Source organism: Oncorhynchus keta, chromosome 4 (assembly GCF_023373465.1).
Source record: "Oncorhynchus keta strain PuntledgeMale-10-30-2019 chromosome 4, Oket_V2, whole genome shotgun sequence".
NCBI classification, from domain to species: Eukaryota; Metazoa; Chordata; class Actinopteri; order Salmoniformes; family Salmonidae; genus Oncorhynchus; species Oncorhynchus keta.
In genome coordinates this window covers 69,705,967-69,956,098 of record NC_068424.1, presented here as the reverse complement: position 1 = coordinate 69,956,098, position 250,132 = coordinate 69,705,967, and the positions used below count along the sequence as shown (strand labels likewise).

The following is a 250,132-nucleotide window of genomic DNA, read 5'->3' as shown; positions in this document are numbered from 1 at the left end:
CTCTGTCCTCCTCTCTGTCCTCATCTCTGTCCTCCTCTCTGTCCTCCTCTCTGTCCTCATCTCTGTCCTCCTCTCTGTCCTCCTCTCTGTCCTCATCTCTGTCCTCATCGCTGTCCTCATCTCTGTCCTCATCTCTGTCCTCCTCTCTGTCCTCATCTCTGTCCTCATCTCTGTCCTCCTCTCTGTCCTCATCTCTGTCCTCATCTCTGTCCTCATCTCTGTCCTCATCTCTGTCCTCCTCTCTGTCCTCCTCTCTGTCCTCATCTCTGTCCTCATCTCTGTCCTCATCTCTGTCCTCCTCTCTGTCCTCATCTCTGTCCTCATCTCTGTCCTCATCTCTGTCCTCCTCTCTGTCCTCATCTCTGTCCTCCTCTCTGTCCTCCTCTCTGTCCTCATCTCTGTCCTCCTCTCTGTCCTCATCTCTGTCCTCATCTCTGTCCTCATCTCTGTCCTCCTCTCTGTCCTCCTCTCTGTCCTCCTCTCTGTCCTCATCTCTGTCCTCCTATAGTTTTTTTTAAATTGTGACTATCCTAAATCAACAGGCAAACACAGGCACACCGCGCAGTCGGTTTTGGAACGGTGTAAAGCTTCTAAGCAATAATCTCTCTACTGTCAGTTCATCTGTGTTCTCCCTGTGTATAGCACTGCTTCCATCGTGTGACCATTCATAGGTATACCACCTTAAACCACTGCTGCCATCGTGTGGCCATTCACAGGTATACCACCTAAAACCACTGCTGCCATCGTGTGGCCATTCATAGGTATACCACCTAAAACCACTGCTTCCATCGTGTGGCCATTCATAGGTATTACCACCTTAAACCACTGCTGCCATCGTGAGGCCATTCATAGGTATTACCACCTTAAACCACTGCTGCCATCGTGAGGCCATTCACAGGTATACCACCTTAAACCACTGCTGCCATCGTGTGGCCATTCACAGGTATACCACATTAAACCACTGCTGCCATCGTGTGACCATTCATAGGTATTACCACCTTAAACCACTGCTGCAGCCGTGTGGCAATTCATAGGTATTCCACCTTCAAAACCCACAACCGCCCAAGTAGGCCTAACGTTTATAAAGCACATAACTCAGCCATGCACCTTCTACATGCTACAAACCATGTCGTTTCACCACTGCTATGAAACATCATGAATCAGACACTGGGTTCTTTGAGATAAATAACAGACTACTTTAATTAAAACAAGTTTAGATGTTTGTTAGGATCTTCAATGACTTGCTGCAGATTTTTATAACAGGTAATTTCTATTGGTCAGACTGACCTTTATGTAGTGAAGCTTTCAGCAATGTTAACATTTACAACACAAAGGTTAATGGGAGAGACTGAACACAGAGTGAAGATCACAGCCAGTTACCTCTTCCGTCCACACACACACACACACACACACACACACACACACACACACACACACACACACACACACACACACACACACACACACACACACACACACACACACACACACACACACACACACATACTGTATACAGACACACACACACACACACACTCATAAAATCTTTCACAGACTTCAAAACAATCTCTACACAAAAACTACATAGAGCTGTCCCAACAGCAGAGCTTTCTTTTCCTGGCTATCAGTGGAGCCTTGTCTGGCAGCAAAACAGTTAATTTAGCCTCATTTACTGTCTTTAAAAAAACATAGCTGATATGGCTAAGGGGACGACAATATTGCATAAGGGGACGATGAGCAGATAAGAGGCCATCTGTAATTTAAATTAAGACATGAACGAGCGAGCTAGGATGGACGTAGTCAAAATAACTTTTTGTACAGCACTTTTGAAATGTACAGCGACAGAATTCAGAACATGGGCGTTCTTACAATATTCTCCCTGTAAACCAAGTCAGAACCTTAGGACAAATAAAGGGGGCATATAAGCAGATAATGAAAGCTCTTACAATATTCAATCATTACATTTCTCTAAAACAGGCAATATCTACATGTGCACCACCAAGTCAGAACAGTAGGCTAAGTTATGAGGGGGAAAGGGACCAAATTATTAGGATGAGGCACATGGGCTACTAACAGCTTACTACACAACATACACTTAGCATCACTTTCTTAGCTACAGTTTACATGTCTCCCTGGCATATTACATAATTTATGCAGCAGCATACAATACATTTTTGGACTCACCATGTTGTGCTATGCTCACTTGAACAGTAATGTAGCGCAGCAGTCCTTATTATGGGCAAATGTTGTACAACTTTTGGCATTTTCTTGGTTTATGATGCTTTCAAGACAACTGGGATCTCTGAAAGGTTGAATCATGTTGTCAGTGATCTTCAGGTTGGAGCTCTAGAAAGAGGCCTGAGTTCCCGACTTTGAATTCCGAGTCGGAGATAGTTTTTTCCCAGTCGGAGCTAGTTTTTTTCTCCGAGTTAGTTCCCTGTTGTCTTGAACTCACAGAAGTCTGAGATTTTCCAGTTGTTTTGAATGCGGCAGAAGTCTGAGATTTTCCAGTTGTTTTGAATGCAGCAGAAGTCTGAGAGTTCCCAGTTGTTTTGAATGCGGCAGAAGTCTGAGATTTTCCAGTTGTTTTGAATGCGGCAGAAGTCTGAGAGTTCCCAGTTGTTTTGAATGCGGCAGAAGTCTGAGCTTTTCCAGTTGTTTTGAATGCAGCAGAAGTCTGAGAGTTCCCAGTTGTTTTGAATGCAGCAGAAGTCTGAGAGTTCCCAGTTCGGAGTCTCACAAAGACACAGCAGTTGGAACCAAAAATCTCAAATTTGGACTCATCAGACCAAAGGACAGATTTCCACCGGTCTAATGTCCATTGATCGTGTTTCTTGGTTCAAGCAAGTCTCTTCTTATTATTGGTGTCCTTTAGTAGTGGTCTCTTTGCAGTAATTCAACCATGAAGGCCTGATTCACATAGTCTCCTCTGAACAGTTGATATTGAGATGTGTCTGATACTTTAGCATTTATTTGGGCTGCACTTTGAGGTCCAGTGAACTCTAATGAACTTATTACATTTTTACATTTAAGTCATTTAGCAGACGCTCTTATCCAGAGCGACTTACAAATTGGAGAGCGACTTACAATCCTCTGCAGAAGAGGTAACTCTGGGTCTTCCTTTCCTGTGGCAGTCCTCATGAGAGCACCCTCAGGAGGGTGAAAAGATTTGGCATGGGGCCCTCGGAACCTCAAAAAGTAATACAGCTGCAGCATCGAGAGTATCTTGACAGGCTGCGTCACCGCTTGGTATGGCAAATGCACTGCCCTTGACTGCAAAGCTCTAGAGGGTGTTGTGGACAGTCCAGTACGTCAGCGGCGCCGAGCTCCCTGCCAACCAGGAACTCTGTATCAGGCAGGCAGGCTCTGAGACAGCTACTCCCCCCAAGCCATAAGACTGCTAAATAGTCAATTAATGGTACTCAAACTATCTGCACTGACTCTACCCTACGTACACTCACTATACAGTTTATACACACACACACACTCACACACACTACATTGACGCTCCCACGCAAAACCCACACACATTCACATACACGACATACATACACACAAACACACACACATACCGACACAAAACAAACACACACACATCACAAACACACATTCACATTAACACTCATATGCTGCTGCAAAACTGTTCTTTATTTTACTATTATTATCTCTCCTGATGCCTAGTCCCTTTACCCTGCCTTCATGTACATATCTACCTCAAATACCTTATTATTATCTATCCTGATGCCTAGTCCCTTTACCCTGCCTTCATGTACATATCTACCTCAAATACCTTATTATTATCTGTCCTGATGCCTAGTCACTTTACCCTGCCTTCATGTACATATCTACCTCAAATACCTTATTATTATCTATCCTGATGCCTAGTCACTTTACCCTGCCTTCATGTACATATCTACCTCAAATACCTTATTATTATCTATCCTGATGCCTAGTCCCTTTACCCTGCCTTCATGTACTATTTTGGTTGGGTCGGGGTGTGAGTTGGGGTGGGCATTCTATGTTGTTTTTCTATGTTTTCTTTTCTATGTGTTTGGCCTGGTATGGTTCCCAATCAGAGACAGCTGTCTATCATTGTCTCTGATTGAGAACCATACTTAGGTAGCCTTTTCCCACCTGCTGTTTGTGGGTAGTTGTTTCCTGTTTTCACCTTTCAGGACTGTTTCGATTTTCATTTCTTACATTCACTTTGTTATTTTGTATTTTTGTGTTCTGTTATAATAAATAATCATAGACACTTACCAAGCTACGTTTTGGTCCGATCCTTCCTACTCCTCATCCGATGAAGACGAAGATTGTTACATCTAGTCACTTTATCCTGCCTTCATGTACATATCTACCTCAAATACCGTATTATTATCTATCCTGATGTCTAGTCACTTTATCCTGCCTTCATGTACATATCTACCTCAAATACCGTATTATTATCTATCCTGATGTCTCGTCACTTTACCCTTCCTTCATGTACATATCTACCTCTAATACCTTATTATCTATCCTGATGCCTAGTCACTTTACCCTGCCTTCATGTACATATCTACCTCTAATACCTTATTATTATCTATCCTGATGCCTAGTCACTTTACCCTGCTTTCATGTACATATCTATCTACATATCTACATATCTATATCTACATGCTTCTGGCACTCCCTGTATATAGCTCCACATTGATCTGGTACTGGTACTCCCTGTATATAGCTCCACATTGATCTGGTACTGGTACTCCCTGTATATAGCTCCACATTGATCTGGTACTGGTACTTCCTGTATATAGCTCCGCATTGATCTGGTACTGGTACACCCTGTATATAGCTCCACATTGATCTGGTACTGGTACTCCCTGTATATAGCTCCACATTGATCTAGTACTCCCTGTATATAGCTCCACATTGATCTGGTACTGGTACTCCCTGTATATAGCTCCGCATTGATCTGGTACTGGTACTCCCTGTATATAGCTTCGCATTGATCTGGTACTGGTACTCCCTGTATATAGCTCTGCATTGATCTGGTACTGGTACTCCCTGTATATAGCTCTGCATTGATCTGGTACTGGTACTCCCTGTATATAGCTTCGCATTGATCTGGTACTGGTACTCCCTGTATATAGCTCCACATTGATCTGGTACTGGTACTCCCTGTATATAGCTCCACATTGATCTGGTACTGGTACTCCCTGTATATAGCTCCACATTGATCTGGTACTGGTACTCCCTGTATATAGCTCCACATTGATCTGGTACTGGTACTCCCTGTATATAGCTCCACATTGATCTGGTACTGGTACTCCCTGTATATAGCTCCGCATTGATCTGGTACTCCCTGTATATAGCTCCGCATTGATCTGGTACTGGTACTCCCTGTATATAGCTCCACATTGATCTGGTACTGGTACACCCTGTATATAGCGCCACATTGATCTGGTACTGGTACTCCCTGTATATAGCTCCACATCGATCTGGTACTGGTACACCCTGTATATAGCTCCACATTAATCTGGTACTGGTACTCCCTGTATATAGCTCCACATCGATCTGGTACTGGTACGCCCTGTATATAGCTCCACATTGATCTGGTACTGGTACTCCCTGTATATAGCTCCACATTGATCTGGTACTGGTACTTCCTGTATATAGCTCCACATTGATCTGGTACTGGTACTCCCTATATATAGCTCCGCATTGATCTGGTACTGGTACTCCCTGTATATAGCTCCACATTGATCTGGTACTGGTACTCCCTGTATATAGCTCCACATTGACCTGGTACTGGTACGCCCTGTATATAGCTCCACATTGATCTGGTACTGGTACTCCCTGTATATAGCTCCACATTGATCTGGTACTGGTACGCCCTGTATATAGCTCCACATTGATCTGGTACTGGTACTCCCTGTATATAGCTCCACATTGATCTGGTACTGGTACACCCTGTATATAGCTCCACATTGATCTGGTACTGGTACTCCCTGTATATAGCGCAATGCCTGTGTATTTTATACTTCTTGTGTTACTATTACTAAACTCTGTATTGTTGCTTAAGGGCTTGTAAGTAAGTAAACATGTCATGGTAAAGTCTACACCAAATGTATTCAGAGCATGTGACAAATAAAATTAGATTTGAAAGTGAGTTAGGAGCTGTACATTTCTACAATGACCACTAGAGGGCACTGCAGACTGCTAGTGTGCACCTCTGTGGATGGACAATAATGACAGTGTCCCAAATGGCACCCTATTCCCTACATAGTGCACTACTTTTGAACAGGGTTCATTATTCCCCATATGACATAGGGTGCCATTTGGGACTCAGAACCATGGCTCATTGATGATTTCACAATTATGGTAAACCACCAATCACCTTGCCTACTCAGGACATCAAGCATAATCGCCACACATATCACAACGTACTGTATGACCCTGGAGGATACTACCAAACAGACCTGTTCCCATCCTGGAGCAGGCGGGGGGGGTGTGTGTGTGTGTGTGTGTGTGTGTGTGTGTGTGTGTGTGTGTGTGTGTGTGTGTGTGTGTGTGTGTGTGTGTGTGTGTGTGTGTGTGTGTGTGTGTGTGTGTGTGTGTGTGTGTGTGTGTGTGTGTGTGTGTGTCACCAAATGTCAAAAACCAAGGTCCTGCTATAAATGAGTCATGTCTTATTTTGATCCACTGTTTCAATGGTTGGAGAGATATGAGTGAGCAGCCTGTTCTAAAATAGACATGAGCAGGGGCCCTGTCCAGCCATGCCGTATAAAACAGCCTGTAATACAATCCTCTGGGAGATGTAAGGGTTTTAATCAAAGAAGGTATGATGTCAGCTAATGGATGTAGTGTATGTGCTGTGTACAGAGGGTTCATTCCTACTGGCTGACTCCTTCTAATGGGTTTGTTCAGACACGGTACACTATTCCCTATATAGTTCCCTAATTTTGACCAGAACACCATTGGCCCTGGTATAAAGGGAATAGGGTGCCATTTAGAAGGAAAACGTTCATCCATGAAGGAAAAATATTAGAAAATGGTATACTGTATAGACAAAAGACCGTATTTAGAAAAGGGCCACCTTTCCACCATATGTATTATCAAAACCATTTGAATTATTTTACTTGTGAAAAATAAATAAATAATTATATTTTAAGACATTCCAGTGTTACGTCATCTGTCCCTGACCTCAGAATGCCAATACCCCAAAATCACCTCAGTGCATTGATTAAATAGTGCATCATATGCTATCTTCATGAGCAGTTCAGCACAGCACGACAGCCTGCTGCTGGTTGGCCCGTCCACCAGTGTCTTCCCTGGAGAACATGAATATTAACTAGATTGGGAAAGAGAAGGGAGACGACAGACTTATCGTTCTCTCTCTCTCTATATATATATATATATCTCTCTCTCTGCCTATATTTTAGTGCTTCCTCTCTCCCCCTCCCTCTCAGTTTCTCCCTCCTCCCCTCCTCCCTCCTCCCTTTTTCTCTCTTAAACCCACACCCTGGTGCAGACCTAGACGTGCAGAAACCGGAAGACACTCACAGCCTTGTCTACCTCCATCTCTTTCCAACCTTGCCCTGGAGGATTAAAGCACACTGCTGTGTGGAACAAAGGTAAGCCTCAGTCTCTCTCCTCTCTCTCCTCTCTCTCTCATCCCATTTTTATTCATTTCGCTTTGTCTCTGTGTACTGAAACAAAGGATCTGGGTTGTGGCTGAACACTAAAGTGTACTGATCTGATGGAGGGATGGAAGGATAGAGAGAATTAATTAATAAAAAGATAGATGGAGAGAGTAAGAGGTGCTGTGGTAGGATTTGAGTAGAGCAGGGTTATGAAGTGAGCAAGACAGGACTGAGTTGAGTTGGTCTGGGGCTGAACTAGAGCTGGGATGAAGCTGAGCTAGGGCTGGGATGGGGCTGAAATAGGGCTGGGATGGGCCTGAGGTAGGGCTGGGATGGGGCTGAAATAGGGCTGGGATGGGGCTGAGGTAGGGCTGGGATGGGGCTGAGGTAGGGCTGGGGTGGGGCTGAAATAGGGCTGGGATGGGCCTGAGGTAGGGCTGGGATGGGGCTGAAATAGGGCTGGGATGGGGCTGAACTAGGGCTGGGATGGGGCTGAGGTAGGGCTGGGGTGGGGCTGAACTAGGGCTGGGATGGGGCTGAACTAGGGCTGGGATGGGGCTGAAATAGGGCTGGGATGAGCCTGAACTAGGGCTGGGATGGAGCTGAACTAGGGCTGGGATGGGGCTGAACTAGGGCTGGGATGGGGCTGAACTAGGGCTGGGATGGGGCTGAAATAGGGCTGGGATGAGCCTGAACTAGGGCTGGGATGGAGCTGAACTAGGGCTGGGATGGGGCTGAACTAGGGCTGGGATGGAGCTGAGCTAGGGCTAGGATGGAGCTGAACTAGGGCTGGGATGGGGCTGAACTAGGGCTGGGATGGGGCTGAACTAGGGCTGTGATGGGGCTGAGGTAGGGCTGGGATGGGGCTGAACTAGGGCTGGGATGGGGCTGAGGTAGGGCTGGGATGGGGCTGAACTAGGGCTGGGATGGGCCTGAACTAGGGCTGGGATGGGGCTGAGGTAGGGCTGGGATGGGGCTGAACGAGGGCTGGGATGGGCCTGAACTAGGGCTGGGATGGAGCTGAGCTAGGGCTGGGATGGAGCTGAGCTAGGGCTGGGATGGGGCTGAAATGGGGCTGGGATGGGGCTGAAATAGGGCTGGGATGGGCCTGAGATAGGGCTGGGATAGAGCTGAAATAGGGCTGGGATGGGGCTGAACGAGGGCTGGAATGGGGCTGAGGTAGGGATGGGAGGGGGCTGAGATAGGGATGGGAGGGGGCTGAGGTAGGGCTGGGATGGGGCTGAGGTAGGGCTGGGATGGGGCTGAACTAAGGCTGGGATGGGGCTGAACTAGGGCTGGGATGGGGCTGAACTAGGGCTGGGATGGGGCTGAGGTAGGGCTGGGATGGGGCTGAGGTAGGGCTAGGATGGGGCTGAACTAGGGCTGGGATGGGGCTGAACTAGGGCTGGGATGGGGCTGAACTAGGGCTGGGATGGGGCTGAACTAGGGCTGGGATGGGGCTGAGGTAGGGCTGGGATGGGGCTGAGGTAGACCTGGGATGGGGCTGAGGTAGGGCTGGGATGGGGCTGAAGTAGGGCTGGGATGGGGCTGAAGTAGGGCTGGGATGGGGCTGAGGTAGGGCTGGGATGGGGCTGAGGTAGGGCTGGGATGGGGCTGAACTAGGGCTGGGATGGGGCTGAACTAGGGCTGGGATGGGCCTGAACTAGGGCTGGGATGGGGCTGAGGTAGGGCTGGGATGGGGCTGAGGTAGGGCTGGGATGGGGCTGAGGTAGGGCTGGGATATGGCTGAGGTAGGGCTGGGATGGAGCTGAGGTAGGGCTGGGATGGGGCTGAGGTAGGGATGGGATGGGGCTGAGGTAGGGATGGGATTGGGCTGAGGTAGGGCTGGGATGGGATGGGGCTGAGGTAGGGATGGGATGGGCTGAGGTAGGGATGGGATGGGGCTGAGCTAGGGCTGGGATGGGGCTGAACCAGACTGGGATGGGGCTGAACTAGGGGTGGGATGGGGCTGAACTAGGGCTGGGATGGGGCTGAACTAGGGCTGGGATGGGGCTGAGGTAGGGCTGGGATGGGGCTGAGGTAGGGCTGGGATGGGGCTGAGGTAGGGCTGGGATGGGGCTGAGGTAGGGCTGGGATATGGCTGAGGTAGGGCTGGGATGGGGCTGAGGTAGGGATGGGATGGGGCTGAGGTAGGGATGGGATTGGGCTGAGGTAGGGCTGGGATGGGATGGGGCTGAGGTAGGGATGGGATGGGGCTGAGCTAGGGATGGGATGGGGCTGAGCTAGGGCTGGGATGGGGCTGAACCAGACTGGGATGGGGCTGAACTAGGGCTGGGATGGGGCTGAACTAGGGCTGGGATGGGGCTGAACTAGGGCTGGGATGGGGCTGAACGAGGGCTGGGATGGGGCTGAACTGGGGATGGGATGGGGCTGAGGTAGGGCTGGGATGGGGCTGAACTAGGGCTGGGATGGGGCTGAGGTAGGGCTGGGATGGGGCTGAACGAGGGCTGGGATGGGCCTGAACTAGGGCTGGGATGGAGCTGAGCTAGGGCTGGGATGGAGCTGAGCTAGGGCTGGGATGGGGCTGAAATGGGGCTGGGATGGGGCTGAAATAGGGCTGGGATGGGCCTGAGATAGGGCTGGGATAGAGCTGAAATAGGGCTGGGATGGGGCTGAACGAGGGCTGGGATGGGGCTGAACTAGGGCTGGAATGGGGCTGAGGTAGGGATGGGAGGGGGCTGAGGTAGGGCTGGGATGGGGCTGAGGTAGGGCTGGGATGGGGCTGAACTAGGGCTGGGATGGGGCTGAACTAGGGCTGGGATGGGGCTGAACTAGGGCTGGGATGGGGCTGAGGTAGGGCTGGGATGGGGCTGAGGTAGGGCTGGGATGGGGCTGAACTAGGGCTGGGATGGGGCTGAACTAGGGCTGGGATGGGGCTGAACTAGGGCTGGGATGGGGCTGAACTAGGGCTGGGATGGGGCTGAGGTAGGGCTGGGATGGGGCTGAGGTAGACCTGGGATGGGGCTGAGGTAGGGCTGGGATGGGGCTGAACTAGGGCTGGGATGGGGCTGAAATAGGGCTGGGATGGGGCTGAGGTAGGGCTGGGATGGGGCTGAGGTAGGGCTGGGATGGGGCTGAACTAGGGCTGGGATGGGGCTGAACTAGGGCTGGGATGGGCCTGAACTAGGGCTGGGATGGGGCTGAGGTAGGGCTGGGATGGGGCTGAGGTAGGGCTGGGATGGGGCTGAGGTAGGGCTGGGATGGGGCTGAGGTAGGGCTGGGATATGGCTGAGGTAGGGCTGGGATGGAGCTGAGGTAGGGCTGGGATGGGGCTGAGGTAGGGATGGGATGGGGCTAAGGTAGGGCTGGGATTGGGCTGAGGTAGGGCTGGGATGGGATGGGGCTGAGGTAGGGATGGGATGGGGCTGAGGTAGGGATGGGATGGGGCTGAGCTAGGGCTGGGATGGGGCTGAACCAGACTGGGATGGGGCTGAACTAGGGGTGGGATGGGGCTGAACTAGGGCTGGGATGGGGCTGAACTAGGGCTGGGATGGGGCTGAGGTAGGGCTGGGATGGGGCTGAGGTAGGGCTGGGATGGGGCTGAGGTAGGGCTGGGATGGGGCTGAGGTAGGGCTGGGATGGGGCTGAGGTAGGGCTGGGATATGGCTGAGGTAGGGCTGGGATGGGGCTGAGGTAGGGATGGGATGGGGCTGAGGTAGGGATGGGATTGGGCTGAGGTAGGGCTGGGATGGGATGGGGCTGAGGTAGGGATGGGATGGGGCTGAGCTAGGGATGGGATGGGGCTGAGCTAGGGCTGGGATGGGGCTGAACCAGACTGGGATGGGGCTGAACTAGGGCTGGGATGGGGCTGAACTAGGGCTGGGATGGGGCTGAACTAGGGCTGGGATGGGGCTGAACGAGGGCTGGGATGGGGCTGAACTGGGGATGGGATGGGGCTGAGGTAGGGCTGGGATGGGGCTGAACTAGGGCTGGGATGGGGCTGAGGTAGGGCTGGGCTATGAAAGGGGCAATGCTAGCCAGGAGTGCATTTTAATATCGTGGAACAGTGCTGAGACTCAGGAAGAGACAAGATGGCAAGGATGCAGAGATTAGAAGGTGAATAGGAAGAGAGAGAGAGAGAGAGAGAGAGAGAGAGAGAGAGAGAGAGAGAGAGAGAGAGAGAGAGAGAGAGAGAGAGAGAGAGAAAGAAAGAAAGAAAGAAAGAAAGAAAGAAAGAAAGAAAGAAAGAAAGAAAGAAAGAAAGAAAGAAAGAAAGAAAGAGCAGGGTAGGCAGAATGGCTGGTGTCATGTTGGAGGCAGAATGGCTGGTGTCATGTTGGAGGCAGAATGGCTGGTGTCACGTTGGAGCCAGAATGGCTGGTGTCACGTTGGAGGCAGAATGGCTGGTGTCATGTTGGAGGCAGAATGGCTGGTGTCATGTTGGAGGCAGAATGGCTGGTGTCATGTTGGAGCCAGAATGGCTGGTGTCACGTTGGAGGCAGAATGGCTGGTGTCACGTTGGAGGCAGAATGGCTGGTGTCACGTTGGAGGCAGAATGGCTGGTGTCACGTTGGAGGCAGAATGGCTGGTGTCATGTTGGAGGCAGAATGGCTGGTGTCACGTTGGAGGCAGAATGGCTGGTGTCACGTTGGAGGCAGAATGGCTGGTGTCACGTTGGAGGCAGAATGGCTGGTGTCATGTTGGAGGCAGAATGGATGGTGTCATGTTGGAGGCAGAATGGCTGGTGTCACGTTGGAGGCAGAATGGCTGGTGTCATGTTGGAGGCAGAATGGCTGGTGTCACGTTGGAGGCAGAATGGCTGGTGTCACGTTGGAGGCAGAATGGCTGGTGTCATGTTGGAGGCAGAATGGATGGTGTCATGTTGGAGGCAGAATGGCTGGTGTCATGTTGGAGGCAGAATGGATGGTGTCACGTTGGAGGCAGAATGGCTGGTGTCACGTTGGAGGCAGAATGGCTGGTGTCATGTTGGAGGCAGAATGGCTGGTGTCATGTTGGAGGCAGAATGGATGGTGTCACGTTGGAGGCAGAATGGCTGGTGTCATGTTGGAGGCAGAATGGCTGGTGTCATGTTGGAGGCAGAATGGCTGGTGTCACGTTGGAGGCAGAATGGATGGTGTCACGTTGGAGGCAGAATGGATGGTGTCATCCAAGATGAGAGGAAAGGGGACCAGCCAAGGTCAAATAACTGACACATGATGATTTCTCTCTGCCTCTCTCCCTCCCTGCTCCATCTCTCTCTCCATCCCTGCTTCATCTCTCTCTCTCCCTGCTCCATCTCTCTCTCTCTTCCTGCTCCATCTCTCTCCCTCCCTGCTCCATCTCTCTCCCTCCCTGCTCCATCTCTCTCTCTCTCTCCCTGCTCCATCTCTCTCTATCCCTCCCTGCTCCATCTCCCTCCCTGCTCCATCTCTCTCTCCCTCCCTGCTCCATCTCTCTCTCCCTCCCTGCCTCATCTCTCTCTCCCTCCCTGCTCCATCTCTCTCTCCCTCCCTGCTCCATCTCTCTCTCTCCCTGCTCCATCTCTCTCTATCCCTCCCTGCTCCATCTCTCTCCCTCTCCCTACTCCATCTCTCTATCCCTCCCTGCTCCATCTCTCTCTCTCTCCCTACTCCATCTCTCTATCCCACCCTGCTCCATCTCTCTCTCTCTCTCTCCCTACTCCATCTCTCTATCCCACCCTGCTCCATCTCTCTCTCTCTGCTCCATCTCTCTCTATCCCTCCCTACTCCATCTCTCTATCCCACCCTGCTCCATCTCTCTATCCCACCCTGCTCCATCTCTCTCTATCCCTCCCTGCTCCATCTCTCTCTCTCCCTACTCCATCTCTCTCTCCCTCCCTGCTCCATCTCTCTCTCCCTCCCTGCTCCATCTCCCTCTCTCCCTCCCTGCTCCATCTCTCTCTATCTCTCCCTGCTCCATCTCTCTCTCCCTGCTCCATCTCTCTCTATCCCTCCCTGCTCCATCTCTCTATCCCTCCCTGCTCCATCTCTCTCTCTCTCCCTGCTCCATCTCTCTCTCTCTCCCTGCTCCATCTCTCTATCCCTCCCTGCTCCATCTCTCTATCCCTCCCTGCTCCATCTCTCTCTCTCCCTGCTCCATCTCTCTCTCCCTCCCTGCTCCATCTCTCTCTCCCTCCCTGCTCCATCTCTCTCTCCCTCCCTGCTCCATCTCTCTCTCTCCCTCCCTGCTCCATCTCTCTATCCCTCCCTGCTCCATCTCCCTCTCTCTCTCCCTGCTCCATCTCTCTCTCCCACCCTGCTCCATCTCTCTCTCCCTCCCTGCTCCATCTCTCTCTCCCTCCCTGCTCCATCTCTCTCCCTCCCTGCTCCATCTCTCTCTCCCTCCCTGCTCCATCTCTCTCTCCCTCCCTGCTCCATCTCTCTATCCCTCCCTGCTCCATCTCTCTATCCCTCCCTGCTCCATCTCTCTATCCCTCCCTGCTCCATATCTCTATCCCTCCCTGCTCCATCTCTCTCTCTCTCTCCCTGCTCCATCTCTCTCTCTCTCCCTGCTCCATCTCTCTCTCTCCCTGCTCCATCTCTGTCTCTCTCCCTGCTCCATCTCTCCCTGCTCCATCTCCCTCTCTCTCCCTGCTCCATCTCCCTCTCTCTCCTTCACAGCAACTATGTCTGACAAACCTGACCTGACAGAGATCACCTGCTTCGACAAGACCAAACTGAAGAAGACTGAGACGATAGAAAAGAACCCCCTGCCAACCAAAGAGAGTGAGTGATCATGTGTTTTAAAGGGTGTCGTAGGGGAAGGTTTGTCTCTGCAGTTCTCTCTCTCTCTCTCTCTCAATTCAATTCAAGGGGTTTTATTGGCATGGGAAACATAGGTTAACATTGCCAAAGTAGGTGAACTAGATAATGTACAAAAGTGAAATAAACAATAAAAATGAACAGTAAACTTTATACTCATAGAAGTTCCAAAAGAATAACGACATTTCAAATGTCATATTATGTCTGTATACAGTGTTGTAACGATGTGCAAATAGTTAAAGTACAGAAGGGAAAATAAATAAACATACATATGGGTTGTATTTACAATGGTGTTTGTTCTTCACTGGTTGCCCTTTCCTTATGGCAACAGGTCACACATATTGCTGCTGTGATGGCACACTGTGGTATTTCACCCAGTAGATATGGCAGCTTATCAAAATCGGGTTTGTTTTCTAATTCTTTGTGGATCTCTCCCTCTCTCATAGGTGGTCAGTTCGACCGCTGTCAACCTTCCTTTAGGCCTGCAGTATACAAACACTTGTCTACTACAAATCACTGAATCAGCAACATCACTCTCTCCCTTTAGGCCCAGGTCAAAGTAGTGCACTATATAGGGAACAGGGTACCATTTGGGACAGACACTGTATCGCCTCTGCAATGCAACCACACACCACCGGAGCCCAACTCACATTCAAATCACCATACAGGTGTGTGCACTGACATGCATGTCTTCCTGTCTTCTGTTTCAGCCATTGAACAGGAAAGGAAAGGGGACGCAACGCCTTGATGTGACTTGGTGAAGAGGCCGTGAGGAGGAAAACAGGAGAGGAGGCAGAGATGCCACCAACAAAAGCACTTTGTTTGTCTCAGTATTCTACTTGAAGTGACTTTGTATTGTATAACAGGGTGCTGTAGGGCCCTGGGAGATGCAGTAGTGGAGGAGGGTACATGGGATGCATCCCTAATGTAACCCTATTCCTTATATAGTGCAATAATATTGACCTGGTCCACTATATAGAGAATATGGTGTCATTTGGGACACAGATTGATATCTTCACAGGGGTCTATCTATCATCAGGGGAATATAGTTATAGCCTGGCTGCCAGTATTGGGCCAGAAACAACACCTAGCCCTTACCCCCTGGCCTCTACCCCTTTACTCCCTAGCCTCTACACCTTTACTCCCTAGCCTCTACCCCTTTACTCCCTAGCCTCTACCCCTTTACTCCCTAGCCTCTACCCCTTTACTCCCTAGCCTCTACCCCTTTACTCCCTAGCCTCTACCTAGCCTCTAACCCTTTACTCCCAAGCCTCTACCCCTTTACTCCCTAGCCTCTACCCCTTTACTCCCTAGCCTCTACCCCTTTACTCCCTAGCCTCTAACCCTTTACTCCCTAGCCTCTAACCCTTTACTCCCTAGCCTCTAACCCTTTACTCCCTAGCCTCTAACCCTTTATTCCCTAGCCTCTACCCCTTTACCCCCTAGCCTCTGCCCCTTTACTCCCTAGCCTCTACCCCTTTACCCCCTAGCCTCTACCACTTTACCCCCTAGCCTCTGCCCCTTTACTCCCTATCCTCTACCCCTTTACCCCCTAGCCTCTGCCCCTTTACTCCCTAGCCTCTACCCCTTTACCCCCTAGCCTCGACCCCTTTACTCCCTAGACTCTACCCCCAAGCCTCTACCCCCTAGCCTTTACCCACTTACTCCCTAGCCTCTACCCCCTAGCCCATACTCCCTAGCCCTTACCCCCTAGTCTTTACCCCCTAGGCTCTACCCCCTAGCCCTTACCCCCTAGCCTTCACCAAATCAAGTCAGGCATCCAGGCTAAGAGAGGTCGGGGAGAGGAAGGTGTGGGGATTATGGAGGTGTTTTCATAATTCACTTTTTACTTTTCTTTATGAAATAAAGACAAAAGGGTGTAATACAAAACAACAGATTTGAGTCTGACTTTCTCTGATGATTACTGATGTTTGAGAATATTTAGTAGTCTCAAAGGGGGTATGGACAGTCCCTAATGAGAATATATAGCAGTCTCAAAGGGGGTATGGACAGTCCCTAATGAGAATATATAGCAGTCTCAAAGGGGGTATGGACAGTCCCTAATGAGAATACATAGCAGTCTCAAAGGGGGTATGGACAGTCCCTAATGAGAATATATAGCAGTCTCAAAGGGGGTATGGACAGTCCCTAATGAGAATATATAGCAGTATCAAAGGGGGTATGGACAGTCCCTACTGAGAATATATAGCAGTCTCAAAGGGGGTATGGACAGTCCCTAATGAGAATATATAGCAGTCTCAAAGGGGGTATGGACAGTCCCTAATGAGAATATATAGCAGTCTCAAAGGGGGTATGGACAGTCCCTACTGAGAATATATAGCAGTCTCAAAGGGGGTATGGACAGTCCAGTCCCTAATGAGAATATATAGCAGTCTCAAAGGGGGTATGGACAGTCCCTACTGAGAATATATAGCAGTCTCAAAGGGGGTATGGACAGTCCCTAATGAGAATATATAGCAGTCTCAAAGGGGGTATGGACAGTCCCTACTGAGAATATATAGCAGTATCAAAGGGGGTATGGACAGTCCCTACTGAGAATATATAGCAGTCTCAAAGGGGGTATGGACAGTCCCTAATGAGAATATATAGCAGTCTCAAAGGGGGTATGGACAGTCCCTAATGAGAATATATAGCAGTCTCAAAGGGGGTATGGACAGTCCCTAATGAGAATATATAGCAGTCTCAAAGGGGGTATGGACAGTCCCTAATGAGAATATATAGCAGTCTCAAAGGGGGTATGGACAGTCCCTACTGAGAATATATAGCAGTCTCAAAGGGGGTATGGACAGTCCCTAATGAGAATATATAGCAGTCTCAAAGGGGGTATGGACAGTCCCTACTGAGAATATATAGCAGTCTCAAAGGGGGTATGGACAGTCCCTAATGAGAATATATAGCAGTCTCAAAGGGGGTATGGACAGTCCCTACTGAGAATATATAGCAGTCTCAAAGGGGGTATGGACAGTCCCTAATGAGAATATATAGCAGTCTCAAAGGGGGTATGGACAGTCCCTAATGAGAATATATAGCAGTCTCAAAGGGGGTATGGACAGTCCCTAATGAGAATATATAGCAGTCTCAAAGGGGTATGGACAGTCCCTAATGAGAATATATAGCAGTCTCAAAGGGGGTATGGACAGTCCCTACTGAGAATATATAGCAGTCTCAAAGGGGTATGGACAGTCCCTACTGAGAATATATAGCAGTCTCAAAGGGGGTATGGACAGTCCCTAATGAGAATATATAGCAGTCTCAAAGGGGGTATGGACAGTCCCTAATGAGAATATATAGCAGTCTCAAAGGGGGTATGGACAGTCCCTACTGAGAATATATAGCAGTCTCAAAGGGGGTATGGACAGTCCCTAATGAGAATATATAGCAGTCTCAAAGGGGGTATGGACAGTCCCTAATGAGAATATATAGCAGTCTCATGGACAGTCTCAAAGGGGGTATGGACAGTCCCTAATGAGAATATATAGCAGTCTCAAAGGGGGTATGGACAGTCCCTAATGAGAATATATAGCAGTCTCAAAGGGGGTATGGACAGTCCCTACTGAGAATATATAGTGCATTAGACAAATACACAAGACATATACAAAATAGGCTACACAATACATTAAATAATACATGATTCTTGAATGGATGGAATTATCATGGCTATAGTGGGTTTTTGCAGACAGCTTTGCCTGGGAGAGAAGTTAAATCAGCACATTCACATCTACAGTTTAGACATTTCATGAATCATAATTAATACATTTACAAGCCTGATATCACTGTAGTATTGAAAACCAGGTCAAAAACTCAGTCCAACAATCAGAGATACATGTATTGCCTGTATACTTCTTGGTACACACACCTGTAAGGGAGACTGGTATCATTGATAACGAGTTCCCATGACTCTCATTCAGATCTTATTGTATTGTTTTAATGCAGGGCTGGTTCCAGGCATATATGATATAAGTGGTCGCTTAGGGCCCCCAGCTGCTAGGGGTCCACTGATCAAGTGTTGTTTTAAAAAATGTAGGAACTCAGTCAGGGTCTCAATTTAGTATTGAGCATTAGAATAGTAGTATACACCAGGTGCTTTTCAAAATGTGGTTGTGCATAGGGCTGTGCGTTATACCGTATTTGACGATATACCGGTATCGATGCACAGACCGGTTTGGCTTTTTATTTTACCTTCTATAACGGTATTTGAATGTTTGGGTTGTTAAAGTGATACGTGTAATGTCCATTTTTATAGTTTACTTCACTACTTAATTCATCTCTCTCGGCTCTCTCTCCTTGACACATTCCACACAGACCAAAGCCCCACCCCCATCACTCAAGGAGCGTATTTGTTGTTGCTTGACCATAAGACACTTGTATTCAGTCTGCATGGTCAATGCAGCACATGCAACAACGTTGATGACAACGATGCCATTTTCACTTTGCTTCTTAATATAAATCCCACTAGTGTTCTGTAATATTAGTTTGTGTTTCTTACATCTGCAAACAGCTAGTTTGTCTTTTCCTAGCAAGTTGGGCCTAAATCTTGTTAGTCGTTAATGCTAATCACTAGTTAGCTTACCAGCTAGCTAATAAGCATACTGAGTCAGAGAAAACATAATTAACTTTACAACCTGATAATACCAGTGATGGTGTACACCTAAATCAGCATGTTGTTTGTGCAGCAGTATTTTCTAAATCAAAGAGGAATACGCAAAGCATGAATATGTTAGCTACATGAAGTAGCTAAGAGAAAACATTCAATGTTGTCAAAGATTATAGGGTCCCCTTGGAAACACCTTGGTTCCTACCCTGTCACAATCATTTTAAAATACAAATGATCTGAAATGAGTGTAGGAAATGTAGAAATGGATGGAAATGCAGGAAATGATTTTAGATTTAAGTTTAATTGAACAGTATAAACCAATCAGAATGGAGAAAGACCCATTGAAATCACTTAGAATGTATGTGTTGCCACCCTAGGGTCACACTACTCATAAAGCAAATGTAGAACTTTTATTAATCAAAAACATAAATATAGTGTTATACCGTCCATTTTTTTTAAATGCCGTGATATATTTTGGCCATGTCGCCCAGCCGTAGATGTGCATCATTAGTTGTTATCTTGTTAGGTCTGTCACTGATAGTCATTCAATTAGCCATGTCAGTTAACAATTGTGGCTAGACTAACTACCAATCTATCTAAACTTGTAGCAATCACAATCGAAAACTGACTGTGCCCAGGGGCCCTGACCTCAAGGGGGCCCCCCATTGATTTTGTTAGTCATTCTCACTCAGATCATGGCAGGAAATGAGGAAATTAGCTTAAACGGTCTTTCCCATGGAAAAATGTGTAGAATTGCAAGGAATGGACTTTTAAAGTTGATCTCCACTGTCAAGAGGGAGGCCACTAAAATGTTTTAAGTGCACTACTTTTAACCAATGCCCTATGGGTGGCAGGTAGCCTAGCGGAATGTTGTGCCAGTAATCAAAAGGTTGCTGTTTGAGTCCCTGAGCTGATGAGGTGAATAATATTTTGATGTAACCTTGAGCAGTGCACTTAACCCCAATTGCTCCTATATGTCTGTTAATAAGATGTAGGTGTGCCCCCCAACCAACCAAGCCGTGCTTAGGGCACCCAAAAGGCTTGGGCCACCCCAGGCTCATATGTAATAGTTTGTGAGGTATGCTTTCTTTTGAACTATCTGCAGTGCTATCGCTGTTTTGGTGGAGGCACATGGGTTGCTGGCGTCGCCAGTCCTGGCACGTCTAGCCTCTCACCTCCAGCTCCCTTTATCAGTTTTATGAGTCCGTTTATCACACCCTGCACCGTAAATATAGCCTAGCCTAGTTAATTTGAGGTGAATAACCGCTGCGTAAATCACCAATCAGCACACCATGGACGCGCCTAATGAGTCTGAAACGTCAGTTAGAACTATTTAATTAAAACGCGTTTTACATGTTTATCTTCATCTGTGATGCGGGTCGATGTCCAGTGCTTTGGACCAGTCCGTTGGATAATACACATCACTCAATCAACGTGTACTGGCTGTAGTGTATTGTATATTAATTAGCCCCAGAAATCCCCCATGTCCACTACTATTATTTTCTATTCCTGTTTGTATGCAATTAATGTAAAGCATGTATGTCTGTCTCTGAGAGCCATCCACACTGACCATCAGCAACACCTGAGTTAGTCCTGAGAGGAAGAGAACATGGAATACCTGTGCCGAAAGGTGAGCACATTACTAGGCTATATTAGCGTACTTATTTGATATCATTTTAAATGATCAATACGTGATGTTTCTTTTGAGTTGTAGGGATGATTTTCACGATCAATATTGATTGGTTTATTTCGCAATGAGCTTCTGTTTTTGATGAAGTTTCGATGTTTATATAGCATCTATGTAAAATAACGGCCAGATTGATGGACTATTGTTATACAGGTTGTTGTGAACCCATAAAGCCAGTAGCGGCAAAGCCTATTTGTAAGACAGAAATGGGTTGAGATCAGCCATCAAAGATCATCGTTTAATCTCCTTTTATTTTCCTCGGCTAGGTGTGGGAAATGTAGCTTTCAGCTGCAGTGGAACAGTCAAGTGGCCGATATCTAATTAGTGCGGATTATCGTCACCTGCTCGCGCCTCTATTGTCCCACAAGGACTTGGTTATTGTCTGACCGTGGAGTGAGAAGTTGTTTTAGGGGATTTTGAGTGGCTTATAGAGGATTTAACATGCCCCAGCGATCTGATTGAAATGGAAACTATAAACTAGGCCAATGGTAATCAATAGGGATCACAAATTAGGCTAATCTTTCTCTTATCAAATCAGATATGAATGTGAATTAGGCCTGACAGAAAATGACAGATACTAACGGGTGATTTGAAATAAGAATAATGTCAGTGAATATCAAGTTTACCTATCATTCAGAAGACACTTGTGCCACATTTGTTGACATATTAATTTAAATCCTATAGATTAAACATGTTTTTGTTTCAACATTAGGCCTAGGCTATTTAAAATACAGGGTATTGTCAACAATATTGCATTTCTTACAGATCGCCTACATTGTTTATCGTTTATTTATTTTCACATACCATCCTCTCCTTAGAATCCAGACCATTTTCACACCGACTTCGTTCCCATGGAATCGGCTATTATCTTATTATCGCTACGTTGCCAATGTCGCGGATGTGTGAGGCTTTATTTACATGACTCTTAGCGAACGGGGCTGAATGAATTTATGACCTTGTAGTCACCCAGCCCCCCAGATCGCAGTGTTAGTTCCCCAAGAACAGAGCTCCTACCAGGTCAGACAGACGGACAGGGCGGGAGACTCACTGGAGCATGAAGTAAGTATAAGGGACACGCACACATTCAGTCTGATTATAAATACTATCTATTTTTTCTAAAGTAATATATTATGACATTTAATAAATTGGTATAGAGAATAAGCCTACCCTGAAGAGCCAAGTGTATACCTATAGGAACAATATACTCTATATAGGCCTATTCTAGTGTACTTTGAATGGAAATATAGGCTATGTTCTTACACACTACATCCATGTATATCCAGGTAAAAGACAGCGACGTAAATGCACATGTTTAAATGTTGAGCCAACAACCATATAGTATTGTTTGGAATGTGTATCCATGCGAGGGCCCATTTCACATCCAGAAATGGCTGAACGTTTAGACCACACGTCCTAATTGAATGTGTATTGTAAGCCTATAGATCCGAACCCAATTGAATACTAATCATGCTACCACCACTAATACTAATATTAATAATAAACTCTTCAATTTAGCACTTGATACACTTATTCGTGGGAAAAGTATATAAAGAGTGACCTCTGGGAAATGGAAGGGATGGATGGGGGCTGATAAAACTGTGTCTGTGCGGAAGCTTTGAAGTGCAGTTATGCACCGACGTGTTTCCTATGTGTCTATAGAACACGGCATTCAATGACATGGTTGCCGCATTTTCACAGTGAAATGTTACCAACAGAACAAATCTGTCAATCAAACACAACGACACTATAAATGCCTTTACGATCCAGTCACAGAGCTCAGTTGCATCTAGCATACTCTTTCTCTCTCTTTCTCTGACCACCCGCCTCAGTATTTACGCTTGGGATACTCCACGGAAGCCGTTGTTTTGGACGCAGAAGACTCATTAGCTGCCATGGGACCGTGCAAGCTGCTGACATCACTGGTCCTGTCCATGTGTTGTCATGTTCTGTACGCTACAGCATGGTAGGTTTTTTTCAACCTGTTGTCTCTGGGGGGGTCAGTTTACACGATGGCACAATTACCATGTCTTGACTGGGTTTGCTTTCTGTTTTCCATAGGTCGGTGAATAACTTCCTGATGACTGGACCAAAGGTAGCGGATCTTTATTTACTTTTTGGGCTCGTGCACTTAGACTGATTGGTTAAAATATCCCTTATGGTTTACATTGCAAATGTTTTCGCTGTAATTTAACGGGACATGTGTTTTCTAATAACAACAAATGAATAGCTCAAACACGGAGGCCAAGTTGGAAAACACAACATGGTTTATCAGGTTCAATCCTGATAAAGTACGAGAACCTGTGATTTACTCTGTCTCTGTATCCGTGTGCCCCTCAGGCCTATCTGACGTATGCCAGTAGCGTGCAGGTGGGCGCACAGAGCGGGATTCAGGAATGCAAACACCAGTTCTCTTGGGACAGGTGGAACTGCCCCGAGAGCGCGCTCCAACTATCAACTCATGGACTGCGCAGTGGTGAGAATATTTTTACGATGCAGCATGCTATAGGCTACCTAATCCCTCGAAATAAATGTTTTCCAATGGCAAATAGACTAGGCTTGTAGTGAGTATGTCAGAGGAAATTACGCATAGCAATTTACAAGCGTCTAATATTTACCAATGTCATCACACTTACCGTATGTGTTAACCATAACATTGACAACCATGATCTCTTTAAATTCCAGCCACAAGAGAGACGTCTTTCGTCCACGCCATCAGTGCTGCGGGGGTGATGTACACTCTCACCAATAACTGTAGTATGGGGGATTTTGATAACTGTGGATGTGATGACTCCCATATTGGGCAGATAGGTGAGTTTATATACCATTACCATCTGACTTCATAACATTGAGTGCAGAAATCTATTTGAATTATGTGACCATGTATTATATGCTCAAATAATAGAATTGCGCACATTTACACCATTACGCACAGAACCGAAAATGGGCGCACAGAAGACAAAACTGAAATTTGACAGAAATGAGAGCAGTAATATTTGGACATGGACATAATTACATAGACTAACCCTGCCTTGTCTCTCTCCAGGTGGTAGGGGTTGGATTTGGGGGGGCTGCAGTGATAACGTGAAATTTGGGGAGAAGATGTCCAAACAGTTTGTGGACGCGCTGGAGAACGGGCACGACTCGCGCGCAGCTGTAAACCTGCACAACAATGAAGCTGGTAGACTTGTGAGTGACAGATCTCATACAGGCTATACCGCCGGTCTCATTCTGGCTATAGGTCTCATACAGGCTATACTTCCAGTCTCATACTGGCTATATTGCCGGTCTCATACAGGCTATACTGCCTTTGGTAGGCCTATATGTGTATACTGTTCGTGTAAGTTGTTATGTACAGTTGCAGGCCAATGTCATCTGTTTGGACTGGATAACTATTTTGGTTATCATTTAGATTCGTTGTGGAGTTTTTCGTTATTTTTAGCCTGTCAGATCGAACATAAACTTACAAATGAACTGTTGAGATATTATTGAATCCATAGCTGACTGAAGCTCTCTCTAGGCGATCAAGGCGACCATGAAGCGAGCCTGTAAGTGCCACGGCGTCTCCGGGAGCTGTTCCGTTCAGACCTGCTGGATGCAGCTGTCTGACTTCAGAGACATCGGCAACTACCTCAAAGTCAAACACGACCAGGCGCAGAAACTGGAGATGGACAAGAGGCGGATGAGGTCGGGGAACAGCGCGGACAACAGGGGCGCCATCGCGGACGTGTTCAGCAGCATCGCCCGGACGGAGCTCATTTACCTGGAGGAATCTCCAGACTACTGTACCAAGAACAAGAGCCTGGGGCTCCAGGGAACCGAGGGGAGGGAGTGTCTGCAGGGGGAAAATAACCTCTCCCAGTGGGAGAAGAAGAGCTGCCGCCGGCTGTGCCATGAGTGCGGCCTGAGGGTCGAGGAGAGGCGGATTGAGATAGTCAGTAGCTGTAATTGCAAGTTTCACTGGTGCTGCACGGTCAAGTGCGAGCGGTGCACGCAGGTCGTGACCAAATACTACTGCGCGCGCAGGGAGAGAGTGCGCAGGCCTCAGAACAGCACAAGGAAAAGTGGGAGAAGGTCCCGCGTGCAGCGCAGTTGATTTGCGCCTGCACAGTCTGTGGTTATCTATACCTGATGATAACTATGAAGGGGACAGTTTATTTTAATATTCGCTATTTAAAACATGTTTTATTACAGTTAATTTTATCCATGTTCATCTGTCTGGGATTGTATGTCTTGTATGTTGTTACCCAAACATTTTACACGTGATTTCTCCTGTAACTTGTTTATGATCAACATATTCTCATCCATCCCACATCGGATGACAAACTATTTCCACTTTTGTCCCTCATTAAAAATGCACTTTATAGGCTAACATTTTGACAATCGAATAGATATGTGATATGTTCTAAAAAATATATATATTCCTTTGGTAAATGTCTATCATCACAATGTTATTTTGTTAATGCACGTTTAAGTTTACTTGTCACTTTGGGGGTGTACAAGGAGAAATATGGTTGTCTAAATGGGTTAGAGGCCTATGCGTACATTCGGTGTGTCCTCTTTTATATTAATTATGACATTGTTTTAAGTGTCATTATCACGTTTTTATTTTTGTACGGGGAATTGCATATTAAATATTTGAATCTTATTTCGAGTCCTGTTCTGAATTAACTTCCCTTTCCGACGAAGTTTGTCGCTTTCAATATTCTGATTCGGCAGTCTGTTTTTGTTTATTGATGGTGTTGAGGGCGAGGTCTCCACGGGAGGCTGGGATCATCTCATTAATCTGGCTGCTGGTGTCATCGCCTGAGGGAAGAAAATAAACTGTTTTGTCCTGACACCGTTTGAAGTTCCCAATAGGCGTTTCCTCCAGTCTTATTTATGTGGCCATTGTCCAATCAGCGTCCTCGGAACCCCGAGACAAAGGACAAGGTTCCCATTTGTTTCTGATTCCTTCTCTTAAATTAAAAGGTGAAAGCTGCGTGTCCTCATCACATTCCCAGATCTCTCCCTTAGTTTCGGAGGTAAAAACACTAACAATGCTCTTTTGTTCGTTCCTTTGGCTCCTGGTGCTTTTCCTTCTCCACAAAACTCTTCTTGGACATACCTGGTAAGACCCCACTTCTAACACCTTTTATTTATAACGTTTTTAGCTTTCATTTAGCTAGTGTCTCGGTTTTAAAAGGTTGTTTCAGGCTATATTTTCTTATTTCTTTCAGGGCCTTGAACAATTTTCTGATGACTGGACCCAAGGTAAGATTTTGTATTCGAATTGTTTGCTTTATAAGTAACCTTAGGGAAGTGCTCCAAACTATTATGCAAAGATTCCCAAAAGGTACTCCTAGCATCATGAGTGCACGAAACATTGATGGTCTTTCAATAGGATCGTTTCAGTAGTGCGTAATGATAGACGAATGCATAGCCTACTTTAATAGCATATTCATCACAATTTAACGGGTATTCAAAAGTATCAGGAAATTATTAACCTCATCCAAATGTCACTTGGATGATTATTTTTTTAGGATATTCAATAGTGGATTTAACATGCTCTCTCCCTCTCTGTTTCCGTGTGCCCCTCAGGCCTATCTGACGTATGCTAGTAGCGTGCAAGTGGGCGCGCAGAGCGGGATCCAGGAATGTAAACACCAGTTTGCTTGGGACAGGTGGAACTGCCCGGAGAGTGCGCTCCAACTGTCAACTCATAAAGGCCTTCGAAGCGGTACAGAGCTTTGATACCCAATAAATCTAATCTAATGCATAAAATGTCATGTATGCGAGTTGAGAAGCCCTAACGCCTTGATCACACCTACAGTGTTCATTCGTTTTGGTTCACCAGAAGTCCATTAATTTCCAATGGAAGGCTGCGTTTGCCTTGCAGCATTGCGTTGCAGAGACAGTTGCAGTGCGTTGTGTGTCGTGCATATGTTGGATAAATCGAATGTATGAGTAGATGGCTTGACAGAAATGGTAGCAGAAGGTCAATGTTGAGCTTTTGTTGCACATGTAACAGGGTTATATCGGTGATTCCCCTTTTGCCACTTTATTGTTAAGCCAATTGGTTTTTGGTTTGAGTTTGTCTGGCCTTCACCTACTCAACATGGCATCTTATTGGCTGGTTTGCCTAGCTTGCTTACGAGGGGGGATGTTCCAGTTAGAATCGTCCCAGTGAACAACCACCAAACCAGCGGTAAGTTGTTGGTTGCCAAGCACTGTACATCAAAAGTGATTTTTATACTCTCAAGTGATGATTTAAATGTACAATTTATATCAAATTGTTTGTAAATGTTATTCGAACATCACACAAGATGCAGCGGTTTTTGGAGAAAATTTGTTGAGCATTTTGTTTTAAAGAATTCCCGCCAGTACTAGCTAGCAATTTACTGTGTCTGGTGGGGGGGGGGTTCATATATTTTGTACAGTGCGTGAGTGCAGAGTTGGATGGTGAGACGTGCATTGCACGTTGGAGGACCATGTCGATGACTGATTGTACACAACGCAAGAAGAGTACTGTTACACACACATATCCAAATTATGCAGAGTACCATTTTATACATAACGTTGTAGGTGTGTTCGAGGCTTTGGCTACATAATGCATAAAAATGAATTGATAATTACCTGACATTGTGAAATATTTGAATACATATTTATACGTTTGATGTCTGTTTCTGTAGCTACGAGCGAGACCTCTTTCGTGCACGCGATCAGTGCAGCAGGTGTCATGTACACACTGACCCGCAACTGTAGTCTCGGGGACCTGGACAACTGCGGCTGTGACGGCTCGAGAAATGGTCAAATTGGTAACACACACACACAACACCGAGAGAGTAGACCTGAAGGTGATAATATTCTTGCATCCTGCTATGAGTGCCCATACATGTTTTTGCTTGTCTCCTGTCCACAGGCGGGCGTGGGTGGTTGTGGGGCGGCTGCAGTGATAACTTGGACTTTGGGGAAAGGATGTCAAAACAGTACGTGGACGCGCTTGAGACTGGCCAGGACTCACGGGCGGCTGTCAACCTTCATAACAACGAGGCCGGTAGACTGGTGAGTTATTTCGCTCCATGGACAGCTATGGCGTTAGACATGGGTTGACCATGGTATTACGCATTGGTTAATCTTGTTATTACACATTATTTGGCCATGTTGTGACACGTTGGTTGTGTGCTTCAATGCAATCACATTTGAGTTAATACCCACTATAACCCCATTTTCTCTGTGTCTGTTGATCAGGCGGTGAAAGCCAACATGAAGCGCATCTGCAGATGCCACGGTATGTCTGAGAGTTGCTCCGTTCAGACCTGCTGGATGCAGCTGTCTGACTTCAGAGACATCGGCAACTACCTCAAAATCAAACACGACCAGGCGCAGAAACTGGAAATGGACAAGAGGCGGATGAGGTCGGGGAACAGCGCCGACAACAGGGGCGCCATTGCGGACGCGTTCAGCAGCATCGCCCGGACGGAGCTCATTTACCTGGAGGAATCTCCGGACTACTGCAGTCAGAACGCCAGCCTGGGCCTTCACGGTACTGAGGGCCGGGAGTGCCTGCAGCAAGGCGAGGGCTTGAACCAGTGGGAGAAGAGGAGCTGCCGCCGACTGTGCCATGAGTGTGGCCTGAGGGTGGAGGAGAGGCGGACAGAGATAGTTAGCAGCTGTAACTGTAAGTTCCAATGGTGCTGCACGGTCAAGTGTGAGAACTGCTCTCAAGTGATGGTCAAACACGTGTGTGCCAGAAGAGAGGGAGGCCACGGACACAACTACAGGAGGAGATACCGAGGACCTAAATGAATGAAAAGAGGGAGGCCTGTGGTTTTATTCTATGCAAACTATTATGATGGCAAATGTTAAATCATGAGTTTTTGTCTTATTTCAAATCTATGTTTATTCACAAAGACTGTCCTCCACGTGATTATGTGAAATGTTCTGCACTTCCCCCGTCACCCACCCACGTTTGTCTTATTGTAGGCCTATATGGATGTAAATTATATATTTATGTATGTGACTCATTGGAAATATTTAATAAACAAATGTAAAATATACTTCGTTTTTTTTTTGCTTCTCAATTATTATTTATGGGACTACATACACATCTTTTGATGAATAAACAGTTAAGAAAATGTATTTATTTTTGCTCAATGACTGCATTTTATCCTTCTGTAAAACAAATTAGAACAACACTAAATTGACTCAGTAAAATAATAGGTGAATAGGCAGGCAGTGGTGAATACACTAGAAGGGCATAGTTACCATGTAGCCGTTCACACCTCCACCAGGCCTCAGGTTCAGCGTTGATTTAACAGCGCTTTGATGTGGACGTTGTATCGACGTCATGTTTAAGGATCGGAATGAGGATCAAGCCTTTTGAAGGAAGCCTCCTTACCGGTGTGTTTACAGGTGTTTGCCATGGTAATCCGGGACACTGCTGTGACCGTGTACGTTGTCACACTTGAAAAGTTAATAAACAATAAATCAAAGTGGAACGCTACATTGTGAAGACCAGACTATAGTCAGGAATGCATCTCAATGTAATTAATTGTAGCCTATTATGAAAGATGGCGTGGCAGCATTTTGCGTAACCTAGCCACATGTGTGATGAAGTAATCGTCACTTAAAAGCTGCACTCCATCTTTTGGATAGATGCTACAAACTGGGTGGTAGTTATCGGCAACATGCGTTTCAAGATCATTTCAATTTTACCTAACTTATTAGGACATTGTTTTGATTGGCTATGAACATGCACCGACGACTATGGTGCGCTCTATTGGTTGCAATGATTTTATGTGACACTAAAATACATTTAACGGTTTTCAGAGAGATCGAAAGAGAGCATGACCAGGAGAAACATAGCAGAATACTATTCCATTGTCTCTCTCCTCTCCCCTGTAGATCACTCATTCATTCTCTCAACCCTCCCCTATTTCTCCCTCTCTGCTGGACATGCCATAAACCTGCCACTGGGTCCCTGATCAGTGACTGATGGCAAGGATATTACCCCACCCAGGGGTCTGCCTCGGGGAGGAGAGGACAGAGAGGGGGGGGGGTCTGGCTGGTGGGAGGCAGAGAGTGAATAAGACATCAAATACAGGAAACAGGATGAATAAGACTTCAAATACAGGGAACAGGCTGAATAAGACATCAAATACAGGAAACAGGCTGAATAAGACATCAAATACAGGAAACAGGCTGAATAAGACATCAAATACAGGAAACAGGCTGAATAAGACATCAAATACAGGAAACAGGCTGAATAAGACATCAAATACAGGGAACAGGCTGAATAAGACATCAAATACAGGAAACAGGATGAATAAGACATCAAATACAGGAAACTGGCTGAATAAGACATCAAATACAGGAAACAGGCTGAATAAGACATCAAATACAGGGAACAGGCTGAATAAGACATCAAATACAGGGAACAGGCTGAATAAGACATCAAATACAGGAAACAGGCTGAATAAGACATCAAATACAGGGAACAGGCTGAATAAGACTTCAAATACAGGAAACAGGATGAATAAGACATCAAATACAGGAAACAGGATGAATAAGACATCAAATACAGGAAACTGGATGAATAAGACATCAAATACAGGAAACAGGATGAATAAGACATCAAATACAGGAAACAGGATGAATAAGACATCAAATACAGGAAACAGGATGAATAAGACATCAAATACAGGAAACTGGCTGAATAAGACATCAAATACAGGAAACAGGATGAATAAGACATCAAATACAGGAAACAGGATGAATAAGACATCAAATACAGGAAACTGGCTGAATAAGACATCAAATACAGGAAACAGGATGAATAAGACATCAAATACAGGAAACTGGATGAATAAGACATCAAATACAGGAAACAGGATGAATAAGACATCAAATACAGGAAACAGGATGAATAAGACATCAAATACAGGAAACAGGATGAATAAGACATCAAATACAGGAAACTGGCTGAATAAGACATCAAATACAGGAAACAGGATGAATAAGACATCAAATACAGGAAACAGGATGAATAAGACATCAAATACAGGGAACAGGCTGAATAAGACATCAAATACAGGAAACAGGCTGAATAAGACATCAAATACAGGGAACAGGCTGAATAAGACATCAAATACAGGAAACAGGATGAATAAGACATCAAATACAGGAAACAGGATGAATAAGACATCAAATACAGGAAACAGGCTGAATAAGACATCAAATACAGGAAACTGGATGAATAAGACATCAAATACAGGACATCATTACAACACTGTATATAGTCATAATATGACATTTGAAACGTCTTTATTCTTTTGAAACTTTTGTGAGTGTAATGTTTACTGTACATTTTTTATTGTTTATTTCACTTTTGTTTATTACCTATTTCACTTGCTTTGGAAATGTAAATATATGTTTCCCATGCCAATAAAGACCATTAAATTGAATTCAATTTGAATTGAGTGGGAAAGAGAAGGGGAGTGTGGTTGTGGAGAGGGAGGTATGGCTGTGGGAGGAGAAGAGAAGGAGGGGAGATATAGATCATGATATGGGAGGAGGCATGCTTTCAATAGTATATTTTACTGACTACCCCACTCAAATAATGTGTTCCATTAAGACTCAATCAACCTATTAGGGTCATATAACATGTCAATTAAGTAATTGTTGTAGGCCATGCCCTGTGTTTTGCACATCATCTGCAAGATTGTATCCTGTATTTTAAGCCTTATTCAGAAATAGGAATTACACCAAAAATGTATTCAATTGCCTGAGGTGGTGCTGGACCATCTGACATCTCTGTGTGACATTTGTGACACAGTGGAGACCTGCTGAGGCCCTGGGGGTCAATCAACCAACACACTAACACTGTTCTCTAGAGGCTCAACCAACCAACACACTGTAATACTGTTCTCTAGAGGCCCTGGGAGTCAACCAGCCAACACACTGTAACCTAGAGTCCCTGGGGGGTCAACCAACCAACACACTGTAATACTGTTCTCTAGAGGCCCTGGGAGTCAACCAGCCAACACACTGTAACCTAGAGTCCCTGGGGGGTCAACCAACCAACACACTGTAATACTGATCTCTAGAGTCCCTGGGGGTCAACCATCCAACACACTGTAACCTAGAGCTCCTGGGGGGTGTCAACCAACCAACACACTGTAACACTGTTCTCTATAGGCTAACTTAGGTTTCACATACCTTATTACCTATTCAGTTCACTTTTAGCCAGAGCTGGGCCCTGATTAAATGCAGTTCACAGTATAGGTAATACGGTGCCATTCAGCTGCAACCGTATGAAGGAATGTCTCAATATGGTGGAGCCTGGAGGCTGGGGGGCAGCCTTTGTTAAGACCCCCCAGGGGTATGTATTCATACCTAGACAGCCCTGCATGCCTGGGGGTTCACTGATCAGCCATCCCTCCTCTATCCCCTCCTCTCTCACCTTAGTGTGAGATACCAGACACAGCAGTGGGCTGCACGGTGGGCTGGCTATCTGTGCCATCACAACAGTCTGCAGGCCTGGTCCATGTAGCTAGAAATGCAGTACAATAGATATTCAAATTTAAATGCTATGATCCAAGTGGGACGTTCGGCCACCATATTGGAGTGTGAAGATTATAATATGGAGTTTAGAGCTACATTCATGTCATTTTATTTCTATGCGTTTGGTTTTCAAATTCAGGCAAATCAAATCAAACATGCTGATTAAGACTTCAAATACAGGAAACAGGATGAATAAGACATCAAATACAGGGAACAGGATGAATAAGACATCAAATACAGGAAACAGGCTGAATAAGACATCAAATACAGGAAACAGGATGAATAAGACATCAAATACAGGAAACAGGATGAATAAGACATCAAATACAGGAAACAGGATGAATAAGACATCAAATACAGGAAACAGGCTGAATAAGACATCAAATACAGGAAACAGGATGAATAAGACATCAAATACAGGAAACAGGATGAATAAGACATCAAATACAGGAAACAGGCTGAATAAAACATCATTTGAGCCATAGGCTGCGTTTAGACATTTAGCCCAATTCTTAACTTCTTCCCACTGATTGGTCCCACTAACCAATCACATCAGATCTTTTGACATCTTGTCTTTTTCAGAGCTCGTCCGATTGGTTAAAATATCAGAATTGGACTGTCTATTTAAACGCGTAGAGACTCAGGACACAATCACATGTCATCTAATAATCACTGTTGCTGGGCAGATATTAAACTGTGTTTGACGACACCTATTAGTCTGAAATGTAATGTTATATCTAAGCAGGCTGAGTTACTACACATAGCAGCCAGTCTGATGCAGAGGGAGAAGACCAATTATAATGGCCTTAGATCTGGTTTGCGACATTGATATCACAGATGATCTTCTATAACACTTAAAGTCACATGGGTAGTGATACATTTTTCCACTCATCATCACCTTCTAAGTATAGAGAAGTCTATAGGCGTACACAGTGAAGCAGACTAGCTCTAGGTTTGCATCCAAATCGCACCCTATTCGCTATATAGTGCGCTACTTTAGACCAGGGCCGATAGTTGGCCACTCCCTCTTCTCTTCTTTACATCCTCTGTGGCCTATAAGACTTACTCTTTTGACCGCCTGTGACAGGAAAGTTAGGGGTGACAAACTGAAGTCCACACTGCCTCCTCCGCTGAACTGACAGTTAAAGAGACACCAGGGAGCCCTGTAGAAACAGTACCATCGTCAGTAAACTAATGCTAAGTATTTATCTGTCCACCATAGTCCCACTAAGCCCAAGCCAGATAGGATGGCGTATCGCTGCAGAATGCTGTGGTAGCTATCCTGGTTAAGTGTGCCTTGAATTCTAAATAAATCACAGACAGTGTCACTAGCAACAACAAAAAAACACACCATAACACCTCCTCCTCTATTCTTTACAGTGGGAAATACACACGCAGAGATCATCCGTTCAAACACACTGCGTCTCACAAAGACACAGCAGTTGGAAACAAAAATCTCACATTTGAACTCCAGAACAAAGGACAAATTTCCACCGGTCTAATGTCCATTGCTTGTGTTTCTTGGGCCAATCAAGTCTGTTCTTCTTATTGTTGTCCTTTAGTAGTGGTTTCTTTGCAGCAATTCAACAATGAAGGCCTGATTCACACAGTCTCCTCTGAACAGTTGATGTGTCTGATACTTTAACTCTGAAGCATTTATTTGGGCTGCAATTTCTGAGGCTGGTAACTCTAATAAATGTATCCTCTGCAGCAGAGGTAACTCTGGGTCTTCCATTCCTGTGGTAGTCCTCATGAGAGCCAGTTTCATCATAGCGCTTGATGGTTTTTGCGACTGCGACTGTCGTTTCTCTTTGGTATTTTAGCTGTTCTTGCCATAATATGGATTTGGTCTTTTACCAAATAGGGCCATCTTCTGTATAACCCCCCTACCTTGTCACCACACAACTGATTGGATCAAATGCATTAAGAAGGAAAGAAATTCCACAAATTAACTTTGAAGATGGCACAACTGTTAATTGAAATGCATTCCAGGTGACTACCTCATGAAGCTGGTTGAGAAATGACAAGTGTGCAAAGCTGTCATCAAGCATAAAGGTTGGCTATTTGAATAATCTCAAATACACTTTTTTGGTTACTACATGATTCCATGTGTATTATTTCATAGTTTTGATGTCTTCATCATTATTCTACAATGTAGAAAATAGTAATAATAAAGAACAACCCTTGAATGAGTAGGTGTTCTAAAACTTTTGACTGGTAGTGTAGCTAGCTAGCAAACTAGCCAACTTTATCCAGTTAGCTTGGGTGCTTGGTTGGGACAAACATGCATTGTCAGGCAAGCTGCAGAAGGACGAAAAGGCTATGGTTCCCCATCTTTCATCAGTGCAATTTTGACAGCCAACTAGCTGAAAACGTTTGATAGGCTTTATCTAATGTTCCTTCATTAGATTTGAGCTCATCTTACTCTGGCTAGCATTAGTTGTTGATCTTGTTGTTGTTGATGTGCATAACTGAGAGAGAGAGCCTACCTTTTCTTGGTTGTTTGATCAATAGGACTTTAAAGTTCCCAAATGTAAGAGGATTCCTGTGGTGTTTACATATAGTACAGTGGGGCAAAAAAGTATTTAGTCAGCCACCAATTGTGCATGTTCTCCCACTTAAAAAGATGAGAGAGGCCTGTAATTTTCATCATAGGTACACTTCAACTATGACAGACAAAATTAGAAAAAAAATCCAGAAAATCACATTGTAGGATTTTTTATGAATTTATTTGCAAAATATGGTGGAAAATAAGTATTTGGTCAATAACAAAAGTTTATCTCAATACTTTGTTATATACCCTTTGTTGGCAATGACAGGGGTCAAACGTTTTCTGTAAGTCTTCACAAGTTTTTCACACACTGTTGCTGGTACTTTGGCCCATTCCTCCATGCAGATCTCCTCTAGAGCAGTGATGTTTTGGGGCTGTTGCTGGGCAACACAGATTTTCAACTCCCTCCAAATATTCTCTATGGGGTTGAGTTCTGGAGACTGGCTAGGCCATTCCAGGACCTTGAAATGCTTCTTACGAAGCCACTCCTTCGTTGCCCGGGCGGTGTGTTTGGGATCATTGTCATGCTGAAAGACCCAGCCACGTATCATCTTAAATGCCCTTGCTGATGGAAGGAGGTTTTCACTCAAAATCTCACGATACATGGCCCCATTCATTCTTTCCTTTACACGGATCAGTCGTCGTGGTCCCTTTGCAGAAAAACAGCCCCAAAGCATGATGTTTCCACCCCCATGCTTCACAGTAGGTATGGTGTTCTTTGGATGCAACTCAGCATTCTTTGTCCTCCAAACACGACGAGTTGAGTTTTTACCAAAAAGTTCTATTTTGGTTTCATCTGACCATATGACATTCTCCTAATCTTCTTCTGGATCATCCAAATGCTCTCTAGCAAACTTCAGACGGGCCTGGACATGTACTGGCTTAAGCAGGGGGATACGTCTGGCACTGCAGGATTTGAGTCCCTGGCGGCGTAGTGTTACTGATGGTAGGCTTTGTTACTTTGGTCCCAGCTCTCTGCAGGTCATTCACTAGGTCCCCCCGTGTGGTTCTGGGATTTTTGCTCACCGTTCTTGTGATCATTTTGACCCCACGGGGTGAGATCTTGCGTGGAGCCCCAGATCGAGGGAGATTATCAGTGGTCTTGTATGTCTTCCATTTCCTAATAATTGCTCCCACAGTTGATTTCTTCAAACCAAGCTGCTTACCTATTGCAGATTCAGTCTTCCCAGCCTGGTGCAGGTCTACAACTTTGTTTCTGGTGTCCTTTGACAGCTCTTTGGTCTTGGCCATAGTGGAGTTGGAGTGTGACTGTTTGAGGCTGTGGACAAGTGTTTTTATACTGATAACAAGTTCAAACAGGTGCCATTAATACAGGTAACGAGTGGAGGATAGAGGAGCCTCTTAAAGAAGAAGTTACAGGTCTGTGAGAGCCAGAAATCTTGCTTGTTTGTAGGTGACTAAATACTTATTTTCCACCATAATTTGCAAATAAATTAATAAAAAATCCTACAATGTGATTTTCTAGATTTTTTTTCTTCTCATTCTGTCTGTCATAGTTGAAGTGTACCTATGATGAAAATTACAGGCCTCTCTCTTCTTTTTAAGTGCGGCAACTTGCACAATTGGTGGCTATTGCGCAGTGACCTGTTGGCCTTCAATAAGGCAGAAGTTTCTATACGTTTTTGTAAAAACAACGGTCCCACCCATGAAGTCAAAATGTGATTGGTTGACAAATCTGAAGGTGTAGAAGGCCCATTGTTCCTCTCTGTGTTAGTAATGATTTGTAGAGTGGCTCTATTTTTCCTCAACATGCATTTTGTCACTATTCTGAATGTCTAAAGAATCCATATGTTGTTATGAAATATGAACACAGAAATACTGGACGTTTTCAACTCTTACTATGTGTTGATTTGACAAAATTCCAATCATAGACTTGAATTGGACTCACATTTGTATGGTCTTCACTCGATCTCAGACCCCTTGTCCCCCCTCCCAGTCTCGATCTTGACTCGGTCCCCCCCGTCTTGATCTTGACTCGGTCCACCCCGGTCTTGGTCTTGACTCAGACTCGATGGTCTCCAGTCTCGTCTTAACTCAGTCCCCCCCGTCTTGGTCTTGACTAGGTCCCCCCCGGTCTTGGTCTTGACTCAGACTCGATGTTCTCCAGTCTCGGTCTTAACTCATCCACCCCGCCTTGGTCTTGACTCGGTCCCCCCCGGTCTTGGTCTTGACTCGGTCCCCCCCGGTCTTGGTCTTGACTCAGACTCAATGTTCTCCAGTCTTGGTCTTGAATCGGTCTCAAACATAACACTGGTGTGTGAGTGTGCATTGGTGTGAGGGGTTGTGCTGGTGTTGAGAATGTGTGTGTGTGTATTTGTGGGTGTGTGAGGGTTCGTTGGTTTTGTATGTAGGTGTGTGTATGTGCAGTTGCTCTTGCTTTCATGAATATATTTTTTCTGTGATAAAACTAAGATGGTCAATTACATTTATTTAATGATCTATGCTGTAACTCTAACATTACAGAAGAGAGCGATCTTCATAATTTCACACGATTCAAGTCCAAAGTCAAAACTATTTAAATTTATATTCAGATAAAGTAACAATTGTGAAGCAACTCTGGTTCCTTAAATAAGTCTACCACACAAAAACCTCCTTGAAAGTATTTTACTGAGACCATTTAATCGGTCCGTTACAGAGGGTGGAAATTATAGTCACCCACATATAAATACCGTTGGTTTGGACATGGTCACGTGTGCGTGTAAAGGACGTCGCGCTGCTTGCTTAGCGAGTACCACTTCAACCCATACCTGGTGCGAACTCGGGACCTCTGCCTAGCAGACACACGTGACCGTCCTCCTTCAAGAGTCTTAGCCGATCGCAACACCTCAAACGCTAGCTAAGGAGGTGACGCAAGCGGGACACTTCAGGCTGAGGAGTACGTGTCACACATGCCCATGGGATGTGCTTCGCTGCGTGCGTGTACTGTATCAGTCAGTGGTTTATAATAACCGTGATGTGGTGTGTCTGATGCTGGAGTAAGTGTAGCCATGGAAAAGCTGTTCAATCTTCTTATGAAAAGGCAAAGAAAGAGCATGATTTAAATGTTCTTTAATTAGGCAAGTTGGTTAAGAACAAATTCTTATTTACAATGATGGCCTAGGAACAGTGGGTTAACTGCCTTGTTCAGGAGCAGTATCACGAACTTTTACCTTGTCAGCTCAGGGATTCGATCTAGCAACCTTTCAGTTACTGGCCCAAGGCTCTAACCACTAGGCTACATGCTACCCCAAAATGATGGATCTCTATATATAGCACATCTCTCGATAGCTAGATATATATTTAGCTATTGAGAGAGAGATGTGCTATATAGAGAGACAAGGTAATATATATATATATATATAGAGCGAGAGAGAGAGAGCAGAGAGAGATCCATATATACATATATATATTGTGTGTACTGAAGTGTTTCTCTAAATTTGACATGACATTGGTACCAAGCCACACATCACTATGAGGGTATAGGACTGCTCAGAAGAGCCTTGGAACTGTCCCTCACCAGAAACACTCCATCCTGAAACACACACAGCTACATTGATACACACTGTGTGTGTGTGTGTGTGTGTGTGTGTTAGTGAGGCCCACCAGGGGTGGGGGATTCCTGACCTTGTTAACCCATCTGAGAGATGCTTCAGCCTGGCCTCTGGTCACTAGTCCTCTATACCACCCAGGGTCCATGAGTGGGGAACAGCAACCGACCAAAATTGTTAGAATGCAAAAAATAAAGAAAAAACACCCATTGTATCTAGAATCTAGATCCACCAACACACTAGACCGCACACACCGGTCATTACACCTGTTTTTGAATGCTGTTCAATTCATAGGCACTGTATCTATGGGGGTTTTATGCCTGGTTGTGCTTGGTCGGTTTTGTTGTGTTTTGTTTGTGGACCCTAAAAGAATGCAGCCATGGCCCAAATGTTTGCATACTGCAACAGAGCCATCTAGTGGCCAGTGATACTAATTACATGCAGTTTATCATTCTCATTAAAACTTTGTGTGTTTTTTTTTTCCATAAAAGGCTCTGCTGATGTAACTACTGATATACTGTAAAAAGAGTGTTTGATTGATTTGTCCGCTCACCTTCCAAGTGCCTGGTTTTGTGTTGGGGACATTTGAAGGAGGGTGAGGAGGAGTAGGAGGTTTACTGGAGCTGGATCTGTTGGTAGAGAAAATATTCTAGTACAATATGTTAGGAATATTGGCTTGATCTTCATCTCAATTATTCTCCTCTAATTCTCACTCAGAATTTACTGAGTGAACTTGAACCGGTAAAAACACAATTCCTTTCATTGTTGTCATCAAGACTGTCTTTCAATAGTAAAACTGAGAAGGGGAAGGAGCACCTTTAGACTGTTGAGGTACAGCCAAGGGGTTAATGGGAATGGAGAGGTCAAGGTTAGGTTACCCGTTAGAATAGTCTGGTGGCTTTGGGGCCTTTAGTTGAGGTGGCTTCACTATGGCGGGCTGGGGAGAGCTGAATGGACTGTCCTCTTCTGGACACCGTGGGTAGTCACCAAACAGACACAAGAAAGATAGAAGTTAGGCAACACATTGCATTCTCAACCTACTAGTCAATAGTAGCCATAATGGTGGCTATCTGTTTCTACCGAAGCTAACTTTTCTTTGTCTTTGCCAGGCAACTACAGTATGTAGCATAATGGGTCTCCACACACTGACAATGCCTTTCTAATTGCCCCTTGGGTATTAATATTGAATTGAAAAGACCTGACCTGAATAAACAGACTAGGAGACTAAATCAACAGGGCAACAGACAGTTGACAGATAGTAACTTGTAGGAGATGTTAAGGTGATGGTGAGGAGGTTGTTTCTTGGAGGGAGCAGACTGTCCAGGCTTCTTGCTTCGGTCAATCAGGAGGACAGAAAGGGCTGGGGGATAAGCATTTAAGATGTTGCAGAGGTATGATCTGATAGGTTGTTTTAACTAAGGTACCATTGAATTATATTAGGCCCATGTCCGTCCGTTCTAGTCATTTTAATTATATGGTTTTACCTACCTTAGTTGAATGCTACCTCATAGAATGCACTGATTGTCCCAGTATGTAGGAGTGTCTGCTAAATGACTCAAATGTAATCTGTTCTGATTTTCTGTTCTAATTTTACATCGGTGAGCTTGATCTACCGCTAAACCAGGGTTTCCCAAACTCGGGCCTGGGCCCCCCTGGGTGCACATTTAGGTTTTTGCCCTAACACTACACAGCTGATTCACATAACCAACTCATCATCAAGCTTTGATTATTTAATCAGCTGTGTAGTGCTAGGGTAAAACCAAAATGTGCACCCAGGGGGTCCCAGGACAGAGTTTGAGAAACCCTGCTCTAAACCACTATCCTCCTATTCCTTATTGTCATGGTGCTGATCAAATCGGAATAGTCCTGCTTTTACAATAGAAACACAAGCAGCTAAAAGACAGACAGTATGATCTCAGAGTACATGGTCAGAATTACAAAAAAGCCTGCAGCTTTGAATGGCCTCTGAGGGGAGGGGTCTAGCGTGGTTGTGGGAGGTTTGGCCAGCAAGAGAGAGTGACAGAGAGAGGGAGAGAGTTGGAAGCTAAATTAACAACGATTGATTTCAGAAAGAAAGGAGGGTAAGAGATGGACGGATTGTAAAATGAAAGAAACGGTAGGGGTCTGATGCCACTAGATGGCACTGTTGCAGTATGCAAACATTTGGGCCATGGTTGCATTCTTCTTTTAGGGTCCACACACAAAACACTACAAAACCGACCAAGCACAACCAGACACAACTGGTCTAGAGTGTTGGTGGATCTAGATTCTAGATACAATGTTTTTTTTCTATTTTGCATTCTAACAATTTTGGTCGGTTGCTGTTCCCCATGGACATTGGGTGGTAGACTAGTGACCAGAGGCCAGGCTGAAGCATCTCTCAGATGGGTTAACAAGGTCAGGAATCCCCCTCCCCTGGTGGGCCTCACTAACACACACACATTGTGTGTATCAATGTAGCTGTGTGTGTTTCAGGGTGGAGTATTTTTTGGTGTGGGTCAGTTCCAAGGCTCTTCTGAGCAATCCTACACCCTCATAGTGCTGAACCAAGGCAAGGTCTACAACATTCAGATACGTCACCAAGGCAACACATAACACCTGGGCACTGGCCTCATGGGTAGCGAGGTAAACAAACAGCCTCCTCTCTGCTCCGTCAATGGAACCCCTCACAATTATTATTGAACAGATAGTGAGAGAGAATGACAGTGGGAAAAGATGGAGGTCATGTCAAAAGTGACTAGGCTGGATTAAATGCTTTGCCAACACTGTGTCTCGGTGTCATCACCACTAGACCAGCCAGGGGAATTCAAGGGTTTTCAGCTTAGCGTGCAAAGGCAATTAAACATTGGTCATCTAGTTAGCAGGTGCTTTTGTCTACAGCAGGTTACAGTTTACAAACAGATCAGGGACTCAGGCTGTAGGGTTTATTGGCTGTGCACAGATACACACCCATTTGTTGACTTGATGCCTTAATGGCCCAGTGTAGTCAAAAACAAGATGTTGCTGTGTTTTATATACATTTCCACAATATGATATTGGAATAATATGTTGAAATTGTGAAAATGATGACGCCCTTTTAGTGTACGAGCTGTTTGAAAAGGCCACCTGAAATTTCAGCCTGTTTTTGTGGGATGGCGTTTTGGCTTGCCTGGAATAGACCATTGCAAATTTAAGGTATAGTTCCAAATCTCTCTGCCAATAACAGCTATTTTTCAGTTCTCCCTTCCCCACTCAGACCACTCCCAGACAGTCCTAGCTAAATTCTTGCTTGAGGAATTGCTCTTCCAGCTGCAATGTCACAATAATCTATATTTTAAAAATTCCTAAAAACAAAAATGTGCATTTTGGTCTTAATTTAAGGTTAGGGTTAGGCATTAGGGTTAGCAGTGTGGTTAGGGTTGAGGCTAGGGTTAGGTTTAACATCCAATTTTATGACTTTGTGGTTGTGCCAGCTAGTGCTGTGTTGCTGATGCAGAGTTCCCCAGGAGTGAAGGATATGATAGACCACTACACACACCACTCTGACCAGAACCAGCAGTGCAGGAGACACAGTGTGTGCATGTGTGTGTGTGTGTGTGTGTGTGTGTGTGTGTTCTCAATGACTTACCTTGTTAAATAACGGAAAAACAAATAAAAAAGGTGTACAAGGGAAGAGATAACTGAAATAATGAAGCTGGTAGGGAGAAGAGAAGGAACCAGATTTTTATTAGGTGGCCAAATAATCTAATCAAATGTTATTGGTCACATACACATGGTTAGCAGATGTTATTGGTCACATACACATGGTTAGCAGATGTTATTGGTCACATACACATGGTTAGCAGATGTTATTGTGAGTGTAGCGAAATGCTTGTGCTTCTAGTTCTGACAGTGCAGCAATATCTAACAATTCTACAACAACTACCTAATACACACAAATCTAAGTAAAGAAATGGAATAAGAATACACGTATGGATGAGCAATGACTGAGTGGCATAGGCAAGATGCAATAGATGGTGTAAAATACAGTATATACATATGAGATGAGTAACGCAAGATATGTTAACATTATTAAAGTGGGCGGAGCAGTTGCTACAGGTGATACAGCCCGACAAGATGCTCTCAATTGTGCATCTGTAAAAGTTTGTGAGAGTTTTAGGTGACAAGACAAATTTCTTCAGCCTCCTGAGGTTGAAGAGGCGCTGTTGCGTCTTCTTGACCACACTGTCTATGTGAGTGGACCATTTCAGTTTTGTCTGAAAACTTAATGATTGAGTTGGAGGCGTGCATGGCCACGCAGTCACGGGTGAACAGGGAGTACAGGAGGGGACTGAGCACGCACCTTGTGTGGCCCCAGTGTTGCGGATCAGCGAAGTGGAGATGTTGTTTCCCACATTCACCACCTGGGGGCGGCCCGTCAGGAAGTCCAGGACCCAATTTCACAGGGTGGCGTTGAGACCCAGGGCCTCAAGCTTAATGATGAGCTTGGAGGGTACTATGGTGTTGAATGTTGAGCTGTAGTCAATGAACAGCATTCTTCCATAGGTATTCCTCTTGTCCAGATGGGATAGGGCAGTGTGCAGTGTGATGGTGATTGCATCGTCTGTGGACCTATTGGGACGGTATGCAAATTGAAGTGGGTCTAGGGTGTCAGGTAAGGTGGAGGCACACTGCCCTTGTGAGATAATGCAGTCGCATTTGATTGTGAGGAATTCTAGGTCAGGTGGACAAAAGGACTTGAGTTCCTGTATGTTGTTACAATTACACCATGAGTTGTTAATCATGAAACGCACACCCCTGCCCTTCTTCTTCCTGGAGAGATGTTTATTTCTGTTGGCGCGAAACGAATCCCGGTGGCTGTACCGACTCCGACAGTATATCCCGAGAGAGACATGTTTCCGTGAAACAGAGTATGTTACAATCCCTGATGTCTCTCTGGAAAGCAGCCCTTGCCCTAATTTCATCTACCTTGTTGTCTAGAGACTGGACATTGGCAAGTAATATACTCGGAAGCGGTGGGTGGTGTGCGCGCCTCCGATGTCTGACCAGAAGGCCGCTCCATCTTCCTCTTCTGAGGTGACATTGTTTTGGGTGAACCTCTGGAATCAGTTCAAATGCCCTGAGTGGTTCGGACAAAGGATCCACTTCGGGAAAGTCATATTCCTGGTCGTACTGCTGGTAAATTGATGTCGCTCTGATATCCAAAGTTCTTCCCGGCTGTATGTAATAACACTTAAGATTTTCTGGGCTAATAATGTAAGAAATAATACATTAAAAAAACAAAATACTGCAAAGTTTCCTGAGAACTAGAAGCGAGGCGGCCCCTTTGTTGGCGCCATCTTAAGCTAATTCACCATGGAGGGTTTATTTTCATGTTATAAGGTTAACGTTATGAAGCTGCATGTTGTAAGTTAAATGTAGTGTTGTACATATTATACTGGTCGTTTAAAATATTATACCTGTAATTTTTTAATTATGATCATTAAACTGAGAGAAAAATGTGTTTGATTACAAGTGTGAATGTCAATTGCTCTTTGCTAAGAAGCAATATTTGTTTATTTTGACCATTTTAATGGAAAATAATCACAGCAAGGTACTTAATTGTTACCCAGAAATAATTTGATATTGCAATAAAAACGGTTGCTTTGAATCATTAACATATTGCAATTTGACATTATTGTCATGAATCTTTCCCTGGAGGCAGAACTGAGCGATATCCGCTAGAGCTAGATGGTCGAGCTGCAAAGTCAAAATCGGCTATATCATAAAAATTCCTAAGAATTTGTTTTTACTTTTTGGTCTTAATGTAAGGTTAGGCATTTGGGTTAGTGATGTGGTTAATGTTAGGTTTAAAATCAGATTTTATGGCTGTGCCAATGTAGCAGTGTGATGTTGTTCCCCTAGATTATATACCAAGTTGCACACAATGACCAATTCAAATAGGCCAGGTCAAGAGGGGATGTTAATAATTTGATAATAATAATAATAATTCAGTGTATTTTTTTATTTAATTACAGCTGCATAGCTAATGTTTTTCTTTGGTGTACAAACACTTTTTCATATCAATATTGTACATACATGTGAGTGTAAAAGTTTTGTATGTTTTGGTTTGGTCCATCGCGGGTTACCTGTATTTCCATACCCCCTTATTGTTCTCTTTTGCCTGACCTTCGGCTAGCAAGGTATGTTGTCCTTGGCTCCGAAATTGTTTAATATAAAACTGTCATAATGTTACACAATGTACTGTTATGCTACCATAAGTTTGTTACAATGTGGATAATATAAAGATTTATGTTAACAAGTTTCACTGAGCTCGCTAACTAGGGTATCTATTGTAACTTGTGAGTACTTGGGACAGTGTTTGAGTGAGTGTCCATGTGCTTGCGCAGGTGCCTGAGAGCGAGGACCGCACCAAGGGTTAACATAATGTGTGTTGTCTCTTCGTGTGCAGGGCAAATAAAAATAATTCAACTAGCAGACCTCCAGTTGTGGCAGCATCCTAATTAAAAGTACACAACGCAGAACGAACCACGCTACACCAGCTAGTGACCACTCTGCAGATCTGCGTCCAGGGAAAGATTCATGACAATGAATGCCAACACGTCATAAACAAACTAGTGGCTCTTTCCATTCTATGATGCTGCTCCTTCCCAGGAGTTAAGGAGATGATAGACCACCACACACACACCCTCTGCTGCTCATAGACATGGAGAGAGGACCTGGAGCACAGAGCCAGTGCTGCCTGCCTCATTGAGAACACACACACACCCTCTGCTGCTCATAGACATGGAGAGAGGACCTGGAGCACAGAGCCAGTGCTGCCTGCCTCATTGAGAACACACACACACCCTCTGCTGCTCATAGACATGGAGAGAGGACCTGGAGCACAGAGCCAGTGCTGCCTGCCTCATTGAGAACACACACACACCCTCTGCTGCTCATAGACATGGAGAGAGGACCTGGAGCACAGAGCCAGTGCTGCCTGCCTCATTGAGAACACACACACACCCTCTGCTGCTCATAGACATGGAGAGGACCTGGAGCACAGAGCCAGTGCTGCCTGCCTCATTGAGAACACACACACACCCTCTGCTGCTCATAGACATGGAGAGAGGACCTGGAGCACATAGCCAGTGCTGCCTGCCTCATTGAGAACACACACACACCCTCTGCTGCTCATAGACAAGGAGAGAGGACCTGGAGCACAGAGCCAGTGCTGCCTGCCGCATTGAGAACACACACACACTGTGTCTACTGCACTACTCTGACCATAACCGGCAGCACAGGAGACACAGTGTGTGTGTGTGTGTTCTCAATGATTCACCTAGTTAAATAAAAGAGAAGAAAAAAAAGTGGACAAAGTAGCTGGTAGGGAGAAGAGAAAAGAGGGAACCAGATTTGTATTAGGTACAGTAGCCAATTCACAATGGAGGGTTTATTTTCATGTTATAATGTTAAATGTTATGAAGTTGCGTGTCGTAAGCTAAATGTAGTGAAGTTGTATATGGATTTTTTAGGTTGTAATCATTATTAACCTGAGAGAAAAATTGGTTTGAATATGTGGACAATTGATGGTCCCTGTCCAGTTCTTTTGGCTCCATGCTTTCAACACACACACACACACACACACACACACACACACACACACACACACACACACACACACACACACACACACACACACACACACACACACACACACACACACACACACACACACACACACACACCTTCCTCATCTTCTCCCTCACTCCTCAGCATGAGGTCACACGATCAGCTGTGCCCACACTGAACAGAAGAAAATATTTTCAAAATTTAATCACACTGTAAAATAAACATGTCTATTTGACAACGCTGGCCTAGCTCTGTGCACTTTTTTAAAATAGGTTTAAATCAAAAGGACTGAGTCTACCAAAATGTAGGGATTTTATTTAAGAACAGTTGATTTGTTGATTAGATGAACTGCATGTGGCATTTCAGGGCTAGAACAGCATGGATTGTCTGACAATTCCCCAGGTAGGGGAGGGTGTGGATTGTCTGACAGATCCCTAGGTAGGAGAGGGTGTGGATTGTCTGACAGTTCCCTAGGTAGGAGAGGGTTGAGAACATGTAGTAGATAAAGGAGAGGGTTGGGGAAGACTGTAGTAGATAAAGGAGAGGGTTGAGAAACACTGTAGTAGGTAAAGGAGAGGGTTGGGAAACACTGTAGTAGATAAAGGAGAGGGTTGAGAAACACTGTAGTAGATAAAGGAGAGGGTTGAGAAACACTAGTAGATAAAGGAGAGGGTTGAGAAACACTGTAGTAGATAAAGGAGAGGGTTGAGAAACACTGTAGTAGATAAAGGAGAGGGTTGGGGAAGACTAGTAGTAGATAAAGGAGAGGGTTGGGGAAGACTAGTAGTAGATAAAGGAGAGGGTTGGGGAAGACTAGTAGATAAAGGAGAGGGTTGAGAAACACTAGTAGATAAAGGAGAGGGTTGGGGAAGACTAGTAGATAAAGGAGAGGGTTGAGAAACACTAGTAGATAAAGGAGAGGGTTGAGAAACACTGTAGTAGATAAAGGAGAGGGTTGGGGAAGACTAGTAGTAGATAAAGGAGAGGGTTGGGGAAGACTAGTAGTAGATAAAGGAGAGGGTTGAGAAACACTGTAGTAGATAAAGGAGAGGGTTGAGAAACACTGTAGTAGATAAAGGAGAGGGTTGAGAAACACTGTAGTAGATAAAGGAGAGGGTTGGGGAAGACTAGTAGTAGATAAAGGAGAGGGTTGGGGAAGACTAGTAGTAGATAAAGGAGAGGGTTGAGAAACACTGTAGTAGATAAAGGAGAGGGTTGAGAAACACTGTAGTAGATAAAGGAGAGGGTTGAGAAACACTGTAGTAGATAAAGGAGAGGGTTGAGAAACACTGTAGTAGATAAAGGAGAGGGTTGAGAAACACTGTAGTAGATAAAGGAGAGGGTTGGGGAAGACTAGTAGTAGATAAAGGAGAGGGTTGGGGAAGACTAGTAGTAGATAAAGGAGAGGGTTGGGGAAGACTAGTAGATAAAGGAGAGGGTTGGGGAAGACTAGTAGATAAAGGAGAGGGTTGAGAAACACTAGTAGATAAAGGAGAGGGTTGATAAACACTGTAGTAGATAAAGGAGAGGGTTGAGAAACACTGTAGTAGATAAAGGAGAGGGTTGAGAAACACTGTAGTAGATAAAGGAGAGGGTTGAGAAACACTGTAGTAGATAAAGGAGAGGGTTGAGAAACACTGTAGTAGATAAAGGAGAGGGTTGAGAAACACTGTAGTAGATAAAGGAGAGGGTTGAGAAACACTGTAGTAGATAAAGGAGAGGGTTGAGAAACACTAGTAGATAAAGGAGAGGGTTGAGAAACACTGTAGTAGATAAAGGAGAGGGTTGAGAAACACTGTAGTAGATAAAGGAGAGGGTTGGGGAAGACTAGTAGTAGATAAAGGAGAGGGTTGAGAAACACTGTAGTAGATAAAGGAGAGGGTTTAGAAACACTGTAGTAGATAAAGGAGAGGGTTGAGAAACACTAGTAGATAAAGGAGAGGGTTGGGGAAGACTAGTAGATAAAGGAGAGGGTTGGGGAAGACTAGTAGATAAAGGAGAGGGTTGAGAAACACTAGTAGATAAAGGAGAGGGTTGAGAAACACTGTAGTAGATAAAGGAGAGGGTTGAGAAACACTGTAGTAGATAAAGGAGAGGGTTGAGAAACACTGTAGTAGATAAAGGAGAGGGTTTAGAAACACTGTAGTAGATAAAGGAGAGGGTTGAGAAACACTGTAGTAGATAAAGGAGAGGGTTGAGAAACACTGTAGTAGATAAAGGAGAGGGTTGAGAAACACTGTAGTAGATAAAGGAGAGGGTTGAGAAACACTAGTAGATAAAGGAGAGGGTTGGGGAAGACTAGTAGATAAAGGAGAGGGTTGGGGAAGACTAGTAGATAAAGGAGAGGGTTGAGAAACACTATAGTAGATAAAGGAGAGGGTTGAGAAACACTGTAGTAGATAAAGGAGAGGGTTGAGAAACACTGTAGTAGATAAAGGAGAGGGTTGAGAAACACTGTAGTAGATAAAGGAGAGGGTTGAGAAACACTGTAGTAGATAAAGGAGAGGGTTGGGGAAGACTAGTAGTAGATAAAGGAGAGGGTTGGGGAAGACTAGTAGTAGATAAAGGAGAGGGTGTGGGGAAGACTAGTAGATAAAGGAGAGGGTTGGGGAAGACTAGTAGATAAAGGAGAGGGTTGAGAAACACTAGTAGATAAAGGAGAGGGTTGAGAAACACTGTAGTAGATAAAGGAGAGGGTTGAGAAACACTGTAGTAGATAAAGGAGAGGGTTGAGAAACACTGTAGTAGATAAAGGAGAGGGTTGAGAAACACTAGTAGATAAAGCAGAGGGTTGAGAAACACTGTAGTAGATAAAGGAGAGGGTTGAGAAACACTGTAGTAGATAAAGGAGAGGGTTGAGAAACACTAGTAGATAAAGGAGAGGGTTGGGGAAGACTGTAGTAGATAAAGGAGAGGGTTGAGAAACACTGTAGTAGATAAAGGAGAGGGTTGAGAAACACTGTAGTAGATAAAGGAGAGGGTTGAGAAACACTGTAGTAGATAAAGGAGAGGGTTGAGAAACACTGTAGTAGATAAAGGAGAGGGTTGGGGAAGACTAGTAGTAGATAAAGGAGAGGGTTGAGAAACACTGTAGTAGATAAAGGAGAGGGTTGAGAAACACTGTAGTAGATAAAGGAGAGGGTTGAGAAACACTGTAGTAGATAAAGGAGAGGGTTGGGGAAGACTAGTAGTAGATAAAGGAGAGGGTTGGGGAAGACTAGTAGTAGATAAAGGAGAGGGTTGGGGAAGACTAGTAGATAAAGGAGAGGGTTGGGGAAGACTAGTAGATAAAGGAGAGGGTTGGGGAAGACTAGTAGATAAAGGAGAGGGTTGGGGAAGACTAGTAGATAAAGGAGAGGGTTGAGAAACACTGTAGTAGATAAAGGAGAGGGTTGAGAAACACTGTAGTAGATAAAGGAGAGGGTTGAGAAACACTGTAGTAGATAAAGGAGAGGGTTGAGAAACACTGTAGTAGATAAAGGAGAGGGTTGAGAAACACTGTAGTAGATAAAGGAGAGGGTTGAGAAACACTGTAGTAGATAAAGGAGAGGGTTGGGGAAGACTAGTAGTAGATAAAGGAGAGGGTTGGGGAAGACTAGTAGTAGATAAAGGAGAGGGTTGGGGAAGACTAGTAGATAAAGGAGAGGGTTGGGGAAGACTAGTAGATAAAGGAGAGGGTTGAGAAACACTAGTAGATAAAGGAGAGGGTTGAGAAACACTGTAGTAGATAAAGGAGAGGGTTGAGAAACACTGTAGTAGAAAAAGGAGAGGGTTGAGAAACACTGTAGTAGATAAAGGAGAGGGTTGAGAAACACTGTAGTAGATAAAGGAGAGGGTTGAGAAACACTGTAGTAGATAAAGGGGAGGGTTGAGAAACACTGTAGTAGATAAAGGAGAGGGTTGAGAAACACTAGTAGATAAAGGAGAGGGTTGAGAAACACTGTAGTAGATAAAGGAGAGGGTTGAGAAACACTGTAGTAGATAAAGGAGAGGGTTGGGGAAGACTAGTAGTAGATAAAGGAGAGGGTTGAGAAACACTTTAGTAGATAAAGGAGAGGGTTTAGAAACACTGTAGTAGATAAAGGAGAGGGTTGAGAAACACTAGTAGATAAAGGAGAGGGTTGGGGAAGACTAGTAGATAAAGGAGAGGGTTGGGGAAGACTAGTAGATAAAGGAGAGGGTTGAGAAACACTAGTAGATAAAGGAGAGGGTTGAGAAACACTGTAGTAGATAAAGGAGAGGGTTGAGAAACACTAGTAGATAAAGGAGAGGGTTGGGGAAGACTAGTAGATAAAGGAGAGGGTTGGGGAAGACTAGTAGATAAAGGAGAGGGTTGAGAAACACTATAGTAGATAAAGGAGAGGGTTGAGAAACACTGTAGTAGATAAAGGAGAGGGTTGAGAAACACTGTAGTAGATAAAGGAGAGGGTTGAGAAACACTGTAGTAGATAAAGGAGAGGGTTGAGAAACACTAGTAGATAAAGCAGAGGGTTGAGAAACACTGTAGTAGATAAAGGAGAGGGTTGAGAAACACTGTAGTAGATAAAGGAGAGGGTTGAGAAACACTGTAGTAGATAAAGGAGAGGGTTGGGGAAGACTAGTAGTAGATAAAGGAGAGGGTTGGGGAAGACTAGTAGTAGATAAAGGAGAGGGTGTGGGGAAGACTAGTAGATAAAGGAGAGGGTTGGGGAAGACTAGTAGATAAAGGAGAGGGTTGAGAAACACTAGTAGATAAAGGAGAGGGTTGAGAAACACTGTAGTAGATAAAGGAGAGGGTTGAGAAACACTGTAGTAGATAAAGGAGAGGGTTGAGAAACACTGTAGTAGATAAAGGAGAGGGTTGAGAAACACTGTAGTAGATAAAGGAGAGGGTTGAGAAACACTAGTAGATAAAGCAGAGGGTTGAGAAACACTGTAGTAGATAAAGGAGAGGGTTGAGAAACACTGTAGTAGATAAAGGAGAGGGTTGAGAAACACTAGTAGATAAAGGAGAGGGTTGAGAAACACTGTAGTAGATAAAGGAGAGGGTTGGGGAAGACTGTAGTAGATAAAGGAGAGGGTTGAGAAACACTGTAGTAGATAAAGGGAGGGTTGACAAACACTGTAGTAGATAAAGGAGAGGGTTGAGAAACACTGTAGTAGATAAAGGAGAGGGTTGGGGAAGACTAGTAGATAAAGGAGAGGGTTGAGAAACACTGTAGTAGATAAAGGAGAGGGTTGGGGAAGACTGTAGTAGATAAAGGAGAGGGTTGAGAAACACTGTAGTAGGTAAAGGAGAGGGTTGAGAAACACTAGTAGATAAAGGAGAGGGTTGGGGAAGACTAGTAGATAAAGGAGAGGGTTGGGGAAGACTAGTAGATAAAGGAGAGGGTTGAGAAACACTAGTAGATAAAGGAGAGGGTTGAGAAACACTGTAGTAGATAAAGGAGAGGGTTGAGAAACACTAGTAGATAAAGGAGAGGGTTGGGGAAGACTAGTAGATAAAGGAGAGGGTTGGGGAAGACTAGTAGATAAAGGAGAGGGTTGAGAAACACTATAGTAGATAAAGGAGAGGGTTGAGAAACACTGTAGTAGATAAAGGAGAGGGTTGAGAAACACTGTAGTAGATAAAGGAGAGGGTTGAGAAACACTGTAGTAGATAAAGGAGAGGGTTGACAAACACTGTAGTAGATAAAGGAGAGGGTTGAGAAACACTGTAGTAGATAAAGGAGAGGGTTGGGGAAGACTAGTAGTAGATAAAGGAGAGGGTTGGGGAAGACTAGTAGTAGATAAAGGAGAGGGTGTGGGGAAGACTAGTAGATAAAGGAGAGGGTTGGGGAAGACTAGTAGATAAAGGAGAGGGTTGAGAAACACTAGTAGATAAAGGAGAGGGTTGAGAAACACTGTAGTAGATAAAGGAGAGGGTTGAGAAACACTGTAGTAGATAAAGGAGAGGGTTGAGAAACACTGTAGTAGATAAAGGAGAGGGTTGAGAAACACTAGTAGATAAAGCAGAGGGTTGAGAAACACTGTAGTAGATAAAGGAGAGGGTTGAGAAACACTGTAGTAGATAAAGGAGAGGGTTGAGAAACACTGTAGTAGATAAAGGGGAGGGTTGACAAACACTGTAGTAGATAAAGGAGAGGGTTGAGAAACACTGTAGTAGATAAAGGAGAGGGTTGGGGAAGACTAGTAGATAAAGGAGAGGGTTGAGAAACACTGTAGTAGATAAAGGAGAGGGTTGGGGAAGACTGTAGTAGATAAAGGAGAGGGTTGAGAAACACTGTAGTAGATAAAGGGGAGGGTTGACAAACACTGTAGTAGATAAAGGAGAGGGTTGAGAAACACTGTAGTAGATAAAGGAGAGGGTTGGGGAAGACTAGTAGATAAAGGAGAGGGTTGAGAAACACTGTAGTAGATAAAGGAGAGGGTTGGGGGAAGACTGTAGTAGATAAAGGAGAGGGTTGAGAAACACTGTAGTAGGTAAAGGAGAGGGTTGAGAAACACTAGTAGATAAAGGAGAGGGTTGGGGAAGACTGTAGTAGATAAAGGAGAGGGTTGAGAAACACTAGTAGATAAAGGAGAGGTTTGGGGAAGACTAGTAGATAAAGGAGAGGGTTGAGAAACACTATAGTAGATAAAGGAGAGGGTTGAGAAACACTGTAGTAGATAAAGGAGAGGGTTGAGAAACACTGTAGTAGATAAAGGAGAGGGTTGAGAAACACTGTAGTAGATAAAGGAGAGGGTTGAGAAACACTGTAGTAGATAAAGGAGAGGGTTGGGGAAGACTAGTAGTAGATAAAGGAGAGGGTTGGGGAAGACTAGTAGTAGATAAAGGAGAGGGTGTGGGGAAGACTAGTAGATAAAGGAGAGGGTTGGGGAAGACTAGTAGATAAAGGAGAGGGTTGAGAAACACTAGTAGATAAAGGAGAGGGTTGAGAAACACTGTAGTAGATAAAGGAGAGGGTTGAGAAACACTGTAGTAGATAAAGGAGAGGGTTGAGAAACACTGTAGTAGATAAAGGAGAGGGTTGAGAAACACTAGTAGATAAAGCAGAGGGTTGAGAAACACTGTAGTAGATAAAGGAGAGGGTTGAGAAACACTGTAGTAGATAAAGGAGAGGGTTGAGAAACACTAGTAGATAAAGGAGAGGGTTGAGAAACACTGTAGTAGATAAAGGAGAGGGTTGGGGAAGACTGTAGTAGATAAAGGAGAGGGTTGAGAAACACTGTAGTAGATAAAGGGGAGGGTTGACAAACACTGTAGTAGATAAAGGAGAGGGTTGAGAAACACTGTAGTAGATAAAGGAGAGGGTTGGGGAAGACTAGTAGATAAAGGAGAGGGTTGAGAAACACTGTAGTAGATAAAGGAGAGGGTTGGGGAAGACTGTAGTATATAAAGGAGAGGGTTGAGAAACACTGTAGTAGGTAAAGGAGAGGGTTGAGAAACACTAGTAGATAAAGGAGAGGGTTGGGGAAGACTAGTAGATAAAGGAGAGGGTTGGGGAAGACTAGTAGATAAAGGAGAGGGTTGAGAAACACTAGTAGATAAAGGAGAGGGTTGAGAAACACTGTAGTAGATAAAGGAGAGGGTTGAGAAACACTAGTAGATAAAGGAGAGGGTTGGGGAAGACTAGTAGATAAAGGAGAGGGTTGGGGAAGACTAGTAGATAAAGGAGAGGGTTGAGAAACACTATAGTAGATAAAGGAGAGGGTTGAGAAACACTGTAGTAGATAAAGGAGAGGGTTGAGAAACACTGTAGTAGATAAAGGAGAGGGTTGAGAAACACTGTAGTAGATAAAGGAGAGGGTTGACAAACACTGTAGTAGATAAAGGAGAGGGTTGAGAAACACTGTAGTAGATAAAGGAGAGGGTTGGGGAAGACTAGTAGAAGATAAAGGAGAGGGTTGGGGAAGACTAGTAGAAGATAAAGGAGAGGGTGTGCGGAAGACTAGTAGATAAAGGAGAGGGTTAGGGAAGACTAGTAGATAAAGGAGAGGGTTGAGAAACACTAGTAGATAAAGGAGAGGGTTGAGAAACACTGTAGTAGATAAAGGAGAGGGTTGAGAAACACTGTAGTAGATAAAGGAGAGGGTTGAGAAACACTGTAGTAGATAAAGGAGAGGGTTGAGAAACACTAGTAGATAAAGCAGAGGGTTGAGAAACACTGTAGTAGATAAAGGAGAGGGTTGAGAAACACTGTAGTAGATAAAGGAGAGGGTTGAGAAACACTGTAGTAGATAAAGGGGAGGGTTGACAAACACTGTAGTAGATAAAGGAGAGGGTTGAGAAACACTGTAGTAGATAAAGGAGAGGGTTGGGGAAGACTAGTAGATAAAGGAGAGGGTTGAGAAACACTGTAGTAGATAAAGGAGAGGGTTGGGGAAGACTGTAGTAGATAAAGGAGAGGGTTGAGAAACACTGTAGTAGATAAAGGGGAGGGTTGACAAACACTGTAGTAGATAAAGGAGAGGGTTGAGAAACACTGTAGTAGATAAAGGAGAGGGTTGGGGAAGACTAGTAGATAAAGGAGAGGGTTGAGAAACACTGTAGTAGATAAAGGAGAGGGTTGGGGAAGACTGTAGTAGATAAAGGAGAGGGTTGAGAAACACTGTAGTAGGTAAAGGAGAGGGTTGAGAAACACTAGTAGATAAAGGAGAGGGTTGGGGAAGACTGTAGTAGATAAAGGAGAGGGTTGAGAAACACTAGTAGATAAAGGAGAGGTTTGGGGAAGACTAGTAGATAAAGGAGAGGGTTGAGAAACACTATAGTAGATAAAGGAGAGGGTTGAGAAACACTGTAGTAGATAAAGGAGAGGGTTGAGAAACACTGTAGTAGATAAAGGAGAGGGTTGAGAAACACTGTAGTAGATAAAGGAGAGGGTTGAGAAACACTGTAGTAGATAAAGGAGAGGGTTGGGAAGACTAGTAGTAGATAAAGGAGAGGGTTGGGGAAGACTAGTAGTAGATAAAGGAGAGGGTGTGGGGAAGACTAGTAGATAAAGGAGAGGGTTGGGGAAGACTAGTAGATAAAGGAGAGGGTTGAGAAACACTAGTAGATAAAGGAGAGGGTTGAGAAACACTGTAGTAGATAAAGGAGAGGGTTGAGAAACACTGTAGTAGATAAAGGAGAGGGTTGAGAAACACTGTAGTAGATAAAGGAGAGGGTTGAGAAACACTAGTAGATAAAGCAGAGGGTTGAGAAACACTGTAGTAGATAAAGGAGAGGGTTGAGAAACACTGTAGTAGATAAAGGAGAGGGTTGAGAAACACTAGTAGATAAAGGAGAGGGTTGAGAAACACTGTAGTAGATAAAGGAGAGGGTTGGGGAAGACTGTAGTAGATAAAGGAGAGGGTTGAGAAACACTGTAGTAGATAAAGGGAGGGTTGACAAACACTGTAGTAGATAAAGGAGAGGGTTGAGAAACACTGTAGTAGATAAAGGAGAGGGTTGGGGAAGACTAGTAGATAAAGGAGAGGGTTGAGAAACACTGTAGTAGATAAAGGAGAGGGTTGGGGAAGACTGTAGTATATAAAGGAGAGGGTTGAGAAACACTGTAGTAGGTAAAGGAGAGGGTTGAGAAACACTAGTAGATAAAGGAGAGGGTTGGGGAAGACTAGTAGATAAAGGAGAGGGTTGGGGAAGACTAGTAGATAAAGGAGAGGGTTGAGAAACACTAGTAGATAAAGGAGAGGGTTGAGAAACACTGTAGTAGATAAAGGAGAGGGTTGAGAAACACTAGTAGATAAAGGAGAGGGTTGGGGAAGACTAGTAGATAAAGGAGAGGGTTGGGGAAGACTAGTAGATAAAGGAGAGGGTTGAGAAACACTATAGTAGATAAAGGAGAGGGTTGAGAAACACTGTAGTAGATAAAGGAGAGGGTTGAGAAACACTGTAGTAGATAAAGGAGAGGGTTGAGAAACACTGTAGTAGATAAAGGAGAGGGTTGACAAACACTGTAGTAGATAAAGGAGAGGGTTGAGAAACACTGTAGTAGATAAAGGAGAGGGTTGGGGAAGACTAGTAGTAGATAAAGGAGAGGGTTGGGGAAGACTAGTAGTAGATAAAGGAGAGGGTGTGCGGAAGACTAGTAGATAAAGGAGAGGGTTGGGGAAGACTAGTAGATAAAGGAGAGGGTTGAGAAACACTAGTAGATAAAGGAGAGGGTTGAGAAACACTGTAGTAGATAAAGGAGAGGGTTGAGAAACACTGTAGTAGATAAAGGAGAGGGTTGAGAAACACTGTAGTAGATAAAGGAGAGGGTTGAGAAACACTAGTAGATAAAGCAGAGGGTTGAGAAACACTGTAGTAGATAAAGGAGAGGGTTGAGAAACACTGTAGTAGATAAAGGAGAGGGTTGAGAAACACTGTAGTAGATAAAGGGGAGGGTTGACAAACACTGTAGTAGATAAAGGAGAGGGTTGAGAAACACTGTAGTAGATAAAGGAGAGGGTTGGGGAAGACTAGTAGATAAAGGAGAGGGTTGAGAAACACTGTAGTAGATAAAGGAGAGGGTTGGGGAAGACTGTAGTAGATAAAGGAGAGGGTTGAGAAACACTGTAGTAGATAAAGTGGAGGGTTGACAAACACTGTAGTAGATAAAGGAGAGGGTTGAGAAACACTGTAGTAGATAAAGGAGAGGGTTGGGGAAGACTAGTAGATAAAGGAGAGGGTTGAGAAACACTGTAGTAGATAAAGGAGAGGGTTGGGGAAGACTGTAGTAGATAAAGGAGAGGGTTGAGAAACACTGTAGTAGGTAAAGGAGAGGGTTGAGAAACACTAGTAGATAAAGGAGAGGGTTGGGGAAGACTAGTAGATAAAGGAGAGGGTTGAGAAACACTGTAGTAGATAAAGGAGAGGGTTGGGGAAGACTGTAGTAGATAAAGGAGAGGGTTGAGAAACACTAGTAGATAAAGGAGAGGTTTGGGGAAGACTGTAGTAGATAAAGGAGAGGGTTGAGAAACACTGTAGTAGGTAAAGGAGAGGGTTGAGAAACACTAGTAGATAAAGGAGAGGGTTGGGGAAGACTAGTAGATAAAGGAGAGGGTTGGGGAAGACTAGTAGATAAAGGAGAGGGTTGGGGAAGACTAGTAGATAAAGGAGAGGGTTGGGGAAGACCAGTAGTAGATAAAGGAGAGGGTTGGGGAAGACTAGTAGATAAAGGAGAGGGTTGAGAAACACTAGTAGATAAAGGAGAGGGTTGAGAAACACTAGTAGATAAAGGAGAGGGTTGGGGAAGACTAGTAGATAAAGGAGAGGGTTGGGGAAGACTAGTAGATAAAGGAGAGGGTTGGGGAAGACTAGTAGATAAAGGAGAGGGTTGGGGAAGACTAGTAGATAAAGGAGAGGGTTGAGAAACACTAGTAGATAAAGGAGAGGGTTGAGAAACACTAGTAGATAAAGGAGAGGGTTGAGAAACACTGTAGTAGATAAAGGAGAGGGTTGAGAAACACTGTAGTAGATAAAGGAGAGGGTTGAGAAACACTGTAGTAGATAAAGGAGAGGGTTGGGGAAGACTAGTAGTAGATAAAGGAGAGGGTTGAGAAACACTGTAGTAGATAAAGGAGAGGGTTTAGAAACACTGTAGTAGATAAAGGAGAGGGTTGAGAAACACTAGTAGATAAAGGAGAGGGTTGGGGAAGACTAGTAGATAAAGGAGAGGGTTGGGGAAGACTAGTAGATAAAGGAGAGGGTTGAGAAACACTAGTAGATAAAGGAGAGGGTTGAGAAACACTGTAGTAGATAAAGGAGAGGGTTGAGAAACACTAGTAGATAAAGGAGAGGGTTGGGGAAGACTAGTAGATAAAGGAGAGGGTTGGGGAAGACTAGTAGATAAAGGAGAGGGTTGAGAAACACTGTAGTAGATAAAGGAGAGGGTTGAGAAACACTGTAGTAGATAAAGGAGAGGTTTGAGAAACACTGTAGTAGATAAAGGAGAGGGTTGAGAAACACTGTAGTAGATAAAGGAGAGGGTTGAGAAACACTGTAGTAGATAAAGGAGAGGGTTGAGAAACTCTGTAGCAGATAAAGGAGAGGGTTGGGGAAGACTAGTAGTAGATAAAGGAGAGGGTTGGGGAAGACTAGTAGTAGATAAAGGAGAGGGTGTGGGGAAGACTAGTAGATAAAGGAGAGGGTTGGGGAAGATTAGTAGATAAAGGAGAGGGTTGAGAAACACTAGTAGATAAAGGAGAGGGTTGAGAAACACTGTAGTAGATAAAGGAGAGGGTTGAGAAACACTGTAGTAGATAAAGGAGAGGGTTGAGAAACACTGTAGTAGATAAAGGAGAGGGTTGAGAAACACTAGTAGATAAAGCAGAGGGTTGAGAAACACTGTAGAAGATAAAGGAGAGGGTTGAGAAACACTGTAGTAGATAAAGGAGAGGGTTGAGAAACACTAGTAGATAAAGGAGAGGGTTGAGAAACACTGTAGTAGATAAAGGAGAGGGTTGGGGAAGACTGTAGTAGATAAAGGAGAGGGTTGGGGAAGACTAGTAGATAAAGGAGAGGGTTGAGAAACACTGTAGTAGATAAAGGAGAGGGTTGGGGAAGACTGTAGTAGATAAAGGAGAGGGTTGAGAAACACTGTAGTAGGTAAAGGAGAGGGTTGAGAAACACTAGTAGATAAAGGAGAGGGTTGGGGAAGACTAGTAGATAAAGGAGAGGGTTGAGAAACACTGTAGTAGATAAAGGAGAGGGTTGGGGAAGACTGTAGTAGATAAAGGAGAGGGTTGAGAAACACTAGTAGATAAAGGAGAGGTTTGGGGAAGACTGTAGTAGATAAAGGAGAGGGTTGAGAAACACTGTAGTAGGTAAAGGAGAGGGTTGAGAAACACTAGTAGATAAAGGAGAGGGTTGGGGAAGACTAGTAGATAAAGGAGAGGGTTGGGGAAGACTAGTAGATAAAGGAGAGGGTTGGGGAAGACTAGTAGATAAAGGAGAGGGTTGGGGAAGACTAGTAGTAGATAAAGGAGAGGGTTGGGGAAGACTAGTAGATAAAGGAGAGGGTTGAGAAACACTAGTAGATAAAGGAGAGGATTGAGAAACACTAGTAGATAAAGGAGAGGGTTGGGGAAGACTAGTAGATAAAGGAGAGGGTTGGGGAAGACTAGTAGATAAAGGAGAGGGTTGGGGAAGACTAGTAGATAAAGGAGAGGGTTGGGGAAGACTAGTAGATAAAGGAGAGGGTTGAGAAACACTAGTAGATAAAGGAGAGAATTGAGAAACACTAGTAGATAAAGGAGAGGGTTGAGAAACACTGTAGTAGATAAAGGAGAGGGTTGAGAAACACTGTAGTAGATAAAGGAGAGAGGGTTGAGAAACACTGTAGTAGATAAAGGAGAGGGTTGAGAAACACTAGTAGATAAAGAAGAGGGTTGAGAAACACTGTAGTAGATAAAGGAGAGGGTTGAGAAACACTGTAGTAGATAAAGGAGAGGGTTGAGAAACACTAGTAGATAAAGGAGAGGGTTGAGAAACACTGTAGTAGATAAAGGAGAGGGTTGGGGAAGACTGTAGTAGATAAAGGAGAGGGTTGAGAAACACTGTAGTAGATAAAGGAGAGGGTTGAGAAACACTGTAGTAGATAAAGGAGAGGGTTGAGAAACACTAGTAGATAAAGGAGAGGGTTGAGAAACACTGTAGTAGATAATGGAGAGGGTTGAGAAACACTAGTAGATAAAGGAGAGGGTTGAGAAACACTGTAGTAGATAAAGGAGAGGGTTGGGGAAGACTGTAGTAGATAAAGGAGAGGGTTGAGAAACACTGTAGTAGATAAAGGGGAGGGTTGACAAACACTGTAGTAGATAAAGGAGAGGGTTGAGAAACACTGTAGTAGATAAAGGAGAGGGTTGGGGAAGACTAGTAGATAAAGGAGAGGGTTGAGAAACACTGTAGTAGATAAAGGAGAGGGTTGGGGAAGACTGTAGTAGATAAAGGAGAGGGTTGAGAAACACTAGTAGATAAAGGAGAAGTTTGGGGAAGACTGTAGTAGATAAAGGAGAGGGTTGAGAAACACTGTAGTAGGTAAAGGAGAGGGTTGAGAAACACTAGTAGATAAAGGAGAGGGTTGGGGAAGACTAGTAGATAAAGGAGAGGGTTGGGGAAGACTAGTAGATAAAGGAGAGGGTTGGGGAAGACTAGTAGATAAAGGAGAGGGTTGGGGAAGACTAGTAGTAGATAAAGGAGAGGGTTGGGGAAGACTAGTAGATAAAGGAGAGGGTTGAGAAACACTAGTAGATAAAGGAGAGGCTTGAGAAACACTAGTAGATAAAGGAGAGGGTTGGGGAAGACTAGTAGATAAAGGAGAGGGTTGGGGAAGACTAGTAGATAAAGGAGAGGGTTGAGAAACACTAGTAGATAAAGGAGAGGGTTGAGAAACACTAGTAGATAAAGGAGAAGGTTGAGAAACACTGTAGTAGATAAAGGAGAGGGTTGAGAAACACTGTAGTAGATAAAGGAGAGGGTTGAGAAACACTGTAGTAGATAAAGGAGAGGGTTGAGAAACACTAGTAGATAAAGAAGAGGATTGAGAAGCACTGTAGTAGATAAAGGAGAGGGTTGAGAAACACTGTAGTAGATAAAGGAGAGGGTTGAGAAACACTAGTAGATAAAGGAGAGGGTTGAGAAACACTGTAGTAGATAAAGGAGAGGGTTGGGGAAGACTGTAGTAGATAAAGGAGAGGGTTGAGAAACACTGTAGTAGATAAAGGAGAGGGTTGAGAAACACTAGTAGATAAAGGAGAGGGTTGAGAAACACTGTAGTAGATAAAGGAGAGGGTTGAGAAACACTGTAGTAGATAAAGGAGAGGGTTGAGAAACACTAGTAGATAAAGGAGAGGGTTGGGGAAGACTGTAGTAGATAAAGGAGAGGGTTGAGAAACACTGTAGTAGATAAAGGAGAGGGTTGAGAAACACTGTAGTAGATAAAGGGGAGGGTTGAGAAACACTGTAGTAGATAAAGGAGAGGGTTGAGAAACACTGTAGTAGATAAAGGAGAGGGTTGAGAAACACTGTAGTAGATAAAGGAGAGGGTTGGGGAAGACTAGTAGTAGATAAAGGAGAGGGTTGGGGAAGACTGTAGTAGATAAAGGAGAGGGTTGAGAAACACTGTAGTAGGTAAAGGAGAGGGTTGAGAAACACTAGTAGATAAAGGAGAGGGTTGGGGAAGACTAGTAGATAAAGGAGAGGGTTGGGGAAGACTGTAGTAGATAAAGGAGAGGGTTGAGAAACACTAGTAGATAAAGGAGAGGGTTGGGGAAGACTAGTAGATAAAGGAGAGGGTTGGGGAAGACTGTAGTAGATAAAGGAGAGGGTTGAGAAACACTAGTAGATAAAGGAGAGGGTTGGGGAAGACTAGTAGTAGATAAAGGAGAGGGTTGGGGAAGACTAGTAGATAAAGGAGAGGGTTGGGGAAGACTAGTAGATAAAGGAGAGGGTTGGGGAAGACTAGTAGATAAAGGAGAGGGTTGTGGAAGACTAGTAGTAGATAAAGGAGAGGGTTGGGGAAGACTAGTAGATAAAGGAGAGGGTTGAGAAACACTAGTAGATAAAGGAGAGGGTTGAGAAACACTAGTAGATAAAGGAGAGGGTTGAGAAACACTGTAGTAGATAAAGGAGAGGGTTGAGAAACACTGTAGTAGATAAAGGAGAGGGTTGAGAAACACTGTAGTAGATAAAGGAGAGGGTTGAGAAACACTGTAGTAGATAAAAGAGAGGGCTCAGGGGGGTAAATAAGAGATACAGACATACCTACATGCCAGTCTGTCCAGACACTCAGACATGGAGTCCAGCCCCTTCAGAATGTGGTCCAGATCAGTAGTCACCCTGTTCTGTTCTCCTGTCTCTTCTCTCCATCTGAAACACCACAGACAGTCAACTAGATTACACTCAGTCAGTGTAAAGTCAACCTGCATGGCCACTGGTTCACATAGAAAGAAATAGCCTACATTCAAACATTCATCATCATACACTGAACAAAAATACACAACATGTAAGTGTTGGTCTCATCTTTCATGAGCTGAAATAAAAGATCCCAGAAATTTCCACACGCACAAAAGCTTATTTCTCTCAAATTTTGTGCACAAATTTGGTTAGATCCCTGTTAGTGAGCATTTCTCCTTTGCCGAGATAATCCATCCACCTGACAGATGTGGCATATCAAGAAGCTGATTGAACAACAAGATCATTACACAGGTGCACCTTGTGCTGAGGACAATAAATTCCACTCTAAATGTGCACAATGCCACTGATGTCTCAAGTTGAGGGAGCGTGCAATTGGCATGTTGACTGCAGGAATGGCCACCAGAGCTGTTGCCAGATAATTAAATGTTTGTCTACCATAAGCCAACTTTGTTTTAGAGATTTTGGCAGTCAGTCCATCCGGCGTCACAACCGCAGACCACGTGTAACCACTCCAGCCCAGGACCTCCACATTCGGCTTCTTCACCTGCGTGATTGTCTGAGACCAGCCACCGGACAGCTGATTAAACTGTGGGTTTGCACAACCTTAGAATTTCTGCACAAACTGTCCGAAACCACCACCCATCTGCGCACTTGACATCCTCACCAGGGTCTTGACCTGACTGCAGTTCAGCGTCGTAACCGACTTCAGTGGGCAAATGCTCAACTGTGATGGCCACTGGCATGCTGCAGAAGTGTGATCTTCAAGGATGAATCTGTTTCAAGTGTACTGGGCAGATGACCGACAGAGTGTATGGCGTTGTGTGGGCGAGCGGTTTGCTCATGTCAATGTAGTGAACAGAGTGCCCCATAGTGACAGTGGGGTTATGGTATGTGCAGGCATAAGCTACGGACAACAAACACAATTGCATTTTATCAATGGCAACTTGAATGCAGATACCAGGACGAGATCCATTGTCGTGCCATTCATCCACCTCCATCACCTCATGTTTCAGCATGATAATGCACGGCCCCATGTAGCAAGGATCTGTACACAATGCCTGGAAGCTGAAAATGTCCCAGTTCTTCCATGTCCTGTATACTCATCAGACATGTCACCCAAAGAGCATGTTTGGGGTGCTTTGGATCAATGTGTACAACAGCGTTTTCCAGTTCCCACCAATATCCAACAACTTCGCACAGCCTTTGAGTACAGTTACATGCACACAATAATGTGATTGTGGATAATCAGATTACTATAATAGTTTGATTAAAATGTTTACATGCATTGCAAGAAGAACAATTCCCCTAATAATCCTGTTTGCATGGACACATCTGAAATCAGGCTACCTACCTGATGGCACTCTGATAAATGCAGAAAATCGGCAATCAAAAAAACGTTCTACCACAGCAAACATGTTATTTTTGGTAAGCATATTCTGATTTCGGACATATAACGTTTGTATGTGAAAACTACTTCGACTGAGCTCCATTCAGTTGTTCCGAAATCACTTCACTCGCAATAAAGAGGGAGGCTCTCAGCTGGTGCTAGCACATGCGCAGATCAAATACACCACTGGAACGCTGATAAAGGTGTGTACATGTCCTATGTCCTAATTCAAAAGATTGCTCAGAAAACCATTGGCATATGCTTACCTCAATTTTGACCTTACACTGATTAAGATAAGCAGAGTAAGGTGTTTACATGACTATTGCATAATCTGCCTACGTTATATGGGCATTGAATTTGTGAAGGCCAGGTAGGGGAGGAGATGGGGATAAATTACTTCTCTAAAGAGAGGCATATTGGATAAACCGCTTGTGCACTCTTGCCCTTAATGAGGAATGTTATTTTTCTTGTTGTTTGTAGTGTTGTCAATAAGCCAAACACTTTGGGAATGACGCCATATTGTAATTGTATTGATTGTCTATGTATCTTTATTAGATTGTCATGTTTCCCCCACAGCCCTCTCTGTGTGAGGTCTTGTTGCTGAGACATTGATTGCCATTGCCTGGCACGCTGAAAAAGGGCTCATACTGTATGTCAATGTCAGTTTAATTAGAGGACTGCTGTCCCATTTCTGGTCTTTGGATTATGGACCAACCCGTTTCAATTTATTTAAGGTGGAGTCCAGCCATTGTTAATCTTTTCATAATCTGCCTACTGCCATAATCTGTTTTAATATCAAATTATTAGTGTACATGTAAACATACTCATTGAAGAGGAGTGGGACAACATGCCACAGGCAACAATCAACAGCCTGATCAACTCTATGTGAAGGAGATGTGTTGTGCTGCATGTGGAAAATGGTGGTCACACCAGATACAAACTGGTTTTCTAATCTACGCTCTACTTTATTTTTACATTTTTTATTCCCAGTCATGTGAAATCCATAGATTAGGGCCTAATGAATTTATTTAAATTGACTGATCTCCTTATATGAACTGTAACTTGTGGCGGCAGGGTAGCCTAGTGGTTAGAGCGTTGGACTAGTAACCGGAAGGTTGCAAGTTCAAATCCCTGAGCTTTTGTTCTGCCCCTGAACAGGCAGTTAACCCACTGTTCCTAGGCCATCATTGAAACTGACTTGCCTAGTTAAATAAAGGTAAATAAATTGTTGTGTTTATATAATTTTGTTCAGCGTACATGAAGAATGAGATAAAGGCTTTAGAAACGGTAAGACTTATGTACAACTCTACAGTACCATGACTGCTGGGTGTACGACTAGGATGTGACAATCAATATGTAGAATGTCAACACGTGTATGCACATTTTACCAACTCCTTTTGGCATCCCAATAAACAAGCTGACAGTCAATATTCGCTATTCAAGTTTATCTTATTACTTGACCAAACCACAAATTCAGAACACAACACTAAAGCTAATTGAACACCCTGTCCAAAGGTACATAACACACAACAATAACCTACATACAACAGCACCATACAACAGCCTGCTGTTCATCTTAGACAGCATGCAGTGTGGGGCAGTGGTTGCTGCTAGAGATGAGACTAGTCTACATATAACTGTAACAACATTGTAGACAAGCATACAGGACAGGACGCAGGATACTATCTTTGGATTCAGGTCCATTTCAGAACATCAGATATTCCTGGTGAATCACGGCCAATCACATCTGTCAGTGGGATGGGGGTGGTATGTACAGGTCTAGGACACTTCATCCACATAACTTGGTTCAGCCCCTTTCCCTGCCCCTGGTTCAGCCCCTGTCCCAGTTCCTATCCCATCCCCTGGTCCATTCCCTGACACTGTCCCATCCCCTGGTCCTTTCCCTGCCCCTGGTTCAGCCCATCCCAGTTCCTATCCCATCCCCTGGTTCATCCCCTGTCCCAGTTCCTAACCCATCTCTTGGTCCTTTCCCTGCCCCTGGTTCAGCCCATCCCAGTTACTATCCCATCCCCTGGTTCATCCCCTGTCCCAGTTCCTAACCCATCTCCTGGTCCTTTCCCTGCCCCTGGTTCAGCCTCTGTCCCAGTTCCTATCCCATCCCCTGGTCCTTTTCCTGCCCGGTTCAGCCCCTGTCCCAGTTCCTATCCCATCCTCTGGTCCTTTCCCTGCCCCTGTCCCAGTTCCTATCCCATCGTCTGGTCCTTTCCCTGCCCCTGTCCCAGTTCCTATCCCATCCTCTGGTCATTTCCCTGCCCCTGGTTCAGCCCCTGTCCCGGTTCCTATCCCATCCCCTGGTCCTTTCCCTGCCCCTGGTTCGGCTCCTGTTCCCCAGGGGAGCCACAGATGACAGCCCTGCAGCGGAGAAACTCTTCCTCCAGCCGACGAATGGAGTCCCCCAGATCAGGACTTGTTCGCTGCACCACCATGTCATAGGCCATCCACGTCAGCTGTACTGGGAAACCACAAGGCGGAATTTAGATAATGGATGTGTGTAATTCCCTTTTCTAAATGTAATAAAAAAAGGGTAGTAAATTGAATGGTGGTGGAGAGTTATCTCAGAATAGCAATAGGTACATCATACAGATGCTTAATAAAGCTAGTTACCATACCTGATATATTTTCCACGTCTTCAATCATTCTCTCTAAATCCTTGTTCAACTCCATCATCTCTTCGCCCCAGTCCTCTTGATGGTCGCAGGATGAAGGAGAAGCGGCCATCTACAAACCCCATATATTCTCATTAAAATTCGAAACACTAACTAATAACATTACTGTAATTGTTGCAACCAAAAGTAACCACACTGTAAATGATTCATGAACGTACCAAAATTATTGGTATAAATACGTTTTATTTTTTAAATAATTGTTATTTTCATTTCACATTCAAATACAATTACAAATTCAGTGCATTACGTTGTACATAACATGGATTCATAAAAACACGTATATGGTAAATAAGTATAAGGTATGACCGTGGATAAACTAGTTAATACGTTTTCAAATCCGTTTTATTTTGGCGACATTTGATTGACAGGTCCATGTCGTTAGCTAGCTAAGTTCACTAGCTAACGTTAGCTAGCTGACTGCAAACCGTTGCTAAAATGTATCCAAACAAATGAAGCAGTCTGTGAGATTGTATCAAGTTTGGTTTAAATAACACAATTTCGAGTACCTTAATAAAATAAAAATCTTCTTAGTTATGAATATTTAAAAATCTAGAAAAAAATACTTACAATGCTCTAGCTAGGAGTCTCTTCCTTTGGTCTTGGTTGTTTGTTAGCAAAGATTGCGCGCGCACTGAGGAACACATTTGCAGATCGTCATGCCAATAAATACATTATTACTTCGAACAATTTACTTAGTAAAAACATATTTTACTGGGAAAACTGCAGATATGAAAACTTTGGTAACAGATCTGCTATAAAATCTCCCTCGAATTTTATTCTGTGGAAATTGTTAAAAGTAGTCATTGTGCATAGTTATGTGGTTTGTTAATCTTTCAAATCAATGGTTTTTGTTTGGTATACAATTCAAAGTGATAAATGAGTCTCAGCATAATTCTGTTACCATGGAATTTCCCAGGGACAAATCGAACCCAGCCTGTCATGTGCTGGAGCCAATGGCCCATTAATTGATAAGCATTTGAAAGTGGATCGCCCAACAAAAATTCCTTATATTCAATAATATACGGGTTGTTCCACCTCAAAAAACACAAAAAAGAGGACTTCGACCCCCGCAATCTCAGATTGTTCGGAAATTATTTCTGTAGTTAGGATTAGCATTCCCGAAGCATGATTTTGTTTAAATATAATTTGATCACTGAGAAATTATGCTAATTGATTGCACTCAAATTGACCATTTTAATTTATAGGATTCAGATGATATTCAATGAATATAGTACCCAAGTCTGGTTTGGACCAAACATCTTCCTACCAATGAGTAAGACACGAAGGAATCCCCCCAAAATATAAAAAACCAGCCATGGACCCTCACACCAATCCCACCCCAACAACCAGTATTCAGTATCGGTTGGCTCTCTATGTTTGACAAGTAGTATGAAGCTGTGGCTTATAGTATTGCTTCTCCATACTATGTAATGTATGCCCATGTGAATCTGGAGATTTATTTTTTTCCCCTGTTCAGAGAAATTAGTAATTGAAGTTGAATGCTGCTCCAGTTTCAACTGTTCTGCCTCTGATTATTATTATTTGACCATGCTGGTCATTTCTGAACATTTGAACATCTTGGCCATGTTCTGTTATAATCTTCACCTGGCACAGCCAGAAGAGGACTGGCCACCCCACATAGCCTGGTTCCTCTCGAGGTTTCTTCCTAGGTTTTGGCCTTTCTAGGGAGTTTTTCCTAGCCACCGTGCTTCTACACCTGCATTGCTTGCTGTTTGGGGCTTTAGGCTGGGTTTCTGTACAGCACGTTGAGATATCAGCTGATGTACGAAGGGCTATATAAATACATTTGATTTGATTTGATATTTACCATAAAGTAGGGTGAAAATACAAGGTTCTGACTACTAGATGACACTGATCCTTTGCAACTTTGGGAAGAAAACCGATAGATTTGTCTCATTATGAAAATACACTACATGACCAAAAGTATGTGGAAGCCTACTTGTCAAACACCTCATTTCAAAATCATGGGCATGAATATAGAGTTGGTACCCCCTTTGCTGCTATAACACCTTCCGCTCTTCTGGGAAGGCTTTCCACTAGATCAGGGTTCCTCAACTGGTGGCCCACGGGTTAAATTGTTTAATTTAATTTAAAAACTCCAGGAAATGAGCCCCAAATTATTTTAATTTAAGAAATCTGTTCCCACGTATTCCCACACATAAAAGAGAGACAAGCGATTGTATACAAACGTAAGTACATTTTGAAATGATTATGTTTTAGTCAAACATATCTGTTTGGGCTTCTTGCAGTCAATATGCAGTCTACAAACTATTTGTAATTTTAAACTGGGTGGTTCGAGCCCTGAATGCTGATTGGCTGACAGCCGTGGTATGTCAGTCCGTATACCACGGGTATGCCAAAACATTTATTTTTACTGCTCTAATTAGGTTGGCAACCAGTATATAATAGCAACAAGGTACCTTGGAGGTTTGTGGTATATGGCCAGTATACCACAGATAAGGGCTTTGACGGTGCCACGTTGAAAGTCACTGAACTCTTAAGTAAGGCCGGCCATTCTTCTGCCAATGTTAACAATGGAGATTGCATGGCTGTGTGCAAGATTTTATACACCTGTCAGCAACGGGGGAGGCTGAAATAGCTGAATCCACTAATTTGAAGGGATGTCCACATTCTTTTTTATATACAGTGCATTCGGAATGTATTCAGACCCCTTCCATTTTACCACATTTTGTTACTTTACAGCTTTATTCTAATAATAACAACGCGAAAACAGGTTTCTAGAAATTAGCGCAAAATGTATTACAAAAAATACAGAAATACCTTATTTACGTAAGTATTCAGACCCTTTGCTGTGAGACTTGAAATTGTGCTCAGGTGCATCCTGTTTCCATTGATCATCCTTAAAATGTTTCAACAACGTGATTGGAGTCGTCCTGTGGTATATTCAATTGATTGGACATGATTTGGAAAGGCACACACCTGTCTATATAAGGTCCCACAGTTGACAGTGCATGTCAGAGCAATCGGGGGAGAAGGGCCTTGGTCAGGGAGGTGACGAAGAACCTGATGGTCACAATGACAGAGCTCCAGAGTTCCTATGTGGAGATGGGAGAACCTTCCAGAAGGAAAACCATCTCTGCAGCAGACGGAAGCCACTCCTCAGGAAAAGGCACATGACAGCCCGCTTGGAGTTTGCCAAAAGGCACCTAAAAGACTCTCAGACCATGAGAAGCAAGATTCTCTGATCTAATAAAACCAAGATTGAACTATTTGGCCTGAATGCCAAGCGTCACGTCTGGAGGAAACCTGGCACCATCCCTACGGTGAAGCATGGTGGTGGAAGCATCATGCTGTGGGAATGTTTATCAGCGGCACGGACGGGGAGACTAGTCAAGATTGAGGGAAAGATGAACGGAGCAAGGTACAAAGAGATCCGTGATGAAAACACTCAGGACCTCAGACTGGGGTGAAGGGTCACCTTCCAACAGACAACGACCCTAAGCACACAGCCATGAAAACGCAGCAGTGGCTCTGAATGTCCTTGAGTAGTCCAGCCAGAGCCCGGACTTGAACCCAATCAAACATCTCTGAAGAGATGTGAAAAAAGCTGTGCAGCGACGCTCCCCATCCAACCGGACAGAGCTTGAGAGGATCTGCAGAGAAGAATAGGAGAAACTCCCCAAATACAGATGTACCAAGCTTGTAATGTTATACCCAAGAAGACTCGAGGCTGTAATCGCTGCCAAAGGTGCTTCAACACAGTGCTGAGTAAAGGATCTGAATACTTTTTTTACCCCTTTAAAACCCAATTTTGTAATATGCAATTGATTGTTACATCGCTGCAACTCCCGTATGGACTCGGAAGAGGAAGAGGCGAAGGTCGAGAGCCATGCGTCCTCCGACACATGATCCCACTAAGCCGCACTGCTTCTTGACAAAAGCCTCGCTAAACCCGGAAGCCAGCCACACCAATGTGTCGACGGAAGTCCACAAGTAGTCGCTAAAGTACAATAGGACAAGGACATGCCAGCCAAATCCTCCCCTAGCCCGGACGATGCTGGGACAATTGTGCACTGCCTCATGGGTCTCCCGGTCATGGCCTGGCGAGACACAGCCTGGGATGGAACCCGGGTCTGTTGTAGTGCCTTATACCGCTGCACCACTTTTACTTTGAATAAATTACTAACATTTCTAAAAAACAGTTTTTGCTTTGTCATTATGGGGTATCGTGTGTAAATTGATGAAGAAAAAAACGGATTTAATCCATTGTAGAATAAGGCTGTAATGTAACAACATTTGGAAAAAGTCAAGGGGACTGAATACTTTCAGAATGCACTGTAAATGTTAGTTACATGCCATATGCTTTGTGGACTTCACCAGACAGAGGTTGCTCTCCAGTTTTGTGATGAAACAAAGGTGTGGTTGTATTTATTCTGCTACGGTGTCTTCTTATTGTCTTGACCTATATATCACAGTCGCAAGGCATATGAACTAACCGGTTATAGAGCAAACAATGTAATTATCACAACAAATAGGTTTTAAAATGGCCTTTTCTGTCTTCCCTAGTGATTGTACCCGCTACTGATTGTGTGGTCATCCTCACGGTTCATGCCAGTCCCCCATGAAAGCAATTCAGTTTGTCCATCTCTTAGCAACCTAATTCTTTAAACCAACTCTACTTGAATAGTCCAACAAGTGGCTGCTCTCTAATGCAATCCCTATGGTGCAATTCTCATATAAATACTTTTCCTACAAGCCCAAAACTTTGATGGAAAAATGGGCTAGGGACTAAAATATTGTGACAACTTTAATAGAACCCAGCACCCTTACCATGCACAAAATACTATACTGTGTGTGTTTGGGAATTTTACCATTGAAGACCCTTAGACACCATAACATTGAAACCATTACAACTACTGTAGCTTAAAGCTGCCAGCATACTAGGTTCTGTTTGCTCCTAGCAGAACTCGGTAGGCAAAGAAAATGTCTGTGCCTCGCATACTCCCTGAAAAGACCTTCGTTTGAAAAATTAGAAAAAAACAGCAACATTACTGTTTGTTCCTATTGAGATGCCGTAACAACAACATAGCCAGTATACAGTACACTGCCTCATAATCAAGAAATCTTTAATTAATGCAGAGGTCTTAATCATGTAATTTTTACATCTAACTAAGATGTTTGGTGCAGTATTTCTCATGTGAAAAACTGTGCATGAAAACTAGTCGTCTCTCATTGAATAACAGCAAACACTTGAGGTAGTGCACTTCAGCTACCGAACTTCGACTTTCCCCAGTAAAAAAAATGTATGTACACGAACAGCGGAAGAAGCCCTGTGGAACACCAAAATTAACAAAAGCGTCATAATATATGCTCAAACTGTTTTGACTGGGAAGAATGTGTGGTTAATTTCTTCACCAAGAATAATCTAACAGTACCTAATCCAGACTTTTTTGAAGGGACTAACCACACACAAAGGGGGGACAAACTGAATTGCTTTCATGGAGGACAAGCTTGAATTGTGAGGACGATTTGATGTTCTACCCAAAGTTGCAAAGGAAATGTTGTGATGTATTTAATAAACACATGAGACTAGGGCCGGTTTCCCAAAAGCATCATTTTAAGGCTAAATGCATTGTTGAACAATAGGATCCCATTGTTCTAAGATTAATTTAGCCTTAACCTTAAGATGCTTTAAGGAAACCAGGCCCAGCAAAATGGATAAAAGTGTGGTGATATTGAATTTTTTTATTTAATATTTTATTTCACCTTTATTTAACCAGGTAGGCCAGTTGAGAACAAGTTCTCATTTACAACTGCGACCTGGCCAACATAAAGCAAAGCAGTGCGACACAAACAACACAGAGTTACACATGGAATAAACAAACGCACAGTCAATAACACAATATATAGCAGGAACAGCAGCATCTACTGGTCAACACCTGGTCCTATCACACTACTTTATGGTAAATAAAGCAAGTGACTTCAATTAGTTATTGAAAAACACATTACCAGATTCACAGGGAATACATGACATAGTATGGAGAAGAAATACTCCAAGCCGCAGCTACATACTATTTGTCAAACATAAAGAAATTATACTGTATACTGTTTGTTGGGGTTGGATTGGCATGGGGTGTCAGGGTCCGTGGGTGCCTTTAGACTGTTTTTGGGGGATTCGTCGATGTTGGTACAATATTATTTAATATTATCTGAATCCCATACATTTTAAATAGCCAATTTCGATGCAATCAAATTTCTTGGAGACTTAATAACATTTCAACAAAATAATGTTTCAGGAATGCCAATCTTGCCTTTCTAACTACAGAAACAATTTCAGAACAATCTGATGGTGGGTGTCATGGCTTGCTGAAATGACATGGAACACCTCATACAGAGCATTCAGAAAGTATTCACGCCGTTTGACTTATTCCACATATTGTTACGTTGCAGCCTTATTCTAAAATGGAATAAATTTTATTTTTTCCACATCAATCCACACACAATACCCCATAATGACAAAGCAAAAACAGGTTTTTAGACATTTTTTAAGAAAAAAAAAAATATATATATATATATATATATATATATATATTACATAAGTGTTTACTCAGTACTTTGTTGAAGCACCTTTGGCAGTGATTACAGCCTTGAGTATTCTTGAGTGTAAAGTTACAAGCTTGGCACAGCTGTATTTGGAGGATTGGACTGGGATTTTCGCTGCACAGCTATTTTCAGGTCTCTCCAGAGATGTTCGATCTGGTTCAAGTCCGGGCTCTGGCTGGGCCACTCAAGTACATTCAGAGACTTGTCCAGAAGCAACTCCTGCGTTGTCTTGGCTGTGTGCTTCGAGCCATTGTCCTGTTGAAGGTGAACCTTCACCTCAGTCTGAGGTCCTGAGCACTCTGGAGCAGGTTTTCATCAAGGATCTCTCTGTACTTTGCTTGGTTCATCTTTCCCTCAATCCAGATTAGTCTCCCTGCCGCTGAAAAACATCCCCAAAGCATGATGCTGCCACCACCACCATGCTTCACTGTAGGGATGGTGCCAGGTTTCCTCCAGACGTGACGCTTGGCACTTAGGCCAAAGAGTTCAATCTTGGTTTCATCAGACCAGAGAATCTTGTTTCTCATGGTCTGAGAGTCTTTCGGTGCCATTCTACCATAAAGGCCTGATTGGTGGTGCTGCAGAGATAGTTGTCCTTCTGAAAGGTTCTCCCATCTCCAAGGACGAACTCTGGAGTTCTGTCAGTGACCATTGGGTTCTTGGTCACCTCCCTGACCTCGGCCCTTCTCCCCTGATTGCTCAGTTTGGCCAGGCGGCCAGCTCTTGGAAGAGTCTTGGTGGTTCCAAACTTCTTCCATTTAAGAATGATGGAGGCCACTGTGTTTTTGGGGACCTTCAATGCCGCACACATTTTTTTGGTACCCTTCCCCAGATCTGTGCCTCGACCCGATCAAATCTCAACTCTCTACATACAATTCCTTCAACCTCATGGCTTGTTTTTTTGCTGTGACATACACGGTCAACTGTGGTACCTTATATAGACAGGTGTGTGCCTTTCCAAATCATGTCCAATCAATTTAATTTACCACAGGTGGAAGTTGTAGAAACATCTCAAGGATGATCAATGGAAACAGGATGCACCTGAGCTCAATTTAGATTCTCATAGCAAAGGGAATACTTATGTAAATAAGGTATTTCTGTTTTTATTTTTTATACATTTGAAAAAAAATCTAAAAACCTGTTCTCGCTTTGTCATTATGGGATATTGTGTGTGGATTGATGAGGAAAATGTTTTATTTTAGAATAAGTGGTCTGAATACTTTCTGAATGCACTGTATATGAAATTGGACAATGTTTTAATGTCTGTAAAACAGTTATTCCTTTCAAATGTGAGATATTTTGGCATTGCGGCTATTATTTTCAATGTGATCATTTTATCCAGAGACCCTGCTTTAAGGGATCTCCTGAATGAGGAGGCCCCTGGGGGTCCTATACGCCCACTTGTTGTGTGAATCGCTGGACTAGAGGAAGTTGTTTGTATGGCTGAATGGTGCAACATTCTGTGGTCTGTTTCAATACACAGGAGATAAAACTGTAAGGTCAAGGTTCAATGTCCACTAGACTAGAACACACAGCCCTGGTTTTGTTTGTACAAACCAAACTCACCTTTATTTTAAAAAGGCAGATTTAAAAAACGACTTCTGTGCGCACTAGGGGCGTATTGTGGGGTTTCCGTTACTACACTATTAGTTTTAGACCACACCAACACTTACTACTTTGGCACTCTCATTGTCGATAGAAGTTGTTATTCTATTCTGCGAAGGCTTTTCTGAACTTTGAAACCATACGTCTAAAACACCGGGGGTGAAAAGCAGGTGCACCACCTTGCAACTCCCCAGGGGAGTAGCAGTGTGGTTACTGTTAGGGTTATTTAAAACATTTTTAAAACAAATTGTCGAAATGGGCGTGGTTTATGACTATGTTGTAGAAGCTAGTGACGACCTCCCCCGGTGGGCTGAACAGATACCGTGTGTATGTACTAGTCGGAACTATGAAACTCTAACATTTCCGACGTGCTATCTGGTTGAACAGGACCCTGGTATGACTAGGATAGCAAGTCGTACATTTCAGAGTTTCCTAGTTCCGGCGAGAATGTGAACGCGGCAAGACAGACCTGCGCGTGTGGCCTGTCGCTACTCACTACGTAGGCACAGAGTTTAAACTCTACTGTCTTTGACGTATGTGTCGTTTGCCTGCAACTGGCTTTCACTGTAAAAACATGGCGAGGCTTAGCGAGCATGGGATTCGTCTCAGTTCCGTATGTATTTTTTAAATCAGTTATTTATTGTACAAAAACGGGTTATGAGCTATTGCATTTGTATTCGTTATTATAGTCTATATTGGTTGTTGACGTTTTGTTTTTATGATAAAGAAAATGACTAAATATCGAAGTTGTTGTTTTTTTGCAGATGAGCCCGTCCTTCCTGAATAGTAATTCAACAAGTCATACGTGGCCTTTCAGCGCAGTTGCAGAACTAATAGGTAACAGACGAATTTAATTTTGATACTTTCTGTGTTTTCATTTCCCCTTCTGCTGGAGGTAGGAACGTAGCAAATGTGTGTGCGTAAAAACTTACTGGTGACATGGCTTCCGCGTAAAACAAAATAGACGCCATGTCTGTGGTGCGCGCTCTTCATCGACAGTCTGTCATCCACCTGTTCTTTTCCCATCGCAATGTGTCTTACATACTTAACTTTAGTTATAAAATACATGTAAGTATAATAAATGAAGTGCCATAACTTGGAGGAAAACGTTCTGCCTACAGTAACTTTTATGACATGACGTCGCTTGCCAGGCATGCAGAACATATTTTTCTCGACGCAGTATCAACACCGTAACACCACTTGTAATGCGCGTAGAATGTTTTATATTCCTGTTAGTTTTTTATCTGTAGATGTGTTTCAACCAGTCAGCGCTGAGAAACATCCACTCTGTGCATGATCATTGGTTGGAATTGGCAAGTTGGTTGGTGCCGTGTGCATCGTCTGTGGTTTGTAAAAGCCTACGATTTGCATGCTTGGAATAACCCCAAGTGGGGTGTATACTGGAGACTTGCATTTGGTTAAAATACGCTGTGCTTGACTTGGGCAGGAGCTCATGTAGCTGAGTACCAGCACCTCACATTTGCTACTGCTTGAGCTCCTGTTCCTCTTTGAATATTAGTTCCAAAGTATTGTGGAGCTCCTGCACCTGAATATAAACAGTACCGGAACCAACTTTAGTCAAGCACTGAAGATACGTACTGGGCTTGTTTGGAGCAGATCACTTTTGTCAAGTCGTTGGTCACCACCTTCCAAAAGTGTGTTGTGTTATGGGGATAAAAATGGTCTGCCTACATGATGATTGCTTATACTTTACAAAAACCACGTCATCAATGAAGTTTTGTCTGCAGTCGCCTGCAAATTTCCACAGTTGCTCTTCAACTTCATCCTGCAGCCATCACCTGAATTGTGGAAGGCAATTGTCAACTAATCATTAGGATGTTTTTGTTTGACCCACACAAACGTGACCAAAGAAGTAACTAAACAGGAACTAACTTTGCTGCGATTCATGTATAGTTGAACATGATTTGAGTTTCTCTTTCACCAATTGTTGGTACAATGTACAGTTTACAGTTTTTGAGTGTGTGATATGGGGATTGGTGACGTATTTATTTTGACATTACATATAACCTTTTAGAAACCATGGCAACACTGACATGGTGCACCGAGCCTTCCTGTTGCAAAACCACATCCGTGTCCGACTTTCGGCTCCCAACTTCACTGCTCAACTCAAACAAGCCCATTGTGTTGCGACTTTGATTAAAGGCCCAATGCAGCTGTTTTTATATTAATATGAAATCATTTCTGGGTAACAATTAAGTACCTTACTGTAATAGATTTCCATTAAAATAGGCAAAAATAGTTTAAACTATTTCTCAAGAAAGATTTTTGTTCGGACTGCCGGAGTGGTCTGAGTGGAGAGGGAACACTGAAAACTAGTTATTGGCAGAAGGGTTTGGAATGCTCTTGGTAAATTTGTCTATTAACCAATTTACTGCCTGGAGATGTTTCAAGTTTTGTCACATACACAAATACAGTGAAATGCATTTCTTACAAACTCAAAACCCAGCAATTCAATAACATTGTAATAATAGGAAAATAAATATAAGAAATATGAAGATCACAAGTAAGTATATATAGGGCCAGTTCCAATACCATATTTACAATGTGCATGGATACTGCAGTGATGGAGGTAGATATGTCTAGGGGTAAGGTGACTGACTATGTGACAAGTATCCTAGTGGTTAAGAGCATTGGGCCAGTAACAGAAAGGTTGCTGGTTTGAATCCCCGAGCCGATTTATATGAAAAATCTGTCTGTGCCCTTGGGCAATAAATACACTTAACCCTAATCGCTCCTGTAAGTCGCTCTGGACAAGAGCGTCTGCTAAATGACAAATGTAAACGTGACTAGGCAACAGGATATAAGATACAGTTGAAGTCAGAAGTTTACATACACCTTAGCCAAATACATTTAAACAAATACATTTAAATTCAGTTTTTCATCATTCTTGACATTGAATCCTAGTAAAAATTCCCTGTCTTCGCTCAGTTAGGATCACCATTTATTTTGAGAATGTGAAATGTCAGAATAATAGAATAATGATTTATTTCAGCTTTTATTTCTTTCATCACATTCCCAGTGGGTCAGAAGTTTACATACACTCAATTAGTATTTTGTAGCATTGTTTAAATTGTTTAACTTGGGTCAAACGTTTCAGGTAGCCTTCCACAAGCTTCCCACAATAATTTGGGTGCATTTTGGCCCATTCCTCCTGACAGAGCTGGTGTAACTGAGTCAGGTTTGTGGGCCTCCTTGCTCGCTCACATTTTTTCAGTTCTGCCCACAAGGTCAGGGCTTTGTTATTGCCACTAATACCTTGACTTTGTTGTCCTTAAGCCATTTTGCCACATCTTTGGAGTATGCTTTGGGTCATTGTCCAGTTGGAAGACCCATTTGCGACCAAGCTTTAACTTTCTGACTGATGTCATGTCTTGTCTTGTTGCTTCAATATATCCACATAATTTTCCATCCTCATGATGCCATCTATTTTGTGAAGTGCACCAGTCCCTCCTGCAGCAAAGCACCCCCACAACATGATGCTGCCACCCCTGTGCTTCACAGTTGGGATGGTGTTATTTGGCTTGCAAGCCTCCCCCTTTTCCTCCAAACATAACAATGGTCATTATGGCCAAACAGTTATATTTTTGTTTAATCAGACCAGAGGATATTTCTCCAAAAAGTATGATCTTTGTCCTCATGTGCAGTTGCAAACCGTAGTCTGGCTTTTTATGGCGGTTTTGGAGCAGTGGCTTCTTCCTTGCTGAGCGGCCTTACAGGTTATGTCGATGTAGAACTTGTTTTACTGTGGTAATAGATACTTTTGTACCTGTTTCCTCCAGCATCTTCACAAGGTCCTTTGCTGTTGTTCTGACGTCTCCTTCCTGAGCAGTATGACAGCTTCGTGGTCCCATGGTGTTTATACTTGTGTACTATTGTTTGCACAGATGAACGTGGTACCTTCAGGCGTTTGGAATTGCTCCCAAGGATGAAATAGACTTGTGGAGGTCGACAATTGTTTTTCTGAGGTTTTGGTTGATTTCTTTTGATTTTCCCATGATGTCAAGCAAAGGGGCACTGCGTTTGAAGGTAGGCCCTGAAATACATCCACAGGTACACCTCCAATTGACTCAAATTATGTCAATTAGCCTATCAGAAGCTTCTAAAGCCATGACATAATTTTCTAGAATTTTCCAAGCTTTAAAGGCACAGTCAAATTAGTGTATGTAAACTTCTGACCCACTGGAATTGTGATACAATGAATTATAAGTGAAATAACATGTCTGTAAACAGTTGTTGGAAAAATTACCTGTCATGCACAAAGTAGATGTCCTAACCGACTTGCCAAAACTATAGTTTTATGAACAAAACATTTGTGAGAGATTGAAAAACTAGTTTTAATGACTCCAACCTAAGTGTATGTAAACCTCTGTCTTCAACTGTAAACAGAGTAGCAGCAGCTTGTATGTGTCTGCGTTTTGTGTAGAGTCAGTATTAGAGGTCGACCGATTATGATTTTAACGCCGATCCCGATTATTGGAGGACCAATAAAGCCGATCCTGATTAATCGGCCGATTTTAATAAATAAATAAAAATATATATTATTATTTTATATATATATTTTTTATAATGACAATACTGAATTAACACTTATTTTAACTTAATATAGTACATCAATAAAATAAATTTAGCCTCAAATAAATTGTGAAACATGTTCAATTTGGTTTAAATAATGCAAAAACAAAGTGTTGGAGAAGAACGTAAAAGTGCAATATGTGCTATGTAAGAAAGCTAACATTTCAGTTCCTTGCTCAGAACATCAGAACATATGAAAGCTGGTGGTTCCTTTTAACATGAGTCTTCAGTATTCCCAGGTAAGCAGTTTTAGGTTGTAATTATTATAGGACTATTTCCCTCTTTACCATTTGTATTTCATTGACCTTTGACTATTGGATGTTCTTATAGGCACTTTAGTATTGCCAGTGTAACAGTATAGCTTCCGTCCCTCTCCTCGCTACTCCCTGGGCTCGAACCAGCAACACAACGACAACAGCCACCACATCGAAGCGTTACCCATGCAAAGCAAGGTAAACCACCACCCCAAGGCTCAGAGCGAGTGAAGTTTGAAACGCTATTAGCGCGCGCTAACGAGCCAGCCATTTCACTTCGGTCACACCAGCCTCCTCTAGAGAGTTGATAGGTTTGAAGTCATAAACAGCGCAATGCTTGACGCACAAGGAAGAGCTGCTGACAAAACGCAGGAAAGTGCTGTTTGAATGAATGTTTACGCACCTGCTTCTGCCTACCACCGCTCAGTCAGATACTTGCATGCTCAGTAATATATGCAACACAGGACACGCTAGATAATATCTAGTAATATCATCAACCATGTGTAGTTAACTAGTGATTATGATTGAATGTTTTTTACAAGATAAGTTTAATGCTAGCTAGCAACTTACCTTGGCTTACTGCATTTGCGTAACAGGCAGTCTCCTTGTGGAGTGCAACGAGAGAGAGGCAGGTCGTTATTGCGTTGGACTAGTTAACTGTAAGGTTGCAAGATTGGATCCCCAGAGCTGACAAAGTGAAAATCTGTCTTTCTGCCCCTGAACGAGGCAGTTAACCCACCGTTCCTAGGCCGTCATTGAAAATAAGAATGTGTTCTTAACTGGCTTGCCTAGTTAAAGGTGTAAAAAAATATATATATAAAATCGGCAAATCGGCACCCAAAAATACCGATTTAAATCGGCCCTAATTAATCGGTCGACCTCTAGTCAGTATAAATGTATGTGAAAATTGAATGTGTGTGTGTGATTGTGTAAGGCCCTGTGACTGCGAAAAAACAAAAGATCAATAAAGAGTCAAGGTTAACTCGGTCTGTGTAGCTATTTATCAATCTTATTGCTTGGGGATAGAAGCTGTTGAAGAGTCTGTTGGTGCCAGACTTGATGCACCGGTACCTCTTGCCATGCAGAAGCAGAGAGAATAGTGTGTGGCTCGGATGGTTGGTGTCTTTAACGATTTTCCAACCACACCGCTTGATATAGATGTCTTGGATGGCAGGGAGCTCAGCCCCAGTGATGTACTGGGCTGTCCACACCACCCTCTAGCGCCATGCGATCAAAGACAGTGCAATTGCCATACCAGGCAGTGATGCAGCCAGTCAAGATGCCCCCAATGGTACAGCTGTAGAACATTTTGAGGATTTGAGGGCCCATGCCAAACTTTTTCAACCTTCTGAGGGGGAAGAGGCGCTGTTGCACCTTCTTCACGACTGCACGTGTGTTTGCATAATTTTAAGTCTTTAATGATTTGGACACCGAGGACTTTGAAGCTTTTGACATGCCCGTTTCCTGTAGTCCACGATCAGCTCCTTGGTCTTACTGACGTTGAGGGAGAGGTTGTTCTGGCACCACACTGCCAGGTCACTGTCCTCCCTGTAGGCTGACTCATGTCGTCAGCAAACTTGATGGAGTTGTGCGTGGCCACGCAGTCTTGGGTAAGCGCAAATACAGGAAGGAACTAAGCACACACCCCTGTGGGGACAGGAATGATGGTGGTCATCTTAAAAAATGTGGTGATTACAGACTGGGACAAGGAGAGGTAGGAAATGACCGTGAATATGCCTGCCAGCTTTACATTACATTACATTTAAGTCATTTAGCAGACGCTCTTATCCAGAGCGACTTACAAATTGGTGCATTCACCTTATGACATCCAGTGGAACAGCCACTTTACAATAGTGCATCTAAATCTTTAGGGGGGGGGGGGTGAGAAGGATTACTTATCCTATCCTAGGTATTCCTTAAAGAGGTGGGGTTTCAGGTGTCTCCGGAAGGTGGTGATTGACTCCGCTGTCCTGGTGTCGTGAGGGAGTTTGTTCCACCAGTGGGGGGCCAGAGCAGCGAACAGTTTTGACTGGGCTGAGCGGGGACTGGGCTGAGCGGGAACTGTACTTCCTCAGTGGTAGGGAGGCGAGCAGGCCAGAGGTGGATGAACGCAGTGCCCTTGTTTGGGTGTAGGGCCTGATCAGAGCCTGGAGGTACTGAGGTGCCGTTCCCCTCACAGCTCCGTAGGCAAGCACCATGGTCTTGTAGCGGATGCGAGCTTCAACTGGAAGCCAGTGGAGAGAGCGGAGGAGCGGGGTGACGTGAGAGAACTTGGGAAGGTTGAACACCAGACGGGCTGCGGCGTTCTGGATGAGTTGTAGGGGTTTAATGGCACAGGCAGGGAGCCCAGCCAACAGCGAGTTGCAGTAATCCAGACGGGAGATGACAAGTGCCTGGATTAGGACCTACGCCGCTTCCTGTGTGAGGCAGGGTCGTACTCTGCGGATGTTGTAGAGCATGAACCTACAGGAACGGGCCACCGCCTTGATGTTAGTTGAGAACGACAGGGTGTTGTCCAGGATCACGCCAAGGTTCTTAGCGCTCTGGGAGGAGGACACAGTGGAGTTGTCAACCGTGATGGCGAGATCATGGAACGGGCAGTCCTTCCCCGGGAGGAAGAGCAGCTCCGTCTTGCCGAGGTTCAGCTTGAGGTGGTGATCCGTCATCCACACTGATATGTCTGCCAGACATGCGGAGATGCGATTTGCCACTTGGTCATCAGAAGGGGGAAAGGAGAAGATTAATTGTGTGTCGTCTGCATAGCAATGATAGGAGAGACCATGGGAGGTTATGACAGAGCCAAGTGACTTGGTGTATAGCGAGAATAGGAGAGGGCCTAGAACAGAGCCCTGGGGGACACCAGTGGTGAGAGCGCGTGGTGAGGAGACAGATTCTCACCACGCCACCTGGTAGGAGCGACCTGTCAGGTAGGACGCAATCCAAGCGTGGGCTGCGCCGGAGATGCCCAACTCGGAGAGGGTGGAGAGGAGGATCTGATGGTTCACAGTATCGAAGGCAGCCGATAGGTCTAGAAGGATGAGAGCAGAGGAGAGAGAGTTAGCTTTAGCAGTGCGGAGCGCCTCCGTGATGCAGAGAAGAGCAGTCTCAGTTGAATGACTAGTCTTGAAACCTGACTGATTTGGATCAAGAAGGTCATTCTGATAGAGATAGCGGTAGAGCTGGCCAAGGACGGCACGTTCAAGAGTTTTGGAGAGAAAAGAAAGAAGGGATACTGGTCTGTAGTTTTTGACATCGGAGGGATCGAGTGTAGGTTTTTTCAGAAGGGGTGCAACTCTCGCTCTCTTGAGGACGGAAGGGACGTAGCCAGCGGTCAGGGATGAGTTGATGAGCGAGGTGAGGTAAGGGAGAAGGTCTCCGGAAATGGTCTGGAGAAGAGAGGAGGGGATAGGGTCAAGCGGGCAGGTTGTTGGGCGGCCGGCCGTCACAAGACGCGAGATTTCATCTGGAGAGAGAGGGGAGAAAGAGGTCAGAGCGCAGGGTAGGGCAGTGTGAGCAGAACCAGCGGTGTCGTTTGACTTAGCAAACGAGGATCGGATGTCGTCGACCTTCTTTTCAAAATGGTTGACGAAGTCATCTGCAGAGAGGGAGGAGGGGGGGAGGGGGAGGAGGATTCAGGAGGGAGGAGAAGGTGGCAAAGAGCTTCCTAGGGTTAGAGGCAGATGCTTGGAATTTAGAGTGGTAGAAAGTGGCTTTAGCAGCAGAGACAGAGGAGGAAAATGTAGAGAGGAGGGAGTGAAAGGATGCCAGGTCCGCAGGGAGGCGAGTTTTCCTCCATTTCCGCTCGGCTGCCCGGAGCCCTGTTCTGTGAGCTCGCAATGAGTCGTCGAGCCACGGAGCAGCTGTTCTGTGCATGCTCTGACAACGCGCCCTGGAATATTGTCGGGCCTTGTGGGTGTTGACCTGATTTAAAAACCTTTCTCACGTCGGCCTCAGAGAACGAGATCACCCAATAAAATGCATTGAGTTGGTCTGGTATAGAGGCAGCGTCAGGCAGATCACGGTTGGGTCTTCCTTTGTAATCCGTAATGGACTATAGCCCTTGCCGCGGGTGGCGGAGCCTGTGTAATATGATTCCAGCTTATTCCTCCTATATGTCACCATGGAAAGCCAAAACTCCTGCCCTTGCTGACAAGAAGTTCCTGTGTAGATTGTATTTTCAACCAGCAACTATCAGGAAATAACACTGATCACATTTGTTAACACTTTTACAGTGTTTGTTTCATCAGCTGTTGCACAATATGATATAAAACACAGGAAAATATCATTTGGACTGCTACTTCACACCTTCTGGTTAAGCTATAGCAGGGTTTCCCAAACTGGGAAATAATTACAGTACACCCCTGCTTCAGGATAACTTGGTCAACTGATTTTAATAATTACAGTACACCCCTGCTTCAGGATAACTTGGTCAACTGATTTTAATAATTACAGTACACCCCTGTGAAGCACTGTGTGATGTTTACAACTTGTTCTACAACAGTTTTTCATGTAGAAATGGCTTTATAGATGCATTTAATGATTGATTGACTGATTTTGTGCTGTGTAGATAATGCATCAGACCCGGGAGTGACAGCTAGGCAGATCTGGATAGATGTGGTGGAGGAGCATCAGCAGCTCTGTCTGTCCTTCACTGACAATGGCAGCGGCATGACCCCCAACAAACTGCACAAGATGCTCAGGTGAGAAACACACATGCGTACGGTTGTCTATACACACACACACACACACACACACACACACACTGCTGTTTGATCGTCCATGTTGCAGCCTCTATACACACACTGCTATGTGAACTGTTATACTGTAATTAACCATACATAAACAACATGAGTTACTAACACATAACAGTCCCTTTTCTTTCATTCACACCAATCTTTTCTCACGCTCACTCTCCCTCTCTCTCACATAAACACGTGAAAACACACACAATTGTTCTCTTTCTCCCCCTCATTCTATATTACACACACGTCCTACACACACACACTTTCTCTCTTCACACCAATACAGACACACCTCTCCAACTAACGATGCAATCTCACCCCACCCCTTCTCTTTGTCTGTTCAGTTTTGGTTTCACAGAGAAAGGTTCTGGTAAGGGAAGCCACCAGGCCATCGGTGTCTATGGAAACGGCTTTAAGTCTGGCTCCATGCGTCTGGGTCGTGACGCTCTGATCTTCACTAAGAACGGAGGCTGTTTGACCGTCGGCATGCTGTCCCAGAGCTACTTACAGGCTATAAAGGCACAGGCTGTCATCGTCCCCATAGTGCCCTTCAACCAACAGACCAATATCCTTACACAGAGAGAGGGGGAGAGAGGACCCAATGCAGTACCATTGATGCTTTGGAAATGTTTCCAAAATGTTTGTCATGCCAATAAAGCAATTGAAGAGAGAGACAGAGAGGAAGAGAGAGTATATGCATGTGTGTGTATTATAAAGAGTGAAATAAAAAGTGTTTGTGTGTGTGTGTGTATATCCTGGTTGCTCTCCTTAACTATGTTTTACAGATGCTGGTAGTGACTGAGGACTCTGAGGCCAGTCTGAATGCCATCCTGTCCCACTCTCTGATCCACACCCAGCAGGAGCTGCTGCAGCACTTTGACTCCATCCTGTCCAAGAAGGGCACCAAGATCCTCATCTGGAACATACGCAGGTCAAGATGCACACCCATATGTAACCAGTGTGAAATGGCTAGCAGTTAACGGTGCGCCCTAGTAGCTTTTCCGTCTGTGACGTCACTTGCTGAGAGACCTTGCAGTAGTCGTTTCGCTTGCCTCTTTTGTGGTGCGATGGGTAATGATTCTTCGAGGGTGACTGCTGTCGTTGTATTCAGAGAGTCCCTGCTTCAAGCCCAGGTTGGGTCGAGGAGAGGGATGGAACCGAAACTTACACACATTTGTTAGTAATGAAACCGTATTGGGTATCATCTCAGAAAGCAGAAGGGATCAGTGGCCCATTAAAGATTAATTACAGATAAGTATTTTATAATTGGGGTGGCAGGGTAGCCTAGTGGTTAGAGCGTTGTATTAGTAACTGGAAGGTTGCATGTTCAAATCCCGAGCTGACAAGGTACAAATCTGTCATTCTGCCCCTGAACAGGCAGTTAACCCACTGTTCCGAGGCCATCATTGAAAATAAGAATTTGTTCTTAACTGACTTGCCTAGTTAAATAAAGGTAAAATAATAATAATTCTATGAAGAAGGAAGCTGACACGAGTAATGAGTTCTACAATATCACGTGCAGGAACAAAGATGGTAAGCCGGAGCTGGATTTCGAGATTGATGAGTTTGACATCCGGATTCCAGAGATCCACTCAGAGGAGACCAAGACTAGAGGCAGGAAGAAGAGCTTTCCTGGACCACAGAGGAATGAACACACCATCCCAGAGATGGACTACTCCCTGAGGGTGAGTGTTAACGAAGAAAAGATGAATTGATGTGTTACAATGTGAATAAGTGATGAGAGATCAGTTAGGATGGTTAAGAGAAAGTTCACTGTCAACTTTTCAGTCACTTTGCAACTCTATTCACCAGAGGATTGTGACCTTGAATGCAGCATAGCCATACAGAGTGATGTGAGAAGGTTTGATGATTTGAATAGGATTCTGAACAGGAAGTCCCCTCCTCAAATGTCTATACATTTTTTTTGGTGCTTTTTATATAACTTGGCAAGTCAGTTAAGAACAAATTCTTATTTACAATGACGGCCTAATCCAGCCAAACCCTAACCCGTACGAGTCTGGGCCAATTGTGCGTCGCCCTATGGGACTCTCAATCATGGCCGGTTGTGATACAGCCTGGAATCAAACCAGGGTCTGTAGTGATGCCTCTAGCACTGAGATGCAGTGCCTCTATCACTCTCACAGGCCTACCTCAGCATCTTGTACCTGAAGCCTCGGACTCAGATCATCCTGCGACAGAAGAAGGTTCAGACCAAGCTGGTTGCCAAGAGCCTGTCACAGATCGAGAATGACGTTTATAAACCCCAATTCAATGTATCCTTCTGTAGAACTAGAATCTGTTTGTCTGTTCATTTCTATCCAAAAACAATTATTGTGTTTATCAGTCTTCTGTAAGTAATAGAACTAGAATCTGTTTGTCTGTTCATTTCTATCCAAAAACAATTATTGTGTTTATCAGTCTTCTGTAAGTAATAGAACTTAATTTAACCTAACTTAATTAGCTTAAATATTAAAGATGCAAAGTACTGTGGTCACTTGTACAGGCTTCAGTCTTGGCGTACGCCCATTAAACTTAACCTTAACCGTTTCTATCAGAAAGATAGGGTTAAGGTCACCTTTGGGTTCAACCGCAAAAACAAAGACCACTATGGCATCATGATGTACCACAAGAACCGCCTCATCAAGTCCTATGAGAAGGTTGGCTACCAGATCAAGGTACGGATGAATTAAAGACTGTAATGTTGAGTTTATCTGTCAGTAACAAACAAGATATATGAGTTATTGCATGAGGGTTTGATTTAATAGTTATAGACAATAGTGTGCTCCTATCTTCCCTCTCTCCCTCTAAATCTCCCTCTTTCTACATCTCACTCCGTCTATATTTACCGCACTTTCTCCCCACCTCTCCCTCTACTTTTCCTTGACCTATATTTTGCTCGTCTTTTTTCCTTCCCTCTCTGCTTCAGTCATCAGGTCAGAGGGCAGGGGTCGGGGTTATTGGTGTCATTGAGTGCAACTTCCTGAAGCCGGCTCACAACAAACAAGACTTTGAATACACCAAAGAGTACAGGTAAAATGCACACACTCATACACATAAATGAGTCAGTATTATCATGAATCAGACGAGCTGATTGTCAGATTGACATGCTATTTTAAGTTCTGGATGGGAACCTCCTCACTGTATTTGTGTGGTTTGAAACAGGCTGACCCTGTCGTCCCTGGGGCTGAAGCTCAACGACTACTGGAATGAGATGATGGAGAAAAAGGCGAGAGAACGAGAGTTCCTGGCAGCAGAGAAGAGGAATGAAGAGGAAGATTCAGATGAGGAGGAGGAGGAGGAAGGGGAGGAGTGAGTTTTTAGGTCGACATGTGTTGGACATCACAGTGCAAGTACAGGGCTAACATGGATGGCTTGTGGTTAAGAAAGAGGAAATTAAGTGTGTGTTTTAACTTGTGTGCCTATAACAAAATGTGCCGTGTTTGTACATGTGTGTAGGAGTCCAGTGTGGCTGCAGTGTGAGGAATGTCTGAAGTGGAGGCGTGTCCCAGAAGGCCACTACAGCTCTACCCCTGAACACTGGAACTGCAGCCAGAACCCCAACACCATGCTCAGGTACGACGGACGGACAGACAGAACCCACTGCATTCTCCAATTACATTGAATGAACTACAGGACAAAATACAAACCCTCCAACCCAAAAAGGCTGATGGTTGATGGTATCCTAAATGAAATTATAAAATAAACAGACCACAAATTCAAATTGGCTATACTTAAACTCTTTAACGTCATCCTCATCTCTAGCACCATCCCCAGTATTTGGAACCAAGGACTGATCACCCCAATCCACAAAAGTGGAGACAAATTTGACCCCAATGACTACCGTGGGATATGCTTCAACAGCAACCTTGGGAAAATACTCTGCATTATCATTAACAGCAGACTTGAACATTTCCTCAGTGAAAACAATGTACTGAGCAAATGTCAAATAGTTTTTGAAACAAATTACCATAGGACAGACCATGTTTACACCCTCTATACCCTAATTGGCAAACAAAACAAAGGCAAAGTCTTCTCCGCCTTTGTTGATTTCAAAAAAGCTTTTGACTAAATTTGCCATAGGGGTCTGCTATACAAATTGATGGAAAACGGTGTTGGGGGGGGCATACGACAATATTATACATGTGTACTCAAACAACAAGTAAGTGGTTAAAATTAGCAAAAAAACCCACATTTCTTTCCACAGAGCCAGGGGAGACAGGGATGCAGCTTGAGCCCCACCCTCTTGAACATAGTGTCTTCGGAAAGTATTCAGACTCCTTGACTTTTTCCACATTTTGTTACATTATTCTAAAATGGATTTAAAAAATGTAATCCCTCAGCAATCTACAGACAATACCTCATAATGACTTGTTGTATTCTGCGCATGTGACAAATACATATTATTATTATTATTATTATTTTATTTTTTTAAACAGGTTTTTAGATTTTTTTTTATTGAATTCCTTATTTCCATAAGTATTCAGACCCTTTGCCAGACGGACGCCACTCCTCAGTAAAAGGCACACAGCCCGCTTGTTCTTTTTCCAAAAAGACTCTGACCATGAGAAACAAGATTCTCTGGTCTGATGAAATCAAGATTGAACTCTTCGGCCTGAATGCCAAGTGGTGAAGTATGGTGGTGGCAGTATCATGCTGTGGGGATGTTTTTCAGCAGCAGGGACTGGGAGACTAGTCAGGATCGAGGCAAAGATGAACAGAGCAAGGTTCAGAGGGATCCTTGATGAAAACCTGCTACAGAGCGCTCAGGACCACAGACTGGGGTGAAGGTTCACCTTCCAACAGGACAATGACCCTAAGCACACAGCCAAGACAACACAGGAATCAAGTATCTGAATGTCCTTGAGTGGCCCAGCCAGAGCCCGGACATGAACCCGATTGAACATCTCTGGCGTGACCTGAAAATAGCTGTGCAGCAATGCTCCCAATCCAACCTGACAGAGCTTGAGAGGATTTGCAGAGCAGAATGGGAGAAACTCCCCAAATACAGGTGTGCAAGCTTGAAGTATCATACCCAAGGAGACTCAATACTGTAATCGCTGCCAAAGGTGCTTCAACACAGTACTGAGTAAAGGGTCTGAATACTTTAAAAAATATATATCACATTTAATATTATTGTTAATAAATTAGCAAACCTTTTTGAAAACCTTTTTCTCTTTGTCATTTTGGGTATTGTGTGTAGATTGATGAGGAGTTTTATTTATTTTACCCATTAGAATAAGGCTGTAATGTAACAATGTGGAAAAAATCAAGGGGTCTGAATACTTTCTAAATGCACTGTATTAGAGGTCGACCGATTATGATTTTTCAACGCCGATACCGATTATTGGAGGACCAAAAAAGCCGATATCGATTAATCGGCCTATTTAAAAAATAATAATAATAATAATTTATTTTGTAATAATGGCAATTACAATAATACTGATTGAACACTTATTAATATAATACATCAATAAAATCAATTTAGCCTCAAGTAGATAATGAAACATGTTCAATTTGGTTTAAATAATGCAAAAACAAGGTGTTGGAGAAGAAAGTAAAAGTGCAATATGTGCCATGTAAGAAAGCTAACTTTTCAGTTCCTTGCTCAGAACATGAGAACATATGAAAGCTGGTGGTTCCTTTTAACATGAGTCTTCAATATTCCCAGGTAAGAAGTTTTAGGTTGTAGTTATTATAGGAATTATAGGACTATTTCCCTCTATACCGTTTGTATTTCATTAACATTTGACTATTGGATGTTCTTATTTGCACTTTAGTATTGCCAGTGTAACAGTATAGGTTCCGTCCCTCTAGTTAGCGCGCGCTAACTAGCTAGCCATTTCACTTCGGTTACACCAGCCTCCTCTCGGAAGTTGATAGGCTTGAAGTCATAAACCGCGCAATGCTTGACGCGCAAGGAAGAGCTGCTGACAAAACACAGGAAAGTGCTGTTTGAATGAATGTTTACGCGCCTGCTTCTGCCTACCACTGCTCAGTCAGATACTTGAATGCTCAGTCAGATTATATGCAACGCAGGACACGATAGATAATATCTAGTAATATCATCAACCATGTGTAGTTAACTAGTGATTATGATTGATTTGTTTTTTATAAGATAAGTTTAATGCTACTTAGCAACTTACCTTGGCTTACTGCATTTGCATAACAGGCAGTCTCCTTGTGGAGTGCAACGAGAGAGAGACAGGTCGTTATTGCGTTGGTCTAGTTAACTGTCAGGTTGCAAGATTGGATCCCCCGAGCTGACATGGTGAAAATCTGTCGTTCTGCCCCTGAACAAGGCAGTTAACCCACCTTTCCTAGGCCGTCATTAAAAATAAGAATGTGTTCTTAACTGACTTGCCTAGTTAAATAAAGGTATATAAAAAAAATAAATCAACCATAAAAAAAATCAGCAAATCGGCATCGGCGCCCAAAAATACAGATTTCCGATTGTTATGAAAACTTGAAATCGGCCCTAATTAATCGGCCATTCCGATTAATCGGTTGACCTCTACACTGTATGTTTCCCATGCCAAAAAAAAAACAGTTAATTGAATTGACACAAACTGAGACAGGGGTGAGAGGGAGATGGGGTGAGAGACAGAGAAATGGAGTCAATGAGTGTGCATGCGTTCAAGTTTTCATGAGTGTGTTTGCATGTGAGGTGGTCTTTGTGCTCATCAACTGTACTTCGTTACCTGACCTGTGTTGTGTATTTCAGAACTTCCTCACCTGACCTGTGGTGTGAATTTCAGGAGCTGCTCTTTGCCAGAGGAAGCCGAGCAGAGTGAAGCAGAGTTAACGCCAAGCTACCCGAAGAAGACCTACAAGAAGTAAATATTTTACCACCCGCCCCTACTCTCTCCTTCACCCTACTCTTTCCTTCACCCTACTCTCATGTCCACCCTTCCCTACTCTCTCCTTCACCCTACTCTCATGTCCACCCTTCCCTACTCTCTCCTTCACCCTACTCTCATGTCCACCCTTCCCTACTCTCTTCTTCACCCTACTCTCATGTCCACCCTTCCCTACTCTCTCCTTCACCCTACTCTCATGTCCACCCTTCCCTACTCTCTTCTTCACCCTACTCTCATGTCCACCCTACCCTGCTCTCTCCTTCACCCTACTCTTTCCTTCACCCTACTCTCATGTCCACCCTACCCTACGCTCTCCTTCACCCTACTCTCATGTCCACCCTACCCTACGCTCTCCTTCACCCTACCCTGCGCTCTCCTTCACCCTACTCTCATGTCCACCCGCCCCTACTCTCTTCTTCACCTTACTCTCATGTCCACCCGCCCCTACTCTTTCCTTCACCCTACTCTCATGTCTAACCTACTCTCTCCTTCACCCTGCTCTCATGTCTAACCTACTCTCTCCTTCACCCTACTCTCAAGTCCACCCGCCCCTACTCTCATGTCCACCCTACCCTACTCCCTCATTCACCCTACTCTCATGTCTAACCTACTCTCTCCTTCACCCTACCTTACTCTCACCTCTACTCTTTCCTCTACTCTCATTTTAATGTTTGGTTTGTTAAATGTGATACGCGGTGTGTAACGTCCATTTTTATAGTTTACTCCGCTACTTGAGTCATCCCTCTCCCTCCCTCTCTCCATGCCGCTTTCCACACAGACCTAGTCCCTCCCCCTGTCACTCAAGGAGCGCATTTGTTGTTGCTTGACCACGAGAAATTTTTGTTCAGTCTGCATGGTCAATACAGCACATGCAACAATGTTGATGACAACGATGTTTCCACTTTGATCTTAATAGAAATCCACAAGTGTTCTATAATACAATATTAGTTTGTGTTTCTTACATCTGCAAACAGGGAGTTTGTATTTTCTTAACAAGTTAAGCTGAATTGTGTTAGCCACTAATGCTAATCTTCTAGTTAGTTGGCTAGCTAACTAGCGAATAAAAGTACTGAGTCAAAGCAAACGTAGCTAGCTAATACAGCCTGATACCAGTACTAGTAGAGGCTTAAATCAGCATGTTGTTTGTGCAAAAGTATCTTCTAAATCAAAGAGGAATAGGTGAAGCATGAATATGTTGGCTATATGAATAAAGATTTAATGTAGCCAAAGATTATAGGGTCCCCTAGGAAACACTGAACATCACCTTGGTTCCTACCCTGTCACAATAACTCGTCCATGCCATTTTCATTCGTAGTCATGTCAAACTACACTGGATTCAAAGTGCCCACTATTATTTATATTCGAACTATAGAATTATAAAAATCATGCTATTTCCATGATTCCAAAAGTTCAACCAAGTGTTTTGATCTAAATTGCAATTTAAAAATATAAAAATAAGGCCTAGTATTTTTGCCTATATCGTGGCAGTGTGGAAATGATCTCAAATGAGTGCAGGAAATGCTGAAATTGATGGAAATGCAGGAAATAATAACAATTAGGTTGAAGTTGAATTGAACAGTATAAACCAATCAGAAATGAGAAAGACCCATTGAAATCATTTAGAATGTATGTGTTGCCACCCTAGGGTCATGCACTACTCAAAGCAAATGTAGAACTTTTATTAATCAAAACATAAAATACCGTCATACTTTGTTTGGCCTTATTTTGGCCATTATCTCCCAGCCCCACCCTACTCTCTCCTCCACCCTACTCTCTCCTCCACCTTACTCTCTCCTCCACCTTACTCTCTCCTCCACCTTACTCTCTCCTCCACCCTACTCTCTCCTCCACCTTACTCTCTTTTCCACCCCCTCTCTCTTGCCACCCCCCTCTCTCTTTCCACCCTCCTCTCTCTCTTTCCACCCTCCTCTCTCTCTTTCCACCCTCCTCTCTCTCTTTCCACCCTCCTCTCTCTCTTTCCACCCTCAACTCCAGATGCACAGCCAGTTAACGTCTGCACTGGCACTTTGTTTGATGTCTGTGTGCATGCGTGTGCTTGTGTGTGTGGCTACGCATGTGTGCATTCTATGTCATGTATTTGCACTCTGTGTGCATGTCAGTTTGTGGTTTGCCGTCTGAGTTTTACATTGTTATTCTCAGCATAAGTGTGAGAGATCCGGTGTGGTCAAAACCACAGTGTCAGCGCAGACCTGACTTCCTCCTTCAGTTGAATTCTTTCCTTATATTTATAACATACTTTAGGCCTACTCTACTATGCTTATCTATACTGTACTCAACCCTGTAGTTTGGTTGTTCCATTCACTTCTGTTTCCACTCTGTGTCTAAAAAGGGACCAAGGCCTGGTCAGAAAACGAGGCCGTCCGCGGAAGCACCATGTTCTCCCCCAAGGCCTGTCTGAACCGGTCCTCCTCCGCCCCCTACCCCCTGATACACCCCTCCCTCTATTTGAGCCGGTCCTCCTCCGCCCCCTACCCCCTGATGCCCCCCTTTCTCTGCTCACAGAGGAGACTGAGGACAGTGAGCTGAATAAGACAGTGGATACACTGGTGGCCACTTTGGAGGATGAGGAGGACAACATGGCACAGTCCATGTCTGGGTCAGACACATGCGCACCCACACGCGCATGCAAACGCACATACAGGTAACTGCCAAAATAATGGAAATACCTAAATAAAGTGTCTTAATAGGGTGTTGGACCACCACAAGCCAGAACAGCTTCAATGCACCGTGGCATAGATTCTACGAGTATCTGGAACTCTATTGGAGGGATGTGATGTCATTCTTCCACAAGAAGTTCCATTATTTGGTGTTTGGTTGATGGTGGTGAAAAACGTCTCAGTCGCTACTCCAGAATCTTCCATATGTGTTCATTTGTGTTGAGATCTGGTGACTGAAAAACACACAGACACACCCTTTAAACGGTCTATGCTCTGTTGAGACTCCTCTTTCAAAGTCACTGAGATCTCTTCTAGCCGTGGTAGTCAACATAATGGGCAACTGAGAATTTTCATACATGACCCTAAGCATGATGGGATGTTAATTGCTTAATTAACACAGGAAACATACATTTGTGGAAGCACCTGCTTTCAATATAATTTGTATCACTAATTTATTCAAGTGTCTCCTTTATTTTGGCAGTTACCTGTACAAATACATACACACACACACACACACACACACACACACACACACACACACACACACACACACACACACACACACAACAAATATAGATAGATACAAACACATACTCAGTCTCTCTTTCTCTCAGCAGAAACAAGCGTAAGTCAATATGGCCGCCCAGGGACATGGACAAGAGACCACAACCATGGGCGGAGCCACACCCGTTCGCTGACGAGGTCCAAGAGGTGCAACAACCTGGGAAAGACGTCAATGAACCACAGACACTGACTGGGCAGACAGAGAAGACCAAGGGGGAGAAGGCACTACTGGGGGCCACCAGAGTAGGCCCTTCCCAGCCCAGCTCCAGCCTTGTCTGGCCTCCCTCCCTCCCCTCAGCCCAGACGGTGGTGGTGTCCCCCCTGAGTCGTCCGGAGGGCCCCTGGCCCCGGGCTCTGACCCTTGAGGGGGCTGGATCAGACAGGGGAGCCCTGGTCCAGAGACTGGCTGGACTGGAGAAGGAGGCTCAGAGGCTGAGGAGGATACTGGGGTCCACTGCACTCCCAGCGACGCCAGACAACATGGTGATGACAGAGGCTCCCTCTGGGGATAAGGCAGCTGCTGGGGTGGGGGTGGAGACACCGGTGGCCATGGTAACCAAACTGGACCAAATGGAGGTAAGTAGGTTTTACTGTGAATTTCCTAAAGGTCTGATTGTTTTACAAGATTGTATTCTAGCTGTACATTTTTCTGAATTTAAACTTTTATCGAGAACTCTATCCCATTCCCTCTCGTTTCTCTACAGTGTGACAGCTCCGCATCCCCCAGTGGCCCTGGGTTTCCAGGGCTGGTTGTGGATGGCATCCAGCCCCAGAGAGAACAGCCTGAGCTGGGCAGACTGAGGAGGGAGAAGGCTGACCCCCAGAGCAGGCTGAGACAGACTGACAGCCCAGTGACCAGGGACCAGAGCTCCCGGTGTGTTTACCCACACAGAGACAGAAACACACACAGAAAGACAGAAATACACACACAATCCATCGGCTCTCTAGCTTTGCATTCTCTTTAACTTTCTACTCTCTGTATTCCCCAGCATTGTGCTGGAGAATCTCCACAAAATCCGAGGGAACGTGGTGGCTCTGCTGTCAGCTATCCTGCCCCACCTGGACCTGCAGGGCATCAGCCTGAACACGCCAGACGTAGACAGCATCCTGCAGCAGATCATAGACGCCAACTCACTGTCTCCACTCTAGAACCCACCCTCGGTGCTCTAGAACCCACCCTCGGTGCTCTAGAACCCACTCTCGGTGCTCTAGAACCCACTCTCGGTGCTCTAGAACCCACTCTCGGTGCTCTAGAACCCACTCTCGGTGCTCTAGAACCCACTCTCGGTGCTCTAGAACCCACTCTCGGTGCTCTAGAACCCACTCTCGGTGCTCTAGAACCCACTCTCGGTGCTCTAGAACCCACTCTCGGTGCTCTAGAACCCACTCTCGGTGCTCTAGAACTCACTCTCTGACCACTAGGAACTCACTCTCTGACCACTAGGGACTCACTCTCTAACCACTAGGGACTCACTCTCTGACCACTAGGGACTCACTCTCTGACCGCTAGGAACTCACTCTCTGACCGCTAGGAACTCACTCTGTGCTCTAGAACCCACTCTCTGACCGCTAGGAACTCATTCTCTGACCGCTAGGAACTCTGTGCTCTAGAAACTCACTCTCTGACCGCTAGAAACTCACTCTGTGCTCTAGAACCCACTCTCAGACCGCTAGAAACACACTCTGCATTAGTATTTATTCTCACCAGTCGACAGTCGTGGCCAAAAGTTGAGAATGACACACATATTTATTTTCACAAAGTCTGCTGCATCAGTTTGTATGATGGCAATTTGCATATACTCCAGAATGTTATGAAGAGTGATCAGATGAATTGCAATGAATTGCAAAGTCCTTCTTGGACATGCAAATGAACTGAATCCCCCAAAAACATTTCCACTGCATTTCAGCCCTGCCAGAAAAGGACCAGCTGACATCATGTCAGTGACTCTCTTGTTAACACAGGTGTGAGTTGTTCTTCCTCTGTCATTGTTCTTCCTCTGTCAACCATGGTAACCTGCAAGGAAACACGTGCCGTCATAATTTCTTTGCGCAAAAAGGGCTTCACAGGCAAGGATATTGCTGCCAGTAAGATTGCACCTAAATCAACCATTTATCTGATCATCAAGAACTTCAAGGAGAGCGGTTCAATTGTTGTGAAGGGCGCCCAAGAAAGTCCAACAAACGCCAGGTCCGTCTCCTAAAGTTAATTCAGTTGCGGGATCGGGGCACCACCAGTACAGAGCTTGTTCAGGAATGGCAGCAGGCAGGTGTGAGTGCATCTGTACGCACAGTGATGCAAAGACTTTTGGAGGATGGCATGGTGTCAAGAAGGGCAGCAAAGAAGTCACTTCTCTTCAGGAAAAACATCAGGGACAGACTGATATTCTGCAAAAGTTACAGAGATTGGACTGCTGAAGACTGGGGTAAAGTCATTTTCTCTGAATCCCCTTTCCGATTGTTTGGGGCATCCAGAAAAAAAGCTTTTCCCGGAGAAGACAAGGTGAGCGCTACCATCAGTCCTGTGTCATGCCAACAGTAAAGCATCCTGAGACCATTCATGTGTGGGGTTGCATCTCAGCCAAGGGTTATCACAATTTTGCCTAAGAACACAGCCATGAATAAAGAATGGTACCAACACACCCTCCGAGAGCAACTTCTCCGAACCATCCAATAACAGTTTGGTGATGAACAGTGCCTTTTCCAGCATGATGGAGCACCTTGCCATAAGGCAGAAGTGATAACTAAGTGGCTCGGGGAGCAAAACATAGATATTTTTGGTCCGTGGCCAGGAAACTCCCCAGAACTTAATCCCATTGAGAACTTGTGGTCAATCCGCAAGAGGCGGGTGATTATGCATTGATTATGCAAGAATGGGCTGCCATCAGTCAGGATGTGGCCCAGAAGTTAGTTGACAGCATGCCAGGGCAGATTGCAGAGGTCTTGAAAAAGAAGGGTCAACACTGCAAATATTGACTCTTTGCATCAAATTAATGTAATTGTCAATAAAAGCCTTTGACACTTATGAAACTTATGAGACTTATGCTTGTAATTATACTTCAGTATTCCATAGTAACATCTGACAAAAATATCTAAAGACACTGAGGCAGCAGACTTTGAATTAATATTTGTAATTCTCAAAATTTTTGGCCACGGACAGTACTGTAGGTGACATGTTGGTTCTTTGCTCATACCAACCTGGAACCCCTGTCTATGGTGCAATGTCCACAGCACATTATCCACACACTGACTTACATTGTTGACCCTCCAATAGCCCTACTGACTGTCACATTGTAAATACTTTATCTCCAGTTGACCCTGCCACAGTTCAGATGTGTTCTACTGTACTCACTGAGTGTGAGATGTTGTTGAAAAGTTTTAATACTGTCCTCCGATCAGCTTGCTATGCTGTAAGTTTTACCTTCTTCACCATATGGGAAGGATCCATATTGGTAACCAGCGGTCTCTGCTTCAATTATCCTTGTGTCATTCAGAGACCATGGCTTGTGTGAGAGAAGCATATTACTGTGTGTGTTTCATCATTGATGTTGTTTTTAATATGTTTAATTGTTTTGTCATTTTAATATCTGAATGTGCCATGAAAAATTCAAAATACTGTAAGCCTGAACTTAACCAGCCCTGTCGTTACAATGTTTTACTGTTTCTTTGCTTGGATATCTTTTTTTAAAGAAAATCAATCAGATATCAGAATTGTGTGATCTTTTGTCTGACTTGAGTGGAACATGCAACATTTTTGTTCTAAACACCTTACCCCTCTTGTCTGAAGCAAGTTGTCAAGTGTGTTTGAATTCAATCAATGAAAAGTAGCTCACAAAAGTTCATCAAATTCTGCAGTAGACAATATTGACCACAGGGAGGCAGAGTGGCCATTTTTACTCTCTTTTACTGTGAGGAGCTCTGAAACAGACATGTTTAACTTCACCATTCCCAACTCACCAGTGATGATTTTAGAATGTAAATCTTGTTGGGTCAAAATAAACCAAGTGGGATGCATGCCAGGAAAGCCACTAAACAATACATTAATTGCACTATAACGGTGACAGATGAGGCCCACAATCTGTTTTACAAACAGCTTTAGGTCCTAACAGCAGAATCCCAACACCTGGCAAATGAAGCAGCCTCATTTACTGCCTTTAAAAAAAACAGCCAATTTATTTAACCAGGCAAGTCAGTTAAGTACATATTCTTATTTTCAATGACGGCCTGGGAACAGTGGGTTAACTGCCTGTTCAGGGGCAGAACGACAGATTTGTACCTTGTCAGCTCGGGGGTTTGAACTCGCAACCTTCCAGTTACTAGTCCCACACTCTAACCACTAGGCTACGCTGCCACCCCAGTGTAGCCTATATGACTGACTCGCTTAAACAAATATGGTTTCTACTGGCAATTGAGATCTACGAACTATGGCATAAGGGGACAACAAGCGGATAAGAGGCAATCCATTTCGATTAAAACATTAATGAGCGAGCTAGGACTGACGTAGTCAATATAACTATTTGTTCAGCACTTTTGATATGTACAGTGGCAGAATTCAGAACATGGGCCGTTCTTAGTGTTCTCCCTGTACACCAAGTCAGAACAGTATGATAAATAAAGGGGGCATATAAGCAGACAATGAAACTTACAATATTCAATGATTACATTTCTCAAAAACAGGTTAAATGCTACATGTGCACCACCAAGTCAGAACAGTAAGTGAAATTAAGAGGTGAAACTAGTCCAAATTATTAGGGTGAGGCACATGGGCTCCTAACAGTTTACTGCACAACATACACTTAGTATTACTTTCTTAGCTACAGTATACATATCTCCCTGGCATCCTTTATGGAGCAGCATACAATACCTTTTTGGACTCGCCTTGTTGTGCTGTGCTCACTTGAATTTTAAACTTGGAAAAGAGACCCTTCATCTTAGACTTGGGACCACACAGCCACTCCACTGAATAGCATGCTAATGATTGCTTTGCAATGCTTGCAGTTAGCCACTGATTCCTTCCAACCCACGGAATTTGCCATTTCCAACTTGTGTAATGTTTATGTCCATTGGCCGATGAGCATTGATACGTTTTATCTATAATATATCTTCGTACGATAAGGATTAAAAACAATTTGCCAATCGATTGTCGACTTGATTCATGATGATGTCTGCAAGCTAATATTTTGAAAGTATGATGTCCAAGATATAACATGATTTTACATCATTTTATCTGTGGCCAATGACTTTGGATGGGCACTATAATGTAAATAACTATAAATAACTATATGGCAGCACCCAACAGGCTTTAATTTTCTAGATCTACCCTTAGACTTGGGGTTGACGTAGTGTCCCCATGAGTGACAGAACACTGAGCCAATCACGGCGCAATGCTCCATATTTTCTGCTGGCTTGCCCCACCACCACAGAAAGCACTGAGCTCGGCTGAAACACCTGCATTTTGAAACTGCCTTACTCAAGAAAACAAAAAACAGACTATGTTTTGTATGCAGCTTTATTAACTCAATGATATATATATATATATATATATATATATATATATATATATATATAAAACCATTGTTTGCAAATTGATATGTGACACGTATTAATGCCAAAATAACATGCAAAAACAGGCAACACCCACAAAGAAAATGTTTCATAATTTTTTTTTGCAAAGAATGTGGGGCTCTGCCCCACCTGCTCTGAATGACTGGTCGCCGCTGTACAGATCCCACACATACACACACTCTCTCTCCCTTTATCTCTCTCACTCCCTCCTCACATTTATACACAATCTGTCTTTCTCTACCTGTGACTATCTCTCTGGTTTGGAACTTTCCCTTTAAATATCCCCCCGAACGGAAAATAACGGTAGTAAGTTCCCTGCTACGGTCCGGGTATCTGACTTCTCGACCACCAGTGAATTGACGTTCAGTCAGACAGGTGCGTGTGCCTTGCGATGAGAACGCTGTTGATATCCCTCCTCTGCGTCCTCAGCGGGGTGGAGGAGACCTTGGCCGTACCTTCCACGAGAGAGTTCTATATCGCCGCGGTTGAGATCGGTTGGGACTATCTCTATTGGGGCAGCGCTGACCCCGTATCAGAACAAAGGTGAAGTTCTCTCCAGTCATTACCTAATATCTATCCCTTTTTTTGCGTCAATTTTGTTGTAGGCTTTTCTATTCAACTAACAGTTTCAAATGTATATCACCACGTAGCCTATTTTATTTGTTTTCATGTTTTAATCATTGATTTTTAAGCCTTTTTTAAAATATCCATGTTGATTATGAATTTGTAGGAGGAGGACCAAGGAACCCCCTCGGAAATACATAAAAGCTGTTTATAGAGAATACACTGATTCCACATATTCAGTCCCCAAGCCTACACCAACATGGGCAGGTATGTGAACTAACTTCATTCATTCATTATTAATTACTTTAAGTATATCTTTAGAATTATATGCTACCACACACACGCTCACACACTCACACAGAGCGAGAGCTGAACAGAGTGCTTTGTGTTGCAGGTATCCAGGGTCCGGTGATCCATGCCCAGGCCAGTGACAGGGTGGTGGTGCACTTTAAGAACCTGGCGTCCCAGCCCTACAGTATCAGCCCTGTGGGGGTCAGCTACTGGAAACAGTCTGAGGGTAATGTCTTTATGTCTACCTACTAGCTTACTCCTGGAAACAGTCTGAGGGTAATGTCTTTATGCCTACCTACTAGCTTACTACTGGAAACAGTCTGAGGGTAATGTCTTTATGCCTACCTACTAACTTACTACTGGAAACAGTCTGAGGGTAATGTCTTTATGCCTACCTACTAACTTACTACTGGAAACAGTCTGAGGGTAATGTCTTTATGCCTACCTACTAACTTACTACTGGAAACAGTCTGAGGGTAATGTCTTTATGCCTACCTACTAACTTACTACTGGAAACAGTCTGAGGGTAATGTCTTTATGCCTACCTACTAACTTACTACTGGAAACAGTCTGAGGGTAATGACTTTATGCCTACCTACTAACTTACTACTGGAAACAGTCTGAGGGTAATGTCTTTATGCCTACCTACTAACTTACTACTGGAAACAGTCTGAGGGTAATGTCTTTATGCCTACCTACTAACTTACTACTGGAAACGGTCTGAGGGTAATGTCTTTATGCCTACCTACTAACTTACTACTGGAAACAGTCTGAGGGTAATGTCTTTATGTCTACCTACTAACTTACTACTGGAAACAGTGAGGGTAATGTCTTTATGCCTACCTACTAACTTACTACTGGAAACAGTCTGAGGGTAATGTCTTTATACATACCTACTAACTTACTACTGGAAACAGTCTGAGGGTAATGTCTTTATGCCTACCTACTAACTTACCAACGTACCGTAAACACTAAATCTGCATGTCTACCTACTAACTTACCAACTTACCGTAAACACTAAATCTGCATATCTACCTACTAACTTACCAACTTACCGTAAACACTAAATCTGCATGTCTACCTACTAACTTACCGTAAACTGTAAGCCACTGTCACATCCTAGCACTGGTGTTATAAAGTAGACTGAATCCAATAAAGGGCTTGCCCACTATTTACTGTCTTGAATTACGTGAACGTGTGTGTGTGTGTGTGTGTGTGTGTGTGTGTGTGTGTGTGTGTGTGTGTGTGTGTGTGTGTGTGTGTGTGTGTGTGTGTGTGTGTGTGTGTGTGTGTGTGTGTGTGTGTGTGTGTGTTTGCGTGCGTGCGTGCGTGCGTGCGTGCGTGCATGCGTGTGCATCTGCTATGTCAGTCTCTGTGTGTACATGCGTATATTCCTAGCAATATATCTCTTTCCCTTTAGGGGCCGGATACGATGACGCCACGTCAAGCCAGGAGAAGGAGGATGATGCTGTTGCTCCAGGAGGATACTACAAGTACATCTGGGACATCAATCCTAATGACGGTCCGACCTTGGGAGACCCAGAATGCCTCACCTACTCCTACTCCTCCCAGGTGGACACTGTACAGGACTTCAACTCTGGGCTCATCGGGGCTCTGCTCATCTGCAAATCAAGTTAGAGACTCCACAACTTTATTCCTCCTATGTTACTCCCACACTCCTTACAGTCAGATACTCCACAACTTTATTCCTGCTATGTTACTCCCACACACCTTACAGTCAGATACTCCACAACTTTATTCCTGCTATGTTACTCCCACACTCCTTACAGTCAGATACTCCACAACTTTATTCCTGCTATGTTACTCCAACACACCTTACAGTCAGATACTCCACAGCTTTATTCCTGCTATGTTACTCCCACACTCCTTACAGTCAGATACTCCACAACTTTATTCCTGCTATGTTACTCCCACACACCTTACAGTCAGATACTCCACAACTTTATTCCTGCTATGTTACTCCCACACACCTTACAGTCAGATACTCCACAACTTTATTCCTGCTATGTTACTCCCACACACCTAACAGTCAGATACTCCACAACTTTATTCCTGCTATGTTACTCCCACACTCCTTACAGTCAGATACTCCACAACTTTATTCCTGCTATGTTACTCCCACACACCTTACAGTCAGATACTCCACAACTTTATTCCTGCTATGTTACTCCCACACACCTTACAGTCAGATACTCCACAGCTTTATTCCTGCTATGTTACTCCCACACACCTTAGAGTCAGATACTCCACAACTTTATTCCTGCTATGTTACTCCCACACACCTTACAGTCAGATACTCCACAACTTTATTCCTGCTATGTTACTCCCACACACCTTACAGTCAGATACTCCACAACTTTATTCCTGCTATGTTACTCCCACACACCTTACAGTCAGACACTCCACAGCTTTATTCCTGCTATGTTACTCCCACACACCTTACAGTCAGATACTCCACAACTTTATTCCTGCTATGTTACTCCCACACACCTTACAGTCAGATACTCCACAGCTTTATTCCTGCTATGTTACTCCCACACATCCTCCACAATTTTCTCTCTACGTATCACACTTCCCTTACAGTACAGTCAGACCCACTGTGACATATATTTGCCTAGTAAAGGAGGAAATTAATGTGGCTGCTGGACTTATAGCTGACTGGGACTTATAATGTGCTCTGCTCTCAGTCATCCAGTGATCATGTCCTACCTAATGGAAGGTTTTGTGAATAGAAGGAGGTCTGAATCACATAATCACCTTACTAAGTAGGGATTGTCAATAGTTTACTGCACATGATGAAGCTTAACACCCAGACTGCCACATCGCCTGATTATTTAAAAAATGAGCAATTGGACCAAACAAGTCATTTCACCACATGAGTAATTTCACCAAATGCCTCAATTCACCCTGTGATATTCAGAGTTATCAACTAATGTGTTATCTGTATTCTCTGCTTCCCTTGGGTTCTCACAGCTGCATTTACAGATAATGGAGTTCGGAAAAGCAGAGAGTTTATTCTGCTCTTTGCTGTTTTCGATGAGAGTAAGAGCTGGTACGGAGAGGTGGGGAGTTTCCGGGAAAGATTTAAGAAGGCCAGTGCAAGAAAACTGTACCACACTATCAATGGATACGTCAACTCAACTTTACCAGGTCAGGAGCTAGTTTAGCATGTTACTGTATAGAGTCAACAGAACAGAGTCCTGTTGTCAACTATGCTGTAGTAGAAAAAAATATGTTTTTGTGTGGGTTGGTTGTTTGGTATGTTTGTAGGTCTGACGATGTGCCAGGGACGAGACCATGTGTTCTGGCATCTCATTGGAATGGAAACGTCTCCAGAGATCCACTCTATACAGTTTCAGGATCACACTCTGCAGGTACATCAGATAATTCAAGATTAAATCTGGGTTCACTTAAAGTTGTCAACCAATCATAATTAATGGTCATATGTGACAATCAACCAAGATTTTCCTTTGATAATTTTGCCAGTTCAGTTGTTATAAGTCAGCAGGTAGGGGTGGCAGGTAGCCTAGTGCTTAGAGTGTTGGGCCAGTAACTGAAAGGTTGCTAGTTCGAATCCCCGAACTGACAAGGTAAAAATCGTTCTGCACCTGAACAAGGCATTTAACCCACTGACAATCAACCAAGATTAGGCTGTCATTGTAAAATAAGAATTTGTTCTTAACTGACTTGCCTGGCTAAATAAAAAATAAGTTGTTTGTGAGAATGTGTAATCAGTTCAGCAGCATTTCAGTCTGAGCCTAACTCTACCCTTGTCATTCCAGGTGATGGCCCACCGTAAGGTTACTGTGGAGATGACCCCTATGACCTTTACCACGGCGGAGATGAAGCCCAGCACTCAGGGGAAGTTCCTCATCAGCTGTCAGATCCAAGAACACCGCCACGGTAAGAGTATGTTCTCTCAAAGTTGTGAAATAAAGTTTTGATCAATTTCAAAGTTCCCAATTTGATTTGACACTCCTGTGTAAGGTAACAGAGTACATTTGTACATTTGAGCCAGAGTAGCATGAATTATGTGGTTGAGAATGTGCTATAAGGTGTTCATATTGCATCTATAAGGTGTCTTGTGAGTTGCTATAAGGTCTCTGTATGTTTTTGTTCCAGCGGGTATGAGTGCATTCTTTAAGGTAGAGGACTGCCCAGAGCCTGTGACGGTGCCCGGTCCTGACGTGCGTCAGGTCCAGCAGTCTGAGGATAAGGAGGACTATGAATATGGAGATGACATGTTTGAGACCTTTGTGTTTAAGCCTGGGAAATATCAGGCTGTGGGGCGCTCCCGAGGGGGGAAGATCAAAATCTGGGTCCATTACATCGCTGCTGAGGAGATCATCTGGGATTATGCACCCCACCTCAGCCAGGGAGACAGGTAGGAAACCCCACCTCAGTGAGGGAGACAGGTACGGAGACAGGTACGAAACCCCACCTCAGCCAGGGAGACAGGTAGGAAACCCCACCTCAGCCAGGGAGAAAGGTACGAAACCCCACCTCAGTGAGGGAGACAGGTACGAAACCCCACCTCAGTCAGGGAGACAGGTAGGAAACCCCACCTCATCCAGGGAGACAGGGAGAGTGTCAGAGAGTCTGTGTATAGTAAGAGTTCAGATGGGACGGAGGACCGAGAAAGGGAGAGGGTCAGAGAGACTGTGTATAGTAAGAGTTCAGATGGGACGGAGGACCGAGAAAGGGAGAGTGTCAGAGAGACTGTGTATAGTAAGAGTTCAGATGGGACGGAGGACCGAGAAAGGGAGAGGGTCAGAGAGACTGTGTATAGTAAGAGTTCAGATGGGACGGAGGACCGAGAAAGGGAGAGGGTCAGAGAGACTGTGTATAGTAAGAGTTCAGATGGGACGGAGGACCGAGAAAGGGAGATAACCAGAAAAAGACTAGGACAGGAAAGGGACAGATAGCATTGCTCAGAGTTCATGATACTAACGATGCTGATACTACCCTCCCTCCATTGTCTCTGTGTTCCAGTCAACTGTTATCGGAATACTTTCCCAGGGGGCCTCATCAGCTGGGTCATGAATATAAGAAGGTGGTGTATGTAGAATACACTGACCAGACCTTCACCACGAGGAAATCACCTGTTAAAAGACTGCTGGGACCACTGCTCAGAGGACAGGTGGACGAACACTTCCAAGTGTGTACCACAATCAACAAAACAAACAAACAAAAAGCATGTAAACAAAAAAAATGTATCTGAATAGATAGTAAAGAAAGTAAAGGTCATTCTCATTGCTTCTTCAGATAGTGTTCAAGAACCTAGCAAGTCGTCCTTTCAACATTTATCCAAACGGCCTCACCGCGATTTCTCCACTGCGTAAAACAGGGAATGGTAAGATAAACAAAAATGTGGCATTATGATAAGATAATATTACTGGCTATGTGTTTAGGTTTAAAATCATAACTAAGTCCTTCGTGGAATATGGTCATCGTATGTGGTGTGTTTATATGTTGGGGTCTGGAGAATCTCATAAAAAGTGATTTTATAGTAATTGTATTAGTCTAATAGTCATTCTATTACACTAATGTAATCTCTTAGTCTCTTAGTCATTCTTGTTCCCCCCATGGTGTCTATGTGTGATTGTGTAGAGGGTGAAAAGGACCTTCGCTCACTGGCTGTACCCCCAAATGGGACATATGGGTACATGTGGAAACTAACAGCAGAGGACGGGCCCCTGGAGAGAGACCCACAGTGTCTGACTCGTCTGTACCAGAGTACCATCAACCCCGAGAGAGACGTAGCCACTGGCCTCGTAGGACCCCTCCTCATCTGCAAGAAGGACTCCATGGACACCAGGGGGCGGCTGGTGAGAATCGTCACTTCATATGTCCATAATGACACATGGGTTGTTTTTTCGGACACAGATTAAGTCTTGTAACAAGAATAACGTCCAATGGAGAATAGAGATGTGTCCGGGAATCTGGCCCAATATGACATATCAATGCATTATCTCTCCTGCAGCTTGCCCAAGTCATACACTGATAACTTGGATCTTGCTGTTTGTAGCAGTGTGAGAGTATGTGAGATGTTGCGGTTATCCCAATCTAAGATGTCCAACTTGCAGGTGGGCCCAGATAAAGTGAAGCAGGTGATGTTCGCTGTGTTTGATGAAAACAAGAGTTGGAACATCAATGACAACATTCAGAAGTACAGCAGAGAACCCTCCATGGTCAACCCTACAGACCCTGACTTCTACAACTCCAATGTCATCTACAGTAAGTGGGGTTTTCCTGCCTGGTAGGCTGGCTTCCCTTATTTCTTGATGAAGGTGGTGATACCTCCTTCATGTCTCCTTCATGTCTGCTCTGTCACCCCTCCTATGTTTTAGATTTTGATCTGGATCTTATTTTTGTTTACAGATGTGAACGGGATAATGTTCAACGGGCAGATGATCCAGCTGTGTAAGGATGACGTGACCTTCTGGCACCTGGCCAACGTGGGGACACAGAGCGACTTCCTGTCCATCTACTTCACAGGAAACCCCTTCATGAGGGACAACGTCTATGAGTCTGTTCTCACACTCTTCCCAATGTCTGGGGAGACTGTTACCATGGAGACCGAGCTAATTGGTAAGGTCAAATGACAATGTTTGTTTGTCAGCCATTGCTGTTTTTGATGCTGCTACATTTGTGTTCAGTAGGCATAAATTATAAGAACATTTTTGAAACAGAGAGGTGCTACAGGTCCATTAAGAACACAGGTTTCCCTATGGTGCGCCCTACTAAAACCTGACCCTGACCTGAGTGATTTTTTTCTGAAGTGTTGTGAGCTGATGTTTATTTCATCCTCAGGTGAGTGGGAGATCAGTGCTTTCGACAGTAGCCTGAAGAGCCGTGGCATGAGCGCCCGCTACTCCGTCCTGTCTTGTAACATTGACCTGCTTGTGGACAACGAGGACCTAGAGTACGGCCTGGAGGACATCCTGCCTGATTACGTAGACCAGTTTTTCAAACCGAGATCCCTCCGCCCCCGGCTACAGAACAGGACCGTAGCCGTCAGAGTCTGCAAGAAGCAACCCAGTTTAAACCAGAACACAACAACACCGAAAACAATAAATTACACAGATAACGAAGTCTCCATCGGAGAATCTGGGGACCACGGGTCTGATAACAATGTCACATTTAAGGCAGGGGACCAGAGGTCAATCTGTGAGGTCAGGTATGTGACCGTGTTGTCTGCTGACGAGGAGGGCAACCTGCTCTCCCAGGGAGGGATCCCCACAGACGTTCTGAAGCAACTGGAGAAGGACGGAGAGTGGAAGGCTTCAGAGACCCAGGAGGGAGGGGGTCTGGGTGGGGAGCAGGGGGGGAAGAGACAAAGACGCCAGTCCAGGGTAGAAGGAAGAGAGGATGGGGATGGGGAGGAGGTAGAGGAGGGAGGTCTGGGCAGGGAGCAGGGGGAGAATGGAAGAGAGAGACGCCAGGCCAGTTTGGAGGGTGGAGAGAGCAACAAGCTAGCAGAGAACTGTGAGGAGGAGGTGCTGAAGGAGTGGAAGGGTCGGGTATATGGGGAGGCACTGGAGCAGGAGCAGAGAGAAGAGCAGAAGGTGGAGGTGTTGGATCAGCAGGAGGAGCAGGGACAAAAGGGGGAGTTGGATCGAGATTCACATCCTCTAAGCACATATCACACAGATAAGGACCCTCTACTCTTGGAGTTAGATGGATGGAGGGATCTAGACCCCCTGAAAAACACTTTGAAAGCGCTCCCGGATCAGCTGAAGGTGCAGCAACAGAGGGAGGAGCAGAAAGCTGGGGAGGTGCATCCCCTAAACAACAACCCTCACACAGATCCAGACACCCCTCTACTGGATTTGTTGGATCTAGACTTCTCCAATGTCTCCAATGACAATGAGACGGCTCCCAGGAACGCAGTGTCTCTGGAGTATGATGACTATAGTGAGAAGGACACTGGGACAACCTACATGGGGACAGAGGACAACCTGGACCTGAGGACCACAGATGGACATTACCGCAGCTACTACATCGCTGCACAGGAGATCACATGGGACTATGGGATCAGGAAACCACATCAGCTCATAAAAACAAGGTAGTGTTTGGTTTTTATAAGTATCTGGTTTCTTGGACACTTATGTGTAGTCTTTGAGCAGCACTTTCAATTGAGCATGTCAATTGAATGTGCTTTTTAGTCTAGAACTAGACTTAATCTGTGTCTGGCCCCATCTGTTTGACTATACATTTTTGTAGGTTTCTATGGGGAATCTAAATGGAATATGCCTCTTAGTCTAGAACTAGGCATAGTCTGTATCTGGCCCTATCTGTTAATGAAAGAAATCCTGTTTCTGATTGATCAGCTCAATCTAAAAGACAAGGAAAAGCTGCTCCAATGCAATTAATTATTTACCAACGTTCCAATGACAAGCTGTCTAGTCAGTCAGCAAGTCAGTTAAGAACAAATTCTTATTTTCAATGACGTCCTAGGAACAGTGGGTTAACTGCCTGTTCAGGGTCAGAACGACAGATTTGTACCTTGTCAGCGCAGGGGTTTGAACTTGCAACCTTCCGGTTACTAGTCCAACGCTCTAACCACTAGGCTACCCTGCCACCCCTTTTATCAGGCTATTGCTCAACGGCAAGCTGTCTTTTATCAGGCTATTGATCAGCTCATCAACTCCCAACTGTTCCCTCCCCAGAGAGAGGCGTAGGGGAATGAGGAAGTTCCTGACGGAATATAAGAAGGTGGTGTTCAGGGCCTACAGTGACAGAGACTTCCAGATCCCTGTCACCAGAGGAGAGCTGCAGGAACATCTTGGACTCATGGGTCCTATCATTAAAGCTGAGATCAATGACCTCCTTACCGTGAGTGGAGATCAATGATCATCTTATTAATTCACTGATGTTCAAATCAATTCATATTTTGGTGGCCTTAGCTCAACTACTAGTAACCTCGTCAAGGTGTTTCAGAGTTCTTGGTGTTATGGCTAAGGTGTTGGACAGTTTCAGGAACCATGGTTTGAATCCAGATTGCATTACCCCCTGAATTCACTGCAATATTATTTTCATGGCATATTCTCAGATATCAGATTGTGTATATAATGCTGTTAAACATTCACTTGATCTTAACCTTGACCCGTTTTTATTGTCTCGATACTGATCTTGATCTTGACCTCGACAGGTGACCTTCAAGAACATGGCGTCCAGGCCGTACTCCCTGCACCTCCATGGAGTGTATGATAAGACCCAGGGTGATGGATGGACCCAGACCCAGTGGGGGTCCTCCAGGGCTGGGGTGGCGGGGGTCCCTGGGGAGGCGGTCCAGCCTGGGGAGGTCAGGGTCTACACCTGGAGGATCACCAGGAAGCAGGGGCCCACCGCTGCAGAGTTTGACTGTAAGGCCGGGGCCTACTACTCTACACAGAATAAGGCAGGTGGCACTGTCAACATTTCCTCTACCTGTATATTAAACATAGTTAGGCCTTATAAGTGCCTTTTATTTTCATTAGACAGCTTATCAATGTTTTGACATGATTTTCCCTGCATGCACTTTGTTGTTCTGGCGTGTTTATTTGACTGTGTGGCTTTGTGTTCTGTTCTCACCCCTCAACAGGTGAAGGACCTCCACTCTGGTCTGATTGGCCCCTTAGTAATCTGTAAACCAGGCACCCTCCACCCCCAACTGAACCTACAGCCCAACCTACAGGAGTACGCCCTCCTCTTCCACACCTTCGACGAGACCAAGAGCTGGTACCTGGACGAGAACATCCGTCAGTACTGCATCCCGCCCTGCCAGGCCCGGAGAGATGACCCCTGGTTTCAGCTCAGCAACAAGTTTGCAGGTAGAGTTACTCAGACTCCCTCCTAATATCAATACTAGTTTCATAATAAATACATTTAAATAGATTTCTAATGAATTTCTCTGTTTGTTTATGTTCATACTTATATCTGATCGATTGTTTGGGTTTGAGATGAATTTCTCTGGAAAATCTTTCCTTGTTACCGTAGCGATAAACGGCTACGTGGCAGAGACACTTCCTGGTCTGATGGTTGGCCAGCACCAGCAAGTCAGGTGGCACCTGCTGAACGTCGGGGGAGACGGGGAGTATCACACCGCCCACTTCCACGGTCTGCCCTTCAGCATTCACAAGGAGCAGGAGCATCGCATGGGGGTGTACAACCTCTATCCTGGTAAGTACACACACTAAAAAACACACACATATGCAAACACAACCACAGTTACAACACACACACACACAACCACGCAAATGCACACACACACACACATACTGTACACACACACACATAAAATAATAGTCAATCATAATGAATCAATCAAGACTATCATCTATCCCACCTTGGTCTCTGTCCCCCTCTCAGGTGTGTTTGGCACAGTGGAGATGAGGCCGGCCACAGTGGGGACCTGGATGGTGGAGTGTACAGTAGGAGAGCACCAGCTAGCCGGCATGAGGGCTAAACTACTGGTCTACAACCCACGTAAGTAGCCTACCACATCTCCCAACACATGTAGGTACCACACCTCACAACCCATGTAGGTACCACACCTCACCACCCATGTAGGTACCACACCTCCCAACACATGTAAGTACCACACCTCCCAACACATGTAAGTACCACACCTCACAACCCATGTAGGTACCACACCTCCCAACACATGTAAGTACCACACCTCACAACACATGTAAGTACCACACCTCACAACCCATGTAGGTACCACACCTCACAACCCATGTAGGTACCACACCTCCCAACACATGTAGGTACCACATCTCCCAACACATGTAAGTACCACACCTCACAACCCATGTAGGTACCACACCTCACAACCCATGTAGGTACCACACCTCCCAACACATGTAGGTACCACACCTCCCAACACATGTAAGTACCACACCTCCCAACCCATGTAGGTACCACACCTCCCAACACATGTAAGTACCACACCTACCAACACATGTAAGTACCACACCTCACAACCCATGTAGGTACCACACCTCCCAACACATGTAAGTACCACACCTCACAACCCATGTAGGTACCACACCTCACAACCCATGTAGGTACCACACCTCCCAACACATGTAGGTACCACACCTCCCAACACATGTAAGTACCACACCTCACAACCCATGTAGGTACCACACCTCACAACCCATGTAGGTACCACACCTCCCAACACATGTAGGTACCACACCTCCCAACACATGTAAGTACCACACCTCCCAACCCATGTAGGTACCACACCTCCCAACACATGTAAGTACCACACCTACCAACACATGTAAGTACCACACCTCACAACCCATGTAGGTACCACACCTCCCAACACATGTAAGTACCACACCTCACAACCCATGTAGGTACCACACCTCACAACCCATGTAGGTACCACACCTCCCAACACATGTAGGTACCACACCTCCCAACACATGTAAGTACCACACCTCACAACCCATGTAGGTACCACACCTCACAACCCATGTAGGTACCACACCTCCCAACACATGTAGGTACCACACCTCCCAACACATGTAAGTACCACACCTCCCAACCCATGTAGGTACCACACCTCCCAACACATGTAAGTACCACACCTACCAACACATGTAGGTACCACACCTCCCAACCCATGTAGGTACCACACCTCACAACCCATGTAGGTACCACACCTCACAACCCATGTAGGTACCACACCTCACAACCCATGTAGGTACCACACCTCACAACCCATGTAGGTACCACACCTCCCGACACATGTAGGTACCACACCTCCCGACACATGTTGGTACCACACCTCCCAACCCATGTAGGTACCACACCTCCCAACACATGTAAGTACCACACCTACCAAAACATGTAGGTACCACACCTCCCAACCCATGTAGGTACCACACCTCACAACCCATGTAGGTACCACACCTCACAACCCATGTAGGTACCACACCTCACAACCCATGTACGTACCACACCTCACAACCCATGTAGGTACCACACCTCCCAACCCATGTAGGTACCACACCCTACAAACCATGTAGGTACCACACCTCCCAACACATGTAGGTACCACACCTCCCAACCCATGTAGGTACCACACCTCACAACCCATGTAGGTAACACACCTCCCAACCCATGTAGGTACCACACCTCCCAACCCATGTAAGAACCACACCTCCCAACCCATGTAGGTACCACACCTCCCAACCCATGTAGGTACCACACCTCACAACCCATGTAGGTACCACACCTCACAACGCATGTAGGTACCACACCTCACAACCCATGTAGGTACTACACCTCCCAACACATGTAGGTACTACACCTCACAACGCATGTAGGTACCACACCTCACAACCCATGTAGGTACCACACCTCACAACCCATGTAGGTACCACACCTCACAACCCATGTAGGTACCACACCTCCCAACACATGTAGGTACCACACCTCACAACCCATGTAGGTACCACACCTCCCAACACATGTAGGTACCACACCTCACAACCCATGTAGGTACCACACATAGTTACCTCACAACAGCTTAGACTGAGACAGAAGTGTGAAATATGTTATTTGGAATGTCTTAGAATGACATTGTTGGTTATTTTTTGTGAAATGTGGACAATACAAATAGAATGTAATTTTCTGTGATTACCTGGCAGGATGCATCCAGCCTCTGGGGTTGAGGTCAGGAAGAATAGACGATTCCCAGATCACGGCATCAGACCACATAGGTAAGCAAGTTTCAGCAATGCAAGAATGTAACCACAAGAATGTAACTACACACCTCTCCATCATGATAGCTGATGTGTGGCAAGCGTTTTGACAGAAAAAAGGCTGCTTCACATTGGTGGTGGAAGAGGTGAGTTGCTCCTTGCTATGTAAAAGCACTTTGAACACATGAAAAGTGTTATAAAAATCCAATAAATGATTATTATTAATTTATTTGATGTCAGAAAGTAGGCTCATACACAGTATATGCATAAGTTAGCCTCAATAATGGAGAAATGTTACCATGATGAATCAGTGACATACTGTTTATAAAAACACAGTATACTCTACTCTATGTTAGGCCTGCATACAGTTAGCCAGTGGGATTGAATGCATATATGTGTTGCCAGGTAACTGGGAGGCCAGGCTGGCGAGGCTGGAGCTATCTGGTTCTGTCAACGCCTGGATGGGCACGAATCAGAAATCATGGATCCAGGTTCAACACTAAACTTCCTGTTCTTCTATGAAAGATCCTTGTAGATTGAAAGGCCATCTGGTTTAGCTGCCCCTGTCTTTTGCATGGTTGTGGTCCATTCCATTTAAATTCAGTAGATCGATGTTTTCCTCAGTTCACTTCCTGAATTGACTGAATTGAAATGGACCTGGCCCCAACTCTGGTCTCCTGTTGTGTCTCCTATGTAGGTGGACCTCCAGAGACCCACTCTGCTCCATGGGATTCAGACCCAGGGTGCCAGAGCCTCTCTGGGCCTGAAGGACTACTTCATTGTGCACTTCACCCTCTCCTACAGCCTAGACCAGGAGACCTGGACTAACTACAGGGGGAACAGCACCACACCATCTTATGTCAGTACCTTACATGTACCTTAACCATCTGTACCAGTACCTACTGGCTAGTACTGTACCCACAAAGCATGAGCTTAATTGTGTACCATACAAACCAGAAGTCAGTGAGAGCAGGTAGTGAGAGCAGGTAGTGAGAGCAGGTAGTGAGAGCAGGTAGTGACAGCAGGTAGTGAGAGCAGATAGTGAGAGCAGGTAGTGAGAGCAGGTAGTGAGAGCAGGTAGTGAGAGCAGGTAGTGAGAGCAGGTAGTGAGAGCAGGTAGTGAGAGCAGGTAGTGTGGAGCGGATAGCGGGTGAGAGCGGGTAGTGAGAGCGGGTAGTGAGAGCGGGTAGTGAGAGCAGGTAGTGAGGCAGATAGTGAGGCAGGTAGTGAGAGCAGGTAGTGAGAGCAGGTAGTGAGGCAGGTAGTGAGGCAGGTAGTGAGAGCAGATAGTGAGAGCAGGTAGTGAGAGCAGGTAGTGAGAGCAGGTAGTGAGAGCAGGTAGTGACAGCAGGTAGTGAGAGCAGGTAGTGAGAGCAGATAGTGAGAGCGGGTAGTGAGAGCGGGTAGTGAGAGCGGGTAGTGAGAGCAGGTAGTGAGAGCAGATAGTGAGAGCAGGTAGTGAGAGCAGGTAGTGAGAGCAGGTAGTGAGAGCAGATAGTGAGAGCAGATAGTGAGAGCAGGTAGTGAGAGCAGGTAGTGAGAGCAGGTAGTGAGAGCAGGTAGTGAGAGCAGGTAGTGAGAGCAGATAGTGAGAGCAGGTAGTGAGAGCAGATAGTGAGAGCAGGTAGTGAGAGCAGATAGTGAGAGCAGGTAGTGAGAGCAGATAGTGAGAGCAGGTAGTGAGAGCAGATAGTGAGAGCAGGTAGTGAGAGCAGGTACATGTATCCTTTTGTTACTGTAAATGTCATCAATGCTTAAAATATTTCTAAGTAACTCTATGCATTACTGTGGTGCAGCTGTTCTTAGCCCCCTAAGGTTGATGTCTGCCCCCGCAAAAATATCAAATTAGCAAAAGACAAAAATCCCCATAAAAAGATATCTGTTTTTTTGCATTGGATGCGTCTCAATACATCACATCCGCCGAAGTCTCGAAACACACCTCTGCTGTCTTCAACCAGGATCTCAGCGATGACTGCCTCATTGCCTGCGTCCGTAATGGGTCCGCGGTCAAACGACCACCCCTCATCACTGTCAAACGCTCCCTAAAACACTTCAGCGAGCAGGCATTTCTAATCGACCTGGCCCGGGTATCCTGGAAGGATATTGACCTCATCCCGTCAGTAGAGAATGCCTGATTGCTCTTTAAAAGTGCTTTCCTCACCATCTTAAATAAGCATGCCCCATTCAGAAAATGTAGAACCAGGAACAGATATAGCCCTTGGTTCACTCCAGACCTGTCTGCCCTTGACCAGCACAAAAACATCCTGTGGCGTTCTGCATTAACATCGAATAGCCCCCGCGATATGCAACATTTCAGGGAAGATAGGAACCAATATACACAGGCAGTTAGGAAAGCAAAGGCTAGCTTTTTCAAACAGAAATTTGCATTCTGTAGCACAAACTCCAAGAAGTTAAAGTCCATGGAGAATAAGAGCACCTCCTCTCAGCTGACCACTGCACTGAGGCTAGGAAACACTGTCACCACCGATGAAGCTACGATAATCAAGAATTTCAATAAGCATTTCTCTATGGCTACCCCTACCCCGGTCAACAGCTCTGCACCCCCCCACAGCAACTTGCCAAAGCCTCCCCCATTTCTCCTTCACCCAAATCCAGATAGATGATGTTCTGAAAGAGCTGCAAAATCTGGACCCCTACAAATCAGCTGGGCAAGACAATCTGGACCCTCTATTTCTAAAATTATCCGCAACAATTGTTGCAACCCCTATTACCAGCCTGCTGAATCTCTCTTTCGTATCGTCTGAGATTCCCAAAGATTGGAAAGCTGCCGCAGACATCCCACTCTTCAAAGGGGGAGACAACAGTATCTCTACTTGCACATGAATCTTCTGCACATCTATCACTCCAGTGTTTAATTGCTAAATTGTAATTATTTTGCCACTATGGCCTATTTATTGCCTTACCTCCCTAATCTTACTTCATTTGCACACACTGTATATTGACTTTTCTATTGTGTTATTGACTGTATGTTTGTTTATTCCATGTGTTGTTGTTTGTGTCGCACTGCTTTGCTTTATCTTGGCCAGGTCACAGTTGTAAATGAGGACTTGTTCTCAGCCATTAAAAATATATATATAAATATATATATATAAATCTGCAGTGAAAGGTGACAGAGCTCTAGCGGTGTTTGTCAGACCATGAGACATCCCGGAAATCGGTATTCTCACACAATCATCTGTAGCATCCGAACGGTTTGGCCTGCAAACTATTATTACCCCTCTATGGAAAGATGAGAATCTCACGAACACGATGTTATTGCTCTACGAACTCCACTCGGCTGCAGTTGGTACAGTCGATCTACCAACGTCTGTCTGTAGCGTCCGAACCGTTTGGGCTACACACTAATATGTGTGCAAAGGTGATGCTTCTCTGTGGAAAGATGAGACTCTCACGAACATGTACATGTTGGTTGTTCTGCTCTTTGATGCCCACAGGCCTCATAAGACTCGTCTGAAGGTCCCCAGGTACCATTTTTAAAAAAAGATTGTTTAATGCCAAAAATATGTTAAATACCCCCCAAAAAAGTTTACTGATATTCCCTATATCTCTCAGATGTAGGACAGACACTTCAGAACAAACTTAATTTAGATTTTTTTTTGGGGGGGGGACTATCTGTTGTTCAATGTAGTGAATCTGTTATTCTATGCATTTGTATGGGCTACTTCAAGGGGTCTTAAAATTCAAAATCAAATAGCTAAATGATCCTTGGTATGACCTTCTTAAAACAATTCCATATAGATTATTAGAAACTGGGTGGTTCGAGCCCTGAATGCTGATTGGCTGACAGCCGTGGTATATCAGTCCATATACCACGTGTATGGCAATCATGTATTTTTACAGCTCTAATTACCAGTTTATAATTAGACACGGCACCTCGGGGGTTTGTGGTATATGGCCAATATACCACGGCTAAGGGCTGTGTCCAGGCATCCGCGATGCTTCATGCGTAAGAACAGACCTTAGCCGTGGTATATTGGCCATATACTACACCCCTTCGTGCCTTATTGCTTAAGTAGAACCCCTCCTCCGGCTCAGATGGGGCTTAGACTCTGATGGCTTAGTAATAATAGGGGAATCCAGTGTGAGGAATATGTGAACCCTTTATTTACATTTTGTCCTGTACTCTTAAATTGTATGTTCTGTTTCTCCCTCCTGTTAGCGCTCTTAAAGGGGCACACACTCATTTAACATGAACATCACAAATACTACAATGCTACCTCTTGTACTTACTATTGACTTCTGTTTATTTCAGATATTTAACGGTAACCTGGATGGCTCAAAGGTGAAGGAGAACCATCTGTTTCCCCCAATCCTCGGGCGCTACATCAGACTGCAGCCTGTCACCATCCAGAGGAACCCTGCTCTTCGCATGGAGCTACTGGGCTGTGACCTCAACAGTGAGTCCCTGTGTCAGTTAGGAACACCTTGGTAACAGCTTGTATAACAGCTCAGATTACGTTTAGTGGTGGTGTAGGTGGTGTATGTTGAGAGGTACATCAGCAGGTAGTCCGTGGTTAGGGGCCAGGGACCGGGGGAAGGGAGGAGGTGCAGGGACGATCAGATCTCAGGTGCTGGTGAATAGAATTCCCGAGAGAAGGAAGAAGGAAAACATGAGAAGATGCCTGCAATTTCAATCTAGGATCTTGTGTGTGTGTGTGTGTGTGTGTGTGTGTGTGTGTGTGTGTGTGTGTGTGTGTGTGTGTGTGCGTGTGCGTGTGCGCGTGCGCGTGTGTCAGGCTGCTCCTTCCCCCTGGGTCTCCAGAGGAGGTTGGTCCCAGACAGCAGCTTCCGAGCCTCCTCCTTCCTGCAGACCTGGAGGCTCTCTTGGAGCCCCGCCCTCGCACGCCTCCGCCAGGACGGCAGCGCCAACGCATGGCGCCCCAAGGTGAACACATTCACAACACACACACCACATACACTTTCCTGCCATCCCCTCCCTCTGTTACTGTGTTACTGTATTATATTATCAGTTAAATACCAGATATAAATTATATTAGCTATATTACTTTCTTCAAAAGACTAGTAGAAAGTCCACATCATATCAATGTTTTAGCAATGTGCAAATAGTTGTAGTACAAATAGTATGGGAAGATAAATAAACATATAAATATTGGTTGCATTTATAAGCTGCATCCCTGTCTCACCCCATAGCCCTTTGTAAATAAATCTGTGTGTTTATTGCCAATTTTAAATGCACATGGATTTTATAATGTCATAGGTTTTTGCCCGAACACCACTTTCCATCAATTTGTATAGCAGAATATTTTGCCAGTACTGCTGTGGAACATCCAGGTGCACTTTTGCAGACTTCAGACGTGCAGCAATGTTTTTTTTGGACAGCAGTGGCTTCTTCTGTGGTGTCCTCCCATGAACACCATTCTTGTTTAGTGTTTTACGTAACAGAGATGTTAGCATGTTCCAGAGATTTCTGTAAATCTTTAGCAGACTCTAGGATTCTTCTTAACCTCATTGAGCATTCTGCGCTGTCCTCTTGCAGTCATCTTTGCAGGACAGCCACACCTAGGGAGAGTCGCAAGAGCATGCATTTACATTACATTTACATTACATTTACATTACATGCGACAGCTTTTAGAGATACTTTTGTAACCCTTTCTAGCTTTATGAAAGTCAACAATTCTTAATCTTAGGTCTACTGAGATCTCTTTTATTCAAGGCATGGTTCACATCAGGCAATGCTTCTTGAGAATAGCAAACTCAAATTTTGTGAGTGGTTTTTATAGGGCAGGGCAGCTCTAACCAACATCTCCAATCTTGTCTCATTGATTGGACTCCAGGTTAGCTGACTCCTGACTCCAATTAGCTTTTGGAGAAGTCATTAACATCGGGGTTCACATACTGTACTTTTCTAACCTACACTGTGAATGTTTAAATTATGTATTCAATATAGACAAGAAAAATACAATCATTTGTGTGTTATTAGTTTAAGCACTCTGTCTATTGTTGTGACTTCGATGAAGATGAGATCAAATTGTATGACTAATATATGCAGAAATGCAGGTCATTCCAAAGGGTTCACATACTTTTTCTTGCCACTGTAAATGTTTTTCCTGTTTGCTCTTTGCTCTTTGTTATTGAGCCAAAAAGATGTGCTTTATCCATACATCTCCATTTCGGATAGATAGCTCTTTGTTATTGAGCCGAAAAGATGTGCTTTATCCATACATCTCCATTTCGGATAGATAGCTCTTTGTTATTGAGCCGAAAAGATGTGCTTTATCCATACATCTCCATTTCGGATAGATAGCTCTTTGTTATTGAGCCGAAAAGATGTGCTTTATCCATACATCTCCATTTCGGATAGATAGCTCTTTGTTATTGAGCCGAAAAGATGTGCTTTATCCATACATCTCCATTTCGGATAGATAGCTCTTTGTTATTGAGCCGAAAAGATGTGCTTTATCCATACATCTCCATTTCGGATAGATAGCTCTTTGTTATTGAGCCGAAAAGATGTGCTTTATCCATACATCTCCATTTCGGATAGATAGCTCTTTGTTATTGAGCCGAAAAAATATGTGCTTTATCCATACATCTCCATTTCGGATAGATAGCTCTTTGTTATTGAGCCGAAAAGATGTGCTTTATCCATACATCTCCATTTCGGATAGATAGCTCTTTGTTATTGAGCCGAAAAGATGTGCTTTATCCATACATCTCCATTTCGGATAGATAGCTCTTTGTTATTGAGCCGAAAAGATGTGCTTTATCCATACATCTCCATTTCGGATAGATAGCTCTTTGTTATTGAGCCGAAAAGATGTGCTTTATCCATACATCTCCATTTCGGATAGATAGCTCTTTGTTATTGAGCCGAAAAGATGTGCTTTATCCATACATCTCCATTTCGGATAGATAGCTCTTTGTTATTGAGCCGAAAAGATGTGCTTTATCCATACATCTCCATTTCGGATAGATAGCTCTTTGTTATTGAGCCGAAAAGATGTGCTTTATCCATACATCTCCATTTCGGATAGATAGCTCTTTGTTATTGAGCCGAAAAGATGTGCTTTATCCATACATCTCCATTTCGGATAGATAGCTCTTTGTTATTGAGCCGAAAAAATATGTGCTTTATCCATACATCTCCATTTCGGATAGATAGCTCTTTGTTATTGAGCCGAAAAGATGTGCTTTATCCATACATCTCCATTTCGGATAGATAGCTCTTTGTTATTGAGCCGAAAAGATGTGCTTTATCCATACATCTCCATTTCGGATAGATAGCTCTTTGTTATTGAGAAAAGATGTGCTTTATCCATACATCTCCATTTCGGATAGATAGCTCTTTGTTATTGAGCCGAAAAGATGTGCTTTATCCATACATCTCCATTTCGGATAGATAGCTCTTTGTTATTGAGCCGAAAAGATGTGCTTTATCCATACATCTCCATTTCGGATAGATAGCTCTTTGTTATTGAGCCGAAAAGATGTGCTTTATCCATACATCTCCATTTCGGATAGATAGCTCTTTGTTATTGAGCCGAAAAGATGTGCTTTATCCATACATCTCCATTTCGGATAGATAGCTCTTTGTTATTGAGCCGAAAAGATATGCTTTATCCATACATCTCCATTTCGGATAGATAGCTCTTTGTGTGTTCCAATTTTCCTACAAGGGGTTTGATTCTATGGATTCTTGAATTACATTGAGCTGATTTCTTTGGGTATTTCTGTGTTGTTTTAGTGTTTCACCATAGTTAAGGTGTAGGCTCAGGTTTTCTGGGTCTCTGTGTTTTTGGTTGGATAGGTTCCTTCATTCTTTTCTCAGGGTTTTGCATTCTTCATCAAACTATTTGCGATTGTTGTTCATTTTCTTAGCTTCTCTGCTTGACAGAGGCTGAAAGGTAAAATATACTGTTTAGGTTTTCTACTGTCAAGTTTACACCTTCACTAATTACAGTGAAACATTATGTCCAGGAAGTTGTCTAATAGGGATTGAATTTGTTGTTGCCTAATTGTTTTTTGGTAGGTTTCTACACTACTTTCCTTCCATCTATAGTGTTTCTTTATAGTATGCAGTTTCCTCAGCTTTGATGTCTCATGATTGAGTATTTCTCTCTTCACGTAAAGTGTGATTTTGCTGTGATCGGATAGGGATGTCAGTGGGCTGACTGAACGCTTTGAGAGACTCTGGGTTGAGGTCAGTGATAAACTAAGGGATGACCTGTAGGTGTACCTACCATAGAAGTCTCCTTGAAGCCTACCATTGACTATGTACAGACCCAGCGTGTGACGAAGCTGCAAGAGCTGTGACCCATTTTTGTAGGTTGTTTTGTCATAGTTGTGTCTAGGGAGGCGTATTGGGGAGGGAATGCGGTCACCTCCAAGTAGGTGTTCTCTCTCCCTCTTGCTTGTGGCCCTTCTCCATTGTTCGGGCGGCAGGTAGCCTAGTGGTTAGAGCGTTGGACTAGTAACCGAAAGGTTGCAAGGTCAGATCCCTGAGCTGACAAGGTAAAAATCTGTCATTCTGCCCCTGAACAAGGCAGTTAACCCACTGTTCCTAGGCCGTCATTGAAAATAAGAATTTGTTCTTAACTGACTTGCCTAGTTAAATAAAGGTAAAAAAAAAAATACAAATTGTCTCTCTCCTTCTTTAGCTCTCTCTGTCTTTAGCACATTTACTGCCTTCCTCTGAAAACACTGGACAATGGTGATTTTCCAACTTATCAGACTGGTGTTACTTTTAAGGGCTGGTATGTGAGCAACACTTGTAATTGGTAGATAATTGTAATTGGTAGATAGAGGTCAACTGTGCCAAGTGTTCTCCGAAACTGAATAGTCAAGGATAGGTGGAGAAATAATGTAGAATCAGTGACCAATATCTATTGCAAGAGTGATCTTTTATGAGCTTGATGTTCTTTCCCTAGAAGACACTCTAGGAATCAATCAAGAGATACAATTGTTTGTAATGGCCACATGCTGTGGTAGAAGTGTTGTAAATGAGTTTTTGTTCTGTGTCAGTCTCTATTTTCTTCCGTCCTTTGTTTTAAATCTTGTTTTTAATACTTGTTGCTGCCAAAACCAGCATCTGGACCTAGACTCACTGCTGTGCACAGTGTATCTCTTAACGTTTTGCACCTGTTATAACCCACCCCCCTACCTCCCTCTCTCCTCCAGGTCAATAACCCCCATGAGTGGCTGCAGGTGGACTTCCTGGTTATGAAACGCATCACAGGGGTTGTGACTCAGGGGGCGTGGTCTATTCTGACTCAAATGATGGTGACAGAGTTCTCCGTAACCATTAGCGATGAAGGTCACTCCTGGTCCAACGTGGTTGACGAGGAATCGCAAAGAGAGAAGGTATCACACATCTCATTATCTTCAGATTCATCACAGGCTACATTTCAGTACACACACACCTTCCTTAGCATGCAGGGTCAAATGTGATTTGAAACCTCAGAGAAGTAAAGATTATTAAAGGCAAATTGCTACCAGACAGATTTTCAAAACCTGATGTTGTAAAGAGTGACAAAGCTGTAACATGTTTAACTTTGAGTTTCCGAACTGTGATTTATGCGAGCCAGCTCTGTTTGACTCTGGCTCCTCCTTCCTCACAGATGTTCTTGGGGAACAGTGAGCCAGATGAGGAGATGCTGAACCTCTTTGATCCTCCTCTGTTTGCCCGCTTCATACGGATCCACCCCAGAGGCTGGGTCAACGACATAGCCCTGCGCTTGGAGTTCGTGGGCTGTGACACCCAGCAGCGTCTCTGAGAAACAGACACAGGGCAGGGGACCCCACTGTGCAGCTCCACACTCAAGCCCACCTCATCGTCATCACTTCCCTAGAGAATATTTAATGAGCATATCAGTGATGTAATGATCATGAAATAGTCATGTCATTGATGGATGAACAGAGTAAGTGAATCTAGGTAAAAGGTTTGTTTAGCTAGGTTCACGGTTATATATTATATTATTTATATGATATACTGTTGTAACTGTCTATTGATGAGCTTCAGCTGAGAACAGTTTGTTCGTCTCATTTACAATGTATACTGCTACTAACACTATGACTTCTGACATTCCAGCTGTGATCAACCACATGTAAATAGTACAATATAATTATTATTTTCTGTCTGGATGGATGTATGCACAGTATACTGTATAGTACTGTACATGCAATATATCATATGCACTGAGGGGAGAGGGATTGAGTTTATATTGTTAAATAAACAGAGGTCGCTGTTGCCTGGTTTCAGAGGTCAGTGTTGCGACACGCACACACACATCCATCCATTCTTTTTCTTCCTGTCCTGTTCACCATCTCCATGACAGCAAACAGTTCTCTCTTTGTTTTTGTTTAGTTCCTTTGCTCCAGCCCAGGGGGATACTGGCAGTGGCTCGGTGTTTCTCTATGATTAGGGAGGGTGGTTTCACCTTCCTTTACTTCGTTCCCGTCTCTCCAGACTGTTATTCAGTCTTATCCACTTGTCACAGTCTCTCAAGCCATTTGGCAAGTGTGATTGATATGACCATTGTTCCACTCGTAAAGAAAATGAAGAGGAACGATATAAAGATGACAATAAGGTTCTTCAGAAATCTCTAATCTATACTGAACAAAAATATAAACGCAACATGGAAAGTGTTGGTCCCATAATCCATGAGCTGAAATAAGATCCTAGAAATGTTCCATACGCACAAAAAGTTTATTTCTTTCAAATGTTGTACTCAAATTAGTTTACATCCCTGTTAGTGAGCATTTCTCCTTTGCCAAGATAATCCATCCACCTGACAGGTGTGGCATATCAAGAAGCTAATTAAACAGCATTATCATTAAAGGTACACCTTGTTCTGGGAACAATAAAAGGCCACTCTAAAATGTGCAGTTTTGTCACACAACACAATGCCACAGATATCTTAAGTTTTTAGGGAGTGCAGGAATGTCCACCAGAGCTGTTGTCAGAGAATTTAATGAGAATTTAATGATAATTTATCTGCCATAAACCGCCTCCAATATAATTTTAGAGAATTTGACCGTATGTCCAACCGGCTTCACAACCGCAGACCACGTGTAACCACACCAGCCCAGGACCTCCACATTCGGCTTCTTCACCTGCGGGATCGTCTGAGACCAGCCACCCGAACAGCTGATGAAACTGTGGGTTTGCACAACCGAAGGTTTTCTGCACAAAATGTCAGAAACCGTCTCAGGGAAGCTCATCGTCATCACCAGGGTCTTGACGTGACTGCAGTTCGGCATCATAACGGACTTCAGTGGACAAATGCTCACATTTGATGGCCACTGGCATCCTGGAGTAGTGTGCTCTTCACGGATTAATCCCGGTTTCAACTGTACCGGGCAGATGGCAGACAGCGTGTATGGCGTCGTGTGGGCGAGCGGTTTGTGGATGTCAACGTTGTGAACAGAGTGCCCCATGGTGGTGGGTGGTAAGGGTATGGGCAGTCATAAGTTAGCGACAACAAACACAATTGCATTTTATCGATGGCAATTTGAATGCAGATACCAGGACGAGATCCATTGTCGTGCCATCACCACGTTTCAACATGTAGCAAGGATCTGTACACAATTCCTGGAAGCTGAAAATGTCCCAGTTCTTCCATGGCCTGTACACTCACCAGACATGTCACCCAAAGAGCATGTTTGGGATGCTCTGGATTGATGTTATTACAGCATGTTCCAGTTCCCGCCAATATCCAGCAACTTCGCACAGCAATTGAAGAGGAGTGGGACAACATTCCACAGGCCACAATCAACAGCCTGATCAACTCTACGAGAAGATGTGTCATGCTGCATGAGACAAATGGTCACCCCAGATACTGACTGGTTTTCTGATCCATGCCCCTACCTTCTTTTTAAGGTGTCTGTGACCATCAGCTTATCTGTATTCCCAGTCATGTGAAATCCATTGATCAGGGCCTAATTAATTCATTTCAATTAACTGATTTTCTTATATGAACTGTAACTCAGTAAAATCTTTGAAATTGTTGCGTTTATATATTTGTTCAGTAGAAAACAGGGCGAGAAATACAGCAGTGTGTGTGAGAAAGAGGACAATGTAGAGAAAGAGAGAGAACGCAGTGTGTGTGAGAAAGGGAGTACCGTGAGCAGTGTGTTTGTGGACACTGGGCACATAAATCCTCTCGTTATCAACGTCTCACTGAGGAAGTTGACCACAAAGCCGTGCTGTTTGGTTTGGATGGTGAGAACAGACAGACAACACTGCTGGACTAATGTTGGCAAAAACATACCACTGGCCACAAACTGGTTGAATTAACATGGTTTCCACGTCCTTTCAACCCCAAAAATATGTTGACGTTGAATCAATGTGGAAAACTGATCGTATTTGAACATAACGGCATTTCCTATTTTTTTCACCTAACTTTTAACCTAAATCCAATGACATGGTGACATTTTTTGTTGATTTCACATTGAATTATTGTTCCTTGACAAGTCAACCAAATATAAATCAAAACTAGACGTCGAGCTGACGTCTGTGCCTGGTGGGATAACAGACAGACAGTAGCACAACATGTCACACTTTATCCCTGACCAAACAATAACAGAACACAATCCCTATCACAATGGGAACAATGGGTTTTTGCTCCAATAAAACCTTAATAGGTCTTAATCATACTAACGTCCTGTCCAGGGGGTGTACTTGTACATCAAGCTTCCTCATGCTACAGAAACAGGACATAGGCCCTAACTTGCCCCTATGGGCCGTTGTGGTTCAGACAAGGCTTAATTACTTTACTTAGTCATGTAAGTAATGATGACTGTTATTACTTGGCAAACCCTCCTTCCTATGGGTGTGTAAGTTAGTTTGTAACAACAATATAGATCATGTGACAAAATCAAAGGAGCTCCAGGTCCTCTAGTGTCAGATTGGTATGAGAGAAGTTTCAGAATAGGAAGGAAGTTAGTAGGTGTGACTCATACCACTGGGGACTACTATGGCCACACTCTTATCATTTCTCTTACATCTCTTCCTCCTGGAACCACAGACCCCATGTCCACACAACAATAACTCTAAGGACACTGAAGCGCACACACAAGTTTCTACTTTCGGTAATTTAAGTATTTACAGATGGTCTTTATGGTAAAGGAAGTAATAGGATTTCCATGTAACTGATTATTCTGCGTAGTCTGGTAGTAGTTTCCACAGTACGTAAAATGAGCCAAATCCCTGAAGGTAGATTTCACAATGTGGCAAAAAATGTATGGTTATGCAATGAGATGGTTCAGTTGATCTGTGTGTGGTAATACTGTACTAAGGCATAGTGGGTTTTTATTTTATTTCTCCATGCTCCATTACATAGTGAACATGACATTTGTCAAGTTTAGACGTTTTTGTGTTCAGTAGGACTACTGTGTTCTGAAGCAGAGACGGCTCCCTCATCTGGAGACGCTGTGCTGGTGCATCAGTTAGCTACTGCTGGGTCCCTACTGGCCAACCAACCTATTCTTCCAAGAAGAGCCATCTATACTGAACAAAAATATAAACGCAACATGTAAAAAGTGTTGGTCCCATGTTTTATGAGCTGAAATAAAAGATCCCAGAAATGTTCCTTACTCACAAAAAGCTCATTTCTTTCAAATAAATTTTGTGCACAAATTTGTTTTACATCCCTGTTAGTGAGCATTTCTCATTTGCCAAGATAATCCATCCATCTGACAGATGTGGCATATCAAGAAACTGATTAAACAGCATGATCATTACACAGGTGCACCTTGTGCTGTGGACAATAAAAGGCCACTAAAATGTGCAGTTTTGTCAAACAACACAATGCCACAGATGTCAAGTTTTGAGGCAGAGTGCAATTGGCATGATGACTGCAGGAATGTCCACCAGTACTGTTGCCAGAGAATTTGATGTTCAATTATCTACCATAAACCACCTTACACGTGATCTGCAGTTGAGGCCGGTTGTACTTTTTAAAACCACACCAGCGCAGGACCTCCACATCATGCTTCTTCACATGTGGGATCGTCAGAGACCAGCCACCCAGAAAGCTGATAAAACTGAGGAGTATTTCTGAATGTAATAAAGCCCTTTTGTGGGGAAAAACTCATTCTGATTGGCTCCCCAGTGGGTGGGCCTATGCCCTCCCAGGCCCACCCATGGCTGCACCCCTGCCCAGGCATGTGAAATCCATAGATTAGGGCCTAATGAATTTATTTCAATTGACTGACTTCCTTATATGAACTGTAACTCAGTACATTCATTGAAATTGTTGCATGTTGCGTTCATATTTTTGTTCTGTATATATATAACCCCATTCACACACACAGGAGAAAGCAACAGAAAGTCATAAAAACATTTGTGCAGCATTTTGGCAACAACCCCGTTGTGTCTATTCACACAGTCCCCTGCTCCCCACCACTATTCTACTTAAACCCATTCACTCAAGCTATTCATCCACCTATCCAGCCCAGTACAGGCCAGGCTCAGACCTGCTTTGCCTGATTGTAAGCCACCAGAGATGGGTGCAGCAGGGTAGTACAACATGCCTGGCTGCCGGTAGTTCTAAGAACTGAACAGAATTCTGGTGGTTCTTTTCTGGGGCATTCAATGAAACGTGCTCACTAACTCATGTTTGATTGGCCGATTGGCTGTTGAGTGAGTAAAGTGGGTCAAATGGGAGAGCGGGGAGCAGAGGGAGAGAACATTGCAATCCAAATGTCACCCTACTCTCTATATAGGACACCCTATGGGTCCTGGTCAAAAGTAGTGCACTATAAAGGAATAGGGTGCCATTTGGGCCACAGACAACAGCTTGACGCCTGGCTGCATTGAGCCGTGTTCATATGGAAATATATGGCAGTCAGGGGTCGGATAACATAGGCATCATTTAATTTCCCGAGTCATACTGAGAACGAGCTAAAACAACATCACATAACACATTTTTTAAATGGATTTTTTACTTGGCAAGTCAGTTAAGAACAAATTCTTATTTTCAATGACGGCCTAGGACAGTGGGTTAACTGCCTGTTCAGGGGCAGAACGACAGATTTGTACCTTGTCAGCTCGGGGATTCGAACTTGCAACCTTTCGGTTACTAGTCCAACGCTCTAACCACTAGGCTACCCTGCCGCCCCATTTATGGTAATAGCTACTGTCGGACCTAACTAAACCATGTGAATATGAGAATATAGCAGTTAGTCACATGGCTGGCATATACACTGTTTCCTAATTAGTCAGAGCGAACGTAATATCACATATTTTATGCAAAGACAGCAATTAGTCAGGGGGTGGCTAAAATACACCATGATGCTCAGCCTCAGTGAATTTCGCAATGAGTCCCACACACATACACACGTGTTACAGGCAGTATGTTCTATCCAGAGGCATACAGTATAATGCAGTGGATGGCTTTACTCAGCTGGCCAAAGAAAACTCATGCAGTTCTCATCATATTAAACATTTATTGTTGGTTTAATACAAAACAATAACAAATTGTGTTTTACTACAGATCCAAAATAACTTCACCAAAAAAAAGTACATTTATCTAGCAGCATAAGTCTTAATTTCAAACCTTGTGATTCCTATTGTTATAACATTTCTTGAAAAAATACAACTAAAAATATATATCTGAAAAGTTGAGATTCAGGAACAGATTGCTGACAGTTGGTAGAGAATCTGAGGTGAGAGTTGTGATGGAAATTTAGGCAGAAACATGTGCAAAAGATAACAGAGGGAGAGATTAGTTAAAAGATTAAACAAGAGCAGCAGTCAGGGTGATGTACAGTCTACAGGTGATACAGTCAGGGTGATGTACAGTCTACAGGTGATACAGTCAGGAAGATGTACAGTCTACAGGTGATACAGTCAGGGTGATGTACAGTCTACAGGTGATACAGTCAGGAAGATGTACAGTCTACAGGTGATACAGTCAGGGTGATGTACAGTCTACAGGTGATACAGTCAGGGTGATGTACAGTCTACAGGTGATACAGTCAGGGTGATGTACAGTCTACAGGTGATACAGTCAGGGTGATGTACAGTCTACAGGTGATACAGTCAGGAAGATGTACAGTCTACAGGTGATACAGTCAGGGTGATGTACAGTCAACAGGTGATACAGTCAGGGTGATGTACAGTCTACAGGTGATACAGTCAGGGTGATGTACAGTCTACAGGTGATACAGTCAGGGTGATGTACAGTCTACAGGTGATACAGTCAGGGTGATGTACAGTCTACAGGTGATACAGTCAGGGTGATGTACAGTCTACAGGTGATACAGTCAGGGTGATGTACAGTCTACAGGTGATACAGTCAGGAAGATGTACAGTCTACATGTGATACAGTCAGGGTGATGTACAGTCTACAGGTGATACAGTCAGGGTGATGTACAGTCTACAGGTGATACAGTCAGGGTGATGTACAGTCTACAGGTGATACAGTCAGGGTGATGTACAGTCTACAGGTGATACAGTCAGGGTGATGTACAGTCTACAGGTGATACAGTCAGGGTGATGTACAGTCTACAGGTGATACAGTCAGGGTGATGTACAGTCTACAGGTGATACAGTCAGGGTGATGTACAGTCTACAGGTGATACAGTCAGGGTGATGTACAGTCTACAGGTGATACAGTCAGGGTGATGTACAGTCTACAGGTGATACAGTCAGGGTGATGTACAGTCTACAGGTGATACAGTCAGGAAGATGTACAGTCTACAGGTGATACAGTCAGGAAGATGTACAGTCTACAGGTGATACAGTCAGGAAGATGTACAGTCTACAGGTGATACAGTCAGGGTGATGTACAGTCTACAGGTGATACAGTCAGCAGTCAGGGTGATATACAGTCTACAGGTGATACAGTCAGGGTGATGTACAGTCTACAGGTGATACAGTCAGGGTGATGTACAGTCTACAGGTGATACAGTCAGGAAGATGTACAGTCTACAGGTGATACAGTCAGGGTGATGTACAGTCTACAGGTGATACAGTCAGGGTGATGTACAGTCTACAGGTGATACAGTCAGGAAGATGTACAGTCTGGAAGATGTACAGTCTACAGGTGATACAGTCAGGAAGATGTACAGTCTACAGGTGATACAGTCAGCAGTCAGGGTGATGTACAGTCTACAGGTGATACAGTCAGGGTGATGTACAGTCTACAGGTGATACAGTCAGGGTGATGTACAGTCTACAGGTGATACAGTCAGGGTGATGTACAGTCTACAAGTGATACAGTCAGGGTGATGTACAGTCTACAGGTGATACAGTCAGGGTGATGTACAATCTACAGGTGATACAGTCAGGAAGATGTACAGTCTACAAGTGATACAGTCAGGGTGATGTACAGTCTACAGGTGATACAGTCAGGAAGATGTACAGTCTACAGGTGATACAGTCAGCAGCCAGGGTGATGTACAGTCTACAGGTGATACAGTCAGGGTGATGTACAGTCTACAGGTGATACAGTCATGGTGATGTACAGTCTACAGGTGATACAGTCAGGGTGATGTACAGTCTACAGGTGATACAGTCAGGAAGATGTACAGTCTACAGGTGATACAGTCAGCAGTCAGGGTGATGTACAGTCTACAGGTGATACAGTCAGGGTGATGTACAGTCTACAGGTGATACAGTCATGGTGATGTACAGTCTACAGGTGATACAGTCAGGGTGATGTACAGTCTACAGGTGATACAATGTAGGAAGATGTACAGTCGACAAGTGATACAGTCAGGGTGATGTACAGTCTACAGGTGATAGTCAGGAAGATGTACAGTCTACAGGTGATACAGTCAGCAGTCAGGGTGATGTACAGTCTACAGGTGATACAGTCATGGTGATGTACAGTCTACAGGTGATACAGTCAGGGTGATGTACAGTCTACAGGTGATACAGTCAGGGTGATGTGCAGTCTATAGGTGATACAGTCAGGAAGATGTACAGTCTACAGGTGATATAGTCAGGGTGATGTACAGTCTACAGGTGATACAGTCAGGAAGATGTACAGTCTACAGGTGATACAGTCAGGAAGATGTACAGTCTACAGGTGATACAGTCAGGGTGATGTACAGTCTACAGGTGATACAGTCAGGGTGATGTACAGTCTACAGGTGATACAGTCAGGGTGATGTACAGTCTACAGGTGATACAGTCAGGAAGATGTACAGTCTACAGGTGATACAGTCAGGAAGATGTACAGTCTACAGGTGATACAGTCAGGGGGATGTACAGTCTACAGGTGATACAGTCAGGGGGATGTACAGTCTACAGGTGATACAGTCAGGGGGATGTACAGTCTACAGGTGATACAGTCAGGTTGATGTACAGTCTACAGGTGATACAGTCAGGGTGATGTACAGTCTACAGGTGATACAGTCAGGGTGATGTACAGTCTACAGGTGATACAGTCAGGGTGATGTACAGTCTACAGGTGATCCAGTCAGCAGTCAGGGTGATGTACAGTCTACAGGTGATACAGTCAGGGGGATGTACAGTCTACAGGTGATACAGTCAGGGTGATGTACAGTCTACAGGTGATACAGTCAGGGTGATGTACAGTCTACAGGTGATACAGTCAGGGTGATGTACAGTCTACAGGTGATCCAGTCAGCAGTCAGGGTGATGTACAGTCTACAGGTGATACAGTCAGGGGGATGTACAGTCTACAGGTGATACAGTCAGGGGGATGTACAGTCTACAGGTGATACAGTCAGGGTGATGTACAGTCTACAGGTGATACAGTCGGGGTGATGTACAGTCTACAGGTGATACAGTCAGGGTGATGTACAGTCTACAGGTGATACAGTCAGGGTGATGTACAGTCTACAGGTGATCCAGTCAGCAGTCAGGGTGATGTACAGTCTACAGGTGATACAGTCAGGGGGATGTACAGTCTACAGGTGATACAGTCAGGGTGATGTACAGTCTACAGGTGATACAGTCAGCAGTCAGGTTGATGTACAGTCTACAGGTGATACAGTCAGGGTGATGTACAGTCTACAGGTGATCCAGTCAGCAGTCAGGGTGATGTACAGTCTACAGGTCAGGGGGATGTACAGTCTACAGGTGATACAGTCAGGGGGATGTACAGTCTACAGGTGATACAGTCAGGGTGATGTACAGTCTACAGGTGATACAGTCAGGGGGATGTACAGTCTACATGTGATACAGTCAGGGTGATGTACAGTCTACAGGTGATACAGTCAGGGTGATGTACAGTCTACAGGTGATACAGTCAGGAAGATGTACAGTCTACAGGTGATACAGTCAGGAAGATGTACAGTCTACAGGTGATACAGTCAGGAAGATGTACAGTCTACAGGTGATACAGTCAGGAAGATGTACAGTCTACAGGTGATACAGTCAGGAAGATGTACAGTCTACAGGTGATACAGTCAGGGTGATGTACAGTCTACAGGTGATACAGTCAGGAAGATGTACAGTCTACAGGTGATACAGTCAGGGTGATGTACAGTCTACAGGTGATACAGTCAGGGTGATGTACAGTCTACAGGTGATACAGTCAGGGTGATGTACAGTCTACAGGTGATACAGTCAGGAAGATGTACAGTCTACAGGTGATACAGTCAGGAAGATGTACAGTCTACAGGTGATACAGTCAGGGTGATGTACAGTCGACAGGTGATACAGTCAGGGGGATGTACAGTCTACAGGTGATACAGTCAGGGTGATGTACAGTCTACAGGTGATACAGTCAGGGTGATGTACAGTCTACAGGTGATACAGTCAGCAGTCAGGGTGATGTACAGTCTACAGGTGATACAGCCATGGTGATGTACAGTCTACAGGTGATACAGTCAGGGTGATGTACAGTCTACAGGTGATACAGTCAGGAAGATGTACAGTCTACAGGTGATACAGTCAGGAAGATGTACAGTCTACAGGTCAGGGGGATGTACAGTCTACAGGTGATACAGTCAGGGGGATGTACAGTCTACAGGTGATACAGTCAGGGGGATGTACAGTCTACAGGTGATACAGTCAGGGGGATGTACAGTCTACATGTGATACAGTCAGGGTGATGTACAGTCTACAGGTGATACAGTCAGGGTGATGTACAGTCTACAGGTGATACAGTCAGGAAGATGTACAGTCTACAGGTGATACAGTCAGGAAGATGTACAGTCTACAGGTGATACAGTCAGGAAGATGTACAGTCTACAGGTGATACAGTCAGGAAGATGTACAGTCTACAGGTGATACAGTCAGGAAGATGTACAGTCTACAGGTGATACAGTCAGGGTGATGTACAGTCTACAGGTGATACAGTCAGGAAGATGTACAGTCTACAGGTGATACAGTCAGGGTGATGTACAGTCTACAGGTGATACAGTCAGGGTGATGTACAGTCTACAGGTGATACAGTCAGGGTGATGTACAGTCTACAGGTGATACAGTCAGGAAGATGTACAGTCTACAGGTGATACAGTCAGGAAGATGTACAGTCTATAGGTGATACAGTCAGGGTGATGTACAGTCGACAGGTGATACAGTCAGGGGGATGTACAGTCTACAGGTGATACAGTCAGGGTGATGTACAGTCAGGGTGATGTACAGTCTACAGGTGATACAGTCAGCAGTCAGGGTGATGTACAGTCTACAGGTGATACAGCCATGGTGATGTACAGTCTACAGGTGATACAGTCAGGGTGATGTACAGTCTACAGGTGATACAGTCAGGGGGATGTACAGTCTACAGGTGATACAGTCAGGGGGATGTACAGTCTACAGGTGATACAGTCAGGGTGATGTACAGTCTACAGGTGATACAGTCAGCAGTCAGGGTGATGTACAGTCTACAGGTGATACAGTCAAGGTGATGTACAGTCTACAGGTGATACAGTCAGCAGTCAGGGTGATATACAGTCTACAGGTGCTACAGTCAGGGTGATGTACAGTCTACAGGTGATACAGTCAGGGTGATGTACAGTCTACAGGTGATACAGTCAGGGTGATGTACAGTCTACAGGTGATACAGTCAGGAAGATGTACAGTCTACAGGTGATACAGTCAGCAGTCAGGGTGATGTACAGTCTACAGGTGATACAGTCAGGGGGATGTACAGTCGACAGGTGATACAGTCAGGGGGATGTACAGTCTACAGGTGATACAGTCAGGGTGATGTACAGTCTACAGGTGATACAGTCAGCAGTCAGGGTGATGTACAGTCTACAGGTGATACAGCCATGGTGATGTACAGTCTACAGGTGATACAGTCAGGGTGATGTACAGTCTACAGGTGATACAGTCAGGGGGATGTACAGTCTACAGGTGATACAGTCAGGGGGATGTACAGTCTACAGGTGATACAGTCAGGGTGATGTACAGTCTACAGGTGATACAGTCAGCAGTCAGGGTGATGTACAGTCTACAGGTGATACAGTCAAGGTGATGTACAGTCTACAGGTCAGGGGGATGTACAGTCTACAGGTGATACCATCAGGGTGATGTACAGTCTACAGGTGATACAGTCAGGGGGATGTACAGTCTACATGTGATACAGTCAGGGTGATGTACAGTCTACAGGTGATACAGTCAGGGTGATGTACAGTCTACAGGTGATACAGTCAGGGTGATGTACAGTCTACAGGTGATACAGTCAGGGTGATGTACAGTCTACAGGTGATACAGTCAGGGGGATGTACAGTCTACAGGTGATACAGTCAGGAAGATGTACAGTCTACAGGTGATACAGTCAGGAAGATGTACAGTCTACAGGTGATACAGTCAGGAAGATGTACAGTCTACAGGTGATACAGTCAGGAAGATGTACAGTCTACAGGTGATACAGTCAGGAAGATGTACAGTCTACAGGTGATACAGTCAGGGTGATGTACAGTCTACAGGTGATACAGTCAGGAAGATGTACAGTTTACAGGTGATACAGTCAGGAAGATGTACAGTCTACAGGTGATACAGTCAGGGTGATGTACAGTCGACAGGTGATACAGTCAGGGTGATGTACAGTCTACAGGTGATACAGTCAGGGTGATGTACAGTCTACAGGTGATACAGTCAGGGTGATGTACAGTCTACAGGTGATACAGTCAGGGTGATGTACAGTCTACAGGTGATACAGTCAGGGTGATGTACAGTCTACAGGTGATACAGTCAGCAGTCAGGGTGATGTACAGTCTACAGGTGATACAGCCATGGTGATGTACAGTCTACAGGTGATACAGTCAGGGTGATGTACAGTCTACAGGTGATACAGTCAGGGTGATGTACAGTCTACAGGTGATACAGTCAAGGTGATGTACAGTCTACAGGTGATACAGTCAGCAGTCAGGGTGATGTACAGTCTACAGGTGATACAGTCAAGGTGATGTACAGTCTACAGGTGATACAGTCAGCAGTCAGGGTGATATACAGTCTACAGGTGCTACAGTCAGGGTGATGTACAGTCTACAGGTGATACAGTCAGGGTGATGTACAGTCTACAGGTGATACAGTCAGGGTGATGTACAGTCTACAGGTGATACAGTCAGGGTGATGTACAGTCTACAGGTGATACAGTCAGGAAGATGTACAGTCTACAGGTGATACAGTCAGCAGTCAGGGTGATGTACAGTCTACAGGTGATACAGTCAGGGGGATGTACAGTCGACAGGTGATACAGTCAGGGGGATGTACAGTCTACAGGTGATACAGTCAGGGTGATGTACAGTCTACAGGTGATACAGTCAGCAGTCAGGGTGATGTACAGTCTACAGGTGATACAGTCAGGGTGATGTACAGTCTACAGGTGATACAGTCAGGAAGATGTACAGTCTACAGGTGATACAGTCAGGGTGATGTACAGTCTACAGGTGATACAGTCAGGAAGATGTACAGTCTACAGGTGATACAGTCAGGGTGATGTACAGTCTACAGGTGATACATTCAGGAAGATGTACAGTCTACAGGTGATACAGTCAGGAAGATGTACAGTCTACAGGTGATACAGTCAGGGTGATGTACAGTCGACAGGTGATACAGTCAGGGTGATGTACAGTCTACAGGTGATACAGTCAGGGTGATGTACAGTCTACAGGTGATACAGTCAGCAGTCAGGGTGATGTACAGTCTACAGGTGATACAGTCAGGGTGATGTACAGTCTACAGGTGATACAGTCAGGAAGATGTACAGTCTACAGGTGATACAGTCAGGGTGATGTACAGTCTACAGGTGATACAGTCAGGAAGATGTACAGTCTACAGGTGATACAGTCAGGGTGATGTACAGTCTACAGGTGATACAGTCAGGAAGATGTACAGTCTACAGGTGATACAGTCAGGAAGATGTACAGTCTACAGGTGATACAGTCAGGGTGATGTACAGTCTACAGGTGATACAGTCAGGGTGATGTACAGTCTACAGGTGATACAGTCAGGGTGATGTACAGTCTACAGGTGATACAGTCAGCAGTCAGGGTGATGTACAGTCTACAGGTGATACAGCCATGGTGATGTACAGTCTACAGGTGATACAGTCAGGGTGATGTACAGTCTACAGGTGATACAGTCAGGGGGATGTACAGTCTACAGGTGATACAGTCAAGGTGATGTACAGTCTACAGGTGATACAGTCAGCAGTCAGGGTGATATACAGTCTACAGGTGCTACAGTCAGGATGATGTACAGTCTACAGGTGATACAGTCAGGGTGATGTACAGTCTACAGGTGATACAGTCAGGGTGATGTACAGTCTACAGGTGATACAGTCAGGAAGATGTACAGTCTACAGGTGATACAGTCAGCAGTCAGGGTGATGTACAGTCTACAGGTGATACAGTCAGGGGGATGTACAGTCGACAGGTGATACAGTCAGGGGGATGTACAGTCTACAGGTGATACAGTCAGGGTGATGTACAGTCTACAGGTGATACAGTCAGCAGTCAGGGTGATGTACAGTCTACAGGTGATACAGCCATGGTGATGTACAGTCTACAGGTGATACAGTCAGGGTGATGTACAGTCTACAGGTGATACAGTCAGGGGGATGTACAGTCTACAGGTGATACAGTCAGGGGGATGTACAGTCTACAGGTGATACAGTCAGGGGGATGTACAGTCTACAGGTGATACAGTCAGGGTGATGTACAGTCTACAGGTGATACAGTCAGCAGTCAGGGTGATGTACAGTCTACAGGTGATACAGTCAAGGTGATGTACAGTCTACAGGTGATACAGTCAGCAGTCAGGGTGATGTACAGTCTACAGGTGATACAGTCAGGGGGATGTACAGTCTACAGGTGATACAGTCAGGGGGATGTACAGTCTACAGGTGATACAGTCAGGGGGATGTACAGTCTACAGGTGATACAGTCAGGGGGATGTAAAGTCTACAGGTGATACAGTCAGGGTGATGTACAGTCTACAGGTGATACAGTCAGCAGTCAGGGTGATGTACAGTCTACAGGTGATACAGTCAAGGTGATGTACAGTCTACAGGTGATACAGTCAGCAGTCAGGGTGATATACAGTCTACAGGTGCTACAGTCAGGGTGATGTACAGTCTACAGGTGATACAGTCAGGGTGATGTACAGTCTACAGGTGATACAGTCAGGGTGATGTACAGTCTACAGGTGATACAGTCAGGGTGATGTACAGTCTACAGGTGATACAGTCAGGGTGATGTACAGTCTACAGGTGATACAGTCAGGGTGATGTACAGTCTACAGGTGATACAGTCAGGGTGATGTACAGTCTACAGGTGATACAGTCAGGGTGATGTACAGTCTACAGGTGATACAGTCAGGGTGATGTACAGTTGAAGTCGGAAGTTTACATACACTTAGGTTGGAGTCATTAAAACTTGTTTTTCAACTACTCCACAAATTTCTCGCAAACAAACTATTGTTTTGCCAAGTCGGATAGAGATTAACGTACTTTGGTGTGAAAAGTGCAAATCAATCCCAGAAAAACCTTGTGAAGATGCTTGAGGAAACAGGTACAGAAGTATCTATATCCGCAGTAAAACAAGTCCTATATTGACATAACCTGAAAGGCCGCTCAGCAAGGAAGAAGCCACTGCTCCAAAACCGCCATAAAAAAGCCAGACTACGGTTTGCAACTGCACATGGGGACAGAGATCATACTTTTTGGAGAAATGTCCTCTGGTCTGATGAAACAAAAATAGAACCGTTTGGCCATAATGACCATCGTCATGTTTGGAGAAAAAGGGGGAGTCTTGCAAGCCGAAGAACATCATCCCAACTGTGAAGCACAGGGGTGGCAGCATCATGTTGTGGGGGTGCTTTGCTGCAGGAGGGACTGGTGCACTTCACAAAATAGATGGCATCATGAGGCAGGAAAACTATGTGGATATGTTGAAGCAACATCTCAAGATGTTAGTCGGGAAGTTAAAGCTTGGTCGCAAATGGGTCTTCCAAATGGACAATGACCCCAAGCATACTTCCCAAGTTGTGGCAAAATGTCTTAAGGACAACAAAGTCAAGGTATTTAAGTGGCCATCACAAAGGCCTGACCTCAATCCCATAGAAAATGTGTGGGCAGAACTGAAAAAGCATGTGCGAGCAAGGAGGCCTACAAACATGACTCAGTTACACCAGCTCTGTCAGGAGGAATGGGCCTTGTGGACCTTGTGGAAGGCTACCCAAAAGTTTGACCCAAGTCAAACAATTTAAAAGCTCTAGTCGGCTGGCCCTTGCTACATATTCGTCGCCAGACCCACTGGCTCCAGGTCATCTACAAGGCCATGCTAGGTAAAGCTCCGCCTTATCTCAGTTCACTGGTCACGATGGCAACACCCATCCGTAGCACGCGCTCCAGCAGGTGTATCTCACTGATCATCCCTAAAGCCAACACCTCATTCGGCCGCCTTTCGTTCCAGTACTCTGCTGCCTGTGACTGGAACGAATTGCAAAAATCACTGAAGTTGGAGACTTTTATCTCCCTCACCAACTTCAAACATCAGCTATCTGAGCAGCTAACCGATCGCTGCAGCTGTACATAGTCTATTGGTAAATAGCCCACCCATTTTCACCTACCTCATCTCCAGTTTTTATTTATTTAATTTTCTGCTCTTTTGCACACCAATATCTCTACCTGTACATGATCATCTGATCATTTATCACTCCAGTGTTAATCTGCAATATTGTAATTATTCGCCTACCTCCTCATGCCTTTTGCACACATTGTATATAGACTCCCCTTTTTTCTACTGTGTTATTGACTTGTTAATTGTTTACTCCATGTGTAACTCTGTGTTGTCTGTTCACACTGCTATGCTTTATCTTGGCCAGGTCGCAGTTGCAAATGAGAACTTGTTCTCAACTAGCCTACCTGGTTAAATAAAAGGTGAAATAAAAAAATAAAATAAAATAAAAAAATGCTACCAAATACTAATTGAGTGTATGTAAACTTCTGTCCCACTGGGAATGTGATGAAAGAAATTAAAGCTGAAATAAAATCATTCTCTCTATTATTCTGACATTTCACATTCTCAAAATAAATGGTGATCCTAACTGACCTAAGACAGGGAATTTTTACTAGGATTAAATGTCAGGAATTGTGAAAAACTGAGTTTAAATGTATTTGGCTAAGGTGTATGTAAACTTCCGACTTCAACTGTACAGGCTACGGGTGATGCAGCTAGGGTGATGCTCATTCTAAGGGTGATACAGTCAGCGTGATGTACAGTCTACAGGTGATACAATCAGGGTGATGTACAGTCTATGGGTGATACAGTCAGGGTGATGTGCAGTCTACATGTGATACAGTCAGGGTGATGTACAGTCTACAGGTGATACAGTCAGGGTGATGTACAGTTGAAGTCGGAAGTTTACATACACTTAGGTTGGAGTCATTAAAACTTGTTTTTCAACTACTCCACAAATTTCTCGCAAACAAACTATTGTTTTGCCAAGTCGGATAGAGATTAACGTACTTTGGTGTGAAAAGTGCAAATCAATCCCAGAAAAACCTTGTGAAGATGCTTGAGGAAACAGGTACAGAAGTATCTATATCCGCAGTAAAACAAGTCCTATATTGACATAACCTGAAAGGCCGCTCAGCAAGGAAGAAGCCACTGCTCCAAAACCGCCATAAAAAAGCCAGACTACGGTTTGCAACTGCACATGGGGACAGAGATCATACTTTTTGGAGAAATGTCCTCTGGTCTGATGAAACAAAAATAGAACCGTTTGGCCATAATGACCATCGTCATGTTTGGAGAAAAAAGGGGGAGTTGGAACATCATCCCAACTGTGAAGCACAGGGGTGGCAGCATCATGTTGTGGGGGTGCTTTGCTGCAGGAGGGACTGGTGCACTTCACAAAATAGATGGCATCATGAGGCAGGAAAACTATGTGGATATGTTGAAGCAACATCTCAAGATGTTAGTCGGGAAGTTAAAGCTTGGTCGCAAATGGGTCTTCCAAATGGACAATGACCCCAAGCATACTTCCCAAGTTGTGGCAAAATGTCTTAAGGACAACAAAGTCAAGGTATTTAAGTGGCCATCACAAAGGCCTGACCTCAATCCCATAGAAAATGTGTGGGCAGAACTGAAAAAGCATGTGCGAGCAAGGAGGCCTACAAACATGACTCAGTTACACCAGCTCTGTCAGGAGGAATGGGCCTTGTGGACCTTGTGGAAGGCTACCCAAAAAGTTTGACCCAAGTCAAACAATTTAAAAGCTCTAGTCGGCTGGCCCTTGCTACATATTCGTCGCCAGACCCACTGGCTCCAGGTCATCTACAAGGCCATGCTAGGTAAAGCTCCGCCTTATCTCAGTTCACTGGTCACGATGGCAACACCCATCCGTAGCACGCGCTCCAGCAGGTGTATCTCACTGATCATCCCTAAAGCCAACACCTCATTCGGCCGCCTTTCGTTCCAGTACTCTGCTGCCTGTGACTGGAACGAATTGCAAAATCACTGAAGTTGGAGACTTTTATCTCCCTCACCAACTTCAAACATCAGCTATCTGAGCAGCTAACCGATCGCTGCAGCTGTACATAGTCTATTGGTAAATAGCCCACCCATTTTCACCTACCTCATCTCCAGTTTTTATTTATTTAATTTTCTGCTCTTTTGCACACCAATATCTCTACCTGTACATGATCATCTGATCATTTATCACTCCAGTGTTAATCTGCAATATTGTAATTATTCGCCTACCTCCTCATGCCTTTTGCACACATTGTATATAGACTCCCCTTTTTTCTACTGTGTTATTGACTTGTTAATTGTTTACTCCATGTGTAACTCTGTGTTGTCTGTTCACACTGCTATGCTTTATCTTGGCCAGGTCGCAGTTGCAAATGAGAACTTGTTCTCAACTAGCCTACCTGGTTAAATAAAAGGTGAAATAAAAAAATAAAATAAAATAAAAAAATGCTACCAAATACTAATTGAGTGTATGTAAACTTCTGTCCCACTGGGAATGTGATGAAAGAAATTAAAGCTGAAATAAAATCATTCTCTCTATTATTCTGACATTTCACATTCTCAAAATAAATGGTGATCCTAACTGACCTAAGACAGGGAATTTTTACTAGGATTAAATGTCAGGAATTGTGAAAAACTGAGTTTAAATGTATTTGGCTAAGGTGTATGTAAACTTCCGACTTCAACTGTACAGGCTACGGGTGATGCAGCTAGGGTGATGCTCATTCTAAGGGTGATACAGTCAGCGTGATGTACAGTCTACAGGTGATACAATCAGGGTGATGTACAGTCTATGGGTGATACAGTCAGGGTGATGTGCAGTCTACATGTGATACAGTCAGGGTGATGTACAGTCTACAGGTGATACAGTCAGGGTGATGTACAGTCTACAGGTGATACAGTCAGGGTGATGTGCAGTCTACACGTGATACAGTCAGGGTGATGACCAGTCTACACGTGATACAGTCAGGGTGATGACCAGTCTACGAGCGACACAGTCAGGGTGATGACCAGTCTACGAGCGACACAGTCAGGGTGGTGTACAGTCTATGGGTGATACAGCAAAAGCTATAGAAGAAGAGACTGTAGGTAGGGTAGATAAGTGGGGTCAGAAGTATAAAGACAAGGGATACGTCCAAAATGGCACCCTATTCCCTATATAGTGTATATAAAAAAAATACCAAGGTCTATAGGGCTCTGTTCAAATGTAGTCCGCTATATAGGGAATAGGGTCCCATTTGGGACACAGACATGGTGTAATAAAAAGAGGACTGCATCTGACCTTATCCGACAGCCCTGTCTCACACACACTGGGCTGGATTGGACAAAAAAATGACATCTTGACAAAGGAAAATGGGAGAAAACTCCCAAAAGATCACTCGGGTTCAGAATGCTATGGCTGCTATAGGGTGAGATACAATTTAAAAAATCAACAATATTAGGAAACATAAAATGTAAAAATGTAGTTATTTAAGCTGTGTAAATATGTAGATTTATGATGAGATTCTACTCTCATAGTGTACATGTAAGCCTATGTGACCGTTCCTTGAACTGGTACTGGGCCTAGACATTTAGGGTGCAATCTGCACTAGTGCCCACTCAGAAAACACTGTCCCCTCTGGGCCACCAAGGCTGCAAAGACAACAGGACTTTGAATAGCCAAACATTGGTTAAGCAAACAACACCATGAAGGCTGCATGTTTCACTATCAGTCATTAACCACTCCTGTCCAAATATGTTTCTATCTCAGTAGTTAAAAATCAAATATCTCAATAGCCCATCTCATCAAAACACAAACAGAACAATGACACGTGCCAAACTAAACAAGAGAATGATCAAAAGTACATCTTGTAGTGTTTGCTTACAATCAAACAGAACAGTTAACTCTGCATCTCTACAGTATTAGGATGCTTGGTGAGACAGGAGCATAGCCTGGTAGACCAGACTGAATGCTGCACTCACAATGGTTGAATCTGGTTTAACCAGGCTAGAGCCAGCAAGCTCTCTGACCAACTATAGGAGAACGATCAAAATGAATTATCAAAAAGTACATTTTGTATTACAGCTTGCTGATCAAACAAGGTTTCCTCTTTCCATCTATAGCCTAAGGATGATAAAGCATGGTGAGCCAGAGGGCTCTCAGAACAGCTGTAGGAGATATAGGAGCAGCATGGCGGTGAGATCAACAGAAGAGAGAAGAGACAGAGGAACTTAATGAGGTAACAGTCAGAGTAGTCCACTCAGACTGCAGCCTCAAAGGAGGCAAGGACCATAATGATCATATCTATATTATATGGCAGGGACTGAACTGTCAGAGGGAATGACATTTAGAGCAGCAGGAAGGAAAAATAAAGAGTTTAAAAAGTATGGATCACAGCCAGATGTGGGAGAGGGAAGGCAAATCTCAGAAATCTGAGTGCACACACACATATAGACACACACACAGTGAACGCACAGACAGACACACACACAGGTGAAGTGAAGCATTGTAGTTTGAGAATAGGGTTTTTGGCAGTATGTTCAGCTCCATGGCGCTGAAGCTAACAGCTGTAGTAAAATAAAATAGCAACCTTTTCATTTCACTTGGAAGTATGGTGTCATGATTTGAAGAATGCCAACATATTTAACTAGATTACTGAGGTATTGACGTCTTTGTCCTCTCTCTGTTTCCCTCTCTGTCCTCCATTAGGCCTAGTCTGTGACCCAAATGGCATTCTACTCCCTTAATAGTGCAGTACTTTTGACCAGTGACCATAGAGCACTATATAGGGAAAAGGGTGCCATTTGGGACACGCCTATTCAACCATTCTGTCATGCGGAAAATGTAATCTCAAGGAGGTAAGTGGTCCGCTTAACATTTAAAAAACATAACATCAACTGCAATTTAATGAATTTCTCTACTAGAGTGAGAATCTCCATGAGGCAGTATCTGGTTATTACCGTGACGACGCATGAACCCAACAAACAGTATGCTGTCATCTGAAGATAAGAAGCAGCAAACTCATCAACAAATATGTTTGTTGTGGACCAGGCTGAAAAAAGGATATAGCCAATGAGTGCATGTATGTAATGGCAATCATTCTGTGGTCTGTGGCCCAATGCCCTAACTAACACACACACACAGCAAAAACGATGGCCTTTCAATGCAAAATGAAGCTCAATGCCCTTAATATAGATTTTGATTGTTCGCAAAAAATCTGGCAGACTAAAGGTTATTTTTCTTTCTAATAAACTGCCAGTGTCTTATTTCTCAACAACTGTATATCAGTGGATAATTCATTATCATTATTAGCACCACTAGATTTCAGACCACGGACCATCGAGATCTATGGCTCAATTCTTGACTGACAATGGGGAGAATCCTAACTTTCATTTATTAAGTAAAACTTTCACTTAAGTAGAATTTTCACATAGTCATACATTGACGTCAATGGGAGTCTCAAAGTGGAAGTCAGGATTCACCCCCATCTGAATAACAAGATCACAATGCCATTGTAAGAAACAGATGGTAAAAACTAATGAAAAACAGCAGAAACTTAAAAACAATAAAAACAAATCTGCAAGAGTAAATAAAAATTTGGCAAAACATCTCAGAGAGGTGTATTTAGTTTCAATTCAAATTTGATTGACTTAAAGTCTTAGAAATATAACTGTTAAAAAACTAGATTAAAGACTACAAAGTGTGAAGCCGGTAAAATAATCTGTTGTGTCTGGCGCTCTCCATCTGTAGCTCCATCTGTAGCTCCATCGTGGCACGGTTACATATGGAAAAACTGCATAAGGACGTATGTGGTTGAGGTGACTGTTTTAGTGGCTTTTCCAAGGGGGAATCACCATGGAGACCTATCGTATAATTCACAACTGAAACAGATATGTGTTCTTCCTTGGTCTATCATAAACAAAATAAACTGAGACTTGTAAAATGTAACTGCAATAAGTCGTCATAATAACTGAAATCTTTCCTATGTCCTATATTATGAAACACCTAGAGACAGAAGGAACAGATGAAATAAAGTGTGAGATGCTTGTGGTCTAGACAGAGTAGAACAAAGTACTCCATTCAATTACTCTACTACTATTTATCTTTCTGAATAATCTGTCATTTAAAAACCTACTGAAGCATATTAAATAATTGACATACTCTGACTCCAGACGCTATAGGATTTAAAAAATGATTTCTTCCTGGTGCCCAGCTCTGAATGGTAAACACCTATTGTGTGCATTCCCATTTTAGATGAGCTTAAAGCCACAGGGAAAGAGAACACTGTTTTGGATTGTGTGACGCCCAGATCCTATGATAATGCCAATTGTCTTGTCGTTCAAGGTTGGTCAGTGATGTGTTCCTCCTTTGCTTCAGAGGGCAAAAAACCTTCTCCCCCTCTCTCCTTAGACCACAGGGATCCCTATAAGGAACTAATGGAATTCAGAGAGGAGGGGGCTTCCTATAGACAGGAAGAGGGTTCCTATAGAAACTGTGTCAGAGGTTGAGAGGTACATCAGCAGGTAGTCTGTGGTTAGGGGCCAGGGACCGGTGGAAGGGAGGAGGTGCAGGGACGGTCAGATCTCAGGTGCTGGTGAATAGAATTCCTGAGAGAAGGAAGAAGGACAACATTAGAAGATTACCATAATTTCAATCTAGGATCTTTGTGTGTATGTGTCTGTGTGTGCATGCCCACACACACACACACACACACACACACACACACACACACACACACACACACACACACACACACACACACACACACACACACACACACACACACACACACACACACACACCTCCCTTCTCATACCTTAGTGTAGTGCTACTCAAATGTGTGTCTCCACGTCGGTGTATCCAGGCAGCATTTCTCCGTTAGAGCAGCCCTTGGGGCCTCCTGCCGGGGGCAGCATGTGATCTGTGCTGGGGTCCTCCGGCCCCCCACCCTGGCCCTCAAGGGCTCTCTGCTGCCGTCGGTGTATCAGGGGCACAAAGAACAGCACCATGCCCCCCACGATGGGAGGGCCCCCTGCCAGGTAGAAGGCCATATTGTAATCACCACAGTAGTCATGCAGGAGTCCTGGGGGACAAGGGAGGGAGAGGTTTCAGATGTAGTGTATGGAACCACTACTCGTTATTCAAGAGAGAATCACTGAGCGAATCAATTGTATTCCCTTGATTCCTTGTGTCCACTCTCAACACATCTTTCTCAAAATTCATTGGTGGAGAAGATCTGAGGGGAGGCGCTTTAGATCTTTAGCTCCAATGTGCCATGAGATTCACCCACTATCTTGGTGATTCAAGTTGTTTTACCTGTTTGTCTTTTCTTCTTCCAGGAACTAGCTCAGAACTAATAATTAGCAGTCATAAACATCTCTAAGAAGATAAGTCATAGTTTATTAGTCTCAAGGGCTGTCAGGTGGTACAGCATCAGCATCTCTAATAAGTGTGAGAGGTTGTTCAAGTCGGTTTAGTGGTTTGCCTGTTCTTCCAAGAAACAATACAGTGCAGTCCTGAATGCTGCTCTGTATCTGTGAGGAGTGAATGTGGACTAAGAAGTTCCAGTCAGACGCTTTATTATTATAGGGTAACCATAGGAACTATGAGTACCACTAGATTGGGGAACATTTTGTAAAAGAAAACCCTCAGTAAAGTGTATCTAATGTGTGTCCAGGGTGATGGGCAACACTGGCCAAAATACTCAGTAAGGAGCTAGCTAAGTGGCCCTGCCATAAACAAGAGCTGGAAACGAGGTAGATAACTCATCCAACATCTGGCACTAAGCAGAGAGAGAGATTCAGCCAGGCCTCACAGGACGTAATGTCAATACAGAACACTGAGGCTCTGAGAAGGAGGACGAGCCGGGAGACAGACCTGGGTTCAAATATCATTCAAAATCTTTCAAATACTTTATCCGTGCTTGATTGAGCTTGCTTGGCGTGATTTAACCAAAGGAATAGTTCACTAAAGTGCAGCATGCAAACTCCGCACATCTGTCACTCAGGGCAGACTCAAGCAAAGCTCAAAGTATTATTATTATTTTTAATCGAATACTATTCGAACCCAGGTCTGTAGGGAGGCGAGCAGACAGACTTATGTCCAGTCTGGGTGCTCCTGCTGTAGGCTGATGGGGCAGGATTCCTCCTCCTCACTGTGACCTCTGGAGTGTATTCAGTCAGAGGAAACTATTCTCAATGTTGCACATAGAAATATAATGTATGAAATGACTCCTATTCAACATTACTGATGATATTTGTTCTACGTAATACATTTCTATCAGAATCATTGCATCACTCTGAACAGCACCCTGGTGGTCTGAACAGGAATGTGGGGAGTGGTGGTGGAGCCTGAAGGGTGGCAGTGGAGAGTGGCAGAGTCCCAGACAATGCAGCCATAGTGTCAACAACACATCGCTAAACTATGCTCTATCCGAGACTACTACTCCAACTGTATCTTATTCCCTCTGTAACAAATCACCAGCCCGGGAACATCTCAAATTTCACCCTATTCCCTACATAGTGCACTACTTTTGACCAGAGCTCTATGGGCCCTTGTGAAAAAGAGTGCACTGACTAGGGACTAGGGTTCCATTTGGGATGCAGGCTCATTCTATTTACTCTGTAGACCAGCTCCATTCAGAGCCAAGACCAATGATGTACATAAACACAGTGAATATATGTATGTATATGGCTGAGACATGTCAGCTCAACGGCATGATAAACACAAAATACATTATCCTAATCCTACCCTGTTTAGAAATCCCTATGGAATGTGGGTATCCTCAAAGGACTTATATGGAAACACTATGCTAGCTACAGAATTGACTTTTCTCGATTGGAAGGAATAGGTTCCTGTTGAAAAGAAAGCAACCATCTCTTTATCACCTTGGCTTCCACTCCTAAGTTTTGAGGTGATACTCAGCAGCGATTGCCTGTCGGATAGCAGTTAACCATCTCTTTATCACCTTGGCTTCCACTCCTAAGTTTTGAGGTGATACTCAGCAGCGATTGCCTGTCAGATAGCAGTTAACCATCTCTTTATCACCTGCCATTTAAAATCTTTGATGTCAGTGTTTAGTAAACTGAGGAACCGATAGTACTCACCAGCGATGGGGGGTCCTGCAGTCATGGGCAGGGCCATGAGTCCCAGTAGGTATCCTATAGCCTGGGAGGCCTGCATGGGGCCCACCAGCTCAAAGGCTATGGGAGCCATGATGGTGATGAAGCAGCCGTCACACAGCCCCAGGAACACACACACCACAATCAGCCCCTCGAACACAGTGCACTGGGGGATCATCATGGACATCAGCCCCAGCACCATGAACGACACCGACTAGGGGAGAGAAGAGCAGAGACAATATAATAAACACATAATAATGAATGCCATTTAGCAGACAATTTTATCCAAAGTAACTCACTGTCATTGTGTAACGTGTCAGAGAGTCTTAGGAGTCTTAGGTTAATGTTGTCCAATACATCTCTCCTGACTAATACCTGGTCCCTTATACACTCTTCCACTTTATACAGAAACTACAAAGTAACCAATCAACGGGTCAAATCCATATCAAAAACTTTCAACCAATTCTATTGGTTCCATTTTACCGGGTAAACTAAATGAAGCTCAACAAGTATTTGACCAATGGATTTGACCAGAAATAGTAATAGATTTGAAGTTTTTAATTGCCATCACCATTCATGGAAAAAAATAAGGGGATGTGGCTGATGTGCTAACCCATATTTAAAATCTGAATTTGTTCAAATTAAGCTGACAATGAGATGCTGAAGAGGGTTACCTCACCTGCATCCAGATCTTCTTGGCTCCGGGAATGAGGTCTCCTACTTTCCCGAAGAGGAGGCGCCCCACGCCAGATGAGGCTCCTATACACACCAACAAGATCCACTCTTTCTGGGTCTCCTTGAACTGCTCTTTTACAAAGTTCATCTGGTGGAAAAGAACAAGCGGAATACTTTCATGTCAATTTTTTTCAGATTTGTATTTATTATGGATCCCCATTATCTGATGCCAAGGCAGCAGCTACACTGCCTACAGTCCAGCAAAATGAAGGCAGTTATACATTTAAAAAACATTACAACATCACAACATATTAAGTGTGTGCCCTCAGGCCTCTACTCTATTACCACATATCTATAAGAGAACATACATGTGTACATGTGTGTATAGTGCGTATGTTATCGTGTGTGTGTATGCATGTGTCTGTGTTGCTTCACAGTCCCCACTGTTCCATAAGGTGTATTTTTAGCTGTTTTTTAAAAATCTGATTCTACTTCTTGCATCAGTTATTTGATGTGGAATAGAGTTTCATGTAGTCATGGATCTATGTTGTACTGTGCCCCTCCCAAAGTCTGTTCTGGACTTGGGGACTGTGAAGAGATCTCCGGTGGCCTGTCTTGTAGGGTATGCATGGGTGTCTGAGCTGTGTGCCAGTATTTCAAACGGACAGCTCAGTGCATTCAACATGTCAATATCTCCCATAAATACAAGTAGTGATGAAGTCAATCTCTCCTCCACTTTTAGCCAGGAGAGATTGACATGCATATTATTAATGTTAGATCTATGTGAACATTCAAGGGCCAGCCGTGCTGCCCTGTTCTGAGCCAATTGCAATTTTAATAAGTTCCTCTTTGTGGAACCTGACCACAAGACTGAACAGTAGTCCAGGTGTGACAAAACTAGGGCCTGTAGGACCTGCCTTGTCGATAGTGCTGTTAAGTTAGAGCAGCGCTTTATTATCGACAGACCTCTCCCGATCTTAGCTACTGTTGTATCAATATATTCTGATCATGACAGTTTACAATCCAGGGTTACAGGTAATTAAATCTCCTCAACTTGCTCAATTTCCACATTATTCATTACAAGATTAAGCTGAACTTTAAGGTTTAGTGAATGATTTGTCCCAAATACAATATTTTTAAATATTTAGGACTAACTTATTCCTTGCCACCCATTCTGAAACTAACTGCAGCTCTTTGTTAAGTGTTGCTGTCATTTCAGTCACGGTGGTAGCTGAGTATATAGTGTTGAGTCATCCGCATACATGGACACATTGGTTTTACTCAAAGCCAGTGGCATGTTGTTAGTAAAGATTGAAAAAAGTAAAGGGGCCTAGACAGCTGCCTTGGGGAATTCCTGATTCTACCTGGATTTTGTTGGAGAGGCTTCCATTAAAGAAAACCATCTGTGTTCTGTTAGACAAGTAACTCTTTATCCACAATATAGAAGGGTGTGTAAAGCCATAACACATATGTTTTTATAGCAATAGACTATGATCGATGATGTCAAAAGTCACACTGAAGTCTAACAAAACAGCACCCACAATATTTTTACCATCAATTTCTCTCAGCCAATCATCAGTCATTTGTGTAAGTGCTGTACTTGTTGAATGTCCTTCCCAATACGCGTGCTGAAAGTCTGTTGACAATTTGTTTACTGTTAAAAAGCATTGTATCTGGTTAAACACATTTTTTTCAACAAAAGTTTACTAAGGGTTGGTAACTGATTGGTTGGCTATTTGAGCCAGTTAAAGGGGCTTTACTAGTCTTAGGTAGGTAAATTACTTTTGCTTCCCTCCAGGCCAGAGGGCACACACTTTCTAGTAGGCTTAAATTCAAGATGACGGAAAGGTGTCTTGTTGCTTTCAAACCAAGCCCCTGGAAACATACAAACACTGAGGGGTTGGAAGCAGCCAAACAAAACAGCAAAAAAAATAATTACGCCTCAAAGGTGCATATGATCATGGATTCTTTCATGTGTGTTATTCCCATGTTGAAATCATCTTACATCAAGGACATTGATTTCAATCTTGGTGAAGGGATTTCAGTGGAGAAACTGTCACACCCTTAACTGTTTGATCCGTCGTGTGCTCGTCTCCACCCCCCACCAAGTGTCTCCCATTTACCCCCATTATCCTGTGTACTTATAACTGCTTTTTCTGTTGGTCTGTTGCCAGTTCATCTTATATATATAATAATAATAATAATAATAATAATAATAATAATAATAATATATGCCATTTAGCTGACGCTTTTATCCAAAGCGACTTACAGTCATGTGTGCATACATTCTACGTATGGGTGGTCCCGGGAATCGAACCCACTACCCTGGCGTTACAAGCGCCATGCTCTACCAACTGAGCCACAGAAGGACCAGAAGGACCAGATCTTGTCAAATCTTACCAGCGTGCTTTCCCCTATCTCTAGTGTCTGTTTTCTAGTCCTCCCGTTTCTGACCATTCTGCCTGCCCTGACCCTGAGCCTGCCTGCCGTTCTGTCCCCGATTGATGCTGCCTTGGATTACTGACCTCTGCCTGCCCTGGACCTTCCGTTTGTCTGCCCCCTGTTTTGTAATAAACATCTGAGATTCAAACGGTCTGCCTCCTGTGTCTGCATTTGGGTCTCATCCCGAGTCGTGTTAGAAACTGGAATTTGTTCTCCTTATAACATTCCAAACTTCCATAACCATTCTTTGGAATAACAAATGTTTTCATCCACGTCCTCCTCTCAGAAGACCCGTAAACAGTGAAGCAGGAAGGGGTGGAGCTATAGGTGAATAATTTCCCTTCTCTCCTCTCCACCCAACACCTGAATCTGATCCAAAACACAAAACCCTCTGAAGTCCTTTCCTGACCAGAAGCTTCTCTCCCCTATCAAGTTCATGTGAAATGTTTCCTCTGCTTTGATACTGCACTACATGGCACCAGAATAACATCAAGGGCCATAGGATACCCATATTTCGGGCTGACCTAAAGCAAAGAGCTTCCGGAGTCAGTTTAGCAGCATGGGCGCTCACACAACAAAAGCCGGTGGCTTTGTTTACATCTGGGACTGGCTCTGGGGCCTGAGAAAACAGGACAGGCAGTGGGGAGGCTGCCTAAACATCTAAGATGTAGCGGAACGTCACACTAGACATCTACCGCCCCCTTCCCCCCCCCCCCCCCATCTCTCTCCCTTTTTTCTACTCCTTCCCTCCCTCCTTTTTTCCTTCTGTCCTCCTTCCTCCAGGAGTTTTCATAAACATACTGCTGTGACAAGGTGTCTCCTTGATAGTCCTTATATCACCATGCAACAATGTCACTAGCTACTTATTTTAGATAAGTGGGTTTGTCTGACACAATATGACAACCTAACCCAACACACAATGTAACCTAACACACACAACAATATTACAGATTTCCTCTGAAGTTGACTTGAACTTTTGGTTGGAAAGTTTAGTTTTCCAACATAGAGTAACATGGCAATCAACGTGACACTAAAATCAGTAAGGGCGACATTATTTCCCCTCGCAAAAACAGCAACATTCTAAATGGAAAGGATACACATCATAAATTGTGCTGCAGATTATTATAATTCTATCATTATAATTTCACTCACAGCACAGGTGTCTCTGAAAATGGTGCCCTAAATACAACACAATGAGATGGGAACATGGTAAAGAACATGGTAAAATCTTCAAGAAATTATATTGATGGTCCCTGAGCCCTTACCAAGTGGATGTAGGGCACAAAGTAACCCAGCACGGCCGTAGCAACCCCGAACGCCCACACCCGGTAGGTGACGATGTGGAACACCTTCAGGTTAAAGGCCTTCCTGACCTGGATCAGCGCCCTGCTCCAGCGGCTGTCCCGGGCAGTGGCACCTTGCTGAGGCGTTGACCCGACAGGGCCCCCTGGTCCTGGTGGTCCCATTGGAGCTCTCTGGGGCAGCAGGGGTCTGAAGGTCAGGGCCAGCAGGGCCTGGACCTGTTTTGTTGATGAGATTGAAAATGAACACTTCAAAGTCGAATTTAACCTTTACTTCAACGAGTTACATCATTTAAAAAAAAGGCAGTGTAATGGATGATCACATCACAACAGTACCAGCATGAAGAGGCTGAGGATCTGGAAGGTTCTTCTGAGGCCCAGCGGCTCCGCCACCTTGGTGAGCAGCACTGGGAGGCCCATGGAGAACAGGCTGCTGCCAGCCGTCACCACGCCGTTGGCCAGGCCAAGCCGCCGCCGGAAGTAGTGGCCCAGGATCACCAGGGAGGGCTGGAAGGCAAAGGACGAGCCACATCCAAACAGGATCCCATAGGTGAAATACCGCAGGCTGAGGGACCTGGGCGGGCAGGGGTAGAGGTACAGTTGAAGTCGGAAGTTTACATACACCTTAGCCAAATACATTTGAACTCAGGTTTTCCCAATTCCTGACATTTATTCCTAGTAACAATTCCCTGCCTTAGGTCAGTTAGGATCACCACTTTATTTTGAGAATGTGAAATGTCAGAAAAATAGTAGAGAGAATGATTTATTTCAGCTTTAATTTCTTTCATCACATTCCCAGTGGGTCAGAAGTTTACATGCACTCAATTAGTATTTGGTAGCATTGCCTTTAAAATTGTTTAACTTGGGTCAAACATTTCAGGTAGCCTTCCAAAAGCTTCCCACAATAAGATGGGTGAATTTTGTCCCATTCCTCCTGACAAAGCTGGTGTAACTGAGTCAGGTTTGTAGGCCTCCTTGCTCGCACAAGCTTTTTCAGTTTTGCACACAAATTTTTTATATGATTGAGGTCAGGGCTTTGTGATGGCCACTCCAATACCTTGACTTTGTTGTTCTTAAGCCATTTTGCCACAACTTTGGAAGAATGTCCATCATTGCCCATTGTCCATCCACCCAACACCTGACCAAGCTTTAACTTCCTGACTCAAATCTTGAAATGTTGCTTCAATATATCCACATAGTTTTCCTGCCTCATGAAGCCATCTATTTTGTGAAGTGCACCAGTCCCTCCTGCAGCAAAGCACCACCACAACATGATGCTGCCACCCCTGTGCTTCACAGTTGGGATGGTGTTCTTCGGCTTGCAAACATCCCCCTTTATCCTCCAAACATAACAATGGTCATTATGGCAAAACAGTTCTATTTTTGTTTCATCAGACCAGAGGACATTTCTCCAAAAAGTATGATATTTGTCCCCATGTGCAGTTCCAAAGCGTAGTCTGGCTTTTTTACTGTGGATATAGATACTTTTGTACCCGTTTCCTCCAGCATCTTCACAAGGTCCTTCGCTGTTGTTCTGGGAATTATTTGCACTTTTCGCACCAAAGTACGATTATCTCAAGGAGACAGAACTCGTCACCTTCCTGAGCGGTATGACGGCTGTGTGGTCCCATGGTGTTTATACTTGTGCACTATTGTTTGTACAGATGGACGTGGTACCTTCAGGCATTTGGAAATTGCTCCCAAGGATGAACCAGACTTGTGGAGGTCTACAATTTGTTTTCTGAGGTCTTGGCTGATTTCTTTTGATTTTCCCATGATGTCAAGCAAAGAGGCACTGCATTTGAAGGTAGGCCTTGAAATCCATCCACAGGTACACCTTCAATTGACTCAAATGATGTCAATTAGCCTATCAGAAGTTCTAAAGCCATGACATCATTTTCTGTAATTTTCCAAGCTGTTTAAAGGCACAGGCAACTTAGTGTATGTAAACTTCTGACCCACTGGAATTGTGATACAGTGAATTATAAGTTAAATAATCTGTCTGTAAACAATTGTTGGAAAAATGACTTGTGTCATGCACAAAGTAGATGTCCTAACCGACTTGTCAAAACTATAGTTTGTCAACAATACATTTGTGGAGTGGTTGAACAACGAGTTTTAATGACTCCAACCTAAGTGTATGTAAACTTCCTACTTGAACTGTAAGTAAACAATGCAAAACTAGTTTTAATTATAATGGGTGAAGAGGTAGCATTCTCAGTACTGTGCGATGTTCCACACTACCCACACCAGCATAACATAGCACCTAGAATATATATAAAATAAATCACTTTCTTATAAGCAGTAAGTTAGTGTCAATATGGAACAGAGCCTGTGACACCTTAGCATGAATGTGTCATTCTCAGGTCACTGAGGGCAGGACGTGTAAATGATATGAGAGGCAAAAGGATTGGCAAAACATTCAAGGAGAGTTCTAAAGATTGAAGGGTTCTAGAAGGGCTCTAGAGGAGATGGGTTATACAGTGCCTTGCGAAAGTATTCGGCCCCCTTGAACTTTGCGACCTTTTGCCACATTTCAGGCTTCAAACAAAGATATAAAACTGTATTTTTTTGTGAAGAACCAACAACAAGTGGGACACAATCATGAAGTGGAACAACATTTATTGGATATTTCTAACTTTTTTAACAAATCAAAAACTGGAAAATTGAACTTAAGTTAATACTTTGTAGCGCCACCTTTTGCTGCGATTACAGCTGTAAGTCGCTTGGGGTATGTCTCTATCAGTTTTGCACATCGAGAGATTGAATGTTTTCCCATTCCTCCTTGCAAAACAGCTCGAGCTCAGTGAGGTTGGATGGAGAGCATTTGTGAACAGCAGTTTTCAGTTCTTTCCACAGATTCTCGATTGGATTCAGGTCTGGACTTTGACTTGGCCATTCTAACACCTGGATATGTTTATTTTTGAACCATTCCATTGTAGATTTTGCTTTATGTTTTGGATCATTGTCTTGTTGGAAGACAAATCTCCGTCCCAGTCTCAGGTCTTTTGCAGACTCCATCAGGTTTTCTTCCAGAATGGTCCTGTATTTGGCTCCATCCATCTTCCCATCAATTTTAACCATCTTCCCTGTCCCTGCTGAAGAAAAGCAGGCCCAAACCATGATGCTGCCACCACCATGTTTGACAGTGGGGATGGTGTGTTCAGGGTGATGAGCTGCATTGCTTTTACGCCAAACATAACGTTTTGCATTGTTGCCAAAAAGTTCAATTTTGGTTTCATCTGACCAGAGCACCTTCTTCCACATGTTTGGTGTGTATCCCAGGTGGCTTGTGGCAAACTTTAAACCACTCTTCCATAAAGGCCAGATTTGTGCAATATACGGCTGATTGTTGTCCTATGGACAGAGTCTCCCACTTCAGCTGTAGATCTCTGCAGTTCATCCAGAGTGATCATGGGCCTCTTGGCTGCATCTCTGATCAGTCTTCTCCTTGTATGAGCTGAAAGTTTAGAGGGACGGCCAGGTCTTGGTAGATTTGCAGTGGTCTGATACTCCTTCCATTTCAATATTATCGCTTGCACAGTGCTCCTTGGGACATTTAAAGCTTGGGAAATATTTTTATATCCAAATCCGGCTTTAAACTTCTTCACAACAGTATCTCGGACCTGCCTGGTGTGTTCCTTGTTCTTCATGATGCTCTCTGCGCTTTTAACGGACCTCTGAGACTATCACAGTGCAGGTGCATTTATACGGAGACTTGATTACACACAGGTGGATTGTATTTATTATCATTAGTCATTTAGGTCAACATTGGATCATTCAGAGATCCTCACTGAACTTCTGGAGAGAGTTTGCTGCACTGAAAGTAAAGGGGCTGAATAATTTTGCACGCCCAATTTTTCAGTTTTTGATTTGTTAAAAAAGTTTGAAATATCCAATAAATGTCATTCCACTTCATGATTGTGTCCCACTTGTTGTTGATTCTTCACAAAAAAATACAGTTTTATATCTTTATGTTTGAAGCCTGAAATGTGGCAAAAGGTCGCAAAGTTCAAGGGGGCCGAATACTTTCGCAAGGCACTGTAATAGTTATAGAAGGTGTGGAGTGTTCTAATGATTCTAGAAAGTTTGGAGGGTTCCAGAAGGGCTCTATAGAACAGAAGGTTGTCTTACTTTGCGAAGGCAGTGCTGAGGAGTCCGATGAAGGCCACGGTGGCCCCGCCCACAGCTGTCTTCCTGCAGCCGAAGTGATCGGTGAACATGGAGACCACCGGGGAACAGAAGAAGATCATGCCCATCGCCAGGGCCCCCACCCAGGCTGGAGGGAGGTAGGAGAGGGGGAGGGAGGTAGAGACAGGTCAGGAAGAGGTAGGGGTGGAGGTAGGGTGGCAGGGAGGGAGGGAAGAAGGGAGGGAGATTGAAGGTTGTGTGAGATGGGACAGGTAAGAAAAAGAGGAGGGCAGGTGGAGAGGGGATGGGGACAGAGAAAATGGTTAATATAATCCACACATGAATACATGGTTATTTTCAATATTGACACGCTCAAAAGGTGCGTTCGGAAAGTATTCAGACCTCTTGACTTTTTCCAATTATTTCTAAAGATTGGAAAGCTGCCGTGGTCATCCCCCTCTTCAAAGGGGTGACACACTATACCCAAACTTTTACAGATCTAAATCCATTCTGCCCTGCCTTTCTAAAGTCTTTGAAAGCCAAGTTAATAAACAGATCACTGACCATTTTGAATCCCAAAGTACCTTCTCCGCTGTACAATCCGGCTTCCGAGCTGGTCATGGGTGGACCTCAGCCACGCTCATGGTACTAAAAGATATCATAACCACCATCGATAAAAGACAGTACCGTGCAGCCGTCTTCATCAACCTTGCCAAGGCTTTCGACTCTGTCAATCCCCGCATTCTTATCGGCAGACTCAACAGCCTTGGTTTCTCAAATGACTGCCTCGCCTGGTTCACCAACTACTTCTCAGATAGAGTTCAGTGTGTCAAATCTGAGAGCCTCTTGTCCGGACCTCTGGCAGTCGCGATGGGGGTGCCACAGGATTCAAATCCTCGGGCCGACTCTTTTCTCTGTATACATCAATGATGTCGCTCTTGCTGATGGTTATTCCTTGATCCACCTCTATGCAGACGACACCATTCTGTATACATCTGGCCCTTCTTTGGACCTCCAAACGAGATTCAATGCCATACAACACTCCTTCCGTGGCCTCCAACTGCTCTTAAATGTGAGTAAAACTAAATGCATGCTCTTCAACCGATCGCTGCCCGCACCTGCCCGCTCGTCTAGCATCACTACTCTAGACGGTTCTGACTTAGAATATGTGGACAACTATAAATACCTAGGTGTCTGGTTAGACTGTAAACTCTCCTTCCAGACTCATATTAAGCATCTCCAATCCAAAATTAAATCTAGAATTGGCTTCCTATTTCGCAACAAAGCCTCCTTCACTCATGCTGCCAAACATGCCCTCGTAAAACTGACTATCCAACCAATCCTAGACTTCGGCGATGTCATCTACAAAATAGCCTCCAACACTCTACTCAGCAAACTGGATGCAGTCTATCACAGTGCCATCCGTTTTGTCACCAAAGCCCCATATACTACCCACCACTGCGACCTGTATGTTCTCGTCGGCTGGCCCTCGTCGGCTGGCCCTCACTGGCTCCAGGTCATCTAGAAGTCTATGCTAGGTAAAGCTCCGCCTTATCTCAGCTCACTGGTCACCATAATAACATCCACCCGTAGCATGTGCTCCAGCAGGTATATCTCACTGGTCATCCCCAAAGTGAACACTTCATTTGGCCGCCTTTCCTTACAGTTCTTTGCTGCCAATGACTGGAACGAATTGCAAAAATCGCTGAAGTTGGAGACTTACATCTGCTTCGGTAACTTTAAGCATCAGCAATCTGAGAAGTTTACCGATCGCTGCAGCTGTACACAGCCCATCTGTAAATAGCCCATCCAACTACCTACCTCATCCTCATATTGTTTTTATTTACTCCTTACTCCATTTGAACACACTATATATAGATTTTTCTATTGTGTTATTGACTGTACTTTTGTTTATCCCATGTGTAACTCTGTGTTGTTGTTTTTTTTCGCACTGCTTTGCTTTATCTTGGCCAGGTCGCAGTTGTAAAGGAGAACTTGTTTTCAGCTGGCCTTCCTGGCTAAATAAAGGTGAAATAACATTTTTTATGGTGGTGGTAGCATCATGCTGTGGAGATGTTTTTCAGCAGCAGGGACTGGGAGACTAGTCAGGATCAAGTGAAAGATTAACAGAGCAAAGTACAGAGAGATCCTTAATGAAACCTGCTCCAGAGGGCTCAGGACCTCAGATTGGGGTGAAGGTTCAGCTTCCAACAGGACAACAACCCTAAGCACACAGCCAAGACAATGCAGGAGAAGGCTCCGGGACAAGTCTCTGAATGTCCTTGAGTGGCTGAGCCAGAATCTGATCGAACATCTCTGGAGAGACCTGAAAATAGCTGTGCAGCAATGCTCCCCATCCATCCTGACAGAGCTTGAGAGGATCTGCAGAGAAGAATGGGAGAAACTCCCCAGCTTGTAGCGTCATACCCAAGAAGGCTCAAGAAGACTCAATGCTGTAATCCCTGCCAAGGTTCTTCAACAAAGTACTCTTTGGGTCTGAATACAGTTTTTTATATGCATTTTCAAAAATTAATAAAACATGTTTTTTGCTTTGTGATTATGGGGTATTGTGTGTAGATTGATGAGGGGAAAACACATCTAATCTATTTTAGAATAAGGCTGTAACATAACAAAATGTGGGAAAGGTCAAGGGGTCTGAATACTTTCTGAAGGTCTGTGATTCCTGGACAGTCTATCTAAAGTACAACATGTCTGTTACCTGTCTATGCCCTGTCCGCAACATATTTACAACCTGTGTACAACCTCAAACTTTCACAAGGAACCTGTTGACAACCTCCAGAAGCCCACGTGTGTGTCCTGCAGAAGAACACGTTAGATCGTGCTGACCGGTTCATTTCGAAATGGTGCTCATAACCACAGCAGTAAGGTTCACCTATTTATACACATGCTGTAACTGATATCTTGTAGAAAACAGTAAGGTTCACCTATTTATACACATGCTGTAACTGATATCCTGTAGAAAACAGTAAGGTTCACCTATTTATACACATGCTGTAACTGATATCTTGTAGAAAACAGTAAGGTTCACCTATTTATACACATGCTGTAACTGATATCCTGTAGAAAACAGTAAGGTTCACCTATTTATACACATGCTGTAACTGATATCCTGTAGAAAACAGTAAGGTTCACCTATTTATACACATGCTGTAACTGATATCCTGTAGAAAACAGTACGGTTCACCTATTTATACACATGCTGTAACTGATATCCTGTAGAAAACAGTAAGGTTCACCTATTTATACACATGCTGTAACTGATATCCTGTAGAAAACAGTACGGTTCACCTATTTATACACATGCTGTAACTGATATCCTGTAGAAAACAGTAAGGTTCACCTATTTATACACATGCTGTAACTGATATCCTGTAGAAAACAGTAAGGTTCACCTATTTATACACATGCTGTAACTGATATCCTGTAGAAAACAGTAAGGTTCACCTATTTATACACATGCTGTAACTGATATCCTGTAGAAAACAGTAAGGTTCACCTATTTATACACATGCTGTAACTGATATCCTGTAGAAAACAGTAAGGTTCACCTATTTATACACATGCTGTAACTGATATCCTGTAGAAAACAGTAAGGTTCACCTATTTATACACATGCTGTAACTGATATCCTGTAGAAAACAGTAAGGTTCACCTATTTATACACATGCTGTAACTGATATCCTGTAGAAAACTGATTTATCATGCTGTAACTGATATCCTGTAGAAAACAGTAAGGTTCACCTATTTATACACATGCTGTAACTGATATCCTGTAGAAAACAGTAAGGTTCACCTATTTATACACATGCTGTAACTGATATCTTGTAGAAAACAGTAAAGTTCACCTATTTATACACATGCTGTAACTGATATCTTGTAGAAAACAGTAAGGTTCACCTATTTATACACATGCTGTAACTGATATCTTGTAGAAAACAGTAAGGTTCACCTATTTATACACATGCTGTAACTGATATCCTGTAGAAAACAGTAAGGTTCACCTATTTATACACATGCTGTAACTGATATCCTGTAGAAAACCTGCAGTAGGCTTCTCAATAAGGCTCATCTGCATGTAGAAAAATGTTGTACCCTCATTATATAACCTATAGAATAACCATTGATCTATAATAATATCATGCTGTACCCTCATTATATAACCTATAGAATAACCATTGATCTATAATAATATCAAGCTGTACCCTCATTATATAACCTATAGAATATTCATTGATCTATAATAATATCAAGCTGTACCCTCATTATATAACCTATAGAATAACCATTGATCTATAATAATATCAAGCTGTACCCTCATTATATAACCTATAGAATATCCATTGATCTATAATAATATCAAGCTGTACCCTCATTATATAACCTATAGAATAACCATTGATCTATAATAATATCATGCTGTACCCTCATTATATAACCTATAGAATATCCATTGATCTATAATAATATCAAGCTGTACCCTCATTATATAACCTATAGAATAACCATTGATCTATAATAATATCATGCTGTACCCTCATTATATAACCTATAGAATATCCATTGATCTATAATAATATCATGCTGTACCCTCATTATATAACCTATAGAATAACCATTGATCTATAATAATATCATGCTGTACATTTGTGCACAGTAGGGTTAACCTGCACTGCATAGAAACATGCAGAATCCTTAGTTGACCTGTATAAAACACGCAGTAGGCTTCTCAATATGACTTATCTGCATGTAGAAACATGCTGTACACACCTTATGGAACCTGTTTAATAACCACTGATCTGGGATAATATAAAATAACAAGCTGTACCCACCTTATGTAACCTGTTTAATAACCACTGATCTGGGATAATATAAAATAACATGCTGTACCCACCTTATGTAACCTGTTTAATAACCACTGATCTGGGATAATATAAAATAACATGCTGTACCCACCTTATGTAACCTGTTTAATAACCACTGATCTGGGATAATATAAAATAACAAGCTGTACCCACCTTCTGTAACCTGTTTAATAACCACTGATCTGGGATAATATAAAATAACATGCTGTACCCACCTTATGTAACCTGTTTAATAACCACTGATCTGGGATAATATATGTACCCACCTTATGTAACCTGTTTAATAACCACTGATCTGGGATAATATAAAATAACAAGCTGTACCCACCTTCTGTAACCTGTTTAATAACCACTGATCTGGGATAATATAAAATAACATGCTGTACCCACCTTATGTAACCTGTTTAATAACCACTGATCTGGGATAATATAAAATAACATGCTGTACCCACCTTATGTAACCTGTTTAATAACCACTGATCTGGGATAATATAAAATAACATGCTGTACCCACCTTATGTAACCTGTTTAATAACCACTGATCTGGGATAATATAAAATAACATGCTGTACCCACCTTATGTAACCTGTTTAATACAATTATATTAAATTGTTGTGGCCATCAATTGTCCTATTAAAAATCACCAGTGGTGTAAAGTACTTTTGTAAAATTACTTTAAAATATTACTTAAGTAGTTTGTGTATCTGTAGTTTACTTTACTATTTATATTTTGTACAAATTTTACTTCCACTACATTCCTTAAGAAAATAACATGCTTCATTTGTAAATCATATCTGAGTGTTGGTGTGTGCCCTTGGCTATCAGTAAATAAATAAATAAACAAGAAAATGCTGCCGTCTGGTTTGCTTTATATTATAAGGATTTTTTTATGATTTATACTTTCTTTTGATACCTAAGTATATTTGAGTAATTACATTTACTTTTGATACTTGAGTATATTTCAAATGAAATACCTTTTGACTTTTACTCAAGTAGTATTTTACTGGGTGACTTTTGCTTGAGTCATTTTTTATTACCGTATCTTTACTTTTACTCAAGTATGACAATTGGTTACTTTTTCCACCACTGACAATCCCCCATATTAGCAAACTTATTTCAATTGAAACTAGATATTTCTCTTGTATAGGCTACTTATCTTAATGAACAATATCAGCAAAATGCCTGCAATAAGTGATCGGTGTCGATCATTTTCGGTTTATCATCCCAGCTCTAATAATAACCATGTTTTTTAAAGCAACTTTGAGATTCTGTTTGTAATGAAAAGCACTACATAAAATCAAATCCATTATTATTATTAGCTAAGACAGCAAACTCAGCCATGGATAGAGATCCAGGTCCATGCTGTACTACTGTACCCAGTAGGGTTAACCTGACCTGAATACAAACATATTGTACACCACCCTCCTTATTTCACTTAGAAAAGAACAATTGGTCAATGATAATAACATACGGTGCTACTGTGCCCAGTGGGGTTAATGTGGTCAAACTACTGTGCAGAGACATGCTTTACCCTCCAGGGCAAACCATCCCTGGGTCTTAAGGGCCAAAGGTAGATTTAATATCTCCAGTCTGTTCAGGGTCCAACAGAAAGGGACTGCATCCCAAAAGGCACCCTATTCCCTATATAGTACACTACTATTAACCAGGGCCCATTGGACTCTGGTCAGAAGTAGTCCACCATATAAGGCATAGGGTGCTATTTGGGACGTGTCCTGGGTCACTGAACATGCCCACTGGTTACACATTAGAACGGACAGTCAGAGATGATGTGAAATCTGAGCAGACTACATATTGCCCTTGGCAGCCATTCAATGTTTCTTCTTCCCCGGCCAAAGCAGTAAGCAAACATGACAGCTGGATATTTGTCGATATGACAGGTGACACTAGACCGCGACCCAGGTTAAAGTAAAATATAGATCAGTTAACTTTTTACAATGTAGGAGACTTGGAGAATGTACAGTTGATAAAAAATATAAGGTTTAGACCTCTCTGGGGTTACTGATGATAGAACATGAGAAGAAAGAGACTGTTATTCATCCAACATGTTTTCCATACAACATGCTGTTTTACAATAAAACTTCCAGTTAGTTAGAGTTTGTTTTAAGACAAAGGGCTAACTGTAACTCACATCAGCCAAAAGGAAGCCAACCATGCAGAACGGACCAGTGGAGGAATAAAGACAGACTGCATCTGAAGATGCACCCTAATCACTATATAGTGTACTACTTTTGACCAAGGCCCTGGGAATAGGGTGCCAAGGGAATAGGGTGCCATTTCAGAGTCAGGCACAGAAAGCATATAGTAGAAACCCTTGTTGCTTGACCAACTCCACAGACCTTCATTCCATCCAGCCCCTGAGCCCTATAATCTTCTCAACATCTTCACTCGCCCACCTTCCACCCCTCCATCTCATCACCCCCTCCCTCCACTCATCCCCCACTTCTCTCCCTCTCTCACAGCAGCTCAGGGTCTTAATAATAAAACAGCCAGAGTGCACTCATAAAGAATTAGGTATGAACGCTTCAAAACAAGAACGAAAAAGAGAGGGAGAGAGGGGGAGAGGAAACACACAGAGGGAGAGAGGGGGAGAGGAAACACACAGAGGGAGAGAGAAACACACAGAGGGGGAGAGAAACACACAGAGGGGGAGAGAAACACACAGAGGGAGAGAGAAACACACAGAGGGAGAGAGAAACACACAGAGGGAGAGAGAAACACACAGAGGGAGAGAGAAACACACAGAAGGAGAGAGAAACACACAGAGGGAGAGAGAAACACACAGAGGGAGAGAGAAACACACAGAGGGGGAGAGAAACACACAGAGGGGGAGAGAAACACACAGAGGGAGAGAGAAACACACAGGGAGAGAGAAACGCACAGAGGGAGAGAGAAACGCACAGAGGGAGAGAGAAACACACAGGAGAGAGAAACACACAGAGGGAGAGAGAAACACACAGAGGGAGAGAGAAACACACAGAGGGAGAGAGAAACACACAGAGGGAGAGAGAAACACACAGAGGGAGAGAGAAACACACAGAGGAGAGAGAAACACACAGAGGAGAGAGAAACACACAGAGGGAGAGAGAAACACACAGAGGGAGAGAGAAACACACAGAGGGAGAGAGAAACACACAGAGGGAGAGAGAAACACACAGAGGGAGAGAGAAACACACAGAGGGAGAGAGAAACACACAGAGGGAGAGAGAAACACACAGAGGAGAGAGAAACACACAGAGGAGAGAGAAACACACAGAGGGAGAGAGAAACACACAGAGGGAGAGAGAAACACACAGAGGGAGAGAGAAACACACAGAGGGAGAGTGAAACACACAGAGGGAGAGTGAAACACACAGAGGGAGAGTGAAACACACAGAGGGAGAGTGAAACACACAGAGGGAGAGAGAAACACACAGAGGGAGAGAGAAACACACAGAGGGAGAGAGAAACACACAAATGGAGAGAGAAACACACAGAGGGAGAGAGAAACACACAGAGGGAGAGAGAAACACACAGAGGGAGAGAGAAACACACAGAGGGAGAGAGAAACACACAGAGGGAGAGTGAAACACACAGAGGGAGAGAGAAACACTTTCTAGTTGCATGATCCAGTAGCAGTGACAGACGCATAGTGACAGGCTCTCTTTCTCTCCTTCTCTCTCTCTTCCCTCCTCTCAGGCCCCTGACTGCATGATTGTTCCTCAGATGCCAGGGGGGATGCTGTTAGCTATTTAAAGAGACAGTGACCCCACGGAAGACACTAATTGTGTGAGATAAGTCAGTGATGACAACATTGTTTACGAGAATCACAGCGCATGTGCTCCAAATGACACTGTATTCCCCATTTAGTGCACTACTTTTGGTATGCATCATGGGTATCTGAACACACTCACAAAAGACAAGAGAAAACAATGATGAAAGGAATGAAAGTGGAGCAGCAAAACAGCAATACATTGTTATTCTATTAGAATCCTATAACTAACTACTAAATAATGAACATCTCATGATATCATATTCATTATTACAACTGTGATGTAAATAATACCATTCGCAATTGTTGAATTTAAATGATCAGAGTATTGCTGCTCGGCTAAACTGAAAAACAAAGAGTCCACTTTCTTCTTATCCTTCGTGCAACACTGTTCTCTCCCCCTCGCTGAAAATGCAGTCCTACTAGGCTTAGCACAGTTGCAGTATAGTGTAAACAGGTTGTTCAATGTGTTGTTCAATTGGCCTTAATGCAATGTGAGGACGTAAGCTACCTTGCAGCTTCTGCTCAAGGAATTAACTGGTCCCAGCAAACTGGGAACATTCCCAGGACATTAGCTAACATTCCCAATAAGTTATAGTTAGGGTTTTATCCAACATTTGGATGATAACATCAAGAGTTGGAACCAAAATTACACTACATCATCAAAAGCATGTGGACACCCCTTCAATTTAGTGGATTCGGCTTTCAGCCACACCCGTTGCTGACAGGTGTATAAAATCAAGCACACAGCCACGCAATCTCCATAGACAAACATTGTCAGTAGAATGGCCTTACTGAAGTGTTCCGTGGCTTTCAGCGTGGCACCGTCATAGGATGCCACCTTTCCAACAAGTCAGTTCATCAAATTTCTGCCCCACTAGAGCTGACCCGGTCAACTGTATGTGCTTTTATTGTGAAGTAGAAACAGCTAGGAGCAAAAACAGCTCAGCCGCAAAGTGGTAGGCCACACAAGCTCACAGAACAGGACTGCCGAGTGCTGAAGCGCGTAGCACGTAAAAATCTGTCCTCAGTTGCAACACTCACTACCGAGATCCAAACTGCCTCTGGAAGCAAAGACAGCACAAGAACTGTTCGTCGGGAGCTTTATGAAATGGGTTTCCATGGCCGAGCAGCCACACACAAGCCTAAGATCACCATGCGCAAGGCCAAGCATCGGCTGGAGTGGTGTAAAGCTTGGACTCAGTGGTAAAAGCGTTCTCTGGAGTGGTGAATCACACTTCACCATCTGCCAGTCCGACAGACTAAATCTGGATTTGGCAGATGCCAGGAGAACGCTACCTGCCCCAATGCATAGTGCCAACTGTAAAGTTTTGTGGAGGAGGAATAATGGTCTGTTGCTGTTTTTCATGGTTCGAGCTCGGTCCGTTAGTTCCAATGAAGGGAAATCTTAACTCTAAATCAAAAACATTGTCATTCTAGACGATTCTGTGCTTCCAACTGTGGCAACAGTTTGGGGAAGGCTCATTCCTGTTCCAGCATGACAATGCCCACATGCACAAAATGAGGTCCATATAGAAAAGGTTTGTAGAGATCGGTGTGTCAGAACTTGACTGGCTTGCACAGAGCCCTGACCTCAACCCCATCGAACACCTTTGGGATTAATTGAAACAACGACTGCGAGCCAGGCCTAATCGCCCACCATCAGTGCCCAACCTCACTAATGCTCGTGGCTCAATGGAAGCAAGTCCCAGCAGCAATGAACCAACATCTAGTGGAAAGCCATCCCAGAAGAGTGGAGGCTGTTATAGCAGCAAAAGGGGGACCAACTCCATATTAATGCCCATGATTTTGGAATGAGATGTTCAATGAGCATGTGTCCACATACTTTTGGTCATGTAGTGTATTTTCCAATCGTTTGTTCTTAACAGAACCCCTATTTTTTACATTCCATTCCACTGTTCTGACCAGCTAAAGAAAGGTCTGAGCCCGTTGGAAACAAAAAAACATGTTTATATTGTTGTTAACTTCTGTTCCTTTTCTAACCTTTGAAATCAAGTTATTTTTATTTTTTACATTAAGCTCAATAAATTACTTCACCAATCAGTGTGGATAGAGCAGGCAGAGAATTAAAAATATGTCAAACCTTTTTGTAGTTAATAAATCCAACGCGAAACGTGATCACTAGGCCTATAGTACCCTTAACTAGCATTGAAAAAGTTTATCCATTCTTCTCTAGCTAATTAAAAATCTCTCCCCCCATTTTCTGAATCAAGCTTGTAACGTCAGTACAGTAGCCTACTGTATCTTTGGAAGGGGGAGGAGCCTAAACACACAGGCAAAGATTTTCAGCTTGCAGGCAGAAACTGGAATACGTTTCTGAATGACGGAGTGAGGGCTTTGCAGAGGTGCTTTGTTGTGTTATTTTGTGGCACTAGAAAAATATGCCTGGAATATAAAATTATGTTATTAACCTGTTGCCATGCTTTTAAAATAATGGTTCTGTTTTGGAACAGTATGGATCACTTTCGGTCCCGGTTCCAATTCTGTTCCTTGAAAATTGACGTTATTTTCCAGTTTTCAGTTCTGTTTCTGGAACCAGTTCTGTTCCCTGAACCGGTTCTAACCCCTGGATTACATCCCAAAAACATTTTTGTTTTTTTATGAAATATCATTGAAATGTTCTCCTCACATTTACTAAAATGTTGTGCACAACCACCACAGAATACTCTCCTAAGGTTCTTATTAGATTTCCAGGTAATGTAATAACAGAATGTTTTCTGGGAATATTCTTGCAACATCAGACAAATTTATACAAAAAATGTATACAAAAATGGTATAATCTTCAGCACAACTGGACGCTTTTGTGTTTTATAACTTTTTGGACAACCTAATGAATGTTCTGGGAATGCTCACAGAACCAATTTTGGTTTGCTGGGTATACACTATTTTCTGTGTGCATGAGTAGGCTATATGCACAGCTGCACACTGAAGTGTGCTTTTTAAACAAATTGCTCAATGGGTCTAATCTGTTATTTTAGTTTAGCTTCAACACAAAAAAAATCAGTCCTCGGCCTGGAGTATAAGGACAGTTACAGTATAGTGAACACAGAAACACGTTATTCAATGGGCCTAAATACACTATGAGGAGTGAAACTACCTTGCAGCTTCTGTGCACAATTAAGAGGCCTAAAGCACAGACACAACAAGTATTTGATTGGGTCTAAAATGTGGAGGGAGTGGACTGGACAAAGGGCCCTGATCCGATTGAGATCTATTCTATTCCACAGCCAAACACACTACATATTCCTTAAGCTGCAAGTTAGGATTTATAATGTCGCTGGTCGCTGCTCTAGTCTAGAGAGACTACAGAGAGGGTAATGTATTGGAACATGCTAATTACTCATGGGTAAATGATCAGGCATGGTAATGATAATGTATTGTCTTACAAAGTGAGTAGTCTTGACCGAGCCAGAATGGGCCTCAAGGCCTGTTATTTTTTATTTTATTTTGCTAGCATGAGGCAGCTTGATGTATAGCTAAACCCCCTAGCGTCCTGCTAGTCTATCGAACAGTACTGTAATAACAGTATCTTGTTCAATAATGGAAACAAATGATAACTATACATGAAAAATGGAGATTAAATCTGAAATCGAATTTCCTTTAAGTGGAACATGTTTGTCAGGTCCCAATGAACAAAAAATCATAAACAGAACCTTCAAACGGGTTCAAAAGGGGCCTCGAGTGGAATATTTCTACGGCCTAGAAGGATTAGAGAGAGACCGCATTCAGATGGCCGTTGAATAGATATAGTTTTGAAATTATGGACCAACTGCCAATTTTAGGGATAGTTCCACTACTGGATACAACTGTATTCTATTCCTATTTAACTGACCATAATACTGTACTGTAGTGCAGTGGTTCACAACCTTTTTTGGTTACTGAACCATCAACTGAATTTTGCTCCCTGAAGCTCCCTGAGTACCCCTGAAGTACCCCCTCATGTGCATTTTACCACTAACCCTATGGACTCAGGAGTCTTTTCAAGTACCCCCTGTGGGTAGGCCAAGGTCCTAGTACCCCTGGTTGGGAACCACTGCTGTAGTGTACTGTACGCAGGAATATTATGTACAAACTAGTGTCGATATTTTAAGCATTAAGTTTTTAAATCTTGGTCAACATGCGCAAGATATCTGAGGCATTTTAAACGTTTCCCTCCGTCTGTAAGTCAGATGAGCTATTTCTTTTTCATGGCAAATAAAATGTAGTAAAATGCGCTGAGTCAGCAGGTCCGGACAGATGGAGTAAGAGGATTCTTGTTTGTTTTTCTGTAAATGAATGGCGCCAGACTGTCATGTTTGCTCTCTATTCATGTTTCAGGCCGTAGGACATCTCGAGGGCATCAACTCCCCAAATACAGCCAACATAAAAATGCATTTCCGGTGGTTGAATAAAGACATAACTTGCTAACAGTAAACAACCCTTATGAGCATGGCCATAACAGTTCTTATAGAATCCAGAAAGCTACAATAACAGGACACACAACCCCTCAATAAATCCCTGACTGGAACCCATAGCCATTCCAAGCCTTGTGAGTCACAAGTCTGTATCTCTTTTAGCAACTCCCTGACCTGGGATCACATACCCCATACTGTATGTCCATCACCCACTCAATCTCTTTCCTCCCCTCACTCCCCTTTCCTTCCTTCTCTCCTAACCCTTCCTTCTCCCTTTCAGGTAATTAATCACTGGTCAGTTTGCGATTTGATAAGTGAAAGCAAAGTTTACACCCTTCTGCATTCACCAAGACAACGCTCTCAGATTTACAGTGGGTACGTCCCAAATGAAACACTATTCCCTATTCAGTGCCCTACATTTGACTTGAGCCCTATTAGTCCTGGTCTAAAGTAGTGTATCACAAAGGTAATATGGTGCCATTTGGGATGCATATTGATATAAATTGGCATTAATCTTGCCCTGGAGACAGAAATGAGCCATTTCTGCTAGATGGTCCAGCTGCAAATTCAAAATGTGATATATGGTAAAAATTAAACCAAAAATGTGCTTTTTGGTCTTAATATGAGGTTAGGGTTAGCTATGTGGGTAGGGTTTGGTTTAAAATCAGATTTTATGACTTTGTGGCTGTGCCAGCTAGTGAACACTCTTCAGAGCTGCCTCCAGGGCAAGATTCATGACAATAAATGCCAACCTGCATTTGGGACGCAAACGGTGTTAACTTCAAGGAACTGGATTTTCCCTCACTCCTTCCACCCCTCGTTCTCTTTTCTTACATGTCCCTCCCTCACTCCCTTCCTTCCTTCGCTTCACCGTGGTACCTCCATAACTCGCCGCCTCAGGCACTCCTTTGTTGATTCCCCTCTCACCCACCTGGTTCAGATCATGAAACTATTGTTTTGTTGAAAGGATTTCTTCCATCATGACATGTGGATCCTTCTACACACTTAACCTACTGTTGTTGATACCCCCAGATAATCTCAGGCCATTATTTGTACCTGTGTAATTACATAGTAATAATCTAAACATGACGCCTGTTTTGTAGAGATCCGGACTCATTGATCAAAACAAGCACCCCTGGGAAGTGATTGGTACCTCATTTCCCTCCTCATAGCTCTTATGAGCAGAACTAGTGTGTCTTAGTGTAGATATATATTTTTTAACTGGGCCTGGGATCTAACAGGGCAATGGGCACGGATTTCACAGAGTTCACATCAATGTAAATTCTCCTTCATGTCTCACTCTAGAGAAGTATTTGGAGTGGGTACTGGCCTGGGCACTGCACTCAGGGTGGGCTCAGCTGAGAGATGTGATTCTGTGCCAGGCAGTCAATAAGCCCCACAGGAGGTTGGTGGCACCTTAATTGGGGAGGACGGGCATGTGTTAATGGCTGGAGTAGAATAGGTGGAATGGTATCAACAACATCAAACACATGGTTTCTTTGTGTTTGATGCCATTCCATGTGCTCCGTTCCAGACATTATTATGAGCCGTCCTCCCCTCAGAAGCCCCTTTCTGCACCGTACTCTTTCCCAGGGCGAGCTAGTGGAGCTGGGGGATCTGACTACAGCTCACTAGTCTAATTCCTTTTGATATGAGAACAGTGGACGCCTTTTTCAAGATTAGAAATCAGGTTACTGACTGGACCCAAACATTTAAAAAGTCTTAACGAAGGGAAAATAAGAGAGGGAGATGTCTTGACACTCGTCATCCAATTAAACTCGGGTCGTTGTTTTGGGAGGGAGGAAAGACCTCTCCCCTGGATGATGGCCTAAAAGTTTCAGTTGAAAACCAGAGAACGTGTACACTTCCATAGCAAGAATGTATACAAAGGTAAACATATCTCGTCCTAAAAATGAACCTAGGCCATCGTCAGACCCTTTCTGAGAATTGAGAGAGCATTAGAGAAAAGACAATTGAATTTATTTTTAGCCACAAACATGTTCCACCCTAAAGCCACAAACATGTTCCACCCTAAAGCCACAAACATGTTCCACCCTAAAGCCACAAACATGTTCCACCCTAAAGCCACAAACATGTTCCACCCTAAAGCCACAAACATGTTCCACCCTAAAGCCACAAACATGTTCCACCCTAAAGCCACAAACATGTTCCACCCTAAAGCCACAAACATGTTCCACCCTAAAGCCACAAACATGTTCCACCCTAAAGCCACAAACATGTTCCACCCTAAAGCCACAAACATGTTCCACCCTAAAGCCACAAACATGTTCCACCCTAAAGCCACAAACATGTTCCACCCTAAAGCCACAAACATGTTCCACCCTAAAGCCACAAACATGTTCCACCCTAAAGCCACAAACATGTTCCACCCTAAAGCCACAAACATGGTTCACCCTAAAGCCACAAACATGGTTCACCCTAAAGCCACAAACATGGTTCACCCTAAAGCCACAAACATGGTTCACCCTAAAGCCACAAACATGTTCCACCCTAAAGCCACAAACATGTTCCACCCTAAAGCCACAAACATGTTCCACCCTAAAGCCACAAACATGTTCCACCCTAAAGCCACAAACATGTTCCACCCTAAAGCCACAAACATGTTCCACCCTAAAGCCACAAACATGTTCCACCCTAAAGCCACAAACATGGTTCACCCTAAAGCCACAAACATGTTCCACCCTAAAGCCACAAACATGGTTCACCCTAAAGCCACAAACATGGTTCACCCTAAAGCCACAAACATGTTTCACCCTAAAGCCACAAACATGTTCCACCCTAAAGCCACAAACATGTTCCACCCTAAAGCCACAAACATGTTCCACCCTAAAGCCACAAACATGTTCCACCCTAAAGCCACAAACATGTTTCACCCTAAAGCCACAAACATGTTCCACCCTAAAGCCACAAACATGTTCCACCCTAAAGCCACAAACATGGTTCACCCTAAAGCCACAAACATGTTCCACCCTAAAGCCACAAACATGTTCCACCCTAAAGCCACAAACATGTTCCACCCTAAAGCCACAAACATGGTTCACCCTAAAGCCACAAACATGTTCCACCCTAAAGCCACAAACATGTTCCACCCTAAAGCCACAAACGTTAAATCATAACAGTATAAGTGGTTGAGACAACTCAAGTAGAGGTCGACCGATTAATCGGAATTGCCAATTAATTAGGGCCAATTTCAAGTTTTCATAACAATCGGAAATCTGTATTTTTGGGCACCGATTTGGCCCAATAATTTTTTTTTAACTACACCTTTATTTAATCTTAACTTAACTAGGCAAGTCAGTTAAGAACACATTCTTATTTTCAATGACGGCCTAGGAACGGTGGGTTAACTGCCTCGTTCAGGGGCAGAACGACAGATTTTCACCTTGTCAGCTCGGGGGATCCAATCTTGCAAACTTACAGTTAACTGGTCCAACGTTATAACGACCTGCCTCTCTCTCGTTGCACTCCACAAGGAGACTGCCTGTTACGCGAATGCAGTAAGCCAAGGTAAGTTGCTAGCTAGCATTAAACTTATCTTGTAAAAACAATCAATCATAATCACTAGTTAACTACACATGGTTGATGATATTACTAGATATTATCTAGCGTGTCCTGCGTTGCATATAATCTGACTGAGCATAAAAGCATACAAGTATCTAACTGAGTGGTGGTAGGCAGAAGCAGGCGCATAAACATTCATTCAAACAGCACTTTCGTGCATTTTGCCAGCAGCTCTACGTTGTGCGTCAAGCATTGCACTGTTTATGACTTCAAGCCTATCAACTCCCGAGATTAGGCTGGTGTAACCGAAGTGAAATGGCTAGCTAGTTAGCGCGCGCTAATAGCGTTTCAAACGTCACTCGCTCTGAGCCTTGGAGTAGTTGATTTCCTTGCTCTGCATGAGTAACGCTGCTTCGAGGGTGGCTGTTGTCATTGTGTTCCTGGTTCGAGCGAGGAGAGGGACGGAAGCTATACTGTTACACTGTCAATAGTAAAGTGCCTATAAGAACATCCAATAGTCAAAGGTTAATGAAATACAAATGGTATAGAGGGAAATAGTCCTATAATTCCTATAATAACTACAACCTAAAACTTCTTACCTGGGAATATTGAAGACTCACGTTAAAAGGAACCACCAGCTTTCATATGTTCTGATGTTCTGAGCAAGGAACTGAAACGTTAGCTTTCTTACATGGCACATATTGCACTTTTACGTTCTTCTCCAACACTTTGTTTTTGCATTATTTAAACCAAATTGAACATGTTTCAATATTTATTTGAGGCTAAATTTATTTTATTGATGTACTATATTAAGTTAAAATAAGTGTTCATTCAGTATTGTTGTAATTGTCATTATTACAAATAAAATTAAAATGATTTTTTATTTTATAAAATCGGCCGATTAATCGGTATCGGCTTTTTTGGTCCCCCAATAATCGGTATCGGCGTTGAAAAATCATAATCAGTCGACCTTTAAACTCAAGGTCTCACGATGCGTGTCTGTGGTGGCACCTAAGCTGTTAAACATTGAAACACTAACTGAGCTGCAGCTCAATGATAACTGAGCCGTGGACAGACTATAGCCTCACCTATACCACAATGCCTGTCCCTCATCCCTCCTCACCCACTGTGAAACATTTATAGTAGTGCAAACTAACCGCACGTAAATGGCCTACATCAGGGCCTGTATACACGAACAGCCTCAGTTTTCCCTTAAATATCATAATAAATTAGATCACATGAACAGGATGGGACCTGATCCTAGATCAGCACTCCTACTCTGACACGCTTTGTGACGGCCTTGATGTAGTGAGGCAAAAGAGCGGTGTGTGTGTGTGTGTGTGTGTTATAAAAGAAAAGCCTGATAGTAATCCTAAACAGATTGGGGGTGAAGATTGAGGCCACAATATAGTGGCACACACTAGTGCCTTTGTCACATGGAAAATAAATTAACAACATGAGCGGAGAACATAAGGACGCATGTTATCCAGCAGTATGAACGAATTAGAGCCGTGACCAGAAAGTTAATGTAAGGCAACTCTGGTGCTATATGGCCTGGGTATAGTCTATACATTAACTTGAAGTAGGCTGAAGTAGACTGAAGTAGGCTGAAGAGTCTTCAGACACATGATGCTGAGACTGAAGTAGTAGCCTAAATTCTCTGACACATCTGAAGAGCAAAGACGGATTTGATCAATAATCAAAAATGTCATTCATGTTTAACTTTAATATCTTCTTGAGACAATGCTGGGCATTCTTCTATACTGAACAAAAATATAAACACAACATGTACAGTGTTGGCCCCATGTTCCATGAGCTGAAATAAAATATTCAAGAAATGTTCCATATGCACAAAATGTATCTCAAATTGAGCACAAATTTGTTTACATCCCTGTTAGTGAGCATTTCTCCTTCGCTAAAATAATCCATCCACCTGACAGGTGTGGCATATCAAGAAGCTGTGCTGTGCTGGGGACAATAAAACGGCACTCTAAAATGTGCAGTTGTCACACAACACAGTGCCACAGATGTCTCAAATTTTGAGGGAGCATGCAATTGGCATGCTGATGGCAGGAATGTCCACCAGAGCTGTTGCCAGATAATTTAAATGTTCATTTCTCTACCATAAGCCGCCTCCAAAGTAATTTCAGAGAATTTGGCAGTATGTCCAACCAGCCCCGAAACCACACCAGCACAGGACCTCCACATTCGGCTTCTTCACCAGCGGGATCATCTGAGACCAGACAGCTGATGAAACTGAGGAGTATTTGTCTGTAATAAAGCCCTTTAGTGTGGAAAAACTCATTCTGATTAGCTGGGCCTGGCTCCCCAGTGGGTGGGCCTGGCTTCCAAGTGGGTGAGCCTATGCCCTCCCTGGCCCACCCTTGGCTGCGCCCCGGCCCAGTAATGCGAAATCCAAAGATTAGGGCCTAATAAATGTATTTCAACCGACTGATTTCCTTATTGGAACTGTAACTCAGTAAAATAGCTGAAATTGTTGCATTTATATTTTTATTCAGTATAGTTCTGGGTTAATTTGACCCTTCTCGCTTACCTTCAACAGTAAGTCACCATCAGTAGGCTAACTTTATTAACAGGTGCAACAGTTACAGGACAGACTCACCTACTTTAAACTGCGACGTATTGTCATTGGGGTCTGCATGGTCTTTCACCAGCATCATGTGGAGGATACCGAAGGAGTTCTGTATCCCGAAGATGGATCCATTACACCAGGTAGCAGCGAAAACAACTAACCAGCCGAACCCGCCGTCGGGTGGGACGAACCCGGGGCACTGCCCTGGCATCGGTGCCGGGGACTGAGAATCCGGGGACACACCGGGTTTACAATCGAGACATCCAACCTCGATGAGCTGGATAGTACTGTCCTCATGTGGAATCTTGCATTCGCTATCTCCCAGGTCCTGTCCCTGGTTCTTCTGTGCTTGCTGGTTCTCTCGGTCTTGGGGAGAACCACCGTTCTGCTCAATTTCAGAGTCAGCAGTAGCCTCATCACAGTTTTCGGTCGGCGGCTCGCCGCTCGATACTTCCTCCTCGGTCCGATTTTCTCCTTTCCCGTTGACCCCCATTTTATCCTCTCCAGTGGAGATGTTACTGTTGTGTTCTGGGTGCATCGCTCATGCATCAGACAGCGACAGTAGCCTATTGATTGACAAGGTTGGTCTATAGAAAATAAAAAGTAGGATTCTTTGTGCTCTGTTCTTCCAGTAATTGTAGGCAAAGTCAAGTCGCAGCACCAAGTTCAGTATCCGAAGTGCTGAAGTGCTGCTATAAAATCGGTTGTATAGTGAAAGGACAGGCACGTTTTATTTATTTATCATGATTTAAAGCAGGTGTCCACGAAGCCTATTTACAGGGGAAATGATGACGCCGGAAAATATTTCACTTTTGCTTTCCTGCTCCGTGAAAAATTTAAATCAACCTGTGAAAACGTCTGCTGCTCGCCAACCTCAACTCAATCTCGTCCTCGCGCTGCAGAGTCACCGCTGTCCACATCGTGTAGCCTAATCTGTAAACAAACGAGTGTCGGCTCCTCCTCTTTCACGGATTTAATGTTACATTGGAATATGTGAATCTCTCGAACCGGGGTTTTCTGTGCAAACACAGAAAATAACCTTCATTCAACAATTGCCCCCGCCTCCACGATCTCCGTCACCAATGACCGAGCTCAGGGATGGATTAAAAATTCCTGCAGTACGAGATTACGGAAAGACTCGAATGTCGCCCCACCCCTTCTGCTGTCTCTGCCATACACTACACGAACTACATTGGAAGGCGCAGCCGTAACTGAATGAATGATGTTGATGGAATGGGCCATCAAAATATAGCAATGTTGGTCTATTGATACAATGTTGCAATTGTCGAAGGATACAGTTTCCCGCGAAAAAAGTGTCAATGTAACAATTTTGTATCGGGTGTATCGCAACTGATTTAACTTCACTCAGCCATGATGCAGCCTATTTGATCAAGTTTCAAGTTTTAATGTCACACGCACAAGTACAATGAAATGCCTTTCTTGCAAACTCAAAGCCCCAAAATGCAATAAACAATAGCACTGTATTACTAGAAAAAAACGAGAAATAACAATAAGAAATATGAAATACACAATAGTAAGTAAGTAAGCAAGCATTCTATATACAGGAAATATTTAATAAGTCAGTTCCAATACCATATTTACATGTGCAGGGATACTGGGGTGACGGAGGTAGATATGTATAGGGGTAAGGAGACTAGGCCATTAATGATGGTGTTGGAGTCGTGCCTGGCCGTGCAGTCATGAGTGAACATGGAGTACAGGAGGGGACTGAGCACGCAACCCTGAGGGGCCCCTGTGTTGAGGATCAGCGTAGTGGATGTGTTGTTACCTACTCTTACCACCTGGGTGGCAGCCCATAAGGAAGTCCGGGATCAAGGTGCAGAGAGGTGTTTAGTCCCAGTGTCCTTAGCTTAGTGATGAGCTTTGAGGGTACTATTGGTGTTGAACGCTGAGCTGTAGTCAATGAATAGCATAGGTGTTCCTTTTGTCCAGGTGTGAAACGGCAGTGTGGAGTGCAATAGAGATTGCATCACCTGTGGATCTGTTGGTGCGGTATGCAAATTGGAGTGGGTCTAGGGTTTCTGGGATAATGATGTTAATGTGAGCCATGGGATAATGATGTTAATGTGAGCCATGACCTGCCTTTCAAAGCATTTCATGGCTACAGACATGAGTGCTGCGGGTCGGTAGTCATTTACACAGATTACCTTAGTGTTATTGGGAACAGGGGCTATGGTGGTCTGCTTGAAACATGTTGGTATTTCAGACTCAGACAGGGAGAGGTTGAAAATGTCACTGAAGACACTTGCCAGTTGGTCAGCGCATGCTCGGAGTACACGTCCTGGTAATCCGTCTGGCTCTGCGGCCTTGTGAATGTTGGCCTGTTTAAAGGTCTTACATCGGCTGCGGAGAGCGTGATCACACAGTCGCCAGGAATAGCTGATGCTCTCATGCATGTTTCAGTGTTACTTGCCTCGCAGCGAGCATAGAAGTTATTTAGCTCATCTGGTAGGCTCGTGTCACTGGGCAGCTCTCGGGTGTACTTCCCTTTGTAGTCTGTGATAGTTTGCAGGCCCAGGTAGTACGATTCGATCTTAGTCCTGTATTGATGCTTTGCCTGTTTGATGGTCCGTTGGAGAGCATAGCGGGATTTCTTAGTTAGCCCAGCTCCTTGAAAGCGGCAGCTCTAAAATTTAGCTCAGTGCGAATGATGCCCGAATGTTGATAAAGACAGTGACTGATGTGGTGTACTCCTCAATGACATCGGCAGAGGAATCCCGGAACATATTCCAGTCTGTGCGAACCAAACAGTCCTGTAGTTCAGCATCTGCTTCATCTGACCACGATTTTATAGACCGAGTCACTGGTGCTTCCTGATTTAATTTTAGCTTGTAAGCAGGAATCAGGAGGATAGAATTATGGTCAGATTTGCCAAATGGAGGGCGAAGGAAAGCTTTGTACGCGTTTCTGCGTGTGGAGTAATGGTGGTCTAGAATTTTTTTCCCCTGACATGCTGATAGAAATTATGTAAGCTTCCCTGCATTAAAGTTCCCAGACACTAGGAGCGCCGCCTCTGGATGAGCGTTTTCCTGTTTGCTTATTGCGGTATACAGCTCAATGAGTGCGGTTTTAGTGCCAGAATCGGTCTGTGGTAGTATGTAGACAGCTACGAAAAATACAGATGAAAACTCTCTAGGTAGATAGTGTGGTCTACAGTTTATCATGAGATACTCTACCTCAGGTGAGCAAAACCTTGAGACTTCCTTAGATATCGTGCACCAGCTGTTGTTTACATATATGCATAGGCCCCCGCCCAGTGACTTAGCAGAGGCTGCTGTTCTGTCTTGCCGATAGAGTGTATAACCCGCCAGCTGTATGTTGTCGTTCAGCCACAACTCGGTGAAACATTATTATTATTATTATTATTATAAACATAAGATATTACAATTTTTAATGTCCCGTTGGTAGGATAAACTTGCTTTCGGTTCATCCCATTTATTTTCCAGCGATTGAACGTTAGCTAGCAGGACAGAAGGCATGGACAGATTAGCCACTTGTCATATAATCCTCACAAGGCACCCTGATCTCTTTCTGCAAAATCTGAGTTTCCTTCACCAGCGAATAATGGGGATCTGGGCCTGGTCGGGTGTCTGTATTATATCCCTCCCGTCTGACTCATTGAAGAAGAACTCTTCGTCCAGTTTGAGGAGAGAAAGCGCAGACCTGATGTCCAGAAGATCTTTTCAGTCAAAAGAGATGGTTGCAGCCACATTATGTACAAAGCAAGTTACGAACAAAGCGAAAAAACTAACAAAATGGTTGGTTAAGAGCCGATAAGACGGCAGCCTTCCCCTCCGGCGCCATCACAACAAAATTTGCGGGCCCATGACTGACTTTTTCAATCTCCCGAGGGGGAAGAGGCACTGCCGCTCCTTCTTCACGACTGTGCGTGTGTGTTTTAATCATTTTAAGTCTTTAGTGATTTGGACACTGAGGAACTTGAAGCTGTCTACCTGCTCCACTGCCACCCCGTCGATGTAGATGGAGGCGTGCTTGCCCCCCTGTTTCCTGTAGTCCATGATCAGCTCCTTGGTCTTACTGACGTTGAGGGAGAGGTTGAGGCTCCGGCACCACACTGTCAGGTCACTGACCTCCTCCCTGTAGGCTGACTCATCGTTGGCGATGAGTGATGATCAGGCGGTGATTAGGCCTATCACCGTTGTGTCGTCAGCGAACTTGATAATGGTGTTGGAGTCGTGCGTGGGCACACAGTCGTGGTGAACAGGGTGTACAGGAGGGGATTAAACACACAACCCTGTGCGGCCTCTGTGTTAAGGGAAAATATGCACAGTATCCATCACATCCCATACATTTGCATTTTAGACCAGAATAAAATGTTGTTAAAACGTGCGATTTACGTCTAGTGACGGAAATTGAGGCTTGTAAAGCAGGCTTCTTCTATGACTGCATTTAAAGAGGTAGCCCCTGTCTACTTCCATAGTTGGTTTCATTGACTCTTCCATTTAAGTGGGCAATTAGCAGTTGCTATATCCATTTTTGGACTAATAAATGAATGATAAGTACCCAAAATTCTTCAAGAATATAATTTAGAAATGTCTCATGAGCTTAGTTCAAAGGTCATACACCATCAGAATCCAAAATAAGCTTGTTTTTTCAAAGTAAATGTAAACAAACATTATACAGCCTCAAAACATGGTTAAAAGTAAACTATAATTTTGAAATCATGGATGGTCCGTCCTTGTGTCCATAGCTATCTATGAATTTGAGAGTGGTTACATTTCTCCTGCCCTATCCCTCAGCTTTTTACTGAAACAGGTGAGGGGAGTATGCTTTGTTATTGTTTCTACTGCTCATTGCGGCTCTAAACTTCCCCTATTTGACACATTTTTAGCTACAACTTCCAAGTCCATTGGAGAGGATCAGCTTGATCAAAGAGAGGTGTAGAATCAGTGATCTACAAATGGTATTCCCTACCAAATAATAGGCTTTGTGCAATTACAATTATTAGAGCTACATCTCCCCACCAAATGCTCACACAACCAGACATTGATTGATTGATTGAAGATAGCTTGTGTCAATTGCAAATAATTTCCTAGGATTTTCTAGCTGCAGCAAACCTAGTGGACAATGCTGAAAATAACAGTAAAAAAACAAAAAAAAACAACTGGCCATAATCATAGGCCACAGCTGTGACGCAATAGCTAACTTTCACCATTGGATGGGGCCAACATGCAACAGTTGACCTATCTCGTGTATGGCTATAGATAAGTGTCCTTTGTCTCTCCTGATCTTACAGTCCCTCTGGCTCGATGCACTGATGGCTTTCTTTTACAATCATAGATGCCTATATTATAGGATTTGTCTCTGTGGGAGCATCATCCCACTCCTTAATGAGGCCTATAAATAGATGATTGAGGAGTTCTGTTTCTAGAACTTTCCGGCAGTTCACACATGTAATGGGTCAAAGGTCTTTAATTTCCCTGAGAGGTGGAGGCTGGGGTCGGGTGGTCTCCCAGCAAAGAAAAGACGGAGACGTCAGCAGCGCTGAATGATGCATGCTGTCTGGATCAGACTGGAACTGATTGAGAAAGGGTGGGAGAGGGTGAGTGGGTGACAGAGGGGGTAACTGGCAGAGAGAGAGGGTGAGTAGGAGATAGAGGGTGAGAGGGTGGGTGAGTGGGAAAGAGAGAGAGGGTGAGTGGGATAGAGGGTGAGTGGGAGAGAGGGAGGGTAAGAAAGAGAGGTTGAGTGAGTGTGTGTGAGAGAGAGAGAGAGAGAGAGAGAGAGAGAGAGAGAGAGAGAGAGAGAGAGAGAGAGAGAGAGAGAGAGAGAGAGGTAATGTAAGTAGTGTTCAGCATGCCTGAACATGCAGCAACCAGCGAGGGGTGAGGTGGTGCTGGCAGAACCATTATCACACTGCTGTGACTCACATCACATTCTTTTCCCTCAGGGTTCTGAAAGTTACAGTTTGTTCTATGTGATTCAATTCACTGGTTTATGCCTGTCAGTGGAACAAAAACAAATCAAGAGTCCCTGTCTGTATTGCATAGCTGATGTCTGTGATCCTGGTGTAGTTTGCATTGGAAGCAAACTTCTTCTATCGAAAGGTGACACCCTCACCCTCATACCTGTAGTCATTGGCACACAGTGACGCAGTGGGGAAAATACTTTCAGACAAAACAATATTTTGTGTGACACACTGTGCTAGACAGTCTTCTGAAGGGACATGCATGGTTTCATCTCAGGGTACGTGACCAGACAGCATCTAGCAATGACTGTCCCTGACAGTCTAGACTCATGGAAATGTACATGATAAATTATCCACTTAAAAGTACTTGTTGGCTATTCATCAATGTGAAAACAAATGGACTGAATAGGTGTTTATATTTTTAAGGAAGTGTTCAAGGCCTGCTACATTAGCAGTAACAACATGCACATATCCAGTGATCCCTGCTGGTAGATATTGTCTGACATGTGCCACGTTTCTGTCTGCGCTCCTGTTTACATCTGCCTCCTGTTTCCATCTGGGTCCCTGTTTCCATCTGGGTCCATGTCCATCTGCTCTCCTGTTTCCATCTAGTCCCATGTTTCCATCTGCTCTCTGTTTCCATCTCGCTCCTTGTTTCCATCTGGGTCCCTGTTTCCATCTGACCCCAGACTGGAACCAGACTCAGGTAGAAGTTAATGTAACGGATGTGAAACGGCTAGCTTAGTTAGCGGTGCGCGCTAAATAGCGTTCCAATCGGTTACGTCACTTGCTCTGAGACCTTGGAGTAGTAGTTCCCCTTGCTCTGCAAGGGCCGCGGCTTTTGTGGAGCGATGGGTAACGATGCTTCGTGGGTGACTGTTGTTGATGTGTGCAGAGAGTCCCTGGTTCGCGCCCGGGTATGGGCGAGGGGGACGGATGTAAAGTTATTCTGTTACATTAACAACAAAACAAACATGAGGAAATGCTGAAGGTAAAGTATGTTTGTGTATGTTGTCAGTGTTCTTCCATTCTTGTCAGTGAGAGATGTCATGTTAGCAGCATTTATGTGATGTCATGTTAGCATCATTTATGTGATGTCATGTTAGCATAATTTATGTGGTGTCATGTTAGCATGATTTATGTCATGCCATGTTAGCATGATTTATGTGATGCCATGTTAGCATGATTTATGTGATGTCATGTTAGCATAATTTATGTGGTGTCATGTTAGCATGATTTATGTGATGTCATGTTAGTATGATTTATGTTATGCCATGTTAGTACCTATAGTCTCACTTCATGATATATACATTACATTGGCGATCAGTGCTGTTTAAGATTTTTTTTCATAAGTATGACCTTATTTCTATTACAGCATGTTGGATGACTCATTCATATTCCATTCTCCCAGTTCAATGTAACATCAATAGGTTTAAGCTATTACATGATACTCCAATTTTCCCTATACCCATCATGAGATTGCTACAACCTAGCCTATGAATGAAAGTTTACAAAATAGGTGCATACAGGTTGAGAGACAAATTTGAGGTGACAGACAATGACATTCAATACCGCCACTCTTGCCTGCTTCTAGCAGAGGAGAACTGAAGCTAGCAGTCCTTCGGCTACACCATGGTGCTACCCTACAGAGTGCTGTACAGGCTACTGTAGACCTTCTTTGGTGACATGTGATTATATTTAGTATCGTTTTATGTAAAAAGTATAACTTTTTTAATGTTTGAAGATTTACATTTTCATTAAATGAACTGAGGAGGGTGGTCCTCCCTTTCCTCCTCTGAGGAGCCTCCACTGATACATAATTTCTTCATACATCAATTATTTACTTGAACTTCAGATAAGCCCCTGCATAACGCCCACTAATAAAGTTACAACTTGTAATATTTTGGGCTTAAGGTAACATGTTGGGGTAGTATTAGGTAACTACAACGTATAGTCAAGATGAAGTGTCATGTTGTGGATTGTAGTAGTACTAGATAACAATAGCACTTCAGGGTATGGGAGGTGTTGTGTAGCAGTAGTATTTGGGGTGTAGTACAAGACAAAGGGCAGGTATTGTGTTTTGGGGTGTAGGACAAGACAAAGGGCAGGTATTGTGTTTTGGGGTGTAGGACAAGACAAAGGGGAAGTATTGTGTTTTGGGGTGTAGGACAAGACAAAGGGGAAGTATTGTGTTTTGGGGTGTAGGACAAGACAAAGGCGAAGTATTGTGTTTTGGGGTGTAGGACAAGACAAAGGGGAAGTATTGTGTTTTGGGGTGTAGGACAAGACAAAGGGGAAGTATTGTGTTTTGGGGTGTAGGACAAGACAAAGTGGAAGTATTGTGTTTTGGCGTGTAGGACAAGACAAAGGGGAAGCTAGGTGATCCCAGCTCTGATTCTGGTTTCCTGTCTCGCTCTCTGTCTTTCTCAATCAGATGCTATTACTTCTATCATGTCCCAGCTTGTCAACCTTGCCAGCTCTCCTCCATATAAGGACTGGAGTCAAATCTCTGTCCTCCTCCTCTCCTTCAGGTCCGCAACAATGCACACCATGGGGATTTTGACAATGAACATGCATGCTCAAACATTCACTCCCTCTCTCTCTCTCTCTCTCTCTCTCTCTCACACTCACTCTCACCACGCACGCAAGCATTCACCCTCACACACGCTGAAACACTCTCGTACACACCTGAATGTGAGTATGTGGGTCACATGCTTTAATATGATCTGATGCCAAACTCATGTTCTATTCAAATATATTACACATAGAAATACATGGGCACTTTGTCATACAATGATGTCATGAACAGTCAACACACAATATACCTACAAAAACACACACACTAACAAGCCCACTCAAGCTTACCTACTGCTACTGAAGAGTAAATTGGTATGCAAGGAGGGACACAAACAAACAGTACACCCTCCCCCCTCCTGAAAGAGCCAAGGAGACCTAGAGAGAGAGAGCGAAAGAGAGAGAAAGAGAGAGAGAGAGAGAGAGAGAGAGAGAGAGAGAGAGAGAGAGAGAGAGAGAGAGAGAGAGAGAGAGAGAGAGAGAGAGAGAGAGAAAGGGGCACAGAGGGGAGAAAATTGGGGTGTGTTAAAAAGGAGGGGAAAGTTTGGTGAGAATAAAAGAAGACGCTGATGTGGAGAGAAAGAGAGCGAGAATGTGAGTTAAGAAAAGCACAAAGAAGAGTGAAGAGCAGAAAGAGACATTAGATATCTTATTATTCTTCAATTCAGGTATAGTAAAAGATCACTACTCGCATTTGTTTGTTTTAGTTTTCTTTCAATTGGTTGCTATGGTGATACATTTGAGAGCATGACTGTTCTAATCTTTCTCACAACAATTGATTAACATAACAATTGATTAACATAGTCAACGTCAACTCAGATAAAGTCATCCAACAACTTTAATCATTTAGATTGATGATGTGTTATTCTATGGATGAAAGTATGTGGAAGCTAAAAGGAGGACTAGCATATGTTGAGAGTACAGTTTGGGTTCCCACAGATTTGTCTGGCACCCTGCCAACTGAGAAGAAAGCACTAGCTGGTGGATACTTTTTTTTACTCTTTGAGAATCAGCCTTATTAGTTTATCTCTCTGTGAACCGGTTGTCCTACATACAGTACATTATCTCTCTGTGAACCGGTTGTCCTACAGTACATTATCTCTCTGTGAACCGATTGTCCTACAGTACATTATCTCTCTGTGGACCGATTGTCCTATTGTACATTATCTCTCTGTGAACCAGTTGTCTTCACAGTACATTATCTCTCTGTAAACCGGTTGTCTTACAGTACAATATCTCTCTGTGAACTTAAATGTAAATGTAAATGTAAATGAACCAATTGTCCTACAGTAAATTATTGTTCTGTATCTTTCTGTCTGTTGTATCCTGTGTCTGCTCCTGTACGGGTTCACACGGTAATAATGTGGTAGTTAATTCCTACTTGTGGTTATAATCTTTCCATTTCTGTCCCACAGAGATGATATCATTCTGCTGGAATTGGGCAGCTCTGCTCCTTCTACTAGTACTGACCCCTGACCTGCTTCCCACCCACCTCATCAACACCCAACCCCTCCTCACACACGCCATTCCCACCTCCCCAACGGTCACACACCCCAAGATCCAATATGTTACCGGTGTGGGCTTTGACTACGATGAAGATGACTACACTGAAGAGAATGCTTCACATTCCCCTCCCAATTACAGCAAAACCTCATCAGCTTCTACTCTGGTTCCGATGCAGCCCAAGCCCTGTGACTACCACCCCTGCCAGGACAACCAGATGCCCTGCTCCCAGCTCTCTGCCCAGACCAGGTGCCTCTGCCCTGGGCTAAGCGGGGTAGACGAGCCCCCTCACGCGCCACACCTCCAGAAGCTAGTGCCAGGCACTGATGGAGGGGCAGAGGTACGGTGGTGCGCTCCAGCCTCTGTGGTATCTGGATACCGGGTCGTGATTGAAGATCGAAAGGGAGCGCCTCTCCAGTTCAGGGGTGATTCTCGGAGCGGGGTGCTGGGGGAACTAGAGGCAGGTGTCAAGGTGTGTGTGGAGGCGGTGAACATAGCGGGAACCAGCGCCCCCTCTGAGCTCTCCTGCCTGCGCTACGACCCCCCTGAGGCCACCAACCTGGCCCTAAGGGCGGGGGTCATCGGAGGGGGGCTGGGATTTCTCCTGCTCCTCTCCTTGGTCGCCCTGGTCCTCTGGAGGCGACAGACGTGTAAAACAGGGGAAAACTCTGCCGAGGGGCTGGGGAACCCCTCCTACAGCACAGAGGGAATGCTGTGATACAATTCTGTGTAGCAGAGAATGTAAGAGTAAAGTAACTGGGATGGGACAGAGACAAAATGGCTTCCCTCACCCGTGACTCACCACCACAGTGATTAGGTTGTTCAGAATTCTGCGCTTAGGAAAATGGAAATTAATGATAACTTTTGACTTTAGTGGACTAAATAACCCTAACAAAAGCTTAAGAAGCTTTGTGACTAAAGAGACTGCAGGTTGTTTGCTGGCAAATTAACTTGTGTACAGTGGTGATTTTAACATGTAAATCTTGGTGGGGCAAAAAAATGGGATGTGCATGCCAGCAAAGCCATTACACTACACGACACAACACTAAACAATACATTAATTGCACTATAACGGTGACAAACGGTACCCATAAACTGTTAGGGCCTACATAAAGCTGTCCCAACAGCAGTCCCAACGTCTCACCACTGCTACACCTGGCTATCAGCGGAGCCTTGTCTGGCAGTGAAACAGTTCATTCAGCCTCATTTACTGACTTTAAAAAATACATAGCTGATATAGCTGACTTGCTTAAACAAATGCAGTTTCTAATGACAATTGAGATGTACAAACTATGGCACAAGGGGATGACAAGAGGATAAGAGGCTATCCGTAATTTCGATATCAGACATTAATGAGCAAGCTAGGATGGACATAGTTAATATAACTCTTTGTTTAGCACTTTTGAAATGTACAGCGACAGAATTCAGAACATGGGCTGTTCTTACAGTGTTCTCCCTGTACACCAAGTCAGAACCATAGGATAAATGAAGGGGGAATATAAGCAGACAGTGAAAGCTCTTACAATATTCAATGATTACATTTCTCTAAAATAGGTTATAAGCTACATGTGCATCACCAGAACAGTAGGCGTAATTAAGAGGTGTAAATAGACCAAATTATTAGGATGAGGCACATGGGCTACTAACATCTTACTACACAACATACACTTAGTATTACTTTCTTAGCTACAGTATACATATCTCCCTGGCATATTACATAATTTATGCAGCAGCATACAATACATTTTTGTATGCTGTGCTCAACTGAACAGGAAGGTGGCGCGGCGGTCCTTCGTGGGCAAATTTGGCTATCAAATTCTGGCATTCTCTGGATTTATGGTGCTTTCAAAACAACTGGGAACACTGAAAAAAACAAGGTTGAATCATGATGACATCATTGATCTTCAAGTCGTAGCTCATGAAAGATGACAGATTTACAATCCCGAGTTGGATGACCGTTCAAAATGTATTTTCCCAGTCGGAGCTTGTTTATTCCCGACTTCCCAGTTGTCTTGATTTTACTGAAGTCACATTTTCGCAGTTCCAAGTTAACAGACGTTTTGAGCGCGGCACAAATTATTCTTAATTGACAGCATAGCCAATGTTGAATGTTTATCATTTTAAACTTGGAAAAGAGCCCCTTAATCCCAGATTTCATTGACAGCATGGCCAATGTTGAATGTTTATCATTTTATCATAGCCACTCTACTGAATAGCAGGCTAGTGATTGCTTTGTAAATGCTTGCAGTTAGCCACTATCACTGATTCCTTCCAAACCATTCATTGTTGAATTTGTGATTTCCAACTTGTTGTGTAATGTTTATGTCCAATGGCCAATGGCCGATGAGTAGATTATCAACTTGATTCATGATGATGACTGCTAGCTAAGATTTTGAAAGTATGATGTTGACATGATCAGTCCAATCAAAGCTACTGTACATATAACGTGATTTGACTTCATTTTAAGGGGATGACTTTGGCCAATGACTGTGGCCAATGACCTTGGGCCTTCATGGATGAGCACTTCTAATGTAGCTCTATAGCAGCACCTAAGGAGCTAGAATGTTCTAACTCTACCCTTAGACATGGTGGTGACGTAGTGTCCCCATGTGTGACAGAACACTGAGCCAATCACGGCGCAACGCTCCGTATTTTATGCTGGCTTGCCCCACCACCACAGAAAGCACTGAGCTAGGCTGAAACACCTGCATTTTGGAGCTGCCTTACTCAAGAAAACAAAAAAAAGACCATGTTTGTATGCAGGTTTATTAACTCAATCCTAGATCTTTTTTTTTACAGTGTTTGCAGACTGATATGTGACACGTATTAATTAACAAAACAGGAAAGTCCATTTTTTTTCTAAAAATGTGGGGTTCAAAACAGGTGGAGCTCCTGCCCTGAATGACCGGTAGCCACTGCTTGTGTACCATTCGATCATGACAGGGAAGTGTTATGGCAGTCGGATTCATGTGTAGAATAAATAAAACTGACTTATGAATAACAAAAGCAATTGTTTTTAGAATAAAAGTGTTTACATAATTTTGCCTGAGTTTGTGTGACTGATTGTTTTTAATGGAAGGAACATAATATGTTGATGAAACTCAATGAATATTGCTGGAAGTAATAAAGTGATGTCCTATAACAGTAATGCAACTTTTATTTTGAAACTTGAGTAAGATGAACCGTTGAAGATGAAGAATCGGTCTGATTGGCTATAGCTACAATACTGTCATAAGTCCCTCCTTTTTAAGAATTTCGTCCAATGGTTACCGCTCAAAAATCTTCTTGGAACGAATGAGGAAATAATGTGGTACATGACAATCAATATTCCATTCAAATACGCACCAGTAAACAAGATGGCAAACTCAGGTAAGTGCAAATGCCACGATTGTATTCTGCATATACCTTCTTTGTGTAGTTCGCAGTGCTACTAGATCGTTACTGATCATCTGTCTTTGTGAGCCATAATACGACACAATATACATTGGATCAAATGTCAATCGTTGATTTTTGTCAGTGTAACGCCAGGTTGATTTGATAGGCTATGTGGGGTTTGAAAGTGGCTGGGCATGGTATTGTACCGTACAGTGACTCAGCACTTTTCTACTGTAATATTTTGGTGCAACTTCTGCATTCTCACTGTCTGACTCTGTAGTAGAATACATGTTGTTTTCTTACAAGTTTGTTTCCTCAAAGAGAGTTTATGGTTAGTACCAGGAAGCAACATGAAGTTAGCTGTGAATCACCTCTCCGCAGATAAGGATATCTCCTACTCTGACCTTAAGGCCCTCCTGACCAAGAGCAACAAGGGTCTTCTGGTGGTTGATGTAAGGACAAAAGAGGAGGTAGACAGAGGACACATTCCAGGATCAATCCATATTCCAGGTGAGCTTCAGTCGGAGTCCTGTAGTAAAATTACACTCTCCGGTTCAATTGGGATTTGCTGTCCAGAGTCCAAAACTTTGGAAGCATAATAAACCCCAATTTATATGGGTGGAATTCAGCCAAATATGAGCAAGAAAGGTTTGATTTACTGTTGTCATTGAGCTACTTATTTAGGTATATTTATTGCGTTCTAAATGGAGTCGAATTGCAAACTTCCTGTGTCTCCTCTCCCAGTTGATACAGTGGAGAGTGCCCTAGCGCTGGACCCTGCTGAGTTCCAGGCCAAGTACGGGGTGCCCAAACCCCCCCTGGATACCCCTGAGCTGGTGTTTCACTGTCAGATGGGCCGGCGAGGAGGCGTGGCCACAGACAAGGCACGAGGCCTTGGATACCAAAAGTATGAGTGTACATTTTGACAATACTGCTCTGTATACTGTGTTTGATGCCTTGGGATACTTTTGTAAATGATGACATCTTCCTACTCTCGCTTCAGGGCCGTCAACTATGCCGGAGGATACCAGGAGTGGTCTGAGAAAGAGGGGTGATAAGTTGCACGATTAGCCTGCATTATGAAAGCAGAGCATAAAAACGCACAAATGATGCTCACATTCTGCTGAAACATAAAATTACTAGTATATTTGTTATAACATTTTTCATCACTTGCCTTTTTGTAGCTTTTATTTGTTATTACAGATGTGTTCTATATGTTTTAAAATAAAGAATGTATTATTATTATTTTGAACTGTGTTTTCCCATAGAGCTCCACTTTTCCCATCTTCTACCTCTACCATGGCTGTAGGCTTGCACTTCTTATTACCTTCAGTAAGTTTCTTCAAACCCGTACTGCTGAAGCTGCACTGTGGCACATAGGGCTTATCCAGGTGATGCACATCTACATCCCATAGACATAGAGGGGAAACCCCCGGGTTTGCTTGATGGTTGAAATTAGTCCGTTATCGTACATGTTGTGTACCGTAGACGGGTGTGTGCCTTTCCAAATCATGTAGTGTGTGTGTGTGTGCATGATGGTGAAATGCCTTTTATCAAATCCCTGAGTGGGTATTCTCCATTATTAACCTCGCCACTAATTTAGCGTAAAGAGGCACCGTAAAAGATCCTCGTCTGAGACTGATTGGTTAACATAGTGTAATTTAGTGATCGTTGCATCTATTGGCTTGGCAATTGAAAAATATGAAATCTCAGTATGATGTTGATTAACGTACAGTACATTTTGTAGGTAGAGGAATAGCCTCAGAAACACACAGCAAGTTCCTCATACTTGTCTTATATACAGTGATGGAGGTTTGGTTTTGATTTGCACACAGACGCGAGCATATGTGCTCAAGACAGGAAGTCAAGTATATCCCAACATAAAAGCCTGCTATCTATTCTCACTGGGGGTTTTTTAATCAAAAGGCATTTTATATAATTGAAAGAATAGAGAAATTGAAAGAACACATTTTGATTTTACATTTTTATCTCCCAAGTTGTATACAGACTTCTGAACATAACTACTATGTCCCCAATGCTGACTGCTCTATTGGTAAATATACAACTTATCCAAAGTTAAAGTAATAATGCCTGTATGGTTAGTTGTGTTTGCATGTTGTATTTGAACATAATTTCAGTACGTTGAAACAGTAGTATGCTCTCTGAGGGACATATACTGCAGTCCTCTCTTTTACGATGTGGCAGACATAGAAGGCATGGAGGACCCAACATGCCATCATGCTGTAAATGAATACATATTTCTCCAGTTCAGTGTTGTCCTCTAACAATCGTTATCACTCACAGGATGGATCAAATCTCTCTGTTTGACCTGACAAAAATGTATTAATCTTGTTAAAAATCATTAAAATTGGTTTCTTTAGTTGGATCAAGGTGTATTATGTAAATATTTGCATAAAATCCACAGTACTTCCTATTGTTCTCCCAGTTTATTTTGATTTTGTTGGAATCAAATACATCAAAAGCGAAAACACACATAGTACATGGATGTCTGAATATGAGGGATAAAATGCTTTAATAACAGTGCTTGTGGTAACAACTTTAAAGGCCCTTAACAAACAAACCAAGGCCTGTCGCTATGCAGCTATGTTGTCGCTATGCAGCTATGCTGTCGCTATGCAGCTATGCTGTTACTATGTAAGTGCCGTCTTCAGCCGAGAGGACTCAATTCCCTGAAGGTCCTCTATAGTCACCCGCACCACCTACACACGTAGGTCATGAAGAAGAGTGTTTATACTCAGAAAACAATAGAGCACTTTTAGAAGCCAGAAGCAGAATTCTATAATGTATAATAACATTTAAATAGTAAAAGCAATCATTACTGATATAACCCATTATAAACTGTGTGTGAATATCAACCCAAGTCAAGAGCAGAACCCATAGCAAAGGTGTTTGCTTCAAATACATATTTGACCTTTAACCTCTGTGTCTGACCTGTGCGTGGCATGGGTCAGGGTAGTCACAGACGTCCTCTGGGAACACAGCGCGCATCAACTGCTTCAGCTCTGATGGGTAGACATAAGTGGGATGGCCACCGTCACCCTTCTGGCAGCCCACCCCATGGTGATACTGTACGGGGTAAAGGGGAGATGTATGGGAGAGATACAATTGGCCTACAGTCAAGTGCAGTGCTCACTGGTCAAACATCCCTGACCTCAATGCATCATTCATTCACACTTACTCACACACACACATTTATATTTTAGTCAGTTAGCAGACGCTCTTATCTAGAGTGACTTACAATTAGTGCATTCATCTTAAGATAGTTCGGTTGCACAATCACATATCTCAGTCATAGTACGTACATTTTTCCTCAATAAAGTAGTTATCAGCAAAGTCAGTGATAGTGAGGAGAAAGAAGTCAAGTGTGAGTGTTAGTTCATGTGGAGGGGGGGCTGTGGGATGCTCTTTGAAGAGGAAAGGTTTCAGATGTTTTTGGAAGTTGGGCAGGGACTCTGCTGTCCTAACTTCAGGGGAAGCTGGTTCCACAATTGGGGTGCCAGGACAGAGAAGAGCTTTGACTGGGCTGAGCGGAAGCTTCCCTCCTGTAAGGGTGGGAGGGCCAAGAGACCAAAGATGGCAGAACAGAGTACTCAGGTTGGGGTGAAGGGTTTGAGCATAGCCTGAAGGTAGGGAGAGGCCATTCCTCTTGCTGCTCTGTAGGCAAGTACCATGGTTTTGTGGATGTGAGCTTCGACTGGAAGCCAGTGGAGTGTGCCTGGATTAGGACCTGTGCCGCTTCCTGTGTGAGGTAGGGTCGTACTCGCCACCTCTGGTCTCTACTGATGTTGTGGAGCATGAATCTGCAGGAGCGATATTTGCAGAGAATAACCGGGTGTTGTCCAGGGTCATGCCAAGGTTCTTTGCACTCTGGGAGGGGGACACTGTGGATTTGTTAACCGTGATGGAGAGGTCTTGGAGCGGGCAGGCCTTCCCCAGGAGGAAGAGCAGTTCCATCTTGCCGAGGTTGAACTTGAGGTGGTGTGACGATATACACACTGAGATATCTGCCAGGCAAGCAGAGATGCGTTTCGCCACCCAGGTGTCAGAAGGGTAAAAGGAGAAAAGTAGTTGAGTGTCATCCACATACAGTGCATTCGGAAAGTATTCAGACCCCTTGTCTTTTTCCACATTTTGTTACGTTACAGACTTATACTGAAATTGATTAAATTAATTGTTTTCCTTATCAATCTACAAGTCTTCTTGGGTTTTAGAAATTTTTGCAAATGTATATATATATATATAAAAACGGAAATACCTTATTTACATAAGTATTCAGATCCTTTTCTATGAGACCCATAATTGAGCTCAGGTGCTGCCTGTTTCCATTGATCATCCTTGAGATGTTTCTACGACTTGGAGTCCACCTGTGGTAAATTCAATTGATTGGACATGATTTGGAAAGGTACACTCCTGTCTATATAAGGTCCCACAGTTGACAGAGCAAAAACCAAGCCATGAGGTCGAAGGAATTGTCCATAGAGCTCCGAGACAGGATTGTTTTGGGGCACATATCTGGGGAAGGGTACCAAAACATTTCTGCAGCATTGAATGTCCCCAAGAACAGAGCAGCCTCCATCATTCTTAAATGGAAGAAGTTTGGCACCACCAAGACTTTTCCTAGAGCTATCCGCCTGGCCAAACTGAGCAATCGGGGGAGAAGGGCCTTGGTCAGGGGGGTCACCAAGAACCTGATGGTCACTCTGACAGACCTCCAGAGTTCCTCTGTGGAGATAGGAGAACATTCCAGGAGAACAACCATCTCTGCAGCACTCCACCAATCAGGTCTTTATGGTAGAGTGGCCACACCGGAGCCACTCCTCAATAAAAGGCACAAGACAGCCCGCTTGGAGTTTGCCAAAAGGACTCTCAGACCATGAGAAACAAGATTCTATGGTCTGATGAAACCAAGATGGAATTTTGGCCTGAAAGCCAAGTGTCACGTCTGGAGGAAACCTGGCACAATCCCTACGGTGAAGCATGGTGGTGGCAGCATCATGCTGTGGGGATGTTTTTCAGCAACAGGGACTGGAAGACTAGCCAGGATTGAGGAAAATATCCTTGATGAAAACCTGCTCCAGAGCGCTTAGGACCTCAGAGTGGGGAGAAGGTTCACCTTCCAACAGGACAATGACCCTAAACACACAGCCAATACAACGCAGGTGTGGCTTCTGAGTAAAGGGTCTGAATACTTATGTAAATGTAATTTCTATGTTTTATTATTATACATTTGCACAAATTTCTACCAATGTGTTTTGCTTTGTCGTTATGGGGTATTGTGTGTAGATTGATGAGGCAAAATAATTATTTAATCAATTTTAGAATAAGGCTGTAACTTAACAAAATATGGAAAAAGTCAAGGGGTCTGAATACTTTCCAAATGCACTGTAGCAATGATAGGAGACCATTCAATGTAAGCCGAGTGACTTGGTGTATAGAGAGAAGAGGAGAGGGCCTAGAACCGAACCCTGGGGGACACCAATAGTGTGAGTATGTGGTGCAGACAGAGATCCTCTCCATGTCACCTAGTAGGAGCAGCCTGCCAGGTATGATGCTATCCAAGAGTGTGAAGTGCCTGAGACACCCAGTCCTGTAGAGCCTGACACCTCAATCACACCGACAGTATCATTGCATTTTGGCACACCAGAAACACCTTCATTTTCAATGGAATGCTGCATTTGACTTGCAGCATTGCGTTGCAGAGGCAGTTACAGTGCGTTATGTGTGGTCCATAGGTTTGATTAATCAAAGTATATGTGTAGACAGCTTGACAGAAATGGTAGCAGAAGGTGAATGTTGCACTTTTGTTGCACACATATCAAGATGATGCTGCGTACCATTTTACGCAATGAAGCTGTAGGCGTACAGCTATTGTATGCAGTAATCATGTGCCAGTGAACCCGAGTCATACTGTTAGCACTGAGGAGGTTTGCCCTAGTAGGAAGTCCATTGTGTGCAGCTCAACCTGTGCTATCAGCTCAAACATAAATATCACTGGCATGTCTACCTCTGATAAACTTCCAAGTAAAACAATCAAAAATCCCAGAAAACCTTTTTAAAATATGCCCAGATTAACATATGTAGCCTAAGAAACAAGGTCCTTGAAATCGGTAACTTGCTAGTTACAGATAACATCCATATACTGAAACTCACTTAGATAATACCAACAGGGGTAGCAGTTAGCCGTGCGTGGTCACACATGTACACACAGATTTTGGGTTATAGATGTGTGGTAGTAGAGTAGTGGCCTGAGGGCTTACTCCATCATAAATACAAATACACACAATTAACGCTGTGATACGATCAGCATCTCCCTCACCAGTTTCCGCTGAATACATTTGTAGGCCTTTTTTCGCCGTGCGTGGTCACTCCTAGGGCGCGAAGCAGCACGGAGCAGTGGTGCCACCCACAGAGGTATTCTGCAGGGAGTAAAGGAGAGAAGCAGTTAAGGATGGAAATTAGAGGAGTAATTAGACTACACAATACACATGGACAGACCAGAGTTGCAAGAGTTGGCCTATAATGAAAGCAAATCACCATTCGGTAGTATATCAAGTTTTACCCAAATGTCTGGCAGTGAGTCATGTAGGTGTCCATGGTTGTCACGGAGTAAGCGTGACTAATTTAATTTAAAAGCATGTTATTGTCCCTTGACCCTTTGATGACCCACACAAATGATAGGGCTGATTTAAAAAAATGGATGAAATCACCCCTGAACACAAAGTGTCATATACTAAATTAAACTATTCTTGTTTTAAATAAACTCGGGATATGTCATTTGAAAATATTGCAGCACGAGATAACCGGATGCGGGACAGCAAGATGTGCCTCGCACGTGCCTCAAACCGAAGCGCATCAATTTGTGGCGCGAGATTTTAATCCGAAAGGATCAAAGGCGCCGTGCAAATGTTTTGAAGTCTGTCAAACTGCATTCACCCACACCTGTCTCATCTCTGCTAGGGACGGGAACTCTCGGCGAAGATGATGAAACATATACAACAGGTGCATTTTTTGAAATATAAACCGAAATTTACCGATTTCTCTTGTCTAGTTAGCTAACTAGCCACAGTTTTCACTTCCATGCGGCTAGCTAGCTAGCTACCGCCACACAACTAATCTCTAGTACGGGTTATTTTCTTCAGCTATCACAATGTGTCTGAGTTGACTTATCCCAAATAATAGTTTGTTTTGTGTTAGGTTTTACAATCACTGATGTTACTTGCCCGTTGGGGGAGAGAACGGCTAGAAAAGTCCTTAGTCGTAGATGGAGGTGGACTACTGGTCCTGTTGTGGGCCGCGCCGGGCCAGCCACCCAGCGGCCAGGTGGTCAACTGCACAGGTATGGACAGGTCTGAATTACCTAAAAGCTTTTATAAATCATAAAAAACATCAGGTTAGACTAGCCGTGAGTCTAGCTAATGTGTTATTTGTACAGTTGCAGTTGCAGGACCCTGGTGCTCAGGAGTCACAGTGGAAGAAGTCCAACAAGGTGGGTTCTGAACTAGGAAGGGTATGAATAATTTAGACACATGGTAGTACACAGAAGGTTAAGGTAAGTTGTTCCTGTTTTGGGTTGACTTAGGGTCACACACACACACACACACACACACACACACACACACACACACACACACACACACACACACACACAATCAACTCACAACTGCCCACAGCTTTGTGCATAGGCTCTTTACCTATATGTGAGAAGTCATGCCCTTTAATGTGTCTTGGCTTTCTGTCTGTTTTCCAACTGAGTTCCTGTGTTTATCTTCCTCTCTAATGGATTGTGTTAGAGTTCTGGAGGAGACTGGGCCCCTCCCCCTGCCCTACCCCTGACCCAGAGGAACTATGTGCCTTCACCGAAATCTATGGCCCTCTCCACTTCCTTCTGTCCTTTCAGGTGGGTGAACTACAGTACCCACCAGGCTTAGCCACACGTACACCTGTTAGTCAGCATGTCAGTTGACAATAGACAAGAGAGTATCTCCACAAAATAGTGTACTGCACAATTTTCATTTTAGCCACCACACAGAGCACAGTGGGCAAACTAAAGTAACTAAATGGAAAGGTGTGACACTTGAGTCAGGTCTGTGTCCTTTATTCTCCAGATCAGTGAGGTGAAACTGGACAGGTGTAAGGTGTGGTCACACACAGAGGGCTTCTTGCACAAACTGAGCCTGACTAACGCAGGGGTGAAAATTCACCTCAAATTGAAATTGGAAGGAGAAACATACCAGAGAATTTTTAGGTATATTCTATTATTACTGCCACTGAATATATTTCATGTGTGTGTATTGTGGAATAATATTATGTTATTCATGTGTTTTACTCTGGTTTTTCTTAGTGGGAAGGCAGAGAGACTCACCCTGAAGGACCAGACTGTGATCATGGATGTTGCTTCTTCTATCACGCAGTCAGCATTACTCCCATGTCTCTTGTCATCGAATAGGTTGGAGAAACAGTTGACCTCTTTTACTCACCGTACATCATATTGTAATTATGTGCATGCGGTGTGTGTGTGTCTGTGTGTTGGTCCTGCAGGCCTCCCATGTCAGTAGGAGCAGGCCCGTGGTGCCAGCGAGTCCACCCTGTATTAGGAGGTGGGTTACCTCTACTTATCCCGCCTGAGGCCATGGAGAGAGGCCTGTATGGGGAGCTGCACCTCCTACCAGTCACTGTTCTCACCCCCTGTGTGTTGCAGTACCCCAACCTGGCAACCAGAGTCACACGCATACAGATATCCTTTATCTATCTATCAAACACACACCTTCACTCTTATTCCTGTGTTATGTCCTGTGTGTTATGTATTCATATCCCCTTGCCTTTGGGGCTAGTTGTTTAGATAAGGCCGTTTGAAAGATGTCTGAGTAGTGACAGTAGACCCTTATTCCTACTGAACCATCAGTCTTTAACCCCAGTGGTACGTGCTGCTGTACAGCCCCAGTAACCTTCCACTGCTGGGGCCCTCAGCCTTCCTACAGCAGCTGCCTGCCTGTCTGGCCCTGGAGGGGCTGGGTCTCTCTGGGCTTACCTGTACCCCAACACACTCCACCACCTCAGGTACTGCGATAAGCAAAATATTAAATAATATATCACATTTGATTTGTTTATCTAGTAATGATAAAGTGTTTTATATATATATATTTTTTAAATCTAAGTATATTGTTATAACATAGAACCAATGTAAAACATGTCCTGATACACAGGTTAAATACCTACTCCTTGCAGTGTCAGGTTTGGACAATTGTTTTGCAAATACTGTTCAGTATTTGCATTCACCAATGACTATATGGGGCATGAACTACATTTCCATAATTTAGCATTGAGTAGGCGTGACTATGCAAAGACGTGTTTGGTGCATGTTGCCTATTATTATCATCAGCATGACCTAAATATTTAGAAATTATGACATCCAGTCCACTGAACACAGCTTGTTATGTATGCAGTATTATGTTCCGACTAGGGCCTTGCTGACAAACTCATTTACTGTGTGATGACGCTAACAATCCATCTGCTAATTTCAAACAGCCATTCTTTCAACACTGTCTTACATTAACATTACTTTGCTACCACCTCTCAACAGATCCACTCTGCAGTGACACTGTGTACAGTATAGACAGAGCACAGTGTCAGGAAACTGAGCCAGAATGGATCCCCGCTGTGGATCAGAACCTCTCTCTGTTCCTGTTCCTCCAGCACAGTGACCCCTTCCACTCCCAGCTCTCTGACTTCATGGGTGAGGAAATAAACTCAACAAACAAAAGCTCTGATTTAAGTACCCTGACTGATGAAGCTGTGGTTCACTCAAGGAGAAAATGAGTCTATGTCTTACCACAGGCTTGTTTCACTCAGTGTCAACACAATATGATTTAACAGACAGTTAGCTCACTGTGCTCAGGAGGTAGGAAGCAGACCAAAGTCAAACTCCTGTTTGTCTCTTAGTTTAAAAGATTGGAGTGGAGTTTAAATTTAAAACCCAATGTTGCATTATAGTGTTCTGATGTTATAAGTAGTCAAAAGAACAACACCGTTGGAGTGGCATATTTGTGATTACCCATAAACCACATGCATGACCTGTCAGCACCCTTTCTTTAGAAGACCAATTCAGTGACCTCATTGTTATTTTAATAGTGCATTCTGACATTCGAAACAATTGTGGATCACTCCAGGATGACATTGAAATATCAATTTACATTGTCAAATCTCATCACAGTGGTTTGGCTGAAAGTTTCATGTCTTCCTGCAGCCAGCGAGGAGCTGTTAGAGCTCCACCTGGAGGATGTGTTGAGGTACAACAGGGAGGCGGTGACAGCAGCCCTGAACACACTGCTGCAGAGCACACTGAAAGACCAGCAGCTGAGAGACAAGGCAAGTGCTCTGTACTTGGAGTCTATACACACTCACTCACTTACCTATGCAGGCACACACACACACATACACAAAGTAAAACACTATGTACTCTGACTATACACATTGCACAAAATTCACTATCAGAGATTCTCTTCTAATCATTATGTGTATGGCATTTTCCAAATACGACTTTCTGTCTCTCTGCATGTCTCTCTGCCTACCTGTCTGTCTGTCTGTCTCTCTGTCGATATGTCTGTCTCTGTGTGTCGGTCTGCCCGCCTACCTGTTGGTCTGCCTATCTCTCGGTCGGTCTTCCTGTCTGTCGATCTGATCTGTCTGTCGGTCTGTCAGGCTCAGGAGAAGATGTGCTCTGCCCTGGGGGTGATGCTGAGATCTATAGGCTGTGTGGTGAGCAGCAGCACCAACATAGAGTTCAGAGCTGCCTGTCTGGACCGCATGATGGTAGCTACATAACTACAACAATAACTGTACTGTGAAAGAGCCTAAACAATACATTTTGATTGATTTCACAGTATATGACTGGTGACTCACTGTGTGTGTGTGTGTGTGTGTGTGTGTGTGTGTGTGTGTGTGTGTGTGTGTGTGTGTGTGTGTGTGTGTGTGTGTGTGTGTGTGTGTGTGTGTGTGTGTGTGTGTGTGTGTGTGTGTGTGTTAGGTGCAGGACACTTATGAGCTGTCAGCCTCTCTCCATGAGTCTCTACAGAGAGTCACAGCTGGCCGTGTAGTGTCTAGTGGCAGATGTTACTGGGGACAGGTCAGTGGGATGTGGATCCAGGGTGTTGAGTTGAGTCCAGTGTATTATACTAGGGCCATGTGTTTTGCACAATCATGTGACATAGCAAGATTTTATCCTGTATTTTAAGCCTTATGCAGAAATTTGAATTACACCAAAAAATAAAGTAATTGTCTGAGGATGGTGCTGGACCATCTGATATACAAAGAAAAGGGGACAGTGATGAACAAGGTTTAAATAAAGGTTCAAATCCAGGCATGCCACTTATGATACAGTATTTGTGGAAGTCCACTAATAAATTATGCCATGTAAACTTTTTATAATATGATATGTTGTGTTGTGATAAGTGGCCAAGTCTAACACTATGGCTGTATTACTGCTTTGAAATGTGCTGGACTTGAGTGCAGTATTATAAATACCCTTGTAGCCGTGGCTAGGGTATGTGAGCATATGATTTACTAGTCCTGTGTTTACCACTGTGTTTCTTAGGCGGACACGCTCACCTGCAGCAGACCTAAGAACTTTGCAAGTGGGAAGGAAATCTGAACATGCTGATGTTTCGTTCTCTTGTACTATAACAGTCAATTCATTGTATTTGTTTTGTATTATATATTGTGATATTTATTAAGTGCGATATAAATATGTATGTTTCTATGATGTGAATGTAAATTAAAACTGGAAGACACAGCGAGACAATTTTTTCTATTTCTGTTTTCCTCTGTATTCATGTATTTAATGTATTTAAACATTAAGCGTCACTATCAAAATAAACAGTAGATGGCAGTGCAGCTTGGCAAATACACCGAGCTCCTCGTTTTGTAGCTCTAGGGTTTGCTCTGTGACGTCTAATCCGGCCGCCAACATCTGCGACGAAATTTCGCGGCAAAATCGATGAGTGTACGGAAAGGTAATGGTAGTTTCCCAACTGCTATTATTATTAATCAAGTTATTGTTGGTTGTCGTATAACTGTTAGCTAGTCAACTTTTAGTTGGTTGTTCGAGTATTTGGTAATCATAATGATGTCGTAAGTGGTAGCAAGGCTGTGAAAATAGCTAGCAGGCTTATTAACTATCACAACATTGTTCTTGGCAGTAGTGGGCTGGTTTATCTCGTTTTATTTGTAGTTTTTTTCCCCCTATCAGATATTCCACACGTTAATTGGCTCAATTAATTTGTAAAACAATGGCATTAGTAAATGCAGATAGAATCAAATCGGAGCTGAGCACGTTCGACATTGTTTGTGGAGACGACATATTGGACAAGCGTAAGTGCAATTTTCTTCCCTCGGTCTTATCCCATTATTAAGCTAACAAACGAACTTGCTTTGCTAATGTTTTGTTAGTCAAATGACCAGTGATCTTGGCATACTTACTACTTATTTTCCAGTGTTGGAGCAGTGTCTGTGCAACAGGTTGCAGGGGGATGATATAGTCCTGGAGTGGGTGGCTTTCAGCACCACCAAGGGAGGCTTGAAACTCAATTTGAACACACTGGAGCAGTTTGAGCATGAGGTGGGAGAGACACATATGACCCCTTTCTCACTCTCACACACTCGCTTGGTGTTCATTGTTGAATGATCTTGCGCTGCTGCAGGTTCTAAACAAGAAATACAAGGCCAAGCCGGCCATCGCAAAGCGAGAGGAATCACACAACAGAACCAGGGATATCAACTCGCTGCATGACCTGTATCCTCTACAGTTTATACACACACAATCTCTATCTTAGTGTTAAATGTTTTGCTTAGGATTGCTTATTAAGAAATATTTTAGTGTGTGTTTATATGTTTGACAGTTTGAACAATACAGGTGCTGTCCCTTAACTTTTCTTTTCCAGAATCAAAGCAGAAGAAGAAGAGGAGAGTCTTCTAGACTCCTATTCCACCCCAGCTAAGGTATTTCACACACACTCACTGGACAGTTTATTAAGTATACCCATCTAGTAACTGGTTGGACATCCCCTTCACTGCCAGTGGTGTGCTTAATAAACTGTCTGTTGAGTGTATGTCTCTGTTGATATGTGTTGTACAAAGCATTATCTCTGATCTGTGTTTTTAGGGTTCTCAGAAGCGTGCCCTGACCACCCCAGAACACCCCCAGTCTAAGAGAAGTGCAGCTCTTATAGCCAGCCCTGGCCTGCTGCTGTGCTCAGCCAGCTTCTCCCCCAGGTACACCACACACAACTACATACACTATATATACAAAACTATGTTGACATCCCTTCAAATTAGTGAATTCTGCTATTTCAGCCACACCTGTTGCTGACAGGTGTAAAACAATCGAGCACACAGTCATGCAATCTCCATAGACAAACATTGTCAGTAGAATGCCCCCACTGAAGCTCTTACTTTCAAAGTGGCACTGTCATAGGATGCCACCTTTCCAACAAGTCAGTTCGTACAAATGTTGCCCCATTCAACTGTAAGTGCTGTTATTGTGAAGTGGAAATGTCTAGGAGCAGCAACGGCTCAGCCGTGAAGTGGTAGGCACACAAGCTCACAGAACAGGACCTCTGAGTGCTGAAGCGTGTGGCTCGTAAAAATCGTCTGTCCTCGGTTGCAACACTCACTACTGAGTTCCAAACTGCCTCTGGAAGCAACTTCAGCACATTAACTGTTAGTCTCAATATTCATAATTCAAAAGGCATTTCCACATCTGAGCTGTTTTTTTTTGCAGGTGCATAGTAACAGTTGAATAAAATGAGAAAAAATAAGAAACGCGCACACGGCTCTTGATAGTATCACTGCTCTTTAATAAGCTTTTTTTAGGCTGATACGTAAAGCTTATTAAAGAGCAGCTCTTTAATAAGCTTTTTTAGGCTGATACGTAAAGCTTATTAAAGAGCAGTGATACTATCAAGAGCAGTGTGCACGTTTCTTATTTTTTCTCATCTGGAAATTCCTGAAATGGGTTTCCATGGCTGAGCCAGCTGCGCACAAGCCTAAGATCACTATGCGCAATGCCAAGCTTCAGCTGGAGTGGTGTAAAGCTTGCCACTATTGGACTCGTGGAGTGGAGGAGGAATAATGGTCTGGGGCTGTTTTTCATGGTTCTGGCGCGGCCCCTTAGTTCCAGTGAGGGGAAATCTTAACGCTACAGCATACAATGACATTCTAAACGCTTCTGTGCTTCCAACCTTGTGGCAACAGTTTGGGGGAGGGCCCTTTCCTGTTTCAGACCTCAGAGGTCCATACAGAAATGGTTTATTGAGGTCATTGTGGAGGAACTTGACTGGCCTGCACAGAGCCCTGACCTCAACCCCATCAAACACCTTTGGGATGAATTGGAACGCTGACTGCAAGCCCGCCTAATTGCCCGACCTCACTAATGCTCTTGTGGCTGAATGGAAGCAAGCCCCCACAGCAATGTTACAACATCTAGTGGAAAGCCTTCACAGAAGAGTGGAGGCTGTTATTGCAGCAAAGGGGGGGACAAACTCCATATTGTTGCCTGTGACTTTGGAATGAGATGTTTGATTAGCAGGTGTCCACATACTTTAGGTCATGTAGTGTACATGGATACACCGCTACAATCATCTGTGAATACACACACACATTCACCCTTGCCTTATCCCCAAATGTGTCCTCCTCCTCTGCAGTGTGACCCCTTCTCAGAAGTACAGTCAGCGTGGAGGTCGGGGGGAGGTGGTGTCTACATTTGGGGCCGTCCAGGGCACACGTTGGGCAGGGAGGAAAGGGCAGACGAACGGGGTTCAGCTGGAGCTCCTAGAGGGATCAGAGGACTCTTTGATTAACAACTACAAGTACATGTTCCAAAGGCTGAGGGATGTCCGCAACGGTAGGCAACAAAAATACAACTGCGATAGTTATTTTAAACATCCTACTATTGGATTATAGTAGGATTGTGATGACACAGCTACTTCCTTATTCCTCATCTTTAATTCATCTTGACTGTTAGATCACTAGTGTTGTTTTTGGACTTTCTGTTTCATTTTTTTATGTGCCGATGTGAATGTTGTCTTTGCCAGTGTTGACCGAGAAGATTGAGGAGCTGGGAGAGGAACTGAGGACAAACTTCAACATAGAAGAGTTCTCACCTGTGTCTCTTCCTGCTCAGGTACTTACAGGCAGCTCACTGCCTACCAGTCACTCTCACACAGTATGTTCCCCCTGTTACTTTCACTGCTGTGTAGGGATGTGTGTTAATTTCTCTTCTCTCTTTCTGTCTGTAGGACAGTGTGACTGTCATGGGACAGGTGTGCTGTGACAGTAATGGGAAGCTTAACTCTCAATCAGTGCTGTTGGAGGCAGGGCCTGATCAGGGTGGGCGGCAGGTGCCAGTAGACCTGTCTGAACTCAGAGACTACTCACTCTTCCCTGGACAGGTGGTCGTCATGGAGGGGATGAATACTTCAGGGAGGAAGTTTGTGGCATCTAAACTCTTTGAGGTCAGTGGGATTCTTCTAAAACACCTTTATTTGATTTCCTGGGTCCTGATCAAGCCCATTCCAGGACTAAAAGCTCTGTTGGAGATTCTCAAGCTGACCAGTATGACATTTAAGTTCTTGTTTCTTTGTTTAATTGTTTGATATTTTCAATCTCTTAGGGTGTCCCTCTCCCATTCTACTCTACTCCCATCAAACAGGAAATGGACATGGACATTCCTGATGGTAAGGAAGGGAACTGAGTATGCACCACACACACTTACACACCCTAACGTCCCTGCTCTAACACAGTACCAGAGCAGCTGATGGTAGTGGTGGCCTGTGGCCCCTACACCCCCTCTGACAGCTCTCTTAGATCCCCCTCCCTAACGTCCCTGCTGTCGCGCAGTTCCAGAGCAGCTTTTGGTGATGGTGGCCTGTGGTCCCTACACCCCCTCTGACGGCCTGACCTTTGACCCCCTGGTGGACCTCATCAACGTCATCGCCAGGGACCGCCCTGACGTTTGCATACTGGTCAGTAGAATTTACATATTTTCACGAGGTCACACTCACTCACTGACACACTTTTTTTTTCTTTGGCTGAAGTTTGTATGTTTGTCCCTCACATCTCCTCTCTAACCCACAGCTGGGACCCTTTGTGGACTCCAAACATGAGCAGATAGAGGTACCTTTTCATTCTCTTTGTCTTGGCTACTGACTCAAGTTATTTTTCAATATCTAGTATGTTGACTTGCATTTTCTATCAGAAGTTGATTGTTTTTTCTTTCTTTGTGTGTGACAGAAATCTCTGGTGACGGAAACGTTTGATGCCATCTTCTCCAGATGTGTGGGAAGCATTGTGGAAGGCACCAAAGGGTAAATATGACTTTATATTTACCTATTTACCACACTGTTACTACACCCACACTGCTTCATTTGACCCCCCACATACCAACCGCATTAGCTCAAACTCTTCCCTTGCTGTTGTAAACACAGTTCTGCTTCCTCCTCAGAGTTGGATGTCGGTTGGTATTTGTTCCCTCCCAGAGAGATGTCCACCATCACTTCATTTACCCACAACCCCCTTTCATCCTGCCGGACCTCAGCAAGGATGACGCAAAGGTGAAATGGCCTGCATGATGTCATTCAGAACTGAGACACCTGCTGTCACTCAGAATCTACAATGTTTTATCATACAAAAAGTATTCGGTCATAGAAAAACAGCATGCCTTACTTCAATGTTACATTTGTTTCTTTTCATTGGCTCTTCAGCGTATGACCCTGGTGCCTGACCCCTGCACCCTGCTCATCGATGGCGTGACCTTTGGCCTGACCTCTACAGACATCCTTTTCCACATGGGAGCAGAGGAGATCAGCTGGTGAGTGCATGTGTGTTCGGTTCCAAACCTCTACATTGTATCTCGTTGGTGTTCACAGATGTATGTTGCTTAACATGACTGCTCCTTCGATCAACAGTGCCTCTGGCTCGGACAGATTCTCACGCATCTTGAAGCATATGTTGACCCAGAGAAAGTGAGTGAGCGCAGGGACAGAAGGGATTGATTGATTTCATTTTTTTTACAATTTAAAAACACAATACAACCACAAATGTGGACACAATGCATAACATGTTTTGTCTAGGATAACACAAACTTATTTCCATTATGTTCAAAAATATCAAACATGTTACACATTAGGAGATAAAAGCTGAATTGTATGTGACATCACATGGCCAAAATAATGGGGGGAGTGTTTAGCTTAAAGGGCATAGATTCCACACACTACTACACAGTAGTTATGTCACTTTCTGGCTATTGTTCTTGAACTTGTTTGAGGGCAAGAATAATTCATTTCTTCCCTGTTCTGTGTTCAATATATAGCTACTACCCCTTATACCCGCCTGTGGAGGAGGTGAACATGGACTATGAGAAGTTCCAGTGTTACGGCCAGATGCCCCTCAGTCCCGATGTGCTCATCGTCCCCTCCGAGCTACGCTTCTTCATCAAGGTGAACAACATAGCTGGTTCACACAGTGGAAACACTCTCTCTTTGCTTCTTGTTCTCTCTCTCTCTCTCACACACAAATATTTACAATTTAAGCTAAAAAATATATATATATTTTTCACAGGATGTGATTGGCTGCGTGTGTGTCAATCCTGGACGCCTGACCAAGGGCCAGGTGGGAGGGACTTATGGCAGGCTGCTCATCCAGAGGAGCGCCCCATCGATAGATGGAAAGAGAGTCAGTCCCTGTGTGGCTGGCCAAGTGGTCAAGATCTAATCTGATTGAAGACTGACTGAAGATTGATTTCTCTCCCCATCGCTCTCATCTTCATATTACAAAACTATCTATTCTACAATGACTATTAATGTAGCTAGCTGCTTACTGTAATTTAATTTGATAATTTGCTCAGTCCTGTATGTGTTTGGTATTCTACTGAATCACTCCTTATTTTACAGTGGAGTTTTCCAAAGACATGATGATATTGGGCACTTCAATGATTACCAGTCATCCATTCTGATTCTCACACTATTCTTGTCAATAAATAATTATTTCTCAATCTGCTTATTGTTGTATTTATTTTCGTATTTATTTTCAGTTGCCACTGTTCAAACAATGATTTTTCCACTGCAATGTGTTAAAGTTTACATGAGAATGCTCAAAAGGGGACCTTCTATTTTGATAAGGTGGAAACGTATCTTGAACCCAGCTACACGCGCAGGCGCAGTGGATATTTTGACATCTGCACTGAGCAAACATGGCGGCGGCCGTAGATAGTGTTGTGAAAGTGTAAGTTTCACTTTATTTTTTAAACGAGTAGGTGCATTTTAGGCGTTAATAGATTTATGTCCCGACGTAGGAGTTTACAATGTATTGGAAACTATGTAGAACATGACTTTTCCAAATCTTTACAGCAAAGCGTTGGCTACACGTAACTAGCCAAATAGCTATAGCTATTGTTTCTCTTGCTAGCAAGTTTAGCTAGCTTATGTTAGACAGCGTTTCAATTGAACACGATTGTCATTTTAAGTTAGTGTAATCTGTTTTGATTACAAGACGGAAGTTCATAAACGGTCTACGAAGATTATGGTGTAAATATAAATTGCACCTAACGTGAACTAATAGCTACGTAGCTGGCTTTATAGATAGGCCCATCTTTCACTGAGACCAGCGTAGCTAGCTTGCCAGCCATTGAAGCGCAGCCTGTCTGCGGTTCTTGTCTACCTGCCGTCTCTGTATTGTTCGCTATAGTAGCCAAGTGTTATCCTGTAATATTACAGTGAACGGGTGGGTCCTGTACAACTATACAGGATTATTCGTTTTGAAATGGTTAGAATAACGACTGATCATTTCTAGTCTAGCATGAGTGTGTTTTCTTGTTTCAGGCTCGGGGAGCAGTACTACAAGGATGCTATGGAACAGTGCCACAGCTACAATGCTCGTCTGTGTGCGGAAAGGAGCATCCTAATGCCTTTCATCGACTCTCAGACGGGTGTTGCTCAAAGCAACTGCTACATCTGGATGGAGAAGAGACACCGGAGTGCAGGTCTGTAGCAAAGACGTGTGCACACACATTCACTCCCTCAAAAGCACACTTTAATGATAAACATTTATTCATCTATGTTTTGTTCAGGCATGGCTCCTGGGCAGCTGTATAGCTATCCGTCTCGACGCTGGAGGAAGAGACGGCGGTCCCACCCTCCTGAGGACCCCCGTTTGGCCTTCCCACCTATCAAATCGGGTACATTTCCTCATCCAATGGGTTTTTATCTGTTCTTTATATGCCAGAGTGCGTAGTGCTGCCTGTTAGTCTTCTGCCTCCTCAGTTTTGAATAAGCCTCTCGGTCTCTCTCTCTCTCTGTGTGTAGCGGAGCTGGAGCTAGGTCTGAAACGGGATGTTGTGGGAACGGTGGACGGCAGCAGCCTGGAGGCCCTGCTGAAGGGGGAGCCCCTGGAGAGGAGGGGCCCGCCAGACCCCCGTGCCCCGGAGGACAACCCAGCCACACCTGAACCCGTGGCCGCCACAGTCTCCAGCCACACCTCCTCTGGACGCATCCGCAAGGTTAGATGGGACCTCTGACCTCCCTAGATCAATGAACCAAAGTTTTTTTTTTTTAAGTTCATTTTTACAAACGAGGCTCCAGATTCCTAATACCCTTTACAAAAAGGTTTGCGTTGCTCCCAATGCTCTGTCAGTGCACCTGTCTTATCTTGAACTCTGCTTTCAGAGGGTGCTGGACCACGATGACTACCTGGATGATCTGGATGATGAGGACTTTGAGGATGAGACCCCCAAGAGACGAGGGAAGGGCAAGTCCAAGGGTCGTGGAGTGGGAAATGGAAAGAAGAAAATGGAGGCAGCTGCTGCAGCCTTGGAGGAGCAGGATAAACCATACGCCTGTGACAGTGAGTACATTTTATTTCATGTAAATTCTGTTGTGTGTGTGATGACTTACTCCATAATGCTGTGTGTGTTTGCAGTCTGTGGGAAGCGCTATAAGAACCGTCCGGGCCTGAGCTACCACTACACACACTCCCATCTGGCGGAGGAAGAGGGGGAGAACAGAGAGGAGATAGAGTCCCCCCCCCCCCGGCGCCAGCCTGAGGAACACAAGAGTGAGTCATTGTCTGGAATGATAGCAGCTGGAATCATGAGTCACAGTCTACTATAGAGCTGGTCACATTTCTATTATAGATCTAGAATCACTCCTGCTTATCTCATGATACCAGACCTGAGTCAAATGCATGTCTTAACAGTTTACTACTTCATTTACAACAATGGAATCAATAGAATTGTCCCAAAAGTGCATACCCAAAGCTAAATGAAGCACATCTCAAGAGCGAGTCAAACTATTACAAAGTTAGTCTCGCTACTGTAGTTTCAGTGGGATGTTGGTCTTGTAGGGCAGGTTGAGTGTATTGTCTTTCATTCATTGTTCTACGTTTCCTCTCTTATCCCAGCTCCTAAGAAAGGCCCTAACGGTCTGGCCCTGCCCAACGACTACTGCGACTTCTGTCTGGGAGACTCCGCCCACAACCAGAAGACCGGCCAGTCAGAGGAGCTGGTGTCCTGCTCAGACTGCGGACGCTCGGGTAGGAACCTCCCACCAATGTCCCACATTTCCATTAAAGGGGTAGTTCAGGCAAAATCTATATTTGGGTGGAATTACCCTTACCTTAAGTTATCTGAAGGCCCATGGTGACAGAATCAACAATAATCCATTATTTATTTCTGCCACAGCCAGGAGTTGGCATCGTCAAAATTCATGAATGTTAACAACGGAACTGATGTTAGCAGTGCTGCACTGTAACTCTTTAGTCTGGCTCTGTTTCAGTGTTCTGTGGATGTATTTCAACCTTTATTTACCCAGGTTGGTAAGTAATTGATAACAGACCTGTGACTGTCACCCTTCAGGTCACCCGTCCTGCCTGCAGTTTACAGATGTGATGATGGCAGCTGTGAAGACGTACCGCTGGCAGTGTATCGAGTGCAAGTGCTGCAACGTCTGTGGTACCTCAGAGAACGACGTGAGTGCTGCTCCACCTCTGCCTTTTCATACTTCTCCTTTTCGTTGTCTCCTCACACTCTGTTTCTGTCTGTCAGGACCAGCTGCTGTTCTGTGATGACTGTGATCGAGGATACCACATGTACTGCCTCAAGCCTCCTATGACTGAGCCCCCAGAAGGTATGATAGTTTAACCACAACTCCTCTATGACTTCAATGAAGCCCACATTTACTATGATGATGTTGTACTTGTGAGTTTACTTGTATTAATCGCTCTGTCTCTGTTTCCAGGGAGTTGGAGTTGTCACCTTTGCCTGGCGCTGCTGAAGGACAAGGCATCCATATACAAGCAGCAAAGCCCCACCACAGAGGATGAATAGCGGTTAGTTATCAGTGTCTTTGGGGCCACCCCAGAGTAACCCACCCTGCCCTCAGCCAGGGGACCCCACCTACCACCTCATTCAACGACAGTAGCCCTCACCCTGGTCCACACCCCCCCAATGACCAAGAGGTAGGGTCTGTTTGGGGACTGGAGAGGAGGGAGTCCACTCACTACCCTTGCTGTCTTTCCTTCTATCACGGCTGTAAACTCACCTGGACTGTTACACACTCTGCAGAGACCACCGTAACCCTGGTAACCACTCTACAGAGTTCACATTAGAAAAAAAGGATTCTCTCGCTAACTATTCCCCAGCTCAACTTCCCCCGTCTCCTTTATATGGTGTGGACTGCGAAGACGGGCAGTGTGCTTAATTTGTTGCCAAATTATCTATTTTTACTTCAGTGTATGGATTTAAGGATTTCAAAATATGATCACATTGAGGGATATTAATAGTGGAGTTTTGTCTGTGTACTTCTTTTGGATGTTTTAACATTTATCTCAAAAGGTTCTGCAACGACAAAACATTTTTAGGAACCTCTGGTGCCAAGGTCCATATGATGTCCCAAATGATACCCTATCTGCTTTACTGTGCACTTCCTTTGACCAGGGTCCAATAGGGTGCCTTTTGGGAGGTAACCATAGTCATTCTATCGTGACTGAATCACATCTTACTGCCGGGTTTGATTTTCAACCTAACATTATTGAACATTTGTCAGCTATCATCTTTATGGTTTATGTAGCTGTTCATATCTGTGCCACAATGAGCGAGGCACATTGCATGCAGACTTGCACCTGTACTTGAGTACGACTGCACATACTCACAATTCTTTACTTTTTTTATAATCACTTGATATTCCATGGGGCAGGGGATTTTTTTTCTAGTTGAATTTTGTAAAGTACCGGTATATATTCCTCAATTCCAGTACTGTATGACTTTTTCTATTTGTTTTTAGTGACATTGATTTCTTTTGTGATGTTCTCCATAGTGTTTTATGGTAAATGTATTTTTTATTTACTTTTTTTGTATTGAAACTGCTTTTGCCCTATTAAAGTGTCCATGTATCTGCTAACAATGTCTTAGGGAAGTGGACATTCCCAAGCTTCTGTTCATACTTCAGCAATAGGTACCTCCATAACTTACAAGAAACTCAGGGAGGGGTACATTTAAAGGAGGGAGACTGCAAAAGGAATTATTGCACAGACTGTGGTATTTATTGCACTCACTCATTCTCTAAACAGAAACAATGCTCTGAAGTATTTACAGCAATGAAAACAGTGCAATTATCAGTCCAACAGTGAGTGAATAAAACATGCTAAACACAAATGCAACATGCAACAATTTCAAAGATTTTACTGAGTTAGTTCATATGAGGAAACTAGTCTATTTAAATAAATTAGGCCGTGATCTATGGATTTCACATGACCGGAAATAGAAATATCTGCTGGTCACAGATACCTTAAAAAAAATGGGCCTCAATGGGATTTAGGATCTCATCACGGTATTTTTATGCATTCAAATTGTCCGTAGCTCATGTCTGCCCATACCATAACCCCACTGCCACCACAGGGCACTGTTCACAACATTGACATCAGCAAAATACCTTAGACAGTCTGTGGTTTTGAGGCCTGACTGATATACTGACAAATTCTCTAAAATGGAGACTGCTTGTAGTAGAGAAATGAACATCCAATTCTCTGGGCATTCAACATGCCAATTGCACTCCATCAAAACTAGAGACATCTGTGGCATTGTGTTGTGACAACTGCACATTTTAGTGGCCTTGTGTTTAATCAGCTTCTTGATGTGCCACACTTGTCAGGTGGATGGATTATCTTGGCTAAAATGCTCACTAACAGGGATAAACAATTTGAGAGAAATAAGCTTTGTGCATATGGAACATTTCTGGGCTCTTATTTCAGCTCGTGAAACATGGAACCAACACTTTACATGTGTTTATATTTTTGTTCAGTCTACATACATGAGTCATCCTACAAGCATATAATTATATATGATTAGCAGAGTATGGTTACTGCTGTGGCACTCCTACAAGCAATACAATATTGGGTCTTAAAAGGTCCAATGCATTGTTTTTATCTCAATATCAAATCATTTCTGGGTAACAATTAAGTACCTTACAATGATTTTTATTTAAAACAATGGTCAAAACTAGGTTTGGAACTCTTTGTAATAGGTCTTAAGTAATTTACCAGGCAGGCCAAAACTCCATCCCACTGTCTTTTCAAACACCTCTTACACTAAAGGGCATTGTCATACTGTTGAAATGTATTATTCCAAACGCAGTGTGAAAATATATATAAAAACAGGAAAATCAAGTTTGACTGCACTGGGCCTTTTAACACTTTCACTCTAAAGAATATGATTCATCATTGTCATCAAGTAACTAAACTGTAGATATAAATTCAATACATTATAAATTCATTGTGTGAAGTGGATGTTCTCGACTGGTCATCTTCGGATATCACACATTTCTCTAGTTGCTCTGTATAAAACTATGTAAAAGATCCAGTTTGAAACATTATTCAAAGGTATTTAATAAAATAAAATAAAATGTGAGGTTTCCCATCAATAACAATATTCATAAATGTCAAATGCAAATGAACCGTAACTAAATACCCGTACACATACAACTGATAAATAATGTCAACAAGTGAAAACATCACATCAAATAGTATCATAATAATCATACTAAAATGTCTGGGAACCTGGCCTACAGTCGCTGGAAGCCGACCGAGCAGAGTAGGAAGATGACATAGAGCATCATGAGACAGAGACCCAGTCTGCGGTCCAACCACCAACGGTTCAGATGAACACTCAGGACCTGCAGAGAGAGTGATAGAGAGAAATGGAGAAAGAAGTGAGAGGTGGACAGAAGATTAGAGCAGCAGAAAAGTACTATATACAGTCAGATATGGTTATGCGAATAACTTTAAAAGATATTACAGTGATACTCACAGTGAGGAACACTGAACCCAACAGCAGAACAACTGAATAGACCAGGCCTTTACTGTTGATATACACCTGCCAACCATAAAAACACATCCTCTTTATGTAGATGCACATCTGGCAACCTCAAAGACACAATACCTAGCCTTTTGGTTGATGAACATTTGTCAACCAGAGCCACACAGAAACGAATCAACACACAAAAAAATTCTGTCCCTACCACTGATCCATAGTCGACCACCAGAGTGCGCAGGAACCAAGGGAACCCAAGTCCCAGAAGCACATCGAAGATATTACTGCCAATGGAGTTCGAGACAGCCATATCCCCCATACCTAACACACACACACACACACACACACACACACACACACACCAGTCAAAACAAGGCCTACTGTTAGAGACAGCCATATCCCCCATACCTACAATACACACACACACACACACACCAGTCAAAACAAGGCCTACTGTTAGAGAGCCATATCTACAATACACACACACACCAGTCAAAACAAGGCCTACTGTTAGACAGGCATGTCCTTCATATCGTACAAAACAAACAAAAAAGGTTAACGTCACAACACACACAGATTAATTAGAATTTGACTACCTTGTCGTGCGACGATCAGGCTGGCCATACAGTCCGGTACGCTGGTGCCAGCTGCCAGGAAGGTGATGCCCATCACCACCTCAGGGATGCCCAGCGTGTAACTGATAATGGTCACCTGGGAGCATAGAGGGCATTTGGTGACAGGGTTATTATAAAGCTGTTACATTCTTATCAACATGATCAAATCCCATTTGTAGGTGTAGGAACATGTGTTTGTTTTTATGTGTGAGCTTGTGTATGTGTGATCTGTAGTCATACCATCCAGACCATGAGGTAGGAGAAGACTGCGATCCAGAGTGTGGAGGCCAGGAAGGTCAGGAGGTACCAGCGGCTCCAGCGAGGCAGGACACAGTTGGGTACAGTGCAGCAGAGCAGCAGGCACAGAGGCCATGACACCAGCCAGCGCACACGCTCACAGTGCCCTCCTGAGGATGGAGGGAGCAGCACCTTGGTTTTTAAATCATCAATCACAAAGTGCAAGAGTAGTCACAAAGAGCTTTACAGTAACCTGACCTCAATCTACGAAGAGCTTTACAGTAACCTGACCTCAATCTACGAAGAGCTTTACAGTAACCTGACCTCAATCTATGAAGAGCTTTACAGTAACCTGACCTCAATCTACGAAGAGCTTTACAGTAACCTGACCTCAATCTACGAAGAGCTTTACAGTAACCTGACCTCAATCTACGAAGAGCTTTACAGTAACCTGACCTCAATCTACAAAGAGCAAAAAGCAGCAACAAGAAACCTTGAGAGGAACCAGGCTCAATATCATCAGAATATAGCAACAGGTTCCTTGTTTGTAAATGTGTTTGTAAGGTTACGCTCACCTGGCACTATGAAGGGACTGAAGGAGACCTCCTCTTCTTCCTCTAGCTCCTCCTCTTCGGGCTGTAACCCCTCTGTGTTCCCCTCCGTCCCCCCATCCCCGTCTCCGTCCCCCTCCAGTGGCTGCCTTTCACTGTCCCCCGCTCCACCGTTCTCTATTGCCCATGATGCCCCCCCATCTCCCCTCTCCTCCCCTGCCCCACTGTTCCCTATTCCCCATGTGGCCCCATCTCCCCCCTCCTCCCCATCGTTCTCCTCCTGGCCCCGAACCCGGCTCAACCTCTGTCTCTGTGAGTGAGAAGGTAAGAGACAAACTTTATACATTTTACAGTTTTTATTTGTTAGAGTATGTCACAACTCGAGCAGAAAAACATCCAGCAGCACAATGTTGGCTTTCAGCATTCAGCCAGAACAGAATAAAAGGGATGAAACAAGCATAGTGGGTCTGTGTTTGTGCTTTGTAATCGTGCATCTGGCAAAAGCAAAGGCATGGGAGAGTTAGGAAATATGCAATGCATGTGTGTAGGAGGGCTGTGGCGGTGATGGTCAAGTAAATAAGTGTCAGTCTCACAGTAATTTACAGTTAATTAACAAACACATTTAGCATCTCCTGGCTTCCACACACAGCTTACAAGCCACTGATGCAGAACGTAGGAACATCTACATTTTAAAAGTCTAATAAATCCATGTAATATAGCCTACACCATAACAATAAATCCATGATTTATTTTAGACCGGTCAAAAGAAACATGATATGAAGAAAATGTAGTCTATTTCAGAAGAACAGAATAACGTACTGAGTTGTCCTATGGCATATGGCTGTGGGCTACACTAGTTCATTTAGCAGACAAAATTTGCCTGGAATTCTGTGTCATTATTTTATAGTATGAAGAATACAATAGATACAATACAAAGCTGAATAAAATAGAAAGGATATTTTATCCAAATGATTTGAGGGAATGTGCACATGCAGCTGTTCTGTGTTGAGAGGTTAACAAAGAAATAGGTCCTCCGATATGCTTCATTTAGTCTCTCATTCACAATGAATGTTCCATTAGCGGAAAACACCATTATCAAAAGTGACCACAAATGTGATTATGCATGTAATGCTTTTATTATGAAGGTGCATTTTTATGGTGAAAATTATCTTCCCCAAACTTGAAACTCAGGCCATGCGTACAGTATGTGTGCCAGTTAGGCTTTACACCCTTTGTAAAGTGGATTAATGTGCTTAATTTTAAATAAGTTTTTGGCCACTTTAGTTGGGATACAAATCTTATCAAAACATATAGGCCTATGGGCTAGGCTACATGAGGTGTGTGACTGACTCAAAAAAGGCATTTTTTCTTGCCTTAAGATGGGCATCACAAGTGATATGTAATTGACAAGTGATAAGCTAATATGGTCACCCATCAGACTATCATTGATTTTATTTTTGTCTTCACATATACGTGTACGAATGGACCATTATCATGCACCTGTCTCGTAACAGGGGCAGCGGAAAAATACATGTCATCTCTGCACTTAAATAGCAAATAGAGGACACTTTTCCTGATATTCATTTTCATGCCAGCAGGTAGGCTATACTTCTGTCGTAAAGATAACCAATGTGCTTAATATTAGCTAAATATTAGGAAAGTTGAGAAATAAATATAGTAGACCTAGCCTATAGAAAGCAGATGGGATCCTCCTCTTTTTAAGAGGCCATCACTCTGTTTTCTCACCTATAAAAATGATGCGCAACATGAGCTCATGAAGTGTTGAATTATATTTTTGATTATATTTGCATTGATGTCAGAGTGATTAGAGGGACAAGAGAGTGCTGAGTACCAGGCAGTTAGCAAGTTTGGTAGGCTACTAATGACCAGCAGAGCTTGGAAAAGCCTAATTACCGTGACTAAACGGTCACATGGAATTTGACTGCCTTCATTACTCGTGACCGCTGGTGTGGTGGTAATACGGACACCGCAACAGCCCTACATGTGTGTGTTCTTTGCACTTCTATAATAACCATGCATCTTTCCATGCTAAGGTGTGGAGACATACTGCTGTGTGTGTGGTGTGTGCTCGTGTGTCCTGTGTACCTCATTGATGACCATGCGTCCTGCCATGCGGAGGCGTGTGTAGGGGGGGAAATGTGGGGTGATCAGGAGATGGAGGCTTGCCTCAGAGAAGCTCAGCTGGTGAGGGTGCAGACTCATCAACTCATCCACCATCACTACTGCAGTCTCCTGCCCTGCACACGAATCTGAGAGAGAGATGTTGGAGGAGGAGGTGGAGAAGAGGGAGGAGGAGTAGATAGGGAGGAGAAGAGAGAGAGACGAGGAGAGACGAGGAGAAAGGAGAGAGGGAGGAGGTGAGCAAAATTAGGTTTTCAACTGAAATAGCAACTTTATGTCTGTCTATTTTAGAATCATGATCCAATGGGATATGTTCCATTTGACTGAAAACAATTTGAAGCAATGTGGATATAAGTGTGTGCGTACACACACACAAACAATCAGTGGTAGAGACACAAACCGACCTCTCTTCAGCAGCACCATGTCTGTGTCACAGTCGACTCCCCCATGCCCCACTGCGGTGGTCCGTCTCAAGGTACTGAAGCAGGGCTGGCCCCCTCGACCACAGTGCCTCTCCACCCAGCCTGACAGGGGTCTGTTGAACCTACACAAAACACACACACAGTATAGCAACCAACATCTGTCCTGGATAGATACCTTGCTTGTGCTTATCTGAAGTAAAATGTTGTGGGGTAAGAAGGGGAACTGAACAAATAGTAAACTATAAGAGGCACAGACAAAGTCAGTAACCTACCCCATGATGATAATGTAGTCAGTAACCTACCCCATGATGATAATGTAGTCAGTAACCTACCCCATGGTGATAATGTAGTCAGTAACCTACCCCATGATGATAATGTAGTCAGTAACCTACCCCATGATGATAATGTAGTCAGTAACCTACCCCGTGATGATAATGTAGTCAGTAACCTACCCCACAACAATAATGTAGTCAGTTACTCACTTCATGATAATAATGTAGTCAGTAACTCAGCTCATGGTGATAATGCAGTCAGTAACTCCCTTCATGGTGATAATGTAGCCAGTTACTCACTCCACGATGATAATGTAGCCAGTTACTTCATGGTGATAATATAGTCAGTAATCTACCCTATGATGATAATGTAGTCAGTTACTCACTTCATGATGATAATGTAGACTAGATACATGGAGATCAGTATGATGGTCTCCCACCTACAACAGAGAAAAACTGTTTAAAAGCACAATCTATATCTATCACCGAGTTATAAATATGTAGAGAACCCAGTCTTGTTAATTGTCCAATGTCCTTACCAAATCACTTTGTCATCATAGATCACCACAATCAGCATCAATATAGACAGGATGTAGTAGAGAGAATCCCGAAGCAGCGGCCACCAGCTCAGCGAGATAGGCTGAGAGAGAACACAACATACTACTGAACAACACTGCCTGTCTAAATCGAAATCCTTCCATATGGCTTTCACCTGTCTCAAAAAAGTTGAGTAACCTGTCCGGCAAAGATCCCACAAATGCCGATGATGACGAGGATGTTGAAGACAGCCGATCCCACAATGGTGCCTACCCCCAGGTCACCTTTCGTGATGAAGACACCTGGGAGAACAAGAGGAGGTCAACAGCAGTGCATATTGATCCAATTAGTCCAATCGGTGCAGGCCCCTTCTGGTGACCTGGGCTATGTTCAGAACAAAAAACGTTGTGGAACTTTGCAGATAGATATCCCATGACTAGAGCTGACGTGATTCCTTATTCTATATACCAGAGAAGTATGTTTGTTCTACATCATAGATTTCTATCTGAACGTTGGCCAACGTTTTGTCCTGCTGAACGCGGCCCAGGATCAAGGATGTAGAATACTGACCAATTAAGGAGGTGAAGAGCTCAGGGGCGGAGCTCCCAGCCGCCATGAATGTTGCCCCGGCAACATCCTCACTGAGTTGAAGATTCTAGAAAAGAGGTTAATGGATAAACAAAGAGGCTTTGTAATTAAAACAAATGTCAAACAGTGAAGAGGCAATCAAAAAGTAACGAGGGAAACAAACTGCAGGCTGGCATTTATTGAGATAACATATACTAGACGTAGCAATGCAGAGTGGTCACGAGCTGGCACAGCCACAAAGTCATTAAACCTAACCCAACACTTGACCCTAACCTTAAACACACTGCTAACCAGAACCTTAAAATAAGACCAAAAAGCAAATATTTTTACAATATAGCCCATTTTGACTTTGCAGTTGGCCCATCTAGCAGAAATGGTTATGTTCTGCCTCTAGGGCAAGACTCATGACAATAAATGTCAACCTGCAAAGAAACCAACAGAAGTGGGAAGGTGTTTTTATTGTCACCTCTGATATCTTCTCCAGTGATGGAACAAAATAGACATCACAGACTATAGCCAGGGCATAGAACATGTAGATCGCCTAGAAAACACAGGAGAAGAAACAGCCTGTCTGTGGACTGAGTTGGATGACATAGTGATTGTTGGGGTACTGTTACAGTAGAATGGTGTACTATGACAGCATTGTTAAACAACGCAGTAAGCTACATAGAGATCCTGTTAAATGACTATATATGCATTCTAATTCCTAATTACATGTTAGGCCACTTACACAGACTGCATGGAGAAGAACTGCTCCTTTTCTCCTCTGCTCTGGAGAGAAAATATCTGCTGGAAACTCGTGGATTGCTGAAAGAGAGGGAGAGGAGAGAGATTGAGTGTGTTTTCTGAAGAAGGGTTCCAAATCAAGGAAATAAGACAGTTTGTTTGCGCTCCAAAACTCTAGCAGTTCTTGAGATTTGAGATCATGTGACCATGTGAGTGTTCCATATCATCCCCTAGCAACAGCCACACAGTTCCTGGTTTAAGTGGACTCTTTAGGATATACAGTGCATTCGGAAAGTTCAGACCCCTTGACTTTTTCCACATTGTGATGTTACAGCCTTATTCTAAAATGGATTAAATTATTTTTTGTCCTCATCAATCTACACACAATACCCCATAATGACAAAGCAAAAACAGGATTTTAGAAATGTTTGTAAATGTATTAAAAATGTAAAACAGAAATACCTTATTTACATAAGTATTCAGACCTTTTGCTATGAGAATCGAAATTGAGCTCAGGTGCATCCTGTTTCCATTGATCATCCTTGAGATGTTTCTACAACTTGGAGTCAACCTGTGGTAAATTAAATTGATTGGAGATGATTTGGAAAGGCACACACCTGTCTATGTAAGGTCACAGAGTTGAAAGTGCATGTCAGAGCAAAAACCAAGCCATGAGGTCGTAGGAATAGTCCGTAGAGCTCAGAGACAGGATTGTGTCGAGACACAGATCTGGGGAAGGGTACCAAAACAGCATTTAAGGTCTCCAAGAACACAGTGGCCTCCTTCATTCTTAAATGAAAGAAGTTTGTAACCACCAAGACTCTTCCTAGAGCTGGCCACCTGGCCAAACTGAGCAAACGGGGGAGAAGATGACCAAGAACCTGATGGTCACTCTGACAGAGCTCCAGAGTTCCTCTTTGTAGATGGGGGTAACTTCCATAAGGACCACCATCTCTGCAGCCCTCCACCAATCAGGCCTTTATGGTAGAGTGGCGAGAAGGAAGCCACTCTTCAGTAAAAGGCACATGACAGCCTGCTCAGAGTTTGCCCCTGAGCTCTTCACCTCCTTAATTGGTGAGTATTCTACAACCTTGATCCTGGGCAGCGTTCAGCAGGACAAAACATTGGCCAATGCTCAGATAGATTTCCATGATGTAGAACTAAAATACTTCTCTGGTGTATAGAATAAGGAATCACGTCAGTAGCCATATCTAGGAAAACCAAAGTTCCAAAGGCTGGGCCCAATATCGTGTATAAGAATGTATACAAAGGGCACCTAAAGACTCTCAGACCATGATAAACAAGATTATCTGATCTGATTAAACCAAGATTCAACTCTTTGGCCTGAATGCCAAGTTTCACATCTGGAGAAAACCTGGCACCATCCCTACGGTGAATCATGGTGGTGGCAGTATCATGCTGTGGGGATGCTTTTCAGCGGCAGGGACTGGGAGACTAGTCAGGATTGAGGGAAAGATGAACGGAGCAAAGTACAGAGACCCTTGATGAAAACCTGCTACAGAGTGCTCAGGTCCTCAGACTGGGGGGGAAGGTTCACCTTCCAACAGGACAACGAGCCTAAGCACACAGCCAATACAACGCAAGAGTGGCTTCGGGACAAGTCTGTCAATGTCCTTGAGTGGCCCAGCCAGGGCTCGGACTTGAGTTCAATCAAACATCTCTAAGGAGACCTGAAAATAGCTGTGCAGCGACGTTCCCCATCCAACCTGACAGAGCTTGAGAGGGTCTGCAGAGAAGAATGGGAGAAACTCCCCAAATACAGATGTGCCAAGCTTGTAGCATCATACCCAACAAGCCTCGAGGCTGTAATCGGTGCCAAATGTGCTTCAGCAAATTACTGAGTAAAGGGTCTGAATACTTATGTAAATATAGGGGGGTTGACAGTATGGGGGTATTGTGTGTAGATTGAGGGGGTAAAAGCCATTTAATACATTTTAGAATCAGGCTGTAACATAACAAAATGTGGAGAAAGTCAAGGGGTCTGAATACTTTCCCAAATGCACTGTATGCAACCTACCTCAGACCCCTTGGCCTGGACCCTAAACTCATTCACATTGGCCTACGCACATGCTACACACACACTAACTTAAGCACGCACACACACACACCAGACGTGACAAGAAAAGAAAAGTGGGCGATACTAACAGGGCAGCATTTAAAAAAGCTCAGAATACACTCTGCTAACAGTTCTAGAATTTAGCATTTAGTTGCCTAGCAACACGGACCTCAAAGGCGTATTAATGAGGGTTTAGGCATCAGTTTGAACCCCAGTAAACCCCAGCCAGACTCAGGAAGTATAATTTACGTCATTTGTGATTATGAAATATCAAACTGTCGGGGAGCCAAAACAAACCCAGGCAAAACATAATTCTCAAACGGCCACTGGGCAAGCCATCCTTTGATCTGTCAGTATCAGACAGCTGGTGTTCTCGTTTGCTTGAAGCCTACAAGCATGTAGGTTACTCTACTGCACAAAAAATACAAATCTTCAAGTTGAGTCAGCTATGAACGTTACAGCAGTAAAATGACATTTTAATTTACATAAACAAGTTCAACAACATAGGCCGTTGTTAGCGGTGTTATCTGGGCTCCCGAGTAACGTAGCGGTCTAAGGCACTGCATCACTACAGTCCCTAGTTTGAATTCAGCCTGTATCACATCCGGCCGAGTCCCATAAAGCTCAGCGTCGGCCGGGTTTGGCCGTCATTATAAATAAAAAATGTGTTCTTAACTGACTTGCCAAGTTAAATAAAAAAAAATCTGCTTGACCCATAGCAACTATAGGGTAGCAATAGTAAACCCCACATCCAAGAAGAAAAAAAACAATTAGCCAACTAGCAACTGCATGAACATTTATTTGGCTGGAGACTAATCACCCACCCGTAGGCTATGCACATTTGCAAGCAATACGTGTGTGTATCTATCCATTTGCTAGTCAGCTAAATTAGCTAGCTGACTTGCTTCACTTACCAGTAGGCAGAGCTGGCATTCGTGATTAGTGTCCAGCATTCTGCTAGCATTGCTCGTGCTGAGAAGTCTGAAATATGTTCCAACTAGCAAGTGTTGCACTAGGAAAATATTCTCAATCCCTCGCTGAATGAAAATCGGCAACAATTCCAGTTAATTCAAACTCAAACGAGCAACATCAAAGTAACTTTGTAATGACAGACCGACCAGTGTTTTCAAATCTGCGGTATTGCATATCATCAACTGTAGCACAGACGGACTGACAGCCAGGAGCCAATAATATTAACCGTTACAACATGCATTTGTCAGCTAAATTACACGTTGATTCTGTATCACTCAACTCTCATTTATGAGTCTCGTTTGTATTAAGAGAGACATACACTATGTGGACATCCCTTCAAATGAGTGGATTCGGCTATGTCAGCAACAGGTGTATAAAATCAAACACACGGCCATGAAATCTCCATAGACAAACACTGGCAGTAGAATGGCCTTACAGAAGCTCAGAACCTTTCAACGCCATAGGATGCCACCTTTTCAACAGGTCAGTTGATCAAATTTCTGCCCAGCTCGTGCTGCCACGGTCAACTGTAAATGCTGTTATTGTGAAGAGAAAACATCTAGGAGCTTTCTAACCTTTATTTACCTAGGCAAGTCAATTAAGAACAAATTCTTATTTACAATGACAGCCTATGGGACTCCCAATCTCAGCCAGACGTGATACAGCCTGGATTCAAACCAGGTACTGTAGTGACACCAATTGCACTAAGATGCAGTGCCTTAGACCACTGCGCCACTCGGGAGCTACAATAGCTCAGCCGAGAAGTGGTTGAATGCCGAGTGCTGAAGCACGTAGTGTGTAAAAATAGTCTGTCCTCGGTTGTAACTCTCACTACTGCATTCCAAACTTCCCCTGGAAGCAAAATCAGCACAATAACTGTTCGTCAGGAGCTTCATGAAAGGGTTTCCATGGCTGAGCAGCTGCACAGAAGCCTAATTGTCGGCTGGGGTGGTGTAAAGCTCTGGAGCAGTGGAAATGCATTCTCTGGAGTGATGAATCACGCTTCACCATCTGGCAGTCCAATGGACGATTCTGAGTTTGGCTAATGCCAGAAGAATGCTAACTGTCCCAATGCATAGCGCCAACTGTAAAGTTTGGTGGAGGAGGAATAATGGTCTGGTGCTACTTTTCATGGTTCGGGCTAGGCCCTTTAGTTCCAGTGAATCATAACGTTACAGCATACAATGACATTCTAGACGATTCTATGCTTCTAACTTTGTCACAACAGTTTGGGGTAGGACCTTTCCTGTTTCAGCATGACAATGTCGCTGTGCACAAAGCGAGGTCCATGCAGAAATGGTTTGTCGAGATCGGTGTGAAAGAACTTGACTGGCATGCACAGAGCCCTGACCTCAACTCCATCGAACACCTTTGGAATGAATTGGAACGCCGACTGTGAGCCAGGCCTAATTGCCCAATATCAGTGCCCGACCTCACTAATGCTCTTGTGGTTAAAGCAAGTCCACGCAGCAAGAAGCAAGTCCACGCAGCAATGTTCCAACATCTAGTGGAAAGCCTTCCCAGAAGAGTGGAGGCTGTTATAACTACAAAGGTGTCCCCCATTTGTATTAACACCTGTTATTTTGGAAAGAGATGTTCGACAAGCAGGTGTCCACATACTTTTGGTCATGTAGTGTAGCTAGATATTTAGTGTTGATGTGTTGCTGTAGTCGTGGCGGGATCAGAGAGACATTTAGAACATGTGCGATAGAAATTATCACTAGGCCTATGCCTCATAATTTCCTGGAAAAATCTGACCTGCAATTTGTTAATAAAACTGCTGGAGTTATAATTCGTAAAACCTTCATTTGTGTCACTTTGAAGTGATCCAAATGGCAAATTCATCTTTCATCAGTACATTTCAAGATATATTAAACCTGAAGAAAAAAACAATTTTATTTGCGACTTACTGAGTCTGGCTTTAAAGAAATGATGAGAGACCGCCAGAGAGACTGACATATAGGCTAGAAACACTGGATGAGTGAATGGGAAGCAGAAGAGTCATGCACAGGTAGAAAGACAAGACACTAATGATCCAAGAGTATAGGAACAAACAAAAACACTTGTGCACCAGCTCTGGGCGTTGTAGGAGTGTAAGAGGTGTGGTTCTCCTCTTCTCTCTCCTGCATTAGTTTTCTCTTAGACCAGGGGAAGTCACCAACAACATCACTGGGGCTTGGAGAGTCTGTTAGGATGGAGCAGCATAAATTATTTTCTAAAATATATTAGCCTATTTAATATTATGTGTTTATAAAAAGCGATCACATTGTTTTTAGGGGAGGCCGGGGTAGGCCGTCATTGTAAATAAGCATTTGTTCTTTAACTGTCTTGCCTAGTTAAATAAAACATTTTAAAATAATAAGAATTTAATCATGAAACAGGTGTGATGATTGAATAAACCACTGATATTTTATGTATGAATGAAATAAATAACGCGACTCTGGGGGAAACGCACCTGTTACGTCTAGGAGCTGCATGAGCCAGGTGGCGGTGATCATCCCGACTCCACAGACACCGAGTCGCCAGAAAAGCCGCATGCGCTTAGGTCTCACCGCCGCCTTCATCTCGCCGCTGTTCCCTCCGCTCAGAACATGTCGGTCACCATCGCAGCGTCGGTTCTCCGCTTTATATCAGATGATCAGGTGGAATCTTTTTCATGCACACCCAGGGAAAGCTAGTTCTTCACGTGCAGCCATGGATTTGTATTGTCAGCATCCCTACACCCATTCTTTCCCACTCTGTCTTCAGAAGCGCAGCATCTTCCGCGGGCATCTGTCCGTTCCTCCACGGAACCGAGGAAACAGGCGATGGGCTTTTTGATAAATAATTAGTCTCGCACACTCTAGCTTATGGTTTTAAGCGTCACATCGTCGCAAGTCTGTGCTATTTCCAGAATTTCACACTCCTCCCATCATGTCTCCTTCGCTCCCAGTCTGTTCCAGTATCTTCATGAGACCGTCACGAGGGGTGTTTACCGTGAGCTCTTGGTGCCACCATCAGTGAGCACGACAATTGGGTGGGGCGCACCAACGAGCGAGCTCCAGTCTCAGGGACTAAATATGTATTTATCAACATGAGGCATGTTATGTTACGCCATTATGTCATTAATAATATAATATAAGACACACAAGACAGACACAATTCCAATAAACAAATAATTATTTTATGTTTCTGAAAATGCATCCACAAATACCAGCACAAAATAATTGTTGCAGGAGTAGCACTGACCAATAGGGTACTAGGGGGTAACTGGCTCCCTAGGCAAGACAAAAAAAACTACAATAGTCCCAGTAAGCAAAATTAAGTTGAAATTAGGTTTAATTTAGGTTCTGAATGAAAGGTCTAAATACTTTTCTGGAAGTTGAAATCAAGTACATTTTCGGTTCTAGGTGAAAATTGAGAATATATCATTCATAGATGTCTGTTTGGGCCAAATCAAGGCTGGTCCAGACCAAATCTGAACCAAACAGGCATCTATGATTGGTTTAGATTTGGTCCTGACCAAAAACAAACGTTTGTGGACGTGGAAATCAAAGCTGGTCCAGACTGCACCAAAAAAAGACCTCCAGTCTGGACATCACCAAAAAAAGATGTCCAAAAGGCATCAGTGTCGTTCTGTGCTTATTGTGGTATAGCCTACAGTGTAGCTGGAAATGTCATTTTAGGAATGCCCATCTACGTGGTAGGCCTACCGTTTGTAAAATACACAAAAAAATTACGGCTGTCCTAACGGGACTGAAAAGAGGTCCAAAAGACATTGGCGTCGGTCCGTGCTTAATGGGGTGCAGCATACCATGTCAGCCTGCAATGGCATTTTAGGATTGCCCATCCATTTGTAAAACAGGCAGTTGTATTGGCTTTATTCATCCTGATTCCTGTGACGAATCAATTTTGGCCATTTAAGCTCTGAATATCAGCTACCCAGTCGCGACCTGTCATTCAGGGCAGGTGGGGCAAAAAAATAAGGCTTGCCTGTTTTGCATGTTATTTTGTCATTAATACATGTCATATATCAGTTTGCAAAGAATCTAACAATTATATATATTTTGAGTTAATTACATGGTCTCTTTTTTTGGTTTCTTGAGTAAAGTAGCTCCAAAATTCAGGTGTTTCAGCCTAGCTCAGTGCTTTCTGTGGTGGTGAGGCAAGCCAGCAGGAAATACGGAGTGTTGCGGCGTGATTGGCTCAGTGATCTGTCACTCATGGGGACACTACGTCACCAACAAGTCTAACACGGAACCCAAACCGGCTGCGCGCGTGCACCAACATGCATACATTTATTTTGTCCCCCCACACCAAACGCGATCATGACACGCAGGTTAAAATATCAAAACAAACTCTGAACTAATTATATTCATTTGGGGACAGGTCGAAAAGCATTAAACATTTATGGCAATTTAGATAGTTATCTTGCACTTGCTAGCTAATTTGTCCTATTTAGCTAGCTTGCTGTTGCTAGCTAATTTGTCCTGGGATATAAACATTGTTTAGAGTTGTTATTTTACCTGAAATGCACAAGGTCCTCAACTCCGGCAATTAATCCACACATAAAATGGTCAACTAAGTAGTTTCAAGTAATCTCTCTTCCTTCCAGGCTTTTTCTTCTCTTGACTTTATAATGCGATTGGCAACTTTCATAAATTAGGTGCATTACCACCATTGATCTCGTTCGTCTTTCAGTCACCCACGTGGGTATAACCAATGAGGAGATGGCACGTGGGTACCTGCTTCTATAAACCAATGAGGATATGGGAGAGGCAGGACTTGCAGCACGATCTGCGTCAGAAATAGAACTGATCTATTTTAGCTCTAGGCAACGCAGAAGTTCGTCGGCGCATGCGAGCAGTGTGGGTGCAATATTTGAGTAACATAGATTTCTAAATGTATTTTGCAACACTCGCGCATGCGACGTGAGTGGTGTGGTCAGACTGTAAATGTAGAGCTCAAACATTCAAGCCCCTTGGGTGCTGCCTTAGAGTTACTTTATAAGTGCCCATCCAAGAAGGCTCAAGGTCATTAGCCACAGATAAAAGGACATAAAATCACGTTATATCTACAGTAGCTTTGATTGGACTGATCATGTGAAAATCAAACTTTCAAAATCTAAGCTAGCCGCCTGCATTCTGTTGCTGTACATTTCAAAAGTGCTGAACACATAGTTATATTGACTACGTCCGTCTTACTGTAGCTCGCTCATTGTCTTCATCGAAATTACGGAATGCCTCATATCCCTTATGTCGTAGTTTGTACATCTTAATTGACAGTAGAAACCACATTTGTTTAAGCAAGTCAGCAATATCAGCTGTGTTTTTAAAAAAGTCAGTAAACGAGGCTGAATTAATTGTTTCGCTGCCAGACAAGGCTCCGCTGATAGCCAGGTGTAGCGGCCATGCTTTACACCTGGCTACCCCTACCCCGATCAACAGCCCTGTACCCCCCACAGCAACTCGCCCAAGCCTTCCCCATTTCTCCTTCACCCAAATCCAGATAGCTGATGTTCTGAAAGAGCTGCAAATTCTGGACCCCTACAAATCAGCCGGGCTTGACAATCTGGACCCTCTCTTTCTAAAATGATCTGCCGAAATTGTTGCAACCCCTATCACTAGTCTGTTCAACCTCTCTTTCGTATCATCTGAGATTCCCAAAGATTGGAAAGCTGCCGCGGTCATCCCCCTCTTCAAAGGGGGAGACACTCTAGACCCAAACTGCTACAGACCTATAGCTATCCTACCCTGCCTTTCTAAGGTCCTTGAAAGCCAAGTTAACAAACAGATTACCGACCATTTCGCTATGCAATCTGGTTTCAAAGCTGGTCATGGGTGCACCTCAGCCATGCTCAAGGTCCTAAATGATATCACAACCGCCATTGATAAGAGACATTACTGTGCAGCCGTAATCATCGACCTGGCCAAGGCTTTCGACTCTGTCAATCACCACATTCTTATTGGCAAACTCAACAACCTTGGTTTCTCAAATGATTGCCTTCTCCTGGTTCACCAACTACTTCTCTGATAGAGTTCAGTGTGTCAAATCGGAGGGCCTGTTGTCCGGACGTCTGGCAGTCTCTATGTGGGGGCCACAGGGTTCAATTCTTGGGCCGACTCTCTTCTCTGTATACATCAATGATGTCGCTCTTGCTGCGGGTGATTCTCTGATCCACTTCTATGCAGACGGCACCATTCTGTATACCTCTGACCCTTCTTTGGAGACTGTGTTAACTAACCTCCAGACAAGCTTTAATGCCATACAACACTCCTTCTATGGCCTCCAACTGCTCTTAAATGCAAGTAAAACTAAATGCATGCTCTTCAACTGATCGCTGCCCGCACCTGCCCGTCCGTCCAGCATCACTACTCTGGACAGTTCTGACTTAGAATATGTGGACAACTACAAGGTGTCTGGTTAGACTGTAAACTCTCCTTCCAGACTCACATTAAGCATCTCCAATCCAAAATTAAATCTAGAATCGGCTTCCTATTTCGCAACAAAGCATCCTTCACTCATGCTGCCAAACATACCCTCGTAAAACTGACCATCCTACCGATCCTCGACTTTGGCGATGTCATTTACAAAATAGCCTCCAACGCTCTACTCAACCAATTGGATGCAGTCTATCACAGTGCCCTCCGTTTTGTTACCAAAGCCCCATATACTATCCACCACTGCGACCTATACGCTCTTGTTGGCTGGCCCTTGCTTCATACTCGTCGCCAAACCCACTGGCTCCAGGTCATCTACAAGTCTCTGCTAGGTAAAGCCCCGCCTTATCTCAGCTCACTGGTCACCATAGCAGCCCCCACCCGTAGCACGCTCTCCAGCAGGTATATCTCACTGATCACCCCCAAAGCCAATTCTTCCTTTGGCCGCCTCTCCTTCCAGTTCTCTGCTGCCAATGACTGGAACGAACTGCAAACATCACTGAAGCTGGAGACTCATATCTCCCTCACTAGCTTTAAGCACCAGCTGTCAGAGCAGCTCACAGATCACTGCATGTGTACAGAGCCGATCTGTAAATAGCCCATCCAACTACCTCATCCCCATACTGTATTTGTTTATTTATCTTGCTCCTTTGCACCCCAGTATCTCTACTTGCACATTCATCTTCTGCACATCTACCATTCCAGTGTTTAATTGCTAAATTGTAATTACTTCGCCACCATGGCCTATTTATTGCCGTACCTCCTTTATCCTACATCATTTGCACACACTGTATATAGACTTTTTCTACTATATTATTGACTGTATGTTTGTTTATTCCATGTGTAACTCTATGATGTTGTATGTGTCGAACTACTTTGCTTTATCTTGGCCAGGTCGCAGTTGTAAATGAGAACTAGTTCTCATCTAGCATACGTGGTTAAATAAAGGTGAAATAAAAAATAAAATAATGGTGTAGCGGTGGTAAGGATTCATTCCATGGTGCTGAAAAGAAAGCTCTGCTGTTGGGACAGCTTAATGTAGGCCCTAACCGTTTGTGGGCACCGCTATTCACCGTTATGGTGCAAGTAATGTATTGTTTAGTGTTGTGTTGTGTAGTGTCTTTACTGGCATGCATCTAAAAAAAATTGGGTGAGTTTTCCCCACCAAGATTTACATGCTAACATCGCCACTGCATGTAGCCTATAACCTATTTTTGAGAAATGTAATCATCTAATATCGGAAGAGCTTTCATTGTCTGCTTATAAGCCCCCTTTATTTATTCTACGGTTCTGACTTGGTGTACAGGAAACACACTGTAAGAACGGCCCATGTTCTGAATTCTGTCGCTGTACATTTCAAAAGTGCTGAAAAAATAGTTATGACTACGTCCATCTTAGCTTGCTCATTAATGTCTTAATCGAAATTACAGATTGCCTCTTATCCACTTGTCATCCCCTTATGCCATAGTTTGTACATCTCAATTGTAAGTAGAAACCACATTTGCAAGTCGTATATACATGTAGTTATTACCATGCATGAGATCCCCACATTGTAGCCTGTACATTTAATATATTCACTGATCAAGTAAGTACTCTACCTTTGCAAAAATAGGTGCAGTTCAGGTATGAATGTCTGAGATTCTTTTTCAGTCATATCCAATACCAAGAGTATCAAATTCCAGTCTATGAATGATGCTGTGTCTGCATGTATGTATTACAATTATACACTTCAACAGTGTTTACCAATCCTGGTACATCAATGGGTACACATTGTAACTATGCAATAGACTAGAAACATGATTTAATTAGTTAAAGGCTGATGTTTAATTCACATATACAGAAATATAATTTCAAAAACAGTACACTATACTTCATATGCATCATGTAAATACTCTAAAACCGGTTCATCTCAATATCTAATTTCCTTCATCTGCATTGATCTGATAAACACAGGATAGGTGTCATCAAATGAGTCTTAATTTCAACCAGTAGAGAAAGTGAAACACTTTATTGAAAGAAGTTCATTATGCAAGTGTTATAAATACATAATACTTGCATTATAAATATTCTAATTGTAATATTATATTTATAAATACAAGTATAATCTGCACTTAAATGCACATCTGGTGTGCATTATAAAAACAGAGGAAGAAAGAGGTGGCGAGAAAGGTATAAAAGACAAAAAGGGAACAGAGTAGCAGGTTAGACCGTATATGATTAATGAATCACAGTGTTACCCTTATATTCTCTGTTCATCACAATTACATAATAGTGTCTCTAGCTTAGTCTCCTAACCAGCCTTAGGCCCCCAGTCGGCCCGAAGGTTATCTTAAGAGCGGGTGAGGTGGCGATGACGGGACTGGGGGTTGGCATCTCACATCAAAACATACCTGCAGACGAGAGACAGATGGAGAAAGAGAGAGCATGTTTAAGCCTTGTGTTTTTTCTTTATTCTAACACTGTCAGTCATCATAATCATCAGGAGGTGAAATGCATAACTGGCCTTGGATCATTCATTCTGGGACTACTACATCTCTATCTGTATTTCAATGTAAAGCATATCTATAATAATACTTCCTGTTGACCCGACCAAGTGACCTCTCACCTCTGATCATGTTGTGCCCTCTATGTAGCCTGTTCACATCTGATATAACCTAGAGGATTCAGGGAGAAGGGGAGATAGGGATAAAGTGAAGTACTTTATGCTGAAAAACATGCACAGACACACAAGGACAAATAATATAGCGTAGTTATAGAAATAATGAAGTGTCTTACTATTCTCCATGGTTGGCCCTCATGCCTATTTGAAGTTGGAAGGAGCCACAGTTATACACCTGAGCCTGCTTACTGCACAACACAATCCATCAATCAGATTGATACGCGAGTGTGTAGGTGTGGGTTATAGTGTGTCTAACTGTTAAAATAGCCTGTTTCGTTTTTGTATAGACATCACACCTTTACCTAAACAGCATCCTCAACTGAGAGAGAAGTATAAATCAAATGGAGAGAAACTGGGAATTGAATAACTGCAGTTGACATAGCTAAGTAAATTGAAGAATACTCTTATTGCAATGTGGATGGCTCTTAAAATAGCCTTTGGTTCTGCATAGTGTAGTCTATGGTTTTGCCAGGAGACAGCACCCTCTTTGAAGAAGTAGGAGGTGAAGATCTCCCGCACACGGATTGCCTCTCTTGCTGCGTTGTTGGACCTCATCCTTGAAACATTGTGCAGAGCAGCAGACTTCTCTTCTGGCACACAACGGCAAGCTGCAGATCCCCTTCTGGTCCTCGTGTCCATCCTCATGAAGTTGTGCAGGACACAGGTAGCCTTCACATGCCTGAATTCCCCCAGGAGGCAGTCCGAGATGGTCATGGTCACCCAACCTTGCAGTGCCCTACAGGGTAACTGTAGGCAATCGTTTTGAAGTTACAAGGTATCTGTAGGAATATGAACGATAATGTCATTAGTAATCATTATCACTTATAACATCATGATAACATTGGATAGATGCAGGTGCACACACATGTGCATGTGTAGCTTGTGACAATAGCAGGATAATATCAAGGATGGCATCACAAATGAATAAATAAATACCACTTGAAGCTTGATGATGACTTGATCATTTGAATCAGCTGTGTAGTGCTAAGGCAAAAACGTGCACCCCTTTGAGTTCCCAGGACCAGGACTGAGAACCACCATGCTTCATTGGGACCTCTTCATCTGCAGACAGGCAATCACAGCTCTCTGTATCACAGGACGGAAAACCTCACAAGAAACAGATTTCATTACACTCAAATTAGACAGGCACTGAATATTATGTTACTATTACCTCCGTCCTCACTTCTGGGGACTGGAAATACACAAAAGTACCTGCCCTATCCAAAATAGTCTACTCCCTCACTTTGACAGTTGGGACTGCTATCCTTTCACCCTCCTCCATGGCTTTTAGCTAGCTACCTACAAATGCATTTGGAGTTTGTTTTTTACAGTGATAAATACATTGATAGCTAGATAATATGAAGTTAGCTAGCTCAGTGAATTAAACATCACCATCTGCCTATGTAAAGTTGACTAGATCGCTAGCTAGCTACGTTAGCAGCTCATTTGAGAACTCATCTGTTCTTTTACATTTTCAAAATGTATATACTTACTTGAATAGGTTCTCCCCAGCCATGTGGACGATTGGAAACAGGGCAGAAAAGTTTGTCACCAGTGTTTTAGAGCATATTACTATTTACCTGTGAATAAATTCATGAAATGGAGAATGGATTAAACTATTGACCCATATAATAACCAGACCTTCAGACAAACTTGCTGCGCTGAATTATTGACGCACAATCGAACGGGCTGCCACATGCTGCCAGAAGAGAGCCACTGGGCGGCCTAAGCAGCACATGGCAATTTACGGCATGCTAGTGTACACAAGCTGTCCTGCCTAATGAGCAGGCTGACCCTGGCGCCTGGCATCTACTACCATACCCTGTTCAAAGGCACTTACATATTTTGTCTTGCCCATTCACCCTCTGAATGGCACATATACACAATCCATGTCTCGATTGTCTCAAGCATTAAAAATCCTCATTTAACCTGTCTCCTCCCCTTCATCTACACTGATTGAAGTTAACAAGTGACATCAATAACGGATCATAGCTTTCTCCTGGATTCACCTGGTCAGTCTATGTCATGGAAAGAGCAGGTGTTCTTAATGTTTGTACACTCAGTGTATATCTGGGGAAGGGTATAAAACCATTTCTAGAGTGTTGAATGTTTCCAAGAGCACAGTGGTCTCCATCATTGGGAAATTGAAAAAAAATGGAACTACCCAGACTCTGCCTAGAGCTGGCCGTCTGACCAAACTGAGCAACCGGGCAAGAAGGACCTTGGCCAGGGAGGTAACCAAGAACCCAAGGACCACTCTAACAGAACTACAGAGTTCCTTGGCTGAGATGGGAGTACCTGCCAGAAGGACAACAGTCTCTACAGCCATTCACCAATCTGGGCATTTTGAGAGAGTGGCCAGACGGAAGCCACTCCTAAGAAAAAGGCACGTGACGGCATACCTATAGTTTGCAAAAAGGCACGTGAAAGACAGATCATAAGGCAAAAGATTATGTGGTCTGATGAGACAAAAATGTAACTCTTAGGGCCTCCCGGGTGGCGCAGTGGTCTAGGGCACTGCATCGCAGCGCTAGCTGTGCCACCCACCAGAGACTCTGGGTTTGCACCCAGGCTCTGTCACAGCCGGCTGCGACCGGGAGGTCCGTGGGGCGACGCACAATTGGCCTAGCTTCGTCGGGGTTAGGGAGGGTTTGGCCAGTAGGGATATCCTTGTCTCATCGTGCACCAGCGACTCCTGTGGCGGGCCGGGCACAGTGCGCGCTAACCAAGGTCGCCAGGCACATGGTGTTTCCTCTGACCCATTTGTGTGGCTGGCTTCCGGGTTGGATGCGCACTGTGTTAAGAAGCAGTGCGGCTTGGTTGGGTTGTGTTTCAGAGGACGCATGGCTTTCGACCTTCGTCTCTCCAGAGCCCGTACGGGAGTTGTAGCGATGAGACAAGATAGTAATTACTAACAATTGGATACCATGATGAAGGAGGTAAAACATATATTTTTTAAATAAAATACAAATGTAACTCTTTGGCCTATGTCTGGAGAAAAGCAGGCACAGCACATCACCCGTCTAACACCATCCCTACCGTGAAGCATGGTAGTGGCAGCATCATGCTATGGGGATGCTATTCAGGGACTGGGAGACTGGTAATGATAGAGGGAACAATGAATGGAGCCAAATACAGGAAAATTATTGATGAGAAACGGCTTCAGAGAACCAGCAACCTTAGACTGGGGCGAATATTTACATTCCAACAAGACAATGACCCCAAGCATACAGCCAAAAGAACGCTGGAATGGCTTCAGAACAATAAATGTGAAAGTCCTTGAGGGGCCAAGCCAAAGTCTATTTAAAATCTGTGGAAAGACTTGAAGGTTGCTGTTCCCTGCCACTTCCCATCTAATTTAACAGAGCTTGAGAAAATCTGCAAGGAGGAATGGGAGAAAACCCCCAAATCCAGATGTGCAAAATGGATACAGCCGACTGTAATCGCCACCAAATGTGCTTCTACAAAGTATTGACTCAGGGATGTGAATGCTTACAATATGTACATTAGATATTTCTGTATTCAATTTTCGAAAAACATGTTGTTTTCACCTTGTCATTATGGTGTATTGTGTGTAGTAGATGCATGAGAAAAATATATACTGAACAAAAATATAAACGCAACATGTAAAGTGTTGGTCCCATGTTTCATGAGCTGAAATAAAGATCCCAGAAATTTCTGGGATCTACATTCCTGTTAGTGAGCATTTCTCATTTGCCAAGATAATCCATCCACCTGACAGGTGTGGCATATCAAGAAACTGATTAAACAGCATGATCATTACACAGGTGCACCTTGTGCCGGGGACAATAAAAGGCCACTCTAAAATGTGCAGTTTTGTCACACAACAAACACAATGCCACAGATGTCTCAATTTTGAGCGAGCATGCAATTGGCATGATGACTGCAGGAATGTCCACCAGTGCTGTTTCCAGAGAATGTAATGTTAATTTATGTACCATAAGTTGCCTCCAATGTCGTTTTAGAGAATTTGGCAGTATGTCCGTCCGGCTTCACAACCTCAGACCATGTGTAACCATTCCAGCCCAGGTCTTCCACATCTGGCTTCTTCACCTGCAGGATCGTCAGACTAGCCACCCTGACAGCTGATGAAACTGAGGAGTATTTATGTTTGTAATAAAGCCCTTTTTGGAGAAAGACTCATTCTGATTGGCTGAGCCTGGCTCCACAGTGGGTGGGCCATGCTCTGAAGTGGGTGGGCCCACCGATAGCCCACTGATAGCTGCGCCGCTGCCCAGTCATGTGAAATCCATAGATTAGGCCCTGCTTAATTTATTTCAATTGATTGATTACCTTATATGAACTGTACGAACTGTACATCAATATCTTTGATGTGTCTGGGTGGTTTAATATATATATATATATATCCACTGCATGATTATTCACCTAACCATCCTTAAAGAGATATTCAATGTCTGATTTGTTATTGTTAACCATCTAGCATTTACTGCCCTTTTTTTACAAGCCTTTTCTCTGGTAGTTTTTAATCTGTGCTTGGAATTCAATACTTAACTGACGGACCTTACAAATGTTGTATGGGGGACAGAGGAAGGGTTAGTCATAAACAATCATGTCAACCCATTTATTTCATACAGAGTCCATTTAACATTTGATGTGATTTGTTTAGCCACATTTTACTCCTGAACTAATTTAGGCTTGCCTAAACAAAGGTACTGAATACTTATGCAACAACTGACTATAGTTATTTCATTTTGTATTCATCTTACAAAAAACATATAATTTTTCACTTTGACATTACAGAATATTTTGTGTATATTGTTGACAAAAAAAATGACAATTACATATATTTGAATCCCACTTGAAGAACAATAAAATGTGAAGAAATCCAAGGGTTCTGAATCCTTTTCAAGGCACTGTATTTCCACACTATGAGGTTGGAATAATACTGTGAGAATGCTGAAAACACCCTTTCAGGTTAAGAGCTGTTTGAAAAGACCACCTGAAATGTCAGCATGTATTGGCTGGATGGAGTTTTGGCCTGTCTGGTGACATCACCAGGTGGTAAATTAGTTAATAGACCAATAATAAAGGGAGTTCCAAACATCTCTGCCAATAACAGCACATTTTCTGTTTTCCATCTCAGACCACTCCTAGACAGTCTGAGCAAAATTATTGCTTGAGAAATTGCTCTTAGCAAAGTAACTATTTTTGACCATGTTAAATGAAAACAATCACAGTAAGGTACTGAATTGATATTGAGCTAAAATGGCTGCATTGGCCCTTTAAACATCCCTCTCAAACTTGAAAAACATACCATGCTGCAATTAACAATAAATCTCTATGTCTCTGCAGCTGAGGTAAAAACACAATCAATAGGTCTTCAATTAAACTCAACATAAAGTGAAAACATACTCAATTGCCAGTTTATTAGGTACACCCATCTAGTAAATAAAGGTTAAATAAAAATGTCAGGTACCAGGTCAGACACCCTTTTGTCCATTCCATCTTATCCCAAAGATACTGTATAGAGTTGACGTCTGGGGACTGTGCAGGCCACTCAAGTAAACTGAAATCGCTGTCATGTTCCAGGTGATATTTTTCCACTCCTAAATTGTCCCGTGTTGGTAATCGAATTCCCACTGGAGCCGCTTCTTGTTGTTTTTAGCTGATAGCAGTGGAACACGGTGTGGTCGTCTGCTGTAGTAGCCCAATCCATGACAAGGATCTCTGGGTTGTGCCTTCCGAGTTGCCGTTCTGCGCTCCACTGATGTACTGCGCCGTTATTGGTTTGTTTGTGGCCTTCCTGTTAGCTTCCACGATTCTTGCCATTCTCCTTCGACCTCCTCCACCACCGAGCTGTTTTCATCCACAGAATTGCTGCTTACTAGAAACTCCTTGTTTGTCACACCATTCTCGAGAAACCCTAGACACTGTCGTGCATGAAAATCCCAAGAGGGCAGACGTTTCTGAGATACTGGCGCTGACGATCATAACACACTGAAAGTCACTTAAGTCACTCGTTTAGCCCAAATAGAACAGTAACTGAATGCCTCGATGCCTGCTTTATATAGCAAGCCCTGGCCACGTGACTCATTGTCTGTAGGGGCGATCCACTTTCGTGAACGGGGTGGTGTACTTAATAAACTGTATGCCAAGTGTACATGTGTGGTTTGGCAAGGCAGGTTTTGTAGGTAAATAAATCAAAGGCACACTCAATCAGGACAAATAACAATGAAAAGAGTGGACATCAACATCATTATAAAGACTTGTTCCAGCACTAGTAAGTGTGGGGTATCTCCTTCCAAATCAACAATCCTACCTTCACAGCAAACCTCAGAAAGAAATCAATACAGTACAATCAGTGAACAATCAAAACATTTATAATTTCAGTGGACTCACATTTCAATGCTTATTTAATTGTTTTAACTTCTGAGGCAAGCAAACCAATAAATACATGCTTTCTCATTTAGCTGATTGAATTAGGTAATGGATCAAATAATGTCGGCACATAGACAATGGGTCAAAGTACCACAGAGCAACCTTGAGATACTGCAGCTATACCTGCCGTCCCACCCACCCACCCACTCACTGACTCAGCAAACAGGGAAAGCAGTGGGTGAAGAGGCTTTCAGATTTACAGTCAAACTTCTCCACGAAGCCACACCACCTGCCTGCACTGCAAGGTGTCACTGTCATCCTCACACACCTGTGTCCGTCACATTACCAGGGTTACCGTGAGCGGTTGGGATCCGACTCCAGTGACTCTGTGACCTGGAAATGGATGCCGTCCCCAGGCAGTGGGGAGGGGATGAGTGGGCAGAGCCAGCAGATGTACCAGCGGGTACCCAGGCCGTGACGCAAGTTGCCCAGTAATCCCAGGTTGTAGGGCCTGCGGATGGAGTACCACTCTCTGGTGGTCTGGCCTCGCAGGAGGAGGAAAAGGTGGAAGAAGAGGAAGGCTGCCACCAGCAGGAAGCCCAACACACAGGTGTCTGCGATGAAGGCAAAGGCAAAGGCCCGCGCTGTCACCTGACCTGGAGGCGAGGAGAGAGAAGCGAGAGAGGGTCAGATAATAGTACAACGCTCACACACAAATACACCTTTCTCTGTATTGCAGACACACAACCTTTATCTCTCTCTCGCTCACACACACACCTCTCACTCGCCCGTCTCTCTATCTCTCCCTCTCTATTTCTGTCACACACCCTCCCCCGCTCTCCCTCCCAGTCTAACCAGAGACGAGCATGATCCAGGGCATGAGAAGTAGCAGGATGCTGTGCAGCGTGACTCCTTCCTTCAGGATGATGATGAAGACCTCAGCGTTCATCACTACAGCGTACAGCAGCCCCGTCCACATGAACAGCAGACAGCTGAGGAAGTAGCGGTAGTTACGGAAGCCCACACACTGGCCGAAGAACACACAGTGGTGGTCTCGTCTCAGAACACACACCTTACAGTCATAGCAGTGGGAGCACCGCGGGGGAGTGTGGGTCTCACATGTGTAGCAGTACCTGTGGGTGGAATAGATGTGTGTTACAATGTAATAACTGCAGGTATAACAGCGTCATGAACACTGGGGAAATAATATTTGAATAATGAGAACAATCTCTTGCCCCATAACATTTTTAGAATATCACCAGCCTATTGATGAGAAAATACCTCCGGTCATCATTGCATTGTCTCAACACACATGTGATTCAACCAGTCTTAACAGTTTGTTTGTCCTAATGATGAACCATTATGTCTGTTTAGATTACCTCCAGCCTTGTGCCATGCCTTCTGAACCCAGGAACACTCCTTGAATGCTGGTGCTGGTTTTCAGAAACAGCGAGGCGTTCCATGTGATGTTGCCAAACATGAAGTACTGCACGAGGAGGTGCAGAGTCTTCCACACGGTAGACCACTGGGTCTTCTTCTGGTCCGGTTGGAGCGGCGCCTCGACCAGGACCAGGTAGCTCACCTCCGCCGTGATGGAGAACACGAGAACGGTGTTCAGAACGATAGGCAGGTGGAGACACGTCTTCTCCACGCGATCCCACACCCGACCTGCGAAACTAAACCATGTCATGGTGCCTTGTCGGTCTTGTGTTCTCTATGCTTCCTTGTTGTCGCCACTGTTTTGATTTTAACTAACACGATATCTGACAGGCGACTGAAAAGTGGTGTGTGTGATCTGATGCTGACGTTAGCGATTTAGTGAGTAAAATACACTAAACTACAATTTGTTTGTTGTCAGTAACATTAATCGGTGTGTGGATACGCGCTGGTGGTATTTTCACCAAATGCGTCTTCATTAATTAAACAAATGAAGTGGAGCTGTCAGTGTATCCTGTGTTACATGAAAAACCGTCCCCCATATCTTAACATAGCCCGTAAGTGATCCGTGTGAAATGACTAAAGGACTGTACAACAACAAAAAATTGTCACGTGCAATTACAGTAAAATAAACTCTCCTAAATATGACCGTTGATTATTTACTATCAGACATTAAAATGTCATTACTTTCATGTTATTGAGGTTATTCATTAGTGTAACATTATTTGTCCTATATATTTTCTTACTCATAGTGAAGACAGCAAAGATACTCAGGTTTATCCAATTCATCTGTGATGACAGTAATGTCAATATACCCCATGTTCCTCCCCCTATGAGAGACTAATCCAACTAACCCTTAATCCATGTTAATCCCAGGCGGCTGTTTGTGAGCCTTCGATTTCAAAGGTTTGTGGTTCCTGTCATGCCAGTAGTGAAAGATAAATGATGTCTACCTGGTATATGGACGGTGCTGAGGATAACCGAGGTGTTTATACAAAACAGGGACCAGAAGGACTGCTACAGAGGTGAGAGCGCAAACCAGAGAGAACCTCTCATGTATCCTTTTATTTTAGATAATACAGGGGTTGAATGGTTGCTGTGACTTGATGTGACTACTGGTATGATATTAAAGTATTTTTTATTTTTTTACTTGCTTTTTTAACACTGTTATTTTGATTATGAGAAGTATATTTTAGTTTATTGTACAGTATGAAAAAAGACAGAATCTATCCACCACCAGGGGTCATTGTCGCCTGTATGATGGAGTAATCCATGTCGGTAAACTCTGGAAATAAAATAATTAGTACATGTTCAGTAGGTCTGTTCTGTGTGTCTTCCTCCCCACAGTGAGCGCAGGAGGATAAAGCTGCAGAGTGACCTTGTGACCTTACAGAGGGATCAGCGCCTGTGAGTGAGCAGTGTACTTTTTATTTGGGAATCAAAATATATAAGAATGTGTGTGTGTGTGTGTGTGTGTGTGTGTGTGTGTGCGTGCGTGCGTGCGTGCGTGCGTGCGTGCGTGCGTGCGTGCGTGTATGCATGAGTGCCGGCGTGCATGCTGTCTGTGCAGTTGTGTAAAGTACTTCAGTAAAAATAAGTACTACTTAAGTCGTTTTTTGGGGGGTATCTGTACTTTACTATATATATTCTTGACTACTTTTAATTTTTACTTCACTACATTCATAAAGATGTACATTTTCTCTGACACACAAAAGTGCTCGATACATTTTCAATGCTTAGCAGGACAGGAAAATGATCCAACATACGCACTTATCAAGAGAACATCCCTGGTAATCATACTGCTTCTGATCTGGCGGACTCACTAAACACACGCTTCGTTTGTAAACGATGTCTGAGTGTTGGAGTGTGCCCTTGGCTATCTGTAAATTAAAACAACAAGGAAATAGTGCCGTCTGGTTTGCTTAATATAAGGAATTTGAAATGATTCATACTTGTATGAAACTACATACTGTGTTTTATTTTTTTACTTTTGATACTTAAGTATATTTAAAAACAAATTATTTTAGACTTTTACTCAAGTAATATTTTACTGGGTGCCTTTCACTTTTACTTGAGTCCTTTTCTATTGAGGTATTTTTTACTTTTACTCAAGTATGACAATTGGATACTTTTTCCACCACTGCGTCTGTATGTGTGTGCGTGCCTGCCTATCTGTGTGTATGTGTGTGCGTGCCTGCCTATCTGTGTGTATGTGTGTGCGTGCCTGCCTATCTGTGTGTATGTGTGTGCGTGCCTGCCTATCTGTGTGTATGTGTGTGCGTGCCTGCCTATCTGTGTGTATGTGTGTGCGTGCCTGCCTATCTGTGTGTATGTGTGTGCGTGCCTGCCTATCTGTGTGTATGTGTGTGCGTGCCTGCCTATCTGTGTGTATGTGTGTGCGTGCCTGCCTATCTGTGTGTATGTGTGTGCGTGCCTGCCTATCTGTGTGTATGTGTGTGCGTGCCTGCCTATCTGTGTGTATGTGTGTGCGTGCCTGCCTATCTGTGTGTATGTGTGCAGTAGCCGCGCTGTGCAGCTGCAGAGCCGGTGGCAGGAGCTGAGTGAGAGAGAGCATCAGGCGCAGCAGCAGAACAGGCAGCTGCTGCAGGAGTTTGACAGAGCCCAGGACACTCTGAGAGACATGGTCACCCGCAACGCCGCTATGAATACCATAAAAGTGAGGACACCAATATGAAAGAATTAAATGAACACACATGGCATGCACCACCCGCATGTGGAATGGTAGACATCCACCTACCTCCACACCTTGACAAACACAAACACTTACATACAATCTTCACCATTGTCCCTCTCTGGGCCACCAGATGACCCTGATCCCTAACTGTGACCACTGACCCCTCTAGGTGGAGTATGAAAGGTATCTGGAGGAGAGCTTCCCTCGCTGGCAGCAGCAGCTCAAACAGAAGACACTATCTGCCCAACGCAAGGTAGGCCTACCCTGCCGGACACCATAACAACAAGTCATTTATTAGATGTTTACAGATATCATATGTGATGTGATTTGAGACACACCAGGCTAGGTTAATCCTGTAGTTTATTCCACAGCGATTGGAGCAGCACCTGAAGGAGTGTCTGAGGAGTATGGAGGAGGACAATGCTGAAGAGAGGGGCTCCAGACCCCCCATTGGAGCCCAACCTCCACTTTCTCCATGTAACACCAACACACCCTTATACAGTTCACCTTAACTCCCACCAACATACCTCACTGTCATTTTTCTTTCTTTAGGTCATGTCCAACAGCTCCAGAATGCCGCTGCGCATCAAGAATACCACAACCAAAATGGCCACCAGGACTACATCCAAAATGGCCACCATCATCCCAGCATCCCTTCAATTCAGTCCTCCTGGTTGATTCATGCTCGTTCCCAATTGGTTGATTCCCAAACCAGAATGCACTCCAAACTCCAACAAAGAGACATGACTCACCAACCCGCTCACCGCCTCCACCCCTATGACCCCCAGTTCCTCTACCCCCTCAGCCTTACCCTGTCCAGCACCCTCAGTCCCTCTACCCCCCTCAGCCTTACCCTATCCAGCCCCCTCAGTCCTACTCTAACCCCAGTAAACACCACATTGTGATCCAGCAGGAGGCACCACCGGCAGGGTTCCCCATGCAATGGGCTGCTGGAGTCGCCACGGCTGGGCTCCATTTCAGGGCCCCAGTGGGCCTTCAAACTTCCTGGACAAGCCCTGCCATGCCGGATACCCAGGGATGGAGAATAGTACAGGATGTGGCGGGGGAGGATCTGGGGAGGGTGGCCAGTGCAGCGACTAGTCCTGAAGGAGGGAGCAGTGTGGGACACAGACAGAAGAGAGAGAAGAGCAGCGATTTGGCACATGAGCTCGACATCAAACCAGGTAAGAACTGCTTCATATAATCTAAACGTGCCTAACTGTACACTAACCAACAATGAACCAGCAACAAAACCCAAGCTAACTGTCAACTCTGGCCACACTGGTCCGAGCTGACTGCTAAATGTAATTGTTGAACTCATCATAACCCAAATCTGTGTGTGCGTTTGCAGTGCGTCTGTCGAGTGGACATGGAGAGAGCAGTGAGAATAGCAGAACCTCCAGTCAGGCCAGTAAAGACAGCGTCAGTAGCAGGGAGAGGAGGAAGAGGAAGGAGAAGAATGGAGGAAGAGCAGGACAGAGTGCAACAGACAGGTCCTCTGCAGGATCCGGGGAGGTGGTTATTCCTGAGGCTTCAGTATCTTCTGCCTCTGTGGTCCAAAGCTCAGAGAATGATGGGACATCGGTGGTAGGGAGAAACAGGAGCAGGATGAGTAGGGGACTGGCTAACCTATTCAGTGCAGAGGAGACAGGAAGTCATAGAGACGAATCAGGGAGTGATAGGGAGTGGTCGGTGAGTCAAAAGGAGGAATCAAGTCAAATTCAAGAATCAGGGAGTCATAGGGTAGAGGCAGTGAGTCAAATGGAAGAGTCAAGAAGTCATATGCAGGCGTCAATGATTAAAAAGGAGTCAGTGAGTCATAGGGAGGAAGTAGCCAGTGAGGAAGAAGTAGGAGATAATGCCATGGAGGCCACAGAGGGAGAAGAGGAGAGTCTGGTTGGACTCAGTGCGGAGGAGGGAGCAACAGGAGAAGAGGAGAGTCTGGTTGGACTCAGTGCGGAGGAGTTAGCAACAGGAGAAGAGGAGAGTCTGGTTGGACTCAGTGAGGAGGGGGGAGCAACAGGAGAAGAGGAGAGTCTGGTTGGACTCCGTGAGGAGGGGGGAGCAACAGGAGAAGAGGAGGAGGAAATTAAACATGACAGAGAGGAGGGGAGGGAAACAAAGAAAGAAGAGGGAATGGGAGAACATGAAGGCGAAAAAGAGCAAGGAGAAGATCAGGATGAAGGCAATGAGGCACACCATAGAGACAGAGACGAAGGAGAGGAGGAGGAGGAAGAGGAAGAAGTCCAACCAGAGAGTGAGAGCGTTTCTATAAGGGAGCACACTGCAGAGGACGAGGAAGACAGGGAGAGGGGAGAGGAGGACGCAGAGGAGGCACAGGACTCAGAAGGGCAGGTAGAGCGCGAGGAGGTGGAACGGGGTGATAGAGGCATGGAGGAAGAGAGCGAGAACGAAAGAGAGGAATCACACACGTCTCAGAACGGAGAGATAGAAGAGGAGGATGTGGGAGTTGGGGATGAAAGAGATGATAATGAGGAGGGGTCAGAAGGTGAAGAAGATGGTGGCGAGGAAGAGGAAGAGGAGCAGCGTTGTCAGGATGCTGAGGAAGACTCGGCAGCAGGGCAACCTGAGGATGAAGAGGAGAGAGAGTCTGACGACAGCATCATCTCACCACCAGAACACAGGTAAAACACACTGATGATGATGATAAGACAATGACGATGATGAAGATGGTGATGATGGCGATGGTGATGATGATAAGGACGGTGATGATGATGAAAAGGACAATGATGATGGTGATGATAAGGACAATGATGATGATGATGATGACGACTCAATTGTTATGATTCTCAGGTCATCCAAATGCCTGGCAGAGGAGGAGGAGGAGGAAGAAGTGATCGGTGATAATGATGAAAATGATGATGGTGAAGATGATGAAGATGACAAAGTGAAAGGGTATTCATGGTCTGTGGATCCCTTTCCAGATGAGGATGATGACATTGAAAGTCTTCTCGCTCCACAAGCAAAGTCTCAGGAAAAACAGTGAGTGTTGTTATTTCTTTGACAAATTACTGCTCCAAATTACTATCTCTGGACATTTTTCTAAAAAGGATCTTTGTTTTTTTTTAAGAGAGAAAGAAGAAAAGAAGAAGACAGTCGTCCTTGTCAAACCCAAAGGTAAGATCACTGCAGACTGCACTTAGGTATCCACAGATACAACTTAAAAAGGTTAGCTACTCGCACTATTTATAACCTAACCTGTACCATCTGTCTTTTCAGCCATATATGAAGACTTGGACAGTTTCTCTGAAGTAAAAGCACTTCACAAAAAGAAAGGGGCTAATCAGGACACAGACTCAGAAGAGTTTGATCACTTCTACGACTGACAAGCCTTGTGTTCCAGCTCACCTAAAACCTCAACAAGATATGAGTGACTGCAATTCTAATGCCAGACTTCTAAATCCACAACACTTGAACATGAAATCCACAACACTTGAACATGAAATGAACATTCCTTATCTAATGTCAATATGCACCGAATGTAAACCATTAGCATTTTATTAAAAAGAGAATATTGAAAATGCTGTTTTGAGATTGAGATATAATTACCACTCCAGCACAGTAGGGGGCAGCACACCCCAAATGAGTTGAGACTGCACGCGCCAAAAGCATATCTTTCTGTGGTGAAGAAGAAGATCTTATCCAATCACGTCGAAGTTTACTTGCCCTCATGGAAATTGGAGGAAAACATTAGAAATCTTGACGGTTGAAAGGTAAATATTGAGATATGTAGCAGAGAAACTGTCCCAAGTCTTCATATATGGCTGAAAAGACAGATAGTACAGGTTAGGTTATAAATAGTGCGAGTAGCTAACCTTTTTAAGTTGTATCTATGGATACCTAAGTGCAGTCTGCAGTGATCTTACCTTTGGGTTTGACAAGGACCACTGTCTTCTTCTTTTCTTCTTTCTCTCTTAAAAGAAACAAACATCCTTTTTAGAAAAATGTAGAAGTCTGCTTCTACACCTGCATTGCTTGCTGTTTGGGGTTTTAAGCTGGGTTTCTGTACAGCACTTTGAGATATCAGCTGATGTAATTAGGGCTAAATAAATACATTTGATTTTGATTTGTATTTATGGTTGAGTCGTTACTGTATAGTGTAACTGTGTTTTTCAGGCCACATACTGTATCAGTATTCTTAACCAAATGTTTGAAATGTGTTTGCGAAAGTGCCTTAGAAAATCTATCTGAATGCTGAGCAAGGGAATCAGTCCATTGTCATTGACTAGACAAGCTAGCTAGCTAACGATAAATCAACGTTTGACCAATTATACTGTTATCATCCGGTTGATAAGGATTTATTTAAGTTTGAGAATTCGCTGCAGTGCATTCATTTTCCGTAAAGGGGTATACTATAAAGGCAGATCAATGACTTAGCCAGCTAACTTGCCAAAAATATTTTGAAAAGTTTTTTTTTTTTTTAGAAAGTTACGTTTGAAATTGGCAACAACCAAATACACATCTAAATGTAGCTTTCTTAATTACCCCAAAAATAAACATTAATTTCTGGTTGTTTATCAAAGTTAGCTGGCTAACTCATTGATCTTGCTTTGTAGTATTTATTTAACTAGGCAAGTCAGTTAAGAACAAATTCTTATTTACAAAGATGGCCTACCCCTCTGGTCGTGGGTCCCCATTGCACTTCTTGTGTTGTGTTTTCACTTTGACCGAGGAAGTAACTTTCTACAGCCGCTAAAGATAAACACTGAATTCACCACACCATTTACTTCCATCGAAGTGTGATACCTAAGTGTCCATACAGAGAACATGTTGGTAATTATAATAGTGAATATGGGCCATATACTTGTTTTGGACATTTTGCCACTCTTTCAGGATGTCATCCAATTGCAGTGTGACCACATTACAGCTGGACTCAGTGAGCCAGGCAGAATGCCCCTCTGTTCACCTGCTGCCCTGTGAGATAGAGCATGACGGGCCTGCAGAGGTGTCCCAGTTCTTCACAGCCACCATCAAAGACCGAAAACATGGTACATAGAGGCAGCAGTAGCTGCATGCATTCTGTACATAGACTGTGGAAGACCAACATCTGATGTCACAGAGTGCTGTGTGTAGCCTACTGTCAATACAGATTACTTTAATACGGTTTGTGTGTCTATTCCACATTTTCCACAGAGAAAACGGTGTCGTTCAGGGGTCGTGGGTTAAAAGGTCAGGATGTCAGCTGTCCACAGGGCTATACAGGCCTGGTGCTGAGAGAGGTCAACAAATCAGGCTCTGACCAGGAGGTAAACAGTAAACACTGCCAAAATCATCACTCTGGCCAACATCCACATAATCTACTGTAGCAGGTCAACAACTCACAAAGAATGCTCTCAGAATCTCCTCTAATCTATCTGTAATCACCAACCATTGTCCACAAGCTCTTGCCACTGGGCAACAACTCAAAGAAGATAGCTATAATCCGTTTTTGAGCTGTGAACCCCACACATCAACCAGGAAATATGAAACTCTTCCTTTTCCATTGTCTGCAGCAGGAACACACTGTATAACACTATATTGCATATTTAAACTCTTCACACACTGACAGTAATTATATATGTGAGGTAATGTGTGTGTCCAGGACAGGACTGTGAAGGTGTCCTCAGTGTTCCATAAAGTCACCTACTGGAACCTCGAGACTTCGCCCAACTCTGATGACGGCATCGCCATGGCAATGGCCTGGCCAGATCTGGCAGAAGCGGTGTGTGTAATACAATCATTTGTTTTACTCCATTAATCAAAATTGAATTGTATTTGTCACATGCGACGAATACGACCGGTGTACATCTTTACCGTGAATGCTTACTTACGAGCCCTTTCCCAACAATGCAGAGTTAAAAAGTACGAAAAATTGCAAAAAGGAAATAGTAACGCAATAAAATAACAAAAACGAGGCTATATACAAGGAGTACCGGTACCGAGTAAATGTGCAGTGGTATGAGGTAATATATAAATGTAGGTTAGTGTAAAAGTGACTAGGCAATCAGGATAAACAGTAGCAGCAGCGTATGTGATGTGTGGGTAGTTTACAGTGAGTGTGCAGAGCCGGTGCAAGAGAGTCAGTGCAAATAAAAAGGGGGTCAATGCAAATAGTCAGGATATCCATTTGACTAACTGTTCAGCAGTCTTATAGATTGGGGGTAGACGCTGTTAAGGAGCCTTTTGGTCCCAGACTTGGCGCTCTGGTACCGCTTGCCATGCAGTAGCAGAGAGAACAGTCTATGATTTGGGTGGCTAGAGTCTTTGAAAATGTTTAAGGCCTTCCTCTGACACCGCCTGGTATAGAGGTCCTGAATGGCAGGGAGCTCGGCCCCAATGATGTATTACCATACATGGCCCACGGGTAATAACACATTATTCATATTTGACAGATACATGGGCCGGTGGATGACTGACATGGAAGAGGCCAGAGCAAAGAAGATCAATCCCTTCTCTACCCTCCTTTTCATGCTGAAGACTGCCTCTAAACACATTTTGGTTGTGTTTTCAGTAGCCATTGCTTAGTTTGTAAAAATAGGAATAATGGACAATGGGTAGAACACTCCTCACAGTCCCTAGTGTTGTAGTGGACACTGTCTATCTTTTACAGATCCATAGGGGTGAATTGTGCTTGCTGCTTCTTGTGACTAATGTTATTTTTGTTGTATTTTTCTGTCATCAATTATACTCATATTACAGACCATTGTGATACAGATCGTGTTGGAAGTCATTTATTGAGCAGTACTCCAATGTTAGACTGAAGAAATGTGTCCTATTCATAGCAATGAAGTAGTATTTTTATTTTTATTTTACCTTTATTTAACCAGGCAAGTCAGTTAAGAACAAATTCTTATTTTCAATGACGGCCTAGGAACAGTGGGTTAACTGCCTGTTCAGGGGCAGAACGACAGATTTGTACCTTGTCAGCTCGGGGGTTTGAACTTGCAACCTTCCGGTTACTAGCCCAACGCTCTAACCACTAGGCTACCCTGCCACCCCCGATTCAGCCAATCGTAAAAGTTGGCAACAATGGAGACTTACAGGTAGAAGTATCACAGACCATTACGCTATTAGTGTTGACAAAAAACAGTACCCTTGACAACTGCCAATTAATCTGGAATATATAACATAGTACAGTACACAAAGTATTTTGGCACTGAGGTCATAGTAAGACAACTGGTACAATATGTAAAAGACAAAAGTCCTGAAAGTCCCATTTAAAATAGCTAAAACACCACCAGCCCCTGTCCTTTAGGAATGCCAGCACCAGCTTGTTGACTGAGCACCGGGCCCACTCAGTCCTGGGAATGGGCATGTCTGAAAATACCATCCTGGTGGAGGGAAACACGTATCTGACATATCCCAGATCATTTGGAAGTATCTCAGATCATTGCCATGGACATGCAAGACCAGGATGTCTGGTGTTGGAAGGGGGAAGGCATAAATAATGTGTCATTCTCTGTAGCATGGAGAAGTATACAGCTAGCTGTGTGTGCTAGCTGTGTGGAGGCTGGCCCTCCTCAGTGTCTCCTTTACTGCGTTTGGCTGGCAGGCTGGAGTCATGAGCCTTCCTAATGTGGCGGTACAGGTCACCTGACTGCGTGTAGCTACGGTAACAGTAGCGGCACTCGTAGGGACGCTCACGTGTGTGCACGATGGCGTGTCGCCTCAGGGTGTACGCGCACGAGAACGTCTTTCCACAGACACTGCACGTGGGGACGTCCTCGACATAGTTCCCCATGGAATCCTGGAAGTAGACGGGCTGGTCGGAATGTTGGCCCACGGAGGGGAAGAGGGAGGAGGGGAAAGGGGGAGCATCAGAAGAAGTGGAGCTGGGTCCGGAGGGGGAGAAGGAGAAGGAGAAAGGCTCAGAGGGGTGGGAGTGGGTCATTTGGAGTGAGGCGTGGTGGGGGTGAGGAGGGATGAAGTGGGGGTTGTTTAGTTCATCTCTGTCTTTATTATCATCGTTAAACTCATTCCTGTCCTCTACCTCCATCATCCCTCGTTCTCTACCCCCATTCATTCCTCTCCTTATCATTACTCCTTCCATCTCCT

General features: G+C 43.8%; 18 protein-coding genes and 2 long non-coding RNA genes across 80 annotated transcripts in view; 15 read left to right on the top strand and 5 right to left on the bottom strand.

The window, feature by feature from the left end:
• Positions 1–7,374: 7,374 nt before the first annotated feature.
• tmsb2 (thymosin beta 2) lies at positions 7,375–16,258 on the top strand. Its single transcript, XM_035759589.2, has 3 exons — positions 7,375–7,613; positions 14,225–14,329; positions 15,076–16,258. Exons 2-3 carry the CDS (start codon positions 14,230–14,232, stop codon positions 15,111–15,113), a joined length of 138 nt encoding a protein of 45 aa, XP_035615482.1. The 5' UTR covers positions 7,375–7,613; positions 14,225–14,229; the 3' UTR covers positions 15,114–16,258.
• A 3,473-nt stretch (positions 16,259–19,731) lies between these two features.
• LOC118373462 (protein Wnt-8a-like) lies at positions 19,732–25,312 on the top strand. Of its 5 annotated transcripts, none has more exons than XM_035759591.2 (8): positions 19,732–19,898; positions 20,537–20,610; positions 22,497–22,630; positions 22,726–22,759; positions 23,005–23,140; positions 23,350–23,475; positions 23,711–23,853; positions 24,185–25,312. In XM_035759591.2, exons 2-8 carry the CDS (start codon positions 20,590–20,592, stop codon positions 24,758–24,760), a joined length of 1,170 nt encoding a protein of 389 aa, XP_035615484.1. In that variant the 5' UTR covers positions 19,732–19,898; positions 20,537–20,589; the 3' UTR covers positions 24,761–25,312. The 5 variants fall into 5 exon arrangements, with proteins under 5 accessions (XP_035615484.1, XP_035615487.1, XP_035615483.1 ...); XM_035759594.2 differs by lacking the exon at positions 19,732–19,898 and adding an exon at positions 21,630–21,726 and having other exon boundaries at positions 20,257–20,610; XM_035759593.2 differs by lacking the exons at positions 19,732–19,898; positions 20,537–20,610 and adding exons at positions 20,675–21,155; positions 21,486–21,726.
• Positions 25,313–25,436: 124 nt separating this feature from the next.
• Positions 25,437–28,664, top strand: LOC118373463 (protein Wnt-8a-like). Its single transcript, XM_035759595.2, has 6 exons — positions 25,437–25,774; positions 25,884–25,917; positions 26,245–26,383; positions 27,336–27,461; positions 27,566–27,708; positions 27,895–28,664. Exons 1-6 carry the CDS (start codon positions 25,704–25,706, stop codon positions 28,450–28,452), a joined length of 1,071 nt encoding a protein of 356 aa, XP_035615488.1. The 5' UTR covers positions 25,437–25,703; the 3' UTR covers positions 28,453–28,664.
• Positions 28,665–28,759: 95 nt separating this feature from the next.
• Positions 28,760–78,548, bottom strand: syce3 (synaptonemal complex central element protein 3). 10 transcript variants are annotated; one of them, XM_052514311.1, is made up of 6 exons: positions 74,977–78,548; positions 61,628–61,732; positions 39,186–39,273; positions 38,861–38,936; positions 38,384–38,435; positions 28,760–33,371 (listed from the first exon to the last, which is right to left on the bottom strand). In XM_052514311.1, exon 6 carries the CDS (start codon positions 31,010–31,012, stop codon positions 29,579–29,581), a length of 1,434 nt encoding a protein of 477 aa, XP_052370271.1. In that variant the 5' UTR covers positions 31,013–33,371; positions 38,384–38,435; positions 38,861–38,936; positions 39,186–39,273; positions 61,628–61,732; positions 74,977–78,548; the 3' UTR covers positions 28,760–29,578. The 10 variants fall into 10 exon arrangements, with proteins under 10 accessions (XP_052370271.1, XP_052370282.1, XP_052370305.1 ...); XM_052514322.1 differs by having other exon boundaries at positions 39,186–39,270; XM_052514345.1 differs by having other exon boundaries at positions 61,632–61,732.
• Positions 50,987–61,582, top strand: LOC127927695 (uncharacterized). Of its 2 annotated transcripts, none has more exons than XR_008128640.1 (3): positions 50,987–51,168; positions 54,121–54,500; positions 55,444–59,440. It is a non-coding gene; the product is annotated as an uncharacterized LOC127927695 (long non-coding RNA). The 2 variants fall into 2 exon arrangements; XR_008128629.1 differs by lacking the exon at positions 50,987–51,168 and adding an exon at positions 59,651–61,582 and having other exon boundaries at positions 53,861–54,500; positions 55,444–56,636.
• Positions 74,299–97,432, top strand: LOC118373419 (MORC family CW-type zinc finger protein 3-like). The gene is made up of 16 exons (XM_052514305.1): positions 74,299–74,657; positions 74,809–74,881; positions 83,459–83,591; positions 83,978–84,199; positions 84,418–84,564; positions 85,156–85,318; positions 85,778–85,906; positions 86,189–86,308; positions 86,560–86,663; positions 86,796–86,942; positions 87,090–87,206; positions 90,389–90,466; positions 92,841–93,152; positions 93,786–94,308; positions 94,437–94,606; positions 94,722–97,432. The coding sequence occupies exons 1-16, from the start codon at positions 74,580–74,582 to the stop codon at positions 94,879–94,881; spliced, it is 2,676 nt and encodes an 891-aa protein (XP_052370265.1). The 5' UTR covers positions 74,299–74,579; the 3' UTR covers positions 94,882–97,432.
• Positions 97,433–99,453: 2,021 nt separating this feature from the next.
• On the top strand, positions 99,454–123,106 carry f8 (coagulation factor VIII, procoagulant component). Of its 13 annotated transcripts, XM_052514258.1 has the most exons (26): positions 99,454–99,837; positions 100,025–100,125; positions 100,253–100,375; positions 101,570–101,782; positions 103,144–103,320; positions 103,441–103,544; positions 103,953–104,073; positions 104,293–104,554; positions 105,163–105,328; positions 105,436–105,523; positions 105,781–105,998; positions 106,257–106,407; positions 106,552–106,761; positions 106,984–108,238; positions 108,843–109,008; positions 109,325–109,573; positions 109,757–109,985; positions 110,152–110,334; positions 110,524–110,640; positions 112,824–112,895; positions 113,283–113,368; positions 113,575–113,736; positions 117,151–117,295; positions 117,635–117,783; positions 122,037–122,219; positions 122,477–123,106. In XM_052514258.1, the coding sequence occupies exons 1-26, from the start codon at positions 99,686–99,688 to the stop codon at positions 122,630–122,632; spliced, it is 5,238 nt and encodes a 1,745-aa protein (XP_052370218.1). In that variant the 5' UTR covers positions 99,454–99,685; the 3' UTR covers positions 122,633–123,106. The 13 variants fall into 13 exon arrangements, with proteins under 13 accessions (XP_052370218.1, XP_052370262.1, XP_052370261.1 ...); XM_052514302.1 differs by lacking the exons at positions 99,454–99,837; positions 100,025–100,125; positions 100,253–100,375 and adding an exon at positions 100,415–100,425; XM_052514301.1 differs by lacking the exons at positions 99,454–99,837; positions 100,025–100,125; positions 100,253–100,375 and adding an exon at positions 100,462–100,475.
• A 5,496-nt stretch (positions 123,107–128,602) lies between these two features.
• LOC127927590 (uncharacterized) lies at positions 128,603–144,033 on the top strand. Of its 28 annotated transcripts, XR_008128236.1 has the most exons (13): positions 128,603–128,732; positions 128,797–130,106; positions 130,203–130,234; positions 130,370–130,536; positions 130,831–132,624; positions 132,657–132,720; positions 133,097–133,128; positions 133,225–133,352; positions 133,774–135,741; positions 135,774–136,466; positions 136,499–137,166; positions 137,199–139,584; positions 141,659–144,015. It is a non-coding gene; the product is annotated as an uncharacterized LOC127927590 (long non-coding RNA). The 28 variants fall into 28 exon arrangements; XR_008128265.1 differs by lacking the exons at positions 130,203–130,234; positions 130,370–130,536; positions 133,097–133,128; positions 133,225–133,352 and having other exon boundaries at positions 128,797–129,308; positions 130,043–130,106; positions 130,991–133,032; positions 133,600–135,741; positions 141,659–144,033; XR_008128252.1 differs by lacking the exons at positions 130,203–130,234; positions 130,370–130,536; positions 133,097–133,128; positions 133,225–133,352 and having other exon boundaries at positions 128,797–129,308; positions 130,043–130,106; positions 130,831–133,032; positions 133,600–135,741; positions 141,659–144,033.
• Positions 144,034–144,120: 87 nt separating this feature from the next.
• Positions 144,121–176,647, bottom strand: LOC118373415 (monocarboxylate transporter 8-like). The gene is made up of 8 exons (XM_035759535.2): positions 175,628–176,647; positions 156,419–156,563; positions 152,621–152,858; positions 152,249–152,503; positions 148,546–148,689; positions 147,852–148,080; positions 145,562–145,828; positions 144,121–145,352 (listed from the first exon to the last, which is right to left on the bottom strand). The coding sequence occupies exons 1-7, from the start codon at positions 176,133–176,135 to the stop codon at positions 145,578–145,580; spliced, it is 1,770 nt and encodes a 589-aa protein (XP_035615428.1). The 5' UTR covers positions 176,136–176,647; the 3' UTR covers positions 144,121–145,352; positions 145,562–145,577.
• Positions 176,648–184,599: 7,952 nt separating this feature from the next.
• On the top strand, positions 184,600–188,663 carry LOC118373421 (leucine-rich repeat neuronal protein 4-like). Its single transcript, XM_035759549.2, has 2 exons — positions 184,600–184,789; positions 185,537–188,663. The coding sequence occupies exon 2, from the start codon at positions 185,539–185,541 to the stop codon at positions 186,340–186,342; it is 804 nt and encodes a 267-aa protein (XP_035615442.1). The 5' UTR covers positions 184,600–184,789; positions 185,537–185,538; the 3' UTR covers positions 186,343–188,663.
• A 166-nt stretch (positions 188,664–188,829) lies between these two features.
• On the top strand, positions 188,830–191,385 carry tstd1 (thiosulfate sulfurtransferase like domain containing 1). The gene is made up of 4 exons (XM_035759557.2): positions 188,830–188,993; positions 189,381–189,509; positions 189,744–189,906; positions 190,003–191,385. Exons 1-4 carry the CDS (start codon positions 188,930–188,932, stop codon positions 190,052–190,054), a joined length of 408 nt encoding a protein of 135 aa, XP_035615450.1. The 5' UTR covers positions 188,830–188,929; the 3' UTR covers positions 190,055–191,385.
• A 4,471-nt stretch (positions 191,386–195,856) lies between these two features.
• Positions 195,857–200,808, top strand: zgc:195212 (DUF4554 domain-containing protein). 4 transcript variants are annotated; one of them, XM_035759552.2, is made up of 13 exons: positions 195,857–196,019; positions 196,215–196,356; positions 196,453–196,506; positions 196,811–196,917; positions 197,126–197,265; positions 197,362–197,466; positions 197,559–197,754; positions 197,942–198,077; positions 198,601–198,753; positions 199,264–199,385; positions 199,719–199,829; positions 200,044–200,142; positions 200,611–200,808. In XM_035759552.2, exons 1-13 carry the CDS (start codon positions 195,999–196,001, stop codon positions 200,665–200,667), a joined length of 1,443 nt encoding a protein of 480 aa, XP_035615445.1. In that variant the 5' UTR covers positions 195,857–195,998; the 3' UTR covers positions 200,668–200,808. The 4 variants fall into 4 exon arrangements, with proteins under 4 accessions (XP_035615445.1, XP_035615446.1, XP_035615447.1 ...); XM_035759553.2 differs by having other exon boundaries at positions 195,858–196,019; positions 197,362–197,430; XM_035759554.2 differs by lacking the exon at positions 197,126–197,265 and having other exon boundaries at positions 195,859–196,019.
• Positions 200,809–200,898: 90 nt separating this feature from the next.
• pola2 (polymerase (DNA directed), alpha 2) lies at positions 200,899–207,063 on the top strand. 2 transcript variants are annotated; one of them, XM_035759551.2, is made up of 18 exons: positions 200,899–201,028; positions 201,265–201,386; positions 201,509–201,633; positions 201,716–201,807; positions 201,956–202,013; positions 202,177–202,286; positions 203,717–203,916; positions 204,107–204,195; positions 204,311–204,526; positions 204,685–204,748; positions 204,912–205,036; positions 205,149–205,187; positions 205,305–205,378; positions 205,516–205,624; positions 205,775–205,881; positions 205,979–206,035; positions 206,383–206,509; positions 206,631–207,063. In XM_035759551.2, exons 2-18 carry the CDS (start codon positions 201,305–201,307, stop codon positions 206,781–206,783), a joined length of 1,827 nt encoding a protein of 608 aa, XP_035615444.1. In that variant the 5' UTR covers positions 200,899–201,028; positions 201,265–201,304; the 3' UTR covers positions 206,784–207,063. The 2 variants fall into 2 exon arrangements, with proteins under 2 accessions (XP_035615444.1, XP_035615443.1); XM_035759550.2 differs by having other exon boundaries at positions 200,968–201,386.
• Positions 207,064–207,190: 127 nt separating this feature from the next.
• LOC118373414 (zinc finger protein ubi-d4-like) lies at positions 207,191–211,469 on the top strand. Of its 2 annotated transcripts, XM_035759533.1 has the most exons (10): positions 207,191–207,293; positions 207,890–208,050; positions 208,138–208,245; positions 208,373–208,566; positions 208,733–208,910; positions 208,986–209,120; positions 209,466–209,597; positions 209,920–210,032; positions 210,109–210,190; positions 210,302–211,469. In XM_035759533.1, the coding sequence occupies exons 1-10, from the start codon at positions 207,262–207,264 to the stop codon at positions 210,388–210,390; spliced, it is 1,224 nt and encodes a 407-aa protein (XP_035615426.1). In that variant the 5' UTR covers positions 207,191–207,261; the 3' UTR covers positions 210,391–211,469. The 2 variants fall into 2 exon arrangements, with proteins under 2 accessions (XP_035615426.1, XP_035615425.1); XM_035759532.1 differs by having other exon boundaries at positions 208,733–209,120.
• An 861-nt stretch (positions 211,470–212,330) lies between these two features.
• Positions 212,331–225,505, bottom strand: LOC118373417 (sodium/potassium/calcium exchanger 3). The gene is made up of 17 exons (XM_052518258.1): positions 224,963–225,505; positions 224,579–224,692; positions 219,463–219,539; positions 219,199–219,273; positions 218,715–218,799; positions 218,343–218,446; positions 218,147–218,247; positions 217,994–218,047; positions 217,318–217,457; positions 216,878–217,041; positions 215,007–215,081; positions 214,796–214,916; positions 214,224–214,390; positions 213,966–214,080; positions 213,578–213,690; positions 213,367–213,432; positions 212,331–213,232 (listed from the first exon to the last, which is right to left on the bottom strand). The coding sequence occupies exons 1-17, from the start codon at positions 225,069–225,071 to the stop codon at positions 213,122–213,124; spliced, it is 1,791 nt and encodes a 596-aa protein (XP_052374218.1). The 5' UTR covers positions 225,072–225,505; the 3' UTR covers positions 212,331–213,121.
• A 10,664-nt stretch (positions 225,506–236,169) lies between these two features.
• On the bottom strand, positions 236,170–239,878 carry zdhhc24 (zinc finger DHHC-type containing 24). Its single transcript, XM_035759529.2, has 3 exons — positions 239,325–239,878; positions 238,801–239,078; positions 236,170–238,601 (listed from the first exon to the last, which is right to left on the bottom strand). Exons 1-3 carry the CDS (start codon positions 239,633–239,635, stop codon positions 238,297–238,299), a joined length of 894 nt encoding a protein of 297 aa, XP_035615422.1. The 5' UTR covers positions 239,636–239,878; the 3' UTR covers positions 236,170–238,296.
• Positions 239,879–240,037: 159 nt separating this feature from the next.
• Positions 240,038–242,982, top strand: LOC118373406 (uncharacterized). The gene is made up of 6 exons (XM_035759523.2): positions 240,038–240,407; positions 240,730–240,789; positions 241,903–242,059; positions 242,247–242,330; positions 242,449–242,554; positions 242,630–242,982. The coding sequence occupies exons 1-6, from the start codon at positions 240,325–240,327 to the stop codon at positions 242,980–242,982; spliced, it is 843 nt and encodes a 280-aa protein (XP_035615416.2). The 5' UTR covers positions 240,038–240,324.
• LOC127927543 (HIV Tat-specific factor 1 homolog) lies at positions 242,880–245,535 on the top strand. Its single transcript, XM_052514051.1, has 5 exons — positions 242,880–243,261; positions 243,429–244,722; positions 244,892–245,080; positions 245,169–245,215; positions 245,318–245,535. Exons 1-5 carry the CDS (start codon positions 243,015–243,017, stop codon positions 245,422–245,424), a joined length of 1,884 nt encoding a protein of 627 aa, XP_052370011.1. The 5' UTR covers positions 242,880–243,014; the 3' UTR covers positions 245,425–245,535.
• A 143-nt stretch (positions 245,536–245,678) lies between these two features.
• rnaseh2c (ribonuclease H2, subunit C) lies at positions 245,679–248,790 on the top strand. Its single transcript, XM_035759530.2, has 5 exons — positions 245,679–245,811; positions 246,932–247,086; positions 247,232–247,344; positions 247,680–247,799; positions 248,470–248,790. The coding sequence occupies exons 2-5, from the start codon at positions 246,933–246,935 to the stop codon at positions 248,491–248,493; spliced, it is 411 nt and encodes a 136-aa protein (XP_035615423.1). The 5' UTR covers positions 245,679–245,811; position 246,932; the 3' UTR covers positions 248,494–248,790.
• A 2-nt stretch (positions 248,791–248,792) lies between these two features.
• Positions 248,793–250,132, bottom strand: part of LOC118373407 (zinc finger and BTB domain-containing protein 3-like) — a 3,848-nt gene continuing 2,508 nt past the window's right edge. For all 3 annotated transcript variants that reach the window (XM_035759524.2, XM_035759526.2, XM_035759525.1), the window contains exon 2: positions 248,793–250,132. This exon is cut by the window's right edge and continues 1,221 nt beyond it. In XM_035759524.2, coding sequence (XP_035615417.1) covers positions 249,573–250,132 — 560 coding nt within the window. In that variant the 3' untranslated portion in view covers positions 248,793–249,572.

Coding starts and splice junctions, on each gene's coding strand:
- tmsb2 (XM_035759589.2), top strand. CDS start 14,230: ATGTCTGACAAACCTGACCTGACAGAGATCACCTGCTTCGACAAGACC. Junction 14,330..15,075: donor CCCCCTGCCAACCAAAGAGA/GTGAGTGATCAT, acceptor CTTCTGTTTCAG/CCATTGAACAGGAAAGGAAA.
- LOC118373462 (XM_035759591.2), top strand. CDS start 20,590: ATGGAATACCTGTGCCGAAAG. Junction 20,611..22,496: donor TGGAATACCTGTGCCGAAAG/GTGAGCACATTA, acceptor CACCCGCCTCAG/TATTTACGCTTGGGATACTC. Junction 22,760..23,004: donor TCCTGATGACTGGACCAAAG/GTAGCGGATCTT, acceptor TGTGCCCCTCAG/GCCTATCTGACGTATGCCAG.
- LOC118373463 (XM_035759595.2), top strand. CDS start 25,704: ATGCTCTTTTGTTCGTTCCTTTGGCTCCTGGTGCTTTTCCTTCTCCAC. Junction 26,384..27,335: donor TCATAAAGGCCTTCGAAGCG/GTACAGAGCTTT, acceptor CTGTTTCTGTAG/CTACGAGCGAGACCTCTTTC. Junction 27,462..27,565: donor CTCGAGAAATGGTCAAATTG/GTAACACACACA, acceptor TCCTGTCCACAG/GCGGGCGTGGGTGGTTGTGG.
- syce3 (XM_052514311.1), bottom strand. CDS start 31,012: ATGTACAGTAAACATTACACTCACAAAAGTTTCAAAAGAATAAAGACG.
- LOC118373419 (XM_052514305.1), top strand. CDS start 74,580: ATGTGTCGTTTGCCTGCAACTGGCTTTCACTGTAAAAACATGGCGAGG. Junction 83,592..83,977: donor AAACTGCACAAGATGCTCAG/GTGAGAAACACA, acceptor TTGTCTGTTCAG/TTTTGGTTTCACAGAGAAAG. Junction 85,907..86,188: donor TTTATAAACCCCAATTCAAT/GTATCCTTCTGT, acceptor CGTTTCTATCAG/AAAGATAGGGTTAAGGTCAC.
- f8 (XM_052514258.1), top strand. CDS start 99,686: ATGAGAACGCTGTTGATATCCCTCCTCTGCGTCCTCAGCGGGGTGGAG. Junction 100,376..101,569: donor CTACTGGAAACAGTCTGAGG/GTAATGTCTTTA, acceptor CTTTCCCTTTAG/GGGCCGGATACGATGACGCC. Junction 110,641..112,823: donor ACTACTGGTCTACAACCCAC/GTAAGTAGCCTA, acceptor ATTACCTGGCAG/GATGCATCCAGCCTCTGGGG.
- LOC118373415 (XM_035759535.2), bottom strand. CDS start 176,135: ATGCACCCAGAACACAACAGTAACATCTCCACTGGAGAGGATAAAATG. Junction 156,564..175,627: donor TACGTCGCAGTTTAAAGTAG/GTGAGTCTGTCC, acceptor ACCTCCCTCCAG/CCTGGGTGGGGGCCCTGGCG. Junction 148,690..152,248: donor TTGTGCCCTACATCCACTTG/GTAAGGGCTCAG, acceptor CTTTTCCACCAG/ATGAACTTTGTAAAAGAGCA.
- LOC118373421 (XM_035759549.2), top strand. CDS start 185,539: ATGATATCATTCTGCTGGAATTGGGCAGCTCTGCTCCTTCTACTAGTA.
- tstd1 (XM_035759557.2), top strand. CDS start 188,930: ATGTGGTACATGACAATCAATATTCCATTCAAATACGCACCAGTAAAC. Junction 189,510..189,743: donor AGGATCAATCCATATTCCAG/GTGAGCTTCAGT, acceptor CTCCTCTCCCAG/TTGATACAGTGGAGAGTGCC. Junction 189,907..190,002: donor CGAGGCCTTGGATACCAAAA/GTATGAGTGTAC, acceptor CTCTCGCTTCAG/GGCCGTCAACTATGCCGGAG.
- zgc:195212 (XM_035759552.2), top strand. CDS start 195,999: ATGATGAAACATATACAACAG. Junction 196,507..196,810: donor AGTGGAAGAAGTCCAACAAG/GTGGGTTCTGAA, acceptor GGATTGTGTTAG/AGTTCTGGAGGAGACTGGGC. Junction 197,755..197,941: donor CCAGAGTCACACGCATACAG/ATATCCTTTATC, acceptor CCCCAGTGGTAC/GTGCTGCTGTACAGCCCCAG.
- pola2 (XM_035759551.2), top strand. CDS start 201,305: ATGGCATTAGTAAATGCAGATAGAATCAAATCGGAGCTGAGCACGTTC. Junction 201,387..201,508: donor AGACGACATATTGGACAAGC/GTAAGTGCAATT, acceptor CTTATTTTCCAG/TGTTGGAGCAGTGTCTGTGC. Junction 201,808..201,955: donor ATCAACTCGCTGCATGACCT/GTATCCTCTACA, acceptor TTTCTTTTCCAG/AATCAAAGCAGAAGAAGAAG.
- LOC118373414 (XM_035759532.1), top strand. CDS start 207,262: ATGGCGGCGGCCGTAGATAGTGTTGTGAAAGT. Junction 208,567..208,732: donor CCTCTGGACGCATCCGCAAG/GTTAGATGGGAC, acceptor CTCTGCTTTCAG/AGGGTGCTGGACCACGATGA. Junction 209,121..209,465: donor CCAGCCTGAGGAACACAAGA/GTGAGTCATTGT, acceptor CTCTTATCCCAG/CTCCTAAGAAAGGCCCTAAC.
- LOC118373417 (XM_052518258.1), bottom strand. CDS start 225,071: ATGAAGGCGGCGGTGAGACCTAAGCGCATGCGGCTTTTCTGGCGACTC. Junction 217,042..217,317: donor CATGGTGCTGCTGAAGAGAG/GTCGGTTTGTGT, acceptor TCTCTCTCTCAG/ATTCGTGTGCAGGGCAGGAG. Junction 214,081..214,223: donor CCTACCTCATGGTCTGGATG/GTATGACTACAG, acceptor CTATGCTCCCAG/GTGACCATTATCAGTTACAC.
- zdhhc24 (XM_035759529.2), bottom strand. CDS start 239,635: ATGACATGGTTTAGTTTCGCAGGTCGGGTGTGGGATCGCGTGGAGAAG. Junction 239,079..239,324: donor GGCATGGCACAAGGCTGGAG/GTAATCTAAACA, acceptor TTCCACCCACAG/GTACTGCTACACATGTGAGA. Junction 238,602..238,800: donor CTGGATCATGCTCGTCTCTG/GTTAGACTGGGA, acceptor CCTCGCCTCCAG/GTCAGGTGACAGCGCGGGCC.
- LOC118373406 (XM_035759523.2), top strand. CDS start 240,325: ATGATGTCTACCTGGTATATGGACGGTGCTGAGGATAACCGAGGTGTT. Junction 242,060..242,246: donor CCGCTATGAATACCATAAAA/GTGAGGACACCA, acceptor TGACCCCTCTAG/GTGGAGTATGAAAGGTATCT. Junction 242,555..242,629: donor CCAACCTCCACTTTCTCCAT/GTAACACCAACA, acceptor TTCTTTCTTTAG/GTCATGTCCAACAGCTCCAG.
- LOC127927543 (XM_052514051.1), top strand. CDS start 243,015: ATGCAATGGGCTGCTGGAGTCGCCACGGCTGGGCTCCATTTCAGGGCC. Junction 244,723..244,891: donor ATCTCACCACCAGAACACAG/GTAAAACACACT, acceptor TATGATTCTCAG/GTCATCCAAATGCCTGGCAG. Junction 245,081..245,168: donor GCAAAGTCTCAGGAAAAACA/GTGAGTGTTGTT, acceptor TTTTTTTTTAAG/AGAGAAAGAAGAAAAGAAGA.
- rnaseh2c (XM_035759530.2), top strand. CDS start 246,933: ATGTCATCCAATTGCAGTGTGACCACATTACAGCTGGACTCAGTGAGC. Junction 247,087..247,231: donor CATCAAAGACCGAAAACATG/GTACATAGAGGC, acceptor CATTTTCCACAG/AGAAAACGGTGTCGTTCAGG. Junction 247,800..248,469: donor GGCCAGATCTGGCAGAAGCG/GTGTGTGTAATA, acceptor CATATTTGACAG/ATACATGGGCCGGTGGATGA.